The 288,358-nt window shown below is 41.1% G+C and overlaps 12 protein-coding genes across 26 annotated transcripts; 5 read left to right on the forward strand and 7 right to left on the reverse strand.

The window, feature by feature from the left end:
• Positions 1-31,578: 31,578 nt before the first annotated feature.
• LOC113033229 (TBC1 domain family member 10A) lies at positions 31,579-40,574 on the reverse strand. 3 transcript variants are annotated; one of them, XM_026186787.1, is made up of 9 exons: positions 39,758-40,574; positions 38,281-38,380; positions 36,570-36,677; positions 35,970-36,076; positions 35,564-35,633; positions 34,517-34,582; positions 33,813-34,002; positions 33,581-33,735; positions 31,579-32,832 (listed from the first exon to the last, which is right to left on the reverse strand). In XM_026186787.1, exons 1-9 carry the CDS (start codon positions 39,937-39,939, stop codon positions 32,326-32,328), a joined length of 1,485 nt encoding a protein of 494 aa, XP_026042572.1. In that variant the 5' UTR covers positions 39,940-40,574; the 3' UTR covers positions 31,579-32,325. The 3 variants fall into 3 exon arrangements, with proteins under 3 accessions (XP_026042572.1, XP_026042571.1, XP_026042573.1); XM_026186786.1 differs by having other exon boundaries at positions 35,564-35,678; XM_026186788.1 differs by lacking the exon at positions 39,758-40,574 and adding an exon at positions 39,449-39,724 and having other exon boundaries at positions 35,564-35,678.
• A 68-nt stretch (positions 40,575-40,642) lies between these two features.
• On the reverse strand, positions 40,643-46,708 carry sf3a1 (splicing factor 3a, subunit 1). The gene is made up of 16 exons (XM_026186782.1): positions 46,631-46,708; positions 46,425-46,503; positions 45,686-45,795; positions 45,391-45,595; positions 45,029-45,286; positions 44,856-44,930; positions 44,613-44,763; positions 44,318-44,514; positions 44,009-44,126; positions 43,614-43,921; positions 43,282-43,527; positions 42,996-43,203; positions 41,694-41,848; positions 41,306-41,407; positions 41,141-41,212; positions 40,643-41,029 (listed from the first exon to the last, which is right to left on the reverse strand). The coding sequence occupies exons 2-16, from the start codon at positions 46,470-46,472 to the stop codon at positions 40,928-40,930; spliced, it is 2,355 nt and encodes a 784-aa protein (XP_026042567.1). The 5' UTR covers positions 46,473-46,503; positions 46,631-46,708; the 3' UTR covers positions 40,643-40,927.
• A 73-nt stretch (positions 46,709-46,781) lies between these two features.
• On the forward strand, positions 46,782-52,008 carry ccdc157 (coiled-coil domain containing 157). 2 transcript variants are annotated; one of them, XM_026186783.1, is made up of 10 exons: positions 46,782-47,046; positions 48,199-48,349; positions 48,456-49,146; positions 49,221-49,298; positions 49,422-49,591; positions 49,722-49,898; positions 49,997-50,159; positions 50,444-50,583; positions 50,725-50,789; positions 50,863-52,008. In XM_026186783.1, the coding sequence occupies exons 1-10, from the start codon at positions 46,799-46,801 to the stop codon at positions 51,092-51,094; spliced, it is 2,115 nt and encodes a 704-aa protein (XP_026042568.1). In that variant the 5' UTR covers positions 46,782-46,798; the 3' UTR covers positions 51,095-52,008. The 2 variants fall into 2 exon arrangements, with proteins under 2 accessions (XP_026042568.1, XP_026042569.1); XM_026186784.1 differs by lacking the exons at positions 49,221-49,298; positions 49,422-49,591; positions 49,722-49,898; ... (2 more) ...; positions 50,725-50,789; positions 50,863-52,008 and having other exon boundaries at positions 48,437-48,523.
• A 1,560-nt stretch (positions 52,009-53,568) lies between these two features.
• slc7a4 (solute carrier family 7 member 4) lies at positions 53,569-60,557 on the reverse strand. The gene is made up of 5 exons (XM_026188497.1): positions 60,392-60,557; positions 58,238-59,301; positions 57,430-58,136; positions 57,231-57,339; positions 53,569-55,667 (listed from the first exon to the last, which is right to left on the reverse strand). Exons 2-5 carry the CDS (start codon positions 59,217-59,219, stop codon positions 55,450-55,452), a joined length of 2,016 nt encoding a protein of 671 aa, XP_026044282.1. The 5' UTR covers positions 59,220-59,301; positions 60,392-60,557; the 3' UTR covers positions 53,569-55,449.
• A 473-nt stretch (positions 60,558-61,030) lies between these two features.
• dgcr6 (DiGeorge syndrome critical region gene 6) lies at positions 61,031-75,353 on the reverse strand. Of its 2 annotated transcripts, none has more exons than XM_026187171.1 (6): positions 74,993-75,353; positions 66,381-66,492; positions 66,098-66,258; positions 62,159-62,259; positions 61,934-62,074; positions 61,031-61,819 (listed from the first exon to the last, which is right to left on the reverse strand). In XM_026187171.1, the coding sequence occupies exons 1-6, from the start codon at positions 75,060-75,062 to the stop codon at positions 61,742-61,744; spliced, it is 663 nt and encodes a 220-aa protein (XP_026042956.1). In that variant the 5' UTR covers positions 75,063-75,353; the 3' UTR covers positions 61,031-61,741. The 2 variants fall into 2 exon arrangements, with proteins under 2 accessions (XP_026042956.1, XP_026042955.1); XM_026187170.1 differs by lacking the exon at positions 74,993-75,353 and adding an exon at positions 66,660-66,758.
• rasal1 (RAS protein activator like 1) lies at positions 66,897-84,621 on the forward strand. Of its 6 annotated transcripts, none has more exons than XM_026187166.1 (21): positions 66,897-67,299; positions 67,583-67,639; positions 70,556-70,669; positions 71,025-71,146; positions 72,221-72,350; positions 72,904-72,985; positions 73,135-73,275; positions 73,441-73,532; positions 74,160-74,277; positions 74,466-74,619; positions 75,901-75,965; positions 77,339-77,451; positions 78,057-78,249; positions 78,370-78,507; positions 79,867-80,011; positions 80,638-80,810; positions 81,651-81,788; positions 82,072-82,207; positions 82,558-82,672; positions 82,838-82,917; positions 83,080-84,621. In XM_026187166.1, the coding sequence occupies exons 1-21, from the start codon at positions 67,235-67,237 to the stop codon at positions 83,226-83,228; spliced, it is 2,520 nt and encodes an 839-aa protein (XP_026042951.1). In that variant the 5' UTR covers positions 66,897-67,234; the 3' UTR covers positions 83,229-84,621. The 6 variants fall into 6 exon arrangements, with proteins under 6 accessions (XP_026042951.1, XP_026042950.1, XP_026042952.1 ...); XM_026187165.1 differs by having other exon boundaries at positions 78,060-78,249; positions 82,552-82,672; XM_026187167.1 differs by having other exon boundaries at positions 74,160-74,259; positions 82,552-82,672.
• An 887-nt stretch (positions 84,622-85,508) lies between these two features.
• dtx1 (deltex 1, E3 ubiquitin ligase) lies at positions 85,509-133,645 on the reverse strand. 2 transcript variants are annotated; one of them, XM_026187121.1, is made up of 10 exons: positions 133,129-133,645; positions 132,019-132,635; positions 107,805-108,552; positions 100,569-100,630; positions 100,291-100,452; positions 97,747-97,808; positions 97,481-97,639; positions 96,006-96,167; positions 91,898-91,987; positions 85,509-91,806 (listed from the first exon to the last, which is right to left on the reverse strand). In XM_026187121.1, exons 2-10 carry the CDS (start codon positions 132,275-132,277, stop codon positions 91,582-91,584), a joined length of 1,929 nt encoding a protein of 642 aa, XP_026042906.1. In that variant the 5' UTR covers positions 132,278-132,635; positions 133,129-133,645; the 3' UTR covers positions 85,509-91,581. The 2 variants fall into 2 exon arrangements, with proteins under 2 accessions (XP_026042906.1, XP_026042905.1); XM_026187120.1 differs by having other exon boundaries at positions 96,006-96,170.
• Positions 133,646-136,050: 2,405 nt separating this feature from the next.
• On the reverse strand, positions 136,051-141,739 carry slc20a1a (solute carrier family 20 member 1a). Its single transcript, XM_026188578.1, has 11 exons — positions 141,589-141,739; positions 140,173-140,823; positions 139,933-140,073; positions 139,714-139,799; positions 139,392-139,488; positions 138,097-138,216; positions 137,738-137,947; positions 137,171-137,651; positions 136,900-137,085; positions 136,744-136,828; positions 136,051-136,615 (listed from the first exon to the last, which is right to left on the reverse strand). Exons 2-11 carry the CDS (start codon positions 140,519-140,521, stop codon positions 136,460-136,462), a joined length of 1,911 nt encoding a protein of 636 aa, XP_026044363.1. The 5' UTR covers positions 140,522-140,823; positions 141,589-141,739; the 3' UTR covers positions 136,051-136,459.
• Positions 141,740-146,427: 4,688 nt separating this feature from the next.
• On the reverse strand, positions 146,428-150,252 carry vgll4l (vestigial like 4 like). Its single transcript, XM_026187426.1, has 5 exons — positions 150,072-150,252; positions 148,342-148,465; positions 147,973-148,210; positions 147,369-147,441; positions 146,428-147,216 (listed from the first exon to the last, which is right to left on the reverse strand). Exons 1-5 carry the CDS (start codon positions 150,136-150,138, stop codon positions 146,915-146,917), a joined length of 804 nt encoding a protein of 267 aa, XP_026043211.1. The 5' UTR covers positions 150,139-150,252; the 3' UTR covers positions 146,428-146,914.
• Positions 150,253-150,657: 405 nt separating this feature from the next.
• syn1 (synapsin I) lies at positions 150,658-164,763 on the forward strand. Of its 2 annotated transcripts, none has more exons than XM_026187424.1 (14): positions 150,658-154,069; positions 154,366-154,844; positions 155,511-155,568; positions 155,974-156,065; positions 156,231-156,387; positions 156,486-156,575; positions 157,110-157,172; positions 157,260-157,402; positions 157,492-157,566; positions 157,657-157,759; positions 157,840-157,983; positions 159,235-159,304; positions 159,388-159,877; positions 161,807-164,763. In XM_026187424.1, the coding sequence occupies exons 2-14, from the start codon at positions 154,504-154,506 to the stop codon at positions 161,940-161,942; spliced, it is 1,962 nt and encodes a 653-aa protein (XP_026043209.1). In that variant the 5' UTR covers positions 150,658-154,069; positions 154,366-154,503; the 3' UTR covers positions 161,943-164,763. The 2 variants fall into 2 exon arrangements, with proteins under 2 accessions (XP_026043209.1, XP_026043210.1); XM_026187425.1 differs by having other exon boundaries at positions 161,845-161,949.
• Positions 164,764-176,714: 11,951 nt separating this feature from the next.
• unm_hu7912 (un-named hu7912) lies at positions 176,715-189,367 on the forward strand. Its single transcript, XM_026188393.1, has 2 exons — positions 176,715-176,977; positions 184,717-189,367. Exon 2 carries the CDS (start codon positions 184,769-184,771, stop codon positions 187,976-187,978), a length of 3,210 nt encoding a protein of 1,069 aa, XP_026044178.1. The 5' UTR covers positions 176,715-176,977; positions 184,717-184,768; the 3' UTR covers positions 187,979-189,367.
• A 3,075-nt stretch (positions 189,368-192,442) lies between these two features.
• Positions 192,443-225,249, forward strand: gapvd1 (GTPase activating protein and VPS9 domains 1). Of its 4 annotated transcripts, none has more exons than XM_026186778.1 (29): positions 192,443-192,609; positions 202,420-202,638; positions 202,988-203,255; positions 203,366-203,938; positions 204,031-204,114; positions 204,225-204,359; positions 205,537-205,729; positions 206,276-206,356; positions 206,661-206,684; positions 209,174-209,331; positions 209,605-209,731; positions 210,015-210,140; positions 210,256-210,429; positions 212,858-212,995; positions 214,221-214,355; positions 214,982-215,101; positions 215,724-215,801; positions 216,563-216,909; positions 217,006-217,093; positions 218,518-218,586; positions 218,688-218,816; positions 218,921-219,047; positions 219,158-219,270; positions 219,893-220,052; positions 220,195-220,382; positions 220,627-220,840; positions 221,382-221,454; positions 221,567-221,764; positions 222,128-225,249. In XM_026186778.1, exons 2-29 carry the CDS (start codon positions 202,454-202,456, stop codon positions 222,266-222,268), a joined length of 4,446 nt encoding a protein of 1,481 aa, XP_026042563.1. In that variant the 5' UTR covers positions 192,443-192,609; positions 202,420-202,453; the 3' UTR covers positions 222,269-225,249. The 4 variants fall into 4 exon arrangements, with proteins under 4 accessions (XP_026042563.1, XP_026042566.1, XP_026042564.1 ...); XM_026186781.1 differs by lacking the exon at positions 206,661-206,684 and adding an exon at positions 217,857-217,889; XM_026186779.1 differs by lacking the exon at positions 206,661-206,684.
• The last annotated feature ends 63,109 nt before the right edge of the window (positions 225,250-288,358 follow it).

Raw genomic sequence — 288,358 nt, forward strand, 5'->3', positions numbered from 1 at the left:
ACATGGTTTTATTTTGTGGGCATGTTATCAGTATTTTTTTTCAGTGAATTTTGATATCAGCTAGAAACCGCGAAGTCAAATTACAGGCAGCTTGTGAATGTCGGCCTCTGATAAAGTGTTTACTCTTACCGATAACAAGGGGATGTTGACGCACATGTCAGCTTTTACGTTAGTGCACATGCATGTGTGGAGAGAGACATACAGCTTCATGTAGGTATTTAATAATCATGTCAGACCTGCCCAGGTGAAGTTTTCAATGCTTCTCATATAAACAGTTTCAGTGCTTCATCTCTGGCAGCCTGCTTCAGCTTAACACCCCTCTGTCCTGCACTGTCAGAGCAGCAGAGCTAATGTTTGAACAGCAACACGAACTATTAATTTACATCCATATAGAACAACGTCTTTAGTCGGGGTAGATTAATTCATGTGCACGGATTATTTATGAAAATTAAAACATCATAGCTACCGAACACTTGCTTCCTCCAGTAGCTAATGACTCTTAGCTAGCTAAGGATGTTAACTTGAGGATTACATTTAACACACTGAGAAAAAAAATGTGATAATACCTCGGGAATGTCAGTTAGTTACTGCAGAACACCTTGTGTTGTAGTTTTAAAGACACAAATTGACAAGGTTGTTTTTTTTTAACTGCCTTAAGGAATTTTAAATCCACACAGATTTTCACATTTTTATCTTCTGTGTTAAGCACATTGAGTTTATATAAAATAAAAGGTGTTTTATAAATGAAATTGGCACAGGGGTCGTTTTGGAAGGTAAATAGAGTATTTCTTTTCAGTGTGCCTACTCTAGGTGTAATTCCTGGACACAGATACATGACTTTCTCCAGGACTGCAGCTCTCAATCACATTTAACAGTCAAGTTAGTAATTAACATTAAACTGATCCAAATGAACCTTTGAACCCAAATCAGTAGACCTCCTTAAAGTGGCAGAAAAGATCTTTGGGAAAAATGAATCTGAGGCAAACTGTTTTTGGTTTAGTTTTTAACCTCAGTCCCACCCACTACCACGGAATTTATGATCTATACTGCGGCCAGACATCAGGGGGCCAACGGAGACATTTTGGCTTCACTTTTGGGGAGCTGTTAGGTCGTCCATGGATTTTTTACAGTCACCGTTCCTGATGTGTGAGGCCTTAGAACTGTCAGATGATGTCCTTTGTTGTTTTACCGTGATTGTCAACTGATCCTATTTGGTATTACATATAAATCCATCCAGATTAACTTATTTCAGCATTTAGTGGCAGTGCGCTGAGTGTGTGCAGTATGGACACCAAAAGAAAGTTTTCCTTGGGGGGGTGAAATGGCCCATCCAAGGAAAACTGGCTTATCTGTAGCAAGAGTCGTGCTGTTTGTGTCTGGGAGTCATTTGAGTTTGACATCCATATCAAAACCCAAACATTTGCATGCTGATGATTGTCTTTGCCACAAGAAGCAAAATCCTGACTGTTTATTTATCATTTGTCTACCTTCCTTATTCTAGGCTGCCAAGAAATAAGCACACACAGTTGTGCTTCCCTCACTTCAGAGGACATTACAGGGTTGGTAGGTAGGTCTTCCTGATACTACTGTAAACAGACTTCTGACAGTTATTTATATGATTAAATATTGTTAAATATGAAGCAACAACACTGAATGACCCACACAGAAGCAGATGTCAGCGGTGCCCTATGCTCTTCCATCCTTGTTGTCTCTGGACCTCCAGTAGCATGGTCAGGAACAGGGGGGTCACAAGGTGTTTCCCTTCTCTCCTTTTCAGGACCCCGGACCACCCTCTTACCCATCCTCTGGCTCCCCACCACATTGTGTGTGTTTGTGTGTCAGTGGACAAAACAGCAAGCACCACAGGATGTGCTATAATAGGACAGTTTGTCTCTCCAGCTGAGATGCTTCTCTCCAACTTTTGTTTTATTGTTGCTCAAGACAGTCCACTTAATTGGTATACACTGTGATGGTTATTAGAAATGTATATATACACACAAATAAGTGACATACCTTTCCTGATATTTTTTTGTAAAGTAGGATCTGAAAACTATGTCAGAGCAGCAGCTTTATGATGAAATGTGAACCTATGTCAAACAGGAGACATCTAAGACAAGTGATGTTTGGATAAATTGTGCAGGTGACAATTAGGATTTATGTGTCACCTGCATTCACAGGGAAAATCGGGATGTCGTGCAGAAATGTGGAACACAATAGCAGGGGTGGAAATAGAGAAGCGGGAGATGAGTCTAATGATAGAGAGGATGCAATGGAAGAAATGAAGGGACAAAGGACAAGGCTGAAAAGAGGATAGACAATTTTCTCTTTGCAGCTGACTTAATGACAGGGATTAGGAGCCAGGGTAACTGCTGGGATCTCAGGGCTCTGCTAGACTCCAGCCTGGCCCTCCCATCATCCCAGGGGATCTGCAGGAATCTGACTCCATTTGGCCGAAAATCTCCTGACAAAACAACAAGCCTGTGGCTCAATTAGGAGGAAATTAGCCTGCTTCACCCCCTCTGGCACAATTGATTCACTGCTTCTTCCCTGCCTTGGGTAATGTTAGTGTTAATATGATATGCAACACGAAACAGTTCAGACAAATTTGTTATTGCCTTATAGTTTGTTTGCAATCAGGTACTGTGCTTAATTTTACAATGGGAGAAGTATTCTTAAGTCAAAAGAAATGTCTGGCTCAACGCCTTGTCAGGTCCAAATATCATTACTGCCTGTTTTCTTTAAAATTGGAGAACCGAAACCCAAATCCTGTGCCTATTACGAAAAGCTGAAACCTAAACAGTGTCCCATGTGAAAACCAGGTGCTTTGCAGACTTTCCACCCAAAGCCCCACAAAGTCTGTGTGGAACTTCTGTCTGTTATTTGATAATTTCCTTCAGGACTGGAATGAAAGACCTGTAACAGACCTGACTGGCAGTGAGAAACCCCAGTGTTATCCTGACAAAAATAATTACTGAGTAAAATGCTTCAGTTCTCAATTTTTTACACACTAATTACTCTTTTGCAGTTTATTGGCCTGAAAATGTGGTCTTAGCAGCAGGGCATAAAGAGAGGTTTATGCTGAAAGTCTAACCAAAAACTGGAAATCTTCCAGGGAAATGGTAAAAGACTCTTTAAATCAAAAAACATAAAAAAAACAAGCAAACCAAAAAAATCCAAAATAGGTAGCAAGCTTTTCCCACCCAGCAGTAACACACTGTTCTCTGAAGATTTAATCTAAAATAAGCCGCAAGATTTCATCACAGAACAAGACCCATGTTCCTATTTTCTTAATATTAGAGAAAAATGTCACAATGTCAGGAAAACTATTTTTTAAAAAGCTCTTTCAAATAGCAATTTTAATTGCTATGTAGAAGGTTCAATGGTCATCCTAGGTAAGACAAACAAAGTGTAAGGGCAACCGCACTTAATTCAAACACAAAGATGTATGCCCCAAATGCTGACTGGCCAATATTCCATGTAACTTTGTTACATGGGTACAAAGTAAAATGTTGAATTTAATGATATCTGCTCAAATAAAATCGACCTGGTTGGTATACATTCAGTTTCTACCAACCAAGTTTCCTTAAAAATTAAGTATTTGAATAAATAACCCTTTGATTTGATATATTTCAGTTGTATTTTACTCATAATTATTGCTTTGTTATAACTGCTTAACTTTCCTATCAAACCCCACGAACAGATTTCAGCACTCCCGCCACTGTTAAAACCTCAGAGTATCTATGAGCGGCGACAGTGCGGCGGAGGCACTGCTCTTTTCACCATCTGTCAGCTGTTTGACTGACAGCAACAAACTGTAAATCAGTCACCTCCGAGATTGAGTCCTGGCCCCCCTCTCTGTTCAGAGCAAACAAACCATAGGGTGCGTATTCAAACTACCAGTGCACCATCCTTTTACACACATCATGTGGTGCAGGTGAGTCAAAAATGAGAGTGTGTAACTGTTACAGAGAATTTCATAACTGGAACTTTTTGCGCTACAAACCTGCCATAGTTTACCATTGCTAGTGTAGGGATATATGCAGATATCAAAGTGATGGGCTAAAAGAAGCCAGATTAGAGCATCAAAGTGAAGTTGCTTCAAAGCTGCCGAGCACATCAGTGCAAATTACATTAGAAAAGCCAGCTACTGTTGTTTTGTGCTGAAACATGTATGTGCATTTGTCCTTGACCACATCCCTTCCCTACTTGACACAGAGTTATTGTCAGGACAAACCTGTTCTGAGGTTGTTTGCACTCGCAGCTTGTGCTGCCGCCACAAGCCACGGTTCCTCTTAAAAATCCGACAACTGCTTTAAGCAGCCAAACAATAAAAACGACCTTTAAACTCTGTCCACAACTTTGATGTGCAATCACAAGGTTAGAGGAGGGGGCAGAGCGGGAGTAAAAACATCCTTCGACTTGCCTTAATTGTTTCAGCATCTGTTCCGCTGTTGCTATCACGCGGGCTGAAAACACAACTGAAAACACACATTCAAAGTTTCCACTCAGTCCATTTCCTTTAATCAAGCTGACCTCGCAGTGACTGATTGCCACACCAAACCTTGGCCTTGTCTTGGCTGTCTCTTCATCTCTGCTGACTTTACAATTTATGTTGAAGTCTGTAAGGGGTCCACTTAATAGCACTATTCTTTTCTCTTAAACAAACAGCGGATAATGATATTATCTCATTACCACTAATGATTATTATGATGCAATGTGACTGGAGGAAGAAGGAGAACATGTGTCTGAAGTAGGAATAGGACATCAGGGACAACTGTGTTTGAATAAGTGTTATAGGCCAGAGTGCATAAATAAAATAATGAAATGAGACCAACTGGCTGTGGAACGTGGCCTAGCCATTATACATGTACTTCAGGTTTCTAAAAGAGGAAGTGGGACACTGTTTAAACACAAAAGGTCCAGATGTGAGGCCCTGTGAAACACATCTCACTGTTTGCGCAGTGCTGAATGCTGACAAATTGGTCTTTAATGGTCCCAGAACAGGTCTAAAGTCAATGCCAAAGCCATGTGTCACTCTTCTGAGCCCTGTGTGTGTGTGAAGGCCAACTGGTTTCAAGAAGAAGCTGAGACTCAAAGAAAATATTTGGACAAAGCCGTGCACTATTTCAGCTTCCAAAATGGGTTGATCCACATTCTCTGCACTCAGCACATGTTGGTGCACTTCATCTCACTCGAGGATTGAGGGCTTTGAAAAACACAGCTGAGGGGTTTATAAAGACTTTATGTATCAATAATGACTAGAGACAGACCTGGCCTTGGGCATGAGTAGTAGCTGCTTGGGGCTCGCACACCAGCAGGAGGCCCTCAAGAGCACTTCAAATAGTAATCGTACAAGAAAATGCACAATATATCGATAAATGTGTTAATTGACTGACAATGTAATAGAAGCTACTTTTGGCTTCTCCCTTATTCGCAAGATATCACCACACCAGCTAGCGTTGCATATTTGATTTGGTACATTTTAATACCCGTTGCCTATTTACTTCCCCAAGGAATCTGTGTTCACGTCTTTTCCTATTCCTGGTGAACTTTGCTTTACCTTTCTTTCCTTTCCCAATCAGCTTGCCAACCAATCAACACTTGACACATGCTATGGTTGCATAGGTTGAAAACCCTTCTCCATAGGCTCTCTGTAGGCCAGGGGTGTCCAACTTCAGGCCTCAAGCGGAGGTGTCCTGCAGGTTTTGGGTATCACCAATGTTCCCTCTAAGCTGTGCGCGTGCGCAATTGCGCACTGCTGGCACGGTCTCTGCGCACAGAAAATCTGTGTTGCGCACAAAAACAAAAATCCAACCTGAATTGAAATTAAAATTAAAACTTTAACAATTCTGTTTTGCAGTGTTAGTCAGTAAGTGACTGGCTGCTCCCGTATGGGATTACAACGATGCCACCTTATCCCATAGTCCAGCCAATGATGCGATTCACATTCGTATATACGCAGCAAATCAACGTGGTTAACAGGCGTCCTTATGTGCCGACACCGGTGTTTTAGCTAGCAAAGCGGCGTGGCTGATGTGGAATGAAGCCACGTTAATGACAACGTGTACAACCATTGGAGATGTGAGGAGGACAGACGGAACAACTGACGGAAAAAGTCATAACCAGAGTTATGATAAAAATATATGCAATGTTTGGTTTTCTTCCTGAATACTATCTTTGTTTATATTTACTGCAGGAAGAAACGGTAAAAACTGCGTTTTATAAGGAAAACGCTCGAAAGCACTCTCCGCCTGTGAGCAAAAAACAAAAACAAAAACCCCACCCTTTCCTATTGGTGGAAAAATGTACCATGTTGACCAATCAAAAAATGATATGGCAACATCGCACTTAGTTGTTTAGGAATGGGGGGAAGTTTTAGGAGTGACGGCGGTGTTTTGAGATGTGAGAGATTTGCAACGTTTAGCGTGTAGTGTGGTCAGTAGTTTTGTTGTGTGTGTCAGAGCAATGAGGCAACTACTGAATGTTACAGGTGTTACAGGAGTGATACATCTCCTGTTGTCAGGCCTGCAGGTATCAGACTGTTGTTCTCCTTTATCTCATAGTGCACATAAATTATTTTTTGGAGTGGCACAAATAATTTGTGTGGCATCAAATTTGATGCAGAAGAGCTGATTGTTCTGTAAATAGTTTGAAATGTTTATTTTAAAAAAACTCCTTGGCTGTATTTTTAGGTAAACAGCTGCAAAAAACTTTGTTGTTTGCATAACTCAGTTACTTTTTTGAAGAAGTAACTATATGATTAATTGCCCAATATTGGTCATTATATTCTGTATTTTGCAGACAGAGAGTTACAGACTCTCTCCCAGACCACAGACTCATACTCATAATACAAGTCAGAGCTTTATATAAAAAAAAGGGGAAAAAAAAAGAAAGTTGTGTTTTCAAAATTGGAGTTCAAGTTATTTTTACTTCCAATAGTGTTAACATACTACACAGGACATGAACAAGATTTTTTTAATTTTCATTGTAAGTGGGCTAAAAAAGTTAATTAAAACTAGTCGAACATAAATTTAAATGCTGTAATTTGATTATTTTAATAAACTATGTAACTTGGATGGATTCGATGCTGGCATGACCACAGCGCACACGTCTGCTGTTGCTCACAGTGGTCCAAGGGACCGCTCAGGGAGTTTGTGTGTTCGCTCAGACACGTGAAAAATTTGAGGGAACAAAGAAATTCTGCTTAGGGCTACGTAAACTCTTGGGGCAGCTGTGATTAGAGAAGACCCTTTTTGACTTCCAAACAAAGGTCATAGAGACATTTATAGATTCAACTGCCTATTAAAAGTTCATAATTTGGATCAGCATTCATAACAGTGGCCCAATCCTTTGAGCTAACAGGATGTTATGTGGCAGTATCTCTTTCAAAGCAGGATCTTGGGTATCATAGTGGCCACAATGCCAACATATGTGCTGGCTGGCAAAAAGGCCTGTGCTCGTATCAAGCTTTCATTCAGCTATGATTAATCTGAAACTAAACGCTGCAGACTACACTCCCACCATAACACAGATCTTTTCTAAAAGGCTTTAATAGTCACTCTCCCAGCAGGTGTATGCCAATGGATGAGTTACACCAAAAATCAGCTACTGTAGAGTTACTATGATGGGGAAAACTATCCATGTACTTCAAAACAGTTTATTTTTTGCACCAGTCTGTAAAACGACTTTAATTACTGTAATGTTTTTCATTTTTATATTAACCTCCTAAGACCCAAACTCTTTCATTGCATGCATTTTTAATTTCTGTTTGCTATTTGGGACGATTGGGACCCGATGAATGTAAAAACAAAGAATTACTTGCAAAATTTTGTATTTTGGTCTAGACAACCCAAAATGTGATGCCCACATATGTGGACGCCAGGTCCTAGGAGGTAAAGGTTGCTGCTTGGCTAACACTGTGTCACAGTGCCCTGTTTAAAAGTCTAAATTTAAGGAATCATTTTAACTATAGTTTGGGCCAGTAGATAATTTTTAAACATTTTTTTCATTTAACAACTTATTCTTTTTTGTAGTTACAACATTGAATTCTTTGGGCTGCAAAATACTGTCTTACTATAATCACATTACAGTTGTTTTCTAATGCAGTAGTGTACTAAATTCAGTCATGATTAACATTTACCAAGCAAACAATTATGTCGTTACTTGTAAGTTCTTTGGTTATCTGCAAGATTGGCAGCTAGAAAAAAAGCCCTGTGTAATCTGCTGACCTCAGTTCATGTGCAGACAACAACTACAATGCAATGTACAACTTGAGGACTGGACATTTGGATACTATCTTTATTTTTACTGCACAAAAGGAAAACAATGTGGCGACAGAGTCTAAACTACACTCGACCCAGAAACGACTATCTACTGCTGCTGATGTTTGCATGGACTCTATGCAAACATCTGCAAAAACAGCATGATAACACAATGCCAGCTGAGGAAGAGCCAGTGCTACAGCAATGCAGCCTAGGCTTGATTTTCAACAGGTAAAAGTGTAAATAAGCAGTAATGTGACAAGTATGTAACGGAGTAATTAGGTAATAAAATGGCAAAATAAATTACTTTTTTAAAGTACCAACTCCAAGACCATGTGATTATATAACTATGACTATTACCAAGTGAATGACTGCCATAGTTTACTCTTTTTTTCACTTGCCTTTGAGTGTGAACATATGGTGGGATGATACACTGAAAAAGTTGCTTTGGTTCATATACTGTGGCCACTGGTCATATGTACATGGGTGTGAATATGTTGAATATCCTCAAAGCTTGCTTGCAACATGAAAACATTTTTTTTAACAGGTTAGCCTATTAACATTTTCTTATTAGCACTAACATGGCTGAGATTAATAGGAATGCCATTAGTTTTGCAGATATTAGGACATGAAACAAAGTACTGGATGTCATATTTTGATGTCACGATGTTAACAGATGAAAGGTCATTAGGAATCAATGCTGAGACAATTCACTATAAAACGATAGAGGACCAAGTCGGGGGATCACCAGAGTCACTGCAATTTATCCTTTGATGTTCATGACTGCATGTGGATGTAACAAGAATCCGTCAAATAATCCAGATTAAAGTGTACAAATAGTGTACAGTGCTATTCCTACACAATTCCACAATTTAGGCTGCTACACTCTATTGTTAACCAGTCTCTTCCTTCTGTTGCTGTGAAGGAGTGGAAAGTTTGTGATAATGCCATCCTTCACCTAGTAAGCCTCTGACGACAATGCTGTATTTACACTTTTACTCTTTGATGTCTAAATATCTACATCGGCACCATGATTTGAGAGTGTTTACACTGTACTACACAAAGAGGAGGTGCGGGGAACACTAAAACAGGAAAAACAGTCAACATCACCCATGGTAGTGGACTGACACTCGATGCATGCGATGGATGAGGATGGTTTGGCCTGGGCGTAGGGTTCACCGGCTCAGCCCTTCCTGCCTTTGTTGGTCTTTGTTTAGGGTGGTGTAACCAGGGGTGCTCTTGTGCCTGACCCTTGCTCTACACGTCTGTCCTGAAAGATCAGCGTCTACTTTGCATTTCAATGTCAGCAAATGTTTAATGCATTTACTTGCAAATTGAGCAGAAAGGAACATACCTGCTTTCATGAATATCATGGAAAATGGATGTTTTTCTTAACAGCAGGTAAACGACGGTACCACCCCGAGGGCCTTTAGGACAACGGTTGGGAGGGCAAGTCTAAACCTGCTCACTTACGTTCCATTCACGTAGGTAAGGTTAGTCCTGTGAAGACCTCAGGCTTTACAAAACAGGATTAAAACGTGTTGAGCGATACACACACATATCTGATAAACAGCAACAACAAATTACCTAATTACAACACTCAGTTATGATGAACTAACAAAGTTTAGTGCTTTGTGATCACACTAAAGCTGCATAAATTAAAGGGCTGGAGGTCTCTCTTCCTCCCATCTGCGCAAGTGTGACTCCATGGGTCCTTGCAGAGGGCAGGAAGCTGCTTGACAGCAAGCTCAAGGTCAGAGAGTTTGAGAAGAGTAAGGAGAAAGGAGGACAGGAGGACACTCTTTTCAGGGATAATCTCTGAAACTAAAACGCACTGAGGCAAGCTTTAACGTGCCCAAAAAGCAAATAGCTCTTAGCATTCCAATAAGGCAGACACATCACTCTTTTCATAGGCAGAGCAAATGGCGACTCATCACCATGCTCATCCTGATATGCGGGGGGGGGGGGGGGGGGGGGGGGGGGGATTTTCGAAGGTTTGAACTGCAGGAGAGAAGCATCACCTGTCAGAGGTAAAAAAGCCTTTTGGTCATGACACAAAGTGCATGGCACATTCTCACAGGACAGATGCTTCCAAAAGACACACAAGACAAGGCTCTTTAAGCAGCACTGAGCAATACATGCTAGCTAAGGTAATAATTTTGCAACATTAGCAAGCAAATTTCAACAGGAAACTTGTGGTAATTAAGATAAGATCGTGATCATCTTGCGGATCCTTATCTTGGTCTGACTTCCTCCTTGCATAATGCACAAGAAGCTTCCAAACAAACAAAACGTGGCATTACTGTTCCAGTCTAATTCTTGATAACAAAGCAAACATGTCCAAGTCCCAAAGTATCAAGCTCTCGCTTTAAGAAGGGTAGGAATTTTACACATAATGCAATGGGAAATCGGCAAGTCGTGCATTCCCAAAATAGGTCTTTGGTAATTGTTTTCAAGGCAATCAAGCTCTGGACTACTGTATTGTTCAAAGAGGTCATTTGGCAGCAGGCCTATAAATCATATTCTGGTTAGTGAAAAGTAGACAGTCTGCTGATTTTCTTCGCAGAAAATGAGGGAGAATCCAATTGTTTTTCACCTCCTTCCCCCTCTCCCTCTGTGGCTATCAATGGGTCTCTGGAGGAGTACTTGTTTCCGTAAACGTGATGGGGAGATGTTTCCTGTGGCAGGTCTGTCCGCTGCTGATTAGACCACATCCATCAACCAGACCTCCGTAGAGGGGAGAATTAGGGCACTGGTCAAATCTGTGCCCCAGGCTGGACCAGCATGAAACAAAGTCACAACTGATCCACACCCTGCTCCTCTACCTGGACAATATGAATGGTTAACCACTCACTTCCCTCGTATTTTAAGTAAGATGATTCACTGATTCAAATTTGGATGTCAGTGTCAGCAAACACAATAAACAATATGGGAACGTGAGCCAAGATTTCTTATTTAGGTATAATTTGACACATGTTCAAGTGATTCTTCATCATTCTGTCAGGTATTTTGGACCAAATTAAATTTGCAATATCTGCTGAAAATCACATACATATGCATCACCTGATCATCACATGTCGCATCTTACCGGCAATGGTTTATTGCCATGAAGATGAAAAAAGTTAGACACAGGCTGCCATGCATGCCCCTTGCTGTGTCAAGATATTTGTCTCCCCAAGTCATCATAACTTTCTTCGGCCTCCAGTGTAAAGAGTAAACAGGAGGTAGTGAAATATCCTTTTTGGGCAAGCAGAGGAAACCAAACAGAGTCTGGAGACTGAACTCTTCTGTGGTCAACTGGCCAACAGGGACGCAGTGTTGTTACGTCTGAGAAACTGTGTTACGCCTAAAGTCTATTGTGCTGTATATTGTTTATGGATAGATGTCAAAAACAGCATGGCCCCGCATGGGACTCAAAGTTTCCCCTTGCGATGGCACTCTTAGGCGCCATTAATAAAAACGAGAAAACCCAGTGGTAATCTGTTCATGACATCAAAGCAAAAGCAAAATATTTTTTTCATTAAAGGGAACACAAAGGATGCAAATGTCTCAGATGGGGAGGTTATCCTCAGGACTGGGGAAAAAAATCTCAGAGGTGATAAATTATGCTTGCATGCCCAAAAAGGACCTGTGCTTTTTTATGTTTGGTCTTTAAATCAGCAGATACTGATGTTTATTAATACAAACAGATATGTAGATTTCTCAGAGTAAAGGCAAGTGAAAACGCCTTTTTACAATGCAAACTCCGAACTGACCACATTGCAAAGAATTTAGTAATATTTATGCCAGATTTTGACTTTAGAAACTGAGGCCTTTCAGGACCCCTACCAGGTACTCATTTGTATGAATGAACAACATTCCTCAGAGACCGGAAAGTGATAGAGCACCACTGACTGTACTAACATCAACCTGTCACTCTACTGAACCTGAGGCTGAGACTTAGACAATGGCCAGGTCAACAGGTCTACACTGCAATCACTACAGGCTATAGGTTTTATTACTCAGGTTTGACCCCTCACCTTTAAAAGACTGCCTAAATGAGAGCAATAAAAAGGTAGAAGCAACCACAAAACATCAGTCGGTGGACCAATCACAGGAAGACTTTCAATTTTATCATGAGAAAACAGAGCAAGAATTTGCAGTTATATGTGCAGTTCTGCAACGATGTACTTAAAGCTGCTGACAGATAGCAGCTTTCATGTTTGTTCTAGTATGATAACATTTGTTAATTCAAACCCAAATTCCAGCGTAGGCTCAAGAGAATGTGAAATCAAAAGGCAAAAAAAACCATCGCTGTGAGTGCAAGTAAAGGGAAAATCCATGGTGCCTTATTTCTTAAGAAATCAACATTTCCCTTAAGACATTTCAGTAAATACGCTGAATACCAACCTTAACCTCAACCTAGAAAAAAAAGCGAAATGATAAAAATGATAAGAAAGCACAGCTCCTTCAGCCTGCATTTTAAAGTGCCTTCAGGCAAAATACCGAAGCCCTAACATTGCCCCAGATGCATCAGCAGCATCTGCGTGAATATGTGTGAATGCCTTGTAGGTGGTTGTGAAAGTCTGTTGGTGGTTATTCAGGAGAAGTCTTAAAGTTTTGAGGAGTTATCATTTGTAACCACTTCTAGGCCAATTCATCTGGTTGATAATACTATTCAAAGGATATGTGAATACCAGCTTTGATCAGCTGGTATTCTGAAATAGAAAGAAAATCTCTTATGACACTGCTCTTGACATCAGTAACGTTAGTTCTTTAAAATTCTGTTCAAATCAGTTTTATTTATACAGCATCAAATCACAACAACAGCCGCCTCAAGGCACTGTATACTGTAAGATAAAGAACCTAAAAAATTAGAGAGAAAACCCCAACAATAAGATAACCTCCTATGAGCAAGTTGTGATTTTAAGAAAGAAAAAAACCCCTTTAACAGGAAGAAACCTTTGATAGCACTGGCTCAGGGAGGGGCAGCCATCTGACAGAGATTAATAATAACTGATGATTGATGATGATTAAATGCAAAATGATGTATAAACACACAGAGAGTGAAAAGAGATGAATGAAGTAGACACACTCAGTACATCATGGGAATCACCTAGCAGCCCAGGGCTATTACAGTGTTACTAAGCGAGGGTTCAGGGTCGCCTGATCCAGCCCTAAGTATAAGCTTTATCAAAAAAGCTTAATCTTAAAAGTAGAGAGGATATCTTTCTCCCAAGTCATGGCTAAAAGCTGATTAAAAACAAGCAAATTTTGAGTCAAAACAGTGAATCAGCACACTGGATGAACTTGGCTTTTTGGGTTTGGAGTTGTTAAGCAGCTGAGAAATGATAACGGCTTCCAAACACATCTTGCTGCTCTGGCATAGGAAAAGGGGACAGAGGAACTCAGACCTTCACAGCTGCTCAGCTAAAAGGGGAAATGAGAGACACACTTAGAAAGATTTATAGTCTTCATAACAAATTTCACAGGAAGGATTACAGCATTATATTGTAAGTGTGGATATAGTAGAGGAGAAGCAGCCAGCACTTGGCCCGGCCGGGCACCGTTCTGTTAATAGCTTGGCCACTACTGTGGCTATTGTTCAGGAGACACTACACCGATCAGACTCCTCTCTGAGTCAGAAGCAAGTCTCAAAGGCAGACACTGAAACTTCCTTCTGCCATCCAGCTGCTGCCTGTCATTACTGGGAGCCTCTGAAGTTACAGCCAGCTGCTTCTGCAGATCAGCCCATATATTCTCACTATAGTCATCTATACAGCATTCAATTGCACACAAATGTAAAAAGAAAAAAAACATTTCTATGATGGACATTTTTTAAAATTGCTAAACAAGCTGCCCGGAGGGAGCTCAGCTCACAAAAACAACATGATCAAAAATCTGATACTGTCATAAAATACTGCACAGATGTATCCTCATGATGCACACTAACTCTGTTTGTACATTTGGCCTCCCTCTGCATAACTACGGAGGTTTTCCACATGGTTCTCATTCCACTTCACTATCTATCTGACCAGTATAGTGCATGGACAGACACACCAAATTCCACAGTTAACAAGCACCATGAGGGAGGCTCACTGACTTCTCACACAGGAACATCTTATCACAGTAAATACGACCAGCCCTCAGCTATGTCATTTAATCAGAAAATGACATGCTCTGTTTTGCATGTAGCAACTTTTCAGCAATTCAATGTGCTAAGAGTAAGTGCAGTTAAATGGCTCAAAAACTATCCAGATTCTAGTTAAAAGGCTCGACTGTTACAGTCCAACAACAATGCAGAGACTGCATTGAGTCTTATTGTGCTTCTTCTCTTTTGTTGCTCAGGCGTGGGCTGTCAGATAATATATATTCTTACTGTCATACATTTTGTGAGAGCGGCACAGGCTCAGTAGAAACTGAGGATAGCCAGTGGCGTGACCTGATGCTGGCCCCTGCCCTACGCCCAATCGGAGTGAAGCTCAGTTGAAGGAGTCTTATGCTGACATGACAGCTCCTGCTGGGAGGGAAAGAGATGGGGCCCAGCTCACTTCTAATCCCCACCAGACAAGACTTTGCCAGGCTGGTACCCTGCCTGCAGTGCTGTAGATTCCAACTGTGCACAAGCCCCATGCTTGACCAGAGCTAGCATTGTGCTGTTGAACCTCATAAAGAGGATATATTGTGGTTAATGATGTACTATATAATTGGAGAAAAATGTCTGTGTTATCAAGAAAATATCTGCTCACACTTTGGATGTGAGTTGGTAATTCAGTCACATGCGAAAGAGCAACATGCAGTGACATGCTTCAGATAGCACGCCATTTACATAAAACTTGGAAAGTTGCCTATAGGGCACAATGCCCAAAGCAAATACTGCAGATTTCGGAAGATTTGTTTTAGCAATTATCCTGGCATGCATACGAACACGACATAAAGACTATGGTCAGTCAGTGGTGAACAACTTAACTCCTCAGGCTCTGGTTCTTCAAACACACCCTCTTCCTGTTTTCATAAGAAAAAAACAGCAGTGGAGAAGAGGAGAGAAACAGCAGGGTGAAGGTGAGACTGAAGTATCATTACTCAACAGTCAGAAGGAGGCCAAAAATCTGTGTAGCTCACTGTGCCTGTCTTAATTGGAGTTGAAATGCAATCCATCAATCCATTTATTTGGTCATTGTTAAATAAAAATGTGAAGCATATTGTCTTTGGCTTAAGCTCAACAAAAACAGGATTTACTGCCTTTTACATATAGATCTTTTTTAAGATTGTGTAGTATTTTATCTTGCCAACAAAGTATGAACACATCACTGTAGATAATGGCTTATTATAGGTAACATTATGACTTCTTTAATACAGTTAGGAATGAGGACGTTAATCAATAATGACCTTTGTAGCAGGACCTATCTTACATGAAGAAAATAGTGGAGTCAAAAGACATTCAAGAGGCCACACAGTAATTTTAACTTTGTAGAGATTGTACTGCTCTCCTTTAATTTATGAATGAAGCTATAAATTCGATTAATTAAAAACAGCCAGGCCAGAGTAAATAAATTCTGGATCTGCTGAATATGGTTATCAGGGCTGACTGATCTTAGATATTGTTCTCTCAACATGAGTAGTGAGTAACAGAAATAAGAAAGGAATCATCCATCCACCCATCCATCCACCCACCCAGCTGGAGTGTATCCCAGCTGTCACTGGGAGAAGGGCAGGGTATACCCTTGACAGGTCGCTAGTCTATTGCACTGTTTACATGATGCAAAATTATCTCAAGGATAAGAGGAAGCTGGGGAAGGATGTCTAAGTCACTCAAATGTGCGTGCATGATAGGACATAAAATCTGAGTAATGGTCCCAACACACACCAACCAATGTTTAATTATGTTTGGATGTTCTGAGCACATATTTTCCCACATAAAGGCAAAAAAAACCCCACCTCCACTATTAACCACTGGCTTTTATCTACAGGCACATAGGGACCCTAGAGAGCACATCAATAGCGAGTGATTTCCAAAGCAGGGAAAACACTGGGAGATAATTGTGTCAACATGAAAAGCAATGCAGCTTGAAATACATTGACGTAGTTAGTATATCGACGTTAGCTGTGTGGTTTTCAATTACCCACAGTGTGTGGAGTCAAAGGAGGAACCCATCAAAATGTTTTTCACGTTATGCTGTGCCTGTGTTACGAGTCTTTCAGGAAAAACCGACCTCTTTGATGAAGATTATTAGCGCAACTCTTAAAAATCAGAAGATCAGTCATGGTGTGAACCATAAGAGCCATATAATCTTTTCCTGGACCTTGAGACATATCACTACTGTTTTCTCAGTTGTGTGTCCTTGCATTTTTGTTTTTACTGTGGGGAAATCCTGTCCACAGGAGGCTCCTATAGTGTATAACTGTAAACAGAAGCTTGGAGTACAGAACGGCATTCAGCAGTATGAACACAGCCCAGGCTGGTCAAGCTGCTTCTGTCATCAAACAAAGCGGATTCCCTGCTAATATGACTTCCTTAGAGTCCCCTGGATCCTATGCAGTCACTCATAATTACACTTTCAGCAGTTCATCGAACGGCTAACTCTGAAACCAAGTCAACAGATGCAGGCTTCATATCTGCTTCAAAGCAGAAATAAACATGTTAACAGCCATAAAAAGTTTTTTTGTGTTTTGCTTATTTCCACTCTCCCAGCTGTATTTGCACTATAAGCTGTCTGATTTAATTTTTCAGTTAGTCAATTTCATTCTAAGCCTGTCTCTTGCCAAAATTAGCATCACATATAATTTTACATTGAAATATGGATCCAAATGTCACCTTGCTAACTAACCAAGTTGGTTTGCCAGTGCTAGCATTAGGATGTAACTCCTGAGCTGTCATCCAAGTGTGGTCATATCTTTGTTTTAATATACAGTTAATGAATGCATGTGGAGACTGCGGAAACACAGTGCAATTATTCAGGTTACTGCAGAAGATAATAATGCATGATATAAGGTTTTGCACTTTTATCATCTGGATTCTCTTAGTTTCATAAATGCTTGGATTTGCTTGGCTAAAATAGTGAGAGCGAGTGCATATTTCCTTTTCTCCCTCCCCACTATCTGCAGTTGACACTTTCACCTCTGCTAAGAGTTGAGGAGGGCCTCCTCATCTGACCATAGCAGCCTTGTGACATCAGAGTGATACGTAAAGCATGCAGGCCAGATAGCAGAGAAGAGTGGTAGAACCCCAGCTGGAGCATTTCCACTTCACCATCTGGGACGAGGGCTTCTTACAAAGTAGCAACACACACATGGAGCAGCCACCATGGATCCATCCAACCAACACTGGGTTATTCATGCTTGAATGAGCTACTGTATTTTGCACATTCTTGCCCATATATGAATGGAAGTTATAAGAGGCATCTGATGAGAGTTTGCTCAACAGTTCAGAGTTCATGTTTGTGTAACTCTAAGTGGGATTTACAGGAGACTTAACTGTGGCCAATTCTACAAATCCCTCCAAGTATCAGATAGCACACAGCTAAATATAAATGCTTTATTCTCTCAGCTCACTCATATTTGCAAGTGAGCTTGTAAGTCTCTGAAAATAGATGAACCAGTGAGTGATGGAGGCTGGTACCCTTGTCTATTGACTGTTTACTAACCCACACTAACTAACAAGCATTGGATTTCTTTCCAAACTGATGTGCATAAGGTTGTAGTAAGATAGAGGATCTTCTCCAACACAGCAACACCTAGGGCTGTGCGATATGACCAAAATCTCATATCCCGATATAAGACATTTATCGTCCTGACAACGATATAAATCATAAAAAACATTTTCTGCAAATTCTGTGAATCTCGGGCAACTCACATTGCATGAAGTGTTTCCAGCTGAGTGTCCTTTACCTGGAGTCGAGTGTTTTCTCCGATGCATGAAACTATACATTTTTAGACATAAGTTGTAACGGCCACCATTTTCTTTCAAAGTTTGAGTCTAAGGTTTATTTTTTAGCACCTGACGGCTCTTTTTTGCTTCTCATCCATAAACACTGCATACTCTTTCCTGTGATTCAGTTTATTTTGAAAAGTCTCAACAGGATCTTGAGCTTTATTGTGAAAGGTTTACGTGGAAAACAAACAAGCGGACAGCGGAGCCACGCAATGGTTTTACCGTCATTGCTGCTAACGACAACACGTAAAAACAGGTGCTTGTCCATCCGTAGTGTGGTTATATTAAACATAAGAGAAAGAGAGAACTTTAATAAATTAATATAGCCACTACAGTGACCATCAAAACGATGAAAAAATATTGCTGTAAACAGTTTTTGCGACACCACGAAACAAACGATAGCGTAATAGGAAACGATAGACGTTTTTATATCGTTATCCAATATATATCGTTATATCGAACAGCTCTAGCAACACCTCACTTAAAAAAGCCCTGCTTGTCTCTGAACCATTAATGCCATTAAATTTGGATAATAATAAGATAAGATAAGATAAGATAAGATAGAACTTTATTAATCCCTCGGGTGGGTTCCTCTGGGAAATTCGACTTCCAAAAAGCACAGCAACGACCGAAGTTACAGTTACAATGGCCACTTGTGCATCATGTAATCTTAAAGGAGCTTTCCCATTATACATCTTTCATGAAGCATATCTGTGACTGTTGTGGCAAAACCTCTCTAAGATACACTTATTCCCAGCAGCCCACAGTTAGTTCCATGCCTGTAAGATGTATGTCACCTGTTGTTCACACATCAAACATGTATACCAGGCCTGCTGCTCCGCCTGCGCTTCCTGCGATCAATAGTTCTGCGGCCGCCTGTCAGCCGTGCACCAGAGAGAGGGGGCCCATTGTCATCTAATTACAGGCCTGCTACTCTATCCCTGAGCCAGTGCCTGGGTGAGTGTGATTAAAAGTCAGCTGGGGCACGCAGGCGGTTCTTTCAGCTGCAACCAACAGCTTGGTAACACAGCGCAGACAAACAAAGCTTTTTTCATCACGCACCAGTTGGGCCTGAAATTCTAAACATTATTGGCGGTGACGGTTCTCTCTGATGGGGGTTCACAGAAGTTAGAAGCAACATGATCAAGCACCTAATTAGTGGTGAAATTGAGAGCACCTGTGACATCTGGAGAGGCTGAAACTGTATCACATGAGTTCATCTTCGGAGCAAAGCGCTAGGACAAAATCCAGAGATGGCGTCACAGGGGGGATAGCGGCCATCTGAGCTAGTGAGGTCATTTGTTAGGAGCCAAAACCACCTTTGTCTTGACTGAGTTTACATGTGTGTGTGTGTGCACAAAGAAGCCCCACTGAATGCAAATATACGACAAAGAGAAACAACTATTAACAAACAACTGGAGATGAAAGTAAAAAGATGGCACTGATTATGAAGAAACTCAAAATTACATGATAGGACTACAACAAAATGGGGAAAAAGAACCACAAATCACCCACAAGAACCATAAAGAGATAAAACTGTAAAATTTACATATCTATACAAACCTAAATGACTGCAGAGAGACCCTATCACATGCCTCATTTTTAGTGATTTTTTGTCTCCTTAAGATCGGATATGTGCATATAAACTGGAGGTGGAGGAGCCTTTAGCCCAGGGACCCTGTCTGATAGCAAAGATTAGTTAGTTTAGTTTAGGTTTTTTGTTTACAATGCTATAGCAAATCAGTCTTAGATGTTCACAAAGACTGTACCCTATGGGTAGTCTAACATACTGCACTGAATGAAGGAGAACTTTTCCTGAGGGAACGCACAGGAAACGCCTTTCCTTTATTATCTTTCCTGCTGCTATCGCTGGCACTGCCTGCTCGTCTCTGCTCTATTTTCTAATCTCCACTGTCGCTGTGGCCTTCACGCCCTCCCCACATAACTCCTCGTTCTCAGGGCCCAACTCCCTCATATATCTACCACCCTACAAGGCCAATCTCCTCATGTTACCCTGCAATTTAGTGAAAAGGATCAGATAGCACAAATTAAACGCTTGATATGATGAGAAACTGGAATCACATTTGACCCTCCATTCAGCCTGTTAGGTAATAAAAGCAATGCACTGTATCTACTTGTTAGAGCTCTTTATAATTGTGGTTAAATGGAAAGGGCAAACTTAATCAAGCATTTTTAGACCGCTCATCTGTTTAAGTGTTTCTCTGTGATTTAGAACCAGTCTTTTTCTTCATCTGCAGCAATCGTGTTCTTACATCTATCATGATCTGAGGCCCGGTGCAGATGTAAGTCTGGGGTTGAGTTTAGGTGACAACAGCACACATGCAATCACAGACCACAGCAAGATTTATGATATGGCACAATGGGTTCATATTGATGCATGAATAAAACCTTAGTCGAAGCTCAAAGTCCAGATGTGCTCTTATGTGGCTTCACTGACTCCAGTGAAGTTTCCTGGTCCCAAAGAACAGTTTATTTTCATTACAGTAAAGTTCAAAATGTACTAACTTAACTTCTAGTCAGCAACTAATGCAGCAACGAAGAATCCAATATTTGAAATTTGCAACTAATCCGTCCCTGAAGGGAGGGAATAGGTTAATGTTTACGTTTGTTTGTTTGTCTGTTTGTTAGCGTCCACAGTTTTCAAAATATCATTTTCAAATTTTGTGTAATGTCAGATACCAATAACAGCTTGAGCTGATTTAATTTTGGTGAAAATCGAGTCAGAGTCAATGATGCCAGCTGTGAAAATCAGTAAAACTATATTATCATTTTTAAACTTCACAACAATAATGCATCAGCAGGGATGATGAGACAGAGTACCGGGCTGTGGTCGACTCCTTTGTCACGTGGTGTGAGCAGAATCATCTGCAGCTCAACGTGGCAAAGACCAAGGAACTGATCGTGGACTTCAGGAAGACCAGGAAACACTTGACCCCTGTTTCAATCCAGGGGGTCAGTGTTGACATTGTGGAGGACTATAAATACCTTGGAGTACACATTGACAATAAACTGGACTGGGCTAAAAACACCACAGCACTTTACAGGAAGGGCCAGAGTCGTCTCTATTTTTTGAGGCGACTGAGGTCCTTCAACATCTGCCAGAAAATGCTGAGGATTTTCTATGAGTCTGTTGTGGCCAGTGCGATCCTCTATGCTGTTGCATGCTGGGGGAGCAGGCTGAGGGTCGCAGATGCCAACAGACTTAATAAACTGATCCGTAAGGCCAGCAATGTTGTGGGGATGGAGCTGGACTCCCTCAAGGTGGTGTCGGAGAGGCGGATGCTGTCCAAGATAAAGACAATGTTGGATAACACCTCCCACCCACTCCATGACATGTTGGTCAGTCACAGGAGCTCGTTCAGTGAGAGACTGAGATTACCGAAAAGCACCACTGAACGACACAGGAAATCATTCCTGCCTGTGGCCATCTCCCCGTACAACGCATCCACTTAACACACTGTTTGCTGCTACAGCTACACATGTTTCTTTTCCAACTATTTATTTATAAGTGACTTATGTATGTATGTATGTATATATATGTATATATTGTACTATTCTTAGTTAGCGTATTGTCTGTCTTGTCTTAATGTTGGTTTAAAATGGAGCACTGTAACAAAAAATAATTTCCCCCAGGGATCAATAAAGTATTCTGATTCTGATTCTGATTCTGAATAAACCAGGCCTTGGGGGACATTAGTACCTAGGTTGGCAAAGCTTTTGACCTTGACCGTCATTGTTAATGCCCAAGGTTAAAGTTGACCTTGAAAAAAAATGTCAAGAAACCATATCAAGTAATATGTCATATTAAAGGGAGAGCGCTGCATAACACTTTTTTAAATTTTTCCAATGATGTCACAATGACACCATAACGGGGTAACGTCATCATATTGTAAAAAACATTATAAAACATCAGTGTTAGTGTAGCCCCTGCTCTTTGGGGGGAGTTGTGCTGTCCAAGTGCTCTTGTGTTATAGTTATGACACTGCTTAACATGACAGAAATCAATAAAAGCAATAAACATAAAAATAAATTCCAAGTAGATTTACTTTAATTCCTGCAATTACTGTTAGTCCTATGCATCAATGAATTATCATCCTATTTTGTACGGCACAAAGAAACCTGTGTCTCTTTGAGTATCCACTTAAAAGATTTGTGTATATACTTCAGAATTTAAAGTTTTGGAACTGGCTGCGCTATTGAACTTTCCTTTATTGCCTTTATTTACATAATAGATTTTATCAACAATCAATCATTCTGAGTCAGAGTCCAGTAAAAACTAACAATATTTTGTGACCACCGGTTCAATCTGGAACTGGCAGCCAGCGGTCTATAACAGCAGTGTTAACAAGTCATACTGCTGTGCTCTGATCCTCCACAGTCATACCCCAACCTTCAGAGGAAGGCGCTTTGTCCACGCAGCTCTGAAACCACAATACACAGTGCTGACACATGAGCTGCTGCTTCATCCCCACAGCTCATTGTAAATAACAGAAAAGCCTAACTACAGCTCTTTCCATGGGAAACAATCCTGCTTTGTATCACTCCATCTGTAGATCTACAGTGCCCAAGTCCTGCACTCCTGTCTTCCTCAGGGCCTGCTCATGTAGAGAGGCCCCGTCAACATTGCTAAACATCAAAATTGCTGGTTAGGTTTATGCTTCCTGCTTTGCAATGCTCAGGTTACTCCTCATCTGGTCTATATAAGAGTGGGTAGCTTGGCTCAAGTATGGGAATCTGCACTGCCTTATTCAGGATGCAGGACAGACTCCAAAACCACAGCACCTTTTAACATATTGTGTCAGAGTCTGATACTACAAGCACCTTTACATGAAATTTACCCCCCAAAAGCAGCTTCCAGGTAAACTTGTTATCAGCGCATCATTTAAAAGTCAGTATTCCTACATTAGTGCATACGTCTTGGGCAATAAAAGCACTATTTAACCACATCAATATATGTATATACCGTTTTTGAAGTAATACTTGTTACTTCTTTTTCAGGGACGTTTTTGCCTATTTCAGCAAGACAATGTCAAACTTCACTGTCTGTCAAACTGCTGAAATCTGACTGTATTGTGCAAAGGTCTTGAGCCAGCCCTCTTTTCATTATATTTTACTTGAAAGCATGGGAAATAAGTGCAGTGATTTATTGAAATGTGCAAACACACATGGAAACACAGTATATCAGGCAAAAACAGAGTTTGAAAATCTTGAAAGTCAATATTTGCTATGACCACATTTATTCTTCAACACAGCCTGAACTCTCCGTGGCAAGTGATCACTTATCCCTTTTTTAAGTAGTTTAGAAATAGTTTCCCATGATTCTTGACAGACATTTAAAGCTCTTTTTTGGATTTTTCTGCCTTTTGTTTTGTTCTCTGTAAAAGTGATCACACGCTGCTTCAATAATGTTGATGTCTGGGCTCTGATGAGGACAATCAATGACTGATAGCGTTTCCTTGTGTTCCCTTCTATGCATGTATGCTTTCACTGGATTGGCAGTGTGTTTGGGATCATTGTCACAATGAAAAGTTAAACCACTGCCAATGAGACGTTTCTGAATCGTGGATCATATGATTTTTGGGGATTGTTGCCTTGAGGTAAGTGTTGTTGTAAGTCTCCACCGTGCTTTACAGAAGACTGCAATCATTCACATCTCTCTCCTGATCTCCTCAATAAAAATTAACTACAATTTGAATCAAAGATTTCACAGCCAGAAGAACAAAAAACCTTGTCACCATTCTTCATTGATCTAAAGTTTATTTATTTACTACTTTTGTATTATCTATGTCCCTTTTATTATGATTCTCCAACACTTTCCACGTCCACAAGTCCGATTGGGTCCCTGTGACGTAGTTTGTCACTGAACAGTGAGCGTGAGGGTTTTTTGTGACCATGAGGACTCGTCCACAGACTCATCTGTGGAAATTTTACATTACAATGCACCAACTACACATTAGCCCAGGGAGCGGACTATATTCCAGGCTTCATGCTGACTTGGTGTGGCGTGGTGTAAACATGCAAAAATGTCATGAAGTGAGGTCCTCACCATTAAAGAAGAATCTTAGTGTAAAAAGATCTTCTGTAATTCAAATTGTGCTTGTTTATCTTAACCTGTGTGTGTGTATTTACAGTTTCGGTCCATATTTAATCTGGGTAGGTTTCTTCAGCATGGCTCACTCTTGTGAGAGAGGTTTTAATCTCAATAAGACCACCTATTTAAATAAACAAATAGAAAAGCATGGGGTGTGCAATCACAAGTGTTTTAAGTTAAGGGCTTGTTTCTCCACTGGGCTAAATTGGTGTACAATGTGAGCATTCATGATACAGTAAGGGTCTTTAGAAGAGAGCGTTTAAACATCAAACGACAGTGTGTTTACTTAAATCCTAACGTGTCGATGGAGAGCCATCAGTGGAGCCAAGAGCTGACAGTTTAGGTCATCAAAGAGACTTTACTACTAGCACTGCTCACAAAAAGCCCAAACAATAGCAGGAAGGGGCTGCAAGTCTTCAGGAGATGAGCCACACACAAAGATCTTGAAGCAGGATTCATTAGACTGGCGCTGAGGACGGGGAGAGCTGTCCATATCCTGTTTTTTACCTCCCAGTTAAGCGGTGATGGAGGCCTGCATGTGCCAACACCACTAATGACTCAAAACCTATAGGCCGCTAACACAATCATTCAATACTGCCTGAAATGGAAGTGGCGTAGACCACACACGCCTGGAATCAGACATGTGTGTTGGCAACACCAACATGTCATCATTAGCAGTGACCAGAAATGATGCCAGCGACTGTGTGTTTGCAACTATGAACACAATGCTTTGTTAAGAGCCTCCTAACACAGAGGACATCCTCCACATATGGTTGAGGGAGCCTGGCTCCAATACTAATCTGGTCCCACTGTTTATAAAATAAACAGTCCCATGAACACTAACCTACAGCCTGCCCAGTCTCCCCACTCCTGCACCCTCAACTCTGCATCTGGATGACCTCTGACCTGGACTGTTTGAACTGTGCTTCCTGTCCGACACGATGTGACTATAGCATAATGGCAAAATCTGTACTGTAGGCACTTTTCATGCACCGGTGGAGGGGATTACCAACATATCCTCATGGAGATGGCACATGTGGCCCTCCCACACATGATTAAAACAGGGATGCAGTCCAGAACTTTGTCTCACACCAATATCAATCATAAAAGTCAAAAAACAAGTTTTTAATTTAAAAAGAAAAACGTGTTTTCAGGATATGGATGCGAGGTTAAAAACGTGCAGGTAAGCATGCATTTTCATAAAGCTCTTTATTTATTGGTGTTAAATGAGTCCTAATTGGGAAACCTTTGCCTGTAAAGACAACACCACTACTTTTTCAAAACAAGGCTGTTCATGCAGACATCCACACACAGACACCCCCGCCCTCTCTTGCTCGGAGCCCTGAGCCTGCTAGGCTCACTGGTGGTGGAATGAGACGAGATAAGCCCATGGTTGGCCTCCATCAACACATGAGGCTTTCCAAAGCGAGTAGTGTTACAGACAGGCGCTCCTCTGGGGCTCAGTGGGAGTGGGAGTGGACTGGGCTGCTCAGACATTAGTAGGTAGCTAATCTGCCTCCAGCCAGCTTGCTGATGCCCACCATCTGTGTCTCTAACTCATCACTCACAGGCCAGGAGGCTCTGCAGGCACACACACAAGTAAACAAACACCCAGAGAGAGCCATTTAAGAGCCAATTCTCTACCTGGCTCGGTTAATTACTGATTATCAGCGCCACCCAAAAAGCAGAGGACGGGAGCCAGTGACAAGGGGTAAGGGGGGTAAGGAGGAGGCAACTGTGAACAGGGGCACATTAACTTCACTTTGCTTCATCATCATCCTCATTACACAGGGAATTTGCGTCAGACATAACTGCAAAACAGCTCAATCAGGGATCAAGGGTATAAAACAAACTATTGCGACAGACTTAATTACCACCAGCCGCGAAAAAGTCAGAAGACTCGAGGAGTGTCGGGAAAAATGTTGCCGCCGGTTATGCTTCATTTACTTGACGAGACTTCACAGTCATAATTGTAAATGCCCCTGGCACTACTGATCAAGGGGATGTAGAGGGTTAAGAGGTCAGGAGGATGGGTGCAGGGGTGGGGGAAACTGACGGAGATTAACTGAACTGAAACTCCTCAAGGAGTATGACAGCCACACAGGTGCGCTGCACTTACCCCCCAACTAACCCCCACACAACCGTCATTTGGGCCCAAAATGTCCTGTGGGTGTAGCAGGCAGGTGATTAGCAGATACAATTACTATGCCTCACTTACCTTTTAGCCACTGACCCATACGTTCAAATGTGACTCTAAGCCTTTTAGAAAGGGCTCTTTTGTGTTTCAGTGCAAAGAAGAACATCATCTAAAAGTTTGCAGACTGAATTATTTGGTCATTTTTTTGGTCATTTCAGTAATTGTTAATTTCACCTCTAATCTATCACTTGAGTTCCTTGTTCCTTAATGTATTCTTTCAAAGTCACGTGCACTGTCTTAACCAAATAACCTCAAATGGTTTTAGTTTTTTTAACCCAAACCCCCACCACCACCAACACCACTAATCATACAGTCCCTAAAGCAGTGCAGCACGTCCACTGGGAGTAACTACAATGAGAACTGTGATGACATTTAAAGCACTTGCTAAATGCACCCATGTGAATTTAGGGGTGTTATTCTGCGGTAACGTTACCCTCTAAGTATTATCCATATCTGTAGCCACCAAATCTCTAAATACAAGCAGAATTATACAATGGAAATGCTGCAAGTGCCAAAACCGCATTTTAATTTTTCTGGCAAGACTCAGCTTTCTACGTGACAGGAAGGCTGAACCTCCAGGCATTGCTCCAGACTGAAAACATTAACACTCATGCATGGGATTATTTAACAGTAGTCTGTATTTAGGATGGTCCAAAATACCACACTGGAGCCAAAAGATGGAAAATATTTGCAAAGCTTTCTCGAAAGCGGGCTTTAAAGTTTCCATCCAGAAGAAACGTGCAGCACCAGGGAACACACTCAAGGTGATTTTTACTAATAATATGCTACATTACAGGGGGGGAAAAGGGCAAGTAATGCCATAATGCTGCAAGAGGAAGATAAAAGTGAGGGCTTTTCCTTTGGCTAATGAACACAAGAGGTCCACACAGAAAAACCAACACAAGGATGATTCAATTATCCAACTACTAGCTCAGGAATCCCCCTCCTTTGTAAATACCTCTTGCACAAAGAGTAATGTTTTCCCCTGGTGCAATAAATAACTTTTTATTCCCACTGCCACGGAAAGTTCACCTGTACAGACAATCACAGCGTCTGCCCTCATATTTGTTACTGCGGCCTTTTAATTTGACCTGAACCTGCCTGTCATGGTCCATCAAACGTGGGAATCGGATACCTTAGGAACACAGGCGCCTTTGCTTTGCGTTATGGCCCGCCACCACCTCCCAGAGCCCTAACACATTGATTCTGGGAGGAGAGAGAAAGTCACCCGCATCACATGAATCAAGCACTGTGACAGGGGTCCGTTAGGTCTGGGATCACACGGAGGATCACAAGTCTCTCTTTTTATTTCTCTCTCTCTCCCATCTGTATTAGCTGGGGATGAGAGGCACGGGATGGCCCTCTAAAGGCATATATTTCCGTTGATGAAGAGATAAATCAGATCATTTCTGGAGTAAGGAAGGGAGCACAGAGAGAGCCTTCTTGGTCATTCCCCTTTGAGATGTAAATAGCACGGTGGCACTGAAAGAGGGCCAGGTGTCTGATGCAAAGAGGGAAAGCGTGACGGTGCATGCATTCCTCAGGGACCTAGAACATTAACTGTTGCTGTGCCTTATGCGGGTCAACATCAGCAGATTCTATAATGGTCCATAATGGCCTTGCTGGAGTAACGCAATCAGAACAAGTACCCCATGTCCAGTAAAATTATAATCATGTCTACACATGTGTGCATTGATATTTAAACAATAAGAAAGTTAAAGTTTCCCAGTTATGAGGAACCTCTGCATTCTGCAAAAAACTACACTAAACCCTGAAGACCAGAGGTCAACAGCTGCAGGTCACACCTTGCTGGACAATTAAAAATGAGTTAGCACGCTTTTTGGGGTCATCAAGACAACAATTTGACAACTCTTTAGAGCCTGGGGGAAAAAAAACCTTCAAATGTCCCACACCTTAAAGGTGAAGAAAAGAGGTCAAACTGTGAATTAAGAAAAGAATGGCACCCTGTTATTAGACTTAAGAGGGGGCCTGAGTCAGTCAAGCTGCTGAGAAAGCCTGACAGGAGAAGGGTCGAATATGCTGGACACACATTCCTACAGTGGCTTTACAATCTTTCTTTCTTCATACTTAGACAAATAGACAACAAACCACAGACTCCCAATTGATAAGATTTTGTACCACACTGTTGTATCTGAGATGTCAGGGTTGACATAATGCAGAATAACATCGTTATAGGAAAGGAAATTTATCACTGGAGGGGATAAATCATCATATAACACTAACACTATGCCAGATTAAATGTAGTTTATCTTTATTGTTGTAAAAGCCTCCTTAAACCCCATTCCAGTTCAACCAGGAAACTTCTGCTTAAGCACACTTTCATCCAGTATAACTCCAAAATTTGTCTTTTGGTTTTTAAATATATATTTTTTGTATTCCTTTTTTGCAAAATCTTGATATCAATCTCCTATATTTACTTTTTATGTAGCATAGTTTACATTACATACTGGAAACCTGAGGAAACAGCTAGCCTGACTCTATTAAAAGCAACAGAATAAACTTACCAGCATGTCTTTCACTACTAAATGCCTCGAAACCCCTCATGGCAGTGTTTTGGGGGAAATAACAAGAAAAAACACAAAACATACCATTAACTACACTAGCATTTTTAAGCTAAGCTAACAGGCTGCTTCGCAGTTACACATTTAGCATAACCACACTGACCTTCAGAAAGAAAACAAATACACTGTGAAAAAAATAAAAACATACAGACAGCCAAAAATAAAATAATAATAGTAATTTATGTAAAATATTTGGTACGTGTGAACTATTACTTACCCAGTGTCATTCGGAATTGTGCTGCCTTTAGGGGAAAGTGAGGAAGTCAGATGTGATGCCCAAAAAGTTGTAAATTAGTTGTAAATGACTTGTTGGTCTATAGTCTGTTAAACATATGTATAACATAGCTTTCATGAATGACATCAAGTCATGCCGAGCCAGAATTAAAGATATTTTAAGTGGCCAAAAGGGACCGGATTGATCACAATCATACTGTAGGTACAAGTCATGTCTTGACCGGTTGACTACAGTCCATTTACCAATATAAACACACAGAAACATCATAAATCACTTTTTGGCAACCTGGCCTAAAAACCTGCCAAATCAAACATACTAAGCTGCCCGTTTCCAAAACTGAAGAATTTATTTTGGTTATCCATAAAGCACGGATCTCAAAATTTCAGCTTACACAGAAATAACTGAGACGTGTAACAGTAAGTTGAAATTTTTATGTAAACTGAAATGCACTTAGCTTTGCTAGGCAGATTTAAAAACAAAAAAACAAAAGACAACTTACTAATAAACGATAATTTGGCCAGCTTCTTAAAACACACCCAAGAACTTTTTGGTTCATTGTTTTTGAATCATTCTGTGAAATAAAATCAGTGGCCTATAGGCATGTACATCAACTGTTCTTTAAAAAAATAAAATAAATAAATAAAATCGTATGTAACAAGGTTTTTTCCCCACTTTTCCCATTGATTTGAAGGCTTTTTCTCTCCCGACGTAAAACAAACAGCAGTCAATACCTGGTTGCAGAACAAATTTATTCATAAGTAGAGCTGTCACATCACTCTCAAACGTGGCATTTCTGAAAAAAAATGTAACGCAAAACAGTATTTAATGTAACAATTGACCTTGTGCTAGTGCAGCATTAAGAAAAAAAAGAAAAAAGTGGAATTAATGGAGACATCTTGGATCGCACAGGGCATTCGGCTTGTCACTCACATACAGGCAAACTTCTCATTTCCAAGAGATGACTCTGGTCCGCCATCTGCTGGTGAACATGGGACATTACATACAAACAGGTCTAAAGATCCCGGCGTTTAATAACAATCTAGATTGACAGCAATCATATATGCAACACAGCCACTTATCTGCAAGCCTAAAACTCATGCCACGGGAGTTCTGGAGAGGATCTCCTTTTTAAAACCTAGTAGCAACAGTAACACTCTTAGAGTGAGAAAAAGCATTTTAGTGGCAAAGGTTCCCCTGAAATTTTTTTTTCCCCCTAGTGTTACAAATGCTGATCAAAAAAAAAGAAAAAAAAAGAAAAGAAAAAAAGTATATATACCGTCTCTGACTGCAAATGACATACATAGCTACCTCTGTAGTATCTGTAACTGCATGACAAAAAATATAGCAGTATACACTGAAAATACAGTTCATTACATATTTTTTTTATATCGTATGTACACAAAGAGCATTAAATTATAATACGAGTGAAATGTGAGGATTTGCGGCACAAGCAACTAAACTATTGCATAAGGGGAGAGTGATCGCTTGATAAATGTCATCTTTTTATATCCCCGCTGCGTTTTATAACTGAGCTGAGCACGCGCTTTATTAGCAAAGACTCTTTTAATATTAGTTATGCACAAACACATTTTACACACGTGCACTTGTGTTTCTCAAGACTCCCTTTACCATTGTATTGATAGTTGAGAAAGACTAGGAATGCCACCAAAATAAAACTGTGGTGTTTTGGAGGGAAAAAAAGAAAAGACAAAGAGCCTCACAATCCATGCATGCTACCGCATTTCCCCCCAAAAATACAAACAGCTACAGAAATCCCAGTAAATCCTTAAATCCCGTGATCCCTCGTGACTGCACAGAAAATGAGCCTGGTCACATGCAGGGGTCGTAGATGGTCTCAGAGTAACAGTCTTAATTTGCTTTGGAAGCTCTAGCAAAAAACAAACACCCAAAATACAAAAATGAACCCAACACCTTAATGGTTTCACATGTCCAAATAGACCTTAAGCAGAGCCAAAAGGAAGGTCAGCACCATTAGGTGATTTGCTTCGTGTGCACAAACACAATCAGGCAGATTTGCATTGGGTAAGAGGTGGTCTTCAAAATGATTAGCTTTTAAGAAGGCAGGAATGTGTCATACAGTGAGGAAAGTCCAGTGTTCTCCACTCTGCTGCCTGGGAATGACTGGTGAGCCGAAGTGGCTGGAAGTGCCTCACACAGTGAGAAGAGGAGCTTATACACAGCTAAACAGCAGTTCAACTGATTCAGGAAAAACAAAGAGATGTTTTTGTTTGTTTTGCATAGCAGGACACACACACACACACACACACACACACACCTACCTATTACTCCATGTTTTAAATTGTATTTAAATAACTCGCGCTTGTTGGAAAAGACTTCCTTACATTCGCCACTTCAGTCGCTAAATTTAATACAATTTTTCACTGTGAGAAAATGTAATCTCAACTTCAGAGAAGTACGCTTGTACCTACTCCCAATTTTACTGAATCCCATCCTCGCTGTGGTTGCCTCTCCTAAGAGCATGTATACCTGCAAGGCTGCCCTCTAGTGGAAACCCCCCTCCCCCAAAATGAAATACAAAGACTTGAGAGGCTGAAATGTGTGGCGCGTGCATCAGGAGTTTACATCCTCTGCTGCACATTATTACAAGTGAAAACGCATAAACTGCAAGAAATCCGGCACCTTACTAAGATTACCGAACACTTGAAATACACTGCCCTCAGTAAAGCAGTAACTTGTCTCCCTTCCAAAAAAACAATACTAAGACTTATGGTCTAAATAAGAGAATCAAGCATTAAGAGGAAGCATCCGTCAGCTCTGTAGTGACAAATAGCAAAAGCATTTAAGTAGTTTTATACATGGTAAAGGTGCTTTAGTGTATGCTGTTAATATCAAAGGCAAACTTGTGTGGAAATGAGCAAATGCATACAAATATTAGAAAAAAAAAAAAATAGGTTATGCTGGCCACTCAGAGACTTCGGCAAGGCTGGCTGGTTGTTGACGGAAGAGTGCTGGTGCTTCGTCCACACCCACACACACACTTTCAGAGCTACAAGTATGTGTCCTGCTCTGTGCTGCTGAGGCTTTGTGTAGATCGCTGAAGAGTAGATTCTTTGGCAGAGGGGAGGTCTGTAGGAGGTGTTTTCTGCTCTCCAGCTGAGTCCGTTTCAGTCTGCGCCGCGGCCTCTGGCGTCACACTGTTGCCTGGAGGCGGGGCAGGCGGTTCTGTGGATGACGATTGAGGGTCACTGAGAAGAGGGTAAGGATTGGGAATCTCCTCTGTGGGCTGGGATTTTTTCATGCTCTTCTTTTTCTTACTCTTCTTCTCCTCCTTGCCCTTCTGCAGCTGTGGGATAGTCTGAGGCACTTCAAGTACAATGGTGGGGTTCTGCTGCAGGTCCTGACGCCTGGGTGGCTCAGCCAGCATGATGATCCGAGCGCCGTGCATTCTTGGAGGCGGTTTGAAATTGAGCTCCCCGCGGTTCTTCTTCCAGCGCTTGAGCTGGGTGTGATGCTCTCGTTCCACGTCTCGCGCCGTCACCGGCACCTCGAGAATCTGCAAAAGGAAAAATCAAGTCACCCGGTCACTGCTGTGCTCACATGTTCCTTCCATGACTGGCAATTGTACTGAGACTGTGAACTTTGTCTGCAAATGCCAAATGACCGCCACACACAGTCAAGCCGGCGCTACATATAACAGGGGGTATTGTTTGGGAAGACAGACCCTCACACAAAGCTCGATACAAGGAACCAGACACCATGCAGCCAGCACTCTGGTCAATTTGTCTGTGTGTCACTTTAATTCACTCTCTCAGACTCACTGGTGTTCTCTTGACTACTTGTAGGAACATTTATTGTTCCCTCTAACTCCTCCCTCACAATATGACACAATGCTGTTTACATCACTGCCGAATAATCAGACACGACTTCTCAATAACAAAGTCAAATCACATGTTTAGAAAACATTGATATCAGCAAAGTAAAATAAACTCTGTTTTTAAATTATATTTTCCTTGATTCTTGGGTAGCCTCACATGACTAGGTAACTCGTGTGATGAGAAGCATGATATCTGGGATGTAGTTCCTCCTTGAAAGAGCAAACTAAAGGACAACTAAAGACCATCTTTAGGCATCTATACGACTCGCTGCTAGTGCAATACCTTCAGTTTTTGGAGACAGTTACCACATTCAACTCTAGGCCTGGATTACACTTCTAGAAGCTGCAAATCAAAGATCAGAATCACTGGCAGGACACCGAGGACATTTCAGCCTGAAGGCAAAGCAATCTGGGAAAAACCCCTTACCTCTTGAACAAGGAAACCCTCCTGCATGTATCGAGGCTCTATCGCCCTGAGAAGCTCCATGGTCTCATACTGGCCTTGGCAGGCCTTAAGCTTCTCACGAGTTCCCAACATGCACTTGAGTAGCACCAAGCCCACTCGGAAAATTATCTTCACTCCTAAAAGGAGGAAGAAGGAGCCGATGAGTCAATTTCAGAGTAAAGACGCTCTATGAGGCACCGCTGCAGATACATACCATCGCAGAGGAACATGTCCCAGACGCGCAGCACCGATGCCCAGGGTAGGGTTCTGGAGAAGGCACACATAAACCATTCAGTCATGTAGAGGATGGGGTCGATCTTATGTTTCTCCAGATGCCGGAAGGCTAGAGGGGAGACGCGTCGCAGCAGGGCGAAGAGTATCTCTCCATCTAACTGTATAGCTTCCTGAAAGAGGGAGCGGTGGGGGACACTAAACAAAAAACGTATTGTACTCTGCATTGCTGGTGCTGAAATGAGATATGCACATACACGCTCATCTATTAAATTAAACCAGTCCTTATTTCTACACATTGTTTTCCCATTATGCACGACTACCCAGATTTTGCACTTATGAGGAAACATTTAATTAGCAAACCTTCTTTCATAACATGGAATTCATAACTGCAACAGAAACCAAGAGGAGGCAATTATTACGCAAGAAAGTTTACTCAAACAGCTTACTGAGAAAATAAGTCTGTAAACAGCCCACTGCCTTCATCAGAAAACCATAACCACAGTGCCACTGCGTCACACACACACTGTGGGAAACAAAATACACATTCTAGTTTTGCTGAGCAAAAGGCCTACAAGTAGGTGTGCACAGCTCTGGTAGCAGTGGAGTCAACTGAGGCTATATTCTCTTTGCATTTCCAACACTGAGCCATATCATCATGAACGCTTTCAAGTGTTTCAGTCTCACCAGGCCGGGACTGTAGTAACCAGGAAGATACTTCTCACAGATCTGGACCAGCCCCCAGAAAGCATCCTGTAGAATCACACACACATACACACAATGTAAGGGTAGTTCTTTGTTATACTTAGAGAGGCATTCCAGGGGTCACAGAGAAGCTGGAAAACATTAGAAATGTTCTCTTAAATACAAGATTTTCTAGCCATTCTACCCTTATGAAGCACTCGGGCCCCCTTAGGACACTGGCCAATTTGGTGTGTATAGTGTTATTGTGTCACACAGTGTGGTGTCGAACCAAAATCCTTTCCCAAGCAACTATCCACAATAAAAAGCCATCTTTGCAACACCCCGGACACTTATTTAGCTGGTAATTTACTTAATTGAAATGCTCACCAGGACAGAAAACTGCATGTATATATAACCACCACACACATCTGATAAATCCACTTCAAAGTCTGCTCTCTCTCTTATGTCTGAAGTTCATACTTTAGGTTGTGAGGAGAATTTTCCTTCAACATATTAATTGCTTAGTGCTTTTAATGACCACAAGACTTTCCTCAAACTGAGAGTGTGTCTAAAAATCACACACCATGTCTAACTAAGCTAAACTGAATAAGTGGAATTCATGATTCCATTAGCTGATACTCTGACATACATGCAGAGACTTAATCTGTGGAATGATAGGATTTTTCCAGCGATGCTATCTGCCTCGTTTTTTAGTTCAAAATTTCCAAACCCTTTTACAGTCATCTTGGCTGCTATCATAATCTCAAATTCGATGTATTATTTATACTATGGAGCAGCTCTGGAAATCATCTACAGATTACATCATTTGTACACTCAGTCCCTCTGCAGTTCAGCTCAAAAATACTTTCCCGAGGTCACAAACTAAAACTGAGCCTTACAAAATAAAAGAAACAGCACTATTTCTATTTTCAGTGTGGATTTTAGTTTTAAAGACCATAACAAGTCTTCAAGTGTTCAGATCATCCACACCAAGGGACACAATTTATATGGTGAGTGATGGTGTGTGTTTGTATTGAAGGCAGTTCGTACCTCAGCAGGCATGTGCATAAGCAGCACTGCAGCAATAGGAGCCTGGGCCTGGCAGTATCCCTCCTCTGGTCTGTAGAGAGTATAAGCCTTAAGAACACGGGACAGGTCCTTCTGCCTGCGCACGCGCGCGCACGCGCACACACGCGCACACACGCGCACACACGCGCACACACGCGCACACACGCGCACACACGCACACACGCACACACGCGCGCACACACACACACACACACACACACACACACACACACACACACACACACACACACACACACACACACACACACACACACACACACACACACACACACACACACACACACACACACACACCATTTTAGCATATTCAAATAAGATGCAGTAAACAACTCCCGTGTTGTACGTCACATTGTGGTAGACTGCTCACCCGTGTCCTCCCCGTGACACAAACATCTCGTGAAAAGGAAACTGTCGATGGAGGTCTTTCTCAATTACATCAAGCCATTTGGGGTCTCCCGGCTGGCTATCCAGCTCCTGACAAAAAGAGCATGGGGGACATGAGAGTGAGATCTCTTTGTGATACGGTATAAGTGATTATATTGTCTTTAAGTAGGAGGACTACAAACCCCTGATTCTTTTTTATAGGATTTAGTGATCTCAGCAATAAATTAAGTTATTCATTCACTATAAAGGTCAGTGAATTGTCTAACCACTGCATGAGCAGAGGCTAGTTTTAAACTTTATATTTGAAAAGATTCAAGATCTGCATCATTATTCATTTGATGCTAGCATGCATTTTGAACACTTAACCTGAATAGAAAACAAACCAAACAAAAAAGATCAATAATAAAAACTGCCATTGCTCCAGCTCTTTGGTAAAAATATCTGGGTTCTCACTCAAATGAGTAATGCTTGTGGATGACCACACTTTCAGTACCAATTTCAAATGAAATTTAAAAATGAAATGAGCTCAAAGTAGAGTTTAAGCAGAGATGTGAGGAGGAAGTGAAAGAGGAAGCTGTCGGACCTGAAACTTTCCTTGGTTCTGCTCTCTCTTCACCTTCCCACCAGACAGGTAGAGCCATGCACGGCCTCTGAGGGCAGGAGGAATTCCTTTCTGGCAACGCAGCCTCACCTGAGTCACAGAACAAAAGGGTTTCCCAAATAAAGCAATATACCAAAGGACCATGGGAGAATGTAGCTTGAGAAAAGCTAAGAGAGGCAATCTGGTGCGCAGATACAGCAAATGGTTTTCATCAGAGCGCTTCCACTGGTATTTGTTCCCTTTTTTGAATAAGTGTAGTTTTGTACTTAGAAACTAACAACTTACACTTAGGATGCATTGACTTGTAGCACTGCATGCACTCTAAAAACTCTTACAACCCAGTGATTTGACTTCCTTCTTTTCAGCAATGAAAATGGCCAGTTACTACTTATCTAGATCACCAATTTATTTGGCAGATGCAAGATCAGAATTTGATCAAAGACGAGCCAAAATTTGGGGATATTCTAACATCTGACATCATTATTAGAGCTTCACTTATACATGTAACATTAAAAACATGCCACGTGATTTATATCTTCAGGATGCAGAAAACAAAACATTATCTCCAAGGGGGCGACTACTTAAGGTGCATAGAAACATAAACAGAAGTCATACACAAACACTCTACCACCTGTGACTCAGGGAGTAGAGCGGGTCGACTCCTCCAGTGTGCGTGCTGGAGGAGTATCTTGGGCAAGATACCGAACCCCAAAATGATCTAAAGACATCCAGCAGCGTGCGAGTGTGTGGAAGGGATAAGCATAGAAAAAAAAGCTTGTTGCTGCAACTGTAGGAAGAACATTATGACCTTCAAAAGGGCCAAAATATACTAAAATGAATGCTGCAAAACATGACATTGATAAAATTTGATCTCAACTCGTGCCATCTCTCCAAGTTGAGGCTTTGCAATCTTTCAGCAGGAATCACAAACAGGTGTTGTCGCAACAGATTAGCTGACCCGACCTTCACATTTGAGTCCTCTTGAGACTTTTGACTTGACTTGCATTGCATTACCCTTTCTGAGCACATTTGTTTGCTCTAAAGCAAAGCTGGCACACTTCCTCAAGAACATTACAGTTCCTACTGTACAATTATTATCAATCATGGGGGCACAATAAAGGATTAGAAACCCTGACCTTTATTAGTACATGTACAGCGAGAAAAGGAACACTTCTCGCCGCTAAATTAGCCGTTTCTGTCATGTACAGAGCCACTTTTTGTATTCCTTTTGAAAGAGAATCATTTTATATGAAGCCAGTACAATCCCACCCTGAATCTGAAACCGGTAATTTGTCATACAGTATATGCAGTGATACAGTGACGGGGTTGTGTCCTGGCTTGCTGCTGATTCATGGGTGTGAGGTTAAGTTGCAGCTTTACGTCGATTCGCTGAGAGCATTTCACACAGAACCAGCTAGACAAGCGAAGCTGCAAAACAAAGTGTATACAAAGTCTGGTCCTTGTGCAATCATTTGAGCGTTACCGTTTGCTTTGTTTGATCATGTGTAAGAGTACCTGTGATTGGGGGGACAAAAACAAAAACTTCCTAGAAACGACACAATACAATTCAGCAAACCACCTTCAGAAACTCTTTAAAAGAAACTGATCTGGTGAGCTTCACATGGCTAACACCATGGAAGGCATACAACCAAGCCACATGTTTTATGTAACTGATTTAACACCTGGTGCTGACCTTATTGAATCGCTTGATCATCCACTTGTCCCAGTGGTTCAGCATGTCCAGCCACTTCACCTCTCTTTGCCTGAGCACCGCTGGAGGTATATCCTGAGCTCTGGTTACACAACAGGAGGGAGAAAAAAAATTACAAAGCTCAAATCATTTTTTGCGCTTTTTTGCTTGAAATGACAGCAAACGACACATCTTCTCTTCTTTTAGCACAGAAATAATTAGACAGGTGACAAAAGTTTGCTTGTTTTTGCAATAAGGCAAGTCTGAAATAAGCCTCCAAATTGGCCCAAGCTTTAAAAAGAAAACAATCTCACAAAGACAGTTTATCGTTCTGCATCTACCATCAGATCTGTGTGTGTGGCCATCACTCATTTGCAGTCAGCGAACTATAAAAGATACAAACTCAAGACCTATTTAATGTCAAAGCTCTCTGATCTGAAGGAGCTGCAGTCAGGATAATTTAACAGTAAAATATTTACAGGCGAGGAGGGAAGGGGGAGTCAAGGACTTTACATTATATTTTCAAACAGAAAAAGAAAACGTAAGCAAGTATAACCTACATTAGGAATTGTGGTCTGATGCTTTACTATGGTATGTAATTATCTCATCGGCACAAGCCTGTAATTGTAGGGCTGAAACGTCTTCAAAGAGCTCTTCTTATTTAAGACAGACCTCTTCTGGTAACAAAGTGCAGCCTATGTGTTGTAGATCAGTGCAAGACTATACTGCAGCTTCAGCTCCCAGAGCCTTTAAACAATAAAGAGATACGTTTGTTGCCAAACAGTACAAGCTAAACACTGACTATCTACAGAGCTGAGCCAAAAGAGGCCCTCAGCTAAAGAGGCACCAAGAGCTGCGGCTCCAAGCCTGCCAAAACTCCACAAGACAGGAAACTCCCAGCCAGCCGGTGCTTGCCATAACTTTCACCCACTCCTTCCACTGTTTCACTGCTGTCATGCAGGCTTTAGACCCAGCACAAAAAGAAAAACGAAATAGATTTCTTACAAAAGAAAGAAAAGAAACTGATCTAATCTGTATTGCCAAAAGGCCAGAGATAAATTAAATCCAAGCATGACACAGACAGCCAGAAGTGCTCGGTCAGCACCCCCCACCACCACCACCACCGCAAAAAACTGTGTGACAGGCTAAACGAAAAACAATTTAACATTACATGGTAGAAATAAGAAGATTAATACGACTCGTTCAATCCTCATCTACGCGTTTACTGCTTGTGGTGACTGTGGCAAACAGAGGGTAATAAAAAAAAAAAAAGAAAGAAAGGAAAAAATAGAAACAACACGGTGCCACGCAGCTGGTTGGGAGCTCTGTTTGTCTGAGGCACATAACAACACCTGCACAACTTGTCATCACAACTAATGGACAACAGTAGGCTGCAAATTTACTACCTATTATTATTATCATCATTATCATTAAGCATGGCAAACCAACACAGATGGCCTCAGAGTTAAAGTAAACTTACGTGTCCTCTGAGTACTTCTGCGCCCCACCAATAAATCCATATTTATCCGCCTGCCTTTCGCTGGCGAAGCCGTTGATCTCAGAGTCGGATCCCAAGGAGCTTTCGTCGTCAATGTGACTGCTGCTAAGAGTCCTGATGCTCCCCGTGTCCACAGATCGACGGCCGTTTTCCATTTTGTCCATGGTAGCATAAGAAGAAGAAAAAAAACTAGCCTTCTAGCCGGGGCAGCTAACGTCAGCGAGGTTGTGGACAACCCAGAGTCAAATCTGCTCCTGTGCATATGCAGTCGAGTCAAACTGCACCGACGCCATGATTTCTGGGCGCGAGTTAAACTTTCCAACCGCTGTTTTGTCCGTAAATCTTTTCTAAGGGTGTGCTCCAACCGCTGGGTCACATTAAACTGGTTATGCTTGAGTTAACTTGAATGGGTTTTCCCCCAGTTTTAACATTAGCCAGCTAACTCTGCGTTGCTAACGTACTAAAAGTTAGCCTTAACTGCTTGTGACAACAATCCCAAACTATTTCTACATTGACCCCACCTTCAACGAACCGCCGCTACATTATTGTCTAGTTTTACATAGTTAGCCGATTACTTACTAAACCACCTGGTTAACGAACTAGTACATTTTGTCCTCGGCTAGCTGTGGCTTGGTTTTGCCGTCCTGTCATCCCACCCGAGAACACTATACGGATTTCTACATCTCCTAGTATCCCAAGCCTACCGCCCTCGCCTGGGCTTTAACATCCTAATGTTACGTCTGCCCCTAGCGGCTGCAGAAGAAAGAGGAAGCGAATCCCATGTCTGCTCTTTTCTGTGAGCACATGTGACCTGTCCTAATCCATGTCATGTTGCTAGATTTGCAAACGCAGCAGCAACAAAACCAGACCATTTAAAACTCCTTTATTTCAATGAATGAATCTCGTGGGCTCTACATGTTGTTACAAATTACCACTTAAGTTGCATCACAGAGAAGAAAAAGACTGAAGCAAAAGTGTGAAATCATGACTGCCATCCAGAGTATTATCCTTTTAACCTTTAAGGAGGACACGTTGTTTGCACACAATTGTATGAAAAATGCCATATAATGCAAACAAAAATTAATTTTATGACACAAACAACAACAAAATAAAGCAACAAAAAAAATCATGTCTTCTTTCTGCAAGGATGGCTCACTTCTTTCTTCCACCTCTCTCCTTCAGTGCCAGATGAATGATCGAACCGTTGCTCATGTTGTAGTAAGCCAGTGAATTGGAATCCTTGATGAAAATACCCTGAAAAGGAACCAAAAACAAAACAAAACAACAAATTAATAAATCAGCACTTTATATTAATTAATGCAGATGAGATCAGACATTCCAACAAAGCCATGAGCAAATCTTTACCTCATACTGCAACTTCTGTTTTCCTGCCGGCATGCCTGTAGCTTCATGGATTTTGACTTTAATGACAGACACCTGCGGAGACATTACATTTGCACATCAATAAGAATGCTGTGTGTGAGAAACGACTTAACCTTAAAGAGAGAAAACAAACCACATGTTGCATACCTGGTCTGTGACTGGGACAGTGAAATTCAGCACCTGGCCATTCAGCTTCCATTCACTCTTGTCCTGCATGTTAGGAACCTGTACTTTAACAGCCACTGGACCCTAGAGACAGGGAAAAGATTCAGACACAAAAACAGATGAAACTACATATCCATGTTCTACTAAGTAGGTTAGCTGTGTTTATCTTCAACTACCACAGCTGGAAACAAAGCCCTATATTACTACCATGTGCACAAAAAGAACTTTTCTTTTTTGCATATCTTTAAATGAATCTGATGGTCACACAAAGTCCCAATCCAGTCTACTGAACCACGAGAGTGATGTGGTAGCACTGGTAAATTATAAATGTAACGTAACACCTTTTCCACACTTTATTGATCCAACAAACCTTGTTTCTACGAAGGAACTCCTCCTCCGGAATCAGGTTATCCTCAGTCTTCATCTTCTTACTGACAGGCTCATCCTCATGAGGTGGGGGTGGGTGGATAGGTGGTGCTGGAGCAGCACTTGGTGGCTGTGGCACAGGTGGAGCAGGAACAAATGCTAGAGGAAGGGGAAAAAATAAGGTTATTTGAATTTAAATATAAAAATAAGGAAGGCTATGTATAAAAGGTTTGGTTACCAAATTACTCCAAGACAAGTAATATTTTCCCTAACAATGGTCATCTAGTTGTTTCTCATAAGCGCTTTAACCTTATAGAGTTGACGGATGCACAGGCATGTCCAGAACACATGATAGATGTAAGATACTATAGCTGCTATGGTATCTTACATCTATAGCTATAGTAGCTTACATGAGTCATGGGATTACGTGCAGACTTTAAACTATGTTCCAGTTTTTTTAAATTGTCTTGATAAGTATGATTTTATTTGACCTACGATCAATAATTTATGGTATGCTTTTGCTTGAAAATGTGATATTCTCCCCCCACACGGAAGCTGGTCATAGACATTATTAACACAATTCATCATATGGAACTGATTACCCTCTCACTGCGGCTACAGAAGGAGAAAGGAGAGAGACTTTGGGAACGATGGGATCGTTATATGTCAAGAGACTAGAAACTGATACCTCTGTGATGCAGAGGGACAGCTGCGAATTTGTTTGAATGGAACATGCACCTGTGTAATATGTAATATGTGTAAGTAAAACAAGGCGTTGTGTATTTTGGAATATGCGAACATATGTGACTGTGTTGGTTTCCCTTGCCCTCTTTAGTTCTGTATGTAAAATAAGATGAAAATCAATAAAGAGAAAGTATTAAAAAAAATAAAAAAAGAAAATGTGATATTCTAAGGAAAGTGCTTTCAAAAATAAAAAAAATTAAATTAAAATAAAAACAAAAAAACAACACCCTACTGGTGGAAAAATATAACACATCAACCAATTAGAAAATTATATGGAGCACGTGGCATTTGGTTGCTGAGGAGAAGTTCTTGGAGCAATGGCAAAAGAAAGAACAGTGACACCGATAGCAAGATTTGAGAATTGCAAGCCAGTCTGGAGTTTAAAGGTAGTGTGTAGTCAGGAATAATCAGTGTTGCATCTTATTGTGACACCTGATTGTTTTGGAACAACTACTTACAAAACAATGCCTGAGCCATTACCTGCATTTTATCTAATTCAAGAGCAAAATCAAAAGTAGTAAAAAACAGCCACTATACCCTTGACCCTAGGGGGTTAACTTACGGGCTGGAACAACCATGGGAGGTGGTCTGGGAGCCATGATGTGAGGCGCAGAAGGCGGCATGGGAACCACGTTAATGCGGGGAGCAGGAATCATGGGCGGCATTGGGGTAATAACTTGTCCTGGTGCAAGACGCACCACAGGAGCCACAGGTGGTCTCGGAATTACAGGTACAGCAGACAAGAGAGTGGTGCGTACTGGTGGTGCCACCTGTTACATAACAACATTACGTGATAAGAAGGTACAACAAAAAGCATTCAAATGTATACAATTACAATTTTAACTTACAGAGGGTGGGCGAGGCACCACTGTGACAGGGGGACTAGGTTTAGGCAAACTGGGTGCAGAGGAGGGGATGGGTGGCTGGTGATGAATTTCACTTGGCTTGCTAGGGCCAATTTTCTCTTTAGTGTCATCTTCTCCCACCAGTCCTTTGGCCTTGTGAATGGCTTCTATCTGCTCTTGCAGGGTGATGTTGGCCTGCGCTGCCTGCTGTGTACGAGCCATGCTTCCAGAGTGCCCATCCCAGGTAACCTGAAATGCAAAAGAATACAATTATTATTGTTATTATTATTGTTAAAGACAGTTTTATAAAAGCTGCAGTTACTCAGTGTTTTTACCTTCTCCTCTGGCTTTTGGATTTCTTCTTCCCCAATCTTTTTACCGATGGCCGTCTCTTCCACACCGAAGATATCAGTACGCCTCTCAGCCAGCTGTTTCAAGCTGCTCTCGATATCCAAACCAGGAGCATAAACTTCATCCTCAGTCTGTCTGTCTCTGATGCTGCGGTCTCTTTGCTCCAGCCAGCGTGGATCTAGCAGACCGATACGCATGTGCTCTGGCATCTTACTGGCCGGGATCTTCTCACCGGTAATGGGAGAGATGAGGTACTCGTCTGGAACTGCAACTGAAGGCTGAGGCTTGGATGCTGTAATGAAAAGGTAACATTAGTTAAAAAATAAAAACAAACAAATTGTACAAAGTAAAAACTTGCTCACATAACGAACAGTGTTACCTTTGGGGTCGTAGTCTTTGCGAATGATAACCTGATCTGGAGTTGGAGGCAGTGGAGGTGGCATGGGGGTGTCCGGTGGAAGTGGAGCCTTCATGCCATCATCCTCATCATCAGATCCCTAAAGAAAGCAGCAGGGGATGAATCGATTTTGTTACAAGATCTTAAAGTTTTCTTCTTTTTCTTTCTCCAAGCAGTGGGTTAGAAAAGATGCCATTTAATTAAAAGAAAAACATATAGTATCAAATCTATAACTGGTCAGACACAAACAGCTTGCAATCCGCAGTAATTAATTACTCCATCAGTTCTAACCTCATCCATGTCCTGTACTTGTGTGTCTTGATCAGGCTGTGAAGGCTGGCCTTCACCCCTATCCTCCCGCTCATCATCTTCACCATCGCTCTCCACTTCCATCTCTACCTCCTCACTCTCTCCAAACTTCTCATAGCGCTCCTGGATCAGGATGCGAGCACCGAGCTCCTCTGGTGTGGTAGGTGGTGGGAAGTGGCCTAAGGAATTTGAGATGCCAATAAAGATTAAATGATTGTACCAATATTTACAGGTGGGGGTTACTATTTAAAGATATAGTTACTGTGATTATAATTACCTTGTTCATTAGGCTGGAAATCCACTGTTTCGACCACTACAAAGTCATGCCAGTCAATTTGGGCATATGCAACTCGTTCTTTCTCCCTTTCCTCCTCCTCCTTCTTCCTCTCGCGCTCCTGGTACTTTGCCCATTCAACACGGTACCTTACCTGATGGTTGGACAACAGGACATATTACAACCATGGGAAAGAGCAAATGTAAACGGTTACTTTGAGAAACAGTCACTGTTAAAACAGAATACCTGGTCCATAACCTCTTTTGGGTTCTCGGCTTCCTTCTTGAGTTTGGTCAGTAAGCCTTTGGGAGGGATCAGAATCTAAAGGATTAAAGTCGAGAATCAATATAATGCTTAGAAAGTTTAGAATCACCACTTGAATAAATACACACCCAGAGAAGACCAATCTGTTAAGTCACCTTAGTATACTGCTCCACCAGCTTGGTGAAGTAATTGAAAAGGCTGTGCTGTGGTCGCAAAAAGTCAAACTGGTAGTTCCTCTGTTCCTTCTGCATGAGCTGAGTGAGAAACTGGCGCCCGTTGCGAGCAACAAACTGGGCAGTGAGCTTGACAACATCCAGGTCAAATGCTGAGATTGATGGAGGATCTGCAATGAACTCAAACTCAGGGGGAGGTTCTTTGGGGACCACTGTCTCCTGAATCACCTGTGACTGAACCTAAAAAAACATGTAAAATATTAGTCAGGGTCAAAGACTACCAGACCTTTTTTTTTTATTAAAAAAATAAAAAATAAAGTGCAAAGTGAAGTTCAATGACTTACTTTCTGAGGAAGCTGCTGGGACTGTTGCATAGCCTGCTGCATAACTTTGGGCACAGCTGCAGATGGCTCTTGAGCTTTCCCCTCCTTAAATTCATTGACTTTGTGGCGATAGTAGGCATGGTAGGGGTCATTCGGGTTGAGGAAGTTAAACTTTGGATTGTTGATCTCATTCTGACGGATTCTTGCCTCAAATTCAGGCCCGTTCCTGTGAATTGGCAAGAATTAGTTATGCCATATACATGAAATCCAGTTACCATTACATATTTAAAAAGCTGCCACATATAAAATAACCAACCTTGCAACAAAGCTGGCTGTCTTGTCAACAATGTTTCGGACCTCGGGAGGTGGATAAATGATACCAACAATAGGTTTTGTGGCTGGCGTTTCTTCTGCTGTTGAATCATTCTGTTGCCGCAAAAGCACATTTGTTAGTTAGAATAAACCAAAGAAGGGTTAGATGAATAAATAAAAGAATAAAGTAAAAACAACAGTGGTCTACTTAACACCCACCCGATGTTAAAGCTTTTCCAACTACACCAAGTAATATTTCCCCTGCTCTACTACAATTTACAACACTCAAAGCATAGACAACATTTTGAAAAACTTTAAATTTCGCTACAGTAGTCCACACCATACGGTAAAAACTACCAAGTGCTGTGATGAAAGTGGGTCGGTGAATTTTCTACGTGAAAAAATGTGGTACAAGACACATTGATCCAAATATCCGTTTTCAATTTAGCAAGTGACAGCAAAGTCTCAGCAATTACCTTCAGGTTCGAACTGAGATTTTAGACGTCGTGTGTAGATTTACCATCACAGCTAACTACGGGCTAGCAAGGTTTAATGCTGCGACCTCAAACGTTTAGCGAAAGAAAAAGAAATAGACGCTAGCTGTTCGCTAAATTCAAAAATCAAAGAGACAGTTCAAAGTATAGAAAGACAAAAATTAACCCAGTTCACAAGTTAGCCGACAAAAAGCAAGCAGTATGTAGGCTACACTGCTGGCATTAGCTAACTAGCAGCGGTACCCTTACCTTGTTGTTAGCCTCCGGCTGAACGATTTGAACAGGCCCAGGCGGCATGGCTGCGACTTATTGTAAAACTGGAAGTAACCTGCAAACACAAAACCAACAAAAAAAACAAAACGTATTTTAAACACTACTTTTTAGCACATGCTATGTCAACAATAAAGGCTACAGGAGCTAAAAGCTTAAAATTTGCCGTGGTTAAACACACTTACTACGTCGCGCTTTCGTTGACCCAATGGAGATGAATTACTTCCGGAAATAAACCGCACAGCATTGTGGAACTTGGAGTACTTTTTTTGGACGTTGCCAAGGAGATACGGTATCAACAGACTGCACAGTGTTTTTCAGAGCTGTGTCATTTATAAAATAGTTTGTCAGACATGAGTCAGTTGCTGGGTAGTCAGGACTGTATCGAAAGCCTCCGAAAAGACCTGGTTGACCTTCAGGGAGCGATTCTGGACGTGTTTTCTCGAACCGGACCGCTCCGCTTTTCTTCCTGGAAGTTCCCGGACAAGCACTCCTGTAATCTAGACATGGTAGCTCTGCTAGAGCAGTATGACTTTGTGGATGGGGAAGATGCGTTCAATCAGCACTCCCACATTGTTTTACTGGAGTTGGTGGTTGACAGGTAATACATAACAATGACAATTTTATTATATAGCACATTTACATGAAAATTCATGTGCCTAACACAGAAAATTAAGAAACATAAAAATGTTAGATGTTTTAATATTGCTATTATTATTACATGCACAGTGAAAATAAACGCGGTTTACACTGTACAATGAAATTCTTATTTTGCCAGTGTCCCGTTGGGCCCATGCCTTGTGGATGTTTGCAAACAGACCTGTACAAATTAGTGCAGTAGCAGATAATGATAGTACAGTAACAGCCAACAGTAGTGTTGGTGTGGGAGCGGGGCAGTGCTGATTGTCTCATTCAGGAGTCCGATGGCCAACAGCTAGAAGCTACAGAGAGTATTAGTGCTTGATTTCAGGCTCCTATAGAATCTACCTGAGGGCAAAAGTGTGGAGAGGTGGTGGGTGTGTATTGTCTCTAAAAATGTTGTGAGCCCTTGGTCGTGTAAATGCCGTGTAGTGATGTGAAGGCTGCTCCTGTGATGGACTGTGCAGTTTTTATCCCACGTTGGAGATCCTTCCTGTCAGTGCAGCTTCCAGTACCACTCTGTAACTGAGGTGGTGATGATGCGCTCAACTGTACGTTGAGTTGCAAAAAAAAATGCTGGAAAAAATGAGGATTTTAGTCGACATGCCACTTTCTCAGCCATCTTAGGAAGTACAGTCTTTACTGTGATTTCTTGAGAAACTTCTGGATGTTGTGAGATCTTCCTTAATGTGTGTCCCTTGGAATTTAAAGGTTTTCACCCTCTCTACCTGTCTCACAGATGTCTGCTGTGTGTATGCTGCTTTATCCTTCTCTTCACATAAAAAAATCAAGAGTTGTCGGTCTTATCTGCACTTAGGAAGAGATTATTTTGCTGACACCAAGCCACCAGTCCTGCCATTTTGTTTTCTATATGCCATCAGTGATCAGCCTAATGATTGCGGTATCATCTGTGAACTTTATAATGCTGCTGTTTGATGAATAGACATGAACAAAATCATTGGTACCCTTCTGTTGAAGGAGGAAAAACTCACACTAATCACTGAAATAACTTGAAACTGACAAAAGAAATAATCAGCAAAAATTGACATTACATTACATAAACACATAATAATTGTTAAAAAATTTTCTTTCCCTCCCTCTCTGGCTGAACAAGACTGCTGCTTCTTGTACAAAGCTCCAGTGCTTACATTGACCGACTGAGGGGCAGCCACAGGAGAGAACAAACGCCACAGAAGGGATGCCTGTCAGTTGGTCTCATAGTCACAAACTACTGGAGTAATTTAGTTCAATTTGCCAACATAAAGGTAGGCAGACTGCTTCATTTTAGTGAAGGCATAATTAAAAATAATGGCATAATGTTGCCAGTTAACTGATAGATCTCAGTGCTTTAGGTTGTCTTTCCTTTCTTAGGAGTCTGAACTCAGTAAAAGGCAGATGGAAAGAAACAGTGATGAGACAAACACTGCATCACCTGTCTCACCTCAAATGAGCTCAAGAACCAACTTTTGCAGCCGTTGCTTGTCTGCTTGGTCTTCAACGAGCACATTTGAAATTTCCCCACAGAATCTCACATCCTCCAGTCCCACCCACAGCAGTCCATGCTCTCCTGTGTTTAGCAGTCAAAACAAAAGCTGCCAGACTGTCGAATCATCACTCATTCCATGCGATGCGTGTCATCAAGTGCAAACTCTTTTGAGAAAGACAGGAGACGCTCTGGTAGACCTGCTTCAGAGCGAGGGCCTGCCCTCATCTCTGCAGCCTCTCTTAGCAGCTGTGGATGACTCTCTGGAGCTGGGACGCATGACAGCAGGCGATGTTTCCCAGTGGGCCAATGAACAGCGCAGGGACACGCGCAGGCTGGAAAAACACCTTCAAGATGTGCGCTGTACGGTGCAGCCTCTTAAAGACAGACTAGCAGCGGCAGAAGAGGAACAGAAAAGATTCAGGTCCCAGCTGGAAAGAGCACAAAAAGACTTCAATCAAGAGAAGGAAAAGCTTCAAATAAATTCAGTCCAGCTTGAATTTTCGCTGCAGAAAGCACAGAGAGTCATTAAAGAAACAGAGAAAAGGCTGCATGAGGAGCAACAGCAACATAAGAGGGGTGAGTGAAATTGTGAATAAACATGATGAGAATTCACTGGAATCACTTTTCTACTTTCACATTTTTGAACACAGACACTATGTCCTTGGAAGAGATGAATTTCAAACTGAAGGAGGAAATAGCATTGCAGCAAAATACCTTAAAAGCACTGGGTAAGACACGCACCTAAGATTAATCTACAACCTTTCTTTCATTTAAAAAAAAAGAAAGTATGTTTTGCAGAACACACACAAAATACATATTTATGCAGGCTAAGCATTTTTTTTGTGTGTTAGAACATGAAAAGAAAGGACTGCAGGAGAGTCTGAACACCTTACAAATAGAGGAAGAGGCCTGTTCTAAACTGCAGCACAGGATCCAGCAGTTAGAGAGTCAGATCTCCGACATTCAGCTCCTGCTTGATAAGGAGAAAGCCAAGTACCAGAGTGCCTGCCGTCAGCAAGAGGTCAGCATCACAGCAAGCACCTGATTATTAGTTGTTTTCCACTGGGCACTGTGACAGACTCGCTTATGTGTGAGTCACACAGCAGTAATCAAATAGATTCATACATGTGTTGTTTGGTTGTGAAATCCAGTCAATGCAGGCAAAGCAGAAGTCTTTGTTAGAGAGAGTCGACGCTCTCGACGAAGAGTGTGAAGAGCTGCAGAAGCAGCTGGGGGAGAGAGATGAGAGGCAGATCGGCCTACAGAGTCAGCTGCAACAGATGTCAGAGGAGAAGGAAGAACTGCGGGCTCAGCTCACTCAACAGCAGGTAGATCAGAGCTTTTAAATGCACTTTACCCATAGTAATACCCAAAGAAGACATGTTTTAACCAAGTAGTATATGCTCCTATATTTTTTCCCCATCAGGACCTGTGTTTGAAGCTCCAAAATGAGAAACAGACCCTACAAAAACACACAGATGAGCTAAACAACTGTGTGGATGAGTTGAAGGAATATGTGCAAGCTTTGAGAGAGAGGGAGAGGCTGTTGGTGGCTTTCCCAGAGCTCAGCCCACTGGCTCAACCACAGAGTAGGCCGCTATGAATCACCTACTAACTAACATTACCTGTGTGTATTCAAATAAATGTGGCTTTGCACCTGTCAAGCACTAGTTGACTGCGGCTATTAATACTTCAGAAAGCACAGAGTGCTAGTTTGACAGACTTGGAATTATAAGATCACAAAAATGACCCAGTGCATTTGCAGATGAAAGAGACAGTAAATCGGAAAAATCAGTGCACATTAAAGTATTGCTCTTGTCTTCAATCTTGTCATTTTTAAGGAATATTTCTCATTTTATTCCATGTAAAAAAGGTACAGGAAATGTGCTTCTGGATATGCAGCAGCAACTGCAAGCAAATAGCATTCGTATAAATGTTTTGGAGCAGGAAAATTCCACCCTTCTTAGAAGTCTGGAGAAACTGGGAGAAAGAGCACAACATAATGCAAGCAGGGTAAGTCATTAGGTAGGATTCTTGTGATGCTACATAAATAGAAAACACGTGAATAGACGTATATCATGGATGAATAAACAACTTCAAACAGGGTTTTGTGGTTGTTTATTGCTGAACATCATATATATGCATTTTTAACAGGAAGCCTCCACTCAGCAGACACACACTGCTTCTCTGCCCAGCACACCAACGGAAAAACGTCCAGCGTAAGTATTCTGCTCTTTAGATTAGTCTGAGTGATACTGTGCATCCATTGTTGCCTTCTTCTTTGCTCCACAGGCAGAGCAGTGATGCAGCAAGGCTGGGGTACGTTAACAGAGGAAAGGAAGCAGGAGGAGGAGAGAGTGGTGTGGAGTCAGAGGATCGTGTATCCACCTCCCCCTCGTCCATACAAATCCACCTTCAAACACTCCACCTCAACACAGCGTGCACTGCTGCTAAAAGCCCTGCAAAAGTACACAGCCCTTCTCAACTTTATCACTCCCGGGCCTGGAATCAGAGGAAAAAATGAAACAGTGGAGGTGTGAGCAGAAGCTGTTTTTGCAAGCAATATACCTCGTTAAGAATTACTGGCAACAACTACAAGTGCCTAATTTTCTTTCTACGTAAATTCTGTTTTTTTGAGTTTGTGTGATTACATATTGTCATTATGTACAGTTATGGCAGTTAATATTACAGTTAAGATGGATTGCTCCATAATAAACACATTATTAATAAAGACTGTTTTTCACCGCTGTTAAAATAGGGCAGTTATGGCCCCTGCATATTAGGTTTCATGAAATGTGATATGCTTTCTCAAACAAGCCTGGATGTATCTGAATGGATAGCCTTCCCTCCGGATTGATCACATGGTTCTAAGTAAATAGGTAAAGTACCTTGAACGTCACAGAGACAGATGTCAGTGTCATTGTTTATGTGCTTGCTGACAAGGATGCGGGAGTTTCCAGGGAAACACAAGTGCTTGCTGGTTTCACTGAATCCCTTCTGACCTTCAGGTCAGTCCCTGCAGTGTAAGCTTTCAGTAAAATTGAATTGAATAAACAATCGTGTTAGTATAAACACTGACCTTTTACCAGTTTTACCTGAATGGACACATGACCTGTCATTTCAGTCACTTCACAGACAGCATGTGACCTGAAGGTTAATCCCTAATTGGCTTAACTATAGCTGTGTAATCAAGCATATAATTTAAGGTAATTTTAAGCACTTTCAACCAGTGCCATAGATGTCACTGAAAGTCATCTCTAATGCTATGCTTGACTAAACATTTCATTCTTATGAAGAAAGATATTTTGTCATTCCAATGAGCAGTTTGCCATGAATAAATATAAACTATTGTTTATTTAGCTAGTATATACATATGTAAAAAACAACAACAACAACAACAACTTCAATGTACCTCTATGATCTAATGGAAAATTTGTGCTTCACCTCATTTAACCTCAGTGTACTGTTGGTGTGTAGCTGTGACTTTCTTGAATAAAGAATGAGTTTGTAGTTTTGAAAACAAACTAAATGTGAATTGTGTTCAATGTCACGATGCAGTCTGTCTTCATTATCAGGCTGGTGCCCACATGACTGCAAGAACTGAGCTCCCTATGGCTGAACAGCCAAAGATTATATCAATATCAAGATTATATAGTGACGAAACGTTTCTCCCACAAAACGCTACGTCCAGATGAACAGAATCAACTTTTGGAGATCCACCGTAGCATAGTTAGAAACCATTTGTAGGCTTAGGTTCTTCCCCAAATTGTTTATGCTTTGATTTTTCCTCCATTTCATAAACAATCATGTCAGTATTGCTTACTGATGTAATTGTAGTTCTTATCTTGTGCTTTTGGCTGGACACAAGCATTCATTGGCATTAGTCATACCCACTTGCCTGGTTCACCTCAGATCACACTCAGTTCATTAAACCTAAATCTCACTCTTCAAGTTCATTTCCTGTTTCTGTTGGCGTGCCCCAGGGTTCGGTATTGGGGCCTCTTTTATTGATTATTTACATGCTTACATTCTGTCACATATTTCGGAAATACAATATTAACTTTCACTGCTGCGCAGATGACACTGAGCTGTATATTTCTTCCAAACCCAATTTCACCCTTCCACCCATCTCACTTTGTGACTTCCTCATGGAGGTTAAAACATGATTCTCCACCAATTTTCTCAAACTCAATAGTAATAAAACTGAAGATCCACTCATCAGCACAGCTTCCACTCTAACCAAATCCCACAAGTTTTCCATTAATATTGACAACTCTTCCACAAGTACCTCGACAGCACTTTGTGTCATTTCAGTCTCTTATTAATCACATCACCCGGTCTACTTACTTCCACTTACGCAACATCAGTCGTCTCCGTCCTTTCCTCACCCCACATGCTGCTGCTGTCCTTGTCCATAGCCTTGTCACTTCTCGAGTTGATTACTGGAATTCTCTTCTCTTTGGTGTCCCTAACAAATCTCTTCACAAACTCCAACTCCTCCAGAATTCTGCAGCCCGGATCATAACTTGCACACCATCCAGAAAGCACATCAACCTGTTCTTCGACAGCTTCACTGGCTGCCTGTAGATTCTCTTTCTAAATATTGCTTTTCACTTTCAAATGTATCCATAACCTGGCCCCACTCGTTCCCTTAGGTCTTCATCCGCCATTCACCTTATTGTTCCCTCTGCCTGTTTCACCACTATGGGGAACAGAGATTTCAGCCACTCTGCTTCCCAACTTTGGAATTCATATCCTCCGGAATACTGACTCTCTTCTCTTATTCAAGTCAAAAATCAAAACCCTGAATAGATGTTTAAACCCTCATCTGTTGAAACTAGCCTACTCTTTTTAACATTGACTGCAATTGTTGTATAATACCTGTTTATCCTTTTACTGTTTATCTTGTATGCTCTGTACAGTGACCTTGGGTTTTAGAAAGGCGGCTACAAATAAAATGTATTATTATGATTATTATAAACAACAAAAGGATGTGAATACTACATGGGTGTGATTCTCTAAGAGACTGAAATCAAACTCTGCACAGTATTTTTTTTTTTTGTAAATGCTGCTTCAAAACATTTATTTTTTAGTCTTTTGCATTTTACATAGACATTCACCACAACAGACTTGATAAGAAGAAGATTTGAGACTTGTGCAGAGAACAGAGTACAATACTACTCAGAAGTAAGAAAAGATTTGGACCATTTATAACTGTGAGAACGTTCAGCTTAAAAAAGCACCACAGTATGAATATCTATTACCGGGCTGACATTAAAAGCAGAACACTGACACAAAATTACAAGACAGTAGATTGCAAACTGTGCAAAGTTGTACAAAATTCTCTTGAACCTGACTCCTTTTTTAAAACTATGCCAAATGCCTCCTAGTGTACATTCTTACCTATGTTTGTGTTTTGGTTTAATAATTCAAAGCATGGTGTGCAGTATAACAGTTTCTCTCCATCAGACAAATAAATAACTGAACCATTCAGACTGAGCGTTTTCGCTTTGGACATCAGTATACATTGACTACAACATGTTTAAGGCCATTGGTTTCTTGTGTAACACATGCAAACATAAACTGAAAAGAATAAAATCAGAATAAACTTGTTTTTTAAATACACAGAGTAACATATGTGATTGAGAAATAAAAGCTCACTTAAATTCAATTATTGACACAAGTGTAAACTGTGGGAATGCTATCCATCTGATGTGAGCGCTCTCACATATGCGACTTTCCCTAATCTAGGTCAAGCTGCAGACTGGCGACAGGGACCGCAGTAAATCTGCTGGGATTATGGAGGCCCTCGGGGGAGTGGTGCAGATCCCAATTTAACGTAACGACCAGTGACTGCAGTATTTGTGTTTGAAGACTCCCGTTTGATAGGTTTCCACTGATATTAATATATCGACATTTTCCCAGCTTGTCTCAACAATCGGTGTGCTTTGTTACATAATCTCATGCTGACAGGGGGAGAAGTGAAAGGGGCTGCTGACTAAAAGGTGGATGAGAAAAAGACTCAGAGTGCAAGATCAGTGACACGAAAGAAAGAAGTGGGTCATGGGATGAGATTTAGGAGATTTAACAGAACAACTGAAGTGTTCAACCAGCTAATTACTGATTATAGACCAATAGAAGTACATGCAAAATTTATGAGTGACACACAAAAATAACAGAGACAAGAATGGCTAAGCTAATGTAAAATAATAGTATAAATAGTAAAAATCGAAAAATAAATACATAGAATATTACTTATATTATAGGATTAAATACTTTGTCCTAAAGAAAAATACTTGGGGAAGTCTATATATTACCAGATAGCAAAAGCCGGTTCTGGGGAGAAGAATCTCAATCTGATAAAGGAAAAAACTGAACTCTGTGCTTTTCTTTGTTCAAATTACAACAAACAGGAAACAATGCATTAACTGAATTAAATGATATTCTACTTTGTTAGCAAAAAGAAGAGACATTGGTTTTGCACCTCCACTGCTGTGGTAACATTAAAAAAAACAAAAAAACAACTCCACTGTTTGTCACAAAGAAAGCACCATATATGTGGAATCTGACAAACTGGCAAGGTTGCAAGAAAAGAGCTGGTCTTAGGGCATGTAACACAATTTTGATGCTTAATGTTTGCAGGACAGTAATAAAGCTCTCTACTGTACATTTGAAAATTACAAGATATACAAATAGGCTTCACAATAAGACAGAAGGAGTGCATCCCCCAGACTGTGGTGTGCATACATTTGCAGAGCAACGAGTATAGCCTGTCACATGCTAAAGGGAGTGAGATGCAGATAGTACACTAGTTATAGTACAGCATATGACTGGGCGACAACACACCGGGCAGTTTTAATGATTACGACTGGTCACACATTATCTCTTTCTGTTGCACTCCTCGGCTGCTGAGGCAGCGGGGCTGTCGATGTGGTGCGCTGAGGTGTCCAGCTGACTATCGGGCTGAACGGACTGCACTGTCTCTACCAGGCTGCCGCTGGGTAGCACCACATAGCGTGCGGCCATGTCTTTGGGCTGCAGCTCCCGTATTCCCTCCTTGCTGTGCCAGATCCCGTAACCGAAATACACAAAAAGACCTGCGCGAGAGACAAAATGGAAAAAAAGCTAGAGCAAGAATTTGACTCTACATAACAGCACACAGCTACAAAATGGCTCTTTTTTTGTCCTTGTGTTTGATGCAGAAGATGAAGGTGTACGTATGAGAGAAATTTATTATTTAATCTACTTGAGTGTAGCCAATCTACTAGATGTGACATTGTAGTTATCGTCCATCTTAGATGGCCAGGCTTGCTTATAGGACTGCTGATGGCAAAATGGCATTTTAAGACAAATACTACAGTCAGCATGCTAATGTACGCTCAAATGCAAAGCCTGCAGGTTGTTACATTCAAAGTCGTCACATCAGTGACTGTATAAAAGATCTGAAAGTTTACTGTATAAAGGTTTACAATCATTTGGCCACATAAGTGATTGTTAGCAATGCTCTGTGCAGTTAACACCACACAGAGCTAAAGTTAATGCAACTATTATTAGTTTTGAGGGGTAGCTTTCACTTAGTTTTTAATGCACTTGCAACTTCTGATTGTGAAAAATGAGGCCAGTTCAGAAATGTCGAGAACTGCAGTTTCTCAAATGGCCACTTGAGGCTAGCTCTCCTTTGAGTAAAGTATGCCAATCTCCTTAGAGACCTATTATCAACAGCCAAAAAGATTGTGTTTACAGCCTGTTACAGTCTCTGTAGCAATTTTTGTATAACTTTGTATAACACGCAATGACACACAAATCAATTTACAAGTTTTGTGTAATGTGTTCTTTTTCTGGACAAAGCATAAAAATGAGATACTGTTTAAGTGATCAAAATTAGAAATTCTGCAGGGATTCAAATAAGTATTTCTCCAACTGTAAGTAACGGGAGCGGATTGAAAAGTTGACTTCTGCCATTCTGCTTTTCCTCTGATGTAATAGTTACATCAGTGAACCAGTAATGATAAATAGCCTAATATTATGAATAGTACTTTAGCAAAAGAGTACTTTTGAGTTAAATTAAAAAAAAAAAAAAAAACACTCCATAATTACATTATGGGAGATAAGTATCCATTCCTGCCTCAAGGGAGTGAGAATTTAGCCAGAAGCCCTGTCGACAGTAATATCCCACATGTGTGTATCTTGTTAACTTGCAACAGTGTGACAGGGAAGTTTAAACAGTTTAGTGGCCCAGAGAAGCCTTAAGCTAATACAGCTAATTACGCTTCCCAAGTGATTCCCACTGACAGACGGACATCAAAAAGCTGTTTGTCCAGCGCCTACATCTGCAGAGGACTGATAATAAAAGGTTTTCTGCTTCCTAAGAGAACAGAAGATCTTTTATTACCAGCCTTTTATTGTAAAACTTGGGTAGGTTGCATTAAGTTCACCTGAAGCAAAAGGCAGATGTTTTATGGTAGCGTATTCAAACTACTTCCTGAGATAACACAGACGGCCACTGTTTGTGCGGATAGATAGTTGCATGAGCCGGCTGTGTAAAAGTAAATCTATTTGCCCAAAGTTTAAGTTGGGCAAAAATATATATTTTTGGAGGAATATACTGAAATCTTTTAGTGGCCCCAATATTTTCTGCATAAGTTCTGATGTCCTCTTACCTATGGCAATCCACACAGTGAATCGAATCCAGGTTAGAAGGCTGAGCTTCATCATGAGGAATACATTAAAGAGGATACTGGCACCTGGAGTCAATGGAACCAGAGGTACCTATATAAAAATAAACACTCTGTCAGTCTCTAAGCAGTACAGTTTTTCCTTCTTTTTAATATAGACTTGAGAATGTCTATAAAAGCTCACCTGGAATGTTTTGTTGTTTCTTTGTGGCTCATGGACCCATATAATAGCAAGGCTGAGAATGTAGGCTAAGCTAAAAATCACCAGAAGCATTGTGAAGCTCCACAATGGCAGCTGCAGCTGTTTCTTTCCAAATTCTAGCACAACACAGAGGGACACCGAGCTCACTATCAAAGTGAGCACACAGAAGGCCACCACTTCACCGGGCTCACAGTCCCCCAGCAGCCTGTCCAGGTACGGCTCCCAGCACGCCTTCAGCTGCCCCACGCCACGCCTCTCTTTTTGCTTCTGCCTTTCTACCAACTGGAGTTTGTCTGAGAAGGACTCGTACTGCTTTGGCTCCTCGCTGTCCTCAGATATGGTCTGAGATTCCAAGGGGGCAGGAGAAGGCTCGTTGTTGGGGATAGGAGATGTAGAAGGCGTTCCCTTGGAGCTGGTTTTCTCGGGCTGGAAGCGCAGCACGATAACACTCGCTGCCACGAAGGTGTAAGCCAGGAGAGTTCCGATGGACAAGAACTGAACCAAGGCCTCCAGGTCAAAGATGAGAGCCATGGTGGCCATGAGGATTCCAAACACCAGAATAGCATTAACAGGAACCTTGGTGATGGGATTGACTCTTGCAAAAATGGAGAAGAACAATCCGTCCTCTGCCATGGCATACACAATCCGAGGGAGGGAGAAGAGATTACAGAGCAGCACAGTGTTCATGGCTAGAAAGTGGAACAAAGAGGACACAAGTCAAAATATGGCACTGATAAATCAATACACCTGGTAAACACAATGCACCAACAAGCATTTAAATCAAACTCACCACATATGGAACCGACTGCCACAACAATTCCAGCCCAACTATAACCACGGCGGAAAAAGGCATCTGCCAGAGCCGAGTTGGGGTCCAGTGTATGCCAGGGTACCATCAGCGTAAGCACTGTGGAGACCAGGATGTAGGCTGTTGCTGCCAATCCAAGGGAGATAGCAGTGGCGATAGGAACGGCCTTCTGTGGATTCTTTGCCTCCTCACTTGAGGAAGCAATTACATCAAAGCCCACAAATGCATAGAAACATGTAGCCGAACCTGCCAGTATTCCCGACATGCCATAAGGTGCAAAGCCCCCTTGCTCCTGGCTCCAATTGGCTGGCTCAGCGAGCACAAAGCCAAAGACCAGGATGAAAACAATAACCCCCATACTAACGGTGGAGAAGATGTGGTTGAGGTAAGAGGACACTTGGACGCCAAAGGAAATGAAAAATGAGGCAACCACCAGAATTCCTGCCGCGAGCAGGTCAGGGTAATGCGCGAGGAAGGGAACGTTCCACTGCATAATGTGCGTCTCTGTGAAATTCTGGATGGCGTGGTTAAAAATTGAGTCTAGATAGCCGCTCCAGGCACGAGCCACCGCAGCCCCACCGATCATGTTCTCCAGAATCACATTCCAGCCAATGAGAAAGGCCCACAACTCCCCCACAGAGACATAAGTAAACATGTAGGCGGATCCCGTTTTGGGGATGCGCGCTCCGAACTCAGCGTAGCAAAAGGCAGCCAATAAGGAAGCTATACCTGCGAAGACGAAAGATATGATGACAGCGGGCCCGGCTGTGTCTTTGGCCACCGTTCCTGTCAGAACATACAAGCCAGAGCCCACCATTCCACCGACACCCATCAGTGTCAGGTCCAGGGTGGAGAGGCAGCGTTTGAGGGACGTGGCCATCATGTCATCTTCTAGTGTCTTGAGGCGGTTCAGTTTCTGACAAAGGCGCACCGCTGGCCCACAGCCTCTCGGACAGGTTGCCATAGCTAAAGGGTTAGGCAGGCCAGCTGGGCAGGATAGTGGCGCAGCAGTCACACTGGATCCATTACCTGCTTATGAAGAGGACCTGTAAAAAAGCAATTTGCATTTCGTGACTAAATATGTATTTTTCACAAATCAGCTGATGCATACTATGTGTGCAATGCCACTTTGGACGCAAAGTTCTCTTTCAAGCTGTACCTTTAAAGAAATGATGTCCATGTCCTTGAAAAATATTATCTATAGAGATTTTTAAGGTCCTGCATTTACATTTGACAATATCTTCATTTATACAGCTTAAAATCATAACATATCTGAATATAGGTCCTGCTCCCAATCACAGAAGGGTCATAGAGATACTGGACAAAAAAAAAGTTACATACATGAAGTCAAACTTCAGTTTCTTACATTTTTATACACAACATTTTGTCACCCTATGCTCTACAATAAAAACAAAATGCTTTAGATCTCATACCAGCTGATAACCAGGATCACCAGCCAGATGTTTGTAATATCTTTAAATCTTTACCTTTTAATTTACTTTCATGTTTTTCTCCTTTAAACCAAGAGTCTATAGTGAGTGGCACTACCCTCTTAACACGGTGGGCCAGTCCACGTCATCTAAAAGGTATCACTGATGTGTAAAATTACAACATCAAACAGAGTTGGAAAAGAGAGCAAGAAAAAAAATTTACAGATTATTTTGATATATTTAGTCTTTGTTTCAGTACTTCCAGATATTTCTCCTATCGCTCTGGGCGGTGCAACATCCGACTCCTGGCCTCGATCGGCATATGGCGACAACAGGATGCCTCCATTATAATTACGTAACGCTTTATTCCCCTCTACAAATAAGACCGCTGTCTACTACAACCACAGCCGTTTACATTACACGTATAAAAGCGTGCGTATCCACCATCAAATAACAGAAATAAGATCAGGCGGATGATTGAATGTGCGTCCTTTTAAATGCCAAATTAATAATTTAGAACAAAATGGAAACGCAGGCAGAGAGAGGATCACACCAGTGCATCGCCCTGCCTCTCTCCTGGATGTGGACGAAATGCGGCGCTACATCACACTTTCTACAGATAGGTGTGAGTTTCTGATCCACGCTTCGTTTGTAATGATAAACGACCGCAATGCCATTTTAAAAAAAAAGTCAACGATTGCTTTACCGTCGCTGTTCAAGATGCGTCATCGGTGCTGCTGCGGGTCCTGAGCTGTGGCGAGTTACCGGCGTACATCGTCTGGTGATGGAGCAGAAGGTGCACAGTCGAATAAAACTAACATGCACTGCCCTGACTGACTGCTTCTTAAAGGCGCAGCTCCAGCTGAAAGGGGTTCCCCGCTGGGCTCCACCCATTTTTCAATCCACAGGGTTCCCGGGGGGGGGGGGGTCCCTATGGTTACATGACAGATAAATTTACTATGTGCATGTATGTAGCCAGTAAAACACAACTGAAAAAGCTGAAAATTCAAATAAAACTGTATGATTAAGCGTCTGATCCATGAGAATGGGGGAACTGGAAATAAAGGAAAAAACTGGGGGTATCGTCCCTATTCTGGTATCTTTTTTTCCTTTTGAGCTCCTCTCAAAATGTGTGTATCATTTTTTGTTTGTGTAGGCATTTTTTGTTGTTGTTGCCTGTATACAGTTTGTTACCATGGTCGCATACTGAGTGTGTAGTTAACATTAAAATGAAACCTTGATACAGCATCATAACATGATGGATGATAGTTGATGTTAGACCTTAGGACAAAAAACAAAACTAACAAAAAAATAACAATAAAAAAAAAACAACTTAAGGCAATCATTAATTCTGCTAGGCTGCACTTTTATTTATTCATGGATTACGTTATTCATGTATTCAGTTATAATAACCATGAATATATTTCTCCAATAATACAAAATAATTGAAACAAACAGAACAGCCACAAAAACACATGACAGTGTAGGAACTATTACAGTAATGCTCAAATAAAGTTGCTTAAAAAAACAGAACAGTCAAACTGACAACACTTCAAAGCGTGTTTCTATTTACGCATTTTAAATAAATATCATAAAGAAACATCAAATAACTAATTTTCTTGACAGAAAGCAATACGTTGTTGCTCAGAGTTACTTCTCTGTCCGCATAAATCAGCAAAACTTCTCCTTTGACTTCAAGTGTTGAATTAATGCGTCTCGGGGGGCTCTCGTGTCCCCATGTCAGGGCTGGTAAACCCGTTTAAATGATTAATAACAAAACACCTTCTTAATTTCTTACAGGCTGTGATATTTAAGCTATGACAGCCTGCTACCGCTTCACTGTGTCTTGCAACGTCTCACTTCAATACTTCGAAAGCAGCTTTTTTCCACATGACACTGATGATTAGAGCACTCGGAGCATGCGTCTGAAATTGCCACTTCTTAGAAGACAGGAGTGTTGTATGTTCGCCGACCCCAGGGGCAGATCACGGTTACTGGATTGTGACCAATTTTTCTCAGTTTTGTTTGGCACAAATAGGTTGCTCTATCATCCTCCTCATAGAAGTCCAGATTGAGACTCCTTCTGTTGAAGCTTAAGCATCAATTCAAGTAGGTTCATCTGCATTGTCAGCTCCTGAAACACACAGAGTTTGAAGAGCAGCTAGTGTCAGCCTTCTGCTCTGTCACAAAGTACAGCTCCACCTGTATTTGAGGGCTCAGTATACATTTTAGTCATTAGCTAACTAACCTGAGGATTAGTAGTGATGTAAAACCCAGGGACTCCTGCTTTCTCGAGCGTGTTTTGCTGGTCTATCACTTTTTGATCCATTTCTGCTACGATCTTCTTATCCATCATTTTTTGTTCCTCTCGCACACGAACGTCCAGAGCCTGATACAACAACACAAAGCTGTAAACTAAAAGCATAGAGCAATACCATTCAGTAAGCAGAGATGTTAGAATTTCAGTGCTTACCTCTAGCTCGGCTTGTTGGTTTGCCTTGAGCAGCACAAGGTTGTGAGACTTACATGACTGCAGGGCATCTTTGTGTTTTCGTGCAAGGTCTTGTTTGAGTGCTGAACACAAAAGAGAACCAGTTAATCAACAGATTAAGGTTTCCTTTCCCAAGAAGCAACTGTAATACCTGCCGCACCGGTGAATTTCAGGGGAAGTTAGTGATGTTAATCAACAAATACCAGACAACAGGAATGGTGGGCGTTCCGGTTTAAATGGTGTTCCTGTGAACAGGTGACAACTCTTTATATATTTCCCTCTCTATGTTCCTGAAGTCACTGTCTGCAGTTTTGTCATTGTGTAATAGCAGCATAGGTCATAAGATAAGATAAGATAACCTTTATTAGTCCCACGAGTGGAAAATTTGTTGGGTTAAGGCTGCCGACCTTTGCCAGTGCCATCTTACCCTTCCGACCATTCATACATTACAACATCACATGGGGAAGACAGGTCAGAGGTATAACAATGGAAAATGTACAACATGAGGAAAGACGTATGAGGCAAGGGTTGACATGAACAGTTCATGCCAAATCCACGTCATTATCTTCAGATGACGACCTGCTGATCCCTTAAAACAGACCTAAAATTGAGCTGCATCACAAGTGCAGTCGACCTCATGGAAATAAATTATTCCAATTTGTATGAACTAGCGTACATATTTTCACCTGATAGATGCTTTGTGTTTTCATAAGTAACATAAGCCTCGCCTATGGCCATGGTTTGGTGCGTGTCATTCACTCAGTGTTGGACATCTGTAGCAAGAGTTCTTTACAAATTAGGGCTGCCACAAACGATTATTTTGATAGTCGACTAGTCACCGATTATTTTTGCGATTAGTCGACTAATCAGACCATGCATCTATTGGACGTAAAACCTACATCTTATTGCACCAGCATGCATCTGCTCTTATATAACTATCATTAGCTTACAGCTTTAAGTGTTTAAGATATGTGCTAACTAAAAATAAAGACAAGATGATAGTTTATTAAATTTTAATGACATTTGCAGATTGTTTCGGTGGAGTTTAATAAACTCAGCCGTTGCTCATTGCTATCTAAAATATAACAGGACACCGGAGTATATTCTCGCGCATCTCACACTTCTGATAATCAGTTGTCTGCTTGACGTTTATTCAGCTGTGTAAAAACTATAAATTTAATCTCAGCCAAACCGATTTACTCAGGAATAAATAAAATACTAAAAATACCAAACAGTAACATTTTTAAGTTATCTAAGTGACTTATATTACATGTTTAACCTGAGTAGCGAAAGACAGCAGTGGGTTTGAAAACGATTTGCCGGGAGTCCGGTGTTCTCACAGGCTCTAGTGAGCCTTGAACCCCGGCTTGCTATCGAGCTGGTGAGACGTCTGTTACCCACGTCGGAGCACTTTTGAAAATATGTGGTGTCTTGATAAACTGAGCAGATATTTGGTAACATTCTCGCCTGAAAATACATAAACGTTTATTTTGTGACCCAGAAAAAATAATATGAGTAACATAAAAACTAACTAGCTGCCGCCATTGTTGACAACTGAGCAGGGCCGCGCTACAAATTCTGGGACACAGCTTCTTCTTCTTCGAGGTTTAACGGCAGCTGGCATCCTTGTACATGCAGTGCTGCCATCTTCTGCTTCAGTCCGTTATTACACTCTTAAATACTTCTACTTATTCCTGCGTCGTTTGGGATCTTACAAAGCTTCAAACGACGAGTCGACTATTAAATTAGTTGTCGACGATTTTAATAGTCGACGTAATCGTTACTAGTCGACTAATCATGGCAGCCCTATTACAAATACAACACTTATAGGATCATTTTTTCTCAACCTTTTCTCATTTCTGTAGGGCTGGTATGTCTGAAACTGAAGCCTGGAGGCCTGTGTCGACTAAGGAGGTGTGTCCAAATGAAGCCCATGTCAAGGCCTGTACCACTCTTCAGAATATCACATGACCAAAGATAAACGAGGGCCCATTTCTCTGATGTGACGCGAGTGTCTCATTATGTGATTCAAGCTGTTGAAAAGACGCAGGAATTTTTTTAATTTTTTTTTTGCGTGAACTGGATCTGGGGTGATTCTGAGGATCATCACAAACTTGCAAGGAGATTGTAAGCACATTAGGGAAAAAGGCGATATCATATCTCCCAATAATAACATACATCTTACATTAATCTCAGAGAGCATGGTTAGTTAGAGGTATTCTCTCTCTCTCTACACATACATACGCACACACAGGACCTCATGTAGGTATTTTGCATTGATACATCATTACATTTATATATCGACTGTTATGTAGCCCACATGTATTATCACAGCAGGGCTGCTGTACATTGAATGACCAGCAGATGTCAGCACTTGAGCTTTTGAACAGGGCTTAGTGTCATTTGCCCTTTGGTGAAGCAACTGAAAGATTCCACACAGGACTTCATCAAACCATCACTATATTTATGCTAGTTTGTATGCTTAGTGAGTTTTTTGTGAACCCACAAACCCACAGTTTGTGAGTTTACAGAGGTGCTGTCTTGCATGTGTTTAATGTTTGGTGGAATACCTCATTAATAGTGTGTTTGAATTTATCAAGTGGTATGTGTATAAAAATATCCATCCATCCATCGATAGGAGGCAACAGCCTAAGCAGCGAAGCCCAGACCTCCCTCTCCCTGGCCACCTCCTACAGCTTTTCCAAAGGAACACCAAAGTGTTCCCTTGCCAGCTGAGACTCCAGAATGTCCTGGGTCTGCATGGGGCCTCCTCCCAGTAGGACATGCCAGGAACACCTCACCCAGGAGGCCGAACCACATTAACTGGCTCTTTTCAATCTGAAGGAGTAGTGGCTCTAATCTGAGTTCGAACCCCTCTTTATCTTTGACTTTATGTTTAATATATAAATTTTTTATATACATATATTTTCTAAAATTAAGGGTAATAATCCCACAAATACTAATATTGGTTTTAAATGTTTTGTCATTTTTAACTTCTGTCATAGTTTTTCTGTACTATGAAGTGAGTTCAACATACCCAGGGTATCTTTCTGTTCTCTGGCTGCTCTTACCCTAACACTGGCAATCAAGATAATCAGTCGTGAATGTTGTTATCAACTCACTAATGCATTATTTGCTCTGTGCATTAACATGAAAGTTGGTGCCATCTGACTGATCACACGAATTGATAAGTGTACTGGCGACAGAATGACTAATTGTAAAACTATGACCAGGTTAAACACACAATTCAGACTGAAAGCAACACAGCAGTATGGGGAAATGCACTGTAAAGTAATATAGGATTATAGGAGTAAACTGAAAAAGAGCTGGAAAAGAGCAGTCATATTAAAGATGTTTAGTCTATTTTAGCCAAGAAAGAAAGCAGGCAAAAATGCACACTGTGTGAGTTAACAGAATTATCAATGTAACAACTCTGATGGATTATAATTAAGTTCTTCATTAAATTAATATTTAAAAGACATGGTCTAAGAGAAAAGAATAAATATAAAAAGAGAATTTAGGCTTAGTCTGCATAAATTTGATATAAGCTCTCTAAGTACAAATTGGTGCTCTATTTTAGGACACATTAATGTTTATAGAATAACAATGTTGAAAAGATGTTTGCAACCAACACAAAAAAACACTTAAGTAACCAGAATAAGAGAAAATCCTGCTTCATAGTATAGAGGCCTGTAGTATAAATAGATTAATTTGCTACAGCATCAGTTATGTGTCCTTTTTACAACAGTGTTGCATTTTATAGGTATATGGTATTTTATGATAACATCTCTGGACTACGCAGGAGTCGTTTTCTGTGGAATGTGGTTGAAAAGTTGTCAAACATCATCAGACAAGATGAAAACCAGCTAAGCTGGAACAGGGGACGTGTCCTGTGCGTTTCCTGTTCAGCAGTCCACAAACCTTGGTGTTCGCAGTGCAGCTTCTGTCTCTGATTGTAGAGATTCTTCTCTGTCAGATGCTGTATATCCAGCAGGCCCTGGACAATCTCATATACCGTCCCGTCTATAAGGGCTAGAGCAAGGTCACTCAGCGTGTTGTAAGACAGGCGCTGCTGAAAGGAGCTAACCACGGAGGAAAAAGCAAAACAAGAAATAAATCATCTAGAGATCAGTTACACAGCTTTAAAAAGGTGCCCCTTCATATCACAGCAATATTCTAAAGCCGGTGGAGGAAGTAACGATACCTCGGCAAGCCTTTGACCAGTGTTTGCAGTTCAGATAACAGGTAGTAATGTCTTTCTTGTTGTTGTGTAGAATCCCCCCCAGTGACACCGGGATAACCGTCCATCTCTTCATCTGGAAAGATGAGAGCAGCACGGACTCAGTTAGCTAACAGTAACAACATCGACAAATTACGCTTCTATATTTACATTTTTTCTAGAAGTAAATAATATAACTTATATACAGGAGGCTATTTTGTATCTAATGAGCTTCGTGTGTGCACAAAAGCGTGCTAAACTTACTAAGTCACTTTAAGAAAACGAAACAGACTAGTTTTGAGCTGTTAAGACTTCTAACCAAGCTAACTAGGACCCCTATTGGCGACTTTCGAGATGCCTGTCTATAATTGCGCATGAAATAGTTAAATATGCACGCTAGGTGGCGCTTTGTATAAAAAAAGAGACGCTTCTTATAGGCTACTTATCAGATATGATATTACATTTCAGACCATGACAAATTAACATGACTGAGTACATAAATACAATGATGTCAGTTAAAGACTATACGCTATGTCCCATATGAAGATTATTTTTTAAATGCAATTCTTTCAATTACGTTTATTCATATTGAACACCTAATGTAAAATAAGAGCTTAAATACCCAGCTGGGGTGCACACGCCGTGACCCGTGACGTTTAACCTCAGCTGGCTGGACGCGAGGCGCGCCTGTGTCGCGCGCTGCTTGGTGGGCAGTGCGCCGTCACGAGCTGAAGGTGTCATGAAACGAAGAAAACTCTCTTGCGGAGGGGAAGAGCACTGTTTATAACAGCGCGTATGGGAGCACAGGAGAAACTGGATTAGTGGTTCATACGATTAACATGGCCAAAAACACATCTCTTTATTTTCGAATTGTCGAGGGCAGAAACCTCCCGGCCAAAGACGTGTAAGTAATTTCTGAATGGCATGCTTCTGTGCTCAGGTCTTATCTACTAAAATATACACAGCCTCTGCATTGTTTCTTAGCTATTTGTCAAATAAGAAAAAAAAATGTCATATAGCCATTTCTGGTGCGCTCTTTCCTGTAAATTAGCTAATTGAATTAGAGTAGAGATAGTCAAATTGACCTGAGTATAATTAAAGACGAGGGAAGATTAAATTAAGCTTACCCCCAGGTAAACTGGCCATGCTTTGTCTCATTCTGTAATTTTTTTCTTTGTCACGTTAAGCTCCGGAACCAGTGATCCATACTGCATTGTAAAAGTTGACAATGAAGTTGTGGCCAGGTGAGTTCTCTCTTAATTTTATTAAGATGTGCACGATAAACGTAAATTAACTGTGTTTTATCCAGACCTGCAGCTGGATGATGTTCTTATCTATATGCTGCGATCTGAGTCATCACACTTCATATATTTACATTAGTTTCTGGCTGTGCTCCCGCTACTGTGCACATGTAAACCAGGGTGGAGTGCGTGTGATCAGTGCTGTGGTACCCACAGCGTGGTCCTTCCATCACAGAGAACCTGATACTGGTCTGGCCTTTAAAACACCCACAGGTAACCATGGAGAGGGTGCATCAATTATTGCAGTGAGCACCCGGTGTAAGCCAGGTGAATGCTGGGAGCTCAGAGCAGAATACACCATTTCAGAGGTGGTTTCAGATTGGGTGAAGACATGCACATGATTTCAACCTCCAAGCTGTTCAGACAGAAGATGGTAGTTTTAGAAAGCAGCTGTAGTAAACTGCAGGATTGTTTGCTTTGCAAAGCAAATTTCTTTAGAGAAACTGCTTTGCTGTGGACTTTCACAAGAACACGGGGTGAAATTTAGTGGGTATTGTTCCATCTGGGGTGGTGAGGGAAAAAACAGCACAATGATTCACTGAAGATGCTCACACTAATTATGTTGCACTTGTAGTGTTACTGGCCAACTGAGTCCTCTGAGTGTAATGTTCATAAATGATGCAGCTGCTAGATTTTGGTACACTAGAGAAAAGTTGGTGGTAATAATGAAGGGTTAGGCCATTTTGGCAGGATGATGTATGAATGGTTTTGATTCAAAAGTATTTCTCAAAAAGCTAGCAATTTGCTTGTTTTTATTAAAAAATATCAAACTTTTCCCCAGAAATGCCTTTAAAAAACAAGTAGATCAAAGGACATTCATTTCAAAGCACATCCTGCAAAATCTTGCCTAATTGCAAAATTACAAAAATCAGGATTCAAAAACATAACTAGTGATAAGAATAAACACACAAAATTATGAATCTGACCATTAAAAAAAAACAAGCAGGATTTTTAAGGCTTTTTTTTTTGCCTTTATTGGATTGCAGAGTGGACAGGAAAGCAGGAAGACGAGCAGCAAAGGGCCTCAGGTCAGAGTCAAACTGTGGCTGCTGCACAGATCTGACCATTTTAAGTGTTTGTTTTGGCTTCAACAGAATCCTTAGATGACCTTTTCAAAAATCCAAGAATCTTATAGCTTGCTATCATTTTGAAACAGCTGGATTTTCTAACCTTTTTTTTTTTTTATCACACCTGACACTTTAACAATAACTGTACATCACTAAGTTGAGAATAGTTTGAGGAGGAGGAGTTGACCGTCCGACTGCGGTCTGGAGTGTTGGGCCTCCCTGCTGCTGCGGAGTCGGGGCGGTCTGCCTCTCCCCACCGCAGGGAAAAGGGTAACACCACCTGGGTCTGGGTGCAGTTCCCCCCTCCAGGGGCAAAGGTACCTAGACCCGGTTCGTAGAGTATGCTTGGGGAGTGTGATCGTGTGTACAACGTCTCTTTATGTCTGTCTCCACGTTGGTTGAGTGTGGAGTAAGTGCATATGAGAGCATGAGGGTGGGAATGGATGTTTGTATCTGTGTGTGCCTGTATGTCTGTGTCTATATGTCAGGTTGGGTATCAGACGCCACCTCTCTGGGGACATCTCAGGCCCTCCAAGGTTTGGAGGCCTATCTCCCCCCACCACCACTTCCCCTGCCAGTGGCGGACTCCCTCAGACATCGGTGCGCTGGTGGTTCTTTGTGTCTGGGGATGGGCGTCCAGGTACACACCGGCTCACTCCTTGGCGGCCGCTTATCGGGGCCTGGAGCCTGGGGCTCGCTCGGGCCACTTCGGAGGTGGGGTGCCCCCGGCCTCTCGGCCTGGGGCTCGGTCACTCAGGCACAGCTGGCTGCCGGCGGAGCTCACGGGCGCGTCACTGCAACTCCCCCTGGCTTCTGCTCCGCGGCTGCTGAGTGAGCCCTCATCTGGGACTCTCCTCAGCTCTTTCCGGGACAGTGGCGCAGCTGCCCCTCTGTTGGTCTTCCTTGGTCTCTTGTGTTCTGGGGGCCTCTGGATGTCTGAAGTCTTGATCTCCTCCATACCTGCTTCATGCCCTGGAGGACGGGGCTGTGGCCCCCCCACACCCTCTAGCAGATCATTACATGAAGGAACCTTTTAAAAAAAACAAGCGCGTCCATGCTCACAGGTGTACACACGGGTGATCACACCCACAAACTACACCCTTTTTGGCTCCTACCTCAAAGCACACTGTGTTCTGTTGATCTTATGTGCTGCACAATAATGTTTAACATTTAGTATTTACTGTCATATTCCCATATATCATTGTGATGTTGTTTATTCTATTACTCTTGTTCTCTTCTGCTTGCTTTCTTTTTTCTTTCTCAGCAGGTGATCCAGGTGATCGATATATGCATTTTCTTTTTCTTTTTTTTCTTTTTTTTTCTGCCCATTCTGTTGGTTTTTGTTTTTTGCCCTTTATCCCTGTCCCTCTTCTCAGCTGTTTCTCTTTCCCTCTTTCTTTCTCCCCTTCTTTCCCCCAGTCAAGTCTGTCCCGTATTCAGCAAGTGAAAATAAAATAAACAATAAAAGGTGAATCAAATGGACCATTATGGCAAGGCTGGGATGGTCAATTTGGTAAAGTAAATCCGTTGGGCATCTTTCTTTGCCTTTAGACAATAATTCTGATGGCAAAAGAGGCAAACGGGACAGGCAAAAAAAAAAAAAAAAGAATAGTTTGAGGAGAGGACGATTCTCCCATTTTAATATTTATATTTAGTGCATATCACAAAATTAACATCTATATAAATGGAAACAAAGAAAGAATCTTGCACATTTCTGTTTTTGCGCACGTTAATGTGATATGTGTCTGCTCCAGGGCTGCTGATAGTAAGCATGGTAAACTTCTCTTTTCAGGACGGCCACAGTGTGGAAGAACCTTAATCCTTTCTGGGGTGAAGAATACACGTTGCATCTCCCAATGGGGTTTCATTCGCTCTCTTTTCACGTTATGGATGAGGACACAATTGGGTAATCCCGCAACTAAAGCACTTTCAAAACTATTCCATATTTACTCTTAACTGCTGGACCCTGGTCATGTATTTGTAGTCCTCTGTGTTTGCTTAACTTGCCATGAGTTGATATATTTGTGTGGAAACTCATGCAAAGCTTTTTAATGTTTTGGGAAAGAACTCTAAGCTTTGAATAAACAAACATCATCAGGCAGATGGTCGCCCAGATTGAGTGATTAAAGGTTGTTTTTTTCTCTCCTCTTCACATGATGGCCAGCGCTAATCATTTCACTCAAAAACTCAAAAACTTTGATCTGATTTTCAGTAGCTTCTGTCTCAAAGTCTCTCTCTCTCTTTTGTATCCCTTTCTACAGGCACGATGATGTTATTGGAAAGATTACGCTGACCAAAGAAGCCATTGGAGCTCAAGCTAAAGGCATGGCTAAACATTCAGCAGTAGTCTATAACTGGATGACTGCATGGCCAGAGCTCAGAGGTTAAACACACAAAGAATCCTGTGATGGATTCAAAAGTCCAAGTGATTGAGGAGACATGCTTTTTTTTTTTCTTTTTTTTTTAAGGGTGGGAATGTTTCTTAGCTTCTCTCAAACCTTTAAATTCATTTATGCACATCACTCACAATATTTACAGGGCTTCCAGAAATTTGGGACAATATGTAAAAACTAGATAAAGCAGAGAATGCTGTGTTTGCTAATAATTTAAAACTGGGATTTAATGGAAAATCAGAAAATGGAGACACAAATTTCTGAAACTGAGAATTGCTTCTAATGAAAATTACCTGAGTATTCACTGAAAAGTGGCACACAGGTTTAAGAAACATTCCCGGATTAAAAGTAGGTAGGTCAGTTTTGGAATGAACGCACTTTCAGCCAGACATATGGGGCTGACAAATCGTGTGTCTTTGTGTCGTAGCGTTATTAGATTACTTGAAGAGTTTAAAAGGGTATGTTTGCTGCATATTGATGATTCTCCTCCGAAGGCCACCTCAGTCATGTGATTCACTGCCGCATTGTGGTACTGAGTCATTTTACTCCCTCACAGGATTTCTCTCACAGCCCGGCCTTGATATTGTACCTTTTCTTTCATTTTCTGAAAGACAAAAGTAGAATCTTAACAGCATCACACAGTGTGCATGTTGTCCAGGCAATCATCGACTGTGTGGTATTTATTTTTTATTTTTTATTTTTTACTGTTCCTGCCTTGCAGTTGTACAAACTGTAGATGTTTTTGCACTAATTAGTTTTATTTGTGTACTTAATCAAACAGAATAATGACCAGTTAGTTGTCAGAAAGAACAAAAATAAACAACTGTATCTTCCTAAAGTTAAAAATAAGGTCTTCAAACTGTTAGTTCGATCCTGAAAAATACTCATAATATTCAAAGTACATTAGTCCAGGAATTATTTGTCAGTTCATCAATGGATATTTTACAGCTAATTGGAAAATTAATATTATTTATTTTCAATATGACTCTCAAAGTTCTAATCTCTCAGCTCCTCTCAGTGTTTAATGGTTTAGAGATTAATCTCTTTTTGTGCTTTACGGCCAGGGCTAGACTGCTGGCTAAATCTCACAAAGGTTGACCCTGATGAAGAAGTTCAAGGAGAGATCCATCTGGGTCTGGAGCTGCTTAAAGATACGGAGAAGATCAGTCTGCGGTGTCAAGTCATTGAAGCCAGGTAAAATGAAATGCTGCGCTGCCGAGAAAATGCCAGGAAGGCGATTTCACTTAAAAACGGCCACGGACAATAGTGGCTCGAACATTTCAGAATCTGCCATGTGAGTTTGTGATAGAGCCACCGTATTATCACTTCAAACGTGGTCACGTTTGTGTAGCTGAGCTCCTTGTAGTTGAGCTCTGGCAGTATATCAGTGTTTTTTGAGCTGAACTCTTATCACCATCACCCCGCAGGCCTCCACACTCCCTTCTGAGTCACACCGCCACTGTCACACCGCTCACTGCCCCATCTGTGTGTCCCAGGCTACAATCTTTCCTTCTCAGGCGGGGCACCAATGAGCTTGTCAATCAGGACTTGACACTGTGTTATTCAAATGTGCTCTGATGAGTGTGAATTGAGTTTGAAAGAAAAAGGTTGAGTAAGAAGTAGAGATTCAGCTTTCTTTCCTCGCTAAAGCACACTAATTTAACTTGCAGAACAGATAATAAGAGTTAGCGGAGCATTTTGGCGGATTAATGATTTCTCTTGTCCTTTGGTGTGGTGATACCCGCAGAGACTTGGCTCCAAGAGACATTTCTGGAACCTCTGATCCCTTCACAAGAGTTATTTTCAACAACCATAGTGCAGAGACCTCGGTGAGCTCTGTCTGCATGCATGAGTGGGTTATGTTGGTTGCACTGAAGTCTGATTGATGGTTGCCTTACTGTTTGTCATTTAAAGGTTAAATGTTAAAGATTAGGCTGATCTTTTGATTTCTTTCAATTTCTTAATGCTGGATTTTTAGATAATCAAGAAGACCCGTTTTCCTCACTGGGGTGAGACGTTAGAGCTGGAGCTGGATCCAGAGGAGCTGCGTGAGGAGGGGACTGTTACTGTACAGGTCTGGGACTGGGACATGGTGGGCAAGAATGACTTTCTGGGAAAGGTGAGGTTCCCATAATTCTAATCATTTTTCATATGTATTAAAATTCAGGTCATGAGTAGCTTACAAAAGGTTTTATAATTGAGTACAGTGTTCCTTGCTATAAAATAAAGGCTTTTACCTCTTCTTGTTGATATTGTGTGCTTGCTTTCTGTGTCTTTTCCACAGGTGGAAATCCCTTTTGCTTGTTTGCACAAGACACCTCAGTTAGAGGGCTGGTTTCGTTTACTGCCCTTGGGAAACAATGAGGTTGATGCTGGGTGAGGATTATGGGTGTGCTTCTTTGTACAATGTGGTAACTATGCATCTTTAGAGAGAGGCATTTCCTTTCGGAAACCATCAAGACTAAAATTGTCGTAGCAATCATCACATCTTTTCTTAAATGTTCTCAAGAGAAGCTTTTATTTTCCTCCCGGCTCTCTTTCGAGCACTTAAAAGCACAATCACGGATGTATAGCCAGTGCGTTGATGGCATCTGGACCCCGAGATAATTTTAGAGCGAGCGGAGGGCTGAGTGAACTGTAAAGTAAAGGGAATTTCTCAGGTTCATTAGGAAATGACTCACTCTTGTAAGGAGTTTTTGCACTCTAGTCCACTGTTGATTTAGAGAGGACTGTGACCAAGCGGTGCGTCATTTTCCCCCAAACACGGTGAGCCATGTGTTTAGAAAATGTCCTTGCCAGGGGCAGGATGATTTAGCGGTTGTTTTTACGAGTGTACTCTAAGCTTTATTTCTTATCTAAACTGCATTTTCCAATCAACCGCTGACTCCTTTAACAAAAACAAAAACAAAAAAAGAGTTTATGCAAATGTCTAACAAAGACTATTGTCAGACTATTATTGTGTTAGCTGAAAATCTGTGCTGTGATACTTTCCTTTGTTTTTAGTGGCAAGCTGGGAGCACTCCGTCTCAAGGTGCGTCTGGTGGAGGATCAGATCTTGCCATCCATGTACTATCAGCCTCTCATCGACCTTCTGGTTGAGTCGGTAATCTCCCCTACAGAGGTCAGCATGACAGCTCCTCTTCAATGCTGATATTAATTTGTTGACCACTCAGTCACTCGCCATGTCAAGGGACTGCTGTATGCATTACTTCTTCCATCTGCAGTTAGACCTCATCTGCTTCATCTGTCCGGCTTCCCAGTTGCGCCAAAATTCTTGACCCGTGACCCGAGTTCTCTTCTTCTGAACAGGTGGAGGATAGCAGCGCTCTGACTATGCTGGAGGAGGTCACCACAGTTGAGAGCAGACAGGACATGGCAATGACTTTGGTGAAAATCTACCTGGGACAAGGACTGGTGGTGCCCTTCCTGGACTACCTTAACACCCGGGAGGTCAACCACACCAGTAAGACGAAGCGAAAAAGTGCAAACTTTAAACCGTTTTTAAAGGTTTTGATTTCATGTCCTCCATCTTGCAAGTGTCTAAATTTGCTCAGAATTTATGTGTATTTGTGCTCTTAATTACATGTAATAACTGTGGCTGCACTTTGAATATACAGTGTAGGATCTAAGTTTATCTCTGTTAGTCAGTATTTATATTAGTCAGACTTTGGGACGTGCCAGTTTGCTGTTATTGCTCCACTCTCCAGAGACCCTCTGAGGGCTGCTGCTGCTGCATTGACATTAAGGTCTCTGAACACTGCAGCTATGGTATGTGTGTGGGCAGTAAAAGCCTCCCAACACTATATTTACTACCCCAGTGCCAATTATTTACTCACCCAACAGTCTTCCCTTGGCTGTTCTCTGGTCTGGATTAGTCATGTTTTTGCCTCCGCACCATATCCCCATGATAATTCACACTGAGCTCTGGTCTTTGGTTTCTGTTGGTGTAGTTTCTGCTAATAAGCATAGTGCCTAAGTTTCCATAGCAACTCCACATGATCCAAATGGTAACTGCTTGATCAGGAATGCATTGTGTGAGCACCCAGACATTAAAGTTAGGCACACGGCACAAAAACGTACAGTACACCTGCTGGGCAGCAGTGAAAAACCCACCCTTCTCCTTACATCCAAATAATTTACCTGGCAACCCAGTCCCGTTACTATGGATATTTTAGTGTCACCGCATGACTAACATGACATTGAGGCAAGGTCGGTCTGCCCTCACTTGTGACTCTGGACTATTTGTTCTTGATTGATAGACTTGTGCCAGACTAAATAGAAAGCATAGATACTTAAGAAATGTATAAATGAGCCCAGAGAAAAAGGTGAAATGAGGGTGGAGCAAACAAATGCTCCACAGGCTATATGAAAAGCTTCCACTCTAAGGAAGCAGTGTTTCAATCTTAAATTTTTATTTTTCATCAAGTATAATTAAGAGCCTGATGAGGGTCTATGTGATGCTTTATTAAATTGATTGGATGCAGTAATAAGATCCTTCCCACCATTCCCACTGTCATACATCATATAAAAGGTGTTTTTAGGTACAACAATAGATAGATGACAGGAAAAGAGCAATAAATTGTTGTGGTGGATGTTGAGCTTCTTACCCTTTTTTAATTCTTTAATTGAAAACTGTTGCTTTGTTTCACTTGATTCAGATTAAGGAAAATCTTTTTATGCCCACTAATTTTGCTCATATGTAAGATATTTTGCTAATACTATTTTTTTCCTTCTGCTCTTATAGCTGATCCTAACACCTTATTTCGATCAAACTCACTTGCCTCCAAAGCCATGGAACAGTTCATGAAGGTGAGCTAAGTTTTAAAAAAAATTATTATTATTATAGTTCCTGCAGTTTTTTGGTCCCTGCTCTGAGGGAAAGCATGATGTGGCTGATATTTACTCTCTGAATTATGCAGATTTAGATAAAACAAGGCAAGCTGTCAAGTGTAAGAACAAAAAGGCATGTGTAGCATGTGTAGCATGACAAATGCAAAGGTAACTTTAATGTATCAATGAGTATGTCGACATAACAGGCTGCTATATAGGGCAGGATCAATCCAAATTAAGTGCAACAGAAAGTGTGTCAATTTTCAAGATTGCTACAAAAAGGAGTAAAAAAACACAGATGATCCAAAAGAGGACAAGAAACAGACAGAGGCAAGGAGAGATGCAGGACAGGAGGTGGTTAGCTTGACAAGCTGACTGAGCCAATTTTGCTTAGGAAGTTTCCCAACTGAGTGAAGTGACCCAGAAGTGTCTAGAGTCATAATAGGAGGTCGTTAAATTCTTTAAATGTTAAGGAAAGCTGCTTCAGTGCTTCCCTTATTACCACCTTTAGAAAAGGATGCACATTTACCATCTCTTATGAAATGAAAAGACATAATGCTGCCCCTCAATTCAAAGAAAATGATCAGCATACTGACACATCATGTGCTACTCGGTTTAAATTTTTCATACATGCGATCACTTCACTGATACTCATTGTATGAAGTGCTTTGAAACCTAATTTTAGAAAATTGCTCTATAAATAAGGTTTTTTATATGCATTTAACTAATTGAAGTGAAGGCTTGCATTGCGTATGTCCCCATTTTTGGTCTTAGCATTTAGTCTTATTAATTCATCTAACATGAGAGGTGCTAAAAAGCCCTATTAAAGGGTTAATTCTACAGCAGGACGAGATGAGTGGCATTTCTTGATACAAACACTTCACTGTGTGCTGGAAAGCTGTTCTTGGTAATCAAGTGATATTTTTCACAAGGATATATACACCGTTAATATAAAATTGTCACCTTGTCACATTTTTAACTAGTCTTATGCAAGTTAGATTCCCTGTGGACAACAATCCTGTTTTCCTTTTTGTGAATTCTTCTTAGCGTTTTTCCTTGACCCTGTGGATGTTTCCTATCAAGGGAAAGTGTCATCAACGGAGGGAATTTGTTGTCTGTTTGACCGCAACCACAAGCTAAACACATACCAGGGAACAACACCACATGAGAAAATAACCTTCAAAACAAAACAACCATAAACGGAAAGAGGGACATGGAAAACAAACAGATAAACTGAGGAAGCAGACAGGGAGGGACACACAAAAGACGCAGGGGAACAGATCAAGAAAAGCAAAACGAATAACAGTGACCTTAACAGATGTCTTCAACATATGATATTGTTTTGCTATCAGGCTGTTGGCATGCTGTATCTGCATGAGGTGTTGAAGCCCATCATCAACCGCATCTTTGATGAGAAAAAGTACATTGAACTTGACCCATGTAAGATCGACCTGAACCGCACAAGGTAAATCGGACCTAAAACATCTTGTTGGATCACAATTCTATAGTCATACTCGGACCTGGTAATAGAGTAGGACTGCTACAATTGACAAGAGGGGATTTGTGGGTTGTACGCTCAGGCGTGCTATTCGCAAATTATGTGTTAAAATGGAAAAGCTGCCACAGGAGACTGCCCACTTCCTTTACACTTCACCCCTGAGAGAAAGACATGAATGTGAGGAAATGAAAAAAAAGTAAAATGGGAATGGCTGTTGCTTGGCAACTGCCATGAGCCCCCTGAGATATCTATCTCTGACATGGGGGAGATCCAGGATCTAACGTTCTCCATGTATGCAGTAGCTCTAACCTACTATCTTATCTCGTCCCCTTAAATTATCTCAGTTTATGTGTTTAGATATTGTCAATACGGCAGTCATTGTTTGGATTCCTCTGTAGTAACATGGTCTCATATGTAACGAGGTAATGAAGAACAGAAATGTTATCAGTCCTTTTATAAACTGTGTTACAGAACAGATAAAAGCCTGTCTTGGATAGCTCCTGTTTGCATTGCGTTTACGCTGCAGATCTCAGGGATTCATTTGTTTACAGCATCTTTCTTTGTCTCTGAAGAAGGATTTCATTCAAGGGTGCAGTGTCAGAGGCAGAGGTGCGGGACAGCAGCGTGGAGATGCTGCAGAGCTATTTGACCAGCATCATCGAATCAATCGTGAGCTCAGTCGATCAGTGTCCTCCTGTAATGAGAGTGGCCTTCAAACAGCTGCACAAGAGAGTGGAGGAGCAATTTACCGAGCCTGAGAATGAGGTTAGTGTGAAGCAAAACACACAGAGAGGAAAGCGTGTCAGTGTATTTGTGGTTACTTTCACCCGCAGCTTATCCCGAGGCAGCCTGTCACCGTTCAGTGACTCGTCTTCATTTTTACAGGATGTGAAGTACCTGGCCATCAGTGGATTCTTTTTCCTGCGTTTTTTTGCTCCTGCAATCCTCACACCTAAGCTGTTTCAGCTGAGAGACCAGCATGCTGACACGCGTACAAGCAGAACACTGTTACTACTAGCCAAGGTATGATTCAGAACACAGACATGCACATAGACTCTGCTGTGAATCATTTATCCATGTTCAGACTTATGCACTCCTCAAAACAAAACACAAAATAAACAGTAAAGTGTTGGAAGCCTTGAGCGTGATGCAACAGGCCATCTGTGTGAGGAGATGGATTTTAATGTTGTGGATGTAAAACAAATAAAACATGGAGCAGGAATACGATGTAACACAAACACACGGTGTTTGTGTAACGTCAACAGAGAGAGAGCACTGAGGCACTCCTTGCTTTTCTCACTTTGTTTGGTAATTATGTAACACTGTAGGTCTGCGTGTGCCTTATTTTAAGTTCTGCCATAATCAGCAAAATAAGATTGATATTCCATCTCCAGTCATTTATATTTATATGTCTCTGCTGTGGTCTGAGACCTCACCATCCTTTCATACGTTCACATGGAAAGTCTAAAGACAGTGAGGGCAGCAGCAAGATGCCCTTAGGGAACAGAGCAGGGATCAGTGAGGACAGGATGACATGGAAGTAGCATCTTTAGCTTCAAATGAAGGAGTTGGTAGACGGAAGAATTTTGAAAAGAGTATGAGATTTGCCGGTAGGATGTACGGAAAGGGAAACAGCTGAGCTGATGTGAGCTAGAATTTAGATTAGCTGATCTGCTGGGATTGTTTGAGTCTGTTCTCACAGAACTAACGCTGTATTCATTTTTTAGACACTAATAAAAATGTTAATTATTTGAAAGGTGCTAATAATCTGCAGTAATGCCACTAGATCACCTGTTGTTAGGAACCCGTTTAAAATTCATAACTACTCTACTCAGACAGCAAATCTCAAAGAGGTTTTTTCCACCAACTATACAGAGTATGGCCATAAAACATCCCTCTCACATTATGCTCCGTTTTAACCATAAATAGATCAGATGAGCATGTTAGCAGGTTATAACTGGAATTTGAGTCGATATTTCTTGATATCATTAAAAGCAGGGATCTTAGATCCAGATGTTAGAAGAACAGTAAAACCTCATTCCACTCCCACGTGTGGCTTCTGTGGTTGCTGTCCATGGTGCTGAAGAACTGTTGCCATGGGCCCTCTACAGAGACGGGGAACGGGCTATTTTTACCTCTGTGTGCTGCAACCAGTCTGTGGTTCAAAGCCAAGCATCAGAGAGGATGTAGAGGGGGACTTCCTCCTCACCCTAGGCCAGGTGTGGGCTGGACAAAGGGCCTCGCAGCATGCTTGGCCCCAGGGACCCTTTTGATCTTCGACTTTTAGATATGCAGTCACTCCCTCACTTCTGTCATTTTCTGGAGATTTGATATGGTGAAGATGTGAGTTTGTAGTTGATATCGTGCCTCTGTGGTTGCCAGGCACTACAAAGTGTTGGGAACTTGGGACTTCAGCTGGGCCACGGAAAAGAACAGTGGATGGCACCTCTTCATCCCATCATCCTTCGCAGTGTGGCTTCTGTCAAGGACTTCCTGGACAAGTTAATTGACATAGATCATGACACTGGTAAGACTGTAACCACCAAACACATCACTACAACGTGTAATCAAAAGCCAAGTCCAGAGGCCATGCTGTTGAGCTAATCAGCCACAGGCCACCTGCCAGTGTAGTAGCTCCCAGCTGATATAGGTGAAACAATACTGTAGCCTTGCAGTGAAATATTCATAACTAGTTGGAAGTCTGGAAAAGAGATGACATGGTTAATGAGCTGGCAGGGAGCTGAAGTGAGAAGCTGCCACATGGGCTGTTGTTGTCCTGGCTGTTGCCTTAATGTCATATGTCAGTGAGGCTGTTGTTGTGAAACATCTTCCCCCTCTGACATATCGTGTTTCAACCTCCGTCTTCACATCACACCCACTTTTTTCTCCTAAAGGCCAGTTTGACATTTAATGCCCTTGAGGTGAATTTGTTGGACAGAAGCAGATGCTTGTTATTCCTCTTTGAAGCTCTATCCCTCATGGCGTGATGGAACAAGACTGAGGAGCCATCTGTAACAGAGTGCAGTTTAAAGCAATGAATCTATATAGTTTATTGACACAGCACCACCTTGTGTCTATCCGGGTGAATATGCAATTAGCTACAGATTACATACAGTTTTCCCTTTATGTCCGTCTTCTGCTTTCTCTGCGCAGCGTCTGAAGTGCCTCAGAGGGCTGTGTTCATGGCTTCAGTCACAGTCAAAGAGGGGTTTCTCCACAAACACAAAGCAGAAGGACCCCAACTGTTATCCCGCTTTGCATTTAAGAAACGGTACTTCTGGTTGACGAGTGAGACGCTGTCTTATGCCAAGACTCCCGACTGGCAGGTGGGTATTGTGCCAGCAAAATTTTATAATCTACCAACATACTGCATATCATGTGTGAAATACATATGAGTATTTACGTTACTGCTCATTTTGGCAACCAGCCACTGTGTCAAGTGTTGCTTTTTAATCATGTTTTGCTACGACTGATGGATCAAATAATCAAAAACAATCAAAGTAATGATAAAAATACGTGTACAATATGCCCATTTGTGCCCAATGAAGGGCATTCATCACCACGTGTTGCACAAAGAGAAAACATTTTAGTCATCTGCTTCTTTGCTTTCATGTATTTGTGTTGATCTTCTCGTGAGAACATCATTACTGATATTATGTAGTGCCTAACCCGTGATAATGATTTCCTCTCATTTTCTAACCAGAGACTGTCAGAGAGAGGGAGACGGTTGATGGGAGCAGAACATCCTCGTCACTAAATGCCTCTCTTTGAGTCAGTCTCTGCTTTGTGTGACTGGAATAAAGCCGAGGGTTAATTGAAAGCTATGGATATTCATACGAACATCGCAAATCACACTGGAGACAATGTCCTGGCCCCTTTTCTCCATGTTGGAGCACTCCAGTCTCAGTGAGATGAGCTCCCATTGGAAGTGGCTGATTTACACTTTAAAGTAGCCTTTGCTGCCATGATGATCTCATCCTCACTTCCTCCTTGCGCCGTACCGTTCCTCGTAGCTTTTCAGGATGAGAAACCTCTTCATTAATTTGCTCAGTGATCAGATGTCACCTTTATTTCACTGAGTCCTTTGTGTAGTATGCCTGAGGCAAGGCATGATACATCATTGCCATCATGTGCATACCTGTTCTAATTGGGGCTGTGGTTTGCAGGTGCGCTCTTCAATTCCTATTCAGTGTGTGTGCGCCGTGGAGAGGGTGGATGAAAATGCTTTTCAGCAGCAGAATGTAATGCAGGTCATCACCCAGGACAACGACGGACAGCTGCACACCACGTACATCCAGTGCAAGGTGCGTTTGTACACCACCCAGTTGCCTAGACAGTGCATGAGTTTTTTTAAAAGTTTTTTAAACACAAAACCCTGACAGTTTTCTATAGTCACAGATTTGAATTTTTAACAAGTTTTATTAATCTCCTAGAAAAAAGTCACTAAATATCTATATTGTTTTCTGTCGCAATGATGTGCTTTATCCCTGTAGGTTTTTCAGCTGATTGCCTTCAAAATGCAGATTTTTCTTTTTTCAGTTCGACATTAAACTTCATGGTTCACCGTATTTCAATTTTCCCAAACAGAATGTAAATGAGCTGAACCAGTGGCTGTCTGCGATCAGGAAAGTCAGCATCTACAATGAGCGCATGCTGCCCTCTTTTCACCCGGGGGTTCATCGCAGTGGCAAGTGGACCTGCTGCCTGCAGGCCGACCGAGCTGGTAATCCTGCTGTTATTACTTCCAGATGTACTGATTTATGTCCAAGACACCAGAATATTTGTAGGAAACTTGCAAACTCCCCTTTGCTACTTTACTAAGGTTTGACTGGCTGTTTTTGATGCGCTCTCCAAATCAATTTTATTTACTCACCGCCTTGCACGTGGGATTAAACATTTTACATTCTTTTCAGCACCAACACTACAGGTTTGATTGTTACTAAGGCTGTTCCATTGACTATTATATACAAACTAGTAGAAACATCTATTAAAATGATATTTTACATTTAGTGGGGTGAAGTTCAGACTGTAAAGTGCCAGAGATGAATAAAAAAAGCTGTGTCTCAGTTGCAGGCTGCAGTAGAACCCACTCAGCTGTGACACTTGGTGACTGGAGTGACCCGCTGGATCCAGACGTGGAGACTCAGACGATATACAAGCAGCTTCTGCAGGGCAAAGACAAACTCAGGTTGGTGCCCGAGCATGTCCTCGGCCTGTATGCATTTCTTTTCCTGAACACTAGAGGTCTATGTTGCTATACAGTAAAGCACTGCTGTGCTGCTTCTTGACATTAGTATGAGTCAAGTGTTTAACTTTCACTGTGTGATCATGTGATATGATTCTGATACTGCAGGAACAAATATCTGGAGATGCCGGATGATGATGAGACAGCGTGCAATAAAGAAAAGAAGACGAATGTGGACGTTCACCCAGGTGACACTAAACTTTAACTTTTCTATCAAGTTACATGTACAAGTGCTTTAATTGTTGTATTATCATTATTATTATCCCCTTATATTCTATGTGGGTATGACATTTCCAGGAAGTAATTCTACAGAAACAACATCCTTTTATCTACACGTTTCTCTGTCACAGATGGTGCTGAATGCACTGTTCAGCAAATGAAGCCATGTCAGGGCATCGCTGCTCGGCTGTTGGTGGTGATAGAGGACCTGGAGCAGGCTCACGCTACCTTCCAGCGCAGAGAAAAGGAGGACGTCACCAGTGTTATTATGAATCCCTAGAGTTCACATGTGGACTGGGAGCCTTTAATGCATCAAGGCGGGTTAGGGGTGGGGAGTGGAAGGGCAGCATCCTGTACCAACACAAGTGAAAATCAGCTAACCCACTCTCTTGATTGTCACGGAGAAAAAATTGGCTGCGTGGTGCCACCTCTTCCAGCCTTTTAGTACATTTCCTCCTGGCTGTAAAGAGCAAGAGGGAATTCTGCCACTTTAATCTTTTTGATTCTCCGAGTGCCACCGACAAGAGCGCCGCAGGAAGATTATGATACTTGACAAAAAGGAGGAGGTGGGTGGGGAGGGGTGGAGGGACTTTAAAGCATGATCTGACTTGATATTTTTTATGTAGATAATAAGCAATCTGTTGCATGGCCCACATCCACTTGTTGTGAAATGTGAAAAGAAGCTTTTATATTTTGAGATACTGTACAGGACCCGAGTCACACATTTATATGCAAAAAGCTTGTTTTAGTGTAACCTACAGTACCTGAATGTAAGGTGTTTTGATATTGCTGTTATTATTATAAATGCTTTGTATTTTTATTGAGGCAAAATATCACCATGGCCGCAATGTAGCAGCGACAATAACATTATAAATTATTCCACAGTGTGACGCCGCTTGTAAAGTGAGCAAAACTCAGATTTTAATTGTTGCTTCAGTCCCTTTACACAAAACATCCGCTTTGGTTTGGTGCTACGGCCAGTCAACGTAAATGTTGGGTTCTGATGTAATTCACATTTTTATAATGCCAAGATGGGTAATATTTACCTGGTTATTATATAATATCCATACATGGACAAATTTTATTTGAAAAAGAGGGGAATTAACAATCATGAGACACTCCCGTTTACTAAGTTGACAGTTTCAGAGATTTTTGTGCCACTGCATTGGTTTCATGTGTTTGAGATGCCAAATCTGCTTTTAGGAGTTTTAAAGAAAAAATACACATGTGGGGAATTTTGATCATTTTCCACAGAGAAAGTAGTGTTCAGTGTCCGTCTATTAAACAATATTCAGTTGAATAAAATCTGATCTGAGATCACTGAGATGACCTCATCAGGCATTCTTCTTACCCTCAAGCTTAACACTCTAAAACACATGGCAGACATTACATTCAGCATCCTGTATTGAGATGGTTATTACGAGTGTGTTGGTGTTTGCAGCTTTCCACATTTTTCTTTTATTAATCTGCCGCTCAAGTCATAACGAGAGTAGGCATGAGTGGAACATTGTGTTCTCTTGAATGGGGACTCTTGTTATGAAAAAGAAAAGAAAGGAAAAAAACCCCCGCCTGTACCTTACTTTGCAAATTCATCATAATGGTTTGTTCCAAGTGGGTTGTTACTGTGAACACAATTGTATTATTCAATAAACTCCGGTGAAGAAATCAAAGGAGAAGGTGTCAAATTTGTGCCCAGAAAAAAACGAGACTGACACTTTTTTTTTTCTTTACATTGATCCTCACTTGGTTTCCATAAAATGAAGGATTGGTTCAAAAAATCTGCTTTGCTGGCTTATGTCTGTCCGTCTCCTGGTTAGCATTAAAGTGCAGGAGGATCTGACTTCAAGCAGACATTGATTCATTTTTGGTATTACAGGAAACCCCGTCACATCTGATAGATGCCAGAGCAGGCTCCCAGTGTCATGGTTACTGCTCTACTCCTTTGTTCAAATTTAATCAACCCACCAGAACCACAGAATTCACAATCCAACAAGAATCTGAATGCAATGTTAAATTATACCACATGAAAAAAATATGCGTGCCAGCAATGCACCTCCCGGCCTTATTTAAATGCTAATGAAAGCAGACCTACCTGCACTGATGCAGCAGTCTCCCTGCTCGCCCCCTCATTAGGCGTGAGAGGTGAGCGGAGACAGGCAAGTAGGGCTTATTTACAAATACTAGCAGGGGTCTGGCCCCCGAGCTGCTGGGTCAGTGACGGAAGGAAGAACGACAACCTGAAAGGGGGTGTGTCTCATCACCTCCGTCCTGACATCTCAAGGCCTGCTTTAATATGCGCCCACCACAGCTCTTTACCACAGAAGCCAGAGGCAGAAAATTACCATAAAGCAAATTTACTACCAGTGAGAACTCTTCCTGCTGCACTCCAGAACAGCAGCCAGGCTCGTTTATATCCATATAACGAGCTCCAAAGCACAGAGTTACCCAGGGAGAAGGAAACGGTGGTGTTAAATAGGAAGAGGACACATCACCACCGACTGGGGTGGGGTGGGGGGGGGGGGGGGGGGGGGGGGACAAGGAGAGCCGGTGTAACAAAAGCTCAAACACACTACCCCTGTCAAGGGCACATTTATTTTTCCACAACAAAACACACAAACATGCAACAAGGTCATCACAATTCAATAAAGACCAATAGATTAAGAAGCCCTTTATAGTTAAATCAATGTCTCTGTATATCTTGCTTTTAGTTTATCTCAGTTTGTCCACGTGAACCATAACAATATGCAGACGCTGCCTAAGATTAAACAACAAAAACAGTGACTTGGAAAGGTCATTTAAAATGGGCACTTAAATTGAAAAACTTCAGATGTTTTACATGTCGTGGAAAGAGTGGGGAAAGCAGCAAAACGCTATCGTTTCCTCATTTGTGTAAATCAAAGCCAATACAGAGGGAGGGGGGGGGGGGGGATAAAAGATAAAAAGGGAAAATCCCTAACTAATAGGAATAACTTTCAGAACCACAGTGCTAACCACCAGAAAACCAGGGTGGGGTTTCTAGAGAAGCTAACATGTTTTCATATGCAAAAAACAAGAAAAACTCTGCACTATCAATACGCTTGCTCACTGTTTGGTTAACATGCACCTCTAAGAAACGTTACGGCATCTTTAAAGGACATGAACCTAAGCTTTGTCTACGAGACTCCCACTTTCACACATGCTCACACGGACGGATACAAACGTACAGCATAGCCACAGAAAAATGGTAAAGTATCACTTAGATAGAGAAGTACAGTTTGCAGTAGACACTACGAGAGTACAACTTCATATATACTTCATACGTTAGGACAAAGTAACTTCATCCCCGATCCCACCTCTAACCTCTAATGGAATAGCATGGGATGAAGAGCAATACAGCAAATGTTACATAATAGTTCTTTTTAGAGACAATCATTGAAAAAAAAGACATCAAAAATATATGTTTTTTTTATACATAGCATGTGAACATCCTTGGATTGCAACCTCTCTGTTTAGAAACGCAGAGGTAGGCGCCCCATAAAGAAAACATCCATTGTCATTTTGAACCAAAAACAATCAACCTTCTTCTTGCTACACGTAAATCATGTATTAGGTTTTAAAAATAGTAAATTGCATAAAAACCACCTCCTTCTTGTTTAACCGGACAAATACCAAAACCTTGATTTATACATCATTCCCACATAGATCTGTACACACCTGAAAAGTCTAAAGGGCCGGGCGTCGTTCACACTACAAGACCGACACGTGGAAAAGGAAAAAGCTGAAGAAGCGAACATTTGGATTTCTCTAGTGAACGAAATTTCACTTCACATGGAAAAGTTCCCTGATAGATCGGTAGCATTCTCTTTTGCTGTCCCATTGTATAAAGGGTGTCACAAATGTGCGAAGGAGAAAAGTTGACGTAGGCCAAAAATGTGAATGTTTTCAGCGCCTGGGTCAAAAATCACTCAGAAATACTCTTAATAGTTTGTTTACCATATACCATACCACAAACACAGAGCTGTGGCTAAAACAGCCTGAAAACAAATATACAGGTTTAAAGTATTTAAACAGATATTAATACTTAAATCTGCAACAACTGGCTTATTTGGTCTTAAGGACAGTGATTCGCTCACGATTCATTTAGAGTCATGATCCTGTCCACCTGATGAATGAAAAGTCCGAGCACTTTAGCTGCTAAATGCTCCACAGTGATCACAAGCGAGTTGTAGCATCTGCCATTCTTTGGGTTTTAAGAGCTTACTGTAGCTAAAAGCTACACAATGACAGCTTGTTTTACACAGGAGCAGTTTTCAGCAGGCTGATTCACATGCATAATGAAACCTTGTTTTAAAGTAATCCAGCAGTTTCTGTTGGCATCCTGTTGTATGCACACAACCCAGTGGTATTTTAATGCCTTAACCCTTTTTAAAAAAAGCGATTACAGTGATTGTTGTGACCTTGGATAGATTTTAAATCTTTTGTTTGTTGCTCCTGGGCGAAGAAGAGCTCTCTTTGAAGGTTAACAACAGCTGCATTCAAGAAAATTCGTGCCTGAGAAGCAAGAGCCACAAAAGTGTCCTTTTTGAAAAATGGAGACGCTAGCTCACAGACAACACAGGCTCCACTACTCATCTAGTGAAAGTGGACTTTAACAGAATAACAAAAGATATTAAAATATATTCATAAGTTTGGGATAAACAGCTCACACCACTTTGTGTCTTCAGCATTGCCACACTGCAGCAGGGATGTGGCCAGCTGAAATAGGCTCATGGTGTATGCTATATGTAGATGAAACTTTGGGTAGTCCATGGATGCATATGCAATTTTAGTAATGTGTGGCGATATTTATTAAGATTTTTCAAGAAAAAAATTTGAGTAGAAGTTTCATTGAGACTGAATTATGAAGCCGGTCAGTAATCTGTCTTAAATATACTGCTCAAAAAAAGTTAAAGGAACACTTTTCAGAGTACAGAATCAAGTCAGATAAACTTCTGGGATATTGATCCGATCAGTTATGCAGCAGCGGTCGTTATTTTTAACCACGTTTCACCTTTTTGGTGTCAATGAAATTAATAACAGCGGCACTAGAGGGGCAATAATGAGACAAAAAAGCAATACTTTTACAGATAAACATTTTCCCTCATCATCTTTTCTGACAGTTTTTTTTCACTACTTTTCCATTAGGGGTTACATTAACCTGCAGAGGTTGCACAGGTAGTCCAGCTCCTCTGAGGTTGTGCATCAATATGTGCTACTGCCAGAAGGTTTGCTGTGTCTCCCATCACTGGCTCAGGAGTCCAGAAGTTACTCTAGGAGAGTCGGACATGGTCTTGAAGGTCCTTAACCCATGAACAGGACCCGTATCTGCTCGCCTATTCTCACTGCCCAACACTTTGGAGCCCAAATGGCATTTGCCATAGAATGCCAGAACTGGCAGGTCCATGGTGTCTGTAACACTGTTTAGCATCATCAGTTTGGTGTTGTATCAGTGATGATCTGAGGGACGCACTGACTTCTACAGGTCAGGCAACAACACCCTGACTGCCATCAGGTATCAGCGTGAAATCCCTTGGACCCACTGTCAGACCCTACGCTGGTGCACTGGGTCCTGAGTACTATTTTTAATTTCCCTCAAATGATGTGGCATCCTTTCATTCCTAACACATTATGGAGTCCATATCAGTGTAAACATCCAGCATAACTTTTTTGCCGTTGATATCTGATGTGTTTTCAGTCTTACTTTAATTTTTTTGAGCAGTGCATATTAAATTATATTTAATTTAACCTTAAATATCTTTCCTAATATCTATATGAGATCAAATCATTTGTATGAAAAGAGTTTTATAATTAATCCATGTATCTGGCTTAGACTGCAGTTGCAAACCAAACAGCTGTGATTATTTTAATTGCAGATGTAAATGGAGTCCTGACAAACACACTGGGTATGCATATGCATGTGCAAATTCTCTTTACCAACACAGTGGCTGCGACTGAGGCATCACTGACATTTAAATGTATATTTCCACACTGCTGTGCTTTGATGCGAGAGTTAGAAGTAGCACTTTTCCACTGATGTGGTGCTAGCGCTTGATGCAGAAAGCTTTTTCATGTTTCTCTCATAATAAAATGGGACTGGTACTGGAGCCAAAAATCAGGCACTGCCTCGCCACAACGAAATAGCTGTCAGTGGCAACGGGAGGCTCCACAGCAAGAAATTCACGGATGATTTGCAGATGTAGCCCGCAGATCCTGTCGGCTGTGATTTCCTCTTTTTCTGCCGCGCAACAGTATATAATGCAAAACTAGTTCTGAACTAGTACTGACATGGCACTGCAGGAGGGAGGGGAAGAATTTAAAGTGACAAACTCTGTGTATTCTTGTGTTTGTGACTCACGCCTAACTAAGAGAAACCTCACCTGCTTAAACAAACTCTTAAGAATATTTTGTGATTGGATCTTGAACCCAGGCTGTTTTCACCTTCAGCTTTAACAAAAAATGGCTGACAACATCTGTTCCCACGGAACGTAAAAAAAAGGCCAACATGGGCCATCTTCATGCCGCTAAAGCTGCCCCAGCAATAATAAAGACACATTTACTGTATTTATTTGTGTCCCACGGGGATCAACTACACAAGGTCTACATTAAGGTCATGACAGCAGAATACGCTAAGACTACTTGCAATATAAGACGTCCATAACAAGTCATACATGTTTCAGTCCCTGACATCCTGACAAATTTTTTTGCCAGATTTTATGTGACTCATGTTCATGTGCCTGTGTACAGATATGTGGGACAATCTGTATATTTTCTATATAGAAGAGTATAAAAATAAATTAAACTTACACCATTGACTCAAATTGAGTTTAAATTTAAAGGTATATCACATCTGCAAATATATTTTATATATTCATATATATATAGTTAAAGCATCGCAAGCCAGTTTATAAACATCAACTTAAAAAAAGATTAAGTTGCAATTTAAGACATTTTTCTAAAAACCAAATGACTTAATCAACAAAAATGTTGCCTCAAAGTGCTATGGAAGACTATGATTAACCCCAAAATCAAGCCCGCTGCTGGGTGACCCCTTAATAAACCTGACACCAACGCTCCCGCTCATTAAAATTGATCAGACATATTTATGGAGAATTATGCAGCTCTGGGTTATAATTTATCGCAGAGTAAATAAACATCACAAGATCTCCACCGAGGACCTTCGAAAAGTCTTTATCTCGCGGGCACTAAGTCTAAAGGGGGAGGGGGGGAAAGGGGGGGGGGCGTAGGAAAAAATAGTCCCCAGCCAACAACACACTCGACCAACATTTGCATGGTTTGTAGAACGAGTGCTCCACAGCTGAGGAGGAGGCGGAAAGCGGGGGTGAACAGATACATCGGGAAGCGCCCCAAAGACTCCAAAGTGAGCTCACGAAGGCGACGAGATGCTGCTCGTTTCCGAGGCTCAGCTGCTCACTGTGCGGGCACTTGAGCCAAGTACAACGCCAACAAACGGCAAACAAGCTCACAAGAGACTGCAGGCGAGCGGAGGAGCTCCCCCGAAAATGGATCTCTAAGGGAAAGCTGTTGGTGTTTGAAAGACAGAGGAACGTCCATCTGTGTGTTCAGCTTCTCTCCTCAAGGACTTAAAGCCAGCTTATTAATGCCTCCGAGCACACGATTGCACGCTCATCCCTTGTGTACGGTCAGCATGATGGATTGTGCCAGCGCCTGGGTTCGCTCCAACAGGAATAATAATAATGCAGCCTTTTTATTCACAGAGGTCATCGTCATCAGTGTGTCAACTAAACAAATGAGTTAAACCTTGGAGCAGAGCTTGTTTCATCTTATTTTATGTCTCCTCTCACAGACTGTCCACAAGGTTAACCATACAACACACAATTGTTACCAAACACCAATAATCTTCTAAATCTTAAGCTCTCTGGAATCTACTTCATGCACTACAGAACATACTTCCGTACGTAGAAAATAAAATACACTGACCTATCAGAAGTGGAAAATATCAGATTAACCATAAATGACATCACTCCGGAGCCATGACCTGATTTTTCAAAAATGCACAACCAACGTTTGTAATGAATTCACTAAAAAAGTAAACTTGGGGGGAGGGAAATAGTTAATTTGGATTTCTTTGCGATTTTCTTAAATCTTCATAATACCAAGCAACAGCTGATCCGCTGACAGCTCACCCTGTCGCGTGTGTTTGCCTGACTTTCATTATGTTAGTCGGGGCCATGCATTCTGGAGTTCAGCGTTTTACAGATGTGCCTGTGTACAGTTATTAGCCCCTTGTCATTTTTCTTTGAGTGCCAAAGAACAGCATCAGTTTGACTTGAAAAAGGGATAAATACCTTTCACCTCAAGGTCCCAACATTCAGACAAGAATCTCTTTGCATCATTTACACTTTGAGAGACTTTGCCAACAGACAAAACTTGCTCAAGGCATGGATCTAGAGACAGCAGGGGGAGGGAGATTGCCTGGGTTACACAAACCAAAAGCCACCCTTTCTGCAGGATATTTTTGTTTGTGGGGAGTAAAGCGTTGTCGGCCGCATGTTGCCCGTCGTGCAGTGTCCCCGCTCTCTGGGAGATGGCGGGGCATGGGGGGTTTTGTTTCAGTGTACCAGTTCTGCTGGCCATCAGTCCTTTAGATTGTCCTCGCCAATCCCCTGGGCCGAGAGCTCTGCCAAGACGTTGTCCAAGTAGTTGGGGTCGGGGTAGCCGTGACCGGTCAGGTTAGAGCCAAATTCTGTCTTGTGATGAATCTCGTTCCACACCACGGTGTCCGATTCGCCCGTGGTGCTGGATGTGCCAATGGTGAAGATGAGGCGTCGGTCCCAGGCCATGATCAGCAGCTTCAAGACCTGATGAGACAAGAACGAGAGGATGGTTTGTGACGGCGCTTCCACAAAAGGAAGCCCGGTGTTTCCGTCTGGGAGCTGCGTCGCAGCTTACCTTCCTGCCTTTCTCACTGTCGGGGAGGTAGCAGTGTCGAGGGAACCCTCTGGCACTGAACTTCTTCCCAGGGTTGGGGTGCTCATTGGTCTGGTGAAAATGTCAAGAAGAAAAAACAAAAGTTACAACGCCTTCACTTGCAATTATGACTTAATTGTGTGGGAAATGTCAACAGCACCCACAGGACAAGCTTTACTGCTCACATCGCTTAAACGAGGCTTTTGTAAAATAATCAGCTGGGAACTATGTTACTTTCAATATGCAGTAATATGTTCAGTCTCTGTCAAAATAAAGTGCTTTGAAACCACTAGCATGAAATAAAAATCTTGTAGCTCATCAAAGCCAGGGTCCCACCAATTCCCTCAACCTTATCAATAAAAATACGTCACACAGTTAAAGCAGCCTTGTTATAACAAATTTCTCTTGTTTTTTGTCCATTTTCCTATTTCATTTTCCTTTTTTATGTTTACATTTTGGTAATATTCCCAGGCTTTGGTTGCTGTAACAACACATTTGCCTTTCCCGGTCTTTTGTGTGTTCTTTGTGCTTCTATTAAGCACACTTCTTGGACAGGTTATAAGGCCCCTTTTCACTGTACCACTAATATAATACCACCTAAAAATAAAGCTGCAAGAAGCTTTGATGGAATCAGGTAGTTCAGCAGGGCACAGTCGCCATGGCAACTTGATCAGATCATGCTAAAAGCTGGCTGTAAGCAATAACAGGAAAAAAGTTCTGTGCTGCCCTCTCATGACTCATTTTTTGACAGTCTTTGGAAAGAAGTGCCGAGATGGTTAGAAAAAAAACAGGTGTGGCCAAAAGATGAAGAAACTTTTTAAATAAAATTAGATAAAGCAGAAACTGATATCACGAGACTCTTTAAACTCAGCTCGTTTCAGTGACTCCAGAGGTATGCTATTTTCGAAAATCAGGCATACGGTTCAAAAGTTACATCAGAGGTGATCCAGAGAGAGTCATTCCACTTTTGATTAATCCCAGCGCACCGAAAATAGCTGTAATTCCCCCAAAAGGGGGAGTGCAATGTGGCCTCCAATGAATGGGAGTGACTGATTTATGCCTGCATCTAGAAATAGAAATTATATTTTAGCTTTTGCAAGTAAAATATTGATTATATCATCACACTGAAATGAGACTAATATCCTGTTTTTTCTCACAACGAAGCCAATTTTAACCATAAATCTATCTTCCTGCTAACGTGTGCTGCCTAAAAATGGGCAGATCGGTCCAAATACAGCATCGATAGCAGTATCAGGTTGATACTACCACGATGCGATCAATACGTGGTTCCTATCCTCTAAGGAACCACGTAGTCCACTGGATTGTTCATGTTTTTTTTGGAAATGACAAAAATGACCTCAGACATGCATTATAAAACATGTCTGAACCTCTTTGTGTTTGTGGTGACTGTCATGTTTATTTTATGTATAGCCTATAGCAAATGTAAGCAACAGAAGCTGACCCAAAGTGCTTTAGAGACACGCACGTTTACATTCCAGGTCTCCAACAAATCCCAGTTTCAAAATACATGAAAAGCTGAAAGATGTGTTTTTAAAAATCACAATAATTTTTAATTACACATTAAAATGTGTTCATAATTTGTAAATTGATGATTCATCTTATAAGTCATGGCACACTGCTCTCATAGCCTTTATAGGTTAAAAGTATCAGTATTTGACTTTATTTACTTTACATTGGTTCGAGTATTGTACCAATGTAAAGTACACGGCACTAATACTAACTGATCACGGATGAGTATACTTCTTAATGTTCATTAAAGACCAAAACAAATAGGTTTCAGCTACAAGCCATCATTAGTCCAGGTGGACTAATGATAAAGTGATATGTCATCAGTCACAGTTAAACATAAACGACACAAATACATAAACATAAACTATCAATACCATGACACTGATTACATGTGTATTATGTAAATCTGCAGGAATATTGCACCATCTACTGCACTTGCTGGATGAAATAGCCCTGTTGGGCCTACAAATGAGATGAACCCCAAGTACTTAAATGAAATAGCGTCACACAAAGTATGTTAAAAGGAGGGTGCTAGTGTTGTTATGTGTTTTCCTGGAATTACAAAAAGCAGCTCAATGCTAATCCTTAATTTGAACCTTTAGCGTTTTCAATTTATAGAACACAAAGCCAGTATTCTCGTCTCTGTAACAAATGTAGGTCTCGAGTTTGTCTTTAAGGAGATCACACACGATGGCAGTTGAAATAAAATGTCATTGGGCTTCTTTCAACTTTCTTCTTGAAGTTGCTTTTATGTTCGAAGAGGCTGATCTTTAAATCTCATTTAGTTTTCTTCACATATACATCGGCAGTGTAGTGTGGGCTTTTCAACCAGTGGATGGCATTCTTGGTTTTAACAAGAAAATCTGTTTGATTTTGAACTTTTTTCTAGTGTGGGATGCAGAAATGTGTCCTTTTGATCATAGCGCTACTTGCTACTTGTGATGATCAAACACTGGGAAGAAGATCAATATTTAAAAATGTTATTGTTTTTCTCAAACTGTTCTGATGTTCACAAACATTAAGACATCTATTCATCAGCGAGTGCTGGGTTTATGGGAGGACAATCCCCTCATCAGCACCTATTACTAAAAGGTAACTACAAAAAGTATTAGCATGGCAGACTCCAACCAGGCAGCTAGAAACTCTCTGCCGCTCCTCTATTTGTGCATGAAATCAAAATAGTTCATGCCATAAAGTGGCTTGTGGTGCAATCAAAATTCAATTTAAATCTAAAAACTGAACATTAACATTAACTACAACTACACAAAAAAGAAAAAAAAATCAACACCACCAACAACAGAAATGACATTTCTCCATTCATTCTGTACTATCTTGTAGGTGCCCTCGTGACACCAAAAGCTCAGAAGGTTAGAGCGTTAGATTCTCGACCATTTAGAACTTCCTCTGATGATCTTTGTAAACCACATTGAGTCTCTCTCCTGTCTCCTGTCTCCTTCCCCTAACCCCGCCTCCCACTATAGCAGATGGCACCCCTCCCTAAGCCTGGTTCTGCTGGAGGTTACTTCCTGTTAAAGGGGAGTTTTTCTTTCCTACTGTCACCAAGCGCTGTGTGATTGTTGGGGTTTTCTCTGTATTACTTTGGGGTCTTTATCTTACAATATAAAGCACCTTGAGGCAACTGTTGTTGTGATTTGGTGCTATGTAAAATAAAACTGAACTGAATTGAAGTGAACACACCACCTACTTTAACCTATTAAAGATGTACAAGTATAAAGCCCATTATAGTGTGCTACTATTTTCATCATACAGTTTTGGGTGCTGGTATAGACTGAAAAGGCAAAAGAAGATGGACAATGTGCACAGCGTCACCACTTCCCTACTCACCCAATTATTTTGCTATCGTCCACAGAGTACAGAGTGTAAACCTGACCATCTATGATGATCACTCATGTTGTCTAGAGTGCAGGCTGAACTGCAGGAGGGGAAAAAGACAGACCTACAGTAATGTCCCCTGGCAATAGTGTATTGTGTTGTTATGCTGATCTGAGTGGTCAGATGACCCCCAGCGCTATCCCTGGGGGCTCTATGCCTTCTCCGCTGGTGGAAAAAGGTCAGCTTATTGACTCAATTTGAGCTCATCTCAGGAGTCAGGAGAAAATACCAGCCAAAATACCACCAGCTCAGACCCGGTGAAATCCAATTGCAAATCCCAGCTGTTTAATTTTCTTATTAATGTTAATCAGTTTGATGTATAAGCTGAAAGACAAATCAACTAAGGGAAGGCAGACTTGTATGCCTATATTTATAAGGACAAAAAAACATGCATGTTTTCACTCTATATATTTCTTATACAACATAAGCCTTTACCATGAGAGAGAATTACTCTTAGATACTTCTTTGTCTTTGCCCTGAATCACTGCTTAATTCCTAAAAATGCTGTTTCCTCAGGATCCCGACACCTCAGCTTCCTGCGTGAGTAACTCTCCATCCAACTTAAGCGGATAAGCAGTTGTAAAAGGTCACAGATTTAGAGGCAAGAGACAGCGGATCAGGGTAGAAAGGCAGGGTGGTGGATTAGGTGAAGTGAGACGGCTCTCACCTGGATCCCGGCAGGAATATCGTAGACAATGCGGATGGTCTTTGAGTCTGGATAGCCTGGCAAGCAGTGTGGTATGACGTGGTACTCCATCTTCCCGGGGGGCTGCGTGCCTGTTTTCTCCCCATAGATGGTTTTGCACGTTGGGCACTGAAGACTGCCATCCTGCTTTGGAGAAAAATAATGATTTGACGTTAATGACGCAATAAAATTAAACCACTTTGTTTCCAAAACCCCAAATTAAATGGATGATTTGCAATTTTTTTTTCAGCCTAGAGACAATATATCAAATATTGAGACTGAAAAATGCCTTTTATTTGTTTCTGCTCATTTTAAATTTCAAATAGAATGATTCCAAACAGCAGATAGACGATGTTAGGAACTAACTGGTAAATATATTTTAATATTTAGTGGATAAAAAAACATATTTTTCTCAGGAGTTGTTAGTCTTTATCCCCAAGTAGAGCTGGGAAAAAATACACCACTGCAGTTCTTTCTGGAGCCACAGTAGGATTTACACATCTATTATAATGTAGTACAGCAATATCACCTATCGCAGCTTAAAGAAAAATCTAAATTCAAAGAGGGGAATTTTAAAAACTGGACAAATAAAAAGTAGAATCATCTGCATAGATTGTTACAGTAAAATGTAAATAAGAAGTTTGTTGTTTTTGTTACTTTTGTAATTCACACTTTTATTTAAAGGGGAAAAATGGTGTGATCACATTACACCCATATTGGCTTCCTTAGACTGGCTTTACTTCCATTTCAGGATCCAGTTTAAACGTTTATTCCTTCTTTTTAAACCTCATGGTTTGTCACCCTGTTACTTAACAGAACTTTGGAAACCCTAGACTCTTAGCTGAGCACGGACATCTACGAACGACCTGCTCTTGGAAATTCCCAGATCAAGGATTTAAATTAGAGGTGATTGAGACTTTTCAGTGGTGGCTCCCAATCTTCTAAAGACCCATTTGTTCTTGCTTTCACGTCTAGTTGAGCAGAGTTCCCTGGCTTTATTGTGCAAAAACAGACTTATTTACTTTGTTTTATTACATTTCTGTTGTATATTTATTGTTCATTTAATGATCCTTGTGTATAGTGTGTATTTTGTACAAACTGTACAGCATTTTGGTGAACTGAGGTATTTTAAATGCACAATAGAAACTTTGATTTGTCTTGATTTTTTTGTTCTGGAGCACCAACAGTGCAGCATGGTGTTCTTTTGTTTGCAGTTGCAAGCAGTGAATCTGAATTTCCTGCAAGCAAACATCAGTGTCCAAAGTAATTTTACAAAATACTGTGCTGTCAAGACTGATCAGATGAGGCTATATAAGCTTTCCATCTGTTAGCAGCAATATCGAGGGCCATCATCTGCCAGTGCCGTGCAACCCCGTCGAGCTGTAAGACATCGCGAGTTTAGAATTTGAGCCTAGCGTGACATCATAACAGCGTCTGGCTCGCAAGCTTTTACCCACCTTATTGCCATTGTTGTACATGGCCACCAGGCATAGCAGATGGTACATGTGCCCACACTTGCCAAGTTTGCCCACCAGCTCTGGCTTGATGCCTTTGTGCTGCAGGACGCCTTCATAGCCGGATGACATGACCAGCCTCTCCATGCAGATGGTACAGTCCTGGAATAGCGGGCCAAAATACTTGAGCTGCCATTTGACATGTACATGACTGTACTCATGAAGCAACTTAAATCCTGAATATGCGCACCGATGGGTTTTATTCTCACCTCATCTGGCACCACTTTAATCTTCTCAGTGTATCGTCGCACCACATCTTCTGGGTTTTTCCCTTTTAAAAATAAGTCACAAAAGTCATGAGAACAAGCCACAGGTAAGTGTGAGTAAAGAGAAAATTGACTATTCAAAAACAAGAGAATAACATCAGATCAGTCTCAGAGACTACTCTGCCCCATGTGCCTTTCTTTTCTTTCTTTTTTTTTACCAATAAAAGAAAGTGTGCACGTGGAAACAGTACACATGTTAGTGATGTTCAAGAGGAGGTCACCTTGAAGCTGCCACATAACACTGGCAACCCCACACTCTCATAATCCCTGTGTGCAACCAGGCTGGTATGGCTGAGAGCACACCCACAGCTTACATCCCTAATACGCTTACAGGCAACCTTTTTTCCCCCCCGAGCTTTTGTTTGTTCATTTGAGGGAGAGCCAGTGAACACAGGCAGAGAGAGTAGTGAGGGAAGGAGACAGCTTTTGTCCCCCCCAAATCCTCAGGTATAAAGGGTATGCAGGAGGTAGAAATGTGTGAAGAGAAGGAGAGGTGAAAACAGAAAAAAGGAGGAGAAAGACAGAGAAAAAGTTAATAAATTAATTAAGAATAATTTTACTCTGTTGTTATTTGACAGCTTCATTCACTTCTCTGATTGTTCTGGGTGCAGAAAGCAGAGCAATAGAAATCAAATCAGACACAAACACATAGGTTGCATATTTGTCTGTTACCTGAAGTAACATTTGAAAGGTCAATAATTTCTAATTACTACAGCAGAAGATTTTATTTTATTTTATTTTATTAGTTTTGCTGTTTTTTGGTAATAGTCAGCCCGTTCTCACTCCCGAGGCCTAACATCCCGACTATTTGTCACATCCCGTGGCGTTCCTGAGGTATGTGAAAGGTGACCTTCCGCGTTCTAATGCTACGCACCAGTTTATGGATGAAATCCAGTTGAATGACAGTCCCGCAGTAATACATGTACCAGCCATGTATTCCAGCCCTAACACTAACCTTATCCCTAACCCTATCCCTAACCTTTGCCAGCACTTTAATGACGTTAAACTGGGTTTTCCAAAGTGATTTAAGTAAAATGAACGAACATGTGAGATTGATTCCAAACAGTTCTCATGTTTCCTCATTTTTCTGATCTTGTCACTTGGGATGTGGTGGGTGTCTGGAAGCGTAATATGTTGACGATTTGTCACCTAGCATCAAATATTACGTTTTGGGAGTGAGAACGTGTTGTAATAGTCTGCAGCATTTGTTGAGGCTAAAATAAATATATGGTCATGAATTTGCAATTTTTAAAGTTTTCGCACAACTTGGCTTGATAGTAATACATTCATATAAAAGATACCTTCTAATAGCATGTTTTAAATTCTAGTTTAAGGCCAAGTGTACTTGCAAAACTAATAACTATATATTTAGTGCTACAGTAGCTAGCTATTACCAGGCAGTCTGGATATATTAGCTGTGTTAGCATTTAGCTTAGCTCTAGGCCTTACCCAAAGGTAGTCTCACATAGCTGTTAGCATAGGCTCTTGTTTTTTGGGGGGTTTTTTGTTTAAAAGCTTGATTTTGGTGAATTTGAATAAGGACCACCGCAAAAAACTGTTGTAACAACAAACCTAATTGGATACTTAAATCACCATCTCTCAACTGAACAAGGAGATTTTAAAGAAGCTAAGAAAAGGCAAATTGTTTAAAGCTAAAGAAGCAGGAAAGAAAAAAAGGCTGTTATCTGGTGACGTTATAAACACAGCGGATGATGTGAGTACCTGACATTTGTTGCACTTGCTTTTGTAAACTTTAATAATTTCTTTTATAATGAAAATAACACTATGCATTGAGGAATGCTTTTGTTGGCGCATGCTGTTCTTACTGATACTGATACCGGCACGTCACAGTTGAAGGAAATTCAAACTGGTGTATCTCTAAACAAAATCTTTGTTCACAATGGTGAGATGCTTGAAGGACTGACTAAGAGGACAAGTGCAGTGCAAGGATAGAAAACCAACAGTCTGACTGTTCAATTAATACAAAAACTCCCCGGGGAGGTCTGTGGTTTCCACTGCTTGCATCGACCAACACTTACTCAGGCCCAGAGTTCTCCAACTATACACCAGATGCCCTTTCGAACCGGCTCAGTGTAACTGTGCCTTTCATTGTGTCTTCATGTATCAATCTGAATGTAGTGTTACATTTATGAAGTTGTTATTTTACTGTATACATATATGAGCTTTTTGAAAGGTACAGGAATGCTTTTCAAACTGACTGTTAGCAAACTTGGGTGAAATCTGAGCCACTGCTAACCTTATGGAACAATTATGGATCCCTCAACAGTTTATTTGGTGGCTTATTTTGCAGTTTCAACACTCAGAAGGTTGAAACATGTCGCAAAGTTTGGCAGAACAAAGATGGTCTGTCAGTGGTTGGCAGATTTCTCTCATCTGTGCATTTCTCATTTCTTCACTTATTATAAAACTACAAACTACAGTGCTGTTGTTCTGAATTCATTCTGTTGTTCGGTCCCGCCGTCTCACCTCTTCTTAGGTGCTTTTTCTTGGTTTTGCGGCGCATGCCGTTGATTCCTGGCACAGGTTTCATGTCGCTCTTGTTGATGGGGGGTGGGTGCAGTATAGGTTTTGGTGCTCGAGTCAGGCAAACGGGCAGACCTGCAGCGCACATCAGGATACCTGTCATACCTGACGCATGGGTAGGGCACACACACAGAAAAATAAACAAACATTACTCATCTCAGCAAAAACGATCATTTATAGCTGATTGCTAAACAGATGCTGCACAGCAGATTTGGTCTAACCTGCTAAGGCTGGGTGCACTGGTCCAGAACCAGTCAAGTTTTTAACTGGGAGTGCAGGAACCCTTTAAGAAAAAAGAAATGAAAAGGCATAAAAATAGTAATATTATAAGTACAGTGTTGTTACAGTCCCTTACTCAAAGGTCTCTACAAAGAGAATTGCTCACATCACACAGACAGATGCTTCTCGCCATGCCATTTAATACACAGCTTATAATCTGTAAATGACCCTGCGACTGCTAAAATGGATGGTAAACGGTCCCATTTGTGTACAACTGCTTGTTATGCCACAGCTGAAAAACCTGAAAGCAGCAGACAGTTCTGCTCTGCGTGGCATGAAAAACACTCAAGCTAAAATGTCAAATGTGCTTCGCCACAAAGACGAAGACAACTGCAGTAGGATGAGACAACTCGACTTGTGCAAAGCGCTGCCGCAGAGTCTGATTCAGGATGACATTCGGAGAGGCTGAAGTTCATGACAAACACAGACGACAAAGACAGTTGACTTGCTCACTCTTCAAGATCTATGAAGCACAGCGGGCAAAAACAGGGGCATTAATATGAGCGCGCAAATTTCCCCGAGCGAAGCAGAGCACAGGAACACGTTTCCTTTCCCTGGATTAAAAGTACAAAGCCATCAAACTAAGAGTTATTAAAGCTGAGATTACACTGCCCTTTAAAAAACACCTAATAAATAAAATCACACCAAATGTGATGGTGTACTCAAATGTACTCTTAGTGCTGATCCCAAGCCCGGGTAAATGGAAAGATTTTCATTGGGAGCTACGAGGATAGACAGCATTAGAAGTCAGTACATGAGAGGGACAGGTTGGGTCAAGCGATTTGCGTTTAAGTTAAAGAGGCAAGGCAGAGGTGGTTCGGACATGTACAGACGAGCGATGGTGGATGTATTGGACAAAGGACGTATGGAGCTGCCATATTCCAGGCGGAAAAGAGGAAGATCTCAGCAGAGGTTCATGGAAGTAGTGATAGAAGACATGCAGAGGGTTGGTGTTATAGAAGAGGAAACCGGGGATAAAATGGAGGCAGGTTATCCACTATGGCGACTCCTAAAGGAAGCAGCCTGTAAATTTTACTAAATTTGAAAGCAATGGACAGCAGACAATTATAAAAAAACAAACGTAAGCCAGTGTGAGACAATGTGATGAAAACAAGCACTTTACTTTGAAATGGATAGTTTCAAACCACACATTTTTATTCCTGTTAACAGTTTAGACTCCAAACAGGTGGAAAAGCGGACTAAAAAATTCTAATAAAGTTTTATAACCATTTAAATTCCTCTTAAATTGCAAAAATTACACTAGGACACTTGGTTAGGCCTTCATACATATTATTTTACGAAGAAGGAAGCCGTTGTTCATTTTTAGATTTATTGTTTTAATATTATTAGAGTTGATGGTAAGAATGACATTAGAAGAAGAAACCGCGAAGACTAGGTCACAACATGAACTGATGTGAGGATATTTTGAGAATGGTGGCTCCAAGGGAAAATCATATATCATGTCTCCATTGAGACCTCCAGAAATTAATATCATTAATGGGATTCTGGAATAAAATGAAGCTTGTATTTCACCACTTAGGAAATAAAAAAAATATAGGTCTGTACTTTAATGCCCTTTGGCAACAAGTGAAGATAGAGACAAAGTGTTTATATGGAAGAAATCATCTAGAGTAGAAGAACTGTTTAACAGGAAACAAACAAACTTGTGTGACAAGAGCTTGTGCAGACTGATGGACAACCATTACAGGAACATGTTGGTAATTACCAATGCTGTTAACTTAGGCCAGCTGGGGCATCAGCCTTACCCTGTGTGTTGGTCTAATAAATTTCTCAAGCACTACATATTTTGAACAAAGCCAGGGTCTCTCTCTTTTTAGGAAGGTAACCTTAGACACCTGTAATACAGCTCACTGTGGTGGTGCGGTGTAGATAATGGCTCGGCTCTTGGACGTAGAAGTGGGGCAGGTCGGCTGAGGGAGGTGCGCCGGTGGAAAGAGTGGCACACCTGGCCTGCATTCGGTGCGGGCAGACTGCAGCACAGAGTCATTACGCTCCGAAGCCGCACAGTTGTCGGAGGAGTGATTAGTAAAGAAATGTGTGCACTAACTACCTTCAACCCTGTGGTTACTGTGGCAAACCTGCTACACTTCTAAACCAACCCATGTTTCAAATAACGTGGAGTTAAAGGTAGCCATCATCTCCGGATGTTCAATGCTGTGCTCTCACTGAATCACTAGAGTTCTCAGTTTATTGACTACAAACACGTACACACACCTTCACACACACACTCCTGCGCACGTCTCTTTGCTCTTTGTATGAAAGGAGTGAAGTGTCAGACCCTGTAGCTCTAGGCACTGCACAAATCCGCATCAACACAGCGCTTTGATATTAGTGAGGGACTCGGTTCTTACACCAGGGGAAGCCGCTCAATAAGCTGAGTGCAATAACAAAGGGACACGAGGTCTGACTGAAGCCGATGTGTGCCACTGCATTTCTGGGAAGGACTCAAATACGCTGCGTCTCACACCAGCGGGCCAGAAACCGGGATCAGCTTGCTTTTGTTCTGGAGTGTAACAAAAAAATACAGCGATGTGCAGCTCTGATAAATGCCTTATGTCAGAAAGTCAAATTCAGAGGGGGGTGGGAGGTGGGGGGTGGGAGGTGGGGGGTGGGCACGTCAGATTTGATTTTTGTCCAAAAAAAGACACCAGTGAGTGATTTCACACCTTCAGCCACAGAGGAAGAATTAATAGACGAACTCACCTCCTGCAGTCTGCGCGTGTAACAAAAACTAACCAGTCAATACTTCACAGTACACAGCCGCCCTTCACTCAATGAAAGCACCAGTTTGAGTCAAGAGGTCGGCGGTCTATTTTTCTGTGTCTGGAATAAAAAAATGTGTACGAAAGTGTAAAAGTTTATATAAAAAAACCCCAAAAACCAAAAGCAGAACAAAAGTAAAAAGTAATCTAACAAACAAGAAAAATAAATATATTCACTGCCACCCAGTGGGAGAATCCTTCAGATGCCTCCCTTTATGAGTGCATGTTTAATTTAAGCAGTTCACAGAGAGTCCTGTGATCAAACAAATCATTTTCATGAGAAGAAAAAAGGGGGACGACACAACACAAGAGCCCTTAACGCCATCTCATTGTGGACAAACTAAAAGCACACACAGCAGTGGATCTGTACTAGAACAAGACATTAGTTAGTTTCATTTGTACTGCATATAGATTCTAGAGAAGATCTCAAAAAAAGATGGAAACTCCGTGGTACGATAAAATCTACACAAGCCGAAACACAAAACACACAAACATTAGATGCTATTGATAATTCTTATCACCTAACCAGAAAGACACGCACTCCTACACATAGACGCACATCTTGGAGCGCGTTCTTTCCTTCAAATCTCTGATTACACATTAAACTGGCAGCCAGACAACCTGTAGCCAGTGTACAGCTGTGGACATCTGTCTCCTTTTGTACACAATTCTCTTGCCTTTCTTGTTTTTTCATTTAGAAATGGGAACCTCTGAAATCAGTGAACCCTGTGCCTCTGAATCGCGCCTTAAACCACATGACGCTAAAAATCTCGAACACGGAATAACTTTTGATGTTGATTATTTCATCAAGAAACGCCAACATTCATGTTAAAAACCCTGAGTTGTCCTCACCAAAACAGCCACTTTAGGGTTAAAACAATCAATGATCCTCAACAATGGGCTCTGTTGGCTTGTGCTCAGACCTTGAGAGCAATTATAACTCATTGTCAGCGTAAACAAGCGCGGACCTTTTCCACATTCAGCAAACTACACTGAACCTTGTCACCTCTAGATTGCTTTTACGCTGACAACTCCAATTCTTTTCATCCTCCTGTCTTGTGTTCACTTCTTTGTTCCCTTCTCTCCATGAAGTAAAAATTAACCTGAGCCTATCTTTGCCCAAACCTTCGACAGTGTGTCCGAGTGGCATTTCTTATAACTAAGGCTGTAATTTCTAACCCAAAACCAATGTAATTTAGTAATAAACCCACCTCCCACAAGCTCATCCATCAACACCACAGTAATAAAGGCCCCTTGCAGATCATGGGCATGAGGGTCACTATTCCTCCTCTATCTCCTGCTCAGAGTAATACTTCTTCTCTGGAGGGAATCTCCCAGCTGCCTTGAGGACTTAATCAGATGTGATTCCCAAAATAAAGAGACCACATTAAGCCTCGCTGAGGAAGTGCTGACGGAGGACTAATATCTCCTCATCTGTTTATTATGCGCTATAAAGTCAGAGTCGAATGGAGAGAACTCCACGAGTGCTTAATTGCATATTGATGTGTATCGCAGGAGAGAGAGGCTTGCCCCCGCTACAGTGTGGGTGGCAATGAAATGCCCTGAAAATAAGCAACGATGGCACAGACGATTTCCAAAACTCTGGCTCGGGATTTTTCCATTTATTTTAATAACAATTTTCATCATGAGGGGAGTGCCAGAGCAGGAGAAGCAGAGCAACACACTGAGGGATAATGATCTCAGGCCTCCAGTCAAAACTCAGGCTGGCTCCTTAACACGAGCAGCTCGTAAACACAGCCGATAGCAGCGAGGGAACGCACCCAATTAAAAAGCTCTTTCTTTCAGCTCATGAAGACAAGGCCTTGTTTTTTTTTTACCTTTCATCTTTCACCTGTCAGAGAACTGAAAGCAATACTATAAAGCAGCTCTAACTAAAGACCTGCAGCGCAGGGCTTAACCCGGTCGAGCGGAGAGAAAGTGCACAAGAGGAAGTGGTTTGACTGACAACGGAGGCCTAAAAAACACAAAAGAAAACAAAACAAAAAAATCCCCAGAGGCCTTGTGAAATTCTTCCTCTGTTCATTCCACTACAAATGATATCTGTTTATCTTTTAAAGAGGCAGACGATTCGTCGTTAACATTTCTCGTATCTATGCGTAAACACACAACGACAAGATAAATCTCATAGCGAGAACCTGCTGTGGTTCCTTTTTCGACGTGTCGATGGTGAGTTTGGTTTAAGGGTGAAATACTCGAGAACGATTAGATATACGCAACATGGTGCTGCACATAAATGATGCAAGACTATTGACTCAAAGAGATCAACACGAACAGCTCTTTTACCAGCAAATATTTAATGAATTCATAAATATCATGAAATATCTATAAAGATGATGCAAGCTAGGTTCAGTATTATTTAATGAACTGATTTTAAAAATAGTCAGTTAATTTCTCCCAGTTACATCACTGTGAACTGAATATCTTTTGGGCATCAGTTTAAAAAAAAAACCCCAAAACAAGCAATTCAACCAGTGAGCAAAGAAAATAATCTAATAATAATAATTAATAAAATAATAGACAGTTGCAGTGTTGCTTCCAGCTCATGCAACAGTGTGATAAGAAGAAACAAAAAACTATGGCAGTCTGCATCTGTCGCTGAGCTGCACAGGTGGCGATATGTGGGCTGCTCTGTAATAAGATAAACTGATGTGTTGACACAAGCCAGCAGATGGTGCCACTTGTGATGTTTTCACACGTAACACAGATGCATTAAACACTCCCCCCCTCCCCTCCCCCGCTTTGACAACCACAACCTGTATTCTTTTCAGAAGATACAAAGATCGATATCTGGCCTTTTATCATCAATGGACTCGGGAACAAATGCGTTGTCTCGAAAACCAGCGTGCAGCTTTTCTCGCTGGTGGCTTGAAGTACACCTTGCCTGATTCATCCATAGCGGCTACCTCGTTTGCATACATAAAACAGCGAAATAGAGTCATGTGAACGAGCCACAATGTGCCAAATACCTTCCGTGCACCCAGCAGTTATATTAGAGCGTGGGCGTGTGAAAAAAACACAGATCTGATGTTTTACATTCTGTGTGGGTTACTCTGTTATCTGTCTGTAGCAGGCTTGTGGGAATATGCGAGGGAGTTCACGTTTCAGTTTGTGTCTGTGCGCTTGCAAGCTCTCATGTCCTGCTGTGTGTATGTTAACCACACTCATCCTGTGCGTCGAGCCACTCGCCTGGGAACATGACGCGCTCCGCCTTTTACCCCCTCGGTCTCTTCCTCTCCCTCACTCTAGCTCTCACTGTCTCGTAAGAAACTCATTGTGCTGTGAGGTAAAAAAGAATACGAAAAGAAGAAGAAGTCACATTTCGCCCACAGCTCTGAACACCTGAGCTGTCACTGAATTCTTGAAATGCAGAACGAAGCATCACCGAGTACGTCGCACAAACAAAGTCATGACCTGCTGTGGTGAGGATGGGGTGGGGGTGACACTGAATTAGGCCACAAAGTGAAAGCATGTGTGTCCAGGACGGTGTTATTCAAACATGCAGTAAGTGTGTCTCTCCCCATGAGCGGCGAGAACAAAATGGAATCAAATTAGATCAGGAGAGGGTTTATTTTAGCAAAAGAAAGCAGGATGGGGGGCACTGAAGTATCGGTTACAACGCTAGCACACTTCTATTCCTTGGTTCCATTCTCTGAATCGCTCTGAGGTCAGAGCGCTCTGCCGAAGCTCCCGTTTTTCCTTGATCCATTATTCATGCTTCCCCAGTGGAGCTCTGCCTCCGTGGCAAATAGGTTTCCACAGCTACGCCGGAGCACACGCGTTCACACACATGCAGATAATGATGCAGATAAACACGCGTTCAGATCATCCACATACAGTGTCAAACTGTCTTTTCACATCCCGTGACACAACAACCATAGCGAAGTGTGAGAGCAACAAATTACTTCAAAGCAGAAGCAACAGAGGGCTCCAACGGAGGCTGCAGCATTTCACGCCTATCGGGGGCCGACATAAGCTCGTTATGGAGCAGTAACCATGGCGGGCACACATATGGAGGAAAAGGGTTCCTCCTCGGCCAGCTGGGCCAGAGGAGAATCAGCTGGACTTTTATCCTGCAGGTTCATTGATCGGCACGTTAACAACAGTAGTTATAAATTAGCAGAAAGAGGGAGAGAAAGACAGAATATACAGCACGGATTCAGGGTGACGCTTTTGTGTAGCAGACATGAAAATTGGCTCTTGGCTTTTAATATCCACCCGTTGCCTCTGTGGAACTGTAAATTCAACTGAATCTGAGCATTATGCCTCCGTTATATCGAGTGAAAGGCCACTGCCGACTCCAGAAAATCTGAGCTAGGAAAAGAGGCCAATGCCTTTGTGTGCATTTGCCTCTTGTGTACAATAAAAAATCTTTACCCTGCTGGGATGGCTCCTCTGGCAGTCCCCACGGAAATGCGCTGGGTGCCCGGACGGTTCAGATTGTTCTGTCCGTTAATGGTGAGAGTGTGGTGGCCATGGGCAGATGAAAGAGATGGCATCACGGGGGAACAGGGGAAGTTGGCAGCGGACAGTGGCAACTGCACCTGTTCAGCTTTAGCTTGTCCACCTCCCAGGCTAATGTTATTGTTGTTTGTGCCGGTGGAGCTGGATGTTTGAGACCAAAATGAAGTACCGGCGAAGGTATTGCTCTGCCGCACTACGGTATGGGTCCCTGCAGTGCCTGCGTTGCCCGCCGTCCCCCCGTGGGGTTTACGTCTCTGGGAGGCCAGGATGGCATTAGAGGCAGCTCTTGTACTGTTAACCAGGATGCACTGCTGGCAGGAGCAGGGCTGGCCAGAGCTGGCGCCCACAGGCCAAGACTGGGACTTGGGGATGGAGCCCATGATGAGCGGGTAGGCCAGGTCCATGCGCCTCCGCAGGCGTCTCTTTCTCTGGCTCTGCCTGTTGGTCTGAGACATGCTGTTGAAGTCGATGAGGTAGCAGAAGCCCAGAGAGGTCAGGTCCAGCCAGGGATGCTGCTTCTCATAGGCGTTCTGGATGGTCACGCAGATCTCCATGTCGTACGGCGTCCATGAGCCGTTATCGTTCTCCCACTCCCACACCACACCTTTCCCTGGGGCAGATGACGGATCATAGAAGTTCCTCTGGACTGGTCTCATGGTGCCTAAGAGGAATCAACAGAGAAGAGAAGTAACGTGAGGACGGCTTTGTATTCAGAAAGCTTATAACATGTTTCACTCCAGTAAAATTAGCATGTAGAAAAGAAATGGGGGCGGGGGGGACTCCTCGAAAATCCCATATCCCATAATGCATCACATTGTCCATAATATTCAATTCAGATTTCTTCACAAAACCTCTTTTGCATCAAAGCCAACACCTCCAGATTGAAAAACAAGGAGCCCAGAAACTGAAAAACCTGATGACATCATAAGGATCATTAATGCATAATCACTTCTCTAATGACGTCTGTGCCTCTGCATGGAGATTTTAAAAGTTTGCATAAGTAACCCTATGTATCACCACGGTTACTTATCATGAGTCATACTCACAGGCTTCACCACACATAATGAGAAGCTTGTTGGAGTGCCCCTTTAATGTATTTCAATTATTGATCTCACCACAGGCCGAAAATGAGATGGTGCTAATTTAATGAGAAAAAATAATAGATAATAGAACATGGGTTTGCCTTTCACAGTTTGGTGATGTATGCTCGCTTGTGTGCCGCTATAATTAACAGTTAATGAGTAAATGAATAACTGTTTGGATGATAAATAGACAGAAACTGCCTGTGACATTAGCCTGAGGAGATCCGCAGCTTTTCTGTGTAAAGCTCATCAAGTGAGCTAACAAGTGTTGAGACGCCAACTTGACCAACTGAAGGAGATGAGGTATAAGAGTTCACCTTCTGCCTGAAGCGATAACAAACTGGGGTGCACACATAGTCCAATCACTCAACCTTTGAAGCTCCTGCTGTGTCGTAAACTGCATGCATGGCCACATCATGCCCACAATGCCTGCTGTGTCCGTCTGAACGGTAAGGGGGTGGGGGGCATAAAGCCAGGAGCTTTGTACTTCTGTCCGTCTGCTGATGACCACTCAGCTCCCACCTCCATTATAACACAATTACTGTAGTCACATGGGAAATTAGGACACCTTAGCTTATCCATCTCCCCGCCACACGTCAGCACGGGTATCCAGGCACTCCAGCCGAAAGCGTCATCCCCTCCTTCCCCCACCTAATTTAACGGGTAAATGCACACTCCCAAACCAGGGAGGACCAGGGTGATAATGGAGGGAAGGGAGTGTGTGCCGAGGATGAATGGGGGTGGGAATGAGTAGAGGGTTGGTGGGCAGCAGTAAACCCTCACCCGGGAGCTTGATGCTGGCTCCGGAGAATAAAATGCATCAGCAGGATCAGCAAGTCTGACCTTGAGTCGTTGCTGCAGACTGCTAAAGGACTGGGCTCGACAGCTAATTTTATTTGGAGCGTCTTTAGAACCACGCACACACACACACACACGCACACACACACACACATTTACAGATGACTGCTCAATGAGCCAGCTGCCTGTGTCTCTCACGTCTTCAGTCAGTCAGCCGTGCAGAACTTTCTCAGCCAGTCACATCCATGTCTGCTCACAGCTTGCCAACTTGCTTTCTTATATAGCACTATGCAAAAGGGTAAAAACCACCTCTTGTTTCTTTAAATTTTGCTTCAAGTGAGCCAGAGTTTGTTGTAATTAAAAAAAGGGTCTTGAGCAATAGTTCTCCAGGGTTTCTAACGGTCTTTCTGCTTTTTCACCCATTTCTAGTCCAGTCGACTGGACAATTTCATAGCTCAGTCCTTGAACACTGACCTGTGAAATATTCTACAATAAAAAGCACCTGACTCAAGGGATGAGCCATTGGTGTTTCTACATATAACATCTTCAGGCACTTTCCTACAGCAGCCTGTTGCAAAAACACATCAAGTTTTCCTATTATATTTAGCCGAATCTCAAAATAGCAAGTTGACAGGCATGATATAGAATAACAGCAAACCTACCATGTAATAGCATAATATATCATAATATTACTCTTGCACCAACGTGATTTCCAAAGAGTTACTAGCAAAAAAACATTGTGTTTCTCAGCACATGTGCAGCAAGTCCTTAAAAAATGGGAGAAAACCATACAAGTGGAGTGACAAAGAAGAAGTACCAGGCCTAAAAAAAAAAAGTACAGTAGATGAACAGTATCTGAAAATCATCTCTTTAAGAAATAGGAAAAGTTCAGGCAGAGACCTGACACAGGACCCACAGAGATGCATCTGGACCTTCGGCTGATCAGTGATTGTCTACAGTCTACAGCTGTAAAACACAGTGGAGGCTCTGTCATGGTTTGAAGCTGCATTTCAGACAGTGGTGTTAGAGATCTTGTCAAAATTGTCGTATGGTTTTACCACAATACTGAATTTCCATGTATGTTTGCATGCTTCCCATTGTGGTTTACGACTTTTGCACTGCACAATTTCCATCGAGATAATAAAAAGAAATAACAACGATTTCAGCGTATTTCAAAAATACAACACGCACATTAACAAAGCACTAATTCCTAAATTTAATAATTTTCTCTATACACAAATCAGGGGAAAGCTCTGACCCCCTCATCACTGTGGCAACTGTGGGATGCATTATGTTCATGGCCCGATGGATGGCGGCACAGCTCCAAACAGTCTTGACCAGCGTTAAAGTGTAAACTGTAAATATTTAATCATGTGGAGATGTTTCATTCCCAGTCTCAACTTCAGGGAGGAAGCAAAGATGGACATTATCTCTTTCTGTAATCCTGTTAGGTATTTGTGAGCACTTTGATGGTGCACCATGCATGAAACGAGCTCAACTTGAAAGAGTTTCTTCAAACAGTTCAGTGGGTTTTAAAGGATGAGCGTCTGGCAGTCAGGTTTCTTGAGTGTAACTGAATGAGGTCAGGACCGAGCATTGCTCAGCATTTACAGCCAGATAGCTGCACAGTTCAGGACTCTCATTCTTCACCATCACACTGGAGTCGAGCGTAAAGTTGTCCAGTAACTAAACACAAGGGGTTGTTTGACAAAGCTTATAAGGTGTGTATGTAGGTTAAGAAGGTGTGGGGGATGGGGTGCTAGCACCTAGATGTGGTTTGCTGAGAAACAGTTTCAGAATGTAACTTCTCCTTAAAACCACACATTGACATTTCTAGTCAGATGAAAAGCCAAATTAGCATTTTGTGCTAACTCCCATGTTTAATGTGATGAGTATCTACCAAGGTCATTTTAATTAAATCATACTGGAACTAGTAAAAATGAGACCTTTGAATTTGGAAAGCTAAAATAAAAACCTTTACAGTTCGGTATTTGTCAATTTGGTAAACTTTTATCACATTCCTTTTGACTGACATGCTTACTTAGACTTTGGATGTCTAGAGGACTTCTTTCGAAAAGTTATCTGGTTTTTACTGTTACTATTTCATTTGAAAAATTAAACAGTAATTTATTAAGTACACACCATTGTTTCGATTGTTAATGAAGGACAGAGCAAAAAAAAAAAAATACCCAAGATAAATAATCCAATAAATCTGACTTTAAATAAACTTTAAATATTTGCATTCTTGTGTAGAGAAACTATGAAGCACACCGAAGAAAACACCAGAGGTCACAACAACACTTTGGTCTGGGAGCCTCCTGTAGGAAGCTTTATACAAAACATACACCCTGAATCTCTTCTCCGAGTCTCATGTTGGGCTGTAATTCTCTGCTGTGTATCCTACCTTCCTCTGTGAAAACCCAGGACCGAGTTGTTGACGTTCTCCCCATGACCGTTCTTGCCCTTCCTAACAGGAAACGAAGCGAGAGTGGCTGCTTCCTGTCTGAACCTGTGCGCCTTTGGCAGCCATCTTTCCTGCCTTCCCTTCTCATCTCTCTTATCTCATCTCCCACATTGTCCTCTAGCTGTCCTTTCCCCAACACCAGCATGGTTTGCTCTTGGGCAAGCTGGAGCTGTGTGATGTATTGCCACATTGGGCCTCACTGTGGGACTCTAGCCCTACTGTCACACGGGGCCAGGAGGGTTCAGGGTGAGCTTCATTGCCCTCTCACATCATGGCTGTAGGGAAACTTCCCTCTGTCTGTTCATCACATGACACCATGCCAGTCTCCATCCTTAATAGCTTTGTTTTTCTCTGGAAGTGAAGGAAGCCCAGTCTGAATCACCGTTTTATATGGAAGGACATGCATCATTAAATTCTAACATCCTTGGCTGCCCTTAGAGGCTTACAGCATAGAGACACAGCAGATTAGCAAAATGATGCTTTGTAAAACATGCCAAAGGTTTATCTCTGAAGAAGACAACGACAGCTCGCATATCACAGCAGGAAACCAGCTCCAAACACTGCAAAAACGAAGCTTCTGAGAAGATGAACTTATGTCTAAGGATTGAAGAGATGCTATCGCCTTTTATTTAACCAGCAAAACAGCTCCTTCAAACACAATAGACATAAACAACTACAACATCTTAAAAATGTATTGTTATATTGACCTGCGGTTTAAACTTTAATAATATATGGGCACTGGAATTTTTTATTTCAGACTGGGATCATTTGTTTTGTAGTCTGTAATCACGTTCAGATTAAAACATATTTAAAATGTAACTGTATGCACAGAGAAACTGTAACTTCCTCATTTTAAAAGAGGTGAGAACATTGTGATTGAGTTCGTAGTATAATATCCTATGAGATTCAGGCTATGAATGGAGATTCACAGGTTCTCCTGAGCATCAAAGAGCCAGACCAAAAAAAGTCCATGCAACTGCTAACCCAGCAACCAATGGGCTCAGCCAATCGATGACAGGTGATACAATCACCTAATAACCCAACCATATCATACACCCCAAATCCCCAATTCAAAGACAATGAATCATTTCTGCTTGACTTCCATAAGCAAAGCTTCTTTTTTTAGGTATAGACACAAAAACTGTTTGGTTGGGTTGAGACGGACACGGTCAGGTTGAAAACAACATTACAACATTAACTCTTTAGTTTTAAAAACGATGCTAAAGCTGAGACCAACGCGTCCCACTCAAGCAGCCCTATGTGACAAGTTAAGATTCAGATGCCTCTTCAAATATCAAAGCAGAAAACAATTTTTTCAATTTTCAATTTTGTTATACTAAAAACATGGCCACCGGTATACGCACTTATTCTGTCTTTATCCTCTACTTATAATGTAACACACAACAAACTAGAGGAAAAAAGGCTTTTACACCTCGTTACAGTTCATCGAGGGAGTAAAACTACTTCCTTCCACGCAGAGACCCTCTAAATCTGTCACTCGGGTTATGACACGCTAACTACTCTGCGGTGTGTTCAAGAAAACTGTGGTCACAAGAGCCTTAAAGAAAACTGTCAGTTCCTTATGATCTCTTGTCTTGCCGTGGGTAACACCTGCATGGCTGCTGCAAAATACACAGGATTTAATCTTTGCTGTCACACTGAGGAAAGGTTTTGCTGTCGCTGAAGCTGTCTCTGGGGTCTTAAAGGAGAAAGGGCAGGAGGAAGGGTTTGCTCGTATGTGAACCTTCATACAACTGCTTTCCCTGAGAAAAGCACCGACGGAGTCAGCACCTCATCTCCTCTCTCATCTCATCCGCTGCTGACGCCAGCTTTCCCTCGCTTTCCACCGTCTCTCCTGGATCTGTTTCAGCAATGCCTCGCTGAGCCATTCTTCACATTTTCCACTCTGTCACTCACTGGACCCCGTCCCGCTCTCACTCAACGCTCAACTCTTGGAGCGAGAACAAAAATCTGTGTCATTGAATTAGGGCGCGCATCACCTTGTAGTTAATGCTCTTCTTTGCACTGCTGCTTTGGGAAGAAAGGCAGAAGAGAAGCGCCAGGATCAGGCACTATAATATGGCCTTATAATTGACAAACCTCTTCAATTTCCCTGGGGCTGCGTTGAACCTATTAGTGCGGCGGTTTCCAATTTAACTACAGACGGATGGGGGCCAGTAACAGGTCCAGCATCATATGCCTTGACGGTATCTGAGAAGCAGAGCTACCTATTCTTTGTTAGAAACCAGGCAGCCCACTGCCATAAAAGAGAGATCAGTTACAAAACGTATTTTAATGTAACCAATATTACATTAACTTGATCTTGCGCTTTCACAGTGAAGAAAACCACATTTTTGGGTCAGCTGTGGCTCAGGAGGTAGAAAAGGTAATCTACCAGCCTAAAAGATCCCTGGCTGCTCCAGTCTGCATGTACAAGTATCCTTGGGCAAGATCATGAACCCTGAGGTGCTCCCGATGCATTCATCAAAGTGTGAATGTTAGTTCGAAAGCACGTAGGCTGGGAAAAAAGTGCCTTTGTGAAAGGTCAAATTGGGCTGTAGTATAAAGTGCTTTAAGTCCTTGAGCAGAGTAGAAAAGCGCTATATAACAACCGTTTAATTTACCATTCCCCAGTTAACTAATTAACCTTCACTTTACAAACTGTCCAAAATAGTGATAATGTGCTTTTTTTATGCTGCGAGCCAATGCTGACAATAACCGGACTGATTTAGTGGCTATTTAACAGACCATACAGTATATGCACTATTTTTGTTTGATTTGCTGTGAATGCATTAAATTACAAAACTTGCACCAACTGCCAACAATTTCAATGCGGCGTGACCAGACCCAAACTCCGTATTATCACCTCTGTTAAGAGCTGCATCTTCAGCTACACCTGAGCAGTTTTCAGCAGCTTTCCAAGTGTGTAAAGTCAAGTGTGTGCTCATCACTTTTTCGACATTCACAAGGTTGCACACGGTGAATTCTGTGTGACAGGTTGAGACTTTTAACGTAGACTTCTACTACAATGTCCCGAGGCATCTGAGGGTGAAGATTCAGCGGAAATGAGGGGAAATGTGATGCAATCGGTTGTTTTTTTGTTCATGCTGACACAATCCCTGTTCACCGGATTTGCCTCCCTGTGATTCTGGCCCACTTCCAGAAAATTTGAAGGGTCCTTGTTTTGACACACTGGAGGCGGACCGGCCTGCTGAGGTGCAAGCACAAAGACAGGGCTTCTGCAATTCTTCTTCTTTTGCAATTCATTTTTATTTATAAAGCACCAAATCACAATCATTATCAAGACCCTACAATAATACAGAGAAAACCCCAACAATCAGACAACCCTCTATAATCAAGCACTTGGCAACAGTAGTAAGGAAAAACTCCCTTTTAACAGGAAGAAACCTTCAGAACCGGGCTCAGCGAGGAGCAGCCATCTGGTGTGACTGGTTGGGGGTGAAGGGAGGAAGACAGGACAAAAGACACACTGCTGAAGAGAGCAAGAGATCAATAATAATTAACAGCACAGCTCTGGAACAAGATGACACCGAGCTGTGATGTTTACAGGCACATCCAGGTAACCTTTGATCATACCCATTGTAACATCGTTATTGAACTGCAACTTAGAAATCAGGCATATTGAAGAGGTAAACACATAATTAAAGTCGGACAAAATATAAGGGGTGCTTACTGTGACATCATCTTGACTGCACCTTCTTCCAAACTTCAGCTACAGAAAAGCATATCTTTCAGAGCATGGTTTGCCACAAATTAATATTTACCACAAGTTCATTTCATTTTACAGTTGAACAATTCAACAGCACAACCGCGAACCAACGTAGCACCTAGGCACAGGCTCTTCAATTGCCAGCACACGGCCTTCAAAATACCGTCCATATGAACAGTGAACGCATGATGAATATGCAAATAAATCCTACAGTATGGGGAAAATAAAATAATTGAAGTGCGTTTGATGTTTTCTAATAAACCCCAGAGCACAGCTAGGGAAAAAAAACAGGACTTTCATCTCTCAAAAAAGGGCCTTAGCAAACAATAAACCCACGCTGGCTATTAGTGACGATCAAGAGACAGAAAATCGTGGCTAAAAAAAATGCACCGTGGAAAGATCTATCTCAAAACAGATCTGTGGCTACAACGTAAATACGAGGAGAAGTGAACTTTTCATTTATATGCATGCACTGCTGCGAGAAAAGCTCTCCTTTTCAAAAGATGTTGTCATACCTGTACATGAAAGCCTCAAAATCTGTAAAAGCATTATCTGCTCATTAACGAATATCCTGAGATCAGAGAGCATAATAATGAGCCTGGCAGTCTGGCATTAAGCTGCTTTAACAGCATTATATGTTTCAGTGTCACAGTTCGCCTGCTCCTCTCTCACAAAATCACACATTAAAGCTAATATTCTAGAGTGAGATGACACTTTATTTCCCCCCAGCACGCAGTTCTATCTATCTATCTATCTATCTATCTATCTATCTATCTATCTATCTATCTATCTATCTATCTATCTATCTATCTATCTATCTATCTATCTATCTATCTATCTATCTATCTATCTATCTATCTATCTATCTATCTATCTATGGGCATACATGATGAACGAACAAAAATGGAAGAGCAACCGCTGGTTGAAAGGTGGTGGAGGAGAAAAGGCGTAAAGGTGATTGAACAGGAGAAAAGCAAGGGGGGAGATGCAGGGGAGAAAGACAAAGATAGAGTGAAGGTGCGAGGAGAGAGAAAATGGGGAGATGGAAAAGGGCCAGACAAAAGTGCACAAAGAAATGCTACGTGAGTGTATTAGGAGAGAAGGAGCAGATATGTGATGAGGGGAAGTTTTCTGCCAACGAAACAATAAAAAAAGAGGATGTCTCACTTCTGCCCGAGCTCAGAAAGTGAACACTGCAGTAAAACCGGCCCAACTAATACAGTTTTGCTGCCAGCAAGACAAAGTGGTGAAGAAAAGTGGCGTAACTCCCACTGCAACCCTACACATCCTCAGCCCCTTCAACACTCCAAACTCTCCCACACCTTGGCCTGGGGAGCTGGCCAGTTACCATGCGCTTGTGCAGAGCTTGCACTTACTGAGGTAACAAAAAGAGACAGAGAGGGGCAAAAAAAAGAAAATCTTCAGAAAATTAAGTTACAGTCCTGTCCACCTGCCAGCTCCTGTAGTGCCGCAATAGACCCTGAAACAACCTTCATAGATGTCGTGACGGTTCTCGGATGAAGAGGTTTGAATCTTCTGCTCTCTGACTCATTTTGTTTGTGTACATGCATGTGTTTGTGTGACCACTAGAAGACTCTGAACTACCCTGAAGAGGTGAGTGTGTTTGAATGCACAATGGCTTCTGCTTCACACCACTTCAGCCTCATCACGTCCAGCAGGAGCCTCGTTAGCGTGTCAGCGCCGTGCTGTCACATCACTAGGGCAAGCGAGTAGGAGGCACAGCCTCAAGCACCGTCATAAGACACACAAACACACACTAACATGCAAGCTTGGCTTCACACAAACATAGCTCCACACTGCCAGACAGCAGTGCCAGGGTTACAGTTAAACAGGTTTCTTGTTAGGAGTGAGAGGCACTTTCACACACAGGAAACAAAATCCTGATACGCTAACTTTTCCAGTCAACTTATAGGCTGACAAAACTGAAAACAGCTTTTGACAACATTCCCTTTTGAGTTATGTGATCAACAAAATTTTCTGGGATTTTTCTAGGTGGTACCAATCAGCTGGTGCTAAACTAACAAGCTAATCAGTTCCAGCTTGCTGTGGGAATTTACTGTGGCTTTAAGGGCACAACTGCATTTTACAGTAATGACAGGTATTATGAAGCCATGGAGTTAAGATGTCTATGGGGGAAAGCCATGTGGACATGACATCTGCCTGCCCATAATTACTGGACACTGACTTTTTTAGCTACTGCATACTGGCTTTCCTGCAAAAAAAAAAAAATCAGCCTTTTCAAGTGTATAATTGCAAAGATGAAATGGTTTTATGTAATAAAAACAAACTTTCATCTGGCTTCTCCCCCCCCTTTTTTATATTTTCCATTATATTTGTGGAATAAAATGAGTCACTTACGTTTTTATTTTACAAATATATTTGAATTTGAAGAGTGAAGGAACTGAGATGATGTCTTTGTGCACTATCCCATTGTATGTGATTCACAGAGTACTGTGCAAAGGTCTTGAGACAACCTTCAAATTTCTTTTTATTTTGCTAGGAACATGAGAAATAGGTGAAGAGATTTATTCAAATGTGCAAACATACATGGAAATACAATATATTTCCATGCATGGAAATATATTGTACACAGTTGTACAATTCAAATGAGTTTAAAGGTCAGACCGCTTTTATTTTTCAACACAGCCTGAACTCTCCTAGGCAAGCTTTCTACATAGTTCCCCAGGCTACTTGAAGGACACTCAAAGCTCTTCTTTGGATGTTGGCTGCCTTGCTTTTACTGCATTTGCACTGTGTTTGGGATCACTGGAAGTCCAGATGGTATTGTGCATGTCGGGTCAAAATCTGACCGTACATTTCTGTGTTTACAGTTTTACCCTAATTCTCATCCTTAAGAATGGCTTCTTGACCGTCACCCTTCCACTGAGATCATTTCTGATGAGAAAGAGCAAATAGTGGATGGATCAGCTGAAGGGTCAGATGCATCCTTTAGGTCCTGTTACAGGTCTTTGCTGGATTGTTTTTTCTTAAGGGCATGGCTTTCAGACACTTTTCATCTGCTATAGATAATTTTTTAACCCTGCCACTTCTTCTTTTGTCCTCCACTTGTCCTACTACCTCAGATGTTTTAAAATCAGTAGGTCATCAGGAATCACCTTGGTGTAAAAATATAGTGGTAACAATTTTATGCAGGCAATTTCATAACATTCTTGCATAACACTTCTTGTATGACTGCTCAAATGTTTAAGAGGTCACTATTAAATGTGGTGGTGCAGTAATTTCACTACATTAAGAGAGTTGACTATTTTAGCTTCCCTATTTTTGCATTGCATTAGCGATATTTGAACCACCTCTAAATGCAATTTGGTGCAACAGCATCATGTTATTGAAAACAAAATCTCCACGACTGTCTGGAAGAAATGGAATATACTGGACTGCATTGCAGGTATACCCGCTAAAATGACAATACTGTCAGTGGCATTAATATCTTGATATTTGTGAGTGATTCCAAACATATGGCCAAGCTCTTACAGCTCATCATACATTGTTGACATGCTCTGTTCAGCAGGGAGAAAGTGATATACACAAGTGCAATTCCCACACCACATGGTGCAGTATTCAGCCGTGACGACACAATATTTCACGTCAGGCGTCACACCGCTACAACAGACTGTACATCAGTGAAATCAGTGAAACCCATTTACATGCTCAGCAGAAAGCTGACTGACGGCCAGCCCAAATCGGAGCCGACTTTGAGGAACAGCTCGCGTGGTTCACTGTCTGAACTTAAGAAAATAATTCCAGCAGCGAATCAAAGGGGAAGATTTCATGGATACCCAGGATCCATTATTGCACAAAAAAATATGAAGTGGAAGATAAGCGGCGATGGCGGAAGGGGCTAGATGGAAAAAAAATTGCACAGAATATTACATTTGACAAATAAAAGAAGTCTGACTCACTGAGATGAACAGTATGCAGTAAATTAGTTTGCTGAGATGGGCTTTTATAACCTTCACTTCATGGCTGTCAGACACGGTCAGGTCTTATCAGAGGAAACGCCTGGCTACATTAAAGCAAGCTGTCACTGTGCCAGAGTACAGTGCTCAGCTTTGATCAGCAGTAAACTGGACATGGTGTGAGAGAGGTCAGCGTATATCAGACCACCCGGTAGGGTGATGAACATTTTATCTACTGTACCCCGTGACAGATTTACCAAAAACAACTTCACCTTAAGTATGTTCTACTTTCCCGACGAGTTATTAGGCCCAGACCTTTTCCCAGCTGAATCACAAGTGTAATCACATTTCTGCTGTGTTCATAACTCAAATTTAATGAAGAGACATTCATCTTTTGTCCAGTCATAATCGCTCATTTTAAAAGCTCACTTATTTTCACTGCAGCGTTCCCTTTTCGATTATTGAGTCTATTAAGAGGAACCAATTCATGCTTGCTAAGGGCAGATGTCAGGGCTGAATGTAATCGGGGTCACGTCCTTGTTGCAAAGTTGCTGTTGGTTTGCTAAAAGCTTTTATTGAGCTCAAAGCCTGACCACAGATTCGACAGACCTCATCAAAGCCTACAGACGTGACACAGTGGCACGCTAACTTTTGAGGGTCAAAGTATTTTGAGAAACCCATTATACAAACCCACTTTTCAGTAAACCAACGGTAAGGTAACATTAAAGAATCTGCAAATGAAAACTACAAATATGAATATGGATGATAGTGTTATGTGAAGGTGTGGTTTGGACGCGCCTGTCTCACAATGAAAGGTCATTTTCAGTTCAAGAACACAACTTTATGCTATCGAGGTTCTAACAGCTCATTACGCCAGACCTCGGAGATCCCTTAATTATTAATGGTAGATTCGACACAGTGCTGGAAACATTGCTTAAAGAATTCGGTCCATATTGACATGACAGCATCACGCAGTCACTGCAGATTTGGCGGCTGTAAATCTCCCTTTCTACCACATCCCAAAGGTGCTCTGTTGGATTGAGATCTGGTGACTGTGGAGGTAATTTAATTACAGGGAGCTCATTATGTTCAATGAACATGATAATTTGAGCTTTGTGACATGGCGTGTTATCCTGCTGGAAGCAGTCATCAGAAGATGGGTACACTGTAGTCGTAAAGGATGAACATGGTCAGCAGCAGAACACTCAGGTAGGCTGTGGTATTTAAACAATGCTCGGTTTGTACTAAGGGCCACAAAGTGCGCCAAGAAACCATTTCACCACCACCACCAGCCTGGACTCTTGATATATAGCAGGATGGATCGAGGATTTCATGTTATTTACACCAAACTCCGACCCTACCATCTGGATGTTGCAGCAGAAATTGAGAACAAACAGTGAGGCAGTGTTTTTTCCAGTATTTTGTTCTTCAGTGTCAGTTCTTTGGCTAGTCGATTCAACCGCACCATGTTCAAGGTCACATAAATCATCTTTCTTCCCCATTCTGATGCTCAGTTTGACCTTATGCAGGTCATCTTGGCCATGTCTACATGCCTTAATGCAGCAGTCCCCAACCTTTTTTGAGCCACGGACCGGTTTATGTCCGACAATATTTTCACGGACCAGCCTTTAAGGTGTCGCGGACAAATACAACAAAATAAAACTAGTACCGGTACTGAAAAAAAGAAGATTTATTCATAACACACGTGAAAAGACCCAGGAAAACCGAGTAAACGATCAAAACGATAACAAAATAACGCTGAAAACCGATAAAATCCTGAAAACCATACATTTCACACCTGAGCCTCAACTCTCGCGGCCCGGTACCAAACGACTCACGGACCGATACCGGTCCGAGGCCCGGGGGTTGGGGACCGCTGCCTTAATGCACTGAGTTGCTGCCATGTGATTGGCAGATTAGACATTTGAGTTAATGAGCTGTTTCAATCTAGTATCACAAATGATTACGGCATTGAATGACGTATGTACAGTGACTGAAACTAGAAGGCTGCCAGTATAATCATGTCCCAGTGTTTCTGTTTACCATCTTAAATGTGACTTTAATACCAGAATCAGAACTACTTTATTAGACTTTTTTGTATTCTTTTGTCACTTAAGTAATTTCTCACTTACAGTACTATATGTGAAGCTTGTCCAGGGCTTTCATTTCTCACATACTGGGCACAAGGGCTGACTTTCAGGCAACACTTTCTCACCTTTTCAAAAGCTGACAGCAGAGTCGCAATATTTTGTGACACTGCAGGATCCCTCTGACTGTCAGTCTTCTACATCAAGCCTCTTAAATGACAACAAGCTGAAGTTCGTGACAAAACAAAGAGGCGAGAGAAAGCGCTGAGGGCTCGCCACAGACTCATATAAACCTCGAAAACTTATGGGGAAAGAAGTATAGCCTCTGTGAATTCTATGTAGAATTATTCAGTAGCTTAGAAGCAATAACAATGAAACAAAATAATTGTATTCTGCATGCATTTATCATTTATCCTTCACAACGTTGTGGAGAAATTTTGGTCCACTCTTCTTTGCAGCGTTGCTTCAGTTCATTGAGGTTTGCAGACGATTGTTTATGCACAGCTCTCTTGTGGTCATACTATAGCATTTTAGTTGGGTCGAGGTCTGAACTTTGCCAGATTTGTTGGTGTGATTGTGATCATTGTCCTGTTGCATGACCTAATTTTGGCCAACTTTAGTATTTGGACAGTTGGCCTCACATACAACACTTTGGTATAAAAATTTGTTCATGGTAAACTTGCTGTCAATTTCCCATGGCTGACAAACCCAATCATCACACCTCTACCACCGTGCTTGACAGATGGTATGAAGTGTTTGCGCTGACATCCTGTGTTAGGTTTTTGCTGCTTCAATTTCAGCAAGGCTGGCAAGATTCCCAACACGACTGACTGACATCCAGCCTCCATGAAACCATGACAGAGTCTCTACCATGTTTACCTGATGAAGGCTGTATCTCTCTACTGACCTCCTGTGTACAAATTGATGACAATTTCAATTGAAACCTTTTGGTCATCACTTACTCTTTAGCCATTTTCATCCTTAAGATTAGTTTCCTGACATCCACCTTTCCACTGACACCAGATGAGGCTTCAGTGAACAGTAGATGGATCAAATGAAGGGCCAGATGCATGTATTTGTGGGATTTTGAGATACTGCTCATCTGACGTAGATAGTTTTTTAGACCTGTTATTTCTGCTTTTATACTCCACTTGACCAGTTCCCTCAACTTTTTTAAAGACATACTGCACAGCATACCGAGCTTTGTCAGGTTAGGTGCAAAATACTGTTTTATGTTTGTCAGCCTGTGTTATGTCTGGCATTTAACTGAAGACAAGTCAACAAATTATGTGTTTTTGGGTGTAAGCTGCTAATAATGTTACACAATAATTAACATCCTTCTTATTTTATCAAGAACACTCCCAGCACTCCATCATTCACGTTCATATCAAGGTCAATTGTTTAGTCATATGTAATATAGTTTTATATGGGAAGGAACACTTTTAATCTTTATGCTATCTTCCAGATAAAGCCACTCTTTTTATCTGTGAATCAATAATGTGTCAAAATATAGAAAAAGTAACAGCGATAACAAAAAACTAAAGATGTTGTAGTTGTCTTCATTGCTGACCAGCATATCTCTCTCTAACTGAAATGCATCCAACAAAACACGAAGGAGGCAACTGCTGTTTCAGCTTGATAAAAACTGACCCAGAGGCAACACTTTTACACACAGTTTGCAAACCTGTATCGACAGTGAAACGACATTATTATCATTATCATTACTTCCTGAGTTATGACGTTTGATAACGGCCAGAAAAGGATTATTGCAAAACATCATGATGCAACTGTGAAGCAAACCTTAGACCTTCAGGATATGAAATGTCATCATTTCACCATTTCATTCTTTAAGAAGTTTGTGTCATACTTTGTCACACTTCACTTATCAGTTCTTGAGCAATGGCCAAACAAGGCCTTTGTCAAATCATGGTGACCCTTTTACAACCAAACCAAAATTAAAATCAGCTCATCAGTCCAAGGACATTTGTGTGGAATTAGAAGAAATTCCCTCATTCCTGAAATATTGTGTTCAAGAGTATAGCACAGACAAGCTGACAACATAACTCCTCCACACCGTGGCGGTTGCTGGCACGAGGCATAAAAATTGATGGTGTGAGCAGCTCCTCTGAATAGCACAAGCAGAGTTTGGCTGCCAGGAAAACCTGGCAAATATTCCTCATATCACAGGCTACTGCAGGATGCTCCTCATGCTGGACAGTCACAGGACTTGGACTCTTACCAACAGCCATGATTTAGAAGTACTAACAGGTGACACGCAGACAGGAGGAGCAAAAAGTGAGAATGCCTCGCATTGACATTAGGCAGAGCCTGCTGGGCAGCCAACAACCAAAATAAGTGATGTTTTTGTGTAATGCATATGAAAAGTAAGCTTGAGTTTATCCCACGCCTTGTTAAGGAAATACATCCTTTGTGTTCATGAGTTTAAACAGTTGTGAGGGCAGCATAGAAATGCACACATAAAGAAAAACACAACAACTGACTACTATCTATTTTTTTTACTTACGACCGGCCGTCAAGCTGCAGTTAGAACTGGACCACGTAGTTTATTATTGTACACCTGACAGGAGGGCTGTCGAATTCATGGCTGGCATTTTTTCAAATCTTACAGCATGTAAGCTAGTTTTTCTTTTTAGTTTCGTTTAACTGTAACAGCCTTGGCCTTCACGTTGTTACCAGTGTGTGACAAATAAGTCAGAAAGTGTTGGAGAACAACGGCAATCATCCCTTCGCAGATCCCTTAAATATATTTCAGATGCTAGCATTGAGCTTCCACTGCAAGCTAGCAGTTCTGTGATTGGCTGTTTATTAACACAAAAAGTAGTCTGATGTTCAGATTACTTTGGGATGATGTTTTCCATCCATTGCAGCCGCTCACGGACACCTGGCTTATCACTTAGATGCTGTTGAGGCAGCCGTCCCTTTTCAGCATTAGCGGTTTGTCGTGCCTCCACACTGCTAAAGGAAGGTCTTTCGTTTTTTTGTAAAGCAAGTGAAAAAGCTAAGTCTGAGGCAGAAAATCCCACACTGTCTTTGTGTATTCACTGAGTCTGATCAAGGGAGTTCTGAGTTTGGCTCGCCGCAACCGCTGGCAGCCCGAATTGCGTCACTGCAGCTCTGATCTCAGTCAAAAGATGTTTTCAGTAAATGTTAGACCATACGGTGTAGATCAAAGACACTCTATTGGTTACAGCAGGAACACTCTGTCCCTTTTCAACGTGACAGCTAGCTAGCACTTGGCAGATTCTCTGTGTTATGAAGCCGCACGGAAATTCTTCAACACAACAAACAGAACAAGACTCACTTTATTTATCATATTTTGGAGCAGCTCTATCTGCAACAGACTGGAAAGAGTTATTTATCTGGGAAATAAAAGCACCCAAGATGAGAGTGATGATACTTAAAGACACTGCTTCGACATGCTAGAACAAGATAAGAGATCAGCCCATAAATGGATCCAGGAGAGAGGCTCGTTTAATCAAATAATGCTGTGATCATGCATACGTCTTTATTAGCAGGAGCAGCAGCAGACAGACGGGCTGAAACAGACAACAGTTACTGATCTGACTGACCTCCTAGAGCGGGCTGATAAGCAACCAGTGCAGAGAGTGGCTGTAAAGCCACTTCCTTGATGAAAAAGTAAGATATCTGCTTTAGAAGTTCATGCGCTGGATTAGAAGGAGATGTGGAGATGCACTTTAGCTACCAACGCCAGTGGTTTCCAGGGGATGCACAGCCTGCTCATCACTATAATGCAATGAGGATAAAGAATCATGTGTACCGTTTCACAGGTAACCGCCAGTCAAACTAAACAAGCAACTTTTCACTCTGGTACCTTGTTGCAGACATCTGCCTCTATAAACAAAGCATGTTGTCAGATAAGTGATAAAAAACACGGGCAGATGACTTCATAATTAAAAACAGGCACGCTTTGATGGGATGGATGGCGAGGTGTCTGAGCGCATGTGAGAGTGAAGGAGCAGGGAAATGTGCGCGGTGTTATTATCCTTCCCTCCGCTCTGTCACCTTCCATCAGGAAAACGTTCCACCTCTCCCTCTGTTCCTCTTCTCTCCTCACCTCTGCCTGCTCCCCCCCCTCCCTCTCCACGGCGCTGCTGCTCCTGTTCCTTTCCTGCCAACACGCAAGTGGATTTCACCAAGCTCGGTGCACTGGAGAACCTGAGCACAGGGTCTACCAATAGGCTGAGCATCATTTTGCTGTTGCTATAAACATCCACTCGAAGTTTCATATACATGCACACTCATTTATGTATGATTCATCTCTTGCAAGTCGAAATACACCCAGTATGAGAATGTAGTATGACATCTTCTCACGCAGTGTGTCAGCTTGTGCACCGCTTTCTTCTTCAGGTAACTCTGTCTGCCTTGTTTCTATTTCTACCTGCTTCTTCTTCACATTTCGATACCAAATGTGCATTTTAGAGTCGCTGGACTCTCTGCTTATTTTCTTTCTTCTGACGCAAGTGGGATTTCACAGTCAGAGCTGATGCATACAGTACCTGACCTTTACCACGTACATCGCAGGGATCCTTTTTACAGCTTCCTCCCACAGACCACCAGAACAGTTCCCACACACACTTACTACTTACTAAACGACAATAAAGAAGAAAAAGGAAAAAAAAAGAAAACAACACACAAACGCGCCACCCTCTTTTCTGGTCTACAGCATAACAAGTGCTCGAGCACATTCACAGGTAGCATCCAAACCACAACTACTGCTGTTTGTCAGCTCAACACATAACAGAAGATGAGAGCTTTTGACTTGTGGCACTTTCAACCATAATTAGTCAGAGAGGGCATTTAGCCGAGGGAAATAGGGCAGAGAAGAAGAGGTTCTCACGCTCGTGAAACAAAAACAAACAAAGAGCTGCTCCATCAACACAGCAGCCAACAGCTGCTGATAGAGGTTATCTCTGCAGTCACACATGGGCCAGCTCACAACAGTGACTGCACACACACATGTGGCACGTATGCAGAAATGACCTGCACGCTGCTCTCTGTTGCAGTTCAAATTGATTTATTGTATTTATGTATTTTCTCAACTTTGTGAGAAAATATCAACATCATGACCTATTAAAGCAAGGGTGTCAAACATAAGGCTCGCGGACCCAACAGAGACTTCAATATGGCCCCACTCGACAGCTTTGGAAAATGTGAATGTGGGTATTTTAACTGTATTTCCCCAGGTTTTAAAGCTTTTCTTATTGATGAAGACCTTCCCCCGTGCAACAGATAAACAATTAAATAACAGAAACCTTCTTGTTTTTTTCACTACTATAGAAATATCTGTTTTTACAGCGTTTTTATCATTACATATATAATAATTACATGCCAAAGCTTCATCTAGTCCATCAACCTCACACTGTTTTCATATTTTTAATAAAAACAATGTATATAATTACAGCAAAGTTCAACAATTACTTACGTCAGATCAGTGGTCACAAAACTAACACACAGGACACTTATTATAAACCAGCCTTTATAGCCCCTTTGAATATAAAACAGAACAGAATACAACACACATAAAACCCCTTTTTCTTTTCCTTTCATTCACATACATCAGTCTCTGTGTTTGTGGACCATAAATGGACCCCATATGTATTTGAACTTGCCCTCCCTTAAGTAATTTCTTCTTTTCCAGCAGTACATTGATAGCATTTGTTTTGACAATTGTTTTCTTCTTGTAATTTGCAGACTGAGGTCCATTAGTGTCCTTTCATTCTTACTATATTTATATGTTTCTGAATATAAACCAAGAAGGCAAGACTTGGGATCTGGATAAACTGGTTTCATTTCCCATCACAGTCAGTACATCTTGCAAATTTTTTTTATTTCCATAAAAATCCATAATGCATCCAAACATAAAAACAGAATCTGCTCTTCCAGGTAGCTGCTGACTGACTACCTCGTACCAGACAAACTGAGATAGGGGAGTGGCTTCTCTTAAATATTTATGAACAACATAACAATGTTTACCAGATATTTAACCACTGGATTTTTGTTACGTATTTGTAGCATTATGTTTAAATATAAAGATGTGGAAAAAGGTTCCGATCTTGAGTTTCTCTTCCAGAGAAATTGATCATGATGGACCTCAGCTGTGGAGCCCAAGAATACAAAATAACAATATAACATGTCTTACCTCGTTTACTGAAGGGTAGATGTAACAAAGACAAATAGCCTGAACCTCCCCTATTGCGTATAAATGACACATTTTTTCATCCTCAGAAGAAAATCCACATTTTGTTGTAATGTAATGTAAGTATTGATTCTGTCAGTTGTAAATAACATTAATGATATCTGTTGATTTATTTAACAATGTCTTCCATAAGTGGCACACAGTTAGCATCAACAATATCCTCTAAGCTAGGTACAATCAGAGCTCGGAACTTGCTAACGCTGTATTTTAACTTCATTTTGTTATCATTACATTTGCTGTTACATCACACTTATTTCTTGCTATATAGCATGTTTTGAAACAGTGAGTTTTTTTTAATGCTGCTGTATTTAACATCTGAACAAACATACTAAAAAGTAAAGCTGACCAGACGTGCACAAGTTCAGCCACGGTCATGGTGGTGCACTGTTAGCTAAACCTTAACACTCTTTCAGGTCACAGAAACGCTGGAATCCATATCGCACATTCACAACAATCAGAGTCTAAATTCAGCCGAACAATCTTCAATACAAATCAGATCAATATTAGATTGACGATGTGAATTGAAATATTTACATTTTCATTGTTCTTCGCACTCAGCGGAGAAGAACAGATTTAAGTGACTTTATGGTGTTACAGAATTTTGGATGCATACTTAATAAGTGTGAATGTTTGTTGCTAAATGAGATTGAGGGATAGAGCACAAATGGTGATGATGAGGGTTTCTGGGTTATGTCACCTACATATGATCTTGATACATATAAAAAGGAAAAGTGCTTAAAATCCAAGCAGTGGCTGCAGTGTGAAATCCATCAGACAGGCCACAAGTGTTGGTATATGATGGAAATGCCAGATAAGCCCGTGTATTTTGCTGTGGGGGTGGCTGTAGTGAAAGGGGATCAGTCCACAGCAGTGTTTAGAGGTTTAAATGCCCCTCTGGGGAGGAAAACGGATCGATCCTTCTTGGCCGAGAGTCAATTCTCCCCCTGCCTTCAGCTGGATATCTATTCACACTATGCTTATATGAGCCTCTAAGGCTTCTCTTATACTATATCCATAAAGCATTGCTAGTCGGGATTTCACCACAGACTGGTGTTTTTCACCAGTAACTCTGCTGTTCTTTGCTAGTAACTATACTGAGATGAAATCCATGCCCTGTATGTTTTTGAGTGCCAATTAAATGCAGATGTTCTAAGGCTACTCCCTCCATAACCGGGCCATGCTTCGTCGTTTGCGGTGTCTGTGTTTTCTTGTCATGGCACTCTGATTAGAGAGAGTCATGGAGATAAAACATAGCTGCTGTCTCATTAGTTTGAGTAACTCGGCCTGGCTACCACCCACAGATCCTCCCAAACCCATGGGAGCAAAGGGCAGCCCTGCACAGCCTGCAGGGACGGGACCCAAACATCATAACAGGCAGAGGGCACCAATCACACAAGCAACAATTACTCACATGCAAAAACAGAAGCATTTATTCAGAAACACACACAGTGGATATCAATCATACTTAACCTTTTTTTACAACTCTTAGCAAAAAAGGAAACAGCCTCAGAGGGCAAGCTCACTGGCTCTGCGACAAAACGGGGTTTCCCCACAGGGACACTCCATAAGCCTGCAACAAAGCAAGTGGCTGAGGGTGACCTGCTGAGCTACAGCAAACATCCGATGTGAAACAAATGCATCACACTCAACGTTATAGCAAAACAAGCTCGTCGAGATCCCTCCACTCAAGCGGCGCTACAACAACATCGCAACAGCCTGGAAGCTAGGCCTCATGGGAGTTTGAATCGATGACGACGAAGGACAGAGGTGTGCCCGTGTGGAAGGACAGCAAAAGAGAGCGCAGAGGAGGACAAAGCGGAGGAGGCACCGAGCATCCAGACCTACTGTCCATCAGCCTCTGCCGTGACAGGTTTATCCCAGCCGAGGGGGAAGGTAACACGGTGAACAGCACAGTGAGGAGCGATAAACGTCAGGCCTAGCCCCCGTGTCGTGGTAATGGCTGACAAACGACTCAGTGGTTCATCTCACAGACACATGTGCAGCTCTGTGTTTTATCAAAGGGGGGGACGTCAACGAGAACAGCAGAAAAACAGGCAGCTGCTTGTACTACAACCTACCTGACAGCCATTCACAAATGGAGTTGTCCTCATAGTCAGCACAATCGACAAGAGCATGTTGGAACAGTAGAAAAATACTGATATACCAAGTTTGACTGACTATAAGATACATTATGCTAATATTAATATTTTTCTAGATACCCCAATCTACTTGCTGGTTTCTAAGCACTTTTTTTGTTACTATTTAGTTTAAAAGGGGCAAGCAGACCACAGACCACTGTGACCGCTGCCATATTCCTCTGCATTTATAGCCTGAACTACACCCATCTGTTGAAAGACACTTACACGGTTATTACTTAATGCATTTGCAAATTGGTCTGACCTTTTAGGAATTTGAGCTCTGTTCAATTCTATCTGTATTCCTCAGGGCGCTGCAGCTATTTATTAATGCTGATGAATCACGCACACTGATGACAAGTGACACAGTGCAGACCCGCGGACAGTGAAGTTACCTTCTGTACATCCTGCGAGAGTGTCCCTGCACTTCTCGTGTTACATAACACTTTCAAATACAGCAACTCCAGCCTCTAACTTAAGAGAGTGGAAGCTCTTGTCGTCAGACTTTTTAAAAAAAAGGAGTTTCAGAGCATCCTAACAAAGATGTCACAATAAATGGCTAATAGAGTTGTAATCAACCACAGCTGACTGTGAAGAATAATAATTGAGAAAGCTGCGATTTCTCCAAGGCTGCTCTTAACAGATGCCTACAACCTCCTCCCCCCCTTTGCTTCACACACACACTGGAACAAGCATGACGGGAATCCTCACAAAGAGAGAGTGTTGATCGTTGGTGGAGAATTACAAAAAAGCATCTGGGCTTATTTTAAAAGGTAGCAGTCATCTGAGAGAATTACTGCAAGCCAAACAAAGGCTGTGGTGGCTTGGATTTTACTCTAAAGCGACACGTAGTAACAGGAAAGGGGGGGGGGGGGGTCGGCATTTACTGTTAGCGCGTTATGGCCAGAGGCGATCGATCCCTCAGTCGAGATAATGTTGGCCTCATGCTGTCTCACAGAGCTCGCATTAAATGCAAAATTGAGGACAAAGTTTTGGATTGCACGCGCCGTAGTTCAAACATGGCGGGGTATCAATTGTCTAATAACTGTGAAACCAGATTGTTCCATTTTCTGTATGTAGGTGTGAAAACTTACAGAAACTGAAGTCATGTAGCAGCAGGATAAGAAATGACTTAGATCCTAACAACATACTGTAACTCGCTGAATTACAAACTGTTTAACACATGAATAACAAGACAGAGTGAGGTTTACACTGAACTGCATCTCATTTGTCTGATGGATGCACAACTGCTAAATCATGGTGACCTTTGGCAAGGTCATGGCATCCCAACAGCTGCATGAAGGCATTTCTGGCTCAATATGTAACTGCTACACTTTAATTGGCTCTATGCTTCACATTCATCTTGTGGCAGTGCCTCTTGGCTCTACCTGTGGCTCATATACACGAGCCTCAAAGCAATCGGGGCTCTCATTTACTCTCTTGGAATGACTGTGGAGTTTGTGTACCAAGCGCATTAAAGCTGGTTTGGCCCAGATTGGATAATATGACATCATCTGCTATGAGGACATCCTAAAATACCATATTATTTATCAGTAAACATGTATACAGTACATTGAGTCCATTGTTATGGTTAAATTTGTGTTATCTGTGCTTTCCTTGGCACCGGCATCTGTGTCATCTGTGCACACTCTTACCTGTGTCTTGTCGAAACTGGTGCATGGACTGCAGGTCGATGATGTAAGGAGAGAGCTGAGCATCCACCTGTCCTAGAACTACACTTCCCCGGGCATCCCCCTTCAGCACGTTTTCTATATGGTGGCAAACTGCTGCGGTGTAGGGCCTCCAGCGTCCATGTTCGTTCAGCCATTCCCAGACCACCACCCTGGCGAGGTTCTGAGGGGGGTACCCCAGCCCATTTACGGGCACCAGCAACCCGGATCCTGGACGAGCCATCTCCTCTGTGGTGTCTGCGCTTCGGCTGCTGGCAACGTCCTGTGCTAGAGCACCACTGCGACCCTGTCAGTCAGCTGACAAAGAGGGGCTTTTTCATCATTGCCAAACGGAAAAAAGCTTGAATCAGCGATTAGCGTGGCAGCCCCCAGTTATCTCATGCTGCTTTCAAGCAAACAGCTCCGCTGGAGTCATCGTCTACAGGTACTTTCTGACTTCTCCGTCTTTGATCATGCAAAAAGCAGCCTGCGTCCTCCTGTGTCTTGTCGCGTTTGAAGTGGCAGATGTTGATGCTGATGATGCTGATGATGTGATTTGCAGCTTTAGCAATCTCAGTCCTCCACAGCCAACCACAGCAGATCTGCAGCAGGTAGACAGGAGATACTCTCTAAACAGAAGACAAGGTGCACAGGCACACTGGCAAACAAAAGCTGTGATTTATCCTCTGAGTAAGCAGTCAGGCATTGTTTTAGAGGACCTGACACAAATCTAACCTGCTCCGTGCTGTAGCACAATAACCGGCCTGTGCCAATTCGTTTTGTTTACTTAAAATGTAGTGAAGAAATTTGTCTGGGGATTTTTGTTGTTGTTGTTTTGTTGGCAACAAAATAATTCTAATCAAGTGAGTGTTTCAGGAGCAGAGCACAAAAGGCCAGATGCTACTATAATTACAGCAGACAGAATATCACTCAGACATTTTTTTAATTATTATTTTTTGCATAAGAAGCTGTTCAGATGCAGTCAGTGCCATAGACTGCCTCTGTTGATTCAATTCTCAGTCTGTCTTAAGCCTCATATTGAATTTTCATTTATGGCATAAAAAACACGCTTGAATTAATAGCGGCGATACAGACCTGTAGGCTGCAGCTGTGGTGCCACACATCTGTCAGGTACAGGCTGCATTTTCACTGGATCCGGACGAAAATCAGATTATCAAAGGTGGAAGAGGAAGAAAGAAAAGAGGGGGGGAAAGCCCGAGGTAAAGCGCACCTTTTCACATCTGTGATTTCTACGTTTCCTTATCGCTAAACACCCCAAATCTTCCCCGAACCCACCTCCAGTAATCCGGTGTTTATTACAGAAAAGCGACACGTCGCGGTATTCCCGTGAATCCGCCACGGTCTCCACCAGCTTGTTGGTCCGCTGTGTAAAGTGAACGCATGCCCCAGTTGCACGGTTTTTCAGTGCAGAGCGAAGCCGCCGCTGCGCTGCTGTGCGCGCTCCTTTCCCCGTGACGCCAAACAGACAAACATCCACGCAGTACACGCACGATCCCCGCCTAACCCCAAATAATCATCGCAACAACAATAAATGTCCAAGCACACCTGTATGAAGAGCCCATATATATATATTTTTTATAAAATCAGTCAAAGTGTCAATAAAAAGGCGAAAAGATTTATACAACTTCCGGTCCCCAATTTCAAAATAAAACCCTTGCATGGGATAAGACTACAGTGAAGAAAGGGAAGCAGACCAGGTAATGTGGAAACAACAAAGCAATATATTAAGACACTATCGTACAATTGCTTATTAGTTTTTAAATTTATTTATATTTCATAAAACATACAGATCCAGCTCTATCTGGCATAGGGTTATACAAATCATACAAGATTGCACAGAAAGTCCCATGAACTTTTGTTTCAGGGTCAGCCATTAAAGACACGAATCTACAAATAATAAAGAGCAAGCTAGCGGCTAAAATTAATTTTTAAAAAATCGGTGGCTGTCTGGTGGTTGCATTTAATTTTTCACAGTCTGTGGTGGATTGCAACTTGTGCAAGTCATGGCTAAATGGTTGCCCACAGTTTAATGGTGTTTGGTGTTGCACACTCATGGCCGCTTTGGATCTCAAGACAATCTTTCTGCAAATATTCGCAGTCTGACTGGTAATGACTGCAAACACTCTCAGAGATCGATGAAGGTTTGTAAATATTAATTTATAAATGCAAACAGATGTTGCCATCAATCTCAATGAGTCTTTGCACGACTCAACTTACCTCCAGTTGTACTCTTCCTATAGAGCAGGAAGGCTGCTGAGCTCAAATGTAATAGTCTGATGTGAATTTGCTGTCTATGTAGACAGCAAATTTCAACAATTTGTCACAGTTATGAGAAACAGATTGCATGTCATTGACAACTTCACCTCTTTCAATCACACACTGACTCCGTCTTATGGCAACATCAATGGCAGACAAACATTTCTGGCAACAAAGTTTAAGCAAAATTTATGAAAAATCAGCAGAGTTATAGTAAATTGATTTATTTAATTATACATTTCCAGTTTTAATTGCGGATTTTTTTTCAATTATTGGTGAAACTAGATAACAATGGTAGAAAAACAAACAAACCCAAAATGACTCAATTACATGTGCAGTCTCTGAGATTGTTACATAACAACAAAAATATACACACAGATACACAAAAAGCGCTAGGCTGTTTAAAAATGCAAGTAATAAGAGTCAAATCCATTGACTTGTTGAGAACAGAGAGGCTAATTATTTAAATAAATAGTGTATAGAAAGTTCTATGGCTAATTAATATTAATCTTGTTGTTCATGATATCCACTGAGTCGCTTCGAAGCTTGTTAAATGGAACAGCAGCAGCATCTGCTGCCAAACTACTATTATTGCAATGGGAAGATTAAACAAAAATGTCAGAACACTTCTCAAAATAAATAATATAAAGATAATAGTTCTGCCTTTCTGGCTTTTATAATAAATTGTCATTTGTTTTTAAAGTGGCCAGTCCGTGATCAGTAGTGTTCCTCAGTGTGTTTTTCTATCCAGTATGCTTTTACTACATTGGCAGTGTGTCTGGGATCATTGGCGTACTGAAAAATGAAGTTCCAGTCAGATGTTTTCTGGATGGTATTACAGTAGTGGATCAAAGTCTGAATTAATTAATTTCAATCAATTCTGAAAGGACCTCCAACACACCTGGCTGAAAGGCAGCACTAAGCAGATAACTACAGACACTCACTGTTGTACCTCTCTCTCTCTCTCGACCTCCTCTGAACATGTTGATGATGATTTGAACCAAAGATTTCAAATTTAGATTCACCACTCCATGAGATCTATTGCCACTGATTTTCAGTTCTTGTGTAATTTTGCATATTTCAGCCTTTCCCTTCCTTAAGAGTGGCTTCTTGATAGCCACTCTTCCCCTTTTCATAGATTCAAAGATAATGTAGTTCTCTGTCAGGCTGCTAATAGCAAAATGTCTAAGGACACATTCAATTCGGTTCATTACCAAGTCATCAGTTATGTGCAGACACAAAACTGGTTCATCTCATTAATTAGTTGCATTTTAATGTTTGAATGATTCATGGTTCTGTGTTAAGTTGCTTAAACAACCAAAAAAAGATTCTTCTGAAAATTTTCTGTTTCGGTCAAGTCTTTTCAGGTACCAGACTTGGAAAAAAAAAAAAAACTACAAGAAAATTTGGCTTCTTGGAAGCAGAATACAAAGACATGAAGACCTTTGCACAGTATTGTGCATTTAAAGGTTCTTCCTGTATGGAGGAGTCAGTGTGTGTGTAAAAAAGGCTGCTGCAGCACTGCCACCTCGTGGATTTTGCAGAAATAGCACCAAAACATTGAGGAGAATCAGATGCACTACCGCTAACACTATTAGTGTCGATGGTTCACTATAACGTCCACCTTAGTGAAAACTCTAATGTTCATTTTTTAATGAGCAGTTTTCCGATCAAATTTATGATGATGTTTTGTTGCTTTTAATAATCCATCCCTCCCACATTAACACTCAGAAAAGCATCTTTCTGTAAAAGAAAATCTTTAATGGTGAGTAAAATACATTGAAATATCATCAAATCAAGCAACTCCATATTTTACTGTATCCAAATATCCAAACATACAACTGCTGCTCGTTCTTTTTCAGTCAAAAGGGAATCATCTGATGAAAACATTGCTTCTATACAAATATACAAAAGGATATACAAGATCACAGTCTTTCGGATAACTGAAGAGTGTTATTAGAGTCTACATAGTTCAAGGACGCGACCATGGGAGATAAAATAATTGCCTTGACTTAATGATATAATATAAATCATTAGCAAATGGAGAACAAACAGGACATTTTTATTGGCGTAGGATTTATCAGAGTCAAACAACTTGTTGGCTGCAGTCCATCAACTCAAGTAGGAGTGTCGCTGGACAGTGCTGGCCTCAGAGGATAACATAAATGAAGAGAGCCATGATGGCAGCGCTGATCAGCCCAGAGATCGGAACAGTAACAAACCAGGCTATGAAGATATTCCTGAACAAACGCCAGTCGACTGACTTCCGGGAACGTAACCATCCCACGGCCACCACGGATCCCACCTGTGTGCACATAATTTAAGAGCTCATCAGGTCATGCGCCACCGTGTACGTTACTTGTGCAGAAAGCTTAGCTTATTTCTAATGTATGTTTCTATTTGTAGTAAAGACAGTCCCTTTAGTTTCATTACCTTGCAGTGGGTTGTGCTGACAGGAAGGCCAATATTGGATGCCACCACAACCGTGATTGCTGAGGCCAGCTCGATGCTGAATCCACTAGAAGAGAAGGAAATGTCAGTATGCTTCGACTTTAACACAAATAAGGATTTTATTTGTCAGCCGCATACCTCGACGGTGTAATAGGGGTGAGATCTTTGCCCATGGTCTGGATCACCCTCCGACCCCACACCCAGAGTCCAATGCAGATGCCGGCTCCACCGTAAAGAAGCAGCCAGATAGGTGTCGGTGCACTTGACAAGACGGAGCCACTCTCATACAGAAGCCAGAGAGCCACCAGTGGGCCTATAGCGTTGCTAATGCGAAAAAAAAGTTTGTGTAAGCCATCTGAACAAACCAACGTATATGAATTCTTCAGAAAAAACAAACATCCTTGCCTACCTGACATCATTCCCTCCATGAGCAAAAGAGCCAAAGCACGCAGTGAGTATCTGCAGGAACTGGAAAAGCGAGGAAACGGCAGGCTGGTCGACTTCCAGCTCATCCTCTTCCTGGTCCGTGCCAGCAAGGTCGGTGCCAGCTTCTTGGACCACATTCTCGTCCAGAGCTGCACTCCTGTTGGACACTGCTGAGCTGTAGCTGCTGTAACTGTCCACTCTCGGTCTCCTCTGCAGCCCACCGTCCCCGTCTTTATACCTGACATCTCCTTGAATTCCGTAAATAGCCATGGTGTAGGAGGTGTAGCTGTTGTTCCTCCGGATGGGCCGCTCTTCTGTGTCGCTGTCACCAATACATTCGCCAACCTTGGCCATGTGGAGCTTGTGCAGCAGGTCCTTGTAAAGGCCAGAGTCTTTGTGGATTGTGTGGGACCGACCACTGTGAGGATCAGTGATCACCATGGGGCCTACGGTCCCGTTCAGACCTATGAAAATAAATAGTTAAATGTAATTCAGCTGTTGGAGTTTCTTCTGGTTATACTCTATTTAGAGTGCAGATTCAAGTCATTACCGTTGGCGATGTCCAGGTCTTTGGTTTCTGCATCTATGCTGTCTAAATCCGTCTCATCTGAGCCTCCCAGTTTAAAAGCCACCTTCTGACTGTCTGCTGGAGGGCTCTGTGGTCGGGGTGCATGGGATACTGGGGACTGCTGCGGTTGCACGGGTTTGCTGGAGTTCCTCTCCATGAGCGGAGCTGCACAGGGAGCAGCAGCTGTTTGTGCTGGATGAAAGAAGCACTCAGATTTTTAACGCAAGAGAAAGCAGTGATGCCAGTGCAGAAATAAATAGAATTTTAATACATAAGTCGTATATTTTTGTCAACATATTTACAAAAGTATAGTCTGAAAGTCTAAAGTCAGATTTACTCACCTTGGATTTTCTTCCTGAGGCGGGGACAGACGACAAACCAAACGAACAAGGCTGTGACGGCAGCGCAGCCCAGAGAAATGCACAGCGTACCCCACCACGGCACTCTGTCAAACCCCAGCACTGTGCACAAAAGACAGGGGAACGAGAGAGAACACGGTCTCAGAAAAGGTGAAACAGACGCGTAACTAATTCATTCACAGCTCTGTTCCTTTGAAAACAGCGAGAGAAAACTGTTAGCCCTTTCACATTCACGCACAACTTTGATTTACTGTAGAAACATGGCAACGTCTTGAAAGCGCAACTCTCACGCTTTCACATAAACCAAAAAGTCAAGATCACATTTTGTAGGTTGCGGTCACGCGACGTTCACGTTTGCTAAGAAATTATGCAAAATGTTTCAACGGCCTCTTCCAGCACTTCAGCTCGTTCTTACACAGAAGAGTATCAGCGAGAGTGTATGCTCCTACAATCAGATAGTGCGAAAGAGTTCGGCCTTGCAGCCCAGAGATAAACAAACAAAACTGCTGTTAAAGAAACTTAATTTCACTTTCCTGCTAATGCTGGCAGTGCATAGATAAACAGGTGAATAGAATTTAGTCAGGCAACATTTAATAACTTAGCTTACCTGTTTTTCCTCACAGACAACAGCGGCTTAACAACAATTAAAAGGTCGCACGATTAAAGCCACAGCTGCATGGGTGTGTCCCGTCTTCAGCATGCACGTGAAGCCAAACTGGCTTCGAACTCTACTGACCGAACAGACGGCTAAGACATGCAACAAAAAATGATGCTCGGACTGGAACGTGCATGCAGTTTACTATACTGTATTACTCTGCAATTTTGCATTGCAGGAGTTACAATGTGTAATTTCCATGACCCACACACAGACACACACGCACACAGGCCTGCAGCCTTCAGTGAAGGGCCCAGGCCAGCTGACTCCTTGATTAGTTCAAGCCTGCAAACAGAACAAAAAGGAATGGAAATTTTCCATTTATTAGCGGAATCTGTTGTAGAGCCACTTTGATTATTTTCCTGTTGTGTTTGCTCGCTACAACTGTTGATCTTTGCAATTTTTTTATATAGAACATTCTACATCTTCAAGACTGTTTTTTCCTCTCTTTCTTTTTTTAATGAAACTGCTTCCTCTTTATTTGCCACCTACTTTGAGTCCCAACTCGCCCATGTGACCTTTCTCCACCTCATCCCGGGATTTCAACTGCTGTGGCAGTAGCGTGGCGTGTTAAGCAACAATCAAACAAATAACCAGTGCAGTCTGATGACGTAATACTCACATGGTGCTCCTGTAAACATGATAGAGAATAGGTTGATGCCCATCGTGATGGCGTAGAAGATAGGTAGGGCTCGCAGGCCGTTGGGTACAGGATTAGTCTGTGAAAAATACAGACTTTCTCTGTTATATGTTTAAAGTAGCAACATGTACTCAAAAATTATCAGAAACAAGCTGTTCTCTGTTCAGCTGTTGGTGCCTCTATGTTTATATTTTAACTCTTTGAGGGACCTGACTGCTCAGCTGAAACCCTCCAGACTACAGGAAGTACGAGTGCTCGTTATTTTAATGGACCTGATTAAGTATTCCCAGTGAATAAGCTTTACCTTATTCAGAATGAATTTGCGGACAAAATAGAAGAGAATTGCTGACATGATGCCTGACAGCACGGGGGACAGGAACCAGGAGGCCACTGTGGACAAGCGGAGCATATTTTCAATGCGTTAGGAATAAATTTGCTTTTAATTTGACTTGCATTTCATATTTAACGGCTATTTCTATCTATTGAGTGTGGGGTAGGGATAAAAAAAACAACACGTATTCACCAATGCGCAGAAGTTCCATCCATTTCACCCCTTGGTGACCTCTGGCTACCATGGAAAACCCAATTGTTGCTCCAACAATACAGTGGGTTCCAGAAATGGGGAGCTTCAGGAACGACGCTGCCAGCTGCCACACAGCAGAGCCTGGATAACAAAGGCACAGTTGCGATCACTGAAAACACACCAGGCCGAACATCTTCAGCACACACGTGCTCCGATCGTCATCACTGTCTGTGCACTCACCACACATAGCACTTATCGATCCTGCCATCAAGACGTGTTCCGAGCCGTTGTACATCCGGACGTCAATGATCCCCTGCCGGATGGTCTCGCTTACTTTGGCCCCCAACAGGACCGAGCCCACGGTCTCAAAGATGGTGGCCAAGACGCAGGCCTGCCGCAAAGTGACCACACCAGAGCCCACCGCTGTACCGAATGAGTTGGCCACATCATTGGCCCCCACAGAGAAAGCCAGGATGAAGGCGATGATGAAGCCTAGCACCAGCAGCCACAGGTAGCCCGACATGCCAGACTGAGAGGCCAGAGCCACGGTGGTGGCAGCAGCCAGGGTTGCTAATGTAGTTGTATCCATCGCTTCTCACAATATAACTAAGTTTTTGTCACAATCACTCTTATCCCAAGCCAAATTTTTTCTCTTTTCCCCCTTGCAATTTAACAGTAACTTATGAGGTAATGTGTTTTTATAAATAAATTACTACCACGATAAAAAATAGAAGAGCCCTTTAGTTCAGATCTAAAAGTTCCAAAGGGAAGGAGATTTAAATTAATTGCTAGCTAGGTATGCAGGGTTTCTCTGTAGGCTTCATTGTAAAATGAGAAGGTATACAGATGGGGGAGAAATCCATTGTGACGGGCAGCCTCTGATGATGCACACTGCAATAACACAAAAACAGGCACAGAAATGCACAAGTTAGTGGCTGAAACTCCTCATCTTCAATCCTTGGAAAGGCTAAGATGAGTTACATATTAACAAGCCCAAACTCCAGTACGTGACACAACCAAACAGTACACACCGCTTTACCTGGTATCCATGATTTACTGGCTAATGGTAGAAAAAAGGAAGTGTTTCGTGTTATCAGCAGTATATTAACACTTCATACACTTCACACTGACGTTGGACATGACACTACCGCTACTACATGACATTTCCACACAGCGTTTTGTTGGACCAATTCATTAAATTATGACTAGGATCAAAGCAGCAGGTAAGTATGGCAAAATGGAAAATGCACAACTGTGCAGTTTTACTGAGCATTCAGTGTTAATCAGCGTTTTCACAGAGAGGAAATGGCGCTGCAGTAAAACAAGCAGCTGATTTAGTTTTCTTTAACTTTTGGCGAGTAAAGTTTGTTTAATAGGCGGTTAAGAGAGTAAATCCACGCGTGTGGCACTGCGGGGGACTTACATAACTACAGCAGCCTTTCAAATCCCACTTGCACAAACAAATCCCACCTAAAACTTCAGAAAGAGGTTTGAGAGACTGGGAGTAACTGGGCTCTTAGTTTGTTAGTACTCACTCAGGCCTATAGAAAATAGCGGTATGTTAATCTGCCTTGCTGCCCTTACGTAATTCAAAAGGAGTGAGAGGGGGGAAGACAAGGGGAGCACGAGTAGAGATTAAAGGTAGGTGACACTTACATGTGTAAGCAAAGGTGTCCGCTGTGTTGTCCCCTGCGCTCGCTGGGCTTCTCTGTCAGGTGATCGGCCTTCCTCGGCAGGTGTTATGCAAAGTGAGAGGATGTCAGAGGAGGTGCCAGTCCAGCGGCCTGCAGTGTTTGAGGCTCCCTTTGGAGGTTGGTTTATATATTGCGCCTCAAGTGAGAACCCGCCTTTCCAGAGCAGTCATGGGACACTCGCTGCTGCACTCGGGCTAATGTTTATCGAGCTTGTTGATGGGGGAAAAAAAGTAATTATAGTTTTCTGCTGATTATATTGCTTAACCTTATCCCCCAAATTATATTTATCCAAGCGCCGAGGAAAGACAAATGTCTGTTGTGTTGCCGAAATAGCCCATCTTTCAGTCTAATTCAAAAAGAAAAGTAAGTGAAATATTTCTGGTGACAGTTTGTTTATGGTGGTTAAGCTTCTGCTGTTTGGATATAAACAGTGCGGTGTTCCCCGAATATTACCAATTTTCTAAGAACGGGGACATTAAAACTTTAAAATGACTGAGTAAGATATTACAAACGGGGCTTTGGTGCCACCTGCTGGTCGAATTTAGCAAGTTTCACCCACCAAGGTTAAAGAGGCCTCTGGAAACTTTGTGCTGAAGTGTGTAGTTTACTTCCAAATCTCTGGTAACGTCTCTCTTAAAAAAAAAAAAAAAAAATAGAAACAAAAAAGTAGTAAACTCGCTGTAGGAAAGTGTAGACTCTATAGCTCACTAAGCCATAGTGTAACTAATGTGAATCAGGAGCCACGAACAGTGCTGATCATCAATCGGTTACTCATCCATGAAGAGTTCATTTACTGAGAAACTCCAGGAGAGTGTCAGGCTGTCAGCAGAACACAGTCTTTTTCCGAAATGGTACAGTACCTCCAAATCTGCTGATCAGTTCCTCTTCATCACCTATTTATTCAGTGCTGGTGGGATTTAATTTGTGACATGTTCACACAAGTGCCCGGCTTTGTGGAATATTTTGACCTTCCCAACGAATGCAGGAAGTTCAAATTACCTAAAAAGGATTGTCCGGAAATGGAAGGATGGTGGAAAACTAAGCATATATATGCGCAAGGAAAGACATTCCTAATAATAATTATATACAGTTATGGTCAGAAGTTTACATCCACTCACAATGGGCATGAATTTCATGGACATTTTTGGTCTTAATAATTTATTTGAACTTTTCTTTTTCCAGCATGGAATGATTGTACAGCATACATCTTTAATGACTTTAAAAAACAAAAAATTTATTTTATTTTGTACAAATATATACATACACTCACTTAATTCTTTTAATAAGTGGTGCTGAAGATATTAGATTGATTGACAGCACTCATTGGATTGACCAATCCTCAGAACAATGGTATAGTCCAAGGAGCTCAGTAAAGCTCTGAGGAGAATTGCAGATTTACACAAGTTGGGAGGCTCTCTGGGAGTTATTTCCCATAACTGCTGATTCACAGATCATCGGTTCAAACAACTGAACGGGAGAACAAGTTATTCGGGTGTGTCACCGCTTTGCCAAGGTCAGGAAAAAGCCCCAAACTGTCACCCTCAGGTGAGAGGAAATTGGTTAGAATGTTCAGGAAGCACCAAGGCTCAAGCCCACCATGAATTGGTTTTACACGGACCAACAAATACCAAGAAAGAAGCCACTGCTCCAAAACTGGCATTTTTAAGCTTGACTAAAATCTGCAGCTGTCCACATGGACAAGCCAAATGTCCTCAGGTAAAAAGTTTTATGGTCAGATGAGACAACGATTGAGCTATCCGTCCACCGTGACGAAAGGCATGTTTGGAGGTGTAAAGGTGAGGCCTTCAAACGTAAGAAAACTGTACCAACTATATAGTGGTCGTGGCATCATTCTCTGGGGCTGTTTTGCTGCCACTGGTACTGGTACATTGCACAAAGTGGGTGGGATGATGATGATGAAGAAGGACTACCTCCCAATTGCTCTACATCTTTGCACACATGCTAGATGGTTGGACACAGATCAACAGGACAATGATCCCAAACACACATCAAAACTGGTTTTCGGCTGGATAAAACAGGCTAAGTTTAAGCTTCTGAAATGGCCTTCCCAAGCCCCGACCTGAAGACTGTGCTTAAAGGCTGGGTCCGTGCCAGGAAACCAGCAGGTTTAAATGAACTCTACCAGTTCTGCCGAGAAGGGTTGTGAAATATCCAGCTAGAATCATGCCAGAAGATTGTTGATGGCTACCACAAGCATCTGCTTGAGGTGCATGTGTGTATATACTGTGTGCGTATATATTCGAGCCTGTATCCATTTGGGCATTTGTAAACTGAACACAGCTGTATATATGTGTGTTTCTAGTATTTTACACTATTATATTTTTCCCACACTAGCCTAAACACATACACACCCCTACAGTCATCACACATTACCAAAAGCAAAAAAAAAAAATCAGATTGAGAAACACAGCAGCTTTAATCAGCTACAGTCACAGATGAATATCTGTTGTCCACCCACAACATAGATGATTCATTTTTTTGTGACTGTTTCTGTGGCTACTTTACATGTAAATGATGCCCATGTGGTGTTCATCCACATTATTCCTTTAATATCAGACGCTCTACATAACAAGAGCATTTGCAAGGTTTTCCAGTCATATTTACTTGTTATAGCCCTTCACTAACACACCACTGATTGTGCCTTTTATGTATTATATTTATAATTTGTTTAATGTTTATTTATTTCTTTTATTCATTACATTTCGATGTTCACAGAGGTTTATTGTCTAAGAAAATATTAAAGATTAGATCGCACATAATGCTCCGTATAAACAGCAATTCCAGAAACTGGGGATGAGCACAGAGCTGCGTTAAAGGGCTTCTTTCTTATCATATTCACTTGCAGCCACGAACGATGCTGCCAGTCAGGGATTGTGAGCGTAAATCCAAATGATCTGTATTTAAACAATTATCCGAGATAACTATCTTTTTTGTCATTTAAGTACATAGCTCGAAGACGAACTCTGAAAAATGAACCGAGCACAAAGCCACAGCGCAGAAACGCAATCTTTCCAGGCAATCATCTTCTCAGGAGATTAGTACTTAGAATTGAAACTGTTTAGAAAAAGTCTCTCAATTTGTTTACAGAGACCTAACTTTTGACAAACCAGAGAAATTAAGGAACTTTCCCAGAAAGGTTAGTCAATCTCCTGTATAGTGAGGCATACTTAATTACTATTGCTACGAGTTAAATGGTGTTTTCTGTCATGTTTGAGGTATTTAGGATTGTAATTACCAGCCCCTGTTGCCTCACACAACAATGTGCATTTTGTTTTGCAGCAGCATGAGAAGCCCTTCTCTTGACATTCTCATGGCAGGTTGATCTATATAATTTATATCTGTGAGCCACTTTCAGCTTAGCTGTGCTGAACTGCGGTGGTTGATATATGAGACATGTTAATATTTTACCCTGGTTAAACAGAGTGTATGTGTAATCCAGTGTATGACTTTATCTGGTGCAAAAATATTAGCTAATGTGGTCGACTCACAGATTCATTTAGCACTGAATATCACACCCATTTTTCCTTTTAGATAGATTACTTCCTCCTACCGTGTAAAACATTCAATGAAAAGTAAACACACACACTCACTCACGCTGCATTGTCAGAGCATATGAAAGCACATGTGAAATGGATTATTAATCAAGAGGGATGTTCAGTCGCCTCCTAGCGGTAAACTGGGAAAAGCATTATCCTCTTCCTTAAGTTTCTTAAGGTCCCCCCATCAAAAGGTTTACCCACAGAGCTCTGCTTTTGCTTATTTGACTCGTCCATAATGCAACAAGAGACCATTTGTCATTGACAAAGTCGGCCGTATATGGGTAACCCGAGGGCCTCTAGGTGGCATTCCTGTCCGTGTTCAGGTTACGCGGGCTGATGAGTGGAAATACCAGTTTGTGTCTTAAGGAGAAAAATGAATAATCAGCAGTTTGGTCACTGTTTGCTGCTGTATGCATGCACCCCCTCCACAGTCTGTTAGGTGCAAACTTCACATCATCGTTTGGTGGATTTCAGGTTTTTGCGCAGATCTTTAAACTAAAGCCACATAAGCGAGTAAAGCCAACGTTTAATACTTAGCTTTAGTTGTTTTAAAGTAGGAGGATTTTCACTTTGCTCTTTCAACTTACCCCTGATTTAAAGCTTTCTCCCCTATATGCTCAGCTTTTCATGACAGTTGGGTTAATCCCCACTTCTTTTCAGCTAGCCCAACACTGTAATTTTTTGTTGTTGTTATGTTTCCTTTTACATTTAAAATTAGGCAAGATAGGACATGCAAATCAGTAACTGAAGAGTGTGGCTGGTTCTCATGCTCAGGCCTATGTTAGCCCAACCCTTTCTTCCACTCTTCCCTCCCTCCTATCCCTTGCCAAACAGGATCTGTAGGATCTTACACAGTCATTTTCTCAGGAGACAGGAATGTCAAAGCACAAGCTTTGTGCCTGCTGGAACTTGCTCCCTACATTCTGTAGAACCTCCAGGAAAAAGTACAGAATGAGTTACCCGTACATCCATTTAATTTCCACTCCTGTGTGTATCATCAACCGCTAGTTAAAACGCAGTGCCGGATGTGTTCTAGACACACGTTGACTCACTACTGAAATTAGGTTGTCTGGTATGCCACCCTGCCCTATCTTAACAAGGTGTCCTTGGATTCACGTCCCTTTAGTTTGAAAGGCGATTCGTTTCATTTTACTCATTTTTATTTCAACGTCCCATTTTCTGGAGACATTTGTTGTCCAGACCATTCACACTCAGGGAACAAAAACATGGTTTACGAGATATGAATTTTAGGTCTTTTTAATTGTCTGGTTTGTGTACAGTTTAAAAGCACATTTTACAGCAGATAGGCTAGTCACTTAGACTGTAAAGCACCCAGGGGTATCAGATTATAAATATAATACAGTGTAACTGGCATTCAGAGAAATGACACATTTACAAAAAGAAATGTAAAGGATTTTTTCCCCAATCATCCCACATCACCATCTACATTATCTCAGCTTTTCAAATGCTATCAAGCAAGCGGAGGATAGAAATGTAACAAAATATGTCGATGTCCCAAATAATGCTACATTTGTTTGTGTTGCTGTATTAAGCTTGTAGACGCGGAGATCCAAATTGACAGCACTCCTGCATCTGTAAGCTCGCTCTGTCAACTCCTGCACTGGCATTTGCAGCCAGACAGACAGCAGAGCCGTCTGCAGAGTGGCAGTGAAATGTTAAAAGTCTCAAAGAGTCCAGTTTCCACCAGGATCAGATGCCATTTCTACTTTAATTGACAGACCAGTGGCTGGGCGTTAGCACTGAGCTGCTTGTGGACTCTTTGCGGCACAGATTTGGGCTGTGGCTGTAGGTGGGGGAGTGAGTGACACTTGGACTGCTGGGCGGTGTGGAAGAACAGGAGGAAGACTTGGATTTAATCTGTAGCCACTTGTCTCCCAAAGCCTTGGCAAAGTGGTCGTCGACGGACACGCTGATGGAGAGCTGCTGGGACTGAGCTTTCTGGTAGTGAACACCCAAGCTCCTCTGGAAATGCTCCTCGAGGACGTTATCATAGTTGTCTTTGGGAACCACTGCAATATAGAAGACGAATGGCAAACCTTTACATACACACCTAAGTGAGTCAGTAAAAGTGCGTGGTATGGCTGTGCTATGAGGCACGTGTGATGACTAGGGAGTGACCTTCTGGGTAAATGAGCTCATTCCAAGTGAGTGTGAGACTGACCTGATGAGTGGCCCACGGATCTTGAAGAGGGGTTTCGTAACGAGGAGGCGCAAGTGATCACAGAGGGACGTATCTGGAAAAAAGAAAAAGAAATGGGTCAGTAATTAGACTCAAAGTAATTAGACTTGAAGCACAGGTTGTAACCCTGGTTTTAAGCTTTCGTTTCATTCCACAAACTTTGTGTTTTTGTTCTGACTTTGGCTAAACCTGACTGTGTACTCGCTCTTCAACTGCAACAGTTTAAATTAAAAACAACACGATCTGAAAACCGATTAAACTGGTTGGGTTTGCGCGTGAAAGTCAGCTCCCTCCCAGTGTGGTGGCATAAACAGGTCAGAGAGAAAGCAGTCTGTTTGGTCTTGTTGATGGCATTCCTCCCTCCATTACTCACATTTTCTTCCCGAATCCGGCTGGATTGCATAGCTCAGGCAAGCTTAGGCTTGCAGACACACTTAGACGCAGAATGCTTGTGCAGCTGGATTCACTGACTACAGATAATGGACCCCTGTGGTTGGTGGCCTGAAGCTATGCTGAGGTTATACAGTAGGGTAAACAGTATGACCTCCTAAATACCCTGTGTTCTAGACAGGCTTTGCTGAATTACCTGGATTTGACTGGAAGAGGTGCCTTTATTCTTTTCCTCTGCGCTTTCAGTTTCTTTTCTGGGTTTCTTGATGAGGGCAAGGGGTTCATCCATGACTGGTGTGTAGTACACATGGGTGGGCAGAGGGCTGGTGGGGTTGGGTGTTGGACTCAGGGTTTGTGTTGGACTCTGCTGGCTGCTGAACACTGCTGGGGCTGCTCTCTGGGCCAGCCTGCTTCGGCTCATCGCTCGCTCTCGTCTGAAACAATTATTTGAAAGAGTTTCAGACCCTCGTTGCTGTCTTTTTTTTTTTTTTGACAGAATTTGCATTTAATAAGTTGAATCTATCAAAAGAAAATGTTCTTAGGAAAGTTAAACAGCTCAACCAACCTTTCCTCCAAAGTCAGACCTCTCTCGTGGCTGCGCTTGCGTTTGATTGGATACACCGTTTGGGTTCGAGCCCGGTCGTGTGTCATATGTCTGTATCTGTCTTCGCTTCTGAGATGAGGCTGACCTGCAGAGCAAAATTAAAATGCGGGATTAGAAGAAGCATGCAGACTTTCAAAGAAACACGACCCCATCAGGGGTGCCCGCGGTCCCTTTGCCAACGCCGATCCTACGTCAGATCACTGACGGTATATTGTGACGTTTGTGATTGTATCTAACTGGCAATGATGTGAAGCAGTGATGACTAACTGCTTGTTTTGATCCATGACATCAACTTGCACGACTGCTTTTCGTGGGAAAGCGTTTTTTTTTTTGTTGTCACCGTTAATCGTAAACTCCGTTAAGCTGTAGAACTCGATTTACCTGATCAGTGAGGGTTACAACACTTCACAGCTGATTCAATGCTAACGGTAAATGTTGTTTTTCTACATATTGGCATTCAGCCCAGTCACACGCAAACAAGTTTTTTTCCCCCTGTTTGGATGGAGTGCAAAAACATCAAACTGCTCTCCGTGTCTGAGGACCCCGATTTGGGCGTCAACCATTTGTGAAAAGGCCATCAAGGCGAAACACGTACACATCCTGGATCTTTGCAATTACACAAGTCGAAACACATCGACAGGCAGCTGCTGATGTCAGTGGCTTGTTCAATCAGAGGAGTTTAAAGCATGTCTACAGTGCAGGACAGACACACTAAATGGGCTGGATGTCTCAGTCTTTTGCAGGTTTATCACCCATCAAATGTCAACCAAAGCCACACAGGGGGGCGTTTGGGCAAATCAGCCTGCAGTCACATCCCCAGGCTGATGTGTAATGCATGCAGCCAAAACACAAGCACTGTTTGAAAATGTAATGGCAGCACAATTGCACTGTGTGTTCCGTTAACACTTGGAAATCCACACTGACGGGCAGCAGTGCTAAACTGTATTCAAATCAGCCAATGGATGTATTTAAAGAAACAATAGTCTGTGGTGCCACACTGAATTGAGACAGTCTGTTTAAATTGGTTTTGCATTCCTAGAGAAAAACAAAACAGCCTTCACGCCCACACTGCTCACTCCAGTTCACATTTCCTAACATCTAAACTCTCCAATAGCACATGTGAGCTATTCCTTCACACAGTGTGGCTTTGTGGAGGGGGGTAGGTATAACCACACCTATGCTGATTTTCTAATGCCTCGGGCATGGTTATTTCTTCCTTATTAGCAGAGGGAAAATGCTTCCTGACCTTTTGGTTCACTGCATTTAAATCTGATTTTATTGTTACCCAACAGAAACGCATGGTTTAGAAAAGCTCAGTTAAAGCCTCAGGTGAGTATTTACAGAGTCTGTATGTAAGATTCAGTGTATTAAATATATTAACCGAAAAAGCCAAACGTGGTTCTAGCAGTACACATACTTGATTGTTTACTTATCGCTGTCATTTGATTGTCACCGTATCTGATTCTTTCTGCCTGACTTCACCTAAATATCACAGACAGACTAAATGCCACTTAATTAACACAGATGTTGTATATAGTTCATATCATATTGAGAAATACATATTAAATACGCATACTAATAAGTAAATGATATGGCACAACCACAGCAGAGATTTATTTCCACAGATCCAAGTATCCACTGTCATCAAGAAACATGAGGACATTTTTAAAAAAAGCGTAAATCGAGCTTACCTTCTAAAATGTAGACCTTGAAGCCACTGCTCATCCGAGTTATGTATTGGAAGTTAGCCACAGCCATTGCTCCTTATCTTTGTGTTGCTGAGCCCAAATACAGAGGAACACCTTGACTGCTGGACTTTACAGGACACAAAGAGCCTCAGTTATAGACTGTATTGGAAAGGTAATGAGACGCTGGTTCTGAGCGCCGTCAGGTAAAGTATCAGGTGAGTGCGGACAGACCTGTGACTCATTTCCTGCCTTTCCATTGGCTGCTGCCCGGGCCAATGAGAAGCCCCGGTTCACTCATTATTATTCCTGTACAGTTGGGAATGTGCCTGCAGTTAGGCCCATCGCTAAAGTAGAAAAAAGGCGCTAAATGTCACAGTATACCAGACTTTACTCTGATTAGAGAACTGTTTGCTTTATTCGGCACTTTCTCTTATACGAAAAGTTCCATCCTGAAAAAACAAACAAACAACCCTCCCCCCCGTCATCAATTATTTTCTTTCAGTTCCTTGTAGAGTGTGCCTGCGGGTTTCCCCATACATGGAATCAACACCTGTCCCCCTCCCACCTCCCTCCTAATCTGCAATCTCACCAAACTGCATTTTTCCGAGTGCTTAGCCCACCGGAGCTCCAGTCATTCTTCTGACCTGCCCATACACGCATGCAGCTGTACTCTGAGCCTGCCTCACCAGTAATCCGAGGGCTTTTGTTGATGGCCAGACAAAGACTCCCTAAGTACTGAAAATGTTGCTGCTGCCATGAGAAAAAAAAAAAATCTTCTGAGAGTGTAATGCGAGTCTGACGACATGTAGAAGGCCTCGGAGGCAGCTCACTTAGATACGTGACAGTTCTAATGAAAAAAGGGGGAAATCATTATTAATGTCATTGTTTTAAGGTGTATCTGTAAAACTTATTGAGAAATACCATTTTGTGCTGTCTGGACTTTGTTGATATACAAGTGGGAGATTTCTACTTGTGAGTTTTACCCTAACAGGTTGGTGAATTTTGTTTAACGTGATAAAAAGCTACTCTTTTAGAAGTCCCACTGTTCATACGTGCATGGAAAATATTAGGTTTAATTTAAGCTCAACAGTGCCCCCTTATGTCGTACAATGCAATAGCACGGTCAGGGGTAGGAAAATAACTTGTGGGGGGGAAAATGCAGTTTAACGTTTTAAAAATGAAATGAATGTGGTTATAAATCTGCAAGTGGCCAGGGAAGCTGTAGAAGTTCTAGTTTTGCAACGATTGTCCAGCGGCAATCAAGGCATTTTGGCTTGCTGTACTAACAAAAACTTATTCTACAATTTCAGTACAGCCACAAAGAATCTGGGTTTAGTTTTATACTAAACAGAAATTAAATACTGCTACTAGTTTTGATTCTATAAACATGATAAAGGGCTTCACACTCTTAATCAGCTGATAACATATAGTCACTGGGGTAATGTAATGCTTACACATCAGAAACGGTAATTGCTCAAGAGGATGTTCTAGGAAGTCTTGACTCACCCCTCAGTTCTTTATATTTTGCTAGGGAAACAAGATTTATTGCTATATGGAAACATACAGTATAAAGAACAAAAACATAGTTTATACAATTCTAATAAGCTTAAAAGTCAATATTTGCTATGACCACTTTTATTCTTTAACACAGCCTGAACTCACTTAGGTACGTTTTCTCATCATTTCTTTAAGAAGTCTTCAGGAATAATTCTCCAGACTTCCTGAAATATATTCAAAGCTCTTCTTTGGATGTTTCTGTCTCTTGTTCTAATCTCTGTAGAGATGATCTCACACTCCTTCAATAATGTTGAATTCCAATTCATGACTGATGTGTTTTTCTACTCAGGTATGAATTTACTGTACTGGCAGTGAGCTGGAGATCAGTGTCATGCTGACAAATGAAGCTGCTGCCAATCAGATAATTTCCAGATGGTGGATCCAGATCTCACTTTTCCTTCTTGTTCATATTTTCCTAAATTTTGACAAGATCTTTAACACTTCTGCATTTCAGCAGCTTCAGACCACGACAGAGCCTCCACTGTGTTTTACAAATGGCTGTAGATACTTGCTTTACCTCTCTCCTGACCTCCTCTGAACATGTTGATGATGATTTGAACCAAAACCTAAATTTTCTAATTAAGACCTGTTGATTTTCAGTCCAGTTCTAGTGTAGTTTTGTGTACCGCAGCCTTCCCCCCCTGTTTCCCTTCCTTAAGAACGGCTTCTTTACAGCCACCCTTAAGCAGAGGCCATTTCTGATGAGGCTTCAGCAAACAGAACGATCACTGAAGTTCCAGATGCATGCCTCAGGACCTCCGCCAGTTCTTTGCTGGATTTTAAAGGAAGACTTCTTAAAGCCATGACCTTTAAATGCCCATCTGCTGCAGATAGTAGTTTAGGCCTGTGACTTCTTTTTATCCCCTGTTTGTTCAGTTTCCATCTGATTTTTTTAAGCACACACAGCATACCATGATCTCTCTTTTGGAATAAACACATTTACAGAGAAAAACATAAAGGTAGGGCATTCATTAAGTTAGAAAGTAGCCTCATCACTTTGGGTAAAAGTTGAAATAATTATTTTCTGTTAGCCTAGCCAAACTTGCAACACTAATCTATATTTTAATTTAGTGAGGAGACTCCACTCCACTGGTGACTGCAAGCAAGAAAACACCCGAGGAAAACACCAATAAATAAATGACGCCGTCAATAACTAAACCTCCTTGTATGATCCATGATAAAGCAGCTGTGTGCGACACACCACAGAGCACAAAGAGCATTCCCCTTTCTGAATAATCGAAAGTGTGTACTGATGGTTACCTGACAGATGCATTGCCTGGGCATGCCTTCATGGTGGGCAGGATAATGACAGAAAAAAGGGGCACAGAAAAAAGAAAGGCAAGCTAGAGAGCGATTGCTTCTCTGGTTTGTGAACTAAAGTAATCGAGCCACTTTCTATGAAATCACACAAATTCTAATGTAATAAAACTAAAATCCATCCACTGAAAAATAAATGTAAACTAATGATACATTAATAGGCAGTTCACTATTCCCAACTCTTAAGATCGGAGCTAAATAGCGGTATTTTTTACTAGCAAGCAATAGGCTATTTATTATCTCTAAAATGCATTAATGATTTAGATAAGAAATGCACCCGGCTCTAGGCCTCTATCCGTGTCTCTGTAGTTTCTGCCATATGGTACAGTTTCCATAGAGCAACCCATGGCTCCCAGGGGGGTGGGCTCCGAGTATCACTAACAGACGGCGCATCCCTCACTGTCTGTATTGACTCAGTTGAAAATCAAAAGTAACACCCTGTTTCAGCAGGCCTGACAACCCAGCAGTTGGTGTGCCGCTGCTGCTTTATTGGAGCCAGCAGGATGCCCGAATGAAATCAACACCCAGAGGTATTGCAGCCAACAGCAGGATCATGTCCAACAGCGAGCGACGCCCCTGCTTCTCCGCTCTCATCAGCACCACCCTGATACCCCCATCATGGAGCTTGTCAAGTTACAAGAATACTGACGAGAACAATGCCGGAAGTTCAACAACGCTAATAAGACTCAACAAAACAACAGCTCGCCACTTATGCGGTTTTAGCTGTGGCTGCTATTTTTACTTCTTTAGTTTAACTATGTCCAAACTCTGACGTCAATAAAAAATCAGCCCTAGATATGCATAGACTTTTCTTTCTTTCTTTCCCCCCAAAGAGACACCGGAAGTGTGGATATCACCCTGCTGCAACTTGACGACCGCGCAGCTCCTCTCTCCCTCAGGATGACTGGGAGTGACGCAGGGCAGACGGAAAAAACTGGGGCTTGATGAGAAGGACGGCGGTGATGCAGGAAGGGCTGTAGCTTTATTTATTTCAGCCTGATGCCTGACTTGCCTGCACGGAGGATATGAGAGTCACCCATATGAGAGCTTTTCTGTGACAGACAGGAGGTAATAACGAGGAATCATCAAGTCATCCTTGGGGCAGACCAGTTTGGATACACTCCCAGGTAGGCTTCATCATGCCCGGTTGTGGCTGTTACTACAGGCTGCTGAAGTGCTAGGTGGCTTTCTGGAAACAGGATACATGTTAAAAAATGTCAATAAATTTATATTTTTATTTGCGTCAGTCTTTACACGGAGACTGATAATTGGCTTGCACAATTTGCTAAGGTGAAGTAGGGCTGATTTCTTCTTGCATCTTAGCAAATTCTTTAAGCTACACCGTCACGACTCATCGCCACTGTTATGATCAGATAGTCGAGCTTCTCCTTCTATATTAACACGGGACCTGTTTTCTCTGTAGGTAACATCGGGTCCTGTTCCTGCACATGGGAAAGTAGCCTAGTCATTCATTTCCCCACTGAACACCGAGTTGTAAGTCGCATTCAGTGTATTTGGACCCCCACATCCTCCTCCTTCGTCATTTCAACAAATATCCACCATGAACTACCTGCGACGACGACTCTCGGACAGCAATTTCATGTCCAACCTACCCAATGGCTACATGACCGACCTCCAACGCCCCGATGCGCCGCAGCAGAGCCCCGCAGTGTCGCCCGGGCCGGCAGAGAGGCGCCAGTCCACCAGTCAGCAGCAGCAGCCGCAGCAGCAGCAACAGCAGCAGTCTGGAGGTGGAGGTGGAGGCTTCTTCTCATCCATTTCCAACGCCGTCAAACAGACCACAGCTGCTGCGGCTGCGACCTTATCGGAGGCAGCGGACCGAGCAGGTGTCTCCAGCAGCGCTAAGATCCTCCTGGTCATCGACGACCAGCAGACCGACTGGTAAGAGCAGTGCGCATTGGCAGCGCGCTGCCTCGTCTAGACAGCAAAAGTGTGCCAGACCGTGGGTTGCGGTGGCCTAACTCCTAGAAGGTCATATGATTCATCCGGTGTTGAGAGGTATCCTTCCATCACGTGAAACAACCGGTGGGAGGTTTTGTGCGCCGAAACTGTGCCATGGCAAAGGCGCAACAGACCGAAGGCAGAGAAGCCATTTTCATTTGACGATCAGCTTGTTTTTTCTTCTTGTGATCGATTCGTGTTGCATTCTGCTGATAATCTGAAATTACGCAAGTGCACTATGCGTTCATGGCCGCCATGAATATGGAGATTACCTATTTGTCAAATGAAGCGGCTGTAAGTGCAGAAGAAAAACGATTTCAGCAGACAGTCGAGCTTCTTTTCCGCGCGCATTATGCAATAGTGATAGCAAACTAAGAAATTTGCTATTATCGAGACAGGATTGATATTCACAATAAACGGAAGCTGACCTGTCCTGATGCAACACCAGTAGTTTTATTTATACATCCATATTTATATATATATTCTCTAAATTTCAAAATTTGCCAAAATAATGGCAAATATTAAATATAGAAAGGCAAAATTTTAAAATCACATCCATATATCAACTTTTTGATGTAATCATTTAACTTCTTGCTTTAAAATCAGGGTGAAGGTCTTCAGAGGAAGAAAGGTCCATGGGGAATTTGACATCAAGGTGGAACAGGTAAGTTTTGCTTTGTGATGCAGACTTGTAGATTGTCTGGGCCAATAGCAGACCAATAATCTATTTGTGAGGAGAAATGTGCAGCCTTATATTTATTACTACAGTTTCACTCAGTGGTCTTTCATGATGTAATCCACTAAGCAGCATTTTAACAGAAGAGAAGCCCATAAACATTTTAAAATCTTCTTTGCCTAAGGCATTTTCTTCTCCTACTATTTTAGTCTCTCTACCTCATTCTGGACTGACATTTCTTTCTTATGTGGCCTCAAAACAGGAAGGATGAATTTCACACAGAGCCTGATATTCTTTAATTGTGTCTTGTTCTGCTTGACCGCTGGCTCCACTCATCACCGCTGTGATTTCTGAAGTGTTTATTAGGGTTTGACCTTGATACTGTCCTTTCAGGCAGAGTTCTCTGAGATCAACCTGGTGGCCAATGCCACAGGTACCTACAATGTGAACATTGATGCAATTAGGAGTGGCCATAAAGTTACAAAGTAAGTTCTCTGCAAAATTTTTCTTTTTAGAAAAAAAATTGCAGCGCTGGTAAAACTACGAGTTTCTGCTGAAACGTTCACTGTGCCCCAAATGGAATGAATCATCAAACTGATTTGTTGTTTTTTTAGTGCTGTTAAATATTTTGCTCATGTCCCCTGAACCAGATCCTTTAAGCCAGACTTTGTGCTGATCAGACAGCATGCGTTCAGCATGGACAAGAATGGAGACCATCGTAACATAGTGATTGGATTGCAGTACGCTGGACTGCCAAGTGTGAACTCTTTGCACTCGGTCTACAATTTCTGCGACAAACCGTGGGTGGTGAGTAGGATTTAATTAAGGCATTCATTTAAAGCCAGCACACACTTAGTTGAGTGACATAGACATACTACGCAGCAGCATCTTTCTGTATGTTTCAGTTTGCTCAAATGTCTAGGCTTCACAAGCAGCTTGGCTCAGAGGAGTTCCCACTGATTGAGCAGGTTTACTATCCAAACCACAAGGAAATGGTGAGTTTTTGCCCTATGTCCTTCTCCTCTTCCTTTTCATTTGTTTTCATGGCTACTCTCTTCAAATAACAAGGACCTAGACCCATACACACACACACACACACACACACACACACACACACACACACACACACACACACACACACACACGTACACACCACCTCTGCATGGGTCACATGTCAGGGGTGTAATTTACCTCCATGTCAATATTCAATCTTATGTAGCAGCTGAGAGCACTCACATTTTCTAAGCATCGACTTTTTTTTTTTGTAATTGGTAGATGGTGAGTGTTTGATTTCTTGAGTTCCAAGTTAGTGTTGCTACAGTTAAACTGAGACGGGTTGGTGCAGAGCAGTTTAATTCCTCCCTGCTGTCACAGCCTGACAGTACTGGGCTGGCTTTCAGGCCATCAGTACCAATCGTAATATCTGCCCCGATCAGAACTGATATAATAATTGGTGTTTTAATCACTGGGGCACTACGAGAAAGTTCATTTATAAGAAATCTGAGCATGTTTTAATGTTCTTTTTGCAGATTACCTCCCCTCAATTTCCTGTAGTGGTAAAGATGGGCCATGCTCACTCAGGGATGGGAAAGGTAAATCTAGAGTTCTTAAGTATTTTCTCAGGTCCACGTGAACACGCTGATGTCACTATATTAATATTTTCACTTTTGCTGCTTTAGGTGAAAGTGGACAATCAGTATGATTTTCAAGATATTGCTAGTGTTGTGGCACTGACCAAGACCTACGCCACATCTGAGCCATTTATTGATGCAAAGTATGATGTGCGCATTCAGAAGATCGGCAACAATTACAAGGCTTACATGTGAGTGAAACTTCCTCTCAGGTTCATGCATGAAAATAAAAACAGTGAAAATGGTTAGAATAGAGTTAAGTCTTTATTTTAATTAACAGGCGAACATCAATTTCTGGCAACTGGAAAACCAATACTGGTTCATCTATGCTTGAGCAAGTGGCCATGTCAGACAAGTAAGAGCGCAGAGTTGAAAATGAAATAAAACTGTAAATCAAATTGTATCGCACTGCACTATAATAGGTTTGATTAATGTGTCACGGCAGGTACAGAATGTGGGTGGATTCTTGTTCCGATATCTTTGAAGGGTTGGACATCTGTGCTGTGGAGGCTCTACATGGTAAAGATGGCAAGGACTACATCATAGAGGTACTACGTGACAATGATATCAATGTTTTCTATGATCTTAAGGGGAGTCCACTAATTATATCAAGTTGTGGTCTTTTAAGGTTGATGACTGTTCGATGCCACTGATTGGGGACCAGCAGGACGAGGATCGCGTTCATATTGCAGAACTAGTGGTTTCTAAAATGAACCAGACTGTTCCACGTACTTCAAGCTCTTCCACAGTCCGTACAGGACAGCCAGCACAGGTGCTCAAACAACAGACATGCTTTCCTTGCTCCAGCACACCCTAACTTTTCCTTATCTTCCACACTTTTAGTAGTAACACACTGTAAGTACAGTTAGATCCATAAATATTAGGACAGAGACACTTTTTCTTGTCATTTTGGTTCTGTAGACTACCAAAATGAATTTTAAGTTCGATGTCTTTCAGCTTTAATTCGGCAGGTTGAACAAAAAGATTGCATTCAAAAAATTGCACACCCAAGGCAACAAACTGCCTCTGATGTGTTTTACGGATGGTGCGGTGTGCTTTAGATCTTGAGCTGCTCCACGGCTTCGCCATACTTTTCCTTGTCATCCTTCAGGTAGAGGTTGATCTTGGTTTCATTTGTCCAAAGATTGTTTTTACAAAACTGAAAACTGGATGGCTTTTTTCGATGTCTTTTTAGCAAAGTCCAGCCTAGCCTTTCTGTTCTTGAGGCTTATAAGTGTCTTGCATCTTGCAGAGAACCCTAACCCTCTTTTTCGCAGCCTAAGGATGGCTTGTTTCACCTGCATGAAAAGCCCCCTTGACCGCATGTTGTGTGTTCGCAGTAAAATCTTCCAAATGCAAGGGACACGCCTCAAATGAACTTCTAAACCCTTCATCCAATCTGAATGTGAATACCCTGAAATAAAAGCTGAGAGTCTACACATTATGTCCATTATATAACTATAATATAACCTGTGAAAGTGTTCAAATATATATATGGACCTAACTGTATATTAGTGGGCATAAAAATATGAAAGAAACAATTAAAACAAGACTCAGTGAGCTTCAAGTCAACAGGATCTGCATTATATTTTCTTTAATCTTTTTAAAAACACATGTTGTGTTTCTAAGAAAAGTAGTGGGCCAAGCATGGATCCCTGGGGTACTCTAAATCTGAGATGGTCACATCAGAGAGACAATCAAATAACAACTTTAAACAGACCACACTGTGATTTACTTTGCCTGAAATGACTTGAATGGTGTGGAAGGATTCAGTGTAGGGTTAAGAGGAGTTTCTGGTTATGAGGTAAGTTAGAACATAGATTTCCGTCAGAATTCTAAATGTGGCTTAAAATGTTATGAATGTTGTGATTAAGAGATTTGCTAGATCATGCTGTGGAAGAAAAATCTTCGGAACAAATTAAGAGACATTTAAAATATTTATACATTATCATTTTCTCTGCTTAGCCATCTAATGAATGTCATTTTTGCTTTGTATTGATATTTTCCCCTTGTTAACTTGTAGAAAGCAGTTTCTCCTCAGCCAGTCTCACAACCGAGAGTCCCGCAGTCTCAACAGCGTCCTTCACCACAGGGTAAGAACTGGACTTTTAGGGTCTTGAAAAATATTTCAGAATTTGAATGTGATTCGTCTCCTTCTTTTGTTTATCTCCGATAGGTGGTCCTCAGCAAAGCCCTCCATCTCAGCAGCGTCCACAACCTCAAGGCCAACCTCCTGTACAGACCCAACAATCTGCTGCCAGCCCTGCCACTGGTGACCCCAGTAACCAGACTAAGGCAAGCCAAGGGCCTGCGACTCAAGGTCAGAGACCTACGTCTGGTCAGGGCTCTCCTCAGCGAAGCCAAGGAGGATCCCCTCAAGCTCAGAGGCAGCAGTCTGTATCGCAGCAGAAACCATCTGCAGGCCAAAAACCTCCACCACAGCAGAGGCCTGCCATGCCCCCTAGACAGCAGTCACAGGGAGGGACACAGCAACAGAGGGCTCCCGGCCAACAAGGACGCCCTGGAGCACCCACCACCCAGCAGCCACGTCCTGCCGCTCAGGGTCAGGGGGGCCCAGGAGGACGACCTCCTCTGCAACAGAAGCCTCAGCCTCCACAGAAGCCTAGTCAGGACAGCCCGGCTATGGGCGGCTCTCCACAACTAAAGTAAGTAGCTGTGAATGATAAATGGGATCGGTTTCACCTCATCCTTCAAGCAGAAGATCCCTTCTTATTGCCTGCACTGTGACATGCATGCCACATGGGAAATCTATTTAATGACAAATGAGCCACCCGAATGTGCATGGTTTATTGATTTTTACACTTTTCAGCCCTTCAGCAGCACTTTCACGTAACATAACATTTCAAAGTCTGTGCAGAGCGCCTGATACGTTAAAACAACAAGCGGAAGCCGTAATGAAGCTACATATTGTGATATTTAAAGATCCCTTTAATGTAAATAAACTTTTGAACCTTGTTTACATATCTAGATTGTTGTGAAACTTATGAAACTAATGCCATCGACTGGCAGTGAGGCTACACATGTTCATCAGATATTTTAACATTATTAAACATAACTCATTGTGTGATAGCATACTTAGTTCAAAGCACAGCTTGTCTATTTCAGGTCAGTGTGAGAGCCTGCTGGTGCTGAGCGTCTCTCCTCTGCTTTCTGATTCACCGTGAGTTCGAGTCTCCTCTGCTCCTTCTTTACTCCGTGTAAGACACACATGGAGTGGAGCAGACACATGCCGAGTGGAGGAAAGGAGAGATAAGTGGAGATAATATTACTAGACTTAATGACGTACCTCCAAGTGCAATAAAACCTCTAGGGTTTCCAAGACAAGACCATCAGGTCTAAGTTAATCCCACTGCAAGGCCTTAGTATCATGGAGTTTTTGAGTATCCATCTATCCATTTTCTTACACTTATCGCCGGGCGGTTTGGGGGAAGCCTTCCTTCTTCCCAGCTACCTTCTCCAGATTATCTTGTAGAATACTGAGGTGTGCCTCCGGGGCCTCCTCCCTGTAGGGCATACCCAGAACTCGTCACCCAGGAGACACCCAGGAGGCATCAGTGTCAGATGCCCAACCCACCTCACTTGGCTCTTTTCGGTGTGGAATAGTTGCAGCTCCACTCTGAGATGCTCCTGAATAGCTAAACTCCTCACTCTGTTGCTAAGGGGGAGGCCAGTTACCTTTGGAAAAAGCTCATTTTGCCCCTTGTATCAGCATCTCATTCTTTGATTACTACCCCAAACTAGTGACGATGGGTAAGCGAATGGGCATAGATCAACTGGTAAATTGACAGCATCGCAGTGGAGCGCAGTGTTTGAATCACCGCAGATGCTGTAAGGGCCTCGGGGTGAAATTTTACATTTCTTAATTTAAAAAAAAAAAAAAACTGGACACATGTAATCACATATTGCCGTTTTGCCGTCAGGTGTTCAGACAATTTATTTATTTATACAGTAAGCAAAATCATTCACGCCTTAATTTAACCGGGTTAGCCATGATTCGGTAGTCTCTGCCTGCTTTAGCTTCTTTACTTCTTGCTTCTGCTGAAAGTAGGAAGTGCGCTCTGCAGTGTGTCACTCTTTCCTCTTATGAGAAGCACAGTGAGCCTCCACAGCAGTACTGACAGCTGCGCCTATCCAGCTGCAATGTTCCATCGGTGCCACACAGGACACCTTATATCGGGTTGACGTTGCTGCATGAACAGAATGTAACCTAAATAATTCACAAAATTAGGAATACATAATCCTGATTTTGGATTTAATACTTGAGCTTCTTTATGCTCTCCTGACAATGAGACATAAACCCTCTTATTGTCAGTCGCATACAAAAACATGCATCACTTTGCTTTCCAGAAAAGTCATTCAATATCCATATCATATTCAAAGCTAACTTGAAATGATAAGGTAATACTGAATGACCCGAGGAAAGGAATGCGCTTTATCATTGTTTACTGAGCCTTTTCTCTCATTTCTCTCCCTCTCTCTGTCTTGCCTTGCGCCAGTCTTTTCATTCCATGGGTTTGCTGCATGACTTTAATAGCCTCTTCCTCTCCTCTATTGCCATTTTCCTCTCTTTATAGCAAGTCCCAGTCTCTTACCAATACCTTCAACATTCCAGAAACCCCAGCGCCACGAGCCAGCCTTAGCCAGGACGAAGTGAAGGCCGAAACCATACGCAATCTACGCAAATCTTTTGCCAGTCTCTTCTCAGACTGAGACAGCATAAGCCCCTCTTCCCTCTCCTCCTGAAAGAAAAAGAGACAGGCAAACTGAAGGACAGACCCCTTCTTCCCCCTCCGAACAAGGACCAACCGGATGCCGTCTTTAATTCATGTACACTGAGCCTGATGTGAAAATGTACACACTTGATAGCCACTGCCTACATGGTTTAACTCTTTTAAAACGAACAAAAAGTAGAATACAGTTAGGCACTGATGTCTTAAACATTCCCTGCCTTGCCTCGAGCTTAAGTAATCATACTCAAAACTGTTTGTACTCCACACTGAAGCCTGTATATGCATGAATACGAAACAAAACAATATTGCTCTCACTTGTTTGTTTGTGCTGTAAATTCATCGTGGCCGTTATGTTCAAGTAACTTGAGGCGCTGTATTAAAGTTATTGGGGAAGGGAAGATAGCCAAATATTTTTATTTTAAATAAAAAAGCAGCACCTAGTTTATTATCTCTTCTTATCTAAAAATAGTATATTTGTGTCATAGTAAAAACAGTGAAAATGTAGCTAACCCCTAATTTTGAATAAAGAGCTGTCAAACTGACTTAAAGCCACTAAACAATCTCCATGTATCCCCAATAAAAACAAAGCTACACCACTATTTCACACTTCTACTCCTTGCAAAATTAACAACAACATCCTCCCTGCTTTCCTGATTCCCTAATTATTTTTGTATGGCGCCCAAATGACTACAGCTGCACAAAAAGGATGTCCAGTGTTTGCAAATGCTAGATCTGTTCAAGCTGTAGATCGCTCATGGTGATGTCTTAGCTGCATGTCAACAGGAGGCAATGGTTGCATTTCCCAACCCCTGACTTTGGCGCTTGTAACTGTGTTGTCACATGTAGTTAAATTAGCTAGTATTAGAGTAGTTGGTGTCGTGAGTATGTCGTGGCTCCCGATTTTCTTCGTTTTTTTTTTTGTTGCAGAAGAACAAAAGCCCAGCAGCTCTCTAACTTGAAAGCATGCCTTACACAGACAAGAGCGTCAAATCAAATGGAGCTGTCTCAGGGATGTCCAGTTGATTGTGACACTTGTGTGTGGGTGAGGGTCTTCCATTGCAGTCTTATAGTGGTTGTTTACAAAAAAAAAAGAAGGAAAAGCATGCATTTTAATGAGCTAGAATGTTTTATTATTTCAAACACATTTGCACACAGAGTATATCTTGCAAAATTATACTTGAATACAATGGTTTTCAGGTTTATTCATCTGCCACTTGACAAAGCAGGGTTCCTGCTTTGGGGTGCTGCCATGTCTGTAACAGGCATGGTACAGTGGGATCCAGTGTAGACAGGGTTGGCGACTGTTCAGGTACAGTTAGTGAAAAATATCGTTACTTACAGTTTATTTTCCTCAATTTTCAAAGCAATGTGACAAGAAAAAAACTGCTAACCAACTACTGAGTTTAATGGATGTACAATAGGTTTTAGGAGGTCTTAGCAGTAGGTCAGCATAAGATGCACTCCAAAGCACACACAGCCAAGGAATGTTACGTTTGTGAAATTCATTTGTACCACGTAGAAAGGTAAAACGGTGACAAGTTTTAGGAATGCCAACTGCACGATGCTTCTCTGCAGTTGATTTCACAATTCTGCCACGCATCTTTTGCACCGACAAAACTTTCTTTGATCACGTCTCTGAAAATCCAAGCTGTCACTGAAGAATGTTTTATCTTCTCCAGGCACTATAAATGTCTTCCAGAAGGAGTGCTATAGATTCATATGGTGATATAGTATGGCAATATCACGCTTTTAGAGAAGACCCAATAGTGAAAAGTCTAAGTGAGTCCTGGTCCCCCTGCAGATTCTCCATGTTGCCTGTGTTTTTCTGTTTATGTAGCCACAGTGACCCCTTGTGTTCAATGGTGCATAAACGTGTGAATGTTGTTTTGTAACCTGGTCAAACCAAATAGATGTTGTGCAAAGCTCTGAGTGATCCAGATTGTCACTTTCCTCCCCTGCTGCTATTTGTGCTTGCTGATATTCTGTGTGTCTCTAAACTTTATAGTTTATCTGGGAAAATAGTTTACTTACTTTTTCCTTTTGTACATGCACAATTTTCTTGTGAATGGCACTGCTATATGGTGCTTGTTATGTTATGCATAAGTAATGGAGGGCTTCATTTTTACATTTTACAGTTACTCAGTGTCAGTACGTAACTGTCAGATTCATAATGGCACAGCCGAGAATAAGTAAGAGAGGAGTAATTTTCACACTGAGTGTGTAATTTATGAAAATGAGCCATCACATTTAGCACTGATGGTTATCTTTGAAAAACCGTGCCGTCCTTTCACTCAGAGGTGTCTTGGCCAAACTGAGAAACACCATTTGCCACGAGCCCTCTGGAGCCTGACAGGATGAGCCGCGACGGCAATGCAAAGAAGTCATTTTGATATATTTTTTTTTTTATATATTTTTTTTAAGGGTTTACATTATTTATGGTTGATATATCTGACTGTGAATGTACATTGTCTTCTTTCTTAGAGCTCCTTTTATTGTTTTTTTAATTCCACCGTATAATCATTGTGAAACGGTAAAATCCTTACAAGTTTGAGTGAAATTGATTGTCAGTTGATGCCTGCCAGAGTTCAAAATGTACATCATAGATGTAAGTGCAAAAATCAAAAAGCTGAGGGTTTTTTTTGTTAATCAAAAATAAGATACTGCATAATATAAATCATGGTGGATTATTGAAATAAATGTAATAAAAGTGATATTGATGTTATATGCAATGTAGCTATATTATGTGAAAATGAGTATGTTATTACAACATGCACATGTCCAATAAAACCTATGACAAATAATGACTGGTTTATTTGAGAAAAGTAAAGTAAAGTAGGTTTTAAAAGATGCTGACACAGCTGCTGAATAACTGTAACAACACCAGTTAGTCTAAATGATTAATGCAGAACTGTTGAGTAACATTCATATTCAAATTTCTTTTCATTTTGCTGTCCTTGATGATCAGAGACATCATTGGTTTTTCAGTTTGTTTTTCACACTTTTGTTAACATTTATTTTTATACCGTAGCTTACTTTATCCATCAGGTTGAAAATTACATGGTTGCATTTTATTTTATTTTCGTTTTTCAGTTATAAAGAAAAAAAATTAAAGGATATATATAATAGTAATTCATAGACTTTAGGTATTTATATTAAATGGGTACAGTGCATAGTATTCGGTTGTGAATGACTTTAATATTAGGCAAAGTATTGTTTATACTCTGCATTGCTGTAAGCTAGCGCCTAAAAATACGGTGGCCCTGAGAGGTCAAATGCACTGCAACTAAAGATACCACCAGCAAACCTAACCCTTAGCCCCCCAAAAACACAGCCCACAAAAGTAAGTTGAACAAAAACAAACAAACAAACAACATAGCAAAACATAAAAACAACATAAGTGTTTTGGGGAAGATAATAATGCGATGGACCAGCAACAAAAGTGACAGAAGCCAAAATGTGCGAAGAACTGCACCGAGGGGACTCATCTGTGTTATGAGTTAGAAAAAGATTCAGGTAATCTGTGTTTTAATCACATGATTCATACAATACTGTAGATACATGTTTGCTATTAGCTGTTTACTGCTAGCTTGTCCCTGCCGCAGCTGTTCCGTCACGTTATTGTCTCCCCATGAACACTTGCCGCCTGTTTTTTAAAGCGTTTTCTACTTCCATTGTGTGTGTGTTATATTTTTTTCTATCTAGTTCAATTTTGTTTCATTCTACTTATGTTGTGTTTTGTGTGCTTTTGAAGGATTTTTTTATTTGCTGGTGTTTTGTTAAATTGCAGTGTGTTTGACCTCTATAAAGAAATGTCTTTTAAGAATGTCCTATAGTTTGACAGTATTTTTCAACATAAAACATACTAATGTGGCCACAAGGTGGTGTGGGCCTACAGTCTCACTTCTGTAAGCACACAAACACCACATTCTACCATATTACAATGTAACATGTTTATTTGGCCATTACAAATGACTTATAATACAGTATATGCATTCCTTTTCCATTGAAAGTGTTAATTTATATTTAAAAAAACATCCTTTTTAAGTAAGTAAAAGCATCCTGAGTGCTACAGAACAGAGCCCTGGGATTTTGTATGTATTACTATTCAGTCATTCAGTCATTATGATTCATCATTGTATTAGCAATTATGTTAACATTGCTGAAAAACAAAGTTTTTATTGATGCTCAAATTTTAATCGTACGACTTTAAGTCACATAGAAAAACGGAAATCAAAGCCCGCACACTACCAAACAAAACTAAACTGGCATCCCTTCTTTGTAGAACAGAGACCCATTCATGGTGTTTGAGTAAAAACACAACTATTATGTTCCCAAATTTTGGGGCTTTCACTCGGGCTTAAAATCTGAATGCACCAGCTGCAGCTGAGAGAGGCTCGATACTATTAAGCACCCCCTCTAATGTGAAGAGCGATGTGTTTCATTGCCTTGTCTTGTACAACTCAGTGAGTGCATCTACAGCTGAAAGAACTACATTAAAATTAGATTTTCCTTTCCCTCATCTGTCTGTGCAAATGTTTTGGCAGGTAGGTTTTATGCAATGAGAGAGAGGGAGAGCGTTCAATTTTAATCACCAGATTGATTCTTTTTTTTCTTCCTTGAAAGTTTTCATTGCAGACAAAAGTGTCTGGAGTGCAAAATCCAATTTGCAGGCAGGATGTTTTATAGCTGCTCGCTCATGAAAGGTCACCGTGGTTTTTAAAGCTCTATCTGCTTTGCTTGCAGTTCTTATCTGGCTGCCCGGTGGCTGTTCCTTCCTGACAAATCTAGGTCTCGTTTGCAGGTAAAATGCTCATCTGATCAGGAAAGAAAATCTAATAAATTTTAAAAAATATATACATTTTTAATGCGTCATGAAATGTGTTGTGCATGGAATGAACTAAAGAAGTAAAGGAACAAATGACAGAGTCCTTTGATAAAACCCAGAAAAAAAGATGGAGGGGTGGGGGTGTGACAAGCCCAAAATAAATGTGACATCATTTAATTTACATTTATCACAGACTAGAGACATAGAGGGGTAAAATTTATGTAGCATGACCTTAGAATAATGAAAACAGTGAATCACTTTAAACTGAATTAACCAGTGGCTGCTGTATTATTGAACAACTCTTAATATAAGACTTTGCAATCCTTCACATTTCATTCTTTTCTCAAGCCTCCATAAAAGATAAAAGCATGAAATATGAATCACAAATATGAACTTTGTACTGTTTGGTACTAGAAAAAACACTAGTACCACAGCTTCATTCACAAAATGAAAAGTATATAACAGAGTAAGTTGCGTATCCACACCTTGTATCAAAAGTGTTGTCTAGCAATGGTGTGGTAAGTAATCAAACTACAAGAGAATTTATCAAATGTATATTTAATTTGAATAAGAATCTAGTGAACTTCTGAGATCATAACTATTACTTACCAATTGTAAGACATTAAGAGAGCAACAGCGAGTGACGCATGTTTTTTTCACCGGCTGTATTTCAGGCTGGGGGGGTGGGCTGACTTACTCATGGTCTGGAGAGCCAAATTATATCAATTATTCACTAAGGTAACAAGCAAATCACTGGCATACAGCATAATACGACAACCTGATGCTCTTACATAATCTTGTCTGTGAAGGTTCTCAGTCATCCAGGTCATCGTAGTCAAAGGAGCTTGCAAAGAAAAGCGTCTGGACTTCTTTAAGTTACTTGAAGACGTTTCACCTCTCATTCTCGGAGACGTTTCACCTCTCATCCGAGAAGCTTCTCGGATGAGAGGTGAAACGTCTTCAAGTAACTTAAAGAAGTCCAGACGCTTTTCTTTGCAAGCTCCTTTGACTTACATAATCTTATTTGTTATAACAGAAGATTTAGCATAGTGATGGATCATTTCATTCCCATCCACCAAAATAAATGTCACAGGCTGGGTCTCCGACCCAGCACTTTGAGCTTTCTTTGTATTGTTCTCATTTTTTGAGATGTTGTTAGTTTTGTGGTATTTCCTATTTGCCTTTAGTTTAGGCAGTTATTGTTCCTGGGTTTTCTGTTTGAGTTCTTGCATTATTCATCACGTATTTGGTATGTTACGTTTGTATTGTCATGTCTAGTTTTAGTGTTTCCTGTTTTATTCTGACAGTGTCATGTGTTCTTTGGTCATTGTATTTAGTTTCACTCCTCCTGGTCCTGTCATTAGATTCATGTCAGTCAGCTGTTTCCTCATGTGTCGCCACTTCCCCTGATCACCTCATGTCTGTATTTAAGCCTTTTGTTTTCTTCATGCCATTGTCAGTTCGTCTGTTTATTCTCACCAGAGTCATAGTCATAGCCTGTTTATTTTTCCACCTCGGTCATAGTTATAGTTTTTGGTCTTAGTACCTTTAGTGTTTTGTTTCTTAGTGTTTTGTCAGTTCAGTGTTTTGTTTCTTAGTGTTTTGCCGGTTTGCTTTGGTCTCTTGGTTCATTTCCTGCCGTCATCGCAATAAAGGTTCACTTTTCTGTTAATCATTACTATTCCTCGTCATCATCTGCTTTTGGGTCCTGTTTCCGCACACATCGGCGCACCCCGCCGTGACAATAAATCCAAACCTCTTTGGGAGTTTTCAGTAAAATAGGCCATTCAGTGAAATCAAATGCTTTGTGGGTATCTAGTCAAAGTACAGCATATTCAGGCTTTGAAAGAGTACATAATTTGTTGCTTAAAGCTACTTTTATCTAAAAAAACTAGGTGGAATGTAGCCGGTTGTTACTGGACAGAGTTGATCATGGCCTGGAAAATCCTTTCTCAAGAAACAACAGAAACTTTGATGGTCGTTCTCTTTTCTCATGTAGTCCAGTTGTTGTGCAGTCATCCTAATGTAGCATTCATGACTTTGCTGCTCACAAATAAAGCATTCAAGGCTATTGCCAGCAGTACTCTCGTTCCTTTACAGACAAGGGAGAAGACAAAAGGGGAGGGAGGCCACACTTCTCTGAGGGAGGATATTTCTAGAGCTGACCCATTTAAACAGCCCAGAGAAGCTGCAAAGCACAGGTGCATCTGCATTGGTTAGAACCAGAATGTGTAATTACATACATTAAAAATGCTGTTTATTCACAAACTGAAGCAAGTGTCAAAGCTGATTTTGCACACGTCATTTGATAGGCTTACTAAGCAGGATTTGAATAGAAACAGTTTGAGACACCGGGCTCAAATAACAAGTAATAGATTCAGTACAAAATGCATACAGCAAATGTCCTCAGTCATTCTTTTATGAGGGAAAAAAGAAAAGAAAATGTGGTGTCAGTTTAGGATTTGAATGCGTTATTCAGCACTCAAATGGGAAACAGTGGCTGATGATTATACGTAATCTACAGCCTCGCACAATTAGTGCAACCCAGTACTACTTTGCATTGTACTGATGTGGGGTAGAGGGTGAATGACATCCATATTTAGAAGGTCCTCATTGATTCTTCCTAACAAAGGCACAAAAGATTTGTTGTCTGTCCTGTCTTGAATAGCTGGACCTTAATGACAGTTCTGCATCATAAAACCGCCTGCTGACCTTAATCACCATTTGGAAATCTCTTGAAACTCTGAGCTAACAGTTTGCATTCGGTTTCTGCAGGTTGCATGAAAATCTCTGAGTCAGGTTATCAGGCGCTTTTGCATGGAAACACGCTGTTTCTATGCAAGGCCTGAATGTGTTTTCCCTTAAAAAAACACACACACACACATGACTTGGATGATTTCTTAGCCAAAATGGCAGATGATGAAGGATGAGTGAGGAGTGTGCTATGAAGATTTAATTAAGTCTCACCATGGGATGTCTTAGTGTGACTCCAGAGGCAAGGACAGAGGAGTTTGTGTTTGCTCAGTGCAACTGTGAATAACATCTACACTATTCTTACTTTGACCTACATGTACTGAGAGGAGGATCTGAGAATATGCCCACATGAGTGCAGGTCTTTCATCACGTCTTATTTTTACCAGGAGGCTGCCAGAGGGGTCTCCTTATGGCGAACCTTATTTTAACTTTAAGCTGTCAATCTCTGCTGGAGATAATCTGGGATGTAAGAGGCATCCGCGTCGCATCTCTCTACCAAATGTACAGTCGACATAAAGCTGCGCTGCCAAATCCCGGCTGTGGTGCATTTGCAGATTGTTGCAGGGTTACAAGCACATTTTCACCTCAGTTTATCTTAAAATTATGACATAGATTTTGATCGTCTCTGTGGAAGACTCCCAACAGCACTTTTCTTCATTCCCTTTGAAATGAATTCAGTCTCTTTTGCTCCTACTCAGTGTGCGTTACCATGGATACTGCTCCCAAATGGTTTGGCTTGTACATGAATTTGTTTATAAGTGTTACTTGGAGTGGATTGTTCTTTTTCTGTGCAGCCGGGGTAAACATAGTTTCCTAATTAAGCACAGGACAAGTGCACGTAATTCCATTGTTATTACTGTATTCTCTTCTGTGGGACTAAACTAATAATTTGATGTTTGCTTCAGGGAGTGATCAGGAAATTACTTAATTTTTGCAACTTCTGTAACGTGGAGCATGAGCTACCCGCCGACACCAAGTGCCTGCGGCAGTTCTTCTCTCTGCGATCTTCTGCATATGATTTAATCTGATTCACTTTGAATCAAAACTCTGTGGATTGTACAGCATCCTACTGAGCCAAAGGAGCATCCAAACACCTCACATAGCTGCTTCTAAATCCTAATGGAGCATGCTGCCTGAGAGGCGAACACCCTGTATGGATTTGCACAACTGTAAATGATGTCTGGGGTAAGAAGGCTGAAGAGAGAGGGCTGAGTGGTTTAATTTCTTGAGGACATAATCTGGGTTTTGGAATTAAGGGAAGACTGGAAGCATCTCCCAGTGAAGCTTCAGATTTATCACTGCCACACTTCACTCTCTGAATATAAGTCCACTGAATTAAAATCAGCTAGGGATGCCCCTACAGAAGTAAACAATAAATGTGAGGTTTAAAAATAAAATATCAAGTAAATAATGCATATATGAAAATATTGTAAGTAACTGAGGGATTATTCTTTTTATGTTCTTTTGTACATATATGGTTACAGATGCTTGTTGCCTTCATGCACTTTTATTTGGAGTTTCATTTATTTTCTTAAAAAAAGACAACACACGATAGACAAAAATCCACATTTTTTTTTGCTGGTAGGGTTATTACTGATATATATTTTGTAATTTAGATATTGGGAAAATATCTTTAACATAAACTCTTTGGACCACAGTGTGAAAATCTGATAACATGACTGCCCTAATGATGATATTTCTGAAGGAACTGAAGTACTCACCACATTCAGTCACAAACAGACCCAACAGGTCTAATTTTGGCTCTGTAAAATATTCAGCACTGCAGTGGATGGTTAATATCCCTAGCGACCCTGGTGATTTCCCTGGGGTTTCTTCTTTTAACATGGCTGCCTTACCATGTCAGTCTAATGTGTTTTTCTTGTTTTGTCAGACATATAATTACAGGCCAGAAAAGAAGCTCAGTTCCTTTCTATTAGCCTGCCACGGTCGGAGCTGGAATTTGTAAGTGATGGGGTCTGACTGTGTGTGTGCACCTCAACATCTCTTATGTAATTTCCTCCAATGGGAACATGGAGATGAGAACTAAAAGTTTGCAGAGTCACTTAATCTTCCATAGAGTTAACTAGAGAGAGCTGCAGAGCTGAAGGGTGTTTACCGTATTGAAACAACCTTCAAGTATTGAAGCTTGTTTAAGCAGTCGAAGCAGAGTGAAGCAGTGATCTGCGGTGATGTAAGCCTGACGGATCCCTGTCAGAGAAGTCTCTAATCAACAGAAAGCCACTTATTTCCTCTCTGTTAGAGTCTACAAGGTGCCTAAGACACCTGCTATCACCAAGCTGACAGACACTTATGCATGGTAACCAACAGCTGACACAAACTGATGCCAGTGTACTCTGAGAGAGAGAGAGAGAGAGAGTGACTCACACATACTCGGATAGATCCCACTCTCAGGAATGCTGGATGCCACAATGTGAGATCCACTGTATTCTGAATCATATATCGTACACGTGGTATCTCACAGATGGAGTCCCAGTTAGATGTGTGTTTTGTAACCAGTGAGCAGGCAGGAAAAGAGATAATAATAAGAAGAAAAGTGGTCATACTCCAGTGTGCTCAAGCAGAAAGCTGCTTCTCCTGTAACAAAATGAGATCTGTCAGAGGTAAGTATTATTGCATTCTTCTGCCTGATCAGCACAGTTTGTCTGTAGTGATTTCTATCTGCTGTGAGAGTGCTTCAGTAAGCAGTTCTGCTGCGCCAGTCACATGCTTTGGGCTGGGGCTCAAAGCCAGCTGTCCCCATCATCAGTTCAGACAATGCAGAAGATGTGGCGACGTGAGACTTTGGGGCAGATGCGAGTAGCAGTGGGCGGGCTAAGAAAAGCGTGACTAATCCAATTCAATTCAATTTTATTTATACAGCGCCAAATCACAATAACAGTTGGCTCAAGACACTTTATATTGTTAGGTCAAACATTGAAACAACTCACTATGAACAAGCACTTTGAGGGGTCCCGAAAAGCTCTATATAAATGCAATCCATTATTATTATTATTATTACTTTGGCAACAGTGGGAAGGAAAAACTCCCTTTTAACAGGAAGAACACATAGGGGTGAGTGAAGAAGAAACACTCAGAGCATCATGGGAAGCCACCAGCAGACTAAGATTTATTCGAGTGTAACTAAGTGAGGATTCAGGGTAGGGCTGCTCAATTAATCGAATTTTAATCACGATTACGATCTGGGCTTTCAACGATCATTAAAAATGACTGAGCCGATTATTAGCCCCTCCCTCATGCTTTACTCTCGCGCTGCTCCGTGTTCGAAATCCAGCGCACCTCTCTGCATTTCGAACACGTGTCACAACAATTAAGAGCAGCGGTCCCCAACCCCCGGGCCTTGGACCGGTACTGGTCTGTGAGTCGTTTGGTACCGGGCCGCGAGAGTTGAGGCTCAGGTGTGAAATGTATGATTTTCAGGGTTATTTTGTTATCGTTTTGATTGTTAACTCGGTTCTCCTTGGTCTTTTCATGTGTGTTATGAATAAATCTTCTTTTTTTTTCAGTACTGGTACTAGTTTTATTTTGTTGTATTTATCCGCGATACCTTAAAGGCCGGTCCGTGAAAATATTGTCGGGCATAAACCGGTCCGTGGCGCCAAAAAAGTTTGGAGACCGCTGATTAAGAGGACCCAAGGGAAGCTCGGAAAGCTAAGCAGAAGTTATTTGGAGAGGAGAGTGACTGCCATTGGTTGAAAAGAGAGGTAAAAAAAAAAAACTTCAGTGGTGCTGCACACTATTTTATATTACTTTTTAAAGTCATTATTCAATACATTGTTATTGTTAACCCTTTAAAGCCGGTCAGAGCAGCATGCTCTGTTTTGTGTAACTATTTTTAAATCCCTGTAGAACCTGAACCGCGTAAGCTAGCGCAATAATTTTTTTTGCATATGAAACCAGAGGAGTTGTACTTACATCTTATGCCATCAGCTTGTCCTCGGTCACGGTTTCCTTCCACATAAAGCTTTGCAAAAATTGCATAAAAAGCGCTTGCAGGAACAAAAACATAATATTCCAGAAACATGCTTTGCTGATCCGATCAGCTGTTCGTAACACTTCCCACAGTGAAACAGACGTCAGCACGAACTATCCGGTTGTTCAGTGATGACGCGACGAATCCTACTTCCGGGTCTAAGGTAGTCTGCGTTTAATATGGCTTTTGTGTTGTTAACATGTTTAATGTTATGTATTTTCTTCTATTTGATCTCAAAAAGCTCCTAAAAAAGTCAGTGATCACTGTTGACCTCCCATTTATTTAAGCTCAGTTTTTAAAACCTTAGGATGTAACTACAGCCCAGCCCATGCAGCAGTATATGAATGACTAACCTCGTATTGTATGGATGGATTATCTCAGTTGTTCTCCTGGCTGAAGTTTGGTCCTTTTACAGCATCCTGCCATGCGATTACATTTGTTCCTGACCACCGAGAACACTCACGGTAACTTTTATCGAGTGGAAAAAAAGTTAGCTTGTTTATATTATGCTAACATAGCTGTGTCGCTAGCGGTCACGTAGCACATCATTATATACCAGCTAGCCCAACTTCAGTAACCCTACAAACGTCACTGCTGTTTAGTTTTCTGTCTTCATTTATGCTGGAAGTGATAACAGAGCTGTACGTTTTAATTTGTTTCCAAAACCCCGCAGTCAGGACATGCTATATTGTATTTAGATAGAAGCTAGCGAGCTAACTCCCTGCTAACTTCTAACTCCGTTAAATGTCATAAATTCCGTTTTCATGGATGCCTGGATGTTAAACTCAATTGTTACACCTGGTAGAGCAGAACGCTGATCATTTTATTAAAGATGAAAGACTTTAGACAGTTTTTCAACTCTCAGTAATGCCATAGTGATCGTTTCATATATGGACCTGCACCAGAGTTTAGACCCAGACACGGCTAGTGACGTCAGACTGAACAACCGGATCGCATGTCCGCCATTTCCTGCCAGAAACCGGAAGTGACATCATTTTCGCGGAAAATGTAGTTTTTTACTTGTAGGCCTTATACCAGTGTTTTTATAAGTCATGTTTGACTTTTCTGAATAATTTCTGGGATGCTTAGAACTCGAATTGCACTGCTGGAAATAGGTTATTTTGATGCACATGCTGTTTTCTTTGCAAATTTGCATCATAGGCTTGTTTTTTCGTTTTTCCTGCAGTGTACCGGTATATAAAAATTGCTGTATCTCCAAAATAAAACTATGAAGACACTCAAAATAAATTTCCTGTTGTTGTAAACTATTTTTTGAAACTTTTTTGTATTTAAAGTTTTGAGGGATAAACCTCTTAAATTTCTCCAAGTAGAAATATATGTAAAAAAAACCCCCAAAAAGGTTTTCAATTTTTTTGTAGTTTATTGCACTTTTTTGCAATTAATGTAGTTACTATGGACTCAATGCATACATATTATTAAAATATGGGCTATAACAGTTGTATAGCAACTTGAAATGCTCCCACAAATGGCACTACAACATGTAAAAAAATAATATAAGCTCTGGCGGACTTGGTTCTATAGTAGGTCTTAAAGGGTTAAATAAATATCGTCAAATAATCGAGATCTCAATTTCAGTGAAAATAATCGTGATTATCATTTTTGCCATAATCGAGCAGCCCTAATTCAGGGTCACCTGATCCATGGTGTGTTTCATGGTGTGATCAGTCCTTCTTAATGATTAACACCTTGAAAACCAAGGACATGGTTATTGATTTCAGGAAGTCATCCCCTCATCCTGCGCTTACAGTGGTAAATGGTGCAGCCATCGAAATGGTGGATAGTTACAAGTATTTGGGAGTTGTTCTTGATAAGACCCTGTCCTTTGAGTCACATCTTGCTGCTACAGTGAAAAAGGCCCAACAAAGACTATACTTTTTAAGGAGGTTGAGAGGTTTTAATGTTTCATCTGAAATGATGACTCTCTTTTATAAAAGTTTTATTGAATCTGTTTTAACTTTCTGTATCATTGCTTGGTACGGTAGTATGTCCATGGATAATAAGACCAGACTTAACAATCTGGTTAAAGTGGCGAGCAAGATTTCAGGGAGGTCTCAGGTCCAGCTTGTGGACTTTTATAACAGGCAGGTGCTGAGGAAGGCAACCTCTGTCCTGTTGTGTTCAGATCATCCTCTCTTTAACGATTTTCAACTGCTTCCATCAGGTCGTCGTTATAAAATGACTGCAGTGAAGACGAAGCGACACAAATTGTCGTTTGTACCTAGTGCTATTATCTTAATTAACAACACTAAATTGTAAGTGTTGTTGCCATTGCACATTGCACTTTTTTCGATGGAAAATCTAGGTTGTTTTATCAGGCTTATATTATATTATAGTATTTTTTTTAATGAGTGTACGTGATGTGTTGGTTGTATGTTTGTTGTTTGTTTTGACATACTGCGAATCAATTTCCCGTCAGGGACAATAAAGTTACCATTGACCATTGACCATTGACCAGCCCTCATCAAAAAGGAAAGTTTTAAGTCTAATATTAAAAGCAGAGCGGATGCCTGCAACAGCAAAGATCTAAAATCAATAGGGGACATTTGACTGAATCAAGGCATTGCCAAGAAACTTCAGATAATAAAGGAGAAACTAGGCTGCAATAATTTTTAATTAGAGGATTTGTGACTTTATAGAAATGCGGTTTTTCACATCCACAGGGTTGACATTTGCAGAATAAGGCCAGTCAAATGCTATTACCTGATGCCACCCTGTACCATACATTCTAACGGACTGAATACCTGAAAGCTGTCTGAAAATGTCACCTTGGGGTTTAAAAAATTACAGGGGACGTTTTTCCACTATTTTCCCTAAACAACAAGGCGATTAAGAAAGAAATAAAAAAGTCAGTTGTCCCAATTACAGGACTATTTTTTCTCTACCTCATGACCATCAATATGAGAGGAGCAACAGAAGTTACGTCAAGAACCACGGGAAATCCAAGTTGATCTTAAACTACGTCTGAAAACTGTACAAATGTAGCTGTCATCTCTGCTTTCCCTCCACGATGAGCATCAGTGACTGCAGAGCGCAGAAACCCCCGGAAATGCCCCTGCAAAGGCCTTTAAGGGACTCAGATACGCAGCGACACCGCGGTGCTGCTCCGAGGCTCGAACTGCCACATGCCCCCAGCTCCCTCAGCACCACCCCTCCCTTCCTCACAAAAACACGCACAACCACGCCCCCAGAGGCACGCGCACAAGCGCAGGCTCAGACACACCACCTCCTCCATCACTGGCAAATGCACATACACACAGAAGCATCGCGGGGTGAAGCGCACAACATGTGAAATGGGCATGAAGGACAGGTGTCGGGCTCCGGCAGGCGCACAGCAGGTGCAGCGGGGCTAACGCCGTACCCACACGGAGAGCAAGGCTGCCGCTTCGCCATGTCCACCGCATGCCATGTACTCACTGGCGAGACGGTAAGAAGGCCCGTCGTTTACTCTCGAAACATTTACCGCAACAAACTTGTTCGAACTCCCCCTCTTTAGCCTTCTCCGTGGGCTCCGTCCTGATTTGAACCCCGTGGCTGCTTCAGTATTTATGTTTTATTTCTTTTTAATGATGTCATTCCGGACTCAAAGGCGTTAGGTCAGCCACAAAGGATGGAGGGCCGTCCGTGCCGCACCAAAATAAAAAGATTTTCCCGAGTGTATCAGAGCAAATGTTTGGTAAGGCTTCGAGGCTCAATGCGTCTTGCTTTGGGTTTGGGCGCGGGAGGTTTCAGGAAAATCTGCAGCACGATTGTGATAGAAAAGGAAAGAATGCAGTCTTTAAAGTTGCTTTTTGTTACTCTTTAATATGGCAAACAAATGGATTTGATCTCAGATTAATTCTGGACTGCATACAGAACATTTAGCTTTATATAAGAAACGTAAAGCCTAATACCATGCAGTACAGCCTTTGGCTCTATGAATAGGCTGTTATGTAAAATTACTGTTACATCCTTTAAAATCAAGTAGCACAGGTCGATCTGCTCACACGCATGTTTGCATCGATTATCAGTTGATGTTTTTTTCTCCTCAGGCTGAGATTTTGCTCTCAGTGTGCAACTGCAGGAGCATTTAATGGATTCTTTGCTGTGTGCCGTAGCCATGGAGACAGTATGTGGCATGTGGTTTTTCTACTTGTGCTAAAGTGGAGTCTATCTATTAAGGAGAAAGCTTAGTCCGTGAAGACAGAGGAAGGAATTTGTGGATTCACTGAGTCAAGATGTCCTGTCCCATCCTGAAATTCCAAAACACAAATCTTCCCTCTTTCCTCCTGGATCAGTGCGATTTGGAAGCAATATTCTGGTTAACAGATGTGTCAGCGAGAGACCTAAAGTTACTGTCAACCTTCAAAATTATATGCAGCACAATTTCTTTTTAAATTTTCTTTTGCATCTCCTGTGCAGTTGAATGCTCTAGCATTACTTTGGGGATCAGTTTTGTAAGGCTGTTTTACCAATATCGGGAAACGACATAATTTGATGAGCACTGTTCATCCATATCCATTAAAGGATTAAAGCTGTGTCCTTGTTTGAGTCAAATTTGGGCATTGGAATGCTCACTAAATGTTAATAATAATGATAATAACAGTGCTATAATAATAAAACTAGAGCTCAACAAGGCCTTAGTTTTTGCAAGCCCCTCCTTAAAAGTATTTATTTAGATTTTTAAGGATAGAAAGATTGGAAGCTAGGTTCAACATTTTTTCCTATTTAGTGCCACTAAATAGGAAAAAATCATTTCTAGATTTATCATTAATAGGACATTGGTAATTTATTTGTAATAAATTAAAACAAGAGCTAGTCTGACAATCGCAGTTGTGTTACACTGACATTCAGCATTCAAGACAGTGGTCCCAGTCATGCCGGAAGAGATCGCGTGGTACTATCTAACCCGCTATGTAAAGAAGAACAAAGCTTTTCTCAACATTACAAAACATGTTTTACTGTTATAGTAGTCACACTAGGTGCAGTAGTTTTTACTACAAATGGCTTCATATGGTCAAACATAATGAAATATTTAACTAAACCCCTAAATGTCTGTGATTGGTTGTTGTTGTCTGTTAACCACTGGATTTTCCTGTCTGTAAATCTGAGAAACCCTATTTTAATTAGTATATATAACTATAGCTATTCCTGCATATTAAAAGTAGAAAAATATTCATATTTGTGCTTTACAATGTGACAATGAACGCAACAAACCATGAAAATCAGTGAATAGCGGTGTATGCGTTCGCTTGTGTGTGTCGGGGTTTGTTGTGAACAGACGTGATATTTAGGTGTGTTGTGGAGACATGACAGAGATGGCTGGTCAGGCCTCTCTCGTCATGATGAACAGATGGTAACTCAGGGTTGGCTTGTGGGTGAGTGCCAACAAGAAAGCCCGTGTGTGTGTGTGACACATAAAAACCCATTGTTGGAACATTTTGTCCATAATACTCTCCAGAGGCCTTAAAAAACCCCCCAAATAAACAAAAACAACAAAATGTTTTGGTTGTTCTTTAATCAGAGATTCGTCAAAGTTGTCTGTTATTTATTGGAAAATATTCAGAGCAGCTTTCTTTACATAGTTATGCTAACGTAATACTTGCTACAGAAAGGCGACATAAGCATGTACATTGCTGTATTTCATTTATATTTCAGTAATCTTAGTAATCAGTGAGCTTTAAGTTGTGGCTGTTGGCCTGAAATTTTCTAATTGGGTTAGTCTTTTAAGCTTATGTTACATTTATATCTACTCACCCTTACACATATTGGAAGTAGTTCCTTATAGGGCTGTGCGATATGACCAAAATCTCATATCCCAATATAAGACATCTATCGTCCGATAACGATATAAATCACAAAAATTAAAAATTTTCTGTAAACTCTGTGAATCTCGGGCAGCTCGACTTGCGTGAAGTGTTGCGGGGGAAAGCCTGTTCTAACGTTTGAGTCTAAGGTTTATTTTTTAGCACCTGACGGCTCTTTTTTTTTCTTCTCATCCGTAAACACTCTGCATACTCTTTCACGTGGTTCAGTTTATTTTGAAAAGTCTCAACAGGATCTTGAGCTTTATTGTGAAAGGTTTATGTGGAAAATAAACAAGCGGACACGTGATGGTGTTACCGTCGTTGTCGTAAAACAGGCGCTTGTCCATCCGTAGTGTGGTTATATTAAAAATAAGAGAAAGAGAGAACTTTAAGAAATTAATATAGCCACTACAGTGACCATCAAAACCGTGAAAAAATATTGCCGTAAACAGTTTATTTTGTGACACCACGAAACAAACGATAGCGTAAAATGAAACGATAGACGTTTTTATATTGTCATCCGATATATATCGTTATATCGAACAGCCCTAATTCCTTAGATTTACTTGGAAAATATATAAACATTTTATGTATTTAAAATATCTAAAATGCAGTATAGTAAGAAACTCAGTTTGCTAATTTAGCATTTTGTCCTTTACAATTAACATTTCAAAGGACATTTAATCTGGATTATCTTAATTTGCACAAATAAAACACATAAACAGACTTACCTTTTAAAATTATTGTTTACTTCAACTCGTTTGAAAATGAAAAAAAAAACATGAAGGACAAAGGGAGGGAATTCCTAGATTTATTTAAAAATGTATGTGAAGATTTCATCAAGTAAAAATAAAACAGATTTTAAAGGAATTCTTCATTCTGGGAAAGGATTGTTTATTTCTCAGCTTAACAGACTGTCAAATAGACCAGACCACCACAGGGTTTATATTATAGATGTTATAGCTTCATTCATCTGTCAAACTGTAATTCAACATTAGTGCTGATAACACTCTCTCAGTATCTGCAGTCTGATGAGGGGCTGTGAGGGCAACAGCAGCCGCCAGACTGAGCTGGAGGTAGAGTTCTTAGCCAGCAGAGGATATAAGCCATACCAAAGTCTTCTCCAGAGTTTCTGACTGAAGACGATTTGCACGCATGGAGCCACCCATATATTTAAACTAAGAAAATCCCTTTAAGGCTTAAACAAACCTCGAGGTCTGTTTGGTGTGATTAAATTGCTTGTATTATGAATGCAACCCACTCATTCAGCAGGACCTTTTCGTTTAGTACCATGCTAGGAACCGCATCTGTCAGCTGTAGCTTGCATCTAAAGTTCATCTTTTTAATATTCATACAATGCCCTAAAAGAATGATATACAGTTAGATATACAGTAGTTCTTTTACCATGACTTGGACAACAACACCAAAACATTTTCTATGGTAATCTAAGGCAGTGTTTTCCAACTACTGTGCTGTGGCACATAGGTATGCCGTGAGAAATGATTAGGTGGAAGATGGTGGAACATTACCTGGTTCCACCTGATTAGTACTCTAAGCGATCGGCGTAACGTGCAGAACAATTACATTCTCTTCCAATAGAGGGCAGTACAACTACCCTCTCTAATAATAGTCATGCTGTGAGATGACACAGCGCGTAATATTAATAGATAAATATTTGGAAAGAAAAAGTAGTCTATCTGACCTGCGTCCTGGAGAAAATTCCAACCCAGATGAAAGCCCTAGCATGAGTAGTGCTGGGGACAAACCAAGCCAATTCCTCTATACCTGGTGCGCAGGGAAAAATGATCAATCTGCTTTTTGTGACCTTGTTGTTTGGTGTAGTGCCGCGTGATTTCTCTAATGTGAAAAATGTGCCGTGGCTCCAAAAGGTTGGGAAACACTGATCTAAGGACCTTGGACTGGACTTCTTTAAGTTTTTTAAAGATGTTTCACCTCTCCTCCAAGAAGCTTCTTCAGTTCTAAGATCAAATGGGCGTTAAGGCGGGAAGGGATCTCAAAACTGGATTGTATGTGCCAGACAGTTGCTGTCTGCCACGACTCCCACGAGGGCTTAAATACCCGGGACTCTCCACCATTTAGTCTTAGAACTGAATAAGCTTCTCGGATGAGAGGTGAAAAGTTTTCGAGAAACTTAAAGGAGTCCAGTTACCTTTCTTTCCAAGCTCCTTAGGTTACCCTTCTAAATGTATAGTCATGTAAAAAACAGTTTACATATAAAAGTGACTTGTAAACCTCTCCTCTGGACCGTTGACTGAGTTGAGTGGTCTGTTTTTAAACTGAACTAATTCCTAATTATTTCATGGAGGCCCAGAGATTGCAGGCTCTGACAGAAATTCACATATTTACAGCAATTTGGATTTTTTTTGTTTCTTGGACCAGTTTGCCGTTTTCTTGGCGAGATTGGAGCTACTGGCAGATTTTAAATGTTATGGCATTCAGCATCACTACTCCCAAGCCTTCAGAGCTAACGTCTACACATATGCAGTTACCACAGTTACACATCGGTATCTGAAGTTTTTTTTAATTTAAAACTTGAGATATTCAGCTGATTGCACTATTCATAAACTTGATGTTTTTTCCTCGTTTTTCTAAAAATACAAGCTCAATGAGGTTGGGACAAATAATAACAATTCTGAATTTTGGCTTTTTATAGTGATGGGGAGGAGGATGATTAGGGGTTATGGTTCACTCAAAAAATGATTCTTTACATTCATAAACATGAAGGAATTTGAGTAAGATGCAACTGAAAGATATCAAAGAAGATGAAATAGTTTATGAAAGAATTCCATTTATGGAAAAATATTACCAAAGTTGAAATTGTGGCTTTTCCATTTTTAGAAAAGATATAACATCTGTAAGTTACAACAAGATTTCTATATAAAATATAAAATACTACACCAAGTAAAGGTTTATATAGCTAATATTAGAGACCTGAAATGTAACTATTAAAGGGTTAATTCTTATATGCATCGCCAACAACCAAACTATGATTACAGAGTTTGTGAAGTTTATATATATATATGTATAATTAAAATTACAAAAAAGAATAATCTCATCTTTCACATTGATCTGTGATATTTGGATAAATCAAGGTTTTGAAAAGCAAACTATATGCATTATAAACATATATATAATATAATATATATATATAAGTTGAAACCCTTTGTGAGGTGTACTTGGGTTTATTCTGTGCCCAGTGTCATTTCTCACATCATCTGTAAAATCTGCCCTGAACTCATGCTCCTCAGCAGTTCTAATTTTGGCAGCATTATTAACATCAAGAGTCACGAGTTCATATCTACCCTTGATATGAGTAACGCAGAATTTTAGGAAGGTCAGCCCATTTCCAGTTAGTGGGCAGGATAACAAGGGGAAAGTGAGAATGCGCAATGTCTATTTTGGAAATAACAAAATGAGTGGGATGAAGGCAAATTAAAGTCTGAGGCAGATCTGAGTAGGTAGAAAAGTGACATCTTTGTAGTGCTCTCTAAACTGTTTGTTGTATTGACTATGCTTTAGTGTGTAAGAGGAACGACATAGATGGCTATATTTTAGTAAATTTATCCGTGGTCATCAGTGGATGTGGAAGCTGGATCGTAGTCTGGGAACCTAAAAATCGCGTGATGCTAATTATTCATGCTCTGGACTCCTCGTTTATATTTTTTCTTTAATCAAATGTCCCACTTTGGTTCTAAGACTAACAATATCATTGTTGCAGGTGGTCAGAGCCTGCTCTGCTTCTGTTATATATTGCCCCTGGGACTGGTGAAATGTATTTGCATAGTGCATATTCTGAGGGATAATTCTGCTCTCAGAGACACTTGTTCAGTCTTAAAAAATAGGGCTTGTCCCTCAAAACTGCCTTCTTAATTAGCTGCAGCAGAAGGCAGCATGCTGCAAGTCTTTAATGGTAAAGTGGAGCCACTGTGGGGCAAGAAGGCATCACGTGCAGTAGGCCACAAGTGGGAGTGTAAGGCAGTTCACCTTCATTAGCCCTCAGTGAGATATTGGCATTTGATAACTACATTAACAGTATTAAGTAAGAGCTTTGTAAACTACACTGCTGTTAGCTATGGGGTTGCTCCTCACTCCTGAAGCTCAGCATGTTGACCTTTACTTTTCCAACATGGTTTACACAGAAAGAGAGTGAAAATGTGCAAGTTGAGAATAAACAAACTTTCCGTTGTTAGAAGCTAGTGCATTACTTCCCAACTTCTCAGCTAGTTGAAGACCTACTATATCAAGCTAGCAGTTTGATGGTATGCCCTAGAATTATGATTATTCATTATTTTTGCATAGGTGGGAGCCTTTATTTACTTTTAGTCATATAGGCTCATTCTTTAGTCAAACACGTAGAGTACATAACATTTTAATGTCACCATAAAAGAAATAATAACAATTTAAAAAATACAACTCCACAATTAAAGCATTAAATAACCTAAATAATCTCCTCTTGTGACAAAGTTTGGAAGAATGGATCCAGATTTTGTGGACTGATTCTTCCTAACTTTGTGGCACCAATACAATATACTATACACTGTTTCTAGAACAGTACTGTAATATGTTGAAGACACTTAAAAAGTCTCAATTCATGAGTGGTCTGTTCACCACTCTTTAGAAAAATTCTCATCATTCTTGGCGTTGACACTGTCGGCACATTTGGTATAGCAGCAATGCTAACCGAAGTCAACCTTTGTTTTTCTAAATAGAGCCTGACTGAGGGATTTTTAAGACCAATTCTGATATTTGAGGATTTAAAAATCTGAAAGGAAATGTTTTTGTCCTTTCAGACCCACAAAACATCAACAGATTTCACTAGCATTTTTATGTGTAGTTATTTATAAGGTCTTACTAAGATAATATGACATTGCAGTTTAAAAATGACCTCGTTTTAATGTCACAGCAAGGCATGGATTAGTTGTTTACACTCTGCCCGACTCTGCTCGGATCAGCTGATTGTTGTTTTTGTGGTGTTCCAAACATGTTGCCATCAGGTAAGTTGCAGAGTGTCCTCTTGGAAGCAAATTATGCAATATTAAAAGTCACAACATCTCTTCTTTAGTTTTTACATTTTCATTTATTTCCCATTATATGAGATCAGATGAGAAAAGGAAGCGGGTAGTGGGCAACTTTTGAGGTGGGCTGTAGGCTGTCCATCCAATCAGAAGTTAGAAACAGTTGTATTTTGTCATTGGCTAAAAAAGTTTGTTTTTTCTTTTTATAATAAACTTTTGATTGGTTTGGCAAAGCACACTTTTGGATGGGTTGAGACCAGCAACCGCCAACATGGGTGCGTAAGCCTTCCTATGGCAGAGAAAACAATAACGCTGATTATGCTCCATCTCTTTTCTTTCCCCAGGCTGTGTTGATCTTGAATCACACTGAATGGAGATCATTGAAGTTTCTTTAAGATGACTCGGACACATCCCCCTGATATACTGGCATCAACTCTGTATCAGGACATAAATCTAAATCCCATCACTGACCCCTCCATTTCTCTACACTCCAACCAGCAATGTGACTTGAAAATGATTGATAAATCAGAAATCATCAACAAAAGACACTGCCGTAGTTTTGACTTCATTGAGTCACTGGATGACCCACAGACCCTCTCTTCCTCGATGGAGTATCCTTACAAAAGGCCCGAGCATCAGACATTAAATAAAGATCTTGCGTGGAATGGATTGGATCAACCGGGACATCTTCGCTTTTCATCTCCAGATCTGTTTAACACCAGGCAGTTTCAGCAGCACAGCACCCAAGACAAAACCAGCAATCTTACGTGGTCAGATTCAAAAAAGAGATCCAGGTCTAAAAGTGCTCCCAGGATTAAGGCTACTCTCACTCCTGTACCCATTTCAGTGTCTCCCCCAGGGACCAGGAAGGGGAGGGATGCAGCTCAGGCTGCATCAGATACCTTGAGGACTTCTGAAACAGTGCGAGATTCCTACTCATCAAACAGGCCTTTTTTGAATGAGGTGCATCCTATCAAACTGCAGCCTCATGCCCCCCTCTATGTATCAGACTGTTTTGAGGAGGACAAGTCAGATAAACCTGCTGTAACCCCTCATGTTAGGTGCCGTGTGGACATCAAGCCAGATGCTGCTGTACTGCAGCACACATCAAGGCAGGTTCCCAGTGTGCGTCCTGACCACCTTTGGCAGAGATACTCTCAGGCCAGTAGCAGCAGAGGTTTGTATGTGCCTCGACAGATGGTCTCCTCACCAACGCCTACTCCAAGTGAGTGCTATAGTGGAGATTTTAGACAGGGGTACCATTACACTACCAGTATGTCTCCTATCTCTTACCAGCATCTAGACATGCACAGAATGCCATCACCAACAGCACCATATCTGACTCAAGAACAAAGAGCTTACTCAAATCCTAACATACCAACCAAGTTTTTCTATACCGAGGATGCAGTCCGTTATCCAGTGCATCCCTACTCTAGAGCTTACTTTCAGGATGATCGGTCCAGTCTAACCAGTCATGGTAGTACAGTGACCAGTCAGTACGATCCAAGGACTCGATGGGTTCACACCCTTCCTGTCAGGTCGTATTACGCAGACAACTTTCCTAGAGAGCCTGCACATTCTGTATACGGCAGGCCTTACTCCACAAGTGAGGCAAGTTCATACTTTTCTCAAACTCCACTGTCTAGATCTTACTATGGTGAGGACAACCGCTTCAATCCGTATCATATGAATAACTCAAGGTTTGTTTACTCCAAACCATTTAGCTCTCCTTTGGAGCAGTACTTTTCATCAAGGCCATACCATACAGAGGGTCGTCGACGCCCTCGAATGTCTCAGGCCTTTTCAGATGACTGGTATCGCTCAAGCATATCTGGTTACTCTAATCAGTCCTCTCAGCACACGCCACCAAGAGTAAGACAAGACTCCAGCATACCCCCGTGGTTTCCCAATAGCTGTACAGAGACAAGTCGCCTTGGAGCAGAAATCAAAAACCATTCAAAGTCTTGGGACAATATTCTCTATCCACGTCATGACAGAGACCAGTCAGTGCCACGTGGACGAAGTTATGAAAATTTGTTTTACCAAGCAAGGAACGGCACATCCTCTGATGTTACATCTCAACCTGTCATTCTTAACCTATCAAGTTCACCGAGACGCTACGCTGCCCTGTCACTGTCTGAAAACTCTCTAGAGAGGGGTTCAAGCAATCCGTGGAAGAATAGCAAGAGTGGACATTGGTTTGTAACTCCAGAGATCACCATAACTGACAATGACCTATGTGCAGGCAACAGCCGGCGACGTGATGTCCACTCTGTTAGCTGGGATACACTGGATGATGAAAAAACACCATCTCCCAGAGAAGCTCATCCGAAGCAGCCATCTAATGCAACAGACATTACCAAAGATAGGAAACATAACAACTTCTCCCTGCAGCAGAGCCTAGAGCAGCTGGATGAACTCTTAGCTGATTTGGTCGTTGACTACAAACCACCAACTAGCAGAAAGTCCAGTGAAGACCTTTTAGACCAGCTAAAACAGCTAATCACTGAAGATGATGAGAAAGACAGGGGTTTGTCTGGGCACGAGAACTTAGGATGTCTGAACACCCAGCTCCCCTCCTCCAAATCCAGCCCCGACACCATCAAAGACCCCGATAGTGGGTGTGATGCTTTACAAAGAAGTGCAGAAGAGTGCTCTCCAGACCACAGCACTGATGAAGATGACACTATGGTGTGTGCTAATAAGAAATGCAGCCGGATTGAGAATATGTTCAACGCCTGCCTGTATTTCAAGTCTTGTCACAGTTGCTACACCTTCTACTGCTCACGAAATTGTCGCCGGGACGACTGGGAGATCCACAAAGAGACGTGCCTGTATGGTCGTGTCAGTAGTGTGTGTCGACACACTCTTAAGTTTTGCAGAGAGAATACAGAGATCCACAAAGCCTTCTCACGAGTTGCTAAAGCTGGCTATCTCTCCAGAGGCAGAGGCGTCCTCTTTCTGGGTTTTGCTAATCCAGAGACAGCTGACAACTTCCTGCAAGTTGGGCTTGAGAGCCTCCTCATGTCTCCCACATACTTATCTCTCAGAGAGCTGGATGGCTTCAAGGACAACCTAGGAGAGTACTGCAAGGAACTGCAGCAAGCAGGTCATGAGTATGACCCCAATGAATGTTTCCTTTTGAATGTATCCATCGCTGTTGGTGAACTAGTGCCTAACAGACCTTCGCCAAGGGTCCAAACACCAACAGTTCGAAAATATGCAAAGGTGTCCTTAGCCTCCTCAAGCCCTGACAAAAAGGTACTCAAGAAGGATAGCGAAATGGAAACGCTCATCCTCACTCCCCCTCCGGGCACACCAGACATTGACAAGGAGGGGGAGGAGGGAAGAAAAGCTCGAGAGGTCTGCTTTGTCAATATCCAGCGTGAGCTCAGGACCAGAGGAGTTTTCCTTCGCCATGAGTACCCCAAAATCTATAATCAGCTGTGTGAGTTTGTGGAAAGCAACAAAAGGTTTACTCCTACTACTATATACCCAATAGATAAGAGAACAGGGAAACAGTTTATGTGCATGATCATGGCAGCATCCGAGCCAAGAACATTAGACTGGGTGGGCACCCCCCATCTCTTGGATGATATCATATAGCATAGCACTAATTAGTAACGATAATGATGTCAGCTAAATGTATATACTGGAAATAAATTGTGTGATTTAGCAAACTAAATATTGATTTGGAAATAGATGTATATACAGTATGTGACCAGCCGCTCTCTCTCTCTCGCTCTCTCTCTCTATCATCTATCTATCTCTCACTTCTGTCTGTTGCCACAGATACACAAAACTCACACGCATAAACACACACACTTGTGACATGTTGTTTTTGGCTTGTTTTGATCCCGTTGCCCACAGAACAGTTAAACAGTTAATAGCCTGCATGTAGACTAGGCAAGCTCTCCAGTTATCCAGGTGTTTAAGATGTGAACATGTATGATTGTGCAGTCTCTGCAGACAATTTATGAAGCACACAGTATTTATTAAGTGCACATTTCATTGCCTACACATAATAGTGTGCAAAGCCAGGTTTCATATTGTAACAGTCATCCACTATTAATTTCTCCAACAAATGCTAAATCATATATTTATATCTTGTTACAGTGGTTGTAAGATTACAACTGTTGTTTATTAGTATTTAAGTATTATTTCCTTGATATGCTGTAGATGTGTGGTTTTTAAAAAAAAATTATATTAGTCATTGTTTCATAGATAAAGGAGTACAATCAGACCGCCGGTTGTTTTCCCACTCCATTCACGATTTAGTTGGAACTTATTTCATCTTGTGAAAAGACTTGATGTCATTCTTGTATAAATTGCTTTGTTTGAAAGTGGCCTTCAGTCGAAAACAAAAAAAATGCATTTGACACAAAGCAATGTATAGGGTTAGCTATTTCTAAAGGGTTTAGAGCTGTAGAATTAGGTTGTTTAAACTACCAGTGTAAATGAATAATTATTTTTGCTCAAAGCATGTTATTTATATTTAAGGTATTTTAATATTGATATTGCTTATGATTAAATTTATTATGTTAACAAGATACCATTTGATGCATAGAAATGTAAGAGGTATATATATTGAATATTAGATCATTTGAACATCATGAACTTGAGACCTTATTGTAACTAATACCACAGTATGTTCCTAATTAAATCATATGCAATAAAAGAGCAACCTTAACATCTATATTGTAAAATCCTATTTTATTATAAACACTTAATAATTCCTTTGAGCCAAGAGCTGCAAAGACTATTTGCACTTACACAAATTACGAGATAAGAATGTTCCTAACAGCGCTGCAGCACTGACCCCAGATGATAAGCCTGCTTCCAATGCCATTGTTGACTAATCTAAGGTTGCCCTTTTACTTGATTATATCTTTGTGCAAGACCTTCCTCAAGTTTCTATTTTGTGATGTTTATAACACACGTATATATAAATATATATATGAATCTATAATAAATGGAAGTAAATGAGTGACCTCATGGCTTTGAATTTTTCTTCATGGGCTACTTTATATAAAGGCACAAGATTAAATAAATACAGTTCTTGTCATGTTGTCTCCTTTTTATATTATTAGAGCTCCACCTTGTGGAGCAATGCATGTATTGGTCGAAATACAAAGTTGGTATTGGCAACTTATAAAAAGTAAAATATATCACATTTGACCTCTGACCTCTTTCAAGGTCAAGTAAGGTCAAACTTTCATAAAATGACTTTAAATTTAAAAGGTGATGCTCTCACCTTTGTCACGTGACATCTAAGTCAGCTTTGGTGCTGATAAACTAATACTTAATACACATACATGACATACAGTACAAAAGGCAGTGTAGGAAACTCATCACTCTTTTGTCCAGTGGTGGCTCACACATGGAATATGAGCAAGTATGAAATTGAATACCATTTAAAGGCCTCGGGTATCATTAATTACAATGGTTATGCACATGTCAACCAGATAAACTTTAAGTATGGGTAAAAATTCTATATGCATACATTCATTCACATCATTAGGTACAATAGTGACCTATTAATTACTAGGTTGTACCCCCTTTTGCCTTAATAAGTCATGGCATAGACTGAACGAGGTGCTGGAAACATTCCCCAGAGATTTTGTTTTGTTTTATTAAAATAAAATTTCACTTATTTTTTGGGAAAGTGTACATTCTGATCTAAACATCTCGACAGTGACATCTGCAGGTCCTGGGGGAAATGGCAATGTGAAGGAGTGTCGATGGTAGAGAGCAAGACATCAGGAGTTCATCCTCCAGGTGGGATCTCTCATATTAATTGAATGCATTTCAGTTTATTTCATGCTAACGCTTGTGGTAGCAGCCCTGAAGTTCTGTTAAACTAGGAGATAATGGATTTGAGAGGGCAGATTCAGGGGAGCACTACTGGGGAAGGGACTGACAGTTCAGCTGCAGGCTCCACTGACTTAGCATTATAAAATAATAATAAAAAAACAGCAACAAGTAAACCACTACTGATACATCATTCATAAAAGGACATTCGGTGTGTGTATAAAAAAACAAAAATATTAGGATTCAATGGTACTGATGCTGTGGGGAGTAAAACATACTTCACGAGGTTCTGAACAACTGATGGTACATGTCCAGTTAAGTTGGAGGTATAAATCCTTAACATTACTATTTTAAATAGCCTCTGTGACATATGAGTTACAGCTCTTTGGGTAGCTTTTGGTTACCTGTAGTTGTTTGATTCACAACTTGTTTTGGAAAATGCACGTTCAGAACTATGAACTTGTGTTTTGAGAAATTATGGAGAAACGACTATGTTTCAGCTCTGATTAGATGACAACATCATATTTTTCTAGTGTTCATATCATGTCCCATACACAGCTTTACGGCAGTGTTAATGGTACATCAAGTTTTGCTTTCACAAATAAAATAAAGCAAAACATCAGTTGCGTGTTAAATACACATTTGAAAAAGGATCCGAACAGATTTAATCCAAAGTATTTTCCGTATTCTGCATAAAAAAAACCTTATTACAGAGATGAACATATTATGTAAATATGATAATAACCATGCTTCCATATAACTATATATAAACAATTTAAATGTCACTTGGTTATCCATAAAGAGACACATAATATGTGCATAAAAAATAAATATTTGGGATATAATGTGTGCCTATTTAAATACAAATCCTCCTGTGTTATAGTCAGGACCAGCCCATTTTTAGGTTATAAAATGCATAAAAGTACCTTTTAAATTTGTTTATTGTATCAAGGCTTTTTGACTTTGTCAGAATTTCTATTTAAACAAAGTAAAACAATAAAACTAAATTATATAATGAAATGCGCTGGTGAAAATTATGACTTTTTTATTGTTGGGGTTGGTTTAGACCCAGTTATGATATAACATTATAAAACAGTAGTGCTAAAGCTAAAGTCATAAACACACTGTGAGCTCACTAACTCAGTTAGAAGCTACTCTCTTTAACGCTTTGTCTCCTTCCCTAAATAAACAACCCCTTTTATTCTTACTGCTTCACTGAAAAGGTCATCCAAACTGAGATCTACATGTAAGACCGACTCATTTTGGTGACTTCAAGTTTGCATCATGCAGAAAGAATTCTACAATAAGCCAAGCTCTTTATGAGAAGAAGAAGGATATAATTATCAACCAGAGGACACGGATACAACTGATGAATCTGGTGAGGAGGTCACAGTTGCTGAAGCTGCTCCTGCTGAAACAAACAAATCCAAAAGTGGTGATATCTCTTGGATGGGCGAGGCTCATTTCACTGAAATTCAACCCAGGCCCAGACATAACAGTATGAATGTTTTGCCCCTTTCCATGGGAAATGCTCCTTCTGGCAATACATGCCCAGCAATTCAGGCAAATACGACATAATGGGATGTGATGCAAAAACCAGCTATGCATCGAATTGAAGACGACAGGAAGATTTAAAGAAGCAAACCTGCGAGTGGCATCCCTGAGAAAAAACAAGGAAAACATCAAGTCCTTGATATGTTTTCTGGACTGCAACCTCGCAGCTGCTGTGAGGAAGGACCTGTGATACCGCTTATAATATTATAATATGTTTTTATAATATTAAAACTAATACATATATATATATATATATATATATATATATATATATATATGTGTGTGTGTGTGTGTGTGTGTGTTTGTGTGTGTGTGTGTTCCATTACCTGTCAACGATAGTAAGGTAACATAACACCCTTTTATTTTAAAAAATTTTTTAGAATGGAAACGAGATATGCTGCAAAAAGAAAGAGCCTGAGGGCCACAGGAAAAATATTAAAACCCATCTTTTCATGGATAAGGAAGCCTAACAAGGTAACTAACAATCAAACTGCATGGTAAACCATTGTTTTGAGGATATTCTTTGGTTGATTTAGGACACGGGTCAAAACCGATCAGTTAACATAAGAGATAGTAACGGAAAGGTACCACAAGAGGAAGGTTTAAACCTCCTTAATTTCCAGGAAACCTGATGTTTAAACATGTTTTCTATTTTAGCGTGAAATGTCCCTTTAACGACCCAAATGCTTCCTTTTGCGCATGCGCGTTGCGCAGGTCTCCTCGTGATGACAGTAAATGACAGCAGCGTTCGCTAATGAAGAAGGCAGTGTGAGACCGCTAACCGCCAACAAACACTTGACTGACTCGAGAAATCTTATGATCAGCTGTGTTTAGAGGAGGTGGGAACAATTAGTACGGACTAATTACGTTTGGTAAGTGACTGATTTTATGGTAACGCGTATTGTTGTTCACATTTGGTCCACTCAGGAGCTTGCAGCCTAAAGCTAAGCTAACGTAGCTATCGGGCTAGCTCATCATTAGCTTGACCTGCTCGCAAACGTTAGCCCAGTTTAACTTGGTTAACATTAGCAGGCTACTACAAAATTAGCCAGTTCACAGGGCTACTTTCTTTCCGCGTCCCACAAATCAGTGCATTCGCAAGTTCGTCTTTACTGGAAGCAGTGTGACACCTGGGTGCCCCTTGTTCCACTTTCCTTCATAGCTTTTAGCTGGCAAATACCGGTCATATGGTTTAATTGATATGATTCCCGGGTCGTCTTGTGGTGATCTACTACAAGTTAATGGAGCAGGCGTTTACGGGCATTAACATTACCCATCTCGATCTGCTGGCTGCTTGGCCAAATCTCAGGAGTGGAAACAGCATCAAATCAAGGACACTATAAACACACAAATGCACGGCAGTTAGAAAATGTACATGTTTTATTCGGATTTTGTGTTAGATATGCTTTCACCCACTCACTGAGAAAAGTGGGTGCGGTGTCTAAAGTAACGTAAAAACATAGGTACAAACATGATGTTTGTAACGTTAAGGCTTGTTAGGCCTTAGGATATCAGAAGCATGTTGTCATTGAACACGACTATTCAAATAAGCGGTACATGTTTCTGGCAATAAGTAATTATCGCTCGGTTTTGTCCGTTATCATTATAGTAATTACTGGTAGATTACAAAAAATGAAGCCGGTTAACTCAAATTTAATTCAGCCTGTTCGTTGCCAATTGCAAAATGTGAAACGTTGCTCCTTGTCGTGTGTTATGTCTTTAAAAAAAAGTTGTAATTTTTCCCCCTTCCCAAGGTTAAGCTTAATGACAAAAATCACAACACAAACATACACGTATTTGTTGTACAGTACAGTGCAGTAAAGTCTTAGCACCTGTAAAATAACTAGAGCTACAGTTTCCACGTCCTTAGTTATCTAAGCCCATAACTCCCATATTGCTCATCACGTCATGCTTTTTTGTTTATAGCCTCAGTAGTCACTTTCAGTTTAAGTCTTTACTAAAAATTGAATGTGATTCAGATCTGACTGAGGCTCAGCAAACAGGACTTTATTCCTCTGTATTTGTGACTACAAAGTGCCTGACCAAGGTTCAAGTTTTTCAGTCTGAAACCTCAGCTACAGTCCATTCAAATTTGTTGCTCAAAATGCTCAATAGTAAAGCAAGCAGGCAGCAGTGGGGAGTCATTGTTAGTTAATCCAGATAATAATAATAATAATAATAATAATGATGATAATAATCATTATTATTATTATAAATTTGTTGTAATACAATGATCTGCAGCCACCCCTCAGGTGATGTTTACTTTTATTCTTGCTCCGTTTCATTTCGTGTTTCATCAGTTCTTGTCCTGATGCATTAATAAAGTGTGTGCTGGTTAAATTGGCCAAACCTGCAGCGAACGGTTAGTTTTTACTCCTTCAGAAAGGATTGAGGTTCAGGAAAAATGCTGAGAAAGGTCACCCGTAAGCCTCACATATTTTCTGTACACTATCTGCCTGCTGAGCAGTGTAAGAAATTCTGAGAAAGGGAAGTGTGAAGAGGATGTTTGCTCGGGACCGCAGATACCTTTTGTGGAAAGTGAAATCCTTTAAATCTATAAATAAAAAAAACACTCAGTTCTGTTGGTTTGTGTGTGCGCTCATGTAGTGGGTGGAGTGGGCTGTGATCCAAACACCTTTACTCCGATGCTGAGATATTTACTAGAAGTAGGAAGCGCAGAATAAGTCCCAGAACATTGTCCACGCTAACGGTGGTGTCTTGATACAGCCCCTTTTAAGACAATAATTTATCAATAATATCTGTGTAACCGAATGAGAAAAATAAATCTGGAGAAAAAAGCAAGAACAATGAGAGATTTATTTATTTATTGTATTGTGGTGTGGCATTGTATTATTATTGTTATCAAGATGGAGTTTTGCTAATGAGTCATTTCAGTTAGCTCCTTGGTTTGCTTTTTGCTCCCTGTCTTCTATTTTCCCCTCTGAGTATTTTCTTCACCACAACCTACTTAACTTCTGCTCACATTATCCTCCTTCATTTAATAAGCACCATCAGAAGTTTTTTTTTTTTCCCCTAGACTTGCCCTGGCATTGATAATAAATTAAGGCGTTTAGAGATGTTATGAGTGAACACTCGGTCCTCTCGTGACTCATGTTAACAGATTTCAGTGGCTGTCCTGCCACGACTTTTATTCTCACATGCAGCTTACAGAGTTGAAGATTATGCCTTCCCTCAGTGTCTGTTGTTTGGTTTCTCTTCTGCTTTAGAGTTCCTCTGTGCTCTCCATGACTGACTCACAGGTAGCTCTACTCTGTGGATTGTATTGACGCTCGCATGCACATGAGGCTGTGGCAAATGGCAGTAAACCTCTCTGCTAGACACTTAAAAGCCTAGTTGCTTTTTCACTTCTGTCCAAATATGTGAGGAATGTGCTTATTCAAGAAGATGAGCGGCTCAGTGGAAGTGCGCCATAAGTGTGCTTGTAAGCCAATCCCATATGGAAAAGAAATAATAAAAACATATATGATTTACTCATGAAAGTGGCCACTTTCATGAGTAAATCATATATCTTTTTAGTAAGTATACAAAACATACAAGTTTCATTATATAATTTTTCAAGGGATCTTATATGCGTTTTCCCTCTTGTATGCTTTTCATACAAGTTTCATACAAGACAGATAAAAACTTTATAAGATTTATATATATCTTTTCCATATGGGAATTACCTGTCAGTGACTTACGTTCAGATCTGAAATGACTTTTGAACTGAGAGAAAATGACTTTTTTGTCTTTATTATTCTGATCTGTTAATTTACAAAGGTCCAAAATCTAGAGCAGTTTACAGTACAATAAAGACCCAACCAGGGATTTGTTGTTCCAATGTATTAGTATCATCAGTAGTGGAACGGGAAAATTCAACATCACAAAATGGATAAGCCTTTCTGTAACCACTGGACTATGGTAAAGTTTGGAAATGATTGGCACCTTTTTTACTAATCATTGGTTAATCATTTTGGTCATTTCCAAAGCTTAACGGCTGACTGATGTGGGTTTTTCTGTTGTTGTTGTTGTTTTTTTTAGCCTTTATGTTGATAAGCACAACATCTGAAGCCTTAGTTCACACTGATCATTAATATTTGACATTTTATAAATAACACAATTTGTTAATTAATAGAGAAAATAGAGAGATGATTGAAAGTAGAGATTGGTACTGACAGTGACTACTCCTTGGTCTTCTTCTTCCTGCTTAATGTGCAGACTCAGGCTGGCAGACTTGGGGTGAAACCCTCCATGCATTGTAAGGAGCTTGTGTTGATGTCAGTAGCTTCAAGGGCTGGGCGATATGGCCTATATCCATATCACGGTATAATTAGAAGCATGTGTGGTAACGATATATATCGCGATATATTCTTTTCTTCTGTATAACGTATTTTACACACTATAAGGCACACTTAAAATCCTTTAATTTTTCTCAAAAATCAACAGTGTGCCTTATGTATGAATTCTGGTTGTGCTTACTGACCTGAAACCGATTTTATGTGATACACGGCACGCAGAAATCTGTCAAAAAATGTTTTAGTACGACTTTGGTAAGCTATGAAGGCGCACCGCTTGATGGATTGCCGGAACATTACGGCTGCTTGCGAAGTAATCTGGGTCCAAAACTCCGTCTTCTTCAGGTCCCAAAGTCAAACGAACACTGTGGCATTAGGGCTGTTCGATATTAGAGCAGGGTGATATGACCAAAAATATTTATCACAATATACATTTGAAAATTTGCGATAACGATATAACTGACGATATAATTGACACTAGACAAAATGCTTTACACCTCCACAACTTTATTAGTGCAAAAAACCCTATCAATGTATTTTCACTTAAACAAGCAGCTGTTTTTTATGTACATTAAAGTTATATAAAAATGTAATAGTGCAAATTCCTTGCTGACAATTTAACCAAAAGGCATTTCCAGTGGAAATTGGCCGACATATCCTCAGCATAACCATGTATAATATCCACAAAACTTAAAAAGAGGTTATACACACACAATATGGTAATATTATGTTGAAGCACAGTACGTATTACTCCGTGTGGCGCCTGCCTACGATAGCCGTAATGCTCCGACAATCCATCAAGCTGTGCAGCTTCGTAGCTTAGCAAAGTCGTACTAAAACATGTGACAGATTTTTTTAGTGCCGTGTACGACATAAAATTGTTTCGAGGTCAAAAGGCACACGGGATTATAAGGGGCACTGTCGATTTTCAGAAAAATCAAAGGATTGATTTTAAGTATGCCGTATTTTCCAAACAACACCATAATAACGACGGCCCGCTAGCATGCGCTACCAAAAATAGTGCTTTGTTGTATATCTGACGGACAAAAGCTAAACCAGTTCCACACCACTGGAGTTGCAGCATTTTTACAAACCAATTCTGGTTCATCCGTTTCATTTAACGATCCACTTTCGCTCTTCTCATTCTGCGTCGCCGCCATGTGCGTATGTAAACAAAGGCACTGCGCATGCGCATTTTACCCATATTCTATCGCGATATTTCATTTTCCTATCGTTGCCCAAAATTACACCGGTATTACCGTGAACGGTATGATATAGCCCAGCCCTATTCGATATAACGATATATATCGGATGATGATATAAAAACGTCTATCGTTTCATTTAAAATAAACTGTTTACGGCAATATTTTTTTCATCGTTTTGATGGACACTGTAGTGGCTATATTAATTTCTTAAAGTTCTCTATTTCTCTTATATTTAATATAACCACACTACGGACGGACAAGCGCCTGTTTTTATGCGTTATGGTTAGCAACAACGATGGTAACACCATCGCGTGTCCGCTTGTTTATGTTCCACATAAACCTTTCACAATAAAGCTCAAGATCCTGTTGAGACTTTTCAAAATAAACTGAATCACGTGAAAGAGCAGATTATTTATGGATGAGAAGTAAAAAAGAGCCGCCAGGTGCTAAAAAATAGACCTTAGACTCAAACGTTAGAACAGGCTTTTCCCCGCAGCACCCTGTGTAATAAATACTCCTAAAGAAAACTGAGGCTGTTACAACTTATGTCTAAAAATGTATCGTTTCATGCATCGGTTAAAACACTCGACTCCAGCTACATGACGCGCAGCTGGAAACACTTCATGCAAGTCGAGCTGCCCGAGATTCACAGAATTTACAGAACTTGTTACATTTTTGTGATTTATATCGCTATCAGGACGATAGAATTCTTTTTTTGGGAAATGAGATTTTGGTCAAATCGCACAGCCCTATGTGGCATCACTGAGAGTTAAAAGCTGTCTAAATTCTTTCATCTTTAATAAAATGATGAGCGTTGCTGCTCTACCAGGTGTAAAAATTAAGTTTAACATCCAGGCATCCATGAAAACAGAATTTATTAAATTCAACGGAGTTAGAAGTTAGCAGGAAGTTAGCTCGCTAGTTTCCACTTAATGTTTTGACTTGCTATATCAAAAATTAAAACGTACAGCTCTACTATCACTTCCAACATAAATGAAGACAGAAAACTAAACAGCAGTGACATTTGTAAGGTTACTGAAGTTGGGCTAGCTGGTATATAATGATGTCCTACGTGATTGCTAGCGACACAGCTACGTTAGCATAACATTAGCACAGTGAAGCAGAAGGATGAATGCCAACTTTTTCCCACTCGATAAAAGTTAACGTGAGGGTTTCTAGTGGTTAGGGACAAATGCAATTGCATGGCAGGATGCTATAAAGGGACCAAACTTCAGTCAGGAGAACAACTGAGATAATCCATCCACAATACGAGGTTAGTCATTAATATACTGCAACAACATGGGAATATAGCAGCTGCGAGAGAATTCAGCATTAATGAATCAATGGGACGGAAGTGGAGGAAACGCAGTTTTTGGCTTTCCCCATATTCCAAAAGTGCTTCGTCTCTTTGCTATTACTGTCGCCCGGCATAATTTGCAGATGATGTTGTTTGCAGCCGCTGTAATGCTTTCGACCAAAACAGGCGCAGCTTGATGACACCATCAACATGCTCTATCGCGGTAGAGCGGTATAGTCAAAATCTCTACCGTTGGCCAAATTTATATCGTTTCTACCGTATACCGTTTATACCGCCCACCCCTAGTAGCTTCTATCTCCTCCTTTGGCCAGCTTATCATCACAGTGGGGTATCTGATCACAGGCATGTTGATTGCCCAGATCTTGTTCTTCACATTCAGCTGACTCCTCAGGAATTGCCAAGCTAAGATCCTGTAGGACTTTTATATACAGACAAACTGGTGATGGCTAACTAACAAGGCATAGGAGTGGTGGACAAACAGAGGAAAACACCCCTAGTGACAGATGTATCTATACCGAGTGATAGCGACATCAGGAGGAAGGAACACGAGAAGCTGGAGAAGTACCAAGGGCTGAGAGAAGAGCTTGGGAAGCTGTGGAGGGGGAAGGCAACAGTAGTCGCTATGGTAATTGGAGCACTCAGGGCAGTGACCTCCACACTGGGGGAGTGTCATCCCTGGAACAACATCTGAGATCTCTGTCCAAAGAGCACAGTCCTAGGCATCTGTTAGAGGGCCCGAGCTTGAAGGGATAGAGATCGCCTGCAGGGCGAGTGGGGAATTTATTTTATTTTATTTTTTTAGATGTGTAAAGCTGGTTTCAAAACAAACAACAACATCACATCTAGGTTATGCAGACACGCGTTGTTGACATTATGTCTACGTTACATGTATATTGTTTGTAACTACATTATGCTAAACAATTTTTAGTACAGTGACGCGCTGGGGTGACTGGAATCTAATGGCATGCATGTCTGTAAATAAGTGTTCATCAAGCAGTTATAATAATAGAGCTTACAATTGATTACTACTTCTTATACACAAAATATGTTGCTTGCAAAGAATAATAATAATAAATGTCTTTATTCTAGTGCTGTCAGTGTTAATCTCATTAAAATGATGTCATAACCGCATTAACGCAGCAAATCTCCGTTAGCGAGTTAACGTGGATCGCCCTGTGCGTGGGGCTGCACGTTAGCGCGGGTAGCTTGTTAATGCATTAGAGCGGGTAGCTCGTTAATGCGTTATTGCCGTGCAGCCCCACGCACGGGGCGATCTACGTTAACGCGCTAACGGAGATTTGCCGCGTTAATGCGGTTATGACGTTAACGTCATTTTAACGACGCTGACACCACTACTTTATTCATTTCTTTGGTGTTTCTGATCAGCCATTTTTACCATTTGACTATATATAGTCACATAATGTTATAATGCTGCTTTTAATGAAAAAGGTAAACATAAAAATGATGAATAGTGAAGTAAAAGAATCGCTGTTTGTTCTTTGCCATGGGAATTCAATGTAAAGCCAATCATTATGTTTGCATAACCAATTTGATTTGCTTGGTGTATCAGCTCTAATGTTGTAGTTGTCTGTTATCTTCCGAGCAGTGACGCTGCCCTGCAGTCGTTCCTGCTTTTAAGGCAGTTTTCTCCATTAGTCTTATTCTTCTTCTCCTCCCAGTGCCTAAACTCCTTATTTTAATCGTTTTTTTTAAATGTTTGCAACCACACACAAAGAGGCTTTTGTGGATAGAATTAAGGAAGAAATCATTCAAATTTCACGCATTCTGCTTGGATTATGTGTTTTGGCTGTGTATGAGTGGCAAAGGAAGAATGATTTGCATTTTCTGCTCTGTAGCGCGTCCCAGAGCTTGTGACAAAGCCTGCTTTTGCAGTTGTCACTGGGCCAGTCTGCAAAACACACTGAATGCAAATGATCATTTTCCTTGTATGATGTAACCATCATGAACAATGTAGTATGTGGTGTGATCTTAATTTTCTGGGAATCTGCCCATGAGGGGAAAAAAGAAACAGAGTTAAAATTTTCTCCTTCAAGGTCAACCCCTTGTGCATCTTTGGACCACTTTTAGGACTGTTGAAAGTTCTGTTAGGGCTACCTGTACTGTGTACTCTGCAATTATTTAACCAAGGATCTGAAAACACACAGAGGTCAAACATAAACTTATTTCAAAATAACCCAAATTTGAGTGGAGGTTCATCACTGGTGTTGTGAACTGGGTCTCTGGTCATAGCCCTTGTGTACTGGCACACCGTGCATTGAAATTTGGACCTCAATACTCAAATGGATCATCGTGGCATTGCCGTATTGGTCCATTTGGTCGATCTTTGTTTTTATTATTTATTATATTTTATTTTCAGATGTTACAGACGGGACAGACATAAGTGAGGGATAGGAAAGGGAGAAAGAAAGAGGAAGGAAAGGAAAAACAGAAGGGGAGAGGGACAGTGAGAAAGGGGGGGAGAAAAAAAAATCTCCTGGATCACCTGTTGAGAGAAGAATAGAAAACAAGCAAAAAAAGACAAAACAAAAAACAAAGCAACATACTAAACACAACACCATCGCATTAATCTAGCTAAGTGTAAACAGCAGTAAATACTAAATATTCAATGTTGTTGTGCAGCACGCAGGACAGATGTGCTTCGAAGTAGCAGCCAAGAAAGGTGTAATTTGGGTCTACGAGCAGTGAACACCCGTGTGCATACCTGTGTGGATCAGCGCGCTTGTATTCCAAAGGTTTCTCCATGTAACGATCTGCTAGGGAGTGTGGGGGGGCCACAGCCCCGTCCTCCAGGGTGTGAAGCAGGTATGGAGGAGATCAAAACTCCAGACATCCAGAGGCCCCCAGAACACAAGAAACCATGGAAGACCAACAGAGGGGCAGCCGCGCCACTGTTCCAGTAAGAGCTGAGGAGAGTCCCAGATGAGGGTTCACTCAGCAGCCGCGGAGCAGAAGCCAGGGGGAGTTGCAGTGACGCGCCCATGAGCTCCGCCGGCAGCCAGCTGTGCCTGAGTGACCGAGCCCCAGGCCGAGAGGCCGGGGGCACCCCACCCCCGAAGGGGCCCGAGCGAGCCCCAGGCTCCAGGCCCCGATAAGCGGCCGCCAAGGAGGATTGAAATTTGGACCTCAATACTCAATACAAGAAGAGGATCCTAAAGTGGAGGGCAGCCAAATTTAAAGTGTTGTTTTTCTTCTTCTCGGGGGCCGATTCCCAGAACTTTTTGATCATACCCCATATTAAGCCAATTCTTTAGAGAGAAAATGATCTGCTATAGAACAATTGCAAACCATTAGAATACTACTCTCTACATATACTTCATTTCATATATATACTTGACCCTTCAACAGCACGGTTGCCTGTGGTAGAACGTTACAATAACTGCCCAAAAAGTGACTAAAAGACAGTTTCTCCATTTTGTTTGTTTAAAAAAACAAAACAAACATTAAAAAAAAGGAAAAGGTAAATCCTTTCAGTTTCAGCACTTTATAGTTTTTCCATGAATTTAATCCTTCACTTTCACAAAGTTGAGACTTACAGGAAACTGAATAAAATGTAACATGTGTGGCAAACAGTATTTAATAAAACCAATAGCATCATTTTATTGTCCCTGCCTGGTGAGTTCTCACTTCCTCCTACCAATGTGCCCTTGTGACACAACTGTGACTGAAATATCAGAAACTTCTGTGTGTGAAATCGGTGCAGTTCCCCTGATAGAAACCTTTCTCTTGTTGATGTCACGGTTGATAAAAGTTTTTTTTTTTTTAAAAATGTCTATTTAGTTTTAGTTCTACATACTATACCGATTTACGTTGTTTCCATTGGATCTTGTCTCTTTCATGCTCCAGTCATTTGCCTCTCTGCCTGAGTGAGCCGTTGAAGATGGTGAAGCCAGATATCCACACTCTGGCCCACCACCTGAAGCAGGAGCGGCTGTATGTGGCGTCAGAGAAGCAGCTGATCCAGAGGCTCAACAGTGATGTGCTGAAGACAGCTGAGAGGCTGTACCGCGCTGCATGGATCGCAAAGCAGCAGCGCATCAACCTCGATCGTCTCATTCTCACTAGGTTAGATCTACTGTCACGATTCACTGTATTGTTGGCGAATAAGAGAAAAGTCCCGAATATTTTGTATTTTTAACCTATACGCAGAGAGCAATGTAAAAATTACAATTTATTTGGGGGAGAGTTAAGGAAAGTTGGGCATTTCCAAGATTTGACTTGGTTTGCAGAAAGACATTTTAGCCAGATTGGTAAGTAAAACGGAGCTAGATGCAAACATTTTAGTGCAATTCTAAACTTTTAGTTGAGTTTGGTCTTTTTAGGGAGACCAAACTGGACCAAATGGAAAGATTAAAACTGCTGTTGGTGGAAGGAATTCTATAAAATGTGGTAATGACACAACTCTGTTCCACAGTGCTGAGGCCTCTCCGGCTGAATGCTGCCAACATGCCAAAATGTTGGAAGATACACAGTTTATTGATGGCTACAAGACTCTGGGCTTTCATGAAACAATCTATGGAGAGTTCTTGGCCAGGTTGAGGGATAATCCCCGGCTGGTTGCGTCCTGCTTGGTGGCAGGAGAGAGGCTGATCCAGGAGCACACTCAAGGTGCCATATATACAGTCTTCACCTCACTTTATGGCAACTGTATCATGCAGGAGGATGAGAGCTACTTACTACAGGTCAGTGATCCCACCTGCTTCTGCTGTTACACATTAGTAACAGTTTCATAGGTTTTCAGTGAGATAAGAGGTTTTCGTCTGGTTCATCCATCTTTCTTTCCAACTACCAGGTGTTGCGGTACTTGATAGAGTTTGAGCTGAAGGAGAGTGACAACCCTCGTCGTTTACTCCGACGGGGAACCTGTGCCTTCAGCATACTGTTCAAGCTCTTCTCCGAGGGCCTTTATTCCGCCAAGCTCTTCCTCACTGCCACCCTACACGAACCTATTATGCAGCTTCTGGTTGAAGATGAGGACCACCTGGAAACCGACCCAGCCAAAGTGACGGAGCGCCTCACTCCGGCCCAGCAAGAGCGCTACGGAGAGAAAGGCTCTGAGGGCTACAAGCAGAGGGTGCAGGCAGCTGTCGAAGCGAACGAAGCCAAGCTGGTCGCTCTGGTCAACAAGTTTATCGGTTACTTGAAGCAGAACACCTACTGCTTTCCTCACAGCCTGCGCTGGATCGTGTCCCAGATGTACAAGACTTTGTCATGCGTAGAGCGTCTTGAGGTGGGAGAGGTGCGCACCATGTGTACAGATCTGCTGCTGACCTGCTTCATTTGTCCAGCTATAGTTAACCCAGAGCAGTATGGCATTATCTCAGACGCACCGATCAATGAAGTGGCTCGCTTCAATTTAATGCAGGCAAGTGGCGGAGCACGTTTTCTCTTTGTAATGTCATATACACGGCCATTCTGTTGTGGATGGGTTTACAATGTTTTTGTTTTGCCATACAGGTGGGGCAACTTTTGCAGCAGTTGGCAATGGCCGACGATGATGCAGACCCAAGGCGGAAAAGCAGTTTGTCCAAGTTTGATAAGGTAGGTCTGTTTCTGTAAACAGAGTAATGTGTTTTTTGTTTGGGTTTTTGGGGTTAAAAAATGAGGGGCCTTATGTACTAAGATGTGTTTTCTGGGTCTCTGTTTGGCAGAGTTGTGTTGCTGCTTTTCTGGATGTGGTGATTGGCGGAAGAGCAGTTGAAACCCCACCCATGTCCTCAATGAATCTTCTAGAAGGCCTCAGTAGGACTGCAGTCTATGTTACTCATAATCAGCTGCTTTCTCTGGTAGGCTGTTTTACAGTTACAGTATATGTCCCTGTTATGTGTTTTGACAAAAACAAAGTACTTGCAGGTTAATCGTTGGTATGTTATCAAATTTCGAAAATTTAGCTACTCTATTGAGCCACTCGAAGGTACTTGAAAGCCAATAGCAGGATGAGATGGCTCTAATTAATGTATTAGAGAAATTGTTCTAAGTATCCTACATATAGCTCTGTCTGACTTGATGGGATATGCATTAATACATGGATTTTTATTCAAGATCATAAAACAGATCAAATTCCTTTTAGTATGAAAGCTAGGTGCGGTCATTTACTCCAATCACTGCAAAAATAACTTTGTAGATGAACTGAAGCCGTGTGTAACTCCACACTGGGAACCAGTTTAGGTTTCCAAAGAACTTTGACAAATCCAAATTCGCCTTTAAGATCAATCGGATGATCTTGGAAAATGCTACATTCTACTTCCTGCTTACACTTCAGGTTCTAAGGACTGTGAGGACTTCATTTTTGATAGATATAATGTGCTCTGATCTTGATCGGAGGCTTATAAATAAATACAATCTATCTAAACTATTCATACACAAACATTGGTTCTTTGAGCAAAGCTGAGCAATTACTCAAAGCTGGAAACGGAGTAGCTTATATTAGTAACTTTTAAATTCTAAAGTAAATTTCCCTGCAGAAATCTAAATCAAGCTTTAGTGGTATCAAGAAGCTTAGTGCCAGTTTTTAAGTTTCTCTGTTTATTAGATAATTTGTCTTTCTGTGAGTTAATGAAGCTCTTAACATGCTTTTGTGGGCTTTTCCAACTTTGTGCATCATTGCTTCCTTGAATGTCTTATGAAAAACCTTATCTGGAGAAGTGCATTCTTAGTCCAAAATCAGATTTTATATGCCTGTACTTAAATATATACTGAGGGGCACCTCTCTGCACTTCTAATTTTGTCTGTTTAATTGGGACAGCTGGCTCAAAGTAGCTTCTGAAGAATTCATTAGTGCAGAATTTAAGTAACGTATTCCAGTCTGCACTTCCAGTTATTACTCAGTACGTTCCACGAACACATGAAAACGGTGTAGTCCTTTTCCATGGCCTGTAATTGTGGCTAAGGATCAAACCATGTCTTACATATTACCTATAAAGAAGTCCTGGTAACTCGAGACTGTTTTCCTTGCAACTCTAGGTGGAGTTTGTTCGAGGCTTGATGGCAGGGGACCACCTTAGAGAGGAGGAGCACATGGCATTGGAGACCCTGCTGGCCAATGTGCCTCAGTCTCGGACTGTTAAGAGCAACAGCCTGGAGCTCACTCCATCCAACACCCCTCAGCTCTCTCCAGCTACTACTCCTGCCAACAAGAAGAACAGACTTCCTATAGGTAGCTTTCTCCACAGCACCTGTCCTTCTGTGACTCTGGTTATTAAGACTGTATGCACTGGTGTACATGATCTTAAAAAACTTTTGGCTTGATAAAAATCACAATTTGATACAAGGACTAGAAGATATAAGTCTAGAGTTTGTCTAATGAGGGGCAAAGTAAACAATTAGAGTTGAACGGTGATAGCTAGTGAAAGCCTATATTTTATGAGAAGCTAATGAGCTACTTCTTAGCTTGTTATAAAGATAATTAGTATGGCCTGGATTGAGGCTCTATTAGAGAAATGACAACCAATTAAATTACCAAATATAAATGAACTAATTTTAATTGGAATGGATGGAAAAGATGCATAGATTACCTTCATTACCATTTTCAAGACAAATGATTCTGTAGCAACTCTCCTTAATTAGAAATGAATCACTTGTGCATTTATTTACTCAATCTTGACTACTTGGACTACTTTGAATTCTCAGATACTTTGTATTCTGTCTCCAACTCCCTACCTTGTCCTTTTCCTTTCCTCCTGTGCTGCCAATGAATGACCAGGACAACACTTAGCTGCTATAACATCCTGGGACCCCACAACCACCACCCTGTCTGCACACATTCCATTAGTAACCCCTTTTGGTGGGTAGCCTGTCAGTCGTGTTAGTGGACGAGAACCTAACCCTCATATCTGTGGCTTCTCTCAGCTTTATGTTAGATGACACTCATAAGACGTTGGTTCACGCTCCAAGCTGCACAGAAACCACGCTGCCGCACAACTTGTTACCTAGCACTGCTGTTGTCGTTGTGCTCTCAACATGCCTGCTTTGCCCTTCACAGCGCTTTGGCTGATTATTAGAGCTAAGATGTTATTCCACTCATTTTGTTTTATACGTTTTTTTATTTTTGTTTTCTTCCCCCCCTGTTTCTTTGCTTCCTTAATCAGCGGAATATGGCTATTCATTACCAGGTAGAGTGGGGAAAATCTATCTTTCACCTTTTTCCCTTCTGGTTTATACCTCAGCTGGACTAAGCTAAAGAAGAAACTATTACAGTTAAGGATGGTCATGGTGACGAATTTCATAGTCGGCTAAATAACAAATAAAATTAGGCTAACCAACCAGTATAACTTAGAAACACTCAGATATCAAGTTAAATTTGAAGACCGTTTAATGGACAGTGCCAAAAAGTGTCTAAGAAAGACATTTGAGTTTAATCACATTCTTCAACAATGACTCAAGTGTGGTACCTCACATCACGTATTATCATGCATTATTCTATAATTTGTGACAACCATCTGAAAAAAGGTTAAAATCTAAAATACCAAGAATAAATCATCTATTTATTTTCTTCCTCTTATCCGGGTGGTGAGAACCCCTATGACGATGTCAGGATTGCAGCTCCCCCTGGTGGAAGATGGCTGCATAACATTTAGGCCACAATGTATTGAGCATCAGTTGAACTGTTAACAATTAAACGACTAGTATGTCTGGTACTGACTCATGATAATAGTAATGATTAGCTATCTAGTCACGCACACCCTTAATTACAATGTCTTCTTATAATCTCATACTTTGATGCCATAGTTGGTTTCTCACACAGGTGAAATTAATTGTATTAATTCGGGCTTAGCTTGATTATATTGGCTCCTTGAAACTTTTGCCAGCATTTGTTTCTCCTGTTTCAATTTGATTTTGCTTTTATGGGAGAATTATTGATAAAAACACTTGTTTTGCAAAGACAAATGCAATCCAGGGTGAATGCCATATGGCCTAATATCTTTCATTTGTGTGTAATGTTGTTTGGAAAATTCCATTGAGATGGAATATCAGGTGTCAATAGTTACTGTAGAATCTTAAATCTATTTTAAGGCCTGTGCTCGTTTCCAGTGCATGAACTAAAGAATATATGCATGACGTTATAGTTACTAAAAACTAAAAAGCAGGTAAAATATGTTAGACCCTTCGTTTTCTTTTTACGTGTGTATATCAAGTGCTACTCTGTGCTACAGTGCATTCGGCCTGCTATTTTTAAACCGTGAAAAGCAGGTAATTTGGTATTTGAATATACATAGTGCACTGTGTTTCAGTGTTGGTAATTTTAAATTAAAACAGTGAGTTTGTTAGTTTTGGAGATTGTTGCATGTTAATAAGCTGATGGTTGGACGATTTTTTCCAACTGGACAATATGAGTCTAACAACTTGGGTGGATGTGTGTGAGCAGAGTAGCTCTAATTGAATAAACAAAAAGGCGGCGGCGAACCTATTATACCAGCTTGTGAAACGTGGCCTTTGGGGCAGGTTGTAGACTCTGCTGTACTTGTAGAGACCATAAAAACCAGATCTTCATGACTCTCAAAGTCATGCTGATGAGAATGAATGTCGGTATCTGCATATAAAAGATTTACATAACCATCATGACTTCAACCATCAGTTTGCAAAGACCTGTCTTGGAGGCTGAAGCTTTTAAGAACGATGAACGATAACACCGAGAAACACTGCATGCTTATGTGATCTCGACATGCCAGTTTCAAGTTAGCCACATCACAAAGCATGGCTTTCTTCATCCTTCTTACCAAAATTTTGAACTATAGTAAGACATAAAAATAGCCACAGAGTCTATGAACTAAAGTCATGGATCAACAACGGGACGTGAACGATGCCACATTAATTACAAAATACTGCCGCCACTCTGTTATGAACCTGTGGCAGAATGAGAAATGGTACAAATATAAAATAGCTTTCAACTCTAAAGTAATGTGAAACAGCAAATTATGGGCTCAATGGTGCAATTCTTTAACTTGCACTATCGGCAGATACGACCTCCTTAATTTATTTACACCCTTGCACATAATCGGACACACCATTTATTAACATGTGAGCCATCAGCAAAAGATACACTCTCAGGAAGTTCTTGAAATGTTTTTCTTCGACATGTCTGAATAAGATTGTTGTGTAACAAGTTTGTGCCACACTCTCTTAGCAGTAGAGCTGTCGACATAATTAAACAGTACCACAGTATTTTTTATTTTTATTTTTTGGAGTGGCATGATGAGCTAAGCCTTCATATAAAACTCACATCTGTCCGTATCTTAACATCTTAATCAGTAAACTGCTGAATATATTAAAGTAATATTTCTGATTTGTAAAGGATAACTTCATACATAATCAGCACTAACCTTGTTTTTTGTAGCAAATTACTGTCACACGTGAGATAAACTAATCTTATATGTCACATGGGTGTGTAGCTACCTGCAGATGACTATGACGCTGAGCTCAGCTTACATAGAACTCTGAGTCTGCTTTCCAGCTCCTGCCTGCTGCTGTTCATTTTCACACATGCTCTTTGGTTGATGTTGTTTTTGTTTAAAAACAGATTCCTTATTTGTGACTATAAAAGGGGAAAAAAAGGTAAAAATAACACAGTTCCCTTTCCTGTTTCCTTCAACCCACCAACCAGCATCTGCTCGAAGCCGGAGCCGTTCCAACATAGCCCAGGAGGGGGAGGCAGAGGCCAGCTCCCAAGAGTCCCTACAGGAGCTGGTACCAGAGGAGGTGCTGGTAATTTCATTGGGAACTGGTCCTCAGACTGTCCCTGGGATGATGTCAGAGAATGAGGTAATGTGACTTGATGCAATAAATTCAGTTGAATATATTTTTTTTCCTGTCAGTAAAGGGAAGTATGGTTACCTAGAGAATGTTTCTTCCAGTTTCCTGTTACTTTTGTTCTTGCAGTGTTACGCAAGATACCACAGATCTCACAGAAAACAAACTCCCTTATCTAAATATGACCTTCTGCTTTTACTCAGAATACCTCTAGGAAAAAAGAGCAGTATTAGCCCAAGTTTACAGCTGATCTTAAGTAATATTGTTGCATATGCTACCCTCTAGGTTTTGAATCAGATGGCTGATGGGGCCCAGGTGGATGGCCATGCTGATGACACTAAGCTGCATGGAAAACCAGACAAAACATTGCGCTTCTCTCTGTGCAGTGACAACTTGGAAGGAATCTCAGAGGGTCAGTCTGGAATGCCATGACGTGACATATGTTGTAGCTATGTTTTCCTTCTAAATTTTAAAATATGAAGGATTTCTGAAAGAGATTTTCATGAGAGTTTCATGTTTAGATTTGGAGAAAAGCACTTTTCCCCAGGTTAAAAAAATGTATACTGTAGCAAAACAACATAAGTGGTCTGGGCTAAAATATGCTGTACTTTAGTTTACTGAACTGCTGACTGAGTGACCTGTTGACCTTGCATGTCTTCACTTTCTAAAATGTATGTATTTATTCTTAACTTTAGGCCCTTCAAATCGTTCTAATTCTGTGTCATCTCTGGACCTGGAGGGAGAGTCTGTTTCTGAGCTGGGAGCTGGCCCGTCAGGGAGCAACGGGGTAGAGGCCCTGCAGCTTTTGGAGCATGAACAGGGTATGCATGTGTGTTTCTGAATGTATAGTTTAGTTGTAGAGGTTTAGAGGATTTTAGATACAGCAGTCCTCTATAAACAGACAAAGCGTCTGACAGCACCTTATCTTTATTTCAGCCACGACACAGGACAACCTCGATGACAAACTACGCAAATTTGAAATCAGAGACATGATGGGTCTGACAGATGACCGGGACATCTCCGAGACGGTCAGCGAAACCTGGAGCACCGACGTGCTCGGCAGTGACTTTGACCCCAATATGGACGAAGATCGGCTACAAGAAATAGCAGGTGGGTCGACGATTTGGGTCGCGTATTTGTAGACATTCATTGATCAGTAGGCAAATGAACGGGCGTACAGATCCCATGCGATCACTGAATATTTTATCAGAACCAGTCATGAATTGCTTACCACAGGGACTTTGTTTACGAAGTTGATTCAGGGACATGTCATTACTTTGTGGGTTTGGGTGAAATAGCATCAAATAGAAAAAATCTTTTAGTCAGTTCAGTTTCTGCAAAGATATTGCTCATTTTAGTCTGTAAGAGCCATAAATAATTATTTTGTTAGTCAAATATACTGAAGGGTGGAAATATAGGTCCCCAGTGAGAACTGTTTTTAAACTAAAGGAAAGGAATTTGATCTTTTTGTGTTTCAGATTTACAGATTTATGGAAACGGCTAAATAATAGTTGGTGTTGATAATCCTTTATCCTGAATCTATATTAAAATATAGGATATTGATATAGAGCATGATATTCTTTCACTGTACTGCAACCAACTCATGGATTTTATTGATTGTGCTGTTATCCTTTAATTCTTTGCCTGGCAGGGAGAAGGAAGTAAAAAATAAATGAAGATGAAGTTAATACAAAAACAGTGGTTGATAAGTACATGTGTTATTATAGTATGCTAATACGTAGGATGATTCAGTTTCTGCACTTTGTTGAGCCAAAAGTGTGACAGAGAAAGATGGGTTGGGAAAAAAAAATCAGGTTAATGTAATTTTAAACCAGCTGTGGAGATAATATTTGAGTCTTCTTCCTATTCAGCCCCTCATCTTCCTGTCTTCTTTCTCTCGGTCTTTTCTGTTCACATCCTTCCCCTGCCCATTTCTCTCGCTCTCTTTCTCTCTGTCTCTGACATTCACTCAGTCCCTGCAGTCTTATTGACCTTGGTTCCTTCTCATTTGCATCCACCATTTTTCATTCTTCGGAATATGGCGTTGGGGGACTTTTCCATCATTAAGTGAATTTACAGCGATTTCCTTATGTGTTTTCTCCAAGGGATTGGGTTATGAGATGCACATTAAATATCCATTAATACCTCATTATCCCACTGATAAGATTACCATGATAATGAGGCAGAAATTCTAATTGTTTCACTTCTTGTTGTGCCACTCATTTAATCATCCACCTGAAAGACAAGTACTCTGCGCCCCTACCTTGAAGACTGTAAACACGGACAGCGGGGTAGAGCTCTCCCACTGCCAATGAGAGCCCTGCCCCCGCCAACAGCAGCACACACTGTTGCCTGGGTGCTGGCACGCATGTAAGCTCATGCCACGCGTGTGCCACGAAGTGGAAGCATTTCGTACCAGGGGCACAGCTACCACAGGTTGACTTTCTGGTCATGAGCCTTGGACGCCCACTCCCACTCACACCTGCTAGCTCTTTTCCCTCGCCTCTGCATTCTTCCGCCTTGTTAAGCCACGGCTTCTCAAGCGGAGATGGAGGGGGAAGCTGTGCTGAGGAGTTTGCAGGAGTGTAGACAAAGCAGTAATTTGGTTGTGAATAATGCTAGGCTTAATCAACTGCTCAAAGTCATGGCCCCAGAGGCCAGGGCTGGGTGAGATATTACTATTAACCCCTGACCTTTGGCAGAGTGGTGCAGGTGCCTGTGGGTCCCAGCATGGAATGCATGTGACCTCTCTGTGTGCAAAGCTCACTGCTTCTGAACCCCCTTCTGCGAGTGAGTGGTTTATCTAGTATTTTTGCTTATCTCTGGCCTTTTTGCTGTTGTTTGAAAGTCAGACCTGAAGATTTTTTTATTTATTTTTATTGAATGTTTACACATCAAATCAGTACATTAACGACAGAGAGAAATTTGCCTCAAAAGCGCTGCAGATGCATACGATATGATCCACAAGGATAAAGCGATCTGAATACATACTGATCATTTCCACACAATTTATTAAGTTCCGTTCACGAATCTGATAATTTTACCTTTATAAGCATTTTTGTGCATACACATGTCTAAAACTACACACAACTTCTCTCTCGCTCGCTCACATAACCTTTAATACATGTGGACGAATTGCCTCGTACGCACAGATCACGTCACATCGCATGCCGACGTGGGGTTTTGAGACAAATTTAACGCGACCATTTTCGCACAATTCCACAAATGTAAGCTGCGTTCAGTTCCAGTGTAAAACTGGGACATCTGGGCTTTAAGTTACACACAAATCACTGCACACATTTGCAAATCTCAGTATATGCTTGTGGATCATATTGTATCATATCGATCATATCCTCTGCAACCCTTTTGAGGCAAATTTCTCTCCATAACGAACTGTCATGGAGTGAATATAGATACAATTATTTCATGAACTCGTCGACTTAATAGCACTGACAAGTAAGTCATTCATCATGCCAAATACACTTTCCCACTCCCGAAGGGGTTAACTCTTTGTCTTTTTCTCTTTCTCTGTTCTCAGGGGCAGCTGCGGAAAATATGCTCGGCAGCTTGCTGTGTCTTCCTGGCACGGGTTCAGTTCTGCTGGACCCCTATGGTTCCACCATCTCAGAGACCACAAGCGAGGCCTGGAGTGTAGAGGTCCTGCCTAGTGACTCAGGTGGGGGAAGCCAGGGTTTATTCTGCTGTTCCAGTGTCCTTTTGTTTTCACACTCATCCTCATTGGGTATTGTCTTATAGGTCTCAGGTGTGCGTTTGCATTCACATGTGTGCTTATTTATGCATGCAGTATATTTATGTTTCTTCCATATAGTAAGGAAGGGTGGGGGGAAGGGACACCAGGTGTGGTTGCACTGCATTCATACCAAAAAATGTGCACGTGCATCTGTCATCATATTTGTATGCACTTGCTTGTCTTTCAGGGCAGATCTGCCAGTGCCAGTAAAAGGCAGCTTAGGGTTTCCTTAGAGGGACCACCAGGTGTGTTTGCACCTGTGGTTGAGCAGTGGGGAGGGAAGCGCAAGGACAGCAGCTGTCCTCAGTCAGCTTACATGGTGTCAGTTCTTTATCTGGCTCCGACTTGCACGATACTGCTCTGAAACTGGTTTGTGCATTTTTGTTGTGTGTTTGTGTGTCACTAATCAGTCAAAGCATCATTAACATTGTTACGGTGTCTTTGCAAGGCAAATGCATTATTACGAGTTGCAGATTATATTTAGTCCGTTCTTGCAAATTGAACATTTAGACCAAACCTTTTGTTAATGGGAGATTACGTGCTTGAGTCCCTCTATTGAAAACCAGCGTTTTGTGAAAATCAGTCGAGAGCTTTATTAACAGTGTTTCTTCAAAAAGCTTGGGCCTTATGTTAATTGAAGTAGTACACCATTTCAATATGTGCTGTGCAGAAATGACATGCATGAGTGCCTTGATTGCTTTTTTTTTTTTTTTTTTTTTTTTTTTTTTGGTTACGTTTGCCGCCCCTGTTGTTCTCTGTAATGGCGTGATCGGAGGCGTGCTTCAAGTAGAGCGCTTGTTTCATGGCTAGGCAGCAGAAAACTACACTCCGAAGAGCACTTCAACAACACATTATTACTAACGAGCATGCAAATGAGTACCGCTAGTAGTGTGGAGCCTCAGGGTTCGACCCAACTGCTCCGTTGGGTAGCCACAGAATTGGCTATACTAGCTTTATTGTTTGGATTGGCAGTTATAAGACATGATCATGTATGCTTTATTTGTTTTTTTTTGTTGTTGTTTTCTTTTTCCATGTGTACAAAAGAAGGTAGTGCAAAATACTATCATCACAGCAATCTTCCTTGAGTAAGTTCAGATTCTTGTGGCCATTTTCATAAGAGAGATTTTTTCCCCTGTTTTTTCATGTGCAGAAGCCGCAGACCTGAAGCAGGAGGAGCGTCTGCAGGAGCTGGAGAGCTGCTCTGGGGTCGGCAGCACCTCAGATGACACAGAGGTCAGAGAAGTCAGCTCGAGACCCAGCACACCGGGCCTCAGTGTCGTCTCAGGTATAAACACCTTGTCTTAAATCTACTTTATTGGCTTCTGTTTACTATGAAAGATCTCATTCTGTTTTTGCCTCATTTTGTTATGTTTCTCTACTGGAATGTCGTTGCTAAATTCAGGTTAGATAAAACCATTCACACTCTCCTTGCTGGTGTGGAAAGAGTGGTCATGTTGTTAGGAGGGTCCTTACCAGCATAGTGGGGTCCAAGGGAATTTTTCTGTATGACGCAGAGGTTAATGTTCATTGCCTTGTCCATGGGCTCAGGTGCACGTGTTATGTTGACGTGCATGAAGTAGTATCCTAGATTAAGAAGCCAGCGGTGACGTTCCTGGTTCAGCTCACAGGAAAACGTCCCACGGGATCCAGCCGATGGATAGTATGCGTCTGATGATCACTCTTATCTGTGTCTTTCCCATAACCCACGGGGAGCTTACGCTACCAATTTAGAGGTCCCAGTGGGTTCCCGGCTGAGAGAGACCATACAGCATAGTCTAAAGAGAAAAATATCCTCTTTTGTTTTAGAACCATTGCACTTGCAGTTTTGCCCAAAACCTTGTTTCATAGGTGATATTGAGTTGTTTTTGTCCTAAATGTCAAAACACCTGTTTTGTGTGGGGGGTGCCACAGGTATCAGTGCAACGTCAGAAGATATCCCCAACAAGATTGAGGATCTGAGGTCAGAGTGCAGCTCGGACTTTGGAGGGAAGGACTCTGTGACCAGTCCAGATGGGGAGGAGTCAGGCCACGGTAGGAGTGTGTCACATCCCCACTAGGATGGCCAAACCATCAGTCTAGAGTCTGTCTGGTCACCATCTATCCCTGTCACTTTTACAGCTGCCACCAAAGTAAATCACAGTTTTGCTCCCTAAAACCATAAATATGACTTGAGGTTATATCGAAGGGTTGCATGCTCTTTGCTGGGGGGCCGACTTTGGAGACCACGGTACAGAATAAACCAGCACTTCATAATATACTGGCCCAACCAATACAACCCGCTCTGTAGCTTTGCAACATGTGAAAGTGCAGAGAGGAGCGCCCTAATATTTTCACCTTATCACATCAGGAACATTTTGTTGCAGGTCATTTAGGATATGTTGAGTGGAGATAAAACTAACAATTCCATCCGAGCCAGAGGCTGGGTCACGGCCTGTAGCCTGCCATACCACACTGAAGTAAGATGGCAGTAGACTGCTGACATATTGCTCCAATTTCACTTACTTTTTTGAAATATGGAGGCATTGGACGTACTGGGCTGGCCCACTTGAGATTAAATTGGCCTATTTAAAAAATGAATATTGGTGTGCATTGTAATTTCAGCGGCTCTGTAATGAATAGTCTTCTATATCTTTGTTGTTTTTTTTCTTTTCAGGAGCACACCATCTGACATCTCCACCATCACAGGTTGATTCCTTGCTGGCCATGTTTGATCCCCTTTCCACCGCCGAAGGTAATTTGCACTCCCAGAATGCTCTACAGCCAATGAGAGCTAAAAATGAGTATCATTAAATCCCTGCTATAATGTCATGGAATCGCAGAACAGCTTGAGCTGTGCAAAATTTACTCCAACCCCCAATTACTGGACATATTACTGTAAGTGCAAGTGAAATATCTCTTCATTGGCATCATTTAGAATCTCAAATTATTCTCAGCAGTCTTTGTTCTGGCTTCTGTGCATTTTGTTTGTAGTGCAGGTGGAAATGTTTGAGAGAAGTGTGTGTGTGCGTGTGTGTGTCTGTGGGGCAAGGTGAAGGGATGACAGGTTGAGAGACCTCACCCCAGGCTCTTTGGCACTGTCCCCTTGTCCCACTGTGCTCATGGCACGAGGCTGCCATTGGAAGCTTTTCAGGAGAGCGTCTACCCTTGGAACAGGTGGCCTACACCTAGGGCTCATCTCCCACCTACATCTCTCTTTAGCAGTCCCCCCACATTTTTGTTTCTCGTGAATGTTATGTTTAGGGACTGCTCTTTAGAAGCAGGTGAGCTTTTATGGTACAGAGCAGCAATTTTTGCCCTCATAAATTGATTTGAGTTTTATTAGTATATTTAGGGCTATAAATAAAGATCCACAAATGCACTTGGAGGGAAAGAAAAGAGTGCAGTAAGCTGTTAAGTGGGTAACTTAAAGCTCAAAGAAAATATAATCAAAACTAGGGCTTCTTGAATATTTTCTCAGTGCTTTTTTTTTTCTCCCTTGCCTTATTACCTCAGGCTCCTCCACGGGAACAATAGTGAGGCCAAAAGTGCACTATGCCAGGCCCCCTCACCCCCCTCCCGATCCTCCCATCCCTGAAGCCAGTGCCCTGGGGCAGGAGACTCGCCACTCTCTTTTCACACCCCACTGCTTGGCCCAGTCCGAGCTGGAACACACCAAGCAGCGCCACTCGTTCCCTGACAGGCTGGTCCGCAGCCGCAGCTCTGACATCGTGTGCCCAGGTCGCCGGCCCACGAGTGACCCCGGCCTTAACCGGCGGGTAGCAGTTGAAGAGCGCGACCCTGCTGGGGCTTTCGCCTTGGGTCCATCCTCATCCCCCAGCAAGGACTCCCTGAAAGGAGAGGTAACGAGCTGTTGTGTAGTTGGGCTGCTTTCATAGTCGGCTTTCAATAAACCACCTGCTAATGTTTGATTATAATGTGCTAATTTACATTTAAAGGTTGAGGACAGAAAAGACAGCGACGATGAGAAATCTGATCGCAACAGGCCGTGGTGGAAGAAACGTTTTGTGCCAGCCATTCCCAAAGGTAAGGAAACGGGTTACTTGCAAGTCTTTCCCTGTGCCGAGAAATGAACTTGTGATCAGTGTGATTGCAGTGTGCCTTTTATATGTTTTGTGGTTGGGGGGGGGGGGAAGAAAACATTCTCTTAATCACAACGGACAGGAAATATCACACTTTAAAGAGCAGAGCAAAAAGCAATTTATAAAGTGAGAAAGAGACTGATGATCCATGTTGTCCACTCCATTGCTGATGTTCCAGTTGGAAAATGATGTTTCTTGTTGTTTGAAGTTGCTCTAGAGACGTGTCCAGTCCTTTTTCTCTCAGGTCTCACTAGCTGCAGATTTATATAGACTTTTCAAAGCTAATCAGTCATCAGAGGAGCTTTAGCTGTGTAGATTGTATGGCTGTAGCCCTCCCAGCAGTGCTGTCAGCCAGCGGCTAATGGTCATTAGATAGACCTCTCTGTCATCAGCGCTGATAGATGACACATCTCTTGTTGGAGTTCTACTCAACAACCATCTCTCATACATCTGTCTGGGAAATAATGAGCTGTGCCTTCACAGAATTAGTGCTTATTACTCTTTAAGATAATGGTACTTCTAAAGTAAACATTGGATTGATATTCATAAAATGCAGGACTGGAAAAAGTCAAGGGCTTTGACGTCTAAACCGCCACCTCTGTAAACGCCATTGTGTTTGTCCTGCTGCTCTGCATGGTGATTCAGTCGTCCCGCAGAGCAGCAGCCTGTGCTTGAAAGGCCAACCCTGTCTGTTGTGTTCCTCACAGTGCTGTATTGGACGGCTGAGAGTGAAGTCCCAGGTAACGCTTCCATGCTGTCATCATCGAGCTAGCTTTACTGCTGGAGCCAGCGGCTGCGTGCCTTGCTGCTTTGTGCTGCCTTAGAACTGTAGAGCTGTGATGTGACACGGTGTAGCCTGAGTTCCCACAGTCGCGTTTCTCATCGACACCCGATTTTCTGTGTTTCGCTATGTTTTTTTTTTTTTTATTCATTCATTCACTCATTTTTTACTCCCTGGCGAAAACAGAATATGAATGTAGATATTTCACCCAAGTTCTCCTGTGTGTGTGTCATCAAATTTTAGCATCTGTAACTCTGCTGTGTTGGTGCCTTTATGTCAATAGAATAAGCGTCAGTAGGGTTATGCACATCCATATACACTACCTCTTTTATAATTAGTTACAGTATGTCTTTGGGATATTCTGCTTTAAGCCAAAGGTCGAATTACCATCAAAATGTTTGCTTTTTCTTTTTAAAAGCATTCACTGGTCTAATACTTTGTAGATGTCATGCATTACACACTAAGATTTTTCATCTCCCATACAAAAACACCAAAGACTTAACAAAAGTGGCTGTCAACAGGCGATTTGTGACCAGGTGAATGGATTGCCACTCTGTTTTAGTTAATCACACGTTTCTGCCCCACAGCTCCAATTGCAGCATTTAGGAAAAGGGACAAACAAGAGAAAGATGAAGTTGTCCACAATATCCCGCAAGGTCAGTCATGGTTTGTTTTCAGTCTTGATTGCTAAGCAGAGATCCACCACTGTGAGTTTAATTTGAATTCAAGCTTCTTTTTTCCTCTTTCACCCTCACAGATGACCCGTTGCTCAGATCGAGCACTCAAGCCCAGGCAGCTGAGGACATCCTGGACAAATACAGGAACATTAAAAGGACCAGCCCGAGTGATGGAGCCACAGCCGGAGCCTCCTATGATGGTGCAGGAGGTCAGAGCAGAGAAAAAAAATCAAAACACCATGCATGCACGAGAGGTAGACCTGCAGGAGACATAATACATTAATATATATTTATGCTTTCTTTACTTTAACAGATCTTTGTGTTGAGGACAATGTGCATGACGCTCAGAGAGAAGACACTTTGCAGAACATTTCTGCAGATGATCTCCCAGACTCAGCCAGCCAGACGGCACAACAGCACGAAACAAAGTTCTCTTTCAGGTCATAATCCAGCACATAGCCAAGCTCTTTTTTACACTGACACTTAAATTTTCTTGATGCAGGTGATTCATAGATAGGGCTCAATTGATTTTTTTTTTTTCCCCCCACAGTGATGCAAAGAAGAAGTTGAGGTTGGCTTTGTGTTCTGCAGACTCAGTGGCTCTGCCTATCATGGCTCCTGCAACTACTCGAAATGGGCTGCCTGATCACATGGATCCTGAAGGTAAAGGTGCTTGAACACCCAATAGTTAATCTATCTGGTTTCATTTCATTTGATTTTTATTTTACTAAACTGAACATGCTGCCATGCTGGATTTGTATGAATATTTCTACTGAGTACTTAAAAAAACAAACAAACAAACGGATTATGAGGTGGAATTCATTTAAAACTTGTTTAACAAGAAATTAGAGTGTACTAATTTAGAGCAGCACCAAAAGTTTCTACAGTGTAGGTATCTTTGTCACACACTTCCATTGGGAGCGAGGCACATGCCCTTAATGTTGGCAACCATCCATCCTGCTCAGATTGTCCTTAAGCAAGACACCAAATCTGTGCCAACTTCACCTTCTGAAGGTTTGGGGCAAGGTTGAAATATGGGGGATGTTGAAAAGTTCAGTGAAATATGGTCATACGCGTGTGGCCATATAAAATAATCTCAGTTTAATCGAAAATAGGCAAGTGTTCTAACACGTCACTAAGTAAATGCAAGGAAAGGATGTTCTACCAAAACCTGATATCAAATGTTTAATACATTTATAAACTTTAATGTTACTCGTTCTTTGGGGCTTTCATTGACATTATATCTCACTGTTGTCCAATGCACACTGCTGTCTCTTGTTTTCAGAAAACGAGATTGTCTGCTTCTTGAAGATCCAGTTAGCAGAAGCCATCAACCTTCAGGATAAGAACCTGATGGCCCAGATCCAGGAGACCACTCGGTGCGTCAGCCGCTTTGACGCGCGCACCTGCAGGAAGCTGCTCGCTGCCATTGCAGAAGATTACAGGTAAATCTGGAGGGTTTGGAAAGTCACCCTTATTTGTGTGTTTTAATTAGTTTTTTTTTTTTTGTTTTTTTTTTTAATGTAATGAAACGCAGAGCTACAGTGAAAATGATAAAATGCCTGTGTTTCTCTTTGTTTCCTATAGAAAGCGGGCACCGTACATAGCCTATCTAACCAGGTGTCGTCAGGGCCTGCAGACCTCTCAGGCCCATTTGGAGAGGCTCCTCCAGAGGGTGCTAAGAGACAAGGAGGTGGCAAACCGCTACTTCACCACAGTCTGTGTTCGACTTCTCCTCGAGCATATGGAGTCTAAGATGCTCGATTTCATTAAAGGTATTTCAATGTTTTCACATTTAGTTGAACTGAATTCTTTCTTTGCTTAGTCCTCCACATTAGAGATTCCTGCTAGTGTGACATTACTAAATACTTTACCATTGTTGTTAGTAGAATATTTTAATTTTTTTCCAAGTATTTGAAGTGCCTGCAGTCTGTCCACAAACTCGAGCGCAGCACGACGGTTACAGATACTAATGTCATTTATTGAAGATGCGAGGCTTAAATCACTTTCTCTCTCCAGCGTTCCAGGGGTGCACAGCAGCCGACGACAAGACAGCAGCAGTGGAGGATTTTCTGCGCTACTTGTACGGCGCCATGGCCCGTGATGCCATTTGGCAGTATGCAAGCGAGGACCAGCTGCAGGATGCCCAGATGGCTATCGAACGCAGTGTTATGAACCGCATCTTTAAACTGGCCTTCTACCCCAATCAGGATGGAGATATTCTCAGAGACCAGTGAGTAGCACACTGCCAAGCAAAGTGCTTCACTAGGCAGTATTGGATTTCTTTTCTTTTTTTTTTTTTTTTTTTAACTGTTAGGAGGATTTAAAACTGAAACTCTAGAGATAGCAGAACTTTTATATCTTGGCCTTTATACAAGTTCACTAAAGGGCTTTTGGCTCGGTGTAAAAATGCCCTGTAAGGATCCTGTGACTAATTTCAAAATTTAAGTAAATATCCCCCATTTACTTGTATGAACATTGCATGTATAAACAGATTGCATTCATATATGTTGGTGGAATCCATGAAAGCAAGTTTTGTAGGTCAACTCCGTTGTATTACGTGACTACATTTAATTCAAGTCTGGCTTTCTGTTTCGATTTACCTTATTAGTATCCTGCTTTTGCTCATCTGTCAAAGCACTTTGTAAACAGTTGTTGCTGTGAAAGTAAGTTGATGTGTGTTATTGTTGGACAGATTGCGTTCTCTCACTGTTGTCTTAAACCCAGGTGTCTTTCTCTCTCTCCCCCCCCCCCCCCCCTCCACACACACACAGGCTTTTCCATGAACATATCCAGCGACTCTCAAAAGTTGTGACAGCAAATCATAAAGCTCTTCAGATCCCAGAGGTATAAATATATATCTATTTTTTAACATATTCTCAGTTACCAAAGAAGGGAGATACTTTAGAGATACTGGTACTTTAAAAGCTGATGATTTTGAAAAACTTCCTGGTTGTAGGTTTACCTGAAGGAAGCTCCCTGGCCTTCTGCACAGTCCGAGATTAAGAGCATCAATGCATACAAGACGCCACGAGATAAAGTCCAGTGTATACTGCGGATGTGTTCCACCATCATGAATCTCCTCAGTCTGGCCAACGAGGATTCTGTCCCTGGAGCAGACGACTTTGTTCCCGTGCTCGTCTTTGTCCTTATTAGGGTGAGTCTGTTCTTTATTCTTCCCTTTTTATTACCACAATGTAATTTCTTCAACTTTAATTGTAAGAATTTAGATGACTTGTTGACTTTTAAAATTAAAAAATCACCATCATAAAAACTTCTCATAAAAATGAATGCTGTGGCAAAACACCATAACGCCGCTGCTAAGCTGTGTATATTTTTATATGTAAATATGTAAAAAAAATAATAAATATATATATATATATATATATATATATATATATATATATATATATATATATATATATATATATATATATATATATATATAAATAAATATGATGCTGCATGAGCTTCGTTGAGTGGCTAATGCGAGCCCATCCCCACGTCTCCTCCCCTCCAGGCAAACCCGCCCTGCCTGCTGTCCACCGTTCAGTACATCAATAATTTCTACGCCAGCCGGCTGAGTGGGGAGGAGTGCTATTGGTGGATGCAGTTCACCGCGGCGGTGGAATTCATTAAGACCATCGACGATCGCAAGTGAAGCAGAACAGCCACCTGTATGGGCAGACTGCGGGGGAAGGAGCCGGGAGACTGGGAGACTTCCCAACCAACTGCTCCCTCTGCACAGCTTATAAAACCTGGCCCTCAGCCTGCTCTGTATTTGTATAGCTTGTACATAGCCAGAGACGTTGAGAGATTACAAAATATATATTACTGTACGTATGTGAACAAATCCAGGGTTTGAGCCGTAGTGGGGAAAAAAACAAACAAACAAAAAAAAGGCCTATGGGAAAAATTGGTAACATATTAACTTTGAACCTGATTTGAATTTTTCCTTTTATCTTCTTGTCTTTTCAGTCAGGTTTCCTTTTGGGGTCTGTATTAGGCATTTTATATATACATAATTACAATATGACATTAAATCAACATTATCCTGTATAAAGGGACCAGACTTCCTTGATGTGATCAATTTTTTTTTTTCCCCTCCCCGGGGTGAAAGGGAAAGGCTTCCAATTAAATTACAGTATAATGTTCACTAAACCCATTGTGACACAGGAATTTACAGTGAATGATAGTTACCGGTGGGATTTAGTGACTCATAAACACTGAGATCAGTTCACAATTAACCGTACTACTCCCAAGGTTACAGTATCAAAAAAACTAATAGGGCAGCTTATATCATGAACTGTTTACCCCAATGTGCATCGATTTGGACGTAAGGGCCCACATATTTATATGAGATAAAATGTATTTATTTCTGTCATTCTGTTTAATGCTTTGTTAATCTAGTTTTTAACAATGAAAATGCATATCATGCCAATTCAAGATGTCAGAGGCAAGCGATGTTACTGTAGACTTGCTAAAAAAATAATGCTTGAGTTCGGAAAGGCACCTTAGCAGTGAGTAGCCCTTAGGTGAGGATGCTGGGTGATTAACAAAGACAGGGTGAGCTCATGCACAGAGCTTTGGTGGCATTTTTTTTAAAAAAAAAAAAAGGAAAATAGTGCCTTTGATGTGGGGCACGCTGTACAGGTAGTTACTTTTTTTTTCTCTAATATATAACCCAACATAAGAACAATCCCCACCCTTAAGTGCATACGTGCACACAAAAACCAAGACACACACACACTACTCCAACGGGCCAACCATGTCTCATTGAGACATTTTTGTCCAGCCCTCACTGCTGGCATCATAACATTACCGACTGTTGCGTCTCGGTCCCTTTAACGATATCCCCATTTCGGAATTCTAGATCCTACCTCAAAGTTGAAACCAATGAGCCTGATATCTGTCTGTACACAGTAACTGTCCTGCATTGGTTGACACCAGAGTACTGGATCTTTTTTTTTTTTTTTTTGTGTGTGCAGTAGTTGGAAATGGTTGCAAACAGGGAAAGGAATGAAGGAAAAGTTGGATATTGACCTGCTGTGATGCTTGTTGTGGTCGCGTCACCCTTAATTAAGACAAGCCTTTGTTAGTGAACAAAGACATTTTAGTTTCTAATCTTATACCTGAGATGCCACATGTGTCCACATGGGCAGACTAGTGAACAATTGGATATTGGCTCTCTACCTCCTCATTAGTTCAACAAAGGGACTCCTGTTTATGTGCACTTATCCCCCCCTCTTTTTCTTTTTCTTTTCCCAATTTGGTGTGCTGTGATATCCCAGTGTCATTGTATCTTTCCAATTATAGAACAAGCATGTCTTTAATTCTCAAGAAATGACTAAAACTCCTTTTCTCTTGAAATCCTCTGCTTCATTTTTGTATACAGGCGTGCTACATGTATTATAGTTTTAAATAACCTGTTAGTTTTCACGGGAAATGACCTGACAGCACAATACACAGTAGTATAGAAGAGTAAATAATCAACACTATTGTTACTGACTTGCAGTTTATACTGAAGTGGTTGGTGTAGTACGTGAGTGTTTCCTTTTCTTTTCCTCTCTTTTCTTTATTTGTCTAGTGAGCGTGTGAGACGCCTGTGCGATTGGTTGACCCTCTGCCTCCTCTTGCATGAAGTCATTGAATGGTCTGTACACTGTCAATCATTGTAAACTGTTAGAATAGGATCAGTATTTGCCACAGGCCAGTAATTGAACCTGCAAGAGGATGCAAAGTTTCTGTGCCCGTGATACTTGCATATCTGAACTCAGTGGTTTATTTTGCACAAAACGGATGTATTTTCCTGGAAAATTTGAGAGGGAACGGTGCATTTTTTTGGGGGGGGAGGGGGCTTGTAGTCATCTAAAGTAACCATATTTAGATTTTAAAAAATGAGTAGCAAAGATGAGCACCATGCTGTTACTTTCAAACTGGTTAACAGTTTATGGGTAACATCACAAATGCTTAAAAAAAACATATGTATATATACATATATCCCTGTGTGTGTGTGTGTGTGTGTGTGTGTGTGTGTATATATATATTCGTCTACAGTAGCATATGCAAAGGATTTGTATGTGTATCTACACTTCCTTGCAGAGTCTGTGTAATCAATTTGATGAGAAAACCATGCACTGGAAAATCAAGTTGCAGGTTGCATCTATACTAATGAGGTTTATGTGATGTCACTGTAATTGGAAATACATACTGCACACAGCTGATGAAATTATTTGGACCTGGCTAATGTTTCAGATAGCCAATCGTAGCAGCTACGAATTCCCCCACCACTCACTCCCAACTGAAGTGCTGATCTAAACACAAAAAACGCGTATGATTGTGTTGGACAAATTTGTAATTTTAGCCTTGATTGTATGCAAGCCACTCTGGGCAGTGGTGTGAAGTGAGAAGGCTAAAGGAGTTCATCCATTCTTCAAAGCTTTACTGTTCTGTTCCCTGTACGATTGAGCTGAAAGGCTGAGCAGAGGAGAGAAAAAATAAGAAAGGTTTTACATCTTGCATCTAATTTTAAATTTTATTGTAAGCTTGCACAATTATGACATGCGGAGAAAGCCGGTTTGTCTTTACTGTGATTAATGCATTATGTAATTCTTTAAAACCAATAAAAGAAGCGGAAGTTTTCTTTCTTCCCCCTCCCCCCTTGTTTTTAACATTTTAAAATTTAAAATTTTGTGCTTCCCTGTTCTTCTCTGGCTCCATGAGAACGGGAGTGTCTCACACACACGCTGTACATGCACAATAGTGTATCGTTATTCTCTGGTTCCTTGGACAGTTGTAGGTATATCTGGCTGACGGTTCACACAATAGAAATGAAGGTAAGTAAATTTATGCATGGAATATAATTGTTAGTGGGGGCAGTGGAGCAGCATCATCCAATCTAACAGCCACAAATAGCAACCTCTCAGCAAACATTTCATTACTGCTGACAAGTGTTTCGGTGGATTGTAATTGGAGATATCCCCTCATCTAAAAGCCCTCCTTACTTCACCGATTGCCTCCTCTAGTACACTTTTTTTTTTCTCCCTCTTTCCCATCATAAACTTCTTCGTGGGGTGCTTTGTGTCCCCTGATGATATCTTGCAAATGTTAATTTAAATTCAAATTTTAGTGTGTGAAGTTAATTAGTTGCATAAGCCAGTGGCTAGATAGGCCAGATTTAGCGATGGGATCTTACGACTATGTGGCACTTGGCTGATTTGAGATACAAGGAGGCTTTGTTTTGTATTAAAATTCTGTGTTTTTATTGGCTCATGCTTCTGGGGGTTAACGACACCAAGATATGCGGGTCCAACAAACATGAGGTGTGATATCCCTTCCAGTTTAAGCACAGTATCAGATCAGTGGTGATCATTTCTACAGGTGATTGCAGATATATGTTGAACAAGAGGGTTTTCTTTATTTTTTACGTTTAGACATATCATTTTGTTTCTTGAAGGCATAGATTGGGTTGAAATTCCATGCAGGAGGATGGGGGGATGCTTTCACTCACTGATACTTCCCTGATGTAGGGGGACAGTGATGAAGGGCCTTCCACCATCAAACAGTGGTCTCAGGAAATCGCACAAATTCCAGTGCAGGTTAAACATGCACATGTGTGTGAAAAGTTGAAAACCAAGATGAAGCATGATAAAAGATGTTGATGAAAAGCGTGAGAACATAAGGTCTAAACACAAATGTGGGTTTTACAGGGATCAGCACAGTGTTGGCTGAAGAGCGAAATCAGCTGCTCAATTTGCAACTTACAGATGCCTAAAGGGGGTGGTGACAATAAAATATACAACAAGAAGAATGAAGCTGTACCTTTACAAAAACACAGTACCTGGAACTTTGCTGATTTGACTTTTATTCCAGTAAAGCATTGCTTAAAGCACGGATCCAGGCTGTGTTTATTTACATCAACTCCCGAGACCGTTGGCATCAAAGTGCACGAGGACCAGTAAACAGCAGCACTGTTATCCTGGCTGGTTACATGATACTGACAGTGCAAATCCACGTTTTACCCAAAGTGTCCTGCAGATGGCAGGCGCACCATTCACGACGACGGTCTGCAGATCTGATCTGAGAGCGGCTCAGACAAAGAACACCACGGGGCACGACGGCCTGACATTTAAAACCAGTGGGAACTGCTGTCTGGAACTGGATCTGTTTTGTTTATTATGTATCCTTTCCATATTTAAAATTATTATTATTATTTTCTAATAATTGACGGATGGCTCAACCTATATTATTAATATTAGTAGTAGTGATAGTAGTATTCCTTTTATAAATACTACTGTTGCTGTTGTCGAATTACAAGGTACACACTAAATATAACGCAAAAAAGAAAAAAACAAAACAAAAAAAGCCAATTTTCTTCATTACTTAGCTCACGGAAAAGGTTACGCGTGATTCCTCGTGGCATTATCCAGATTTGGAAAGTACCTTTAAAGACACGCGCGCCCTCTTTTCACCCCTCACGTGCATACAAGCGCGTACATACATATCTGCTTGAGCTTACCTGCTGGTAGTGGCGGGAAATCTTCGCTAATGACTAAACAAACAGAACAAGGCAGAAACACGTCAATTAAATTACGCTTGTGTGTGTGGGGGGGTGCCTAAATGAACAAAATGTCAAATACACATATCAAAACTTAAATGAAATAGCCGCAAGGATGCGGGCAGAAGAGAAGATTAAAACTCAAAGGGATACCAAGTCTCCAGCGCCCTGAGGTGGTGAAACTGAAGGAGATACAAATAGCAAAAGTGAACACCATTCTCTTTAATAATTTCAGCCTCAACTACAGAGACAAAGGCGCTGAAAAGGAGATTTGTGTCTAATAGCTCTGGTCCATTATGAGGTTGCTGTAGTCAGTATTAAACTGTGCGTATACACCAAAATGCAAAGACCGGCAATAATGTTAGATTTAGCATCATTTCAAGAGATTTGTGGGCTGTTGTATTTTGCACTTATTGTACCATTGTTTTCCCAATCTGTCTTATAACAGGGATAACTTACATTCTCCATGTTTTCTTTTTCTACTCACCATAAAGGCAATCAAATTAGCTAAAGTGTCAGTTTACAACAGCACCTCTTAGACTTCCTTATATTTTCCTTATATGATTGGAACAAAAAAAAAAGAACAATTTTCACAGGCTGGGCTAATCACCTCTGAGAGAAAGAGTGGGCGTTGACATCAAACTGAACCGTGGAAATGGAACAGGAATTAGATGCACTTAGCCATCACATGTTAATGGCAGCAATCAACAGCCAATTACCCAGCGTACTTGAGTACGTTGACAAGTGCAGGTGTACCCTACAACTAACACAGGTCTCTTTCGCGCATTTCCATAAAATCGACAGTAAACTCCCTCTCTGATTGAGCTCGCATGTTTCACTGAGGTTGCAATTAAGCGACATTGTTAGGGAAGTGTCAAGTGTGGATCATGAGGAAAAAAATACCTCAAGGGCAATAATAGCCTAACGTGCATTAGATCTGGATGCATGTAAATCCATAAAGCTGGTATTTGTTTGTATTAAAAGTGTCCTTGTTGCTTTGAGGGAGGGTTAGGCTGCTCCTGCTGATTTGAACACTTTCTGAATCAGTGCTCAGAAATGTGTTGGCAGGCAGCATTTGTACAACTGGACAGTGCAGTGGTGTCACTGCCTGGCATGGCCCTCAAACTGAACATGATCTCGGCTGAAGATCTGCTGCTGATGCTGATCATCTCTGTCATTGGGGTGGATTTCAGGGCTCAGCTATGGCTGCTGCCCTGACAAGCCTCGGAAGACACATGCGCACACACACATGCATGAGCTCTACACACACTGTGAGGCCAGCGTCCCGGCATGACCTACTTTGATTATTCTGTCCTTAAGCAACAGGTGATGGGCTTCCCCGGATGTCATCTGTGTCGTTGGCCTCTGTTCAGAGACAGCATTCAGGACCCAGGGAGAGCTGGCTGGCAACATGCCCGATCTACAAGTGAGCTGTCCTATCACTGACATCAAGTAAGCCGAAGATGTCATGTCTTCATCTTGTGAGAGTTCAATCCCCCTTTCAGGATGGATCAAGCTCTCTGTCGCTGGAGAGAGGGCTGTGCAGATAAGTGTAGTCATACTTCCTCCCGGGAATGTCTAGCAAATAACCTGTGGGGTACAGGCATGCTTAATAAAGGCTGCTTTATTGGTGATCACGAAGCAATACATTTCCCCAACTTGCTTGTGTCCTAGGGGGCGACAGTAGAAACAAAAAATTAAAAAAACACATTTTTTATCATTTACGAATATCGACAGAAAAAATGCATGTTATATGAGCCCCGCATGACTTGATATTCAGGCTAAAGTCCATCTGGTAGATATCACTGTAAGTTGTAGCAGTGCTCAGCTCTGATATCAGCAGCTGGTGGAGAGACTCCAGCTCAGATTGTGCAAAGCTTAATATGATGTAGGAAGAAAAAAAAAAGGAACACGTAAAGATGAATCAGCATTATAAAACCATATTTTGGAAAGAACACTTTAACAAACAACAACAACAACAAAGAATAATTTGGCCCAGTGGTATTATTTGAATAATGAAGGGTGACATAGTAATAGCACACCCCTCACGTGAAGCAAACATGTTTCACTGCATTCAATATATTACAATGACCACTGACAGTCCATTAGCTGTTGAGAACAACCTGTTCATTCCCTTCTCCTTCTATCTCTTTTGTTTGCCCTCAAGCTGCTTGACTTGTTCTACTTGACTCCTGAACCATTTTAATATCAGGCTGCCATGGGTTTCCTTCCTGTAAGCCAGTGTCTTCATATTTCTGTTTCAGCCCTACCAGACTGAGAGATAAAAACCTCGCTGGTATACTCTCCTAGTGTGTATTAAAAGCGGCAGTGACCCTGTTAACGGCCCTTTTAAAAAACAGGGATGAGAGTGCGCAGGAGGAGCACAAATGTTGACTACGATATTTGTGTAAATATCAAGCAACACCTCTGCACATGTGAGGTCTTAGGATAAAGATGTTTTTTTTTTTTGCAAACTGCCAAATAAATAAATAAATAAATAATAAAACATATATTTTTTTAAAGTACAGTGTTGGCAAAAATCAAAGAGATCAATATAACTCAGAATGCCGGTTCAGTTTTGTTTAGGGCTTAATGCAATAGCTAGTTAACAGTTCATATTAATCACTTTTGAAATGACATCAATAAAGCAGTCCAATGGAAAAATGGCAATTAAGCCTTTATTGGCCCAACGTGATCGGTGTTGTCAGAGGTCATGTGCAGCCATCGCTGGCACTGTGTGTGTGTGTGGACGCACAAGTTTGTGTGCTGGCGCGCGTTAAATAATGCCCAACTTTTCCCCCCATGACAAACAGCCTCCATAAAGGATGCAGCCTGTCTCACTGCAGCAAAGCGCTTACGTGCCGTCTCTCTGTCACCGGCACTTCATTGCTTACTCGCAGAGGAGTCCACAATGCTATATATTAATTAAGGATTTCAGAAACAATAATGGTGACAATAAAGACAGTCCTCCCTCTTTGTCCTCCGTATTCTGCCGTCAGACGACATTAGGAGGCATGTGAGAGGAGCTAGGGGAGGAGGAGGGGATGGCGCGATAGAGCCCCCTTCTCTCCGGAATGTAATCTCCCCGATGTTACATGGTGCAGCCTAAACTGATAAATTGCAGATTAAATGGCGGCCACACTCCACTTCACCCTGCAGCCTGCACCACACCCCCTTAGTTCCTCACATTTTTGCTATTCACTGCCTTCTTGGCCTGTCAATTCTGCCTAATCGTGAGAGGCACTAAAACACCAGGTCTTGACAGAGCTAGATCAAGAATGATGAACATCTCTCAATGGCAAAAGACTCGTGCTCCTAACTCTACTAGAAGGCTCGCATCACTTATGCAGAAATCAGCGGCGTGCCAGCATCCAGGAATTATGCCTGCTGACAGGAGATGCATGAGGTACGCATTGTGCGGCTGGAGCAGCCTTGACAAGTTATAGTTAACTGCAGCAATGGCGACCCCGAACACAAAGGATACAGCGGCTTATTAATGGTGGAGCATCCATGTCAATAATCCCTGCTTTTGGGTTGTGTCCAGAGTCATGCATCTTGCCACTACAAGTGGCACGCGCGGTTAGTTTTTAAGGCATATAAACACACATACTGACACACACAGACACATACAAAGCACACGTGGCCTCGGCGTCTGTGACCGGAAAGCTTTCTTTTCCTTAATGAATGGCACAGCAGTAGGGAAAAAAAAGAAAGGTGAATTTAAATATCAATGTATATGTCTGTGTTAAATTATTTATCTGTTTCCTCAACAACCAAGCCCGGGGAGATGCACCGCCTCCCTCCTCCTGACCTAATCCATGAGCGTGAATACAAAGAAATAAGTCATTAAATTCCTAACTGCATGTTGCTGATGTCGTCTATGGAAATATTTGTAATGTATATTCTAATTTTTCCGAATAAATTAGGCAGTGTTGCATTTCCATGTAAATTTATTCAAGGCGCAAGGAAGAGGAGTGTGGGGGGTGCGCTAAGATCTGCTAGATTATGCATAATTGTGGTATTGTAGCCCTTATTTCTACATCTAGCTCCGTATTGCGTGGTCATTAAATTCTAAAATAATGGCAACCTCACAGCTTCTCTGTCCTAATTGCCCCCTTCCATACAGTTGCCTCTTCAAGACAATATGATGAAGTGTGCTGTGGGATGTGTTAATAAGATGGCATTTCTAAACTGAGCAGGACAATACTTTTGCAGTTGACTCGCCGCGTATTGAGTGGAACGACTTCGCTCGCTCACTCACCTTCGCGTTTGTTTTGCCTTTTGACTTTCTGATGAGTCAAAGGAGGCAAACGGCTGAGCCCGTCCTGACTTGTCAGGATGAAAGTGGGGATTTTGGCCTGTCTCCGCTCATCTCTATATGTGCAGAAATCAAAGCGGGGAAAAGCCTCATTAATAAAAAGACACATCTCTAATCCACTCGGTGGTTGGAAGGAAATTTCTTTTAATGAAATGCAACATGTTACCTAATTGCACGGCTGAACCATGTGCACAGTATACATTTCAAAGGGGAAAAAATATGCACAAATTTCAAAAGTAGAATCTCTCGACTGAGACTGGATATGATTGAGAGAAGGGGAAGGAGAGATCAATCTTTGTGATGATGTGTGAAAAGGGCAAGCTCTTCGCCCAGCATGTACTTTTCCTCATTACCTTTCATTTAGCAAGAGAGCATCTTGATGCTAAATAAACAACTCAAACAGAGTCTGCTGTTAGTTTTCTGCAGCCGCTATGGAACCCGCGTGTCCTCGTCTGTGCATATTTGCAAGCCCGCATTTCACACTGTAAGCTTTAGTTGCATGCTTGCATGATAGAAGGTTATTATAACGTGCTTAAAGTGTCCCCCAGTGGACATTTTATCCATGCAGAGACTTGGAGGACTCATCAGCAGCAGTTCTCTGGGCCTGCGCCCCTTTACGCACACAGGCAACACCCCCCGGAGTGTTTCCCACGTAGCATAACCCACCTAAACATCCTGTCCGCTCGTTCCTCCTCTGACGTTCAGCTGTGCTTCATCTCCACATCCTTAAAAGCAGAAATTAATGACAAGCACAAAGCTGCTCATTTATAATTGCTTCATTATACTGCTGTGCTCTCCTGACAATAATGGTGTTGCTGGTGTTTTTCTAATTATATGGCTTTTTTTTTTTTTTTGCTTGTTATCAAGGACTTCAGGTAATTGTGGAGAAAATAATGACTGCCTGCCTGCCTGCTTCCTCTGTCTCTCATGGATTGCACATCACAAAAAAATCCTCAGTGCTACCAAGAACCTTATCAAGGAGACCGTTGGGTTGCCTTTTAAAAGCCGACTCCATTTACACTGCTAGTCATCAGCGGTCCAGCGTCTCGAGCGTCTCTAATGAGCAACTTGTACTGTGTTTAACTGAAGGTTTATGACAGTCTACAATTAGCTTCTAGACTCAAATCACAGGATTTCTCGTTTCTTATTTGTTTTCTGTGCTGGCTTCACTGAAACTTCTCTTACCACTCGAAGTGGCCGGGGGAGGAAAAATAATCTAATATGAGGCTAATAATACGAAAAAAAAGCACAACCCATTCTATGACCATATGTGTCTCTTATGAAAAGTCCCAAATATGATTTACATCAGTGATGATAACATCACTAATAATGCTGTCTGTGTAGTGTGATTTCATTCAACTGTGGGGCCCATTAATGATTTGCATTTAATACCCGGTGCGCTCTGCTGTTCCTTTTCTGTGCAACATTGCCGGATATGGATGATGACATTATAATAATTAAAGAACATTATGGACAGAGGGCGCTTCGCTATTTGCTACCATGCGTAATGGCGGCCAAGGCTGTTATTTCTATTTGAAGAGTGCATCCATGTGTGAAATAATAATACTCCCTCCAGGAATACTTTTGTCATATTTTATTCGTCAATATAAAAAAAAAAGAAAAAGAAGAAGAAAAAAAGACGGAGCAGAAAAACATAATAAAAAATGAACGCTCGCTCTTCATTTCCATCCTTCTTCCTTTTGTTTTTTCAATTCTGCTGTTGCAGCATCCAGCACACCATTGCTGTCTGAAAACCTCAGAGGCGGACTTAATTAGTTGCTAAGAGAAAGCTGCCAGTGGTGGGGAGCTAAGAGAGTGGGGCAGATTTTTTAGTTTGCTCTGAACTTTGCTAATTATCAGGTAGGATGTAATTTTCTCCATTCCCAAGAGGCGCCCAGCAGAGAGCTGCGCCAACTAAAATGGAGAGAAACAAGGCTAAACCTGGGAAAAGTATGAAATATTGACTGTTCTCAACTAATCCTTTTGTTTCTATTTCTTTTTCCAGTTCACCAGGATTTTTTTTTCTTAACTTCTTCCCCTGCCACTTCTGGACGTGTGATTATAGCCTGATGCGGTGACACATCGCGGACACTTACCTGAGAGGGTGTGGGAGAAAACGTTTGCACAGAATAGTGATCACGGACAGGTGGAAACAGGATGTAGTGTGGCTCAGAATGTGGGGGGGAGCGAAGCGAACGCGTGGCGTATATCATTTATATCCAGCAATGTCGGAGCACTGACAGGGACTGTGTTTAGCAGGTTCCTATCCCACATGCATCACATTATGATTCTGAAGTGCCTCAGACGAAAGAGGAGGTTGAATTGCCGTTGACCTGAGTGAGCTAAAATGACATAGATTCAGACAAATAGAGCACTGAGCTACGCGGGGAAACAAGATGGATGTCTAGTGGCAGCACATCTGCACGGGCTCCCTCTCTCCCTCTCTCCGCGTTGCTGAGCCCAAACTTTTGACATTTTCGCCACGTCTGAGGCGGCGTGGATGAGCACTTAACGGGCTCGCGTACATGCAATTTAAAACTAAGAAATTTGTCATTTTCTCAATTTGCGAACACATTTCTTCCAACTTCGCCATGGCTCGGGAAAGATCCTTTAACTGCACGCCAACTTGACACCGGCGTTCAGGACTGTTTGGAGAGCTGTGTTCTAAATTGTCAACGGGAAGTTTTCCGAGCAACTTTTTGCAAGCATTCCGGTTTAAATCTTGGCAGACCCTTCTGTGTGTGTGTGTGTGTGTATCACCATGGTTGCGGCGTCTAATATGCACGCCCCAGTGCATTGAGAAAAGAGAGCACTTCTTCCTCACTTGGTTTAATTGTCCCTCAGAGACCTGAGGAATTGGAATCTAAGTGGAATACCAGTCTCTTTCTCCAAGCCTCACCCCACCACCACCCCCACACCCTCTTTCTCTTCCTCTCTCCAGAGTTGGAGCGGGGCCCTCGGAGACTCTTGATTTGGCCCCTGTCTTTATTTCATCACAGGCATCTTCTCAGCACAGCCCTCGTTCTCGGTGCTCGAGCGCCTCAGCGTTAGGCTTTATTAACCCCCTAAGCAAGAAGTACCTAAGGGAGGTCAGACGCTGGTCGTTAAAAATCTATTGTGACTTGTCTGAAAAATGAATAAATGAGCACATTATTTCCCGCCCGTTCCACCGGCCCGGTGCACTGTTTGTCTAATCAGTTGCGGGAGCAGGAAAAGTCAACCAGGGTTGACATGCACATTTTATTTAAGTTTTTGTCTGTCAGAGGAGTTTAAATGTGTAATGAACAAAGGAGTGGTGATTTGAAATATAATCCCATTACACTGATGAAATTACAAAGACGGTGAGGGTTCACAAATCATGCTCATTGTTTTCTATCATGAGCGATGCCCCTGTTGAGGTTGTGGCGCGAGGAGGAAGGGCAGGCTATGAATGAATAGTGACAGCACTGTAAGGGGACTGCGAGTGCAGCAGCGGCCTGGCCTCGGTGCACCTCCCTGTGCACGGAGATGCTAAAGTGTTTTCTTGCCTCTGCCTCGGCTCAGGATGAAACAGAAATGCGAAATTGGAATGAGAGAGTGCTGCGTTTCCTGTCACGAGTAGACTGAGAGGAAATTCTTGGATTCTTTTACTAAAAAGCTGGTTAACAAAATTAGTCATGTGGCTTTAAGCCAGCAGAAACAACCGGGGGATTTTAAGACATCTAGTAGTATTTTGTTTTTAAATATTTGATTCGGAAAACATTTCTGATGCCTCAGTGACCACAGCACATGGCTGTTATCAAGATTTGTTTACTACTTTGAGTATAGTATGGACTGCATCTACAAATCATGACTGAACCCTTCATTTCTCTTTTCAAGTCGAGCTTGCAAGATGTTGTCTCAAGGATTAATATAGCCATGCGTGCATAGGCTGCAAGAGCACTTTGATGTCTGCCTTTGATAAGGAGGGTGCTGAGGCCCGTGGCGTAGGAAAAGTTGCATCTAACTCTAGGAGAAAAAATATATTGCAGAAACTTCTGTTTTAGTTTCCTACAGCTTTAATTGGAAGCCTCATATGACCCTTAAACAACATCATCTGAAGCTAATAAGACTTAAAAAGTACATCTGGCTGTAAAATGCTTACCATTTTTAACACTAATGAACTGAGGCGTGCAGTAGAGATAGCCAAACTGCAGGGAGATGTACAGTATATTCTGGAGAATTCCCCTGCTGCACGGGAGCTCATAAAACACATCTGAAGACAGGAACTTGTATCTGGTTATTCGTGTTTAATTGGAGGCGCTGAGTGATGCAAACTAGGTTTTAATGCCCTCCCCTGCTGCCTGACTACAAGTAGCATCAGTGTTGCCACCACTCCTTTTTCCCCCATTTATCCTTGCAGAAATGACCAAACGCACCGTTAACAACGGTTACAACACAGTGTCGCAAACTCCCCTGCAAATGTGGCGCAACATGCAGATATTATGAGCTAAATGTGTCTAAATGCCACAGTTTTGTTTCGTTCTACCGGCACGTATGGAAGAGCAGGAGCATTGTGACAATGCTGCCAAAGATGTGACCCTCAAGGACGCCTGCTTGTTTCGGATAATTTCTTTTTGCTTTCTAATAACTGCTTATTTATGATGTGACATCTAAATCCTGACCCGATCAAGCTGACAATTACTTAATCCAAAACACAGGAAGCGGGATGCTCAGCTAAGTCTTTAGACAGCAGAGACTCTTTGATATTAATTTTCTTTACCCGTCACATGGCGTCTGGCGAGCTTCGTCGGATGTCCGGTGTTTGTTTGGCACACTGCTCTGTCTCGTACGGTTATGCTCTCTTCAAGGCTTTGATCTTCTGCATGTACAATATAATAGCTCATCCTGTAAACATGGGAACAGATTGAATAAAGAATACTTTACTTTCCCTTGGCCCTGGAAAACAGTTCTGTCATGAGCTGTCCACGCTCATCTCAGCTCCAGGCTGGCTGTGGTGCTTTTATTCAATGTGACAGAGGAGAGCTGGGGACTCTTTCTCCTGGCACCCCGGTACTCGCCACACTGACACTCTCCTCTGAAGTGCCACATTAATTCTAATAAAGCACTGCCTTACCAGGGCCCACGAAGACCAGGGCTGTTGGAGGGGGCAGACGCTAGTATAAATACCAGGCTTAATGAAGGGAGGCAGTGGTGGCGCAGGTGGTGTGGCAGTGCAGGTGGCACCTCTCACCCCCAGGCTCCTGGGTGAGTCCGCCGCTGCTGCCACTCCAGGGGGCACAGCAGCAGAGATTGCATTTTAATTACCAGGCACACCTTGTCCTCCTGATGGGTCACCGCCTTGGAGGGAGTGAGCGTGCAGACATGCCTGTTTTCAGACCTTCTTTATCTCTACCTGCATGTTTACAATAAGATACTCCCCTAAATGTTGTAGACTGAATAGGAATTTTATTGTTCATGCCCGGCCTGTCACCACTCAGCATAACTAATTCCGTACATGGGAAAGGGCCGGCATCTTGCCTGAATTATGTGCACCTCTCTCCCTGTGGGGAGGCATCCATCCAGCCCCAGTCATTGCTAACCCTCCCCTTGAGGAGTTCTATCCACAGGGAGGTCCACACCTGTTTCTTTCACCCCTCCCTCTCCACGCTGGAAAAATCATCTCTCTCCCTCTTCCAGTGGTAACTCAAAACTCTTGACGTTTCAAATCCTTATTTTAGTCGGGCTTTTTTGGTTTGGTGCAAGTGGCTGTACCTGGATGAGAAATAGATCACTGTTTCGCTGCACCCATCCCCTCCATGTGTCAAGACCTGGCACAGATGGGTGATGAGAGGGTTTGGATGTAGGAGAGAGGGTTGTATGTCCAGGACGTGTGAAGACACTACCCCACCACCTACGCCCCCTCTCCCTCCCTCTCTGGGGATGTTTCTGTCAGCACACAGCAGCCCTCAGCAGCACAGATGTTGTTGCATTGTCTGAAGCACCAAAGCTCCGATCAGCCCAACTGGGAGCTCCTACTCATTAGCTATTGTCTCTGTGTGTCTGACTGGGCCTTTGATGAATGCAGCAGTTAGCCGAAGATCAGACACCAGACAAAGAAAACAGAAACCCAACCATCTATACATATGGCTCAAAAGATAACACCCTGCTGTGTTCAACATGTTCAAATGACCATTGCTGATTAAAAATTTTTGACGCGCAGCCGTGTGCAGCTATGCAGTGCACAGCTCAAGTGGATGTTTTAGCTTTTTCTGCACTCAGCAAACATACAAGATTATCTTAAGCTTTGTGTTTACAATGAAGAGCATGGGCTCTAAGCTCCTCAAAATAAAAGGGCATTGTGTCTGCCACTTGAAAACTCTGCTCCCCTCTTTGCTTACTCACCCGAAGAAAGGCCATGCCATTATTTATTTAATTCCCCCTCCTTGCATTCTTCTCTCTTCCCCTCCATACACCTACCCATCCAGCCAGTCAGCCAGCCGGGCTATGAACACATTGCGGGGCCTGAGGGCAGTACTGTGGACAACCTGCGCTGTGTTCACATGGCTGAGCAGAGAGCGAGTGAGGAAGACTGGCACGCTGAAACCAAACAGGTGTATGATTCAGAGGCGTGAGCTGTGAAGGGTGAATTTTTTATACAAGTCAATGTTGCTTTTGGAGCAAACAGCGGCTTGGATCTGTCCCAGAAAACATTTACACACACTGTGCCTTTTTTTCTTCTTCGTGTTTCACGGCCAGCTTATCAAAGTCTGTGAGAAAATTACCATTTTTGCTCTTACTATTATTAGAAGGTACTGGTTTGAGTAACATCAATTATTATGACAGTAAAATATGAGCAAGAAAATGATATTCAGTTGATGTGAATGTCAGCCAAGCTAAATGTGCTGAAGGTTCTTTGTTTAGACACAGAAAACTGCTGTTTTTGCTCGCAGTCTGTTTATTTATTTCAAATAAATCCCTGTTTCACCAGCTGGAAAAGAATATCATCACATTTTTGTGTGAGCGGAATCCTTTGAAAAGATGTGGACAACTAAAGGATAATTACAGAGCAAGTTAAAACATTTTCATGAACTGGAACAATGCTAAATGAATATTGTGTCATAATCAGTGGTAATAAAGAACACCATAGTTTTTTCTTTTTTTTAATTTCAAAATGTCACAGATTATTGCTTCCACAAATAAATCCCATCATTTTTATAATTATTATTTTCTGTGATTTTGCCATTTTGTCAAATGGTGCCAAACAACTGTGATCTGTATTCTTCCTGCAGCACAAGAGAACGCAACAATAATTTTCAAAGAGCCCTGTTAAATTAATTGGATTTCGAACAATATGGAAACAATGTAACACGCACACTCTGCCATAGTTTCTGTTCTTTAAAGACATCAATGTAAGACGTTAAAGATTTCAAGTTGACGACTTTGACGAGTTGCAGTGGGTGAAATATCACCACTGTATGTCAGTAGATTGCAAATTGCATTGAGCCAAGTTCTGTTTTCTTACACCTCCCAATTCAAGTGCAATATCCTTACTGCGGTGGCCCCTGTAGGACAAACAGCTCTTGCCACCATTTATTCGAGTGACTGTAGGCTGTCAATCCACTGTTTACCTCAGCTGTCAATATGTATCCATGTGTATTTACTCTGGGGGAGACTGTAAAGCTTTGTGAAAGGAGTCAAATGAATCAGTGGTGCTCATATCTGCTGAGTGACAGCGATACAGAGGTGAGGATCAGCTGAGCTTTTCTCTTGGTAAGTCTGTGTTTTTGCTTCTGTTAGCTGCTGTTAACCTGTGTCAGCGGAACTTTAGCTGAAGTGGATCTAACATTGTGGGACTCAGATACTAAGTAAATAAACCAATCATTTTTTTTCAGCATGTGTTTTTTTGGACACTCAAGCCTAACCTTAGCTAGCATGATGTTAGCTTTAATTTAGTTTATAACCAGTTGCTGTCAGCTGTCTGCTGACATTAAGTAATTGTAACAATATTGGTAATAAATATGCATGTTTATGTGTGTTAGAGCCCTGACTTCAGTTTAGGAAATGAGGTTTGAGGCGAGGAGGAAGAAGATGACATTTTAGTTTCTTTGATATACAGTGGAACCCCGACTTACGAATAACCCATTTAACGAAAAATTCAAGTTACGAAGGCACTTAACATCAATATTTCTGCCCGTATTGTTGTTGCAGTTAGCAATCAACTTATAGCCTATCGTTCACTCAAAAGGCGCGATGGGTACTTCGACTTAAGAAAATTTTCGACTTACGAAAGACCCTCGGAAACGAATTCATTTTGTAAGTCGGGGTTCCACAGTACTAGAAATGGTGATGTCCATGTAAGACATCATATATGTATTGTTAATTGATTTCTTCTCTTGCAAACCCAACAGTTGGTTAGATGATGGAATTACACACTAATCAGTGTATATTTTAAAGGATTCAATATTCTTTTTTTAAAATCAAATAAACAAAAAAACCTAACAATCAAACAATTGATTTTACATTTAATATGAATAGATAATAGAACTTATTATCTACCAATTTTGCTAGCTGATTTTTGATTTGTAAAATAGGTTGGAAAACAAAACTTGTGATGGTTACTCCCAGGTAAGGACAATGACACCATTCCACATCGCTAGTTTTAGACTAGTTTTGGACTTTTTGCAGTTGGTTATACTGACTGTGATAACTCAGTGCTTGCTGATAACTGTAAACATAATTACAGCAATTATTTGGGAAAGAACATAAAGATTCTTACACACAGTTTACAAGCCATGAATTTGGCGACATCTAGTTTCTTTGTAGGTGAAACCCAAAGAAAAGAACCATTTAATCCCTCACTGCACACTAAAACTGTGAGTGGGAACTCAACGTAAACTGATGTATGGATTTTTAACACAGATACTGATACCGATATTTGGTGATTAAAAATCCAATACATTAGCCAATATATTTTTTTTCTCGTTCAGTCACACAAGACATAAACACATTTCTGTAACTTTTGCTTTGTCTAGTCCCTACTAAGATAATATGACAGTGAAATGTAAAAATATGTTTAAAAAGTCAAGAATTACTCTTCTTTTACTCATTTTTACTTTTTAAATTTTAATTTATTGACTAATATATCGGTACTGTAGCTAAACCATGTTTTGACCAAAATAAATGTCAAATGTATTACATTAACTACAATTAAGGTAACTTACCTGAAAATGTGTTACGCTTTCAAATAACACATAAAATACACAAATGTAGGTTTCATGTATTGAGCCATTAAACTGTGAGTGTCACTGTATTAAAATGGAGAGCTTTTTGGGTACATTTGGACTCTTTAGGTTGCCATTAGCGCTGCAGGATTGATTTTCTAAGCAGTGAACTGGGGCTCCATAACCAGAATTATACTTTTAGCAGTAATAGTCATTTTTGCTGCTTTTTTTCTACCAGACTTATAATCAGTGGCAATCAAAGAGAATTAGAGCTGCCGTACATTCAGCAATTTCCCACCCTGGTTCTCTCTGACTGCACCTCGACAAAAAAAATTTTGACTCACAAACTTAGAAAGCACATGTTTAAGAAGAAATCGGTGCACTTTTCCAGACTTTGGAATACAGAAATGACACAATGTCCCAGAGGAGTCACTAAGGAAGGGGGCATAAATCTCTGCAGAGTCAGTCCTTGACGGCTAGACCTTGGGGTTAAGATAAGAGACCATGTTAGTGGTTATTAAGTGAAAGTTTCCAATCGATAGCCAGAGAGACGTAATCAGGGAGGGTTTAATTGCAAAGGGGAAGACATCTATTCACGTTATTGCAGCAGCTGTCCAGAAAAGCTTAATTTTTTGCCCCAGAGTCTCCCCCCCAACATGTGACTTCCCGTGACCTCCTGCAGGGCTACTGCTTGGACTCTGCAGAGGTGTCAGGCAGTTAATGATATCACTCCAGTTTTATTTTCTGACATTTGTACTTGTATGACTCATCTTTTAGTGATGTAAAAAAAAAAGAAAAAAAAAGACTTGGCCACACTGCGTTTTAGCCAAGCTCAAAGCAATCAAAACAGCACACATTCACAATTATTTTCACTTGATGTAGCCTGTTCTTCACCAGTTTACTCTAGAAAACAATCTTTTTGTTGTCACAAAAGTAAGAATCAAGTCAACATGGAGGAAAACCTTATCAGCTTCCCAGAAGGAGAAAAGAAAAACGTATGACTACAACTCCTTCTTTATGACTTGGAATTCTCTAAACCATTAACCTTTAAAAATTAGATTTACATCTGCATTTGTCAACCTCCACCGGGTAAATCTGGCAATAAACACCTCAGAGACTCCAAACATCTCCCATGCCCTCAAAAAAAAAATATTTGGGTCTAGTTATATATCAGCCATCAATTACCACTCATGCAAAATGAATCATGGCATAGTTCTTTGCTGCATGCTGTCCAGTACATCAGCAGAGGAAATAAAGTACAATGATATGGTGGAAAAGAGTAGAATTTCTTAGCAATTTTCCAGCATTAATCACTTCAAATTCATTGTGATTTTTGCTAACTGGGCTCTACTCAATAAAATGTTTAAATATAGGGATTGGGCATAGCAGATAAATTGGATTCTCACAAAGGAAATTGGGCACATTATTCAGCGAAGTGGTTGTCTCTTTTCTTATTTAAACAGACTCGGGTACATTATGTTGCATGGTTATAATAAGCATAAAAGCCCATTCATTTCTGCACAAGCCCCTATTCTGCAGCAGCCTGCTCATTTCTGGCTTCATGTGCTGCTTGATCACCAAAATCCAAAATCCAAGGGCGACTTATTGTAGGGAATTTCATGCCATGAAAAGATGATGACAATGATGATGATGTGAATGGATGGCTGATGCCACATCAAATCCAGTAGATGTCAGTAAATTGGAACATATGTTACTTAAAGGATAACATCATGATAATTTTCCTTCAAGATGGCTCATAAAACTGGGATTTATTAGGCTAAATCTAAGAGGATGATAACACAGATAATTTTTAATGGAAGGTTAAATGCAAGAATCAAAAGGTAAAAATGGACCCGTTGGGCTTGTATCAGCTGCATCCTACAGCTCTGTGCTAAAATCGGAGCAGTTTTTATGCACTGTGGGGTGTTCCCTTTCCATTACATTTTATAGCTTAAGGCATAAAAATATACGGAACGTTTTCATGGATAATAAAATCCCAGATCTTTACATGATAAGAAGAACGGAGACACAAGGTAAAAGAAATCTAGCTTAAGCAAAGCTTCTGCAAGATATTCCCTCTGCTATTTGTCCCAACGCTGTCCCACCAGAATGAGGAGCGTGTTCAGCTGCTCGCGAGGCGTACCTCCTCCCAACGGGAACACGGAAAGCCTGCTCAGATGCTAGCACAGAGCACTTCCTCTATTCCCACAGATGCACCTTTAAAATAGGCCACATTGGAGAAAACATGACTTTTCACTATTCTAATAAATGGGAGCCTGCCTGTTTATTATTAATGACATCCCAGCACACTTTTCAGATTTGGTTGGTGTTACGCCATGTGAGTAATTTATATTCATGCCAGCGTGAGAGCCTGTGTGTGTACGCTTACTGTCTTTTTACTGTCAGCTTTGTGTAGTACTTCCATGAAATTTTAATGTTTACCAGGTCAGTCCTGACCTTCTTAATCCTCTTGGTTATTAATACGGTAAAGCCTACACAGAGGAACAATTAATCAAAAACACCTCTTTTCTTTCCTTTTTCACCTTTCATACATATTAATTATATTCAGCTGCCTTGGGCTGAGGAGTGCATTAACATGTATGTACCAGTGCAGGGAAATAAGTCAAAAAGCAGAGCAACTCTGCCCCTACAGCGTGAGGTAGTTCCTCAGGATTAGCCTTATGAGGGCTGAGTGGCAGGAACTTGAACACAACAGAGCACTGATACACTTTCTTGTCCAGACAATTTCCGTGCCCTACTTTTAAAGCTAATTCTACACGGGCCCCCCAGGTTGTGTGTGAAGCATCCTGGTGGGGGGGCGGCAGTGGAGGGTGTCAGTCACAGGAAGACCAGACTGCCCTGGAGCGAAGCTGCCGGTCCCTTCTCAGAGGGAGAGGGCTGGGGTGGGGTGGGGGTGACGGCGAGGGTGATTGAAATAGAAGTTGAGATGTAGGACACATAAATAAAGTGATTTTTTTTTTCCTAGAATACACTTCCCTCTCCTCGCATTTACATAATACTCTACCATGCACCACCATCACTTCTATAAGCCCTGAGGTTTATGGAGTCATGTGATGATGCATGCAGTGCCAAGGTATGCCACTAATATACATCAGCATAAAATATAAGCAGCACAAATCCAAACATCATGCTTACTTCAGGTGAAGATATTGTTTTCTAGATATTTCACCCTCTCTTTCTACGTTTCCGATTACTTTTGCTGGCCCTCATCATATTCTGAGGATGAAGGCCTGCACATGGGCTATTGTACTTGCACACAGCGTGACCTCCAAGGAGAGATGGAAGACAATGCAAGCGTGCAGGATGAAAGGGCATCGCAGAGCGGCCGCGTCCATGGGTGGGGGTACAGGGAGGATGGGAAGCAGATGGCAGTGGCTCTGTCCCATCAGCACAACAGAAGGGGGACTCAAGATGGCCACAGGCCCCCCTCGCATTAACAGCATTCAGGGAGACGCCTTATCATCCCGCCAGCGTGATACGTTTTTAACAACGCCCCCCCTGTTTTCCCAACCCCCAACCTCTCATCATAACACTACTGGAGATGCTGAATCAATCATCTGGGTACTTAAGAGTATAACATTACAGTAAAGGTTACGGCCTATCACATCTACCCTAAAAATGGGATCTGGATGCTACAATATACCCCTAAAAATGAGGCAGAATAAAATCAGGTTTAAGCTGACAGGGCACGACCTGCCTGACGTGGCTCTCGGTCGACTATGAATGAGACTGCGGCGTCTCTGAGCAGCTTGTCGGTGAGATAACCTTCAGGCAGCCTCCCAGCCCTCGCCTTTTCTTGCAGTGTGAAGAGCATGTAGTGAATAGGTGCTAATTAAGCTTTGTGAATATAAAGAAGATACCATACTGTTGCAGCCATGAAAAGGAAAAACACACACACACAAACACACAGACTTAATGTACAGAACTTTTTCTTACGTCAAGACATCACAGCTCACTTATAACAGCGTATCTGTAAACTGAAAGGAAAAATATGCCGGAGAAATATACGTATATGTACATAGCCTCCGTAAATCAGAGGCTGAATCTAAATTGTTCATCTGATGACTTTTCCCCACGCTGCATAGTTCATCATAGAGACCAGTGACAGAGCAGCAAAAAACCAAAGAATCATGCATCTTTGCGGGTAGAAATTAATAAAAACACTATGTCAAGGAGCCAGAAAAAATGGTTTCCCCTAATGGATTCTCCACAGAAAACAGCTTTTAGACAATCAATCTTTTCTTTGAAAGCCCAATTATTTAAGTAATTGTTCCTTACAACTGCCACAGGAATTTGTCCTCTGGACGCTGTAAAAGTAAGCATCTTTTGTCACTCGTAAAATGGCTCATACCATTTTTATTGTACTCATTTAATTTCTTTGCCACGGTTCTACTTAACACCCTTTGTCTACATTTATAAAACTGTTCATCCTCTATTTGTCACCGAACAGAAACCCACACGCACGCACACATCGTTGGTAATATTACGACATAATCGAAAGTCATACAGAGTGCAGTGTCAATCAAAAGTGGAGCTTTGTTTACAGTCTGCTATAAATACCTGTTGACTGACATGCTATTTCTGCAGTATATGGTAATAGCTATACAGCATGATATCATATCGATAAACTGACAATGTTTGATTTACTGTATCTGGGCCGACATTCACTCAGCCTTCGTAATGATGCAAAACATAGCTGAAACCATTTAATGATCATTATTTTAAAAAAAGCATTTAAAAAGTCTTCTAACCCTTTTTAATATTATGATTTCGCAAAACTCATAACAATAAATGGACAGAATCGAATTTTCTCAGTGCATTTTCTGGTTTTCGTGATGTAATCCGATTACTTTTTCAACTAACGAGTAAAGTAAGAGATTACTATCGCAAAAAAGTAATTAGATTACTGCTACCTACCCATAAGCATGCTGCGTTACTAAACTGTGATTTTGTTTCTGAGTGTCTCATGACAATGACGTACGAGCGTGCAACGTCCTTGGCAGCAACAGATGAGTGTAGCTCAACGATGCAATGTGTATAAAGTTAAAAGATTAAAACTAATAAAACAATTTTTAAACAGAGACTTTTTCATTTGATCCAATTTTATATGATGGATTATGCGGAAAAAATAGAATTAGGCTGAAAGGTCTACTGCTTTAGTGTGTATTCAGGTCGTGTATCATGTTTTTAAAACTAAATAATAAGGTAACTAATTACCTTTGAAAAAAGGTAATCAGTAGAGTAATGGGATTGCTTTCTTGTAGAAGTATTCAGTAATTAGTAACTAATTACTATTTGCAAGTAACTCGATCAACACTGCTTGCAATTTTGTAGTGGTTTACATCCTCGTATAATGAGTAAAACCTCTACAGGTTTGATGCCACGGTCAGGATTGCATAAAAAAGGGCCTCTGGTGTCAAAACAAAATGAATGGAGCATCTTTATGACGTTGTTGAGGCTCAGTAGGTTCAGGGAAAGATCATAGTTTGAGTTCATGTACTTTTCCGTAATATCTAAGTTAAATATTTGGTTTGAGAAATCATTCTAATAATAAACAAGAACAACAAGAAAAAAGTTTCATCCTTTCCTGACCATCCACCCCAATTGTGCTTGCTGCACATACCTTAACTGTATACTGAAATTGACTAACTTCATTTTCTTTTGTCTTGTCATATTTACTATATACCCCTGATGGTCTGTTGTTTGAATGTAAACGTGCTGTTTTGGGGCACATCCTAAAACAACTGATGCTGTTGTCCTACTTACAGCTTTGTCTAGTCATGAGTGACCCCAAAATACACAAAAGAACTAATGGCAGGTACTCAGGCTTCCTCCGACAGACCCCCCAAAATGCATGTTAAGTTAACTATTTATTATAAACTGGTGACCTGTGCAGGGTATAGCCCACATTTTGCAGTATGACAGCTGGGATTGGCTGGTTACCGATTAAGAAAATGAATGAAAAATAGATGCAATGGCATTTTAGGATTGCAATAAAATTACAATTGGAATTTCAAATGATTTACTGCATCATTTATGAAAGGCTCAGATATTTATCCTTTGACGCTATAGCAGCAGAACCGTAAAATGAGTAGGTAGACTTGCAAAAGTGGGATTGTATGTGAGAGATTACAAAAAGTGGTGAATAGCATTCATTCGCTGCAGTGAGTCAGGCTGCTGTTATGCTAAGTGTTAGGGAAATGTGGGTTGAAAAAGCATTGTGTGAAAAACATCCAGTTACATGGTGTTCAGTTATACCGGCAATAAGCAGATATTACACAGATAATTCAAGGTGGTTATGGGAAGCCATACAAGAAATAGATAATGACAAGGGAAATACATTTTACTACTTCCAGAAATATTCAGTATAGGCCTAGAGAAAAAGGCTTTACTTGCATCATTATTATAATTTTGTTTTGGTTGTTAGTGTCCAGGTTACTGACAGCCTGCAAAATACTGTTACAATTAGGCCTGGCAGCAGTGCCAGATGTTTCTCTGAGAGGAGAGAGGGAGATGTCAAAACACCTGTCTGATCACCATGGTGCACATGCTGGTGCAACCAGCAACAGTGCAAGCAGTCCTTGTTAGTACAGTTTGCTCTTTTAGCACAAGTCTGTGACTACACATGAGCACCTCTGCTGACAAAGACACTGCTATTCTTATATAAACAGCCCTGTGAATACATAAAGCATATATGCACAAATCTCTTGTCTTAGTTTATTTACGTACAAGATGTGAATTAAGCTAACTTTAGCATGCTAAATAATAATAGCCTAAGTAAGAACAGGCTTGGTTTTTGCTTAGAATTAAAATGATTCGTTGATATTTAACAGCTAACCATATTTTACCTGCAGTGGTTATGAGTAGATTTCAAATTTTTTGATACATACACATTAGGAATGATGCATATACTGTACATTCGGACTGAGTGAAAGACACAAGCTGACAAGGCTTCAAGCTATATTGTTCTAATCTTATTGAACATGAAGTTGTACATAACTAACAAAGACGTTCACAAATGTGCCGCAAAAGGTTTATTTTCATGTCACATTACATTTATAGGTCTCGTGACACAAAGTTAACTGTGCTTTTGGAAAACTAAACAGCAAAAACAAATACACTTGTCAGGAAATGTAACGGCAACCAGATGACATTTAAAAAGTAAATATAATGAGCAAATTAAAATATAGCTTGCAAGACTAAACCATGCTTTTTTGCTGACAATGTCTTTTTTCATCAAAAAAGTATTAACTTCATGAAATGAAAACGTACCTTGAATGGATTACATACTTCTGAAATGTAATCCATCCCAGCTTTAACATTGCACTGACGTGTAACTGTGAAAACAATTTGGGTTTGTAGAGGCGTGGATGGATGAAATGAAGGACCTAAAGTAAAATTAGAAGAAAGTATAAAGAAAGCCCGGAAACAAAAGGAAACAAACTGTTAAATTATTCAATTGTTCAGTTATTATGAGAATAGACAGCATGCTCATATTCACTGAGATTACACTGTTTTGACTGATACACCTAAAAACATATAACATAAATTTAATTCCACATTTATGCCCGTGCTGTATTTATGTTTCAGCCGAGAAAAAAATACTATGCATTTATACTTGTTCAAACAATAATTTTAAATAGTGAACATTAAAAAACTGCATTAGCCAATATCACTTTAGGCTTTTTTGGGGACACGTGTTCAATAAATTCTTCTGTTTGCTTGTGGGCCAATATACACTGTAGTGTTACTCATCCCTGCAAGTGTTCAGGTCAGTTACTATGGCAACCTGCACAAACTGGGGGATGAGATAAGGGCCGGAGCCGTGGCCTTGAGGGAGTCGTTAAGCATCTGTCTCCTGACTCCCCCCTTCAGTCTGTGTATGGAGGAGGCTGCCAGGGAGGCAGCACATAAACAACAAAGGTGGCTCACCCTTGCTCCCTCTTCAAGGGCTGACCGTCATCATGCTGAGTTAACAGCACCACCCATCACTGCTGAGTCTGACTGAGATGACGGCGATCATGTTGAGGTTTCAGAATTTTTGTCTTACATATTTCTCCCCAGTGCTTAAAGGTTCTTGTTAATTTTGTTCACTCACAGCTTTACTTTTTGTGTCCCTCAAAAAAGTTTCATATAATATGTTTCTACTGCTGAAGAAAGGATTTGTAAGATTGTTGAGACAGATACTTGATTGTTTAAAAATCCAATATTCTGAAGTTGCAGAGTGCCCTCTGCTGGACAAACTATGGAAAATCAAGACTCAAGTTGTTTGAAGGGTGTTTCTCCTCTCTTCGTTACTTTTTAAATATGACTTTACTGGTCATTATTATATTATTTTTATCATCTGAGATAAGCACACTGAGTTCACATATATTGAAATGTGCTAGATAAATGAAATTGCCATTGCCAATACTTATAGATAATAGCCAATATTAGCAAATAGCTAATATTGATCCAAAATGCTTACCTATCACTGAATCAGACAATTTAATGGCTGGGCTTTAGTAACTTCTCAAAGTAACAGCAACTTAAAAAAAAGTAAAATGCTAAAAAAAAATGAGGTGAAATCTTACAGCCACAATTTTTGTTCTCATTTATATTCTGAATATTTTTATTAAAAACCACGAAACATTGTATTTCAAAAACATGGCAAGAACTTTGATCTTTTCTTTATCCAATATTCAGATTTCTGTTGTGAAAAAAATACACAAATGGGCACAGATAGATAATGGCTTTAGTAATTAAACATAATATATAAGAAAACTTGTAGTAGAAATAACCTTATTTAAATAATCATGTGGCGAAATGTCAGGGAGCTATTATTAGTTAAATTATTTTACCGTATTCATCTGTGGTGTCTCCTCTTAAATTATTCCGACTCCATCACTGTACAAGTGAAGACAAGAGAGATGTCAGAAGTTCATCAGTGGATTCTGATGAGGTTGCTGCTGCTGCGGCAGCGAGTGAGCACGCCTCACTGGGTTCCAATGCAGCTGCGCTTTTCAAGATGTTCCAATCAAGACGTTACCTTCTCCTTTAGAGAAGTGAGGTTTATAACAGGATACAAAACCCCGAATTTGTGCTAAAAAGTCTTCATAGTGGCATTCAGGACAAAGGATTTCATACTATTCAAATGTGATGCAAAAGTCCTACAAAGCTGACTCTACCAAGATGTTTGCTGATTTTTTTTTTCTGTCCTCTGGGGCATGACTTTGAAAATCCAATCAATTGCAATTAACAGCATTTCAAAATCAGGCAGAAAAAAAGTCTAATTTTAAATACTGCATCTAAGACTTCTGATATAAAGGCTATGTATATACTTGTGCTGAGAGCGTTTCCTTTTTACTTGTCAGCATCTGTGTGTGGACTGAATCCAGCTATTCCCCTACTGAATGAATTAATCATTCCATAAACACACAAAACAGCAAGAGTCAGCTAACAAGAGGCCCCTGCTGGTTGACCACAGCATGTCAGTGTCAATAACAGCAATATTTAGTGGACTCAACACCACCACACAATGAGGACAATAATTCTGTTCTGATACCCCTTAAGGCATTGCCACGCAGACTCCTCCAGGGGTAGTGCTCATGTTAAAGTGTCCTGTCGCACCCGGCGCGCACAGCATCAAGGCTGCAGTTCACCTACAGCCTCACCTAGCAGTGCTCGAACCTGGAGCAACCAGCCTTGCTTTAGAAACAGATGATAAATAAATCAAAGTGCACTAAGCACTGCTTCCACATGGCAATCGCCTCCTTCATAGCGTCTGCACCTCATCAATCACGCCATTGTCTGCTTGAAAGGCGAGCCTTGTAAATGTCATATCCACTCAAACCCAAGGAGAGGCGGATCAGAATGCGGTTGAGTTTTTTTTTTAATTGGATAGTGTAATTAAACTAAAAAACCCTGCTACGCTGCCTTTTGACAGGACAGATGAAGACCCCTTTTAATAGGGCTATGAAACATATTTGTTAAAAGGATGAAGCAATGTGTACCATATGATTGGGTGCCCTTATGTGTCATACTTTTCATTAATGATTAAAACGGCAAAAAGGTGTCTTTTTGAAAAACGAGAGATTCTTAAAGGCACTAGTACATAAGAATAATTAATGAAATTTGCCATCCAAATTGTACAATTTCTTGGAACCGCTTGAAAAAGAAAGCCCCTGTATATTACATGCACCAATCAGGTGCATATATCAAAGCATATGTTCAGCAGCATTTGTGAAACATTCATCTTGGGACCGAGCGATTAAGAGAGGTACAGCTTGTTCTTGATTAAAGTAACAACTGAGAGAGGCCAAGCTATAATATTGATTACATGCACAAACGGGATACGGGTCACTTTGCTACCCACACATGCTTTCTATTCAATTTCATTAGTGGCGTTCTTTCCTGATGTACTAATGTTACACAAACACCAGAGGAATACGTGCATGCTTAAAAAAAGGGGGAAAAAAAAGAAAAGAAACAACCACTCACTGTCACATGTCTGAAGTCGTAAAAGGACTGACACACACACACACACATATTCAATATCCCGGTGCTTTGGAGTTGATTTTGATGGTTGCCGGTGAGAACCTGGCTCGCGAGGTCTCTCTTGAGAGGCAGAGTTAGGCCCCAGTACGAAAGATCGATAGGACAGCGGCGTGCAAATAAATCAGCGTGCTTTAGTGACGTCTGTCATAAAGCTCCCGCCACAGTTGCAGCTCTTAGGTTTATGGCAGCGCTGAGTGTTATTGCAATCTTTTGATAGCTTTGGTTAATTTATCTGATTACAAGAGCACCCAACGAACAAACTGCAGAGAACCTTTCACATGTGTTGCATCTAAGCACTTCTGAGGTTCAGGGAAATGCTAACATCAGTGCAGGATGATCACAGGGTTTCTTTATAACTAACAAAAGGTATAATACATACTTTTTGTGGGGGCTAATTACCTCTATGTTGTAGAGGCTTATTTAAAGGTCTACAGTTGTATATGAATAATGCGTCTATGCTCCAAAGAGACAATGGAGACTCCAGTGAACACGGATAAGGATTCAGGAGTTAAAAAGCCAGTTATTTACTACAGGAGGTGGTGTAGACCGAAACAGAGTTTACATTTCAAAAGGGAACTGAAATACACCTCCAAATTAATGCTAATGGTTTCCATGACTGCCAAATGTGTAACTAGAAGATGATGAAATATCAGCTTTTTGTTTACAGCCTCTTCTTGCTGGCCAAATATCCTAATGACAGTTTAAAATGCTTCACTCAAAATGTACACATATAAGGATAAATTAGTGGTATCTGTAGGAAATCTATAGGTAAAAACACTCAAACAAATAACATTTTCTGTCCTTACTATGTGCAAAACTGCAGATGAAATTTTAACATTTGAATCAGAGGTAATTCTGTCAGGCTTAAAAGTGCAGTTCACCTGTTTTGTTTTTACCCAGAGTTCACATTTGCCTTATCATTTCACTCTCGCTGGTGGCTTAACATCAGCTACGAAACCCTCTCAAGACAATATGAAAGTGAAACTGTAGACCTTATCCAAAGGGGCATTTGCCAAAAGTGAATGAACACGTCAGCTACCTCGAGGTTTTAAATGAAACTGCATAAATGGCTGCCCTGCCATTCTATCTACTGGCAGCCAGTGTGAATTGTGCTGGAAAATCTATTTTGGAGAGCTGGGCTTTTCAATTCAGAGCGAAAAGACTGACTGCTGTAGCAACATCAATCAAACGAGGACGCTGCGGTGGCTTTGCTTTACAAGTGGAAGGTCCAGAGTTCACGGGTTAAAACAGGCAATATAAAAAAAAGGGGGAAAAAAAGATGGAGAGAAACGGCTGAGCTGGGGGCAGACTGTTGTTAGTTTCTGCTATCTCCTCAGTGGAAGTGTTGGAGAGGTACCCCCCTCCTGTATTAACTGGACTTCATTAATCTTCATGCCATCTTCTTTAACTAGTCATGTAGAACGGCTCAATAGAAAGCCATATAATGGGGAAGGCCCAGTGCCAATTACTAGGTTAACATAGTGTTCAGCCCCAGTGCAACAGGGAATGAGATGGAGGGGGAGAGCTGGCTTGCAGGGAAAGATGCACAGCGTTTGAACTGACAGCAGATGCAAAATGAAATTTCTTAAGGTGCTATTTAGCCTGCAGAAAAACTCAAAGGTGTCAATAAAAATATCATGTGAGCGTGTATTCATGCCAATCCCTTCCAGTAAATCATACGGCTTACACAGTAGTTTGACATTCACATTTGACATCACATTGTTGAAGTAAAGATTAGGGGAACCTCGTGCAGCAACTGCAACAAAATGTAAAAATCACAGACGCTCTTTGTGTAGTGAAAGATTGCATTGCCGTCTCCCCCGTTCTTGCATTTGTGCCAAGCTGGACAGCTTGCATAGGATTTAACAAATGGACTAGCTGTTAGGAAAGCAAAGAGGTAACAGACAGCGGCTTGTGGTGTGAACACTTTTACCATGAATATATTGCAAACGCCTGATAGTGTCAAGCTACTTTAAAATAACTTTAAAGTTGTAGTTTTCAGATCAAATTGAACAGTCGTGACTTTTAAAGTTTCACTTATGCCTTGCTGGTTTATGACAGCATGAAACAATGCTAACCACGAGTAAGCTTTTTGCAACTAATCAGCTGAAATTAGAGTTCATTCAACTCACCTTTTCATGAAAGCGTAACATATTTTACAGCAGGGATGTCAAACTCATTTTTCATTGGACCACACTTTGATCTAAGTGGGTCGGACGAGTAAGACTCGGTAAACTTGTCAGTGTATGTCCTCCTTCACATTTTCCAAAGCCATCCAGCGGGCCAGATTGGAGTCTTTGGAGGACTGATTCTGCTCCCGGGGCCTTATGTTTGACACCCCTGCTTTACAGGATATGTAATCAGATTTTTTTAGCTAAGCTGTAGACTGGGTACTATATAGTGTACTTATTAAAAAAACAAAACTGCGGTACATCTAAATAACCCCTGACTCACCAAAAAAATGTTTTCTACTATAGTCCTCGGAAATAGTAAGTATCACTCTTGTCATCTTTCGCCTCCATTTACTTTGTTTTTATTCTTTATTTGACTAGAGGGGAAGTTTGCTGTGCAAACCACTTGTCATGACTGCTGTCAGAACAAGTGCAGTGTTAAACCGTAGTTATTTAATTCCATGTGATTAAAATAGGACTGGGTCAGTTTGGGAAGAGCCTGTAGGCTATGGTTTTATTTAGAGGACCAAGATTAAACTCAAGTAAAATGGAAATGTCACACCGTCATGGAAGATGCTGCGGGAGTTGTGAGAAGGATAATATTATTGTGATGTGAAGTGATAATTCCGCCTTGTCCACCCTCATTATCCGGCAGCCCAGTGTATTTCTGGCTCGCAGCTGTATGCATGCGTGTACGTGTGAGTGTGTGAGTGCAGATGCCCTTTCCTTTCTGCACACACTCACTGCAAATTCGCCTAACACTAAACATGGGTAAAAACATTTGGCATCTTGAGCGGGGGGAGGGTAGGGGGGGTGTCAGGCCGGCTGGGGGAGAGAGTCACGTGTGAGCTCGTGTTCGGATCGGCGATTGTGTTTCGCCTGCATAAAGTTGAGTTCACTCGGTATCAAAAGTAGTTCCCCCTCAGCTCCCCTGACAGCAGCAAAACACAGCAGAAGATCCCTTCCTGTTACACGCGGAGGAGCAGCACAACAACAAAATAACAAGAGCAGCAACAACCTATCCGAATGCAACACAACGAAATGGAACAAGAGGACGATCTGGAGAGACTCCACATTCAAGCAGACCCTAGCAGTCGGCGATAAGGTATATTTTTGTCTGGCAAGATAAGAGAGAGAAAGCAAACATATTACAGGGCTCAAAATTCTATATCTATAGCTCCTTTTCATGAGTCCAATAATTCATTCATTCATGGCCTCTGTTTCCTTTGCCTCTTGGAACATCTGCCTCATACATACATCACTGCGCTGATAAAGATCGCAGACAGAATTGGTAATACGCTGTGAATGGGAGACTGCAGAACTGATTAAATAACTTCGGTGGCACACTAAAATTGAAGCAGCCACGGGATGAAAGGGGGCTTATCGGGGGCTTTATTAAAGGCAGTGGAGGATGATTTTAGGTTTAGGGTGATGTACACAATTTAAGACACAATGTCTTGCAACATTGCCAAGGGACTTAAAAGAGAAAACAAAAATGGCTATTTTGACCTCTGTCATTGTGCTTCCCCCTACACACCCAGGAAGGAGGAGAAATATTATCCTATATATGCTGGGAATGAAAAGAAATCCAAGGTTAAGACCATTTTCAAAGTTTTTGTAGAGTACTCCACAGTGTCATAATATGTTAAGCTCTAATTTTCAGAGTCTTGTTGACTTGTCAACAATGTTTTCTCAAATTAACCTCAAGATTATGTGTCAAAGCTCTAGTGTGCAACACAGGGCGCATTTCTTAAATGCTGGAAACTCCACTAAAATCAAACCCTAATATCTCACCTCAGTGGCAGATTCCTGGCATTTCATAGTTGGAGATGATGATCTAATCTACCTTGGTAATGACTTTTAATCAGTCATGTTGTTCTTTTAATGCACCTCTCAAAAACGACCTCCCTTTGCTTAATATCTGAGCACCTGTAAAAGGAAAATGACATTGTTTTGAAAAGACCTCTATAAATTCTATAGACGACCCCCCCCCCCAGCATTGTTTGAAACTGTACCCAATTAATCTTTTTTTTTTCTTCCACAAAATTTTTTATGTTTTTCTCTTGACTGGCATAGAGGTAAAAACGCATTTAACAACATACTGAGTTTGCACGTTTGACAAAGGAGAGAAAATATGGAAATGACCATACTAATGTATTGTTGCTGACTGTAAACACCCTCTTTATTCTGACTTTGAATGAATGCCCCCAGGACAACGTTATAGGATGCTTCTAGCTAGCAAAAAAGGTGTACACGGGATCATTTGTGCCAAAAGCAATGAGTAAACTGAATAATAAGATGCTGTGGTGTATTTCTGTAGCTGTATCAAAGCTTTATATATGTGTATGTTTGAATGAGGGCTGACAACTGTCAATACTTTTATTGTAAAGTGATTGATTGATTTGTGACTTGGTAAACTGAAGACAATTTTCCAAAGACAATTATTGTGGACAATAAAGTTCTATTCTATTCTATTCTATTCTATTCTAACTTGGCTGGGGGAGATTTCCAGTTGCGAGAAATCTAAATATTGTATTTCAGGAGGGTAGAGTCATTTAAAAAGTCTGGCTGTAAACAATCAAAAACTAAAAAGCCATAAATCCTTGTGATTTTACTGTAGTTCACATCCTAGCACCCATCAGCCCATACATAGATAAATATTTGTTTTCACTGGTGGGCCTTTTATCAGTTCAAAATCACAATCGTGAACAGTTTGCAAAAATAGACGGAACAGTTACAAAGGTACCATTTGTACCTATTTCCTTTTTTTGCTTCTTACCTGTATGTTTCACAAACCCGTAAAGTAAATGCACAGAAAACTGAAGCATTTCAGTTCAAATAAAGGAAAACCTTAAAAAGAGACGATGCACACAAACTGCAGAAAGTCATGTCTGGGCATTAAGGTGAACTGGCCATATATTTTCATTTAGGTTCAGCTTTCAGGAAAACCTGCACTTATTAACCATTAAAGCATTTTAACTGGAACTTTAAAAGGAGTTTTTCTTATTATCTATATATTGATGCTCTCGTCTGCCGAGTTCTGGGAAAATCCTTAAAAGCTTTTATTTGAAATTTCTTTTTTCCCCTACAATGAGCCAATTTGTAAGAGTCCACTCAATTCAGATTGTATTTACATGCTACTCTGAGCTAGCTTCAGTGGGGATTTACCAGTGCAGTTAATCCACCCTGATGGTCTAACAGGGATTGTCTGCACAGTATCTTCGCAGCCAAATCATACAGTATGAAACTGCATCAAATGAACAGATGGCAGTGACACGAATTAAAAGCACAGAACAATGGTAGAATATAAACCAGAAATGACACCCAAAGTGGCTGTTGATTTATAGCTGTGGCGAGTTTGGTACTGGGCTTCCATGTATATTAGTGCTACAAATCTGGGTCCATTTAGCAGGGAGATGCTCATACATACATCACAGACTCCTGCTCCAAGCCAAGGTCAGTCCTTATTGCATCAATCTTTTCAACAGAGGCTACTCTGCACAGCAGCAGTTTTGTAACTGTCGCAGCTGTAATGGAATCTTTTTTCTCGCGCTTCATCTTTCTCTTATCACATGAAATATATATTCAACTTCTCTTCTTTCTCTCATTCTCCTGATTCTTTTTATTTTATCTGTAAAACATTCCCGGGGACCTCATTCCTTTTCTGGGGAACACACTCCAAGTAGCACATATTTTAACCCCTTAAGGTCTCCATCGCAGCGGGTCACTTTTGAATACATAGATAAAACACAATAAAAAATTTAAAAGCGCATTACGTTAAAAGTGGATTTGTCCCATTTGTGGAATGACGTGATGCAGTGACAAGACATTTATTAAAATCATTCTCCTCCTCTCTGCTCCATATATTATTCACCAAGTCATTTCCCAAAGGCTTAACAGAAATAAAAGCACCTGAAATCTGTGCTTTGCTTTGAGTTAATGCCCCTTTTTATGACTTTTACCCCCCAAAAAACAACAAAAACACTATTACCTAATGGATGTGATTAAAACACTCACAAAGGAGACAAGAGTCGAAGATGCCTAAATGCCAATTTAAGACGTTCATGCTGAGTCAGTTTCTGTTGTCCTGATTACTCATGCCGCAGCTTCACAAAGTACTTTAATAAATGAAGAAATAATAAAATCAATCATTTTAAATAGCACCGGACCGTTTATAGCGAAGGGAGGAAAAAATAAAAAGAGCAGACATTTAATTGATGAACTTGACCTGCTTTTCCCAGATAACAAATTTCATCTGTTCTATAAAAATTATGCTCAAGTGACATTATTTGACGGGATCTTTATCACCTGCAGAGTAAATAAGAGTAATTTATGCTGCTTAATTTTGAGCGTGGATTATAAATCATAGCTCTATCATACATTACGGAGCCTGCATTGATGAAGGAAGTGAGAGCGGGGCCAGCTGATTGGGTTGTTAAGGCAGCCAGTACAAAACAACAGTTACAGCAGAGACTCGTTCTCCCAGCATGGTTCTTTACAGCCGAGAGCGGATTGACGCAGATGATAAATGATGATAAACACCTAGCAGAGCCAAGTGGTGAAAGATAGACTTTTAAATAAATTATAAAGCATGTGTCATTAAAAATCAGACAACAGCTTGACGCAGGAGCCGATTACAGGTATGTATATTGTCTTCCTCGCAAATAATCTATTCAAGTTAATAATCATCACTGAAAATCCATGTGGGGTACATGCTACGTTGCTCTTGCAGCAATAAAAGCGTGGGCAAATGATACAATGAAGAGCCTTGCGTAATAATAATAATAAAACTCAAGGTATATTGCTCCTTGATATGACTGAATCTAATATGAATGAGCACAGACAAAGACAAAGGCTGATTACAGGCATCGCTCTCCTGTAGGTGATGCTTTGCAGTGCACTGAAGCAGTAAGCCATCTCTTGGCTGAGAAGACCCTCAGATCCTCTGTCAAAGGGATGGCTTCTGACAAATATCACTCTGCAGTGATGAAGACATGACAGCTGCCAATCATTTCTTAATAACAGAGGAAACAAAGCAGCTCACATGCTGTGGGTTTGACCTGTAAAGCCCAAACACACACACACACACACGCTGACACTTCACAAATTTATCAATCAGCTTTTATTGGAAAATGTAAAATAGGAGACTGTTAAACAGGAAGGATGTTTTAAAACAGGATTTGACCACCAAAAACATTAAATAATTCTACTATGTGAGCTTGAACACAACCACAATCTTCCAGAAATAGTTTGACATTTTAACTGCTTATGCATTCTTGCTCACTGAGAGTTAGCTGAGGCTATTTCTACCACCCGCACGTCTTTCTGTTAAATGTGAAGGTACGGCAAGCAGTTTAACAACTTAACTGACCACATCAGATACTCTGAAGTTCACTAATTAGCACTTTATAAATAGTCTGTTACATCTGCATAAGAACCTTGGTATAAAAATGACACATTGTTGCATCAATAATTGGCCAGATGCAGCGGCAAGTTTCATTTTCCATTGTGACAAAGTGGTTTTAGCTCATTTATCTGCGCTCGAGCGTTTGCATCAGTTTGGCCATCAATGCTGAAACGTGAAAAAAAAAAAAAATTCAAATATTAGACAAAGAGAGATGATATTTGGGACTGAACATTAGCGTGCAATGAAAAAGTCATTATAAATGACACTGTGTTAATGTCCTGGATTCATTAAAAATCATTATTCACACTAAACACCCCCTGAAGTCTCAGAAACTCACAAAAACCCCATGTATCAAACATGACACACTAGGTGTTAAGGGGTTAAATGATAATACAGCTACCATGTTTCCGATATTAAATCAGAAACTCTGATGGTTCATATTAATATATACAAGCTCGGTGAAATAAAGTAGTCTGTCAACACCCATTTTATCATCCAACAGTAATAGTTATTATAACATTTCTAAAAATTACAATAAAAACACTGTTTTATTTCCAAGCGTCGGGAGGGCCCGACCCATGCTGGAGCGCCGGTAACTTAATTATTCCCGTCACAATGATGCTCCTGTTTCTGGGAGCTAAACCAGACAAAAGTTTATTTTCACTTTTAAACTTTACGCCAACAGCCCTGTGCAATCATTTATTTTGATGCAGCATAATACTGGTCTCAGGCTTGCATGCTATATTGCACAGAACATCATGAATTCCGATATAAAAAAATAAAGGATTAATAATGTTCTTCCTCCTTTTGTGTCGTTCTACAGAGCTTTATGAGTTCCTTCGATCCCAGCTTTCAGAAGCCATTAGCGCTCTTCCTCTTGAGAGATAGAAGGCAAAGCCCGGAGCCATAGTGAGAGTCCTTTTCCAGCTCTAACTAGAAATGACACAATGTCAATAAGTATACTGATTATTCTGCCCATTTGTTTTGCACAATGCAGTTAACAAGCTTTATTACACAAAAGACATTGTGAGAACCTAATAACCATTCTTTATCATTTGTTTTGATGAAAGTAATAGAGTGGCTCATATGAATGGTCTGTAGAAACTTCTGTTAGTGGAGCAAACAATGGATGATTTCCTCCATCTGCCGCAGTCGCAGCAGAGGAACTACCACAGCCGAGCGGGATAGGGAGATTGGCCTCAGTCCACTCCATCGTCTTGAAGTGTTTGTGCTCCTACATCAGCTGTCCTCCCAGTTCACCATTTATCTTCCCTGAACTGTCCTAACCTTTTCAAGCTATCATTTATGACAGATTCCAGATACACTGGGCCAAGCCTCACTGGAAACCAGCTACAGTATCATACACACAACTGTCAGCGTAAAAGGAAGCCTACACATGGCCTGGCACACTGGATTGGCCCTCCTCCTATACAGCCACATAAATCTCAGCAGCATCAGACAGGTGGGAGGAAGCTCTGGCAGATGTAGCCAGACCTTAGACAGGTCCTCCTCTCAACCTCTGGCCCTGTTCCTCTGCAGAAAGAGAAAGAGCTGTGGGAGTCATGAAAAAAAGGTGAGGTTTTTTTGGATCGTGAAAACTTTGGCAGCAAGAATCCAAGTCTGTAGTGCTACCTGTCAAAAGTGTAGTCACACAAATAGCCTTGAAGGGAGTTATTACCAAAAAAGTAACATGCAATTAAAGAAAAGTGAGCAGATGTGGAGAAAAAGATGAATGCTGGAGATGAAACTTCAATAAAAAAGAACATTTAATTATAGTAGAATCAACAATGTCAAAATAAGAATGGATACTGGATACAGCAGACCTCTTTAGAAAACACTACTGTCTTTAAAAGTCTTAAGTTTGTGTATAGGTGTTGTTAGGTAAACTTTGTGGTCCTTGTCTTCTGCTGAATTTGAAATGTAGGAGAAAACTCCCTGGCCCCATCTTTCTCGTACCAACAAGCTCAAGGAAAAAATAGAAACATGAGATCTCTTCTTGGATTTGTTCTCTCCTGTGGGGATAGCTGAAAACGTCATTTCAAACCGAGAGCCTTAAATGAGCAGTTCTGAAGCGTACTTGATTGACCGAACCTTACAGCTTGTCATCTAATCAGCGAGCTAACCAAGTCTGAGCTGTACTTACCTTGCCATTCACTCGATGTTGTTGTTGGAAATCTGATAGACCAATTCACTTCCCTTCCTTGAGAGTTTCGGTAACAATGCCAAGGCACACACTCAGTCCAAGAGATCGGGATGAGTTAGTGTGCTGAATGCATACAGCCATGTTTTTTAAAGGTTGTGACTGATTTATAGCTGCATTTATACACAAAATAAAATAAAATGATGAGAAGACGCTTTACCGTGATAATCAGGATGTTATATGTATGTTCATGTTACTCACTTCTGATGCTGCTTCTCCTGTGGGCAGTGCATGTAAAAAGGAGTAGTTTCAAGGTTTATACATCAATATCCTCCCGATTTGTTAGACAGCAACATTACTACAGCCAGCTGTGGACTTTATGCAAACCACAACAATGCTCTACAATGTCTCATTTATGTGATAGTATAACCTATATGTGCAATATCAAGAAGCAAAAAAGGTTTAATAAGTTAACATTATAAAGCATCTTTGTCTTCCTTCTTTTTCAGTGTTGCAACGCTAGATATATACGCAGACTTTCATCCATTAGAAACTGGATTATTATCCAAAAGTATTTGCGGTGACTTTTTTCTTTACTTACTAAAAGAAAAAAGTAAATAAAAATTGGGGGCAAACAAGTTTAAACACCTTGCTTTATTCTTACAGGATGTAAATAATAATATAATAATGAATCCTTTTTTTTAACCTTTTAATAAATTCTGTGTGGGAAAAATTACTTCATTTTGTGGGTCCTCTGCAATGCTCAGCCCTACTCTACTATATAAATTTCATTTTGCCATTAGGTGGTTGTCAGGTAAGGCGATAATAACATATAATTTGTTACATAACATGTTCTTAATTAGATAATGGCTTAATTACGTCAGTGAAATTAAAACAATGCAGTGCTTTTAAAGGGGTTATAAGCACATAAATGCTAAACATTTACCAATTTAGGTTGTAAGATGTTGCTAGGCAACATAATGATGTCAAAATCTCTGATATAGATAAGAACCTTCAGGGGTATAAGATATTTGTGGGTAGCTGCTGGACTTAATTTGACAAATGGACAGACACACTGAGATTTGGTGTATTATAGTAACATTATTATTACAGTTATTATATTGTGCTTGTCGCAACAATTTTACTGCTACTACTAACTACTACTATTACTATTACTATTAAAGTTGTCTGCTACCACAACTGTTTATTGCTTTATACATGAATGTTTTTAATTTAGAAGAATCAACTGAAGGGTTATTGTTGTATTTCAAGTGACTGCGCAACAACACTGTAAAAATTCTGTATAATGTAACTAGTATTACTATTACTTGTAATGTATTTTCTTATAAAGTGGCTGCATTCACTCCTAGTAGCATGTTAGCAGTATGTTCATCGTGAGACAGTCAGGGCAGGGTTAGGGGCTGTTTTCAGGCATCTCCTTGATGGGTTTGCATTTCAAAAGACCTTGGTCCAATCCATTAGGGGTGCAGGAAAACAAGATGTTCCTTTCCAGTTGGACTAATTAGTTTTTTTTTTTAGAGGAACCTTCCATATTCTTAAATTGCTGTGGGGATCCAGATGTGTAACTAGGCTAATGACTGACTGGCTAACAAAGAAAAATGGGGTATAATCCTTGAGCAGCATAATAAGTCACCTTCAGTGAGGCAGCAGTGAAGAGTCATTGGCAGTGTAGCTTTGCTTACTGTGCCAAACTACAACGTACTGCCAACCTTGATATACTCTGGGGTCAACAAATATGCAAGCTTCCTATTAGGTGGTCTCAAAATAGAGTGCTTACAAGTCCATTTACATGTGGCAAGATCCTCTGTGCAGAGACGGAGGAGATGAAAAGTGACCATGAGAGGTTGGGAGTGGCCCGGGGGGTGAAGGGTGAGAAAGGCGCGGTAGTGTTGTGCCGAAGCCGCGTGTCTGCTTTGAGGAGGAGTAGAGCTGACAGAGGCCACCTCAAGAGACTCTTCACTCTCCATCAAAGAGCTGAGAAGAAGAGGCAGGGTCTGTCAGGGGTTCCCAATTCCTACAGAGCACCCACATGCTGCACCTCCCACCCTAAACACCTTTAGTCAGTCTCACAAAGCTCCTCACCCTGCCACAAGCCTCCAGACTCATTGGCAATGCATGACCAATCCCCAGCTCAACCACCCAAACATCACCAGAGTTTAGCACTTAGAACATGACAGACACGTCCAGGGGCTTCATTTCCACACAGCCTGCAAACGCTGGGATCACATGTAACTCCCGCACTGTGTAATAGATTCTTATTAAACACACTGTTGGATAAAATGTACAGTATTGTTTACTGTTACAATTATGAAACAACATTATATTATGTGTGATAGAAATACTAAACTACTAAGACAACTCGAATAAGATTTCTCCCCGTGGAAGCAGCCTGACCATATCTGTACAGCCAATTTGACTTATTCCCCCTGCAAATAGAGATTCCTTCACTGCCTGCCCCCCAATGTTTTGAACAAGGGCTATCAGTTTTAATTTTCCAAACTTTCCCTTTTCCGTCAAAATCGGGTAGGAGGAAAAGGAGGAACGTAAGAAGCAGAGACCACCATTCCAAGTTTTATCTGCTTCTACAAAATGCCGTTATCTTAGCGCGGTGTCAAGAACTCTATCTCTTTTTTTTCCAGGTGACAGGCACAGACGAGAGATAAGATTGGAAAAGAATCCCACTCCACTGAGTAAATAAATAATCAATACTCATCTAAATGTAAATGAGAAAGTAGCCCCCTTTGATAGGAGGGTTTTTATCAACCAACCAATTTTCTACAGGCACTCACTGGGCCTCAACCAAATCACCATCATTCAGCTCCCATGTAATGGATAAGAAAGGGGAGAAGGGGCGAAGGGGGGTGGGGGTGGCTGTGGCTGTGGTGGAGTAAAGAGGAAGGGTCATCTGAGATCAGCCAGATTCAGATGACTGCATCAATAGCACACATTTTTTTTCTAATTCTGGGATTATTGCTTAGTAAATAAATAAATAAATAAAATAATTGAATGCATGTGTGTAAAAATACATAATTATTATGTTTAATTATAAACGAACAGTAATACTCACAATATGATTTTGAGGTTTGGTCACAAAATGCCAATCAGGGCCAAAATCTGAAATAAAAATAGGAATATATATAAACATTAATAGATACAAAAAAAGAGCATATATGAAAACTGTGTTAAAAGTTACAAGATGTTGGTTTGGTTGTGTCCAAGAAGTAATATGATTATATGATCATGTCCTCTACCCCAAAACCATTTTGTGAAACGTCCTACATTGATCTCTGTTTGGTAAAAATCGGCCGGCCACATCATCTCGCAAAATTCAGTCAAAATTCCTTCCAGAAAAATCGAGACAGACACACCTGCAGACTCTTTCATTATGGCTCAAATTCTCTTGTTTTAGCATTTTTTTGAAAACACAGCACTTTTTGATGTTGTAAATACTGGTCAGGATTAGCATTTTATTGTCATCAGAATGCAGTGTGCTGACTTTAAATTGATCCAATAAAAAGCCTCAAATGCTATTTTCCTCATCCTCATTGCATTAGGTTTTATTTCATAACTCACAGATGTCAATAATGGAAACCATTATAAAGCAGTATACTCAATAAAAGAATTTTCCTGCTTGAAATGCATACAGTATTGATTTCATGTTTTTCTGGGTCCATAAGGGCAAGTAGCGTGGCGGAGGTTGTTTTACTGAAGTCAGTCAGCAATGTAGAAAACAGCAGCTGCTAAAAAGTACGGCTTCCAGAAAAACAACAAAAGGACATGTCGCACTTTTACTACACATTAGCACATACTATGAAGGGCATTTATTTAGACTTAAGCAATATTAAATTGGTTACGTTATGCACATGAAGTGATTTCAATACACAAGCCATCAGAATTATAATGTGCTGTTTGAGATAGCATATATCTGCAAACACCACTGTGCTCTGGATTGCCATAAATGCAGTGTGTGAGTTATGAGGAATTGTCATGCAGGAAGTGATTGTTTTTCAATTATAGCTCCTTTTATAAAGTATAAAATGAGTCTTGACAGCAGTATTTTTTTCATTGTGTCTGAGGCTGGTACTGTACTGTAGAAAGCTCCAGGTGAAGCCACGGTCTGTGGCCAAGCTGCTTTTGATTTTTATTGTGCCGAATTGGAATGACAGAGTAAAGCTATTCACATAGTGTGTCTTCCATTTCTACCCTGGGATCCCTCCAAGCTAGCCTCTCATGTCCCATGGGAAACGAACCCATCCAGCTAATATGCCATAAGCTGACAGCCCTCCTCTGAAATGTGTGTTAAAGAGCCAGGTTTGGAAACACAAAGGCATTCTTCAGATGCTGACGCAATTTCTTTAGAAAATCACACCTCACAGTACATTCTCACAGCTCTGTTATTCCAGATCTGGGATTTTAAGCATATCTATCTACAAACAATACAAATATATATATATGTATACCTAAAAAATATATGTTTGCTATTCATTGCAAATGCTTATTATAAGGAGACGATATGTTTTAGAACCTAAAAAATTCAGTAAAGTGAAGCAACAAAGTTACAGCCATGCTTTAAAGAAGAAAAAAAAAACCCCCAACCCTTTTTAAAGTATTATATACTTCTGACTCACTGATCTCTATGCAATTTAGCAAGCGCGTGAAACTGCCCCAAGTTTTCCAACCTCAACTATAATCCGCTCAAGAGGGATTTGCAGACTGTTTCTCTAAACCATTTTAAATCAGACGGAACTGTGAGGGTGAAAAATAACGCTTTAAACAGAAATAGTGACAGGACAGTACAATGTTAACATTAAACCACAGCTGCTTTTGTTTAAATCCAGCTCATTCACAACTCCTAAAAATATTGCATCACGGCGGGTTTGTAAGCTGCATGCAATTTTGCTCTTTGATGGTCTTAAAGAATAAAAATGCCATTTTCTGACTTATTTTTTGAGGACTTACGGAAAACCTAATATGAGCATTTATCAAGCTACAGAGGCCGAGCTGAAGAGAAACATTTAGACTATATTCACATCTGCTGAGACTTCTGTTATTCAATTACACACACATGCACACACACATACAAAACATTAAAGCCAAAAAGTTTTAAGTGCAAGAGGTAGTAATATTGCAGTTTCATGCAGCAATCTTTCTCGAGCACATTGTTCAACAACAGAATCAACAGCCATTTAGAGACCAATACCAGAGACCATAACGCCTTTATGGTTGGTGTTGTCAACTCAATTTTCAAATTCCACCCCACACTCTGGCTTTTCTATTGAAGTGTCATCTGATCTCCTGAATTACTGACAAGACCACAGTCATCACCGTGACGCTCTGCCTTTCTCTCCCACAACACCCACACCAGCTGCATTACATTCACCTAAACGAAGGGAATAACTGTGTGGGTTGGGCGAACCTGCAGCTTGGGGCCATTGTGCCATCAAACTCTCAGTAAAAGCATACAGTTTTCCCATAGACTGTATATAAAAGATGGACATAAGGAACATGACATCACAGACTGGTTAGTCTGAGACTTTCTGGCTATTGTCATCTTGGTGTTTCAAAACCTTTCGTGTCATGTTGACAAGTTAATAAGCGGTTTGTAAATCACAAGGTCGGCCCACCCTAAAACCAACGTTTTTGACCATTGTTAAAAACATCATGTTGTAATGACTCCAACTTAAAACCAGCGACTTGGAACATAAACTCATTAGCAAAGTGTTAAAGGTTGAATGAGAATTAGTGTCATTTTTACTTGCACTTCTATACAATTGGACTTGCTTTTGTAACCAAAGGAGCTTTGATGGCTACTTTGAAGAATGAAGGTTTAGGGTATTTCTGCATTGACTTTACAGCTTTGGTGGAGAACCAAACAGAAGCCATGGAAGCTGTGCTCCTTTTTTTCTAGCTCATCTTGTCAAAAGACTGATAGGCTCATTCATTCAGTCACAGTTCACAACTTCTCCTACAGTATTTATCAGAACTGAACCAGAGGCGGAGCCAGACATTTGAAACACCCGGGGCTTAGCCCTAAAGGGTAGTATGCATGTGGGATTTTTTTTTTTTTTTTTGGGGGGGGGGGGGGTAGAAATGACTGAAAGATTAATAGGCTCTGTTTTGAGTTTTGTTCAAAAAAGAATGACTTCATATAGGGAAAAATATATATCACATGTGCAGGACACCTTAAACTAGTTTTTTAATTAAGCAGCAAGGCAGAACAAGGTCAGGGCTGTATCAAGACACGAGGACTAAACCCCAATTCAACCAGACCAAGAACTGATCCAGAATTAAAACAGGACTACAACAGTTCAAAATCAGGACTACTTAGGATTTAACCAAGACAGAACCAGAATCAGAACTAGATGATAGTAGCACTAAAAATCATCATAGACCTGTATTACACTTATTTTTTTAATTCTACCAATGTCCACTATTTAGATTGAGAAAAGTTTATATAATTATTTAGCCTTGTATAACTTAATAAATGTAGAATTTGAAAAATAGCAAACCTAAAAAGAAACACTAGGTACGAGATACATGAGGACCTATGATACGGTGATACTTTTGGTAAACAACCATTTGACTAACATGTGTGTCTCACCTGCTCTTGTTCATCTGTTCTGTCCTCATTCTCCTCTCTCTCCCTCTTTGTGCTGACAATCATCAAATATACAGTTGAAACCACATATTTATGTACTCTTCAGATCAAAACACAAACACTTTTTTAAATTGTAACATCAAATCAGACTAAATATTCATTTTTTTAGATTGATAAATATAAAAAACATATTTGTTAACTTTAAGAGTAAAGAGAGAAACTTTCTTAATTGCAAATGGCACCAAATTGTATTCAAAATTGAGCCACACTTATGGAGCTCCACAGTTCTTTTCTTGGTGTTTTGGTTGACATCTCTTGATGTTCCCATGTCACAGAAACAGGCTCTGTGTTTTGCCTTATATGCATCTACAGGTGTGCCACCAATTTACTCACATGGACTCTACTAACCTATCAGAAGCTTCTTCAGCTCAGAATGGAATCGCCTGCAGTTTTCTTATTAATTAACAATAAACTTAGTGTATATGTACTCCTAAATTTGATCAAAGTGATAAAAATAGACAGCTCTGTCTCTCTTTATTCTGACATTTAACTAATTCAAAAGATATTTCAATATTTATCTAAAACAAAAGTTTACTCTAAATTGATGTTGTACAGTAAAAATGTTTTATGTTTTCTCCCTAAAGTGTATGTAAATATCTGGTTACAAATGTGAATATCCTGCTGTGTACTGAAATCCCTCTTGTTTTGCATAGAAATATACTGAACAACATACAAAGCATAATATATAAAATAACATTTACCTGAGTTTTTTCTTTGAAAGAGCCCTCTAATGTCCATTCTTATATTTCAGTACATAACTGAAACCGATTTAGTCGGGGAGGGTAAGAACTGAAAATATGAAATAAACACACTTAAGCTAAGACTCTTTAAAAAAATAGCATTTGTTCGGCTTTTCATTTCGCCATTTGTTGATTCACTTGAAGAGCGAGTAACGTAATATTGGTCAAGTGATCAGTTTGATATCAATCTTTTGTGATACACCGTCATATTTACATTATTTGTACAGTACGAATGATTTGCTTTGGTACCTGGTCAAACTTAAGCTCTCCTTAGTATGGCTGGCTCCATTTCTCCAACAGCGCACTCACAGGCAGCAGCTGCGCGCGCCCCTTCGCTCAGTCGCTTAGTGCCTGAGCTCGGATCATACCAATATTAGGGGGGATTCACGCACAGTCGTAAATTCCCACAGTGTGCACTATGTGCTTCGAATATTGTGTGTACTTTTTGTTTTATACAGTTGTCAGCCAGGCATCTAGCTATGACAAAATTACACTCCAAAAGACCCCGGGCTTCTGACAAAACAACCCGGGCTTAAGCCCAGTAAGCCACCCCCACGCTCCGCCCCTGAACTGAACGAAGGTTACACGCAATGATTGGCTAATGAGTCTTCAGCCCAACTGTGCTAATGGTCAGGGTTACGTTTGTCTTTTTTTAATGGATTTTAATTTTCGTTAGCTTTTGCAATACAGAAAAAAAATGTGAAAAGAATTTCTTTCACTACTTCCTTTTTTACAGTAACCTGGGAACTGTGATGGTTCATTAGCCAGATGAGCTATTACATCATTTTGTATCGAAATCAGAATCCACATGGTTAGAAAGAATGATTATATAGCAGATGACAAAGGACAAGAAAGCATGACAAGCTACTTAACTCAGTTAAGCTGAGGATCTTTTGTACGTATTTCATTCTGTTGGTTGTATTTTACTCTGGTAAAAAAAACAAAAACAAAACAAACATTTAGCTGCTTATGATCCATGTTTCTCTCAAACCAAATATGTGGACAGGGAGGATAGTGGGCATTTGTCACATGTTGTGCTAAAAAACACATCGGTTGAACAATTTTTCTTGTTTTGCTGCCCCAGATGGCCAAAAAACATTTATTTCTTAAAATGTGTACGTGTGTGTGTATGTGTGTATATACTTTAGACAATATATGGTTATGTATAAACATATATATATATATATTTTAGTTCCCAGTTAAGAGATGGCAACATTGTAGAAGTTTGCCAAAGTTGCGCCTTATGTGTTTGGCGTCAGTAGAATGAGCTCAGTAATTTCTGGTAGTAACACCAGCATGACCTGTAACTAGTCAACACATAGTAAAATATTTAGCAACCACACCTGGGACACTGGTCTCAGGGGCAGAAGAACAGAAGTCCTTTGGGAATTTCTCCTCACTACCAAACAAAACTCAAGGACACCAAGTGCACTACGAAATGGTTGACAATATGACCAACGAGGTGGAAGAGCGACATGGGGGTCAAAGTGAAGAGACACCCTGAGCAGGCAGCACTATCTTTGCTCATTGATAATGCTGTCGAACTTTCTAAAAACAGTTTTTCACTGAATCATAAAGATGCATTCTGGGATATTTTGTTTTGGCAGTTGTCATAATTTAACCCGCTATGTTAAAAGCTGCACCTTAGGGTTCTTCTGGGTCATTTGCTCTTCATAAAAACAGTGTGAGAAAGCAATTTTTGCAAGAGTATGCCACGCACATTAATCACATGTTTACCTACCTCCCCGTATCTGATTGCTTTGAGCTTAAGTACAAAAAAAATTACAAAGGCGAGTCCAGCTTATATCACATGAGTACCTCCTTGTTACTGTCTTACATGTTATCTGTATGATTTCCTCTCTGTGAGTGAGGAAGGAGTTCAAATGTAGCCAAACTGGTTTTATTAACAGACTCATAATGATAGAGAAGTAATTTTTTCCAGGCCTAAGTGATTCAATTCTTTTAGACTAGTCAACTCAGAAACACACACATGCACGCACGCATACACGGTCTCATGCAGGAATCCTTTCACACATGAAACTACAACATGTGCTTGCCTTTAGATTGCAAAGCCCCTCTGCAATTTTTTATTTATACATTTTTTTCAAGTAATTGCTCTTTCTGCCTAAAGGACCATCACATCATAGGAAATGAAAGACCTATATAACTACTTTATATACTTAAGCATGTGGTAGACAGTTTTCTGTTTCTATTATTTATTATCAAATGGGCAAACTGAGTTTGGATGCACTTATGCTGAGAGTAATGGTGGATCAAAACAAATGCAATATCCCCAACAATGTACATGCAGTTAAGCCTTTGATAGTTTCATAATACATTGTTTAAATGTTTTCCTCCAGCCCATCTTACAAATATTAGCTGCTTGGCGATGTCATGGATTCATTCTTTAAGATATATTTACTAAAAGAGATACAACAAATCAGCATTAAGCCTCCCTTTGATGAATCAGAAATGTAATTTGTAAAACCACAAACTGCACTTTCACCATTATTTAAAAATAAATAGTGGTTTACAAGCAGCTCGTTTGTATCCAACCTCGTTTCCCTCTTGAGCCATCCAGACTCTGACTGTCAGGACCAGTGTGATGCATCTGATACACATTTTGGAGTATTTTCCACAAATTTAAGCTTCTATATAAGGGTTCAACCAGAGTCACTCCACAAACAGTAATAACAGCATGTACGTCATCACAGTGGATTTCAAATTAAGCAATCAAGTTGTGATTAAAGTGTGGACTTTAACTCAAGATGTTTTCCAAAAGAACTGCAGTAACTGTTTAGGAAATACAGCCATTTTTACACAGTCTCCCATTTCACTGGCTCAAACAAACTAAAACAATTTTACTTATAAGGATTTAAAAAATAAATGTACCTTGATTGCAGAGTTTGACAATCATATTTCTTACTTTTCAAGAGTGTTTTCTTAACCAAGCAAAGAATCCTGCGATCATCTCCTTCAGTTGTCCTTGATGGTCTCTCAGCCTTTGGTGTTATTAAATTGTTGGTGGACTCATCTTTTTAAGAATTTGACCACTCACAAATATTTGCTATCTGTCTGATGATGCTTATTTTGGTTTTGTCAGCCTCCTGATGGCCTCCTTGCATCACCATCTCTTTGGGCTTCATATTGCTAGGTCCAGTGAACTGCTACCAACTTCAAGTTCAACACTTGGATTCAACTGCAAATGTTCTATCTGCTTAATTTTTCATGGAATAATGTGGGAACAGGCCTCACTGGGTATGAAACTGCTTTCTGGTCAATTGTCCATTTATACTTGAGCCCTGGAGCTAATATTATATTGATGTGACGGGTAATTTTTCAGAAGCTGTTGAAAATGAAAAACTCAGCAATTGTGAATCTACTTGCTCTAATACCATTAGGTACTTTTTTTTTACACTTCAGGTGAACTGACCCTTTAACCAGTGCGCGCACAGAGCTCATTTTAGAAAGTGGTCCTCCACTACACATCTGCTACTGTTAATTCCGTCTACAACCAGCATTCCCGGTGCTCAGGTGAGTGTTCTCCTCGTGTGAATTGCAGACCTTGTGCTGAACATTGATGCACTGCCTCCATTATCGCCCTGCCTCCTTCCGAGGAGTCGACGCTATTGTTTATGACACTGACACATGCAGTAATGGGTATTTCACTTCCTACCTATACTGCGAGCGTGCGTTGAAACTGGAAACATAGATAAATACAGGGCGCATCCACAACATCAGTAAATTTATATTTCGTCAACTGACGACATTAGAGTCATCACTAGAAAACCACATTGCTTGTTGGGATCGCTAGAGAAACAGAAATTGTAACGTTGCCTTAAAAGAGCAGAAATAATCCCATGAGTAAAACCGTAACACAAATTCACAATCACTCCGTGTTTGCTCTCTCTTGTTTCTGGGACTTAAATGTTCAGGGAATTCAAGGCGCAAAACTTCTGAACAAGATTCAGCTGGAACCTCTTCAGGAACATCATCAAACATGTAAAGAGGTGTCTCGGGGGATTTGAGGAACTTCAGACATACTGTAGAAGTCAGATGAATCTTCCAGTGCGCTACGTCCCCGTAGACCGGGGAACATGGCAGCTGTCACTAACAAGGAAAGTCACATGCCACTCTTCCCCTTTATGTTCAAATACAAACACAGACTCTGGTGTATTAGCGGCAGATATTTTCAATTATCGCGTGTCAACCTTTATCTCTTCACATTTACTGCCGTACAGCCTGATTGATGCCTCCCCTTTTTTCATATTTCAAGCACTGTTGTACTTCAGAGGAGAAGGCGGAGGAGAAGATCACAACAATTTCATCCAACTTTTATGGAAGTGTTTTAGATTCTGGTAGCCCGAGGGGGTACGGTTCACACTGTTAAATTCTTTAACAATGGCTTTAAGCGGCGCGGTGATTGTAAATAAAAATGAAGGCTCCCGGGAAATGTTTGTCTTCAACAACTCTTGTTCACCAAACAGCTCGTTCATTTCAAACGGAGGAATTATCAGTTCACATGAAAGACTGATCGAGTTTGCAGATACAGAAGCAGAAAAAAAAAATGTGGCGGCGTCACGCTGTTGCTGGTATATATTTGTGTTACGGTGTAGCAGCGCAGCCCAGCATGTTTTTACATCTCCTCGGTAGCTTTCTATTACCGTACAATGAAAAAGCCTTTTTCTGTTTACATAGCAAGCTTGCATCAAGTCGTGGATTGTGCACATAAAATTACCATAATAGGCGGCCACCGAGTTTGCTAATGTGCTTCTCTGGATGAGAGGGCATGCAGAGACTTGCTGAGGAACTGACAATATGGCAAAAAAAAAAAAAATTCATAAAAACTCTCAGTATATGCTCATTTTTCCCAGCCCTGTTTAGTACATGGATGCGCAGCCACCCCAGGAGCAGAGAGGTTACCCCACATCTGGAGAAATGAGTTTGACCCTCTCAAAGGGCACAGGAAGTTGCCCCTGAAAGCTGCAAACAAAAGCAGCAGTGGCGAGCAGGAGCCCAGAGCGCCATTCATCGCAGCTAATGACTTGTTCATTAAGAGTGATGATGGATAAAGACTTCTCACGCTGAGATGAAATCAAGATTTATATGCGTTGTTTCCTCACCCAACTTGTGGGAAGATCATCATCATTTAATTCTATCTCTGCGGCCGGTGATGGGCATCCAGAGAGCGGGCTATCAAACGGTGCAGTCAGCTGGCAAAATCCAAAACGTGCCGTTGGCACATCTGGAGCTTGCCGTCGCAGCTGAGGGTGAGCAATGGCTGCTGGCGGGTGGCCAAATTACAGGCAGAGACGCTTCAGGACTCCACAGCCTCCACCCTGGCTTCTCCTCGTTTAGATCATCATCATTATTTATTTGCTTATTTATTATTTTTTCCATTATGTGTGCTGTGTTGCATTTCAACAGCACTTTTTATTTTTTTTTGTTTCCACAGCATCAGCGTATTATCACACCGTGCTAGACCCTCGACCCACCTCTCTCTGTAGGTTCTTATCTCTAGCTGGAAATAGGCCCCAAGACACTTCATCAGTGTCCTTCACCTTGCTATCTGCTGCTCCCAACTTTTATTAAAACTTCAGCCTTTATCAGCTCCTAGGTAATTCAGGCATGACAAATTGGGCACCAGATGCCACCTCCATTTGAGGCCGCTGTACATCTCTTGCTCCCCTATCAAGACAATGGGAGGTGGCGGGCTGCAGCATAGTAGGATATCCACCTTTAGCCCACTGCATCAGGTTACTTCCACAAACTTCCTACATCCATCTGAATGCTGAATACTCTGTGTGCCATTGGAAAAGTGGAGGACTTCAGTATGCATCTCCACTACATTTGTGCAGTGCCAGCCTCACTCACCCTTTTATGGTTCAGGAAGACAAATGCCTGAGAGCCTGTGCATTAACTTCTAAGGATTAACCTATCTTTTTCTGGAGAGTGCAGGCTATATAGTCTTTTGAAACGGGGGAAAAAATAAGAAAAATGGAAGAAGATTGTATTTCTGGACCAGCAATGCACAATTAGCTTTCCCTGCGGCTTTTGAATTTAGTCATCTTGATGACATGGATATGAGCCGGACAGCTCATATTTCCTGCCTCATTGTCCTGCACATTTTATTTTGGGCATGTTTAAAGATAGCACATAATTTATAATGCTTTTAAAAGAGAAGGAATGGGGACTGGAGTTAGAGTAAAAACACAGCAGATAGGAAATTGAAATAGAATTAGTGCATGCCATTGGTTAGATTATGACTGCAATGGACAATGCACATCTACCCTAAGATAACCTAATTCTCTGTAAAATATTTCATGGTTGACAGCTCTGGACATAAAGAAGTTGGTCGGATCGCCTACTGGAATTCTTGACTTGCATTCATAGTGATACGGACAGTATTCATGGGATAGGGTCCCTACCTAGACCTGCACATCATCTGCTCCTCAGGGGATTCAGTGAGGGTCCTGCCTGTAAATAAGAATCCATGATAGAGGGGCAGCAGGCGTGAAGCATGAGATTGGAAACCAAAGGCATCACACTGGGCTGTTGGATCTTAGTGATGTTTAGCAACACATAACTCTACGCACAGACCCTGAATTTGGCATGGGGTAGTACACACTCATCCTCACAGGGTCGACCATGCATGTGAAGACTCTCTCACGCCCTGCAGTACATTGAGCCCGCTCTTTCACAAATGTATAATATCTTCTAAATTAGCTTGCAATAACCGAAGCCCGCTCTTGCTCTTGAGTTCTGACAAAGGATGTGTCGGGAATGAGAAGTGCACTGACATCACAGCATATTGCGGATCTGCTCACATCATTACAACTAGGTTCCATTTTAATTTCTCTGTAACATCCTGATGTTCGGTCCTTCCGTGCCCAGCGCAGCAAAGCCGGCCAAAATGCCAGCTGTGTTTCAGGGCTAAAATGTGTTTTAAGAGATGCTGCAGGATGGTAATGTGTTGTGCAACCTGCCAGCCCATGAGTATCCCGAGGCAAATGGGAGAAGCAGTGGTTAAAAAGCAGCCTTTTTTGGGACAGAGCCAGGGAGTAATCTACCACATAAAAGCATGGCATAACCGGGGGCTATCATGTGGGATATGCTTCCCAGAAGACTCCATGTTTTTTTGGGGAAACCTCCTATTACATGGTGCCAGTGGAATTGGAAGTCCTCTTTTAGTCAATTAACATTTAAAATTAAAAAGCACTTCACGTAGCCGTGTTAAGCACATTATGAAATGACAGATTTGTTTGGCAGCAATGTTGCAATTGTCATACAAGAGAAGCAAAATCCTTGCAGGAAACTGGCTTTTTATTTTATTGTTATTATTATTTTTACAATAAGAACAAATTTACCTATTGGTCTGAAATATCCACCTGCTTGAGCATCCTTTCATTTTGGCAATTTGTTATGTCAAATAAGTTTGCTGGGTGAACTGGTCTGAGTCCATGATGAATAGTGTCCATTAAGCTGGAATCTTACAAACCTTAAAGTGAAAACATACCTAAAACAAGAGCATCATTAGGAAAATGAGCTAAGACCCGAACCTGAAGTGTTTCTGAGCAGAGATGAATGATGGCATCGCACCTTGGTCCATTATGGACTCTATTTATACACAGGGACACAGAGGAGCAACACTAGTTAGAGGTTTCTCTCCAATTAGGTTATTACTGGTCTGGGAGCCTTTTTACTCAAGGAAATATCAGGATAGGAATTGTGTCTTTAATCAAGCATAAAGAAATCTATCATGGAATAGTTCTCTGTCCCTGCTGTTTTGTTTACTCAAAATGGGATGTTCCTTGTGATTTGTTTATGTGAAATGAATTTTTTTAAATTCAGGATAAACATCAGAAGCACATATACTACTGACCATAAATAGTTCAGACACTGTTTGTTTGAGATTTTCTTGCTAAAACATCACTGCTGGGTGAATACTGGGGCAAACTGGGAATAATAAAGAAAAAAACTGTTTGTTAGGTTGGGCAATTTTATATATTTTAAACAAACAGACATTTAAATTACTGTATATGTCGGTGTCAAAATTTGGTTCCAACACAGAAAATTGCTGGTGTGCTCACTACGTAGCAAAACACAAGAGTACAGCCAAATGTGCTCTGCTGGTATCATTACCCAGCGGGACTCTCCCAACAATTTCTCCTCAAATGCTGCCATTCTGTCAGATACCGCTAGCATCTCTAAATTACTCACAAGTTGTCCTTTGGCATAAATGGCCGGCCTTGATGTACTGTCTGAGGCAATACAGCATGAGCTGACAGTCATCTTTTAAACAGCAGAGTCTGCATTAGGATGCCAGAAGGGTTAAATAAGTCACATGCTCATCGCTGAGTGGACTGTGATTCGTGTCCAGTCTGATTAGTTTTCAGTCTCTGAGTCGTTTCATTTCCACATGCTTGTTTTATGTTTGCTGTTACACTCTGGTTAGGTTTTGATGCACAAATTAATGAAATACTTGGGTAGGTTCAGGAAAATCCGACCTACAGGTTTTTGTTAGTACTGATAAATGATGGTTAACCGGTAAATTTAAGGTTAGTCTTAGGTGTCTATATGTCCCCCCCCCCCAAAAAAAACAACAACAACCCCAAAACAAAACAAAAAAAACCCATGCACTAAAATTTTCATGTAATGTAAGATTTATTGTAAATGGCCCATTTTTTTATTTTTTATTTTGGTATATGTTATTTTCATTTATCATCTCATGTTACATTATCCCTTTGCCTTCCTTTCATGTGTTATGTTCAATGTACGTAACTTAATGGTAGCCAAAAGTTGTATGCATGATGGAATTTTATTCAACTCATGAGTAAATATAGAAGGAAGAATTTGAAAAAGCACCTCAGGCCTGGGAAAAGCCACATTATGGCCACTTTATCAATACTAGGAAGAACCTGTAGGTCAAGTTTTTGCTAGTATTGATAAATGATGCTCAACCAGTAAATTTAAAGTTAGGTTTAGATGCTAAAAATATTTAAATTAAATTTTGTTCAGGGCAGATTGTAGGCTAAAATATTTATGTAATATTAAAAGCGTTTATATATATATATTCATAAATGTCTGTATTTATCCCATCTTCTCCTTCAGAGATGGGCCAAACTGAACAAAGCTTTGCACAAAAATCGTCACACATACAGCAATTATTGACATCTGTATTGTTTTCTACAAGAATTATTATAAATCCCAATTCTTTTTGATTTTGTAGACATTATGTTCTTACATTGTTATTCATGCATTATCATTATGTGAATGCTATATCACATTCAATTTTTTCACACATTAAATTTAACCATTGTTGTTGTTCGTAACTCGGCGGTCACCAAAACTTGTGTTCCCCTGGAATTTTAGTTAATTCACAACTAAATACAGAATAAAGACTTTTACAAAGTGTTGCAGGTCCAACCGCTTGTTGGGCAGGTTTTGATGGTATTGATAAATGATGCTTGAACATTTAAATGGGATACAAAGGGGTTCTTAAGTGTCCATATGTGCCAAGTTGGGAGTGACAGACATGTCTGACCCAGTTGATCTGATATCCTCGTGTTGGTGTTGTTCCCAGATCATCATACTAAATGTTGTTCCAGGATCAACATTGCAAGTGACCAATCACATTGTTGTGACGTCATACTTTTGCGACTTCGGGAAAAACCGTCGTAAAACAAAGAACTGTACTAAAGCTGCGTGAAACCGCCTCTGTCCCCCGATCAACGGACCCTGACCCTAACCCTAACCGTAACCCTTTAATAAACAGTAAGCAGAATTGATATTGTCCTTGCAACATTGGAATTTCATAAATGCACGAATGGCTTGGCGCGCAAAAGAATAACGTCACAACAATGTGATTGGTCACTTGCAATGTTGAACCTGGAACAACATTTTCATGATGGTCTGGGAACAACACCAACACGAGGATATCAGATCATCCATCTGACCCAACCCAAAAAGGCAGTATCTGACGGCCTGGAAGATGCAGCAGGAAAATGGAAGAGTAGTTTTTGTTGCAGGTGAAAGAAGGTTGTGAAAAGGTGTAATTTTAAAAAAATTTTTTTTACCTAAATCGTGAGCTTTCTTAATCTTATTTGTCCAGTCTGGAATCGTGTTGTTACGCGGCAGCCATGTTGCTCTTATTTTAGACAGCTAATGCTATCTACGAAAGGAAACAAAATGTTGTCATGCTACTTTAAAAGCAGTTTTGTGCACATATTTGTGCACAAAAGCATTCCTCTTGAGGCCCTATAAAAAGCTAACTACTTTTTCTGGAATAGCAACCTTCATAAACTGGAAACATAGTAAATCTCTATTGTGTTTGACCAATATTTAAGAAAAACGTCATTTTATATGATTCATCTCTATGCTTAACACATAAGACCTTGTCCTAAAGAGTTATGTTTAGGGTTAGGAGCACAAATGTATTACCGGTAAAAGTTGTCCATAATGTGAAGTATAGTGGTGTGGCATGCGCGCAGCATGAGTGACAGGTCCGCGTACAGCCCTGGAATTCCCCTGCGCTCTTCATCGCAGGACATGGTGGCCTCACTTGAAGCCGAGCGAGAAATAAAGGATTGCCTTCTGTATTTTTTCATTAGACTTTTCTTTTGCTACTGAATACATAAATCCATTGTGGCAAGATGCAATATGTATCATGGCACTCCACCTGCGGACGTCTCATAATGGCTGCCATGTCCCTCCAGTCAGGGATGATAAGTGAACCCCCCATGAATGTTAATGATAGTGATCATTCTGAACCAGCCTGCCTCTCCGTCTTCACTCACAGCCCGGGTGTCACAAACAGGGTGGCAAGGTTCAAGGGACTAAAGTGAAAACAAACACTCATATATAAATAAATTAGAGCAGAAATGAATGAATGAGAGTCTGAATGAATGAATGTGTCTAGGTGCGCCAGAAAAAAACAAACAAAGCAAAACAAAAAAAAAAACCACACACACCATGGATGCATGGACATTTTTTTAAATTACTTTTATTTATAAATTTGCAATTCCTGGCAGCTTTTTGTTTATAGCGTTGATTAATTATTGTGTCATTCTAAAGCAAAAGTCCATGCCACTGTAATATTTTTATTCAGAAGGACTTATTTCATTATTTACAGAGCCCAGTAAACACAAGGGAGCAGGTGGGTTCAAACAGATGTGGCTGTTTACATGACCGCAATAGTCTGGGCTTCATATCTGGCCATTGCTTGTAAATAGCTTTGACAACATGCACACTTGCTGGGCCAGACAAAGGCTTGATTCAGCTAATCAAAACTGACAATATTGAAATCACATTGAGCCTTTTTCTATCAAGTGCTATGAGTCAAATGGGAGATGAGCTTAAGTACCCCAATAAGCTTAAACAGCACACTTATGCACACACGAGTTGAAAAAAGCTGGGAGGATTCTGCTGCCTGTGATCTACACAACTGTAAACCAACTCAGTCACCTTTTTCTTCCACTGCTTTTTTCTCCCTGCAACTTTCCCTGCTGTAGCGGTCTCCTTCGGTATTCTGTGAATTGTTCTGACCGACCCAGCACCTCTTTCCAAGCCACACACCCAGCTCAAGTAACAGGCATGGGAGAAGGCAAACACAGAGTCCATGCCAGCTCATCCCCCTCTCTGCATCTCACCGCTTCCTCCTTGTCTAACTTTGCCAAAGTCATTGGAACTTGCCAAATCTGGTCATGCCTGCTTAGCTTGCTGGACTCATTGTGCCAGAAAAGAAAATAAGACACAGATGTATACAAACTCTTGGTGGTGCCAGTGGAGAGACAGCTAATGGCTTCATCTCGACCCTCCCATTGTAGACGGACACAGGTGGGGATAATTAGAGATTTCTATCTTCCAGTCAAACTTGCTTTTTTTGTGCTGGTTGTGACAGCTAAAACGAGGCTATGGCGCAAGGTGGAGCCACTCCCATCATCAACCTCTTGACTCCAACATCATACTGATGTTCTTCTCCCTTACCGCTTGTCACACCAGTGCACCGTACCTACCAACAGTTTGTGTTGGCGTAAATGGAGGAAACTCTGAGATCTCCAAACAGACACCAAGAAAAATTGAGGGGGAAAAAAAGCTCCACAACAAACCATCTTTTGTCTGGCCAGATTGTGACACAGCAGTAAAAGAAGCCCAACAATAACATAGACAGAAGAACTCCAGAAGTATTTAATAGTCAACACTAATATCCCACTCCAAACAACTCAAGCTTGGCAGACCCCAAAAAAGTAAGAAAAAATAGTGAAGAAATGTTGTTTTTTCAGGCTTTTTAAAATTGAATACTTCTAAGTTCATTGTGAAAAACCGTAAGGAGTCTCAATCCAAACTGCCGCCTCATTTAATAATTTATGTTCCCGAACTCCAGATGTTTGAATGAGCTCCAAACTGTGACCTCTGTCCTCTCTCCGGGAGCCTCCTAATGAAATAATCCCGCACGAGCAATCCCCGATGCTAAAGCGGGCTACTATCATACACAATTGTGTGCTTCAAAAGGCTCGAAAAGCCCTTTCCCCCCCGTTAGCCTGAGTGACAGCAGTGAGACATGTGTCTTCAGATGAGAGAAGGCGAGTCTCATTATGCCGTATTTGGCTGACACTGAGTGATTCAAGTGTTCCTGGACAATTCAGACACACTGATATAAAACACATTAAATGTCTTTCACAGCACTTTACCTGACACTGTTCATCTGCGCTCATCTGTTATCCCTGACGAGCCAGCTTTTGTCGCTGCTTCACGTCTGAGATCAGGACTGTAGTGAGTGGCGAGTAAAAAGGAGCTGTAATGAAACGCACAAAAATAAAACTAACAAACAAACAACCCAAAAAATCACAACTTCAGCTCTTAAGATGAAAATATCAACCCCATCCCCTACACCCCCCCACTCCTTTTTTGTTTTTTGCTTTTGAGAGGTGAAATACAATTCAGCTCATAAACATAAACCTGGTGACAAAGCCGAACTGGGAAAACACAGCAGGAACCAGCTGCTGTATGTTTTTGTCAAATTTGATAGACCACATGCAGATAAAATCAAACGGACTTTAAACTCAGGTGACACATACAGCTGTCTGACAAAGTAACCCCCCCAAAAAGATGCTTTCTGGTGTTCTGTAATAATTCGTGACATACCATAATAATATTTTGACATCCTGCACTAAAAAAGACAACAGTGACTCAGGAAGGCAGGTATCTGACATACAGCTTCTTTAGGAGTGCCGGCCATAGAGACAAGATGACGCAGTCGGCATCCGGAGACACAATCATTGTGACAATGTGGATTTGCAGCTCAGTACAGATAAGCACGCCCCACCTCCTGTATATATATATTCAGAACAACTGAATTAAGTAGTAGCTTGGTAAGCCAGAAAGAGCTGCCTCGTTTGTGTGGGACTCATTGTTTAACTATGCAATGCACATAATCTCAAAATGCAATTAAAAATACCAAAAACAAGCTCTTACCTTCTCCTTGAGCGAGATCTCTGAAATAAAGTAAGTTATGTCTGTTTAGTCAGTTACACTTGAAGTCAAGGTTTGTCACTTTGTCAGCCTCTATCAAAAACCAACAAACCAAAGTCAGCACCCGGAACCGATACTTGCAAGCCCGCAGCCAGGAATTGTTAGCCTACATTCCTCTTCTTTGACACTAAGGCGTTGATCCTCATTCTCGCTACGAAGACTTTGAGGTGAGAGTGAGGCGAGGATAGAGATATGGTGGAGGCGGTGATAGGGCAGGTGAGTGGAGAGAATGCCAAGCCCAGTGGTCAGCGGGTAACAGAGAGAGGGCGGCTGTCACATCCTGCTGACTTAGCCAAGACAGATGAGACAATCAGCAACCCAAGGCCTGGACAGCACTTCAACCCTGCCTGCATCCTGTGTTTGAGGGCAGCTCGTCCACAACATCTCAAACCTGATCTCACCCTTCTCTTTGCTGAAGTGAGGAGATGAGGTCATGGCTGTTCTTGAGTATTTCAAAAGTTGAAAGGTATGTGATGTACCCTTCTCTTAACTTGCAGATACAAATTATTTAAAAGCAATCGTTTAATAGTGACAAACACATATTTTCCCCTCGGCTGTATGAAGTGCATAAACATATTTTAGCTAAATGATTTAGTGTTCAGGCCCTTAAAATTACTGTTTTGGTTTTCTCTCTCACAAAGCTCTGGCTTGCAGCTGTTTATAAGCAGGGGGAAAAAACAGTTATATTCAAACTGCATGCTAATTGTCCTGCAATAAAATGAAGACTGAAAATCGTTCATATGATTGATTCAGTGATAATTGTAGGGTCTTTACCTCACAAAGAAAGCAGCTTGGGGTAACTGTTGTGTGATTTGATGCTATATAAATGAATCTGAATTGAATTGCATATTGGGTGGTGACACACTGGCATGACCAACAAACACAAAAATCCACAAGTGGCACTGATATTCAGCAAAAAAAGTAAATGTTGGTAAAACATTAGCTGTGAAATTGAACAAACTGTTGACACTGATTTCTGGACTTTAACTAGCTTGTACGTAAAAAAGAGAATACAAAGCATTTTTGACTTAAATACCAATCAACTACTGTGATACATCAAGATTTCTATTAACAGTTTAAAACAGAAAAAAATGCTTAAAGGTAAACTGAGAGGATTTCCCAGGGATGCAGGGAGCTCCCACGAGTAGGTAGTTGCCACATATTGCAGAATTTGCCAGTTTATCCAGGTATATGCCTCAGTAGTTTGTATAAATGGCAAACATGTAATTTGTTAATTTGTCTGACAGCTCTACATAAAGACTAATGTTGATCTGTGTAAAAATAGGCAACTGTTTGCTAGCACATTATCCACACTAATTAAATTAGGTGATCAAATGTCAATAATGTGTTTGTGATGCAGCTTTATTGTAGCTTGCATTCACGATATATACACATTTTAGCTTTTTAAATCTTTGTGAACTAAAAACTGGGACAGTTTACGCCTTCAATAGAAAGTACTGTCTGGCCCTCTTTGGAGCACTAAACATGATGAGGTTGCCTTCATCAGCACTGGACTAGCATAGATGTAAGCATAACGGTTTATGGAGAATGTGGCTCTAATTTGGATAAACACTAACATTAATAAAGGTGGTGTGAGACAGGGGCAACAAATCATCTGAGCCATTGTCTCATTTGTTTGAAGTAATTATGCCAAGATGTCACAATTAATTTGACAATGACATATTGATGTCCAAAAATGCAATGCATGCACAAAGCTAAAGTTATTATCACCTTAGTATGCCTACAATTAAAAAAGGAGGAAATACATTTGGCAGTATGTGTGTGTGTCTGTGTGTATGTGTCAAAAATTTCCTAAAGACCATGCTGGACCCCAGGCCAGCCTCCAGCCTCTCTCCTAATTGCATTGATTTTTAGCACAGTAAATCTAGCTGTGTCACAATCTGCACTCCCCAGGCATGATGTACGGCTCCAACGCCAGCCTGCACGTCTGCTCCCAAATTTGTTGGCTTAAAATTTGAACGGTAATGGTGTGATTAACGATTAAATTAATTAATTGCTAAATATATGCTAATTGTTTAATTGGTTGCCTGATCTATATAAGATCATTTATAAATGAAATGAGTTGATTTACAAAGTTTATTGATTAAATGTGACAATGAGTTATACGGCTGACTACCTGATTTGCAATTTTCCCAATTAAATTCACAAAGCTCTTTTAGGTGTGGTTTTGCAAAGTCTGCCCCTATCCAAGTGATCTATACCAGACCTGACACTGCTGTAGTTATTTATGAAATCAGACAGCCAATAATGATGCATTAATATTAATGCACTGTAAATTTTCATATTGTGCTGCAGAAACCAATCCAAGAACATTTTTCATTGTATCTATATTTCACATTTCTAATGCAAATTAAAGTGGAAGTCCTCAGTAAGGTCAAGTGTCTGAGATGAATGTCATTTTCTCTACAAGCTACAGGTGAATTATCTTGGGATGTGAAATGCAGTTTTAGGAAATAGCTGTATGATATCTCTTTGTTTCAATGAGAAGAAACAAAAATACATTTAAAAAAGTGAATGGAAATTTTTTCCCTGGAATTAAAGATTAATACCTGCCATTTTAGGATACAATGCAGACATGCTCTATAAATCATTTATTAACACCAAAACTATTCCTGCATTTAATGCTACGCTACATTCCACGTGTAAGTTACCATTTCTAGAGCACTGAAGGACATACAGGAATGTTGGGAAGTATGGCATTATGGAAACCAAAACAACTGGCCTGTCAGAGGTTAGAGTGGGGTGTGTGTAGATGTGTAGGGATGTTTTCCAAGGTCCATGATAACCTGATGCACTGATTGCACTACAGTCTGCTACTTTCACTTCCTATGCCAGAGGAGGAAAACAGTGGTGCAGTTTACAGTGTGACATGGACACTATTTTTATTTTTATTGCACAAGAGGATGAGATGGTAAAGTGCAAACTGCATCCAGGACAGAAGCAACTATATTATGTTGCAAACACTTCAACTCTCTGCAAGCACCTCCACAAATAGCATCACTGGACTAAATGACTACAGACCCGTGGCTCTGACATCTGTGGTCATGAAGTCATTTGAGCGCCTAGTTCTCTCCCATCTCAAGACCCTCACGGCCCCCCTCCTGGACCCCCTGCAGTTTGCATATAGAGCCAACAGGTCTGTAGACGACGCCATCAACATGGCCCTACACTTCATCCTGCAGCATCTGGACTCCCCAGGAACCTACGCCAGGATCCTGTTTGTGGACTTCAGCTCTGCCTTCAACACCATCCTTCCAGACCATCTCCGAGACAAGCTTTCCCAGATGAATGTGCCTGATCCCATCTGCCGGTGGATCACTGACTTCCTGACGGACAGGAAGCAGCACGTGAGGCTGGGGAAGAATGTCTCGGACTCCCGGACCATCAGCACCGGCTCCCCTCAGGGCTGTGTTCTTTCTCCTCTGCTCTTCTCCCTGTACACCAACTGCTGCACCTCCACCCACCAGTCTGTCAAGCTAATCAAGTTTGCAGATGACACCACCGTTATTGGACTCATCTCGGACGGGGACGAGTCTGCCTACAGGAGAGAGGTTGAACGTCTGGTGTCTTGGTGCAGCCACAACAACCTGGTGCTGAATGCCCAGAAGACAGTGGAGATTATTGTGGACTTCAGGAAGCACACAGCCCCACTCCCCCCCATCATCCTGACTGACACCCCCATCACCTCTGTTGACTCATTCCGCTTCCTGGGTACCACCATCACCCAGGACCTGAAGTGGGAGCCCACCATCACCTCCGTCATCAAGAAAGCCCAGCAGAGGATGTACTTCCTGAGGCAGCTGAAGAAATTCAACCTGCCAACACGGACGATGATGCAATTCTACACCGCAATCATCGAGTCCATCCTCACCTCCTCCATCACCGTGTGGTACGCTGGAGCCACTGTCAGGGACAAACAGAGACTGCAGCGTGTTGTGCGCTCTGCTGAGAAGGTGATTGGCTGCAGACTCCCATCTCTGCAGGACCTGTACACCTCCAGGACACTGCGGCGTGCAGCCCGGATCTCAGCTGACCTTCACCACCGCTGACACAGTCTGTTTGCCTGCTCCCTCAGGCAGGAGGCTCGGTCCATTTCGCACAGAAACTTCGCCACAAAAAGTTTCTTCCCCCCTCTGCTGTTGGACACATGAACAATAACACAATAACCACATGACTGTCCCGCCTAAGACGCTGGTGTCACTCATCATTTCATGTCTGGGCACTGAATCCACCACTGCACTCAGTGTATATATCCTTACTACGTAGCACTCTTCATTCTATTACAATCATGTATATATCTCATGTATAGCTCATGGCACATATTTTCTTTTCTAACATGACTTTAATTCTATTGTTTGCACTGAAGCACCGCAGCAAATTCCTAATGTTGTAAACCTCAACATCTGGCAATAAACCCATTCTGATTCTAATGCTAAACTAGCCAAGAAGCCAGATTAACTTTAGCTACGTGAATGCCAATTGGAGCCCAGCGGCCAGACCCTAAACTTCAACAGGTAACAACCTGATGAGCAGTCAGGCTGCAGCCTTCATTTCTACCTGTTCATGTTTCTAAAGTAGAATAATTGTGGCTCTTTGTGCTGGTTTTCATCTTTGCTTTGTCTTTTCAGCGTTGTGTTCATAATTAGGATAATATTGGGATAATGTCATCAGGATAGAGATTTGTGTTGGTGTTGGCGCCAGCAGCCTCAAGGTTTATGTTGTTAAATGGTAATTATGAGACAGTGTGTTTCAGGTCCTATTATATGGAGAAGAGCAAAAGTAATGCAACATACTGGATTACTGTGTTCTTTGTAATTTATGTACTACATTACCTTTTTTGAGTAATGACCACAGCACTGATCTCTACAACAAAGAGCGGAAATACCTCCAACATGCACAAACATTTAACCAGACATCAGCAGTGAATTTGCAGGAATGTAATTTCTTTGATTTGGTGCCAGTGAGAACAGAATGAGAATCAATAAGCAATTCAATCAATAAGTGATATTGACAATGGGCTCAGAATCTCTAAATTCTTATCAATTCCCATCCATTATAAGCAGTGATTTTTTTTGTGACTTGATTAAAAATAAAGTATCAAAAACAAACGTTTTTACACCAAAACGTTTGCTTTGGTGTAAATTCCATAATTACAAACAAAATCTATTTTAATATATTAAAAAAATAGAACTCTCCCAATCCTGTTTTTAATTTTAATCTAATATTTACATTGTATAATATATGTATTATCATTATAGTATTATATTATATGTATTAATTTAGATTTCTTTGATTTTCCAACAAAAAATTTAAAAAATACAAAAAATAAGAAATGATTTTTTCTGTTCCTGTGTTTTGTATTTGTGGTTTGACTTTAAGATTAGCATTAAAATTAGAGTGTACAGTAGTGACACAGCAACATCGTCTAGCATCAGATAAAGGCTAGGTCCGATCATACAACAGTTTATTGGCTACACTGTATGCTATTCATGATTTTTTTATTCAAATAAAAATGATACATTTGAATAGAAACAAATAGACAGAGAAATGTATTACACAAGCTAAGGTTTTGTATACTGCTACCTCTCATGTGAATGTGATAACTCCAAGTTTCACTGCCATTTGCAAAAAAAACATGTCAAAAAACTATAATTTGATACCAACTCTTGAAAGCAATGTGCTGGAACTTATACAGAACTTATCATTTATTAACTTACTCGTAAGTAATGTAAGAAAAAAGAAACCGTCTGAGGTGTGTTAAGATGAAGTGAAGCTGTCCCTCTTTTAGGAATGGGCTTCCTTTCCTTTAGTTGAGTAGGCATCAATAAATGGTTCACAGATGATACTCTTTGCTAATGTACACAGATGTAAATGTTTTAAATAGATACTGTGGGTAATAAATAAATCAGTGGTCCAATCTAGCTGGCTAAGCCCAGCCCTAGATTGATAGCAATGGTAATTTATGGTATTGAGCTTCAGCAAAACACTTTGAAATAAATAATGGACTTCAAGCGTCTGCAGTCACTCTCTGCTGTGGATCTGGATGGGGAGCAGAGGCAAAGTTTGATGACAGGATGCAGAGACCAAGAGACAAGCCTCTTATGTGAAGCATGACTAAATAATCCTTTTGTTTTTTTTTTACTGGTAATTTAAAATAATCACTAAATCAGAAGACTTTCCATACACTACATATAAAAAAATCTCTTCTTTAATTGGGCAAAATGATGCTTCATTCCCATTGTAATTAAGCTGTGTGACTCTCATATCTAAGCTGGCAAGGAAATAAAATATTCTGACCATTTAAAAATGTGCGAGGTAGAGAAACCTTGAAATTCATTTATTTTTTTGGAAAAATCGATTGGGCCAGTTTCGCTAAACCGCTGTGATCCAAGGCCAAAAATTCTATATATAAAGCACACAAACGTGCGTGTTTGTCAGGACAAACTCCT

The sequence above is a fragment of the Astatotilapia calliptera genome, chromosome 12 (genome assembly GCF_900246225.1).
Source record: "Astatotilapia calliptera chromosome 12, fAstCal1.2, whole genome shotgun sequence".
Taxonomy (NCBI): Eukaryota; Metazoa; Chordata; class Actinopteri; order Cichliformes; family Cichlidae; genus Astatotilapia; species Astatotilapia calliptera.

Excerpts from the sequence above, each read along its gene's own strand:
- unm_hu7912 (XM_026188393.1), top strand. The coding sequence starts at position 184,769 with ATGACTCGGACACATCCCCCTGATATACTGGCATCAACTCTGTATCAG.
- dtx1 (XM_026187120.1), bottom strand. The coding sequence starts at position 132,277 with ATGGCTCGTCCAGGATCCGGGTTGCTGGTGCCCGTAAATGGGCTGGGG. Across the intron at positions 100,631-107,804 it reads AGAGGAGCCATCCCAGCAGG|GGTTCCTGCACTCCCAGTTA; the intron begins GTAAAGATTTTT and ends TTTTTCTTAAAG. Across the intron at positions 97,640-97,746 it reads TTAAAGTGGTGCCAGATGAG|GACTGTACCATCTGCATGGA; the intron begins GTGAGAATAAAA and ends CCGCTATTCCAG.
- syn1 (XM_026187424.1), top strand. The coding sequence starts at position 154,504 with ATGAACTACCTGCGACGACGACTCTCGGACAGCAATTTCATGTCCAAC. Across the intron at positions 157,984-159,234 it reads GTACAGGACAGCCAGCACAG|AAAGCAGTTTCTCCTCAGCC; the intron begins GTGCTCAAACAA and ends GTTAACTTGTAG. Across the intron at positions 159,305-159,387 it reads ACAGCGTCCTTCACCACAGG|GTGGTCCTCAGCAAAGCCCT; the intron begins GTAAGAACTGGA and ends TATCTCCGATAG.
- vgll4l (XM_026187426.1), bottom strand. The coding sequence starts at position 150,138 with ATGGCTGTGGCTAACTTCCAATACATAACTCGGATGAGCAGTGGCTTC. Across the intron at positions 148,466-150,071 it reads CAAGGTCTACATTTTAGAAG|GTCAGCCTCATCTCAGAAGC; the intron begins GTAAGCTCGATT and ends TTTGCTCTGCAG. Across the intron at positions 147,442-147,972 it reads CCTCTTCCAGTCAAATCCAG|ATACGTCCCTCTGTGATCAC; the intron begins GTAATTCAGCAA and ends TCTTTTTTCCAG.
- gapvd1 (XM_026186781.1), top strand. The coding sequence starts at position 202,454 with ATGGTGAAGCCAGATATCCACACTCTGGCCCACCACCTGAAGCAGGAG. Across the intron at positions 212,996-214,220 it reads GGTCCTGCCTAGTGACTCAG|AAGCCGCAGACCTGAAGCAG; the intron begins GTGGGGGAAGCC and ends TTTCATGTGCAG. Across the intron at positions 219,271-219,892 it reads TGATCACATGGATCCTGAAG|AAAACGAGATTGTCTGCTTC; the intron begins GTAAAGGTGCTT and ends TCTTGTTTTCAG.
- dgcr6 (XM_026187171.1), bottom strand. The coding sequence starts at position 75,062 with ATGGGGATATGGTGCGGAGGCAAAAACATGACTAATCCAGACCAGAGA. Across the intron at positions 66,259-66,380 it reads CTGGTCAAAGGCTTGCCGAG|CTCCTTTCAGCAGCGCCTGT; the intron begins GTATCGTTACTT and ends CTCCGTGGTTAG. Across the intron at positions 61,820-61,933 it reads ACATCACTACTAATCCTCAG|GAGCTGACAATGCAGATGAA; the intron begins GTTAGTTAGCTA and ends TGTGTGTTTCAG.
- sf3a1 (XM_026186782.1), bottom strand. The coding sequence starts at position 46,472 with ATGCCGCCTGGGCCTGTTCAAATCGTTCAGCCGGAGGCTAACAACAAG. Across the intron at positions 41,213-41,305 it reads CTGTCCCAGTCACAGACCAG|GTGTCTGTCATTAAAGTCAA; the intron begins GTATGCAACATG and ends ATGTCTCCGCAG. Across the intron at positions 41,030-41,140 it reads AACAGAAGTTGCAGTATGAG|GGTATTTTCATCAAGGATTC; the intron begins GTAAAGATTTGC and ends GTTCCTTTTCAG.
- LOC113033229 (XM_026186786.1), bottom strand. The coding sequence starts at position 39,939 with ATGGACAAAATGGAAAACGGCCGTCGATCTGTGGACACGGGGAGCATC. Across the intron at positions 33,736-33,812 it reads GGACATGTTCCTCTGCGATG|GAGTGAAGATAATTTTCCGA; the intron begins GTATGTATCTGC and ends TCCTCCTTTTAG. Across the intron at positions 32,833-33,580 it reads AGGGTTTCCTTGTTCAAGAG|ATTCTCGAGGTGCCGGTGAC; the intron begins GTAAGGGGTTTT and ends TTCCTTTTGCAG.
- ccdc157 (XM_026186783.1), top strand. The coding sequence starts at position 46,799 with ATGAGTCAGTTGCTGGGTAGTCAGGACTGTATCGAAAGCCTCCGAAAA. Across the intron at positions 47,047-48,198 it reads CTGGAGTTGGTGGTTGACAG|ACTGCTGCTTCTTGTACAAA; the intron begins GTAATACATAAC and ends TGGCTGAACAAG. Across the intron at positions 49,147-49,220 it reads GCAACAGCAACATAAGAGGG|ACACTATGTCCTTGGAAGAG; the intron begins GTGAGTGAAATT and ends TTTTGAACACAG.
- rasal1 (XM_026187164.1), top strand. The coding sequence starts at position 67,235 with ATGGCCAAAAACACATCTCTTTATTTTCGAATTGTCGAGGGCAGAAAC. Across the intron at positions 80,012-80,637 it reads TGACATAGATCATGACACTG|CGTCTGAAGTGCCTCAGAGG; the intron begins GTAAGACTGTAA and ends TTCTCTGCGCAG. Across the intron at positions 82,918-83,079 it reads GAATGTGGACGTTCACCCAG|ATGGTGCTGAATGCACTGTT; the intron begins GTGACACTAAAC and ends TCTCTGTCACAG.
- slc20a1a (XM_026188578.1), bottom strand. The coding sequence starts at position 140,521 with ATGGATACAACTACATTAGCAACCCTGGCTGCTGCCACCACCGTGGCT. Across the intron at positions 139,800-139,932 it reads GATGGAACTTCTGCGCATTG|TGGCCTCCTGGTTCCTGTCC; the intron begins GTGAATACGTGT and ends GCTTGTCCACAG. Across the intron at positions 137,948-138,096 it reads CCTCAGGAAGAAAATCCAAG|CACAAACAGCTGCTGCTCCC; the intron begins GTGAGTAAATCT and ends TCTTTCATCCAG.
- slc7a4 (XM_026188497.1), bottom strand. The coding sequence starts at position 59,219 with ATGGCAACCTGTCCGAGAGGCTGTGGGCCAGCGGTGCGCCTTTGTCAG. Across the intron at positions 58,137-58,237 it reads GGCAGTCGGTTCCATATGTG|CCATGAACACTGTGCTGCTC; the intron begins GTGAGTTTGATT and ends TCCACTTTCTAG. Across the intron at positions 57,340-57,429 it reads GAAACAACAAAACATTCCAG|GTACCTCTGGTTCCATTGAC; the intron begins GTGAGCTTTTAT and ends ATTTTTATATAG.